A 276867-nucleotide genomic window follows, 5' to 3' on the forward strand; every position below is an offset into this window, starting at 1 on the left:
CAGTGCAGTGGATAGAGGAGGCCAGACCACTGAGAGCAATCATTTGCTCAGACTCAAGTTCATCACTAGTTAGTTTACAGTTCAGTTATTCAGACAGCAGACCAGACATTTTGCTTGAAATACAACAAACATTATACAGAATGCAAATGATGGGGCTTACAGTCATATTTTTTTTATGGATACCAGCACATATAGGGGTCAAAGGAAATTAAATGGTAGATACGGTTGCAAAGGAGGCTACAAAAAATAACTACATTGAATTGACAGTTAGCTTCAGCAAAACAGAAATGAATAGTATTATTAAACAGACACTGAGGGAAAGGTGGCAGAAGCAATGGGAGGAAGAGAGGAAGAAAGAATGGTGGTTTTACAGAGTTCAAAGGAAAGTGGGAGAAATGAGGTGTAGTAGGAAGGAACAGGAGAGATGAGACAATCATATCAAGTCTTAGATTTGGACACACTGGACTAAACAGCACACTATTTAAAATAGGTAAACATGACACAGGTTGATGTAATTACTGTGGACAAGAGGAAACGGTGGAGCATGTAATGTTGCATTGTGAGAGATATGAGGAAGAAAGAAAGTTAAACTATCAAAACGCTCAATATACGGAATACAAACAGCCCGTATTCAGAAATTGTGCGTTTGAAACAAGCCGTCAGGATTTCTGTCCAATTGTGATGTCACAAATATACAATATCTAGACCATTACACGGTTTTAAACATAAACTTTGTAAATGTGTCCCAGTTTATTTCCTGTTGCAGTGTATGTGAATAACATCAGCTGACAGGAAGTAAACATGGACCTAAGCTGTTACCTAGCAACGCAATTCCGTTGCAATTCCATTGAAATGCACTAAAACGGAGCGTTTCAGACAGAGGGTGAATACAGGTATATTCAGGCAGACAGTATGAGGAAAATAAAAGTTTTTTTTTTAACATTAAAGCATGTAAACATGTTCTGGTAGAAACACAAAATACAAGTATGAACCTGAAAATGAGCATGATATGGGACCTTTAATAGATATTATACAAAAGAACTCACTAATTGAGTGTTATAGAACATTTTTTTAGTATCTTAGACAAATTAATATGATTGGAAAAATATGAGTTGTTTTTTAATATTGTAAATTTACTATATTAAAAAAAAAAAAAACTATTTTTCCAATATTTATATTAGCTAGACTGATCCACACTCCATACCAGATGGTGGCAGTAAATGCACCAAATCATTGTTTGCCAATAGCCAATAAACCTCAAAGAAGAAGAAGAAGATGATGTGAGAGGTAATGTGTTGTGTTTTGTGCACAAGATACCCGCATCTATCTTGGTATTTACTTTTACCAAACCATTTTGTAATGCGTTTATCTTCTTGTAAAGCTACATACCAGATGGACTCCCGGGTTGCCATGTCCTGAGCCTGAGAAAGGGGGTTTTTGCAACCTTATGTGTGAATATCTGCAGGCGTGAATGTTGTAAACAATGATCGTTTTCATCTGGATCACCACTGGATAAATCTGGGATTCATCTTGCGACAATAATTAACGGAATTACATCAGGTTCAAGGTATGCATGCTTTTCCTTTCTCTAAGTAATACTGTCTACTGAGGAGCCTGTCTGTTTTCAGCCCATTTAATAGTGAGATCCAATTAGCTTTTAATTGCTTGTATGTTAATCTGTAGGCTATTGATGCAGTGACTTCTGTAGGCTATGGTATCTTAAAGTGAGACACCATGCAGGTAAAAACATAGTTATTCATGCATTTAAGATTTTGAGCTATTTAGCTTCTATAACATGTCTGCTTTCAGACTGGTGGAAAGAAAACATCCAAAATACACATTTAGTTGTTTTTTTTACTTAAATTTTGTCTATTTGTGTCTGTAGATTTCTCCTAAATTCACCCAAACTTAGCATTAGATAATGACTCGTTTGCATATTTAAACATAACATTTCAGAAAACTTGTAATACATAAATTATTATTGTTATTATTATTATTAGTAAGTAATAAACTGGGGAAATTTTTTATGGTGACATCTATTAGTTCATTTTTTTTTTTTTTTTTATCCTATTAACCTGTAGTGTCTTGTAAAATGTATGGAATTTTACAATACATATATTTAAAGGCTGTTTTCTTATGGAAGTTTTAATGGATGCAGATATGCATATATATATATATCACTTTACATGTAAATCCAAAACATTTTTATATGGAATTAAAATACGTGTTTACAGAATAAATTCGTAAAATCGCCCAGTATTTCTGTGGATGTGACTTTACGCAACACAAATACAAAAATACATGTTTTGTGGATCATATTATATCATCCTCATATATTTGTGGATTGTCTTCTGTTGATTACAACTGTTAAAGTCCAATAAAAACTTCCATATTTTCTCATAATGAGTTTTTTCTCAGACTCTGAGCCACAAATCTCCACTTCAGCAGCACCAAACTTTCCAGTTTCATTCCTATCAATATTCTGAAGGTTTTTACACAGGGGTTTGTTCATATATCATTCACAGCCTGATTTATAGAACATTTTATTCCTAAAGATGTGACCAAAATTTTTTTTTTATGGCTGTTGACAGTATTTTCTTATTTATGGAGTGATGAAAAGAGATATCCAAACGTCCCTCAATAAAATCTTTTGACTCTAATATGTCAACAAAATTATACCAGTATTTTGAACCTGGCTTTATCCAATGTTCAGATTTCTGCTCTACAAATTCCAGAAAACTTGTAATACAAAAAAATATTCCTAATGTAGTCTTAATGTAAGTAATAAACTGGAAATCTATTAGTTCATTTTGTTTTACCCTATTGACCTGTAGTGTCTCCCCCTAATAAATGATCATTTGGTAGTTGGTATACATCTGTGTTATTGATAGAAAGCATCCTGAAAATATCTCTGAAATGCACAACACCTATATTGTCCTTTTTTATTTTTATTATGAGGCAATAAAGATGTCCAAAATTGAACGTCTGAATGCCCGAGTGGAAAAGCTGCTGTGTAAAGCTGTGCAGGAGGTCCTGGAGGTGGTGAAGGAGACCGTATCGGAGTACCAAGAGAAAACCGCCAGAACACAGAGAGAGAACCAGAGTCTGAAGAGGAAGCTGCATGAGCTCCAGCAGAAGCTACAACTGGAGAGCAATGGTGAGACAATACAATACTTGTGTCCGGAAATGTTGAAACTGTTTGATAAAAATCTTTGTGCTTTGTCACCTTTTGTTGTCGTGCAGGAATTGCAGCCCAGCAGGATGATGCAGAGCTGCTTCTGATGGAGCAGAAACAGAAGGAAGAGCTGGAGGAGGAGGACGTTGAACTCATCCATTCCGATAAGGACATTGCAGTAATCTGTCCCTCGTATTCATTCGAAGACCTCGAATGTGAAGCATCCATCACATCATTGGCCGCCTCCTGTCTCTCCCCTAGAGCTCCGACAGGACCTGACTTGAACAATCCAAGAGCTCTTAAGACAGAGACTGATAATGGACTGTCAACTCCAATTTCAAACCATGTAGTTACAATCTCTGAAAACAATCATAAAATGAAAGTAGAGCCTACGTCAGATGAAGACGCCATGCGCGCCACAAACTATTTTTATGATGATGCTGGTACATCCTCACACAACCTAGAACCTCCTCAAGCCAATCCAGGACTCTACAATGAGTCAGGGGTCATCTTCAGTCTGGAGCAAAATGGCACAGAAGTATCCCAAAGATGCAACAATGCAGACATTGTTGCGGCAGAAAAACAAGTCATCATTCAAACAAGCACAATGGGCGCTTCAGGCTCCATAGTGTTCGAGAGGAACGTCAGGAAACACTACTGCTGCTCGCTCTGCGGTCGCACCTTCAGGCACGCGGGCGACTACAAGAAACACAACCGGGTGCACACGGGGGAGAAGCCGTACTGCTGCTCGGTGTGCGGGAAGCGCTTCAGTCAGTCGGGCTACCTGACGGTGCACCTGCGCTACCACACAGGAGAGAAGCCGTTTGGCTGCAGTCACTGTGGCAAAAGTTTTAGTCACTCGAGTAACATGAAGAAACACCAGCAGACTCATCTGTGAGGCTGATGTGTCCACACTTTCTCTATTCATATCATGCTATTGATAGTTAGAGCTGTCTTCGGCCAAAGAAATTCTTAGTCGACGAACACTCATACGATTTTGTTGACTAATGGATTAGTTGATTTAATCGACAGATCTGTAAAACTGAGTTTCTCCACAAGGAATCGCACAAAGGCACCACTTTAAATCTTGTGTTTACCAGAGACGTGCTCATAAATTTCTTGGAAATAAGTCATTCAGCATGAAAAAACATAAAAAACAACAAGTCGACTAAAGAATCTGAGTCGATTGAGACCAAAACGACTGGTTAGTGGACTAATGACCGAGAGGAGGCAGCCCTATTATTTATATTTAAGACTGGACAGTGAAAAGGCTGTTTGTAATCTACAGATAGAAATAATAAAATTATAATAATTATAATAAATAAATAAGGTGTAAAGTGCTGGATCCTCAAAGTTCAATGTCAAATCATCCTCTATGGTTTAGCTGAGCGTACTGCAATTTTATTTAGAAAGTGATGTCGCTTCAGAATCAGAATCAGAATCAGAAAGGTGTTTATTGCCAGGTGTAAGGGGTATACACGAGGAATTTTCTTTGGCTTTGTTGGTGCGAGACAAATAGTATAATAACAAGAATTAAATAAAACGTTAGAATAAAATAAGAATAAAAATGTACAATTTACAAATAAGCTATAAAAACAAACATGATATAAACAGATAGTGCTTCAAGAGTGTTACATGGAAAAGTATCAAGCACAATCTAATAATTCTCTACTAAATGTATTCCTTTATGGTAAAGTTTTCTGTATTGCAAATAACAAGGTTTCTTTATGCAATCTGAATCCCCAAAACTACACCAGATGTTGTGTTGTCAACTTTAAACACAGCAAAGCAGAGAACAAATTGTAGCCTGCTGGATGAAACTTCACAGTGAGTCAGTTCAAAAATACTGAACTGTGATTTTAAAGTTGGTCTGATTAGTTGTCAGTGATGAAACAAACTGCAGTTTGATGAGAGATGTCAGTCAGTTGTGTAAGTTAATAGTAAACTCTGCCTATGGAGAATCCATATCAGCATGGGTAGTGTATAAATCATAAATAATTGATCTCTGATTGTTTAACAAGGCTGGGCATAATATGAAAAAATACATCCCCTACAAAATATACAGTCTATCATTAACAAAGTGGAAGCATAAACTCCCAAGACCAGACTGGCCTTTAAGGCTTGCAGCAGGTGAAGTTATAGCATGTCAAAGTTTTGTATTTTTATCTTTGGGTAAAATGATTAAAATAAAAAAACAAAAAAAACAATTTAATGAAATACATACTGTTTTGGATACTTTTAAGCATGGAGTTTGGCCATTTTAGTTTGCACTAAGTTACTAAGTTGTTCTCTTCTGTATTTGTGACTTTGATACATTAATAAAGTGTGAAATACCAGTTTTGGTAATTTTACTTTGGGGCATTTTTTTTGGCTGTATGATGTAACAGGACAATAAAGATTTAAAGGGCACATATTGTAAAAGCAAGTTTAAGTGATATTTAAATACTGTTAAACTATCAAAACGCTCAATACACAGAGAAATACACACAGCCTGTATTCAGAAATTGCGCTTTTGAAACAAGCCGTTAGGATTTCTGTCCATTTGTGATATGTCCAATATTTAGACCATTACACGGTTTTAAACGTAAACATTCTAAATGTGTCCCAGTTTATTTCCTGTTGCAGTGTATGTGAATAACATCAGTTGATGTAAAGTGAACTACTAAAACGGAGTGTTTCAGAGAGAGGGTAAATACAGGCATATTCAGGCTGACAGTACGAGGAAAATAATATGTTTTTTGAACATTACAGCATGTAAGCATGTTCTAGTAGAAACACAAAAAAACAAGTATGAACCTGAGAATGAGCACGATATGGGACATTTAAACTGTATTTGAATTCAGTAGGAAGTGAAGTTAACTGCTCGAGGTCAGATGTCAAGTGAATGAAGAATAATATAATATAATATAATATAATATAATATAATATAATATAATATGATATGATATGATATGATATAATATAATATAATATAATATAATATAATATAATATAATATAATATGATATAATATAATATAATATGATATAATATGATATAATATAATATAATATAATATAACAATATAATATAATATAATATTTACAGTGATTCGCAAATTAATGTATTAAACTTGGACTTTTATTTTGAAAACCACCACAGCGGATGTAATTCAGGTTCTGCTTCCGGAGGTTGCGAGTTGTGATGTTGCGTCACGATTAACATTGTTTACATTTTTTCAATGTTTTTACGCCTTTAATTCGGCTGGAAATTACTTAAAAGTCTTGCTAACATATTAACCACATGACAAACGCCTTTGTTGGTAGTTTTAAGGGAAAACGATAACGTTAAATAAGCTAATGTAGCTAATGTAGCTAACGGTAGCTATCCACGCTGACGTCACGACTAGCTTGCAGGTAACAGCTGTTCACTATTAGTCCTAAACATGCTTACCTAGTGAACTGACAGTGGTGGTCCTTAAACACGTGTTTGAACTATGTTTGTTATGATGTTAATATTTAATAAACAGCTAACTATTATAAACACTTAGAGCATAACATGACTTTACTGTGTAAATGCTGATCAGAGTCTGTAACTTAGCAAACATGTCACTGTGTGTGAACTACCCAGGATTACCCTGGTGGGAGTGGAGATATCTGTATCACTAAAATATCTATGTGGAATAGAATATAAAGCTTTATTGTCATCGTATTAAATACAACGAGATTCACAGTTGCCACTTCTGGTCAGTGCTTTAAAACAAATACTTGACAAGATTAAACGAGGCAGATAAAACATATAACAGGTAAAAACACACACAGTTATAAAGCAAAAAAAACAGGTAAAGTAGATGTAATAAATAAATATTAACAGAAATGTTACACTAGAGGTATAAAATATAAAAATAGATGTAATGTAAACAGAGGTAATTGCACTTGTAAAAAAGGTAGGGTAGATGTAGTAAATAAAATGTAATCAAAGGTAATTGCACTTGAGGTGTATATTGCATCAAAGGATATATTGCACAGTCAAATGTATTTCACATTCAGTGTATTAATATTGCACAGATTTATTGTTTGTTCAGTGTCCTTATGGCCCAGGAAAAAGCTCAGGCCAAAGTGAGATCAACGTACAACAAAAGTGTCACATGAAGTGTAACAGGATAAGCTGGAAACTGCATTTGCATAATAATTACAGTAAATTATAGCAGTACAGGCTATAACCAGTTTATTATTAAGACCAGAAGGCAAGCAGTGGTGTCACACAGCTGTGTTTGTGTTACATTTCATATTAATGATCATGTAATAACCGTTGCATACATATGGCTCCCTTTGCAGAGGCATAAGCAGTCCACAGTCATTTTTTTCTTACCACAAGTGACGTTTTTATTTCAGGATGTCTAAACTTGAACGTTTGAATACTCGTGTGGCCAAGCTACTGACTGATGCGGTGCAGGAGGTTCTGGAGGTGGTGAAGGAGACGGTGTCGGAGTACCAGGAGAAAACTGCCAGGACACAGAGAGAGAACGAGAGTCTGAAGAGGAGGCTGCAGGAGCTCCAGGACGAGATAACAAGAGAGAGAATAGGTGGGTAACAAGTGTAATTTCCTTGAATCATTATAGATAATGTTACTATCTCATAAGTTACTTAGTCAAATTATAACACTTCTTTCTTTTGGTCTTTATTTCACAGCTGTTCTACCTACAAGTAATCTGTTACCTGTAGAAAAAGAAGATACGCAGAATCAAGAGCAGGATCTGGGGCTTACTTTGAGGCAGGACTCAGACCTATGTCTAGCAGAGCAAAAACAGATAAGCAGCCACAAACCTGACCGTGAGGTGAAGCAGGAATCAAGCCAACATGAGAGCTACAGTAACACTGAATCACAAGCTGAGTGCAATTCGGCACAAACAACAGAACATTGTACAGCACAACCAGAGGAGGTGACACACGTTATTGAGGAGGCAATGACAGTCCACACATCAAACGGGGACATCAGTGCTGTCTCATCCAGTAATGTGTGCACCTCTCACTCCAGCACCTCACTCGGGGTAAACCTAGCTGTTATCAAAAGAGAGTTAGAACTAACAGACTGCACAACTTCAGAACCGCCAACTCTGCAAGAACAATACAACAGATGTGTGGATTTAAGCTGCAGCTCTTCTCGTCAGATCTCTGCTGAGACGCACGGATCACAAGTTAGTGCCGAGCCTCACGGACGTGTCGTCCACTCAAATCACGCTGTACCAAGGAGACACGGCTTTGCAAAATCCAACAGGGCTGGGTTCGATGGGAGAAAAATCAGGATGGAGCACCTCAGGAGAGACGAGTCACACTTGTGTGTTGTATGCGGAAAGACGTTCAGCAGGATCGGGAACTTAAGAATCCACCAGCGTTGTCACACAGGAGAGAGGCCGTACGGCTGCGTACAGTGTGGGAGGCGTTTCAGTCAGGCGGGAGACCTGAAAAAACACAAGAGGGTCCACACGGGGGAGAAACCGTACTACTGCAACCAGTGTGGAAAGAACTTCAGTCGGGGTGAGAATCTGAAAAGACACCAGAAGATCCACATTGGAGAGATTTTACAGTTACAGCAAGTGTGGAGGGAACCACAGCAATGATTATTATACTAGACTAAAGTCAAATCACTTTGTGGAGCATCTGTGAAGGATCATGTTTGGTCTGTGCCCTCAGTTTAAGAAATAATTACAAATATAAGCCACAGAACTTATGAAAAGGCTTGTCTCTTGTAACTCCTTGGGAATTGTTACAAGGATTTATTTGCTGTTCTGGTGTTTAGCCAGTTGTGTGCTAGTTACGCTAGTCTTTTTTTCCCTCTGATCATGATGAAACAGGGCTGTAGAAGAACTTAACCAAAGAGGCTAAAGCTTTACAGATAGAGATGCACTGATATAAAGGCATACTGTCAGGATATGAATTGATATCTGTCTAATATTGTTGGCTAACATAATTTGGTCAAATGTGGAATTTTACCTGATATAACTGTTAAATTATCAGAACAAAAAAAAAGAAAGAAATATACTTAAAAGCCACGATACATTCATACAGGTGATTTCATTTTTTTCTACTTGTTTTGTTGTACTTGTTAATGCACCAAAACCGACGTCTCTATCATTCTTATTAGTACAACGTGCTCTGTGTGCTCCACCCAACCTCAACCAGAGTAGAGGTCTAATCAGCCAGAATAACTGAAAACACCCGCGGGTTGTGTGTGCAGGGCGTTTAAGATAGGCACAGGTAAATATTAGAATGCATATCATTATCAGTTATGTGTCAATATAGAAAAGAAACTTAAACATTAACGTTTAAAAAAAGCCATATTGGTGCATCTCTACTTTGCTGTATTGATTTTGGACTAAACATTTATATCCAGTGAGCCTTTAGTTTAAACATTGTAAGGTGACAGTGTGTTATAAGGTTTAGCACCTCTTTTGGTTATGTACAGAATGAGTTCTCTCATGTGAAATGCTGAAGACAATTATTGAAACTTCTGGATGGCATGATTGTCATTAAAATTGCCTGATTTTCCAGACTGAATGAAACTTGCTTTATTATGCTGGATGTATTTATTGCTGATGTATTTAGGATAAAAGCCAAGAAAATAGAGTTTGCACAGCAAAACAATAAATTAATTTATTACCACCACAAAGTGAATGACTGTTCTTCAGAAGACTTGTTAACATCACTCAAAGGCTCGTTGAGGTAGTCCCAGGTGTATTGTGTCATTAAAAAGTAATAACAGACAAACATCACCTGACATCTTCCCTGTGGATGTGTGTGAATTTTACCTTGAGAAATATTATTGAGCTAGAATGTGTGAGAAATTACTAGACTTTACACGCCAGATGTTGGGATTTTCACAGAACAACCAATACTCACCACTGACCCACAGCTAAAAACTGCATGTCAACAGCATTTGAGACAGTGGTTCATACAGTAGCATCTGAGAAACCACAGTTATGTTACAATTGAAATACTAGATGAAGAGAGATTATACAGTATATATATATCTACGTAGCCAAATATACTTAGACTTTTCTGTATGCTTGTCAGTATAAGCCAAATATACTTAGACTTCTAAGTGTACTTGTCAGTATGAGACAAGTATGCTCAAGTATACTTTTGTTAAGTATATCTCTGATAAGTATATAAAAAGTAAACTGAAAGTATACTCTCTTATTTTAAGCTGAAATGAAGTATACTAATAGCACACTTGAATAAACTTCTTTTTGGTAAGGGTAATGATGCTTGGCCTGCTTTAGTTGTACTTTACTGGTGCAAATTTCCAAACAAGTTTGTAATAAATCAAATTATCTAGGTACATCGGCACTTATGGAGGTCTGTCTAACTGGTGATGCAGACTTGCATTTATAAATGTTGATTAATTAAAGTTATTTTCTAATGCTAATCACCTTGGATATGACCTCTATGGGCAAATGTATTGGTATAATGTCAATGAAACAAGTGCCAAGATTTGAAAATGTTTGCATAAGAAACATTTGACATCTGTCACGACTTTTAAATCCAGTCTTAAAACTCACTTTTATAGAATGGCTTTTCCAGTCAAATGAATTTTAGTCTTTTGTATGCTTGTGTGCTGATGTGTATATATGTGCATATGTAATTGTATGAATATGTATATGCTTGTTTCTTTATTTTCCCATTCTATTGTTTTTTATCTAATTATTTATGTTTCATTGTATTCTGCTGTCTATGACGTCAATTTCCTTGGCCTTGAAAAGTGCTCCACAAATAAAATTATTATTATTATTATTATTATTATACATTATTTTTGAACGCCTTTATAAAAAACAATTGGCTTTATCGTGGATTGAGTTCCTGTATTGTGCAATTAGCTGAAGTTGTTTTTTTTTTGTTTTTTTATTTCAAAATGGCAGTATACATAGTAACAGCAGAAAACATTCAAAACATTTATATACAGAAGAATCATAGCGAAAACATAAACAAAGAGCTGTGCCAAACATAAAAGGACAACAGAAATAAAACAAAACCAACATATCACTTAAAAACTATAAAGATATTGCATACATCCATTGTTTTCATTGCTTTTTTGTTTTGTGAGGAAGAAATTGTTGACAGATATAGATCCATTTCTTTCATAAATACAAAGAAATAAGGCTTTTTTTGGTAAATTTACACTTGTGAATGTGGAACGTCACGAGAATTAAAAAATGAAACAGTTTGACACTGTAATCATAGCAACCAAATATAATATTTATATAGTACAGTGCAAAATCTGAGAAAATGTTAACAAGTATAGAATTATTGACATCTTTTCCACAATTCACATGTAAATTTACAGGAGTAGAATAAATGAGACCAAGTTTCAGGATGTGATAGCTGAAGCTTGTTCAGTACATTACAGTTTAGTAATGTGTTTCATTCCGAGTTCCTTTCTTACATAAAAGCCCTTAAATTCATGAAAAAAAATGCATTGAAACTTAAAGTATAATAGAAGAATACGAATTACATGTACAGCCCTAGCCCTTAATTTAATTTATTATTATTTTCATGTCTTAATTTCATGTATAATTTTACATATTCTATTTGTTCTTATTCTGTATGCACCTTGTCCTTTTTACTTGAATGCAATGATCTATGAGCCATGTTGTTTGTAAATTTGAATTTGTTTAATAAAATATATTAAAACAAAAAACAAAAAAAAAAAACATTAGAGTTTAGTTCCTGCCTGATGACGTAGTGCTGCCCTCACCTTGGCAACCAGGAAGTGATTGACACACACCCAGAGGAGGAAACCGAAACACACTTTACTCAACTCTTACCGGTGAGTAAACACTAACCATGTGGAAGTGAGACTTAGTCTGACCTCGCAGTTTCTCTCAAATCAAAGTTAAACATGTTTTACACACGGAAACCGGAAACTCATGAGTCAGTTATGAACAAGCGGACGGTAACGAGGGTAACGTTAGACGGTAACGACGGTAACGCCTTAAAAACGGTTGAGCTATTAATGGCGTCAGGTTGGCACGTTTCCAAACTAATATTAACAATATTAAACTGTGTACTTCACTGTTTTAACTGGATTAAATTCAGCATTTCCTTATTGCAAAGACACAGACACAGTGTTAAACATTAAGCTAGTTCATTTTCCATAAACATACTAATGTTACACAGGCTAGTAATAAATGGGGAAGTAAATAAGTTGTTGTTGTTTTGTCTGTGTTGTTGTAGGTTCAGGTCAACGCAGCCTGGGATGTTGAAATGAAGTTTGATGAAAAAGTTGCCACCACCTATTTTGAATCTAGCGCCTCACCTGTGGACAAAGAAGGCTACCTCCACAAGAAGGTAGGACACTTTAAAGGGACTGTTTGTAAGAATCAGAAATGCTTGTTAACAGCGACACCTGTGGCCGTTAAGTCAACGAAAGTCAGCGTCCTGTTGTTCGCACTTGTGCTCGCTCTACATAGACATGAACGAGCATCGCTCAAAACAGTACGTTTTAGTTTAGGTAGTACGTGTCCACAGGCTCCGTCCTTTTCACGCTTCCCATTTATTGTCTATGTAAACAGCCGTGCAATGCATTCTGGTAGCGTGTCGGCACGATTTGAGAGACGGAGCGTCAAGTCGCCCGCTCCTCATTTGTATAAAGTTGAGGTCTAGTCTACTTTGTGCAAATCACAGGCGTCCGACGCGACTCGCCGCCTCTCGAGACTCCGGAGAATCTTTTAAAATAAACGTTGTCGATCCAAAATAAAGACAGATTCAGCAAATGCATGGATTATTTCTCGCCTCAAATGTTCTCAGAAACACATTTCGTTGAACTATTTTCGTGAAATAAAAGAAGAAAGTTTCCAAACGAGCCTCCATACTGTTTTCGGTTTGAAAGCTGGGAACAGCAGCCCACAGAGGGAAAGCGTCACATCCCCTCGTGATAAAAAAATGCCCCTGTGGACACGTACCATAAGGCGACACACGTCAGCTAAAACCACAATATCACTCTATATTTCACCTGCTTGGCAGTAATGTTGATCATTGCTGCCAAGCAGGTGATTGTTTGATTGGAGTTCGTGAGTGATTGACAGCTGCTCAGAGACGGCAGGCTCCAGCTCGGCTCTGATTGGTTGTTTTCCTCCGGTCTGTGAAATCTTGCAGATGCCATTAGGAGCACCGGAGGACACAGAGGCACATGATTTTTTTTTTTTTTTTTAATTTCCTGTCTCATGCACTACTGTCAAAATATAGTGACCGTTTTATAAAAATAACTTTTTTTTAATCATATTCGCTCTAATTCTACCCACTGCAGCTTTAACTAAAATCAGGCAAATCAAAGTACATGTTATAAGATAGAATAAATAGCTTGAATACTTGAGTTATCTGGAGGGCAGTCAATCCATACAGCTTTCAAAAATAATATATTATTTTGAATTTCTAAGCATATAGAAACAGAAACAATACAAATTCTACTTCCCTTCTTGGTGAATTTCATGAAACACTTCCATTTAACCTCCCAGGGAGCTACGTATTTCACCAGACTGTTGTGTAAGAAATTGAGTAAATGAGCTATTTGTACAGGAGTCAGTAAACTGTCACACAACTGTCCCACAGGGCGAGATAAAGACTTCCTATCAGAAGCGCTGGTGCGTGCTGAAGGGGAACCTCCTCTTCTACAAGGACCGGCCGGCCGACCGGGACGTGACGGGAGTGATTGTTCTGGAGGGTTGCACCGTCCAGCTGTGCGAGTCCGAGGAGCAGTTTGCCTTCTCGCTGGTGTGGAGCGAGCCGGGACTGCGGACGTACAAGTTTGCTGCCGAGGACCAGGAGAGTCTGGAGAGCTGGATCAAAGCCCTATTGTCAGCCAACCACAGCTACCTGGCCGTGCTGGTGATGGATCTGGAGAAGAAGTACAAAGGTGAGAGACAGACAGGCTCTTTTTATCTGTGGGTGAAAGAGAGCTGCCCTTTGTCCTAGAGCACAGCTGTGTGTGGCACCACTGTTTACAGCCTCCACGTCAGACGTCATGGTGCATTGTGGTACATAATATGCAAACATTATAATGTCATAACATCTGTCTGACATTTTAAACACAATAAGTCAAGTTAGTACTAATCTAAATTTTGAAAACCAAAACGGTAAATTCAACTAGTTTTGTGGTTTTAGTTGTATTTGATTGCAATACATTTCAACCTCACGTTTCAGTTTAGAAAGAGACATTTCGCTGCCAAGTGTGCGGTAAGTCAAGAGTGATGCTGGTCATAGCTGAAGTGTTAAAGATAGGCCAGTTTTTATCCTCTGATTTTGCAGTCTTGCTAGAAAATAAAATGGTTACTCTAAAATACAAGAAAACAAAACTCTGCAAAAAGAGGGCAGTGTAATGTCAGCAGGTTTAGCCTCTCTGTTAATGTAACTTATTTATGTATTTCTCTGTCTTGTTTTCTCTTTCATCAGATGCATTAGGCGAGTTCCCCAGTAAACCAGGCAACCCTTTCGTCATGCCAAATTTCAACACAGCAGAAGCAGGATATCCTGCAGCCTTCCAGAGCACACGGTCTTCAACGCCACCGGCGTATCCAGCAGCAGCAGCAGCTGTGGCGGCAGGAATCAGTCTGAGCTCCAATCAGATGCTCCTAACTCCGACCACTCCGTCCAAGTCAGCCAGTAAGAGATCACCCAAACTCTGGCCCAAGAGGAGCGCCAACGTGGTGCCCGTTAACACTCCTGCTCCGCATTTGGGGGAGTGGTCCGGGCTGTGTCTAAGCACCAAGGAGGAGTTCACCAAATTGCATGAAGATTATGGAAAAGAGGTGAAGGAACTGATTGCTGATTGGTCAAAGAGGGGACGAGGTGAGGAAGCTGTCGAGGGCGGAAACTTAATAGATTTTGGATAAAAAGGGGGAAGTGTATACGACTTCATTTTACCTGCGGTTGCATTGCAAAGCTATTTTGTAAATAGGAATTTGAGCTACAACAATTATTATTGGGATATATTTGTATATATTTGTTGTTCAAGAACATACTGTTTATTTTTTACTCATGCCATAGAGTCAATAAATGATCTCATGCTTTATTGATCTTTGTTACAGTGAAGTGATTTCAGGTGTGTGAACAGGTCACACATCCAAATGCGGCCTCCATCTAACTGATCTTTATGTGCTCTACATAGTCCATCTAGTCTACCTAATCAGTCGGGTTGGGTATCGTTAAAGAAAGGGACAATACCCGACAAGTTTTATGTTCCATTATAGCAGAAGTGAAAAACTAAATTGTAATAGTGAAACTAAATAGTTTAAAACCGGTGCCTTAATTTAGAAACTGCAAACAAAGACCTGCATCATTCATGTCCATTTACCAGAAATCAATCCTACCAGCCAATCAGAATCGAAAATGTTATGTGGCCGTGGTAATTTTTTTTAATTAAGACAGCCATGGCTGGGTTGTGCGCGTCCATCCGTAACATTCTTGTGAACGCCATATCTTAGGAACACCTTGAAGGAATTTCTTCAAATTTGGCACAAACGTCCACTTGGACTTAAGGATGAACTGATTAGATTTTGGTGGTCAAAGGTCACTGTGACCTGACGAAACATGTTTTTTGCATAACTCAAGAATTCATATGCTAATTATGACAATTTCACAGAAATGTCTAACAGGATAAAGTGATGACATTTTAGAAAGGCATGGATGTAAACTGCAACTTGACTGGTGGCCGGAGACATACAACCATGAGGCGTTAATTCTAGTGTGATACTGATAATGCTGATTTGATACCTGAGTTTCTATACAAATACCAAAATGATACATTTTCTGAAACCTTTAAGATATTTATTTATTTAAAAGGATCCCCCTTAACTGATGCCAATGGTACTAGCTAGTCTTCCTGGGGTCCGAAATCCAGAACATCATATTCATTGTATACATACTGTTTACAACATCACATCTGTGTTACGTTAAGAAAGTGGTCGTTCAAATTTTCACAAACATTCATTCCATTGTACATTCAGTTACATCGTCTTTGATTAATTAGTCTCAGAATAAGTCTATAGCCTAAATTAGCCTCAAGAGCCACCACCAGGGAACAGAACAAGTCATTACATATGAACAGCACTAGACTATTGATCAGCTTGTCCAAACACAAACAGCTAAACAAGACCTTTGTCGAAATAAATTAGTAAAAAATTTGCGGAACTGTGATTTCAAATCAGGACCTATCTGATCAAAGTATGAATAAACAGGATTACGAGAAATTTGATGCCAGCTGTCTTGTTTTTAATACCAAACTGAGGTGTGATACCGAGCCCTGTTATTCACTAATCAAATGTTATTGATCACTTAATTACCCAATTTGTCTATATCCCAGTAAATTAGACTTCCTTTCCCTTCAAAGCCAGTGACTGTATGGGTAAAAAAAAAAGAGTTGTACGGGAGCAACGCTGGCCAATAAGGGCGAAGTCTGTCGAATTTTACAAGAGAGTCAAAATGGCTGAGAAAGAGAATGGTGGCGGGGGGGAGCCAGCGCTATTTCGGTCTCTACAGCTGTCTAGTTTTATGGTCTTTGACAGAGCTCGGTCTCTTTCTGCCCCTGTCACCTTCAAGCCCATACTTGAAGTGTCTGTGACCTTCTTCACATAGGATTCAACTGTTGCTCACTTATCTGCAAATAATTCTCTGTGGGAGGATCAGATAAAATCAACACCCAGAATATAAAAAGAAAAAGACATATTGGTCCCTCAGGCGTACGAATGAATGAAGTATTGGTTCACAGCGGTGCTCGATCCCAATACATACATGTCTTAGCTGTCGGTGGCATGACTGATGGCAGCCTATGGAGCTCATATATGGAGTTTAGTGGGTGGGCCGCTGTTCTCCTGTTCTAAAGCAACTATACTGGGAACCACCAGGAGCATCCTAAATTAGTGCAGCCACGGTGGGAAAGCTGCTTATTTAGTCCAATCGTCATTTGCTGTTTCCCATCACAGATATGACTTATTGTCATAGAAACAGACATTAACAGAGTCCTCCTATTACAGAGAACGATTAAATATTTGATTTGTTTGCTTCTCTTGCAAACAAAATTCTGTCAACATCTGATATTTTATTTTCGTTTTTTCTAACTGTTTATGGCATTTTTCACTTCTAACAATGCACAAAGCCATGAAGCAACATGAAAGAGAGGCTTTTTCTTCTTCTAAACAACCAGATTTTGAAAGTTAGACATACAGTATTTGCAGGAAGTATTTCCTGCCACCTGTGTCGGTATCACAGGACTGTTTACACATTTCATTGATGCAAGGTCAGTTGCCTGCAGAGGCCTAGTAGTCGCGTGTCATTGCTGGATCTTGACCAATATCCATCATCAGCCAACTGCTTTCGAGTTTCATGACTGTTTATACAACCTGCTACTGCCAATAGCAGGACACAAACCTATCATTTAGACAGGTGGTGACTTCAGGATATGTCAACCGCGAGTACATGTTGGCACCCTGAGCAGCTCGAGGCTATTAATTGCTGTTAATCCTCCTCATGTGTTTGTATCAAAGCAATTTTTTCACAGTGGATATAAAAGGAACAAGAACAAAGACTCAAGAAGAAGAAGTCGCAGGTCAGGTGTCCCTCAGCATGTCCTGTCATGCCACTTTGTCCATATTAGTCCACAGATGACAGAAAGTCAGGCCTGTGTGTTGGCATTGAATTCACCTCATTCCAAGACTCCTGGGGCCTATTTTGGAGCACCGGTAAGCCGATCCGCCCCTTCGCTCCTCCCTCTCTCTCTTACTTTCCCTCAGCTCTGTTTTCCAGCCAAACCTGATGGTGTGGCTAAAGTTAGTCCCCCGTGGGCTAGTATATAAGGCCCCTAGGGGCCAACGCTTACATGTCAGTCACATCGGCTTGGCGTAGGCTTCTCTTCTTGACCACCAACAACCCCAAAAACTTGAGAGATGGTGAGTGTGGGCCACGTTCCTTGGAAGGACAGGGATTTGATTTGATGAGATGAAAGCATCACTGATACAGATGCTATCTGGATTACCAACAGCATCATGAAGCCTCACAAAATGTGGATTTGGAGTCTTAACTTTTATCTGCTTGGGTAAACTTATCCTTGATGAAATACAGAAATACAACATGTTTTGGCTTATTATTGTAGTGCCCAAAGCCATTACATTGTAATTTACACTAAATTGGGTGAAAATGGACAGATTTCTTTTGTAGGAAAAAACAATTTGTGATGAAAACGTGTGATTTGTCAAAAGCCAACAGATACAGTAATTTAGTTAGACTTTTTTTTCGAGCAATCTTTCATTGATCTTAGCCACAATATGGATGTAGACTTACCGAAACAAAAAAGACTCCGTTGTGTCCTTTTGTTTGTGACCTCTCACAGAGGGCATCCTTGACATCCTTCGTATTTTTTTTGCGTTAGAGTTATCCAGGATCACTGCATCTTATAGTAAAGTCTGTTTGGTTGATGTTTAAAGTGTATTTTACCTTTCTTTTCCCCAGGCACCCAAGAAGGCCAAGAGGAGGCAGCAGCAGGCTGAGGGTGGATCCTCCAATGTGTTCTCCATGTTTGAGCAGAGCCAGATCCAGGAGTACAAGGAGGTAAAGTTTTCCACATTTCACGTACTTCAAAGTTCCCTTGCCGTAAAAATTGAGGTCTTAAAGGGGACATTTTGTACACTGCAATGCCTCCACGTAGCATTTGACCTCTGGGGGGCAACGCGAGGAAGCTATAGACCTCATCAGGTGGCAACGAGAATGTCCTGATCAGCAGGACAGGACAGTAAATCAGTGTTTTTTCCGATGACAGCAGCTACCTCTCCATCGGGGCGGCTCAGTAATCCTCTTCAGAGAGTCGAAACACTCGTTGTGTGACCCCGCTAGAATGCCGCCCAACAGCTGGTGGACAGAAATATTAATCAAAGCAGGAAAGAGGGGCTCAAGGTAGAAACAACAAGATTTGAAGTTGAGTCTGTGTTTATGGAAGAGAAAGAGGAACATGTTTTTTTGTTACCTCAGGAAAGTTTTTCTGAATAATAAAGGAGATTTGTGTTGTTAGATTACAAAAAGTCTCTCTGGGGCTTTTCCTCAGTGTACAGGTGTAAAGAAAACAGGATACAACAGTAGCTGAAATAACATTGAGGACAGGGTCATCAGATTTAGTCACAAGGCTGAAAAAAGAGGGAGGGTTGGCGGGTGGTTGGGGTGACAGCTGTAATCGATACCGTCTCCTTAAATGTCGCAACGGGTTCGTCTCACATTCCGAGACCATTTTAACACCTTAGAAAGACAAGTGGCCGACCAGCTGCCAAGTCCCAAAAGGTTTGCCATGCCATCTTTGGTTTCATTGGGTGCTACGCCCAGCTATGTGGGACGAGAGGTGGAGAGCGCCTCCACATTTACACGCTTATGTTGGCAGGCTATCTCTGGCAAATAATTATCATAACCAAGTCGTAATGATGAAATGTGAGGATCTCAATTTTCACTGTTTTAATCAATTGTGGTTTAGAGTTTGAGGGCTTCTGGATGACACCTGAGGAGGCGGTGATCCTTTGATTCATTTCTATTTACTGACTGTAACCGCTCCTCTCTTTCTGCGTTGTCGCCGGCAGGCTTTCACAATCATCGACCAGAACAGAGATGGCATCATCAGCAAGGACGACCTCAGGGACGTGCTGGCCACCATGGGTCAGCTGAACGTGAAGAATGAGGAGCTGGAGGCCATGGTGAAGGAGGCCAGCGGCCCCATCAACTTCACCGTCTTCCTCACCATGTTCGGCGAGAAGCTGAAGGGTGCGTCGACACATGCACCACCTTGCTCGTCACATTTTTGTCTTATTTCATACATATTTTCCCCACATTACATGTTTGATATAATTCAGGATTCTTTATTTAGGCTTGTTTTTTATACTTTATAATTGAGACTAATTGGCTGCTTTGACTATTAGGTGCTGACCCCGAGGACGTTATCGTAAGCGCTTTCAAGGTCCTGGACCCTGAGGCCACTGGAGCCATCAAGAAGGAATTGTAAGGGCTTTTACCTTACCTTACCTTACTTACCTTTAACTTACCATCCATCACAATAGACTATCTGATATTCATTTTTCTCTATTTTCTCCCTCCAGCCTCGAGGAGCTCCTGACCACCCAGTGCGACAGGTTCACCGCTGAGGAGGTGAGCTGATCCATCTTCGTCTCGCTCATCCTGTCTTTAGTTGTTCGGGATTGTAACGCCATTTCTTTAATCTCCCCCCCCTTGCCAGATGACCAACCTGTGGGCTGCTTTCCCCCCTGATGTGGCTGGCAATGTGGACTACAAGAACATCTGCTACGTCATCACACACGGAGAAGACAAGGAAGAGGAGTAAAGTACAAAACCCAAATCTCTCAAGATCTCTACCTCCGTTTTCAAACCCCGTACTAGACCTCCACCAACCTTCCTCTCCGACCACGTGGCTTCCTCGCACACTTCCGCGCCCCCCGGCCCGCTCTCTCTGCTTCACTACAAAAAAAGACTTGTCTCCTTTATGGAGACACTCAGTGAGAGGACGGAAGGCTGTGGGGTTTGTTTGTGTGTGAGTACCAACAGGGAGACATGGGATTGTTTTCAATAAAAAATAATCTTGTGGCACCGAAACACTCTCTCTATCTCTATCCCTGCCTCTTGTTGCTCCTTCTTTTCCCGCCATCACTCATTCTGTCCTTCTGCGCTGAGGCCAGCAGTGCATGCATCATACCTACATGTATGAGGTCCAGTGTATAAAGTCAGTCAGAAGTTTCTCTTGGGTGCGGTGGTGCGTGCACAGTCACTTACTTGAAACAAGTAAAGCAGCCTGCAGTCTGTTTAGTCTCAACCTGACTCAGAGTGTTTCATGGATTCGTCCCTTTGTTTGCAACAGAGAGGAGTGCACAGTAAAAGAGTGGGAGTACTGTACTATAATAGTTTGCCTACCCCCCTTCTTTTTAACCTGTCTCTCCCTCTCTTAAACGCAGGTACGAAAGGAAAAGTTGCAGTGAAAATAGGAAAAATCTTGTAAATAGGGAAAGAGATGGTGAAAGATGGTGAGCGGGAGGCAGGAAAGAAAGGAACAAAAGTAAAACGTCTTTGTTTTTTTACTCTACTCCCTTCCTCTCACCGCTGTTTCTCTCCTGTTGTTATGATTGTGTCTGTAACAAATAAAGAAGTACAAATAAAATCCACTATCTTTCGTATGACGCTGTGTGTGTTGGTTTAAGTGGGGGCCGTGTGGGTGGGTCGCAGGAGATTTTATTAGGGTCGCCAAATTAATTTGCAGAATTTCTTCTGTCGTCTTTTATTTAACATTTATATCTGCAGTACACTTTTGAGCCACATGATGGAGCCTGAATTGTTCTGATAATTGAAGCCTACTTATAACATTGAATCTAATATGAAAGGTTGGCATACAGGGTTGTTGCCTTAGTCCCTTACTCTACAGTCTGTTCACATATGACTGTGTTGCCAGATATCATAATGACACCACAGTGATTGGACTGATAAAACAATTTACTCTAAATTTTGGTGCGTAAAAACTGGCATAGCCATTTTCAAAGGGGTCCCTTGATCTCTGACCTCAAGGGATGTGACTGAAAATGGGTTCTATGGGTACCAACGAGTCCCCCCTTTACAGACTTTTTAGAGAAGTTTCTGTGGTAACGTGAGCCATCGAGGGTAAGACCGCGGTAACGCTGTACGCCTCGCTCAGAGGTCATCCTTACCATAATAACACTACTTTAGGAGCAATGGCAGTCAGACGGCGGCTGGCGGTACCACCGTTTTCCAACATATGGCTCACGTTACCTCAGTTTCACAAGCGTGTTTGAGAACTACGGTGACCTTCAGGTAACGTAAAAAGCTCTCTCTAGAGCCAGAGTTTGGTTTGTCCGTTCTGGGCTACTGTAGAAACATGGCGGAGCAACATGGCGGGCTTCGTGAAGAGGACCCGCTCCCTATGTAGATATGAAAGTTAACGAAAACACAACAATTCTTAGTTTGAGGTGATTATACACTAATAAAAACATAGTTATGAATATTATATTCCATTTCTGCTAATAGATCCCCGGAAATGTTACACACTGTTCCTTTAATATGACCTGACTTTAGATGTGTTTCTGTTATTGTCATGCTTTGGGTGCACCATTGTGGCTTAAAACGACCCATCTAACACAGGTTCTACTTCATTCACTTGTTGAACATTTGAATTATTTTCCATTCCTGATTTTACAGTAAAACTAATTCACATCTGGGTGGAAAATTGATGTGACAGATGGTGATTGTGTGGCTTGTCAACTTTAATATTCACTGCTGCACCTATGTTATTCAAATCAAGAGCACTTTCTCAAACACAGCTGGTCATATTGTCATTTTACTTTACAGCAGCGAGAGGTCGGCTTAGTGTGTTCAGTCGCTGTAGGTGTTTTCAATTGATTAATAAGAGAGGGAAAAAAGGTTGTATAGTGCTTTTTGCTTTTTTTTAGCAAGACCACAAATCTAAATGTCTTGGTTAATTAATATCACTGCTAATGCAACATCTGCTATCTCTTCGGTCTGTCAAGGCAGTGAGGAGGGTATTATCTTCTGGACATGTGTCACTTCAGTTTCCTTTGTTTTTGGATTTCCTGGAGGTGTTGCCTTACTTGTGGACATGTTTCAGAAAGGAAGAAAAGGAACCCCATTCACCCCCAATGATGTCTATGTCTCAAATATCACTGTAATGGATGCCCTGTATTTGCTCTTTCTTCTACCACAGTTGTATTACATGCAACATGGGTCTAACCTTTTGTATACAAGCTTTATGATGTTCTTATATTCATTCAATTTGTGTGGGAGGCCTCTCCTTATAACCTGCATCTGTCTTGACTGTTATTTGGCTGTGGTTCATCCGATTACATATCGGGTGAGAAAGAGTTTGACTCCCAGGGTCCTGATGGCTGTCGGTGTTTGGACTGTGGCGGTTGCTTATGGGTTTTATTTTGCTACCGCACACGAGGTTCTGACTGGCCTCGCCCCAATCCTTTTTTTTGCTTTGACTCTCCCTGTTATTGGATTTTGTGACTTCTCCATCCTCTGGACCCTGAAGAGATCCAACCCTGGAGGAAAAGACATCCACCCCCAGAAGCAGAAGGCTCTGCAGATCATCATCATTAACATGATCATTACCTTTACCACCTATGTTCCTCCAATAATGACTTCTTTGGTGATCAGGTTTGTGAGCTTGGATAAAGACACCATTACTTGTGATGTAGTGATTTCAGTGATGACCATCACTTTAATAGGTAACACAGTTTCACTCTTCCTGTGTTTGAACAATATGGGAAAACTGGACTGGCTAAAATGTTGGAAGCCGAAATGAAACTCTGTTTTGTCTTTTCAGTTTTTAGTAACAGACATTTCCCCAGCTGTCTAGAGCTGGGCAGAGTGTGAGAAAGTATATTTATCTAGTAAAATACATCATAAAGTACTTTAATAAATAACCTTCCTAGTTGTATTTATTGATGGGACTATACTGCATGATGTGATTTGTATGTACATGATCTCATTTTATTTCATGATTTCAATATTTTGATATCATTGTGATAGTTGTTTTATTTGTGTGTGTCCATTGTAATCTATTGTCTATATGGGTACCTGGTGTAATCAATCTATTTCCACTGTGATGAAAACCCTGTGAGGTCAAAACATGTTTGCATTTTAAATCAATGTGCACAACTGAATAGAGGATTTATATAACTTTTATACTTTTTCTGCCTAAGAGTGCTTGACAAATATTTTTCTGTTAAGGTTAATTGTAATTTTTCTCGATGTATTACAACCACATAGGTTAAAATAAAGGAAGTAAATGCCGTGAAATATCTCTGCTTTGAACCATGTAATTTACCTAAAGGGCTATTTCATTTACCATTTGCAAACCACAGATGTTGACAGGCTATGGAAAGTGACTGGTGATGAAAGAGAGTGTCAAGTTAAACACTGAGAAAATACATGCATTATTCAAAGCAAGACACATTTTCCACAGCAGGGAAGACACCTGTTAATACACTGTATTGGACACATGTCACACAACTATGAGGGAGGCTTTTAGTTCCTTTTGCTTGACTGACAGAGAATACATATTTAATGTAGCATCATAAATGATACTGACACTTTTATTCGTCTGGAATTTATGTATTAGTTATGCATTTTGCAAATAACATTATTAGGCTATTATTATTATTATTATCATCATCACCAGTTCCCCGTCAGTTCCATCTGTGTTTTATGTATTATTTATCCATTTTCCAAATAACATTCTTGGGCTATTATCATTATTATTATTATTATTATTATTATTATTATTATTATTATTATTATTATCACTAGTTCCCTGTCAGTTCCGTCTGTGTTTTATGTATTATTCATCCATTTTGCAAATCACATTCTTGGGCTATTACTATTGTTATTTTTTGTATTATTATTATTATTATTATTATTTTTATCAATATTATTATTATTAGCATTATTATTATTATCACAGTTCCTCAGTGCCCAAGTATTAAATCATATACTGTAATATAAATTATACAAAACATTATATCTTGCTACCATATATCAATATATTTATAGGCATATACGACCAAAATCAATAGATCAATAAATCACGTGACCCAGTGACGTCGCCACCAAAATAGGAAGTAGAAATAACTCAAACAAAACGTTCTGCCTTCAAAATAAAAGCTACAAATATGTCGCTTTACAAATACCGGTAACGAATCTGGCAAATAAGTAGGCTAACAACAACAATGAGGCTAATTGGAAACATTTATACCGAACAAATATGATACTATGGCTATAACTCGATGTTTTATTACTTAAAACAAAAGTGAGTGTTTTATTTTGGAAAAGGGCGTGCAGGAAGTGATATGAGAGTGTTGAAACTTGACCCTGATGAGAGAGACAGTGGACAGACTGTACTGTGACTGTAACACACTTCAGGCCCTGTTTGTCACCACTAACTCACTAGTTAATGGCTGTGTGGTGATGTGGACTCGATGCCGCTGTCGTCCCGCCGTGCCTTCGTGAGTCCTGACGGGTTGAGACCCTCCACCTCCACCGTCACCATGGTGACTTCATCGTCAGCCCGCTGCACATCTGTCAGACTCCCCGCTGTGACCACCGTCCTGCTGCTGCTCCTGATGTCGGTTACCACCGTGCAGTCATCTCAAGGCGACAAGGAGCCGGTGTACCGAGACTGTGTGAAGCAGTGTGTCCGGACCAACTGCACCGGGGCTCGGCTACGGGGCTTCCAGTCCGCCCAGCCGCAGTACATGACGCTGACAGGTGAGCTGTTGTTGTTGTTGGTAGGTGAGTTAAGATAGCTTTAGCGTGCTAGCAGTCTGGAGGTTTCTCTACAGAGTACACAGGTTCTACTGTTTCATTCATTAACTGAAACCTGTTCTTCTGGCTGAGCAAGGTGCCACTAAAAAGGGCCTTGTATAGTGTGTCTGTCTCTGTGAGATTTAAAAACGTTTTGATAAAGAGGAAGCTTTGATAACCATGTAATCCAACCAGAAAAGAGAAAATGAGAAGTAGTGCCTCTTTCTCTTCAGCTGTAAAATAAGATGAGCACATGTTTTAGGGCTGCCACTATGCACACATTAAATTATTTTCTCAATAATGTTTGGTCTTATAAAATGTCAGAAAGTAATGCATCTGAAATTCCCAGAGCTCAAGGGTCGACATCTTCAAATGTATATAATAATAAAAACTCTTCAAATATTACATTTTTTATTTATTTATTCCCCAGCCAACATGGTTATGTGGGCCACACATAGGTTATGCTGGGGGTACCTGGGTCAACTAAGTTGGTCCCACACGGGCTCCCCATGTGGGCTACCTGTGTGGGTCCTAGTTGGGTCACTACTGGGAAATTAGTGCATGGGGCCAACATGGAAACTGTGGACACTTACAACCCATATTTCAGCTCATGTAGTCCCCATGTAGTTCCCACATAAAACTTAAAGCTGGGACCAAGATGGGTCTTGGGTATGTTGCCCAGTTGGGGCCCACATAACACCCATTGTAATCCTGCATGGAATCCATGTGGGCAATTGACATTGGGCCATTATGGAACCCGTGGACAGTCCCATGTAGGGCCCATTTTTCAGCCTATTTACTACCCACATGGGCCCCACATACAAATGTTGGCTGGGTTATTTGCACATATATAAAACTGCACAAAATCCAGTCAATGAAAGAAAAACAAGAAATGTGACAGGAGAGGTCAAGAAGCCACAGGCTTATAGAAATGACCTCCCCCCAACCCCAGGAGAAAAAAAAAACAATAACAAAAAAGGAAGAAAGATCTAAACTAACATACTTTTAAAAATACAACAAAAGTTAAACAACAACAAGAAGTACACAAAATGTGCAGAAAAACCCTAACCAAACAGTGGAAAACAATCCAATAAAAACGAAAAAATATATGTATCTAAACATATCAAAAGATAATTAGACATCATGAATTAAATGTGATGATAATTTCCTTTTAAAATGTTCTAAGGATTGATATAAAACAGAGAAAAACATCAATTTCTCACATTGTAGAAGCCAACCAGAGAACGTTTGGAATTTAAGCTTTAAAAAAAATCACTTAAACGATTGAAAATTAGGTGTTAATTCAATCATTTTCCAGATGTATTTTATTGTAGAATATTCGTACCTATTGAATTGACCCTTTGACCTGTGCTCCTCTCTCTTTGTTCCAGGTTGGACATGTCGCGATGACTGTCGCTATCAATGCATGTGGACCACAGTGGGGCTTTACCAGGCCGAGGGGTACAGGGTCCCACAGTTCCACGGCAAGGTTGGTAATTGTTATAGGGCCCAGTATGTGAATCACACTGAGCTTTGTTACAACGTAAAACAGCTTCTTATTCTGTCAATCAGAAGAACAAAACTTTCTTATGTGCTCCAGTCAGTGTTTGGTTTCATTTTAATTGATTTTAGTCACATGTGAAATTATAAGTGATGTATTTCATCTCTCCCAGTGGCCATTTGCGCGCTTCCTGTGTTTTGAGGAGCCAGCGTCTGCCCTGGCCTCTCTGCTCAACGGCCTGGCTTGCCTTCTCATGCTGCTGCGCTATCGGAGTACGGTGCCGCGCCAGAGCCCCATGTACCACACCATCAACGCCTTCTCTCTGGTGAGATGGAGAAAAATGAAAGCACAAATAAATACAGAATGTGTTTACACTCATGACAAAATGTACTATGCGTATTTAACAAGAGCCTGTGTGTGTGTGTTTCTTCAGGTATCTCTTAATGCCTGGTTATGGTCCACAGTGTTTCACACCCGGGACACCTATCTAACCGAGGTAATGCTTGCTGACGTCACAACAAAAAGAATAATTGGATTGTCAAGTTTTTTATGGCCTACCTGTGAGCAAAGCAGAAACAGAGCAGCATGGGCATCCTTTCAGAGTTTTGTTTCTCTCTACCTGACTGATGTAAAATGAATAATGTCTCACTATTCAGCAGCGGTTTGGTCTACTTACTCCTGAGAATACTATCTGTTCAGTAAGCTCGTGAGCTGGCAGCAGCTGTTTATATGGAGGGTTGATGAGAGCCGTTGGGACTCAATATGCAGACCAGCGAACCAAAACAATGAGCTGAGCACGGCTAGAAGCGACCTTTTCACATTACAGGCAGTCAGTTGATTCAGTGTTCATTTTAAAAAATGTACTTCTTGATGCAGCTTTATTGTAAACAGAATGGAGAGCTGCTAAAATATCTTTTGAACTGATAGACCACATGCTGAGATGAGTGTTATTTTATTGGCAAGTGAGCTTAGCTGATCAGTAGCATCCTAATGGCATTACTGACAAGCCATCCAGATGTGTGCCGTATATTCTCAGTAACGTACAAGTCTTGATGTTGATTTCTGTTGTCAGTAAATGTGTTTTTGTCTCTGTGTGATATTCTCTTCTAGAAAATGGACTATTTCTGTGCAACAGCGGTCATTCTTTACTCAATCTACCTATGCTGTGTCAGGTAAGCTCTAAAACAAATGTTCCTACAGATGTTCTCCCATGATAAAAGAGGAGAAAAGGAGAACTAAAATCACCTTCAACTCTATTAATCATTGACCCTGTTAAACATTTCTGTCAAATGTTTTTATATTTATGATAAGAATTTGTGAATATTTACTTCAAGAAGTTGGAAGACAAAAACATCATCTGGGATGCTTGTTGTTATTCTGTTAATCCGTCATTTCTGTTTGTGCTCTCTTCGTCAGAACATTGGGTCTGAGGCGACCTGGAGTGTCCAGCATGGTGGGAGTCCTGCTCATCTTGGCCTTTACCTCGCATGTGTCCTACTTGACCTTTGTCAGTTTCGACTATGGCTACAACATGGCTGCTAACGTCACCATCGGTAAAGCAAATGCTCAAAAGTCACATTAAAGCTCATATTTGGTTGGTCGTAATAGCTTATTTTTGATAGTTGTGTTATTTTGAGTACTTTTCTGTAGCTGCTTTTGTTTACAATATCTATACTTACCGGTAAATTCTCATTACAAATTTGATTCAGTCTGCAGTTAGAACAACTTACAGAATATCAGTTCCTCGGTCATCGAGTTCATCACTAAATTTTTCACAACTGATTTACTATTGTTTTAAGATTGCTCTTATCTGGTTCTTTGTCTTTCTTATCTTTAACCATCTTTTGTCTTTAAAGGCATGGTGAACCTCCTGTGGTGGCTGTGTTGGTGCTGGCAGAACCGGCGGACCCTGCCGTACTGGTGGAAGTGCGGCCTGGTGGTGGTGATGCTTCACGGCCTGGCCCTGCTGGAGCTGCTGGACTTCCCCCCAATGCTCTGGGTCCTCGACGCTCACGCTGTTTGGCACCTCAGCACCATACCGGTGCACTTCCTTTTCTACAGGTTCGTCCACTCACCTGCTCTGTCTTTGTGTCGTAGCTTTACGGAAGAGAGGCATTTCAGACAGTGTCTGAAATAGAGAGAAAGATAATGTTTTTACCTTGAAATGAAAAGAAATTGTTGCTTTTTATGTGTGTGTGAAAGGAGAGAATTAAAAGGAATATTAAAGGGCCAGTGTGTAGCATTTCAGGGGATCTATTGGCAGAAATGGAATAAAATATTCACAACTATGTTTTCATTAGTGTATAATCACCTGAAACTAAGAATCGTTGTGTTTTCGTTAGCGTAGAATGACCCCTTCATATCTACATAGGGAGCGGGTCCTCTTCACAAAATCCGCCATGCTTGGAAAGGGAGGAGTGAACTGAGTAGTCAGTTGGTTGCAGGCTCACCACTAGATGACAACTCAATCCTACACACTGTCCCTTTCATAGAGATAAATACACGATAAATGATCCTCGCTTCATTCTCCCTCCAGTTTCCTGATAGACGACAGCCTCTACTTACTAAACACAGAGAAGATGGGTGTCAAAGTCGAGTAGGAGGAGCTCATCACCTCGTCACCACGCCTACTCCCTCGCACGTCTCCAATCAGGGCAGCCGGCAACCCGAACACGGACGTAGCCCAGCCTCCCAGATGACACGCATGACACCACTATGACTTCCATCAAAGTAGACTTTGTTTACATATCTCTTGTTTTTTACATTTTTATTTTTTTTTTATTATTTATTTGGGGGATACTTTCTCTATTTTTCTTTAGATCACGATTGTTGCTTGCTCTACTTAACTTTGCCTTGTACAGACATGTGCTCCGAGACTCTTTTGCCATTTATCATAACTGCTAAACAGGATGAAGGATTTGTGTTCTACCACATGAAACTGTTCGACTCTCGGGTGCTTCTGAAGTTGTTCCCCTGAACCCGTGATTTGACTCTCACCAGTTACCTGCAAGCTCTGCACAAATGGCAGTTTGCTGTGGCTGACAATAGATGGCACCAAATCCCCAGCCAGGCCGTCACAACCTCCAGTGTTTGGTACGGCATGTGTCCATCTGTGCCAAAAGAGGACTGGCGGACACAGAGAGTTGCCCCTTGTGAAGTGGGCTGCCAGTGGATTGTTCTAGAGGGAGAGAGAGAGAGAGAGAGAGAGAGATAGGGGGAAGGGGGTTTATGTTTGGAGGCCATTCTAGCTGACTGTGTTTTTTTTTCTTTTCTCACCATCACACCTTTATTTTTGTGCCTGCGTTGTTTCCACTGCTGCTTTTGTTTCTCATACTCTTCATTCACATTTTCATTTTTATCAGCTGCCTTTGTTGTTTTAATTTCTGTTGTCGCTGACCAATTTGTGTGCTTTATTCCTTTGATTACTTGATTTTGAATTAGGGTGGGAAATGCCTGATGATCATACAATGGTAAATATTAGTTTTTATTCACCTGGATTGCCTTTTAGTGTGAGGAGAAAATGATTGAGGTAGGAGAAGCTGCAACAGGAAGCTGGGGGCTTTATAATAAATACATTCTGGGGTTAGGTGGCATGTGTGAATGAGTGTTTAGGTGTTTGTTTATTTGGATTTGGTTGCATTTCTTGCTGTAATATTCCCCAGAATGGCGCACACACACAACCAGCTGCTGTCCAGATAACCGCCCCATCATGTAAAAATACTCCATCTCCCTCCACGTCTGCCTTACATACTGTATATCAGACCTGCTTGTCAATGAGTTTCCTCTTTTTTTTAATCTTTTCCTCTCAGAGTTAGCACCAAAAACTCTTGAATTCATACCATGTATGTCTTCATCCCTCAGAGTTTTCCTTCCATATGTGCACTTTACGGGTGTGCGTACATTTAACGTGCATTTTTTGTTTGAAATTCTGCCCATGCCTTTTGTATTTCTGTGTGAGAACAATGACCAGTACAGTATGTGTGTGTGTACACGTTGCCTTGACTCGACATTGTGTTGTTTTTGCCATCGTAAACTGAATCACTGTGTGTGTGAGAGAGAGAAAGCTAGATTGTGCTTGATGCTTTTGTAAAACTACTGATGTGTGAGCGTGTGTGTGTGTGTATATATATATGTTGGAGGTTTGCTGCGTGAATGTGTGTGAGACGATGGGTAAATTTAGCTTTGCTGACAGCCTGTGATGGGGATGGGGGTGGTTGGGAGGTCAGAAAGACGTGGAGAGGTTTGGGTGGCAAAAAGATTCCTGAAATCGTGGCAGAGATACTGGCCTTATGAGATAAGAAACATTATATAGTGCATATTCTAATTGTTATTGGCCAAAACTGTTCATATTCTCAGATGTGGTAATGTTTATTAACAACTGACATTCCTGAAATTGTGTCTGGGGCCCAATTATGACAATATACATACTTCTAAAAAGCTAAAACAAGTACAAAATCTGATTTCAATTTATCCCAAAATTATATTAAAAACTGAAAGTACTCTAGTGTCTACTGATAAGAAACCTGCTGAATCATCTCATTGGTTCCTGTTTTAATAAGAATGAATATTTCCTGAGGAATTAGCATAAAACAAACTCCAGTTTTCTCTCTGTATATCATTTCATTACCACATCCCTCCTCTTCACTCACTCATCTGCTGCCCCCTGCCTGCTGCCCTGCGCACCGTCACCATCACCTCTCCTACTCAGTGCACTTTCCTCCACCTCACATCGAATATTTGACCAAAAAAAACCCGGAAAGAAATGGAACAAATAAAAGTGTTCTTTGTTGATAAGGAATGGGGCTTGTTTGTGTCTTTTTTACCCCTATTAGAGGATTGACTTTTTGTCCTGTAAACATGATTCTCTTCTTCAATTATCTTGTTTTAGTGGTTCTCCAAATATGCATAAATATCCAAATCAGAAATACTTTCTGGGGGGAAATTTGGACGTTACAGTTGCTCTTACATAAAAGCATAGAAATGTGTGAAAATAGAAATAAAGGAGTATGTAACATATAAATGATGTACATAGTGCTACAATATATAACACAATATATGTCAAACACTTACAATATATACCCAGTGTAAATAAGTAAATTCAAAATGCTGAGAGACGGGATCTATTAAGAGTGTTCAATATAAATGCAAGAATGGTATAAATAAGAATATTTCTTGAAATGTACATTATAAATGACAGATTATTGTACAGTTAAATTATTGTGCAATTATCGTACAGTTTAATCTGTAATACACAGAATAATAAGAAATTATGGAGTAGTAGCAGCTGACTGAGTATGTAACATTTAAGTCATGTCCATAATGCTACAATGTATAACACAATATATGTAGAGAAATATAAGTAAACAATAAAAATAAGAATAAGAAATGAGAATATAGGAAATATGTACAAGTATTTGCATTAAGACATACAATATATAACATATAACCACAGTGTAAATAAGTAAATACAAAATGCTGAGAAGTGGGATCTATTAAGTGTGATAAATATAAATGCAATAACGGTATAAATACAAATTAAATAAGAATATTTCTGTAGCCTACAGTATAAATGCAGTAGTATTATTGTAGTAGGAGCAGTAGTAGTAGTAGTAGTAGTAGTAGTAGTAGTAGTATTGTACAGTTGAGTTAAATCAGTATTGTATATAGCAGCTGATGGGTGAAATAAATCCAGGTCCAGTCTATTGACTCAGTGTGTGAGACACTCAGAGGGACGAGTTGTAAAGTTTGATGGTCACAGGCAGGAATGACTTCCTGTGGTGAATCTCGGTGGAATGAGTAATGCACTGAATGTACTCCTGTGTTTGAGCAGCACGTCATGGAGTGGGTGGGAGACTTAATCCAAGATGACACGTAACTTGGACAGCATCCTGCTCTCTGACACCACCGTCAGAGAGTTCAGCTCAAGTTTAGCTGTAAAATGAGAAAGTGTGTGACTCGGCAGCCATGTTGAGATCAGTTGAGGAAAAAACAAACTTTCTCATTTTACAGCTAAACAGTACACTACAAGATGATTCTGAAAACATTTGAGGTGAGAAATAGGCATTACAGTAACAGAATATTGATTCATATTTGATCAGCGCTACCTAATTTGACCATTCGTTCAGAGTTGGCGAGTGATTGACAGCTGCTCAGAGACGGCAGGCTCCAGCTCCGCTCTGATTGCTTGTTTTCCTCCGGTCTGTGAAATCTTGCAGATGCCATAAGGAGCACCGGAGGACACCGGAGGACACCGGAGGACACCGGAGGACACCGGAGGACAACGGAGGATACCAGAGGACCCCGGAGGACACGGGCACACGATTTTTTAGATTACCTGTTTCATGCAGTACTGTCAGGATATAGTGACTGTTTTATAAAAATAACTTTTTAAAATCATATTTGCTCCAATTCTACCCACTGCTGCTTTAAGTAAAAGTATCAATGCAACAATGTGAAAATACTGTCCTGCATTCAAACTCCCACTTAGGTACAAGTAGAACAAGCTAAATGTACTTTAAGTGTTATTACTGGTGTGTCAATACTTAAATTACATTTTACTGTTGTAGCTGGTCGAGCTATTTTAATCTTCTTTGTATGTGGTTAGGTTTAGTCCAATGGTTCCCAGTCTGGGGGGTCGTGAGATAACTAGTTAAGAAGAAAAAATAAAAAAGTTCTGCTGCGATCTTTGCTTCTTTTGTGAAATGTTGAATAATTTCACCTTTTTGGGCCTCAAAAAAATTATTTGAAATGAAACCATATGCGAGGTCTCTTTGGTGAAACTGATTACAACTCAAAGACATCTGAGACATGACAAGGGGTCCCAACCAGACACAGGTTTTTTTTGTAAGGGGTCCCCAGCCAAAAGTACTTTCGTATATTAAAATTAAATTTCCACCACTGCCTAACAGTGTGACAGGACACAAAAAGTGACTCCAAAGTATAAGTGACACATTGCATGTATAGTCTGCGATTCATCCACTGCAGTCTGAAGGTCCTGTTGCCCTTGTACCATTTGTGCTGGTATCATATGAACAGATTCTTTGTAAGTTGTCATTATGTCTCCAGGCCATATGTTACGCCTGTTGATCTAAATAAGCAAGTGAAACTGTGATGTGTTCATTGATATTCACTGTCCAACACAAGCCTTTCTCAGACTTGAAGGAACTGTATTTTTTGCAGTCTGTGTAGTAGTTGTCCTGGGACTCTCTCACTTGCACACAGTATCTCTCACCCACTTGTTGCCCCCCATGCAGACCCCAACAAATATGTTTAATAATAATGTTTTTATGAGAGACAGCTATGTTTTTGCAACCCCTACCTACAGAAAACTGACTATTGGGCCAGGCTGACTTCCAAATGCATAACTTTATAGCTAATATATGAGGTTTTGCATGTTTAGAGCCAGCAAACTTCATCCAAGACTTGAGAACTCCTCGTAAAACTTCATTTTGCTGAAGTTTACAGCGTAGAAAATCTAACAACCAGAATGCTAAATTGGCTGTGTCTCATGAAGGCCTTAGTGACTTATTTTATGGGAACCAAACATTTAAGCAGAACCAGCACTAACCACTGTGAAAAGTCTGGGATTTGTGTTCTGCATGGCTCAGTGAGAAGCGTTTTGTTGTTTCCTGATAGCTCCTCCGTGCAGCAGGCTATGGGTCGGACTCTGACCCTGGCTGCTGTGGGTGGGGAGAGCAGATAGATCGGGATGAATAGAGTTTATTCTTCTTTCCTCAACTCCTGATTTGTGACCGTGAAGTGCAGGGCATGAGAAATATGAAGATGCTCCAAGCCAGTATCATGCAAATCATTCCCTTTTTTATAAAGTCAGCAACACACAAAGATACATTGATAAAGAAAGTGGAGTTGGAAAACATAAACAGTAAACATTTAATAGTAATACAGATAGGAGGCTCATATGTGAGTGGGGATTGAGGGAGGCCAGATGATGTGTGTGAATAAATGTTTAATGGATTATTGTACATTATTGTTTGGCCTGGTTGCTCTGAAGCATTCTTCAATTAATAAGTGATCAATAAAATCATAAATAACAACTTTATAAACAAGCCATAGGTATAACTTCTATTTTGCAAGGTAGTAGGATAACAAAAATCCCTTTTTGTTTAGTTCAGTTGAGAAATAAGAGATATCTTATAATTTATGCAATTGCCACAAGTACAATTTTGAGGTATTTTTGCTTAATTTTCTGCTACTTTATACATCCGCTCCACTACATTTGAGAGGGACAATTTGTACTTATTACTCCATATTTAGAGAGTTATACAGTAGGTACTAATTTGCAAATTACATTAGATTAGATTGTATAGCCTATATGATGCAACTCTAAAAATAATTGTTCAAATGTGCCAATATAACACTCTGAAATTAGGCATAATTAAAGGGACTGTTTGTAAGAATCAGAAATGCTTGTTAACAGCGACACCTGTGGCCGTTAAGTCAACGAAAATCAGCGTCGGGCTCGCGCTTGCTCGCTCCTCATAGACATGAACGAGCATCGCTCAAAACAGTGAGGCAACACACGTCATCTAAAACCACAATATCACTCTTTATTTCACCTGCTTGGCAGTAATGTTGGCTGACCAGACGAAGGTCTCTCCATGAATCAATGCTGATCCTAGTGTTGGCTTTTCCTGCCTCTGCCTCCCGACCGCGGCCAGAGGAAACAGGGGAGACACCGGAGTTTTGGTCGGAGACGATAACGTTTCTTGCTGCGGTGCCCCGTCACTTCACAAGACACGGGAAACCTCTGTTGGTCTGGAGGAGCTGCAGCAGTTATTTCTGCACAAATGTCCACTGTACATGTACTAGATATTCTCAGAGCTAAACTAACTCTCCTGCAGTGTGTAGTGTGCGCGCATACACGTGAGGTGGAGCGAGCTAAGTGAAGGTAAACAGGCAGAGGAGCAGAGGAGCAGAGGAGCAGAGACTCTGGCCCTGGAGACTAAAGCTACGGTCTCCCCAACGTACTCCGACCGCGGCCAACACTGTAAGATGGGCTTCACTAGATATAACTTTGCGGTTTTGGTGCTTCCGTGTAGTTTGTGTTGGAGTCTTGTCGGAACAGCGTAGCCACACGCGAGCGCGCTTGGGACACTGACTCACAATGATTTATACGTGTAAGAAGTTACAAACAGTCCCTTTAATACAGAGGGTAAATACAGGCATATTCAAGCCGACAGTATGAGGAAAAATAAAGTTGTTTTTTTTTCACATTAAAGCATGTAAACATGTTCTAGTAGAAACACAAAATACAAGTATGAACCTGAAAATGAGCATGATATGGGACCTTTAAAGCCTGAAAACAGAGCCAAGAGGAGGTGCAGAAGTCTTTCAGAACACTTGCATTATAATAATACTGAAAGGTTATCATGGAGTTTTTTGCCCGCAATAATGTCAAAAACAGTCTGCCTACTGCAGGTTTAACCCTCCTGTTGTCCTTGGGTCAAATATGACCCATTTTCAAAATTCACTATATCATAAATATGGATTTCTTTCATCTAATTGCCCCAAAATAACATGGATGGTTCCCTACCTTATGGTCTTTGCAAAAACAATTAATGACCACTACTTTCATTGAATTATGGGTGTTTTATTCTAATTTATAGCACCTGTGGTCTTTCCAGGTAAATTTTTGAGGACCACAGGTGTCATTATGTGCTGCCATTAAAAAACAACAACATTTAAATGGTTTCAAAACAATATTCTAACTAAACTTTTACATCTACTTGTCTGTGATAATCCATCAATTTGCAGTGAGGGCTCAGTTTGCAGTGAGAGCTCAGTGTGCAGTGAGGGCTCAGTGTGCAGTGAGGGCTCAGTGTGCAGTGAGGGCTCAGTTTGCAGTGATAGAGCTCAGTTTGCAGTGATAAAGCTCAGTTTGTAGTGATAGAGCTCAGTGTGCAGTGATAACTCAGTGTGCAGTGATATATCTCAGTTTGTAGTGATAGAGCTCAGTTTGTAGTGATAGAGCTCAGTTTGCAGTGAGGGCGGGCTGAGTCAACCTGCCACTCCCCGCTCAGGCCTTCACGGGAGCGCGCCTCCAGCTCCGCTCCTGCGCGCTGCTGGCTGTCACGCTTTACTACCAACAGGCACAGAGGTATTCCAGAGAGGAAGTCACTGAGATTTAGGGAAACGGACAACAACTCCAACAACAACAACAGTCCCGAGTAGTACGAGTAATAACTCCTCATTTAGGAACAGCAGAAAACCAGCTTACTTTGTGAGTATGGACTAGAGAGCCGCCGGGTCGCAGCAGCAGATGGAGGCGGCGAGAAGTTTGGTGTTCGTCGGGGCCGTGTTGCTCGGAGTGACGGGCTCGTTGGGCAGAGAAGGTGGGTAACTTTCACCGCTTATTCTCGCCTTGTTTTACAAAATAGACACTCTATCCACACATGGGATGTATTAAAGTAGAGTTTGTGGGTTGTATTTACTCTAAAAGTAGAGTTTGTGGGTTGTATTTGAGTAAATGTTCGAGGTTCAGGTCTAACGACCCAGAGACGTTGCTAGGACACACATTCCTCCGCGAGCCCTAACGTCCTATAACCGCCGAGGCTCGTGGGACCTCATGACGCGCTGATCAGGAGCAAAATCACACCTGTCACACAAAGTACCAGATATGGACTAAAAAACACCACATATAGCACATTTTATTGCATAGATAAATACTACTAGTAGTAGTTGTAGTAGTAGTAGGGAAATAGGTGAGAAATATGTGAAAAATATGAGAGATTTGGACTAAAAGAAACTCATGTAGCACATTTTATTGCATATATAAACACTACTAGTAGTTGTAGAAGTAGTAGTGAAATAGGTGAGAAATATGAGAGATTTGGACTAAAAAAAAAACATGTAGCAAGGCAAGGCAAGTTTATTTATATAGAACATTTAATACACAAAGGCCATTCAAAGTGCTTTACATATATAAAAGCAAGATAAAAGAGCAAAAAGTGCATAAGATAAAAACGAATAAAAGAATATAAAAGTATAAGTTAAAAGAAAAAAATTAAAAGGATAATAAAAAAAATTAAAAGACGTAAAAATGTAGCACATTTGTATTGCATAAATAAACACTACTATAACATAGTAGTAGTAATAGTAGTAGTAGTAGTGAAATAGGTGAGAAATATGAGAGATTTGGACTAAAAAAAACTCCATGTAGCACATTTTATTGCATAGATAAACACTACTAGTAGTTGTAGTAGTAGTGAAATAAGTGAGAAATATGAGAGATTTGGACTAAAAAAACCCCCATATAGCACATTTTATTGCATAGATAAACACTACTTGTAGTTGTGAAATAGGTGAGAAATATGAGAGAGTTGGACTAAAAAAAAAACATGTAGCACATGTTATTGCATAGATAAACACTACTATAACATAGTAGTATTAGTAGTAGTGAAATAGGTGAAAAATATGAGAGATTTGGACTAAAAAAAACCATGTAGCACATTTTATTGCATAGATAAACACTACTAGTAGTAGTTGTAGTAGTAGTTGTGAAATAGGTGAGAAATATGAGAGATTTGGACAAAAAAAACAAACATGTAGCACAATTTTATTGCATAGATAAACACTACTATAACATAGTAGTAGTTGTAGTAGTGAAATAGGTGAGAAATATGAGAACCTGCTTTGCAGCTTGACTGCAGGAGAACGTTATAGTCTGGTTTGCTCGACCAACGCGTAAACAAAAACAAACCAACAACAATAACAGACAGGCCATTGTGTTCCAGGGATCATGACGATGTCAATTATTCACTTCTGGCTCCAAAGAGGACATTGTCTGATAGAGGGCCACTTGTCACACTTCGGAGCTTGAGTGCATGCCAGTAAAACAAGAGCTTTAACTGAAAAGTGCAAACAGTTTGCAAGATACATTTTCCTGTTTTATTTTATATGAATATGATAAAGCAAAACAGCATTTAATAATTTATTTGCATTCATGATCCAATTTGGAAGAATTTTGCATTTTCACCCTTTTTTTAACCTCACCTTCTCTTTTCCTCTTATTAGAGCTGAAACAATTAGTTGATTAACTGAGTAGTAAATCTACAGGAACTCTCCCTCCTGAAATAAGAAATGCTTCATCCCTGGACACTTTCAAAAAACTCCTCAAGCACTTCCTGTTCATCAAGGCCTATGAACTCAGTTGACTCTTCCTACACATCACTCTTTTAATTACTTTGCTATAGTTTCTCCTCAATGTTATTTATTAATATGATTTTGTGTGCCCCCTTTGTAAAACGTCCTTGGGTTTCTGAAAGGTGCTATATAAGTCCAATTTGTTATTATTATTATTATTACAGGAACTATTTTGGTAATGGATCAAGCATTTGAAGTAGGGCTGTCAGTCGAATAAAATATTTGATCGTGATTAATCGCAAGATTGTCCATGATTAATTGCCATTAATCACAAATGAATCGCACATTTCTTATCTGTACAAAATGTACCTTATAGGGAGATTTGTCAAGTATTTAATACTCTTATCAACATGGGAGTGGGAAAATATGCTTGCTTTATGCAAATGTATGTATATATTTATTATTGGAAATCAATTAACAACACAAAAAAATGAAAAATATTGTCCAGAAACCCTCACAGGTACTGCATTTAGCATAAAAAGTATGCTCAAATCATAACATGGCAAACTGAAACCCAACAGGCAACAACAGCTGTCAGTGTGTCAGTGTGCTGACTTGACTATGACTTGCCCCAAACTGCATGTGATTATCATAAAGTGGGCATGTCTGTAAAGGGGAGACTCGGGGGCACCCATAGAACCCATTTTCATTCACATATCTTGAGGTCAGAGGTCAAGGGACCCCTTTGAAAATGGCCACAACTATTTTTCCTCGCCAAAGTTTAGTGCAATTATGGAGCGTTATTTAGCCCTTTATCCTTTGCGACAAGCTAGTATGACATGGTTTGTATGTTAGTTTGTTTAAAACTGAGCCCGCTACAACCTCCAAAAGATTGATTGTGTTAATGCATAAATAAAATTAGTGGCCTTCAAACGATTTTGCGTTAACGCGTTATTATACTTTGACAGTCCTAGTTCAAAGTAATTTTCAAGTAAAAATGCCAAACGTGTGATGATTCCAGCTACTCAAATTTTACAATTTGCTGCTTTTCTTTCTCTTGCATTACAGTAAACTGAATATTTTTTAGGTTTGAACTGTAAGACTAAAGAATAACTAAATACTCAAAAGAGAAAAAAGCAATTTGGGCTCTAGGAACTTTTTTCTCTCTATTTATTGAGTATAAGGCCAAACTGTTCATCCCAACCATGACCATAATGGTTATTTGCAGCTCTAGTTTGTAGTTGTGGTTGCATAGGCCTCCATACTGATAGAGATAAGTGGAGTCAGATATCAATAAGCCTGGTCAGATGATTTTAAAAGCATTTAGTATATCACAAGCTAATGGCAAACATATTGACATCAATAACTCCTTCTTTTGTCACGTACTTGACAGCTTTTAGCGTCATGCCCTTATGAGGAAATAGGCCAGCGCATGATGACACGAAATATCACCATGTTTTGGTTTGGGATGAAGTCCTCTTTACGTCTAAAATGACTAATATGAGTAAGAAATATTACAGTGAAGCTTCTTTGTCTTTTATTAACTGCTACCCCCACCACCACCACCACCACTACACACACAAACAAAGCCAATAGTCACAGGTGAAGTGATTTCAAATACAACTGCATTGTTGGTGGGAACAGGTTGGTGCACTTTACTCCACAGTGTTGTTCTCTGAAGCATCAGTTCAGCGTGAGCGCTGTGATTGGTCCGCAACGGCCGAGTTAAGCAACGCATCAGTCGTACTTTCAGTTATTGTTTTGTCTATACACACGCACACACACACACACACACACACACACACACACACACACACATATACACATATCCTGTGGTCAACAAATGCATGATTCCAAAGGTCAGCAGCAGTTGTGTTTGGGTGTTTTTCCTTCAGTGGTCCGAACTAATTATTTCAACACTCTGTTCCTGTGTGAGAACATATTGTGTGTTTGTGTGTTCGGTGACCTCAGTATCCACAGAGTTCATGTCCTTGTCACACTCCAGTGCACCTATTGAGAGAAACTCACTGTGAAGTGATTAAGTCCTACTGAATCGCCCTCAGTGGCAGCAGGTTAGCTCAGCCGGCCGTGACTCACCAGTCTAGGCTGCGTGTTAGTGATCTAACTCACTCTGAGCAGAGGAAGGGGCCGTCGGGAGGTCTCGTTACCAGCCTCAGAGGAAACACTTCGACACCTTCTTGTGTCATTTTCTAGAGTTACACACCTGACAGAAATCTGTACAAGGAAACCACAGTTTTAAAATAAATCACAGCAGCCTTGATAAGCGTAAACTATTTCTTTCTAAAAATGGTCTTGATCATGTTGATTTTCAGTGCACATCTTCTGCAGAGGTCATGTTTCTATTCAGGATCTGTGTTTATACATCTTCTATCAATGTGACACTTTCTGGTTGTTAGAATTGGGCAATAATTCAGAAATAGAAACGTCGTGCTGGCCAAGGGGTTTAAGATGCTGATCATGTAATTGTAGCCGATACCCGGCTGGGCGTCTTCGTTGCATGTCATCTTTTCTCTCTCCCTCCCTCATTTCCTGTCACCTCTACTGTTGCTATCAAAAATGAAGGCAAAAATGGCAGAAAAATATGAAGACAACTGAGTAGAAGCACTGCTGGGTCTTTGTGGTATTCACATGCAGGTGCTCTTTGGATCCTTCAGGTGTACTGTGCTTATTCAATCTTTTGAAGGGCTCATTGCATGGGTGGAATATGATGTAAAAAATGATCCAAGGCACACTGTAGAGTTTGAACAAAATGAAAATGCCTTTATTTTGCATGGCAATAATTATATACTAATAATTATTGCCATGCAAAATAAAGGCATTTTCATTTTAAAATCATGACACAAAATCTGGTTCTCTAAATTAACATTACAAAGTAATCATACAGTCAGATTTCCCCCAGATTGTAAATTGAAAATAACAATTTCAGTATAACTTTTCATTATCATACAGACCAATGCGATGAGCATCTATTAATGAATTGACATCTGATTATCTACACATGAACAGAGATGTCTCCTTTTTCTTCCCTTTAAAATGAACTGCACATTGAAATGCTGCTGCAGATTCTTTCAAAGTGTAGTAAATGGGTAAAAAAAAGTACGCAGGAGATATTCTGATGCAATGGTGTTTGTGTTCGTGATTGTAGTTCGTGCATGACGGAGTGAATGAGGTTCACGTCTGTGGCTCCAGTACAGTACGGATCCTGTTCTGCTTGTCTGTTGAGCAATACCTGTTTTTTCTTCCTTGGCTGTAGACTGAAGGGGAAGAAAGAATGTGTTCAGGGAGGTTGGGAGAAATGTGAGGTTTATGCAAGACACGCTAGGATTAGCATTGTGTTAGCATCAGGACTGACATATTAAATCTGAGGGATGATAAACTGACAGAGAAAGTCCTGTTGGATCAGCTTGGTCTGTTTGTGTTGAGCTTTGAAGGGATCTAATCCAGAGGAGAGAGGAGGCCAGAGGATCCTGTTGACTGTTCTGGTGTGTCTCGCTGCAGGCTTTTCTAACTCCTGCAGTAGCATCGCTGCCACCGTGTTTCTGTCACTTACCGTGCACACACTGGTAAACACACACACACACACACACACTCCCTGTGCTAACTGGCTCGCTGCCACGCACAGGTGTGGCTTCAAGCTGGCTTTCAGTTTGCAGACAGTCCCAAGCAACACACTAGAGCAAGACGCAGTCAGTTTGGAGTCGCAACATCCTCTCTTGTCGGAAGCCAGATTAAGATCAACTCACAGATCAAGTCACTCTATTAATTCTTACAAGATACAGTCTGTTGTGACAAAAATAGCCATGTCTGCAACAACATTAAAAACACTTGGAAAAAGCCTCTAAATAATAAATCTCTCCTTGAAGGCATTGATAGTGTTGCACTCTTGAAAATATAGAATTGAATTGAATAGATCGACCTCATTGTCACCGATATACGATCCAGCTCTTTGAGTCAGTATCGGCCCAATATCCGAACCAATATCGGCATCGGTGCATCCCTATCAACTATTAAATTAATCGCCAACTATTTTAATAATTGATTAATCGGTTTGAGTAATTTTTTAAGAAGAAAAAGTCAAAATGTGAATATTTTCTGTTTCTCTACTCCTTTATGACAGTAAACTGAATATCTTTGAGTTGTGGACAAAACAAGACATTTGAGGACGCCATATTGGTCCCGTATTTTTCCCATTTTCTGACATTTTATAGACCAACTAATCAATTAATCGAGAAAAATCAACAGATTAATCAACAATGAACATAATTGTTAGTTGCAGCCCATTAGAAATGTTGAAAGCTGGCGCATCAGAAGCCTAACTGAACACAGAAGGACTTGACTGTAATCAAGTAAATGATCAAAATGTGTACAAAAGTTAGGAAATCAGAAATTCTCTCTCATTCTTTCTCTTGTTAACCACAGAAACACCTGATCAGTGAGAGTAAAGAGAGAGCCAAGTTGCCACGATACGCTGTGCAGAAGCCAGCACTAACACGTTTGTGTGTGTGTGCTTGGATGTCAGTGGCAGCCATTAGTTATGTGTGTTGTGTGGGTGACCTCCTGGACACAGAGATCGTCTTGTGATCTGCAGGGGTCACAGGTTGCGGACGTGTCTTTGAACAAGACACTGAACTACAACCTGGTTTCTCTTGATCCCCCCCACTCACTGGTGAAATGCATACATGTGTGTCATCTTTTAGATATGCAAAGACACACATTCCTGTGAAATGACAACGGCTCTTGGACTCTGAGAGAAACCGACAGGAAGAAATGAATGAGGGAAGAGAGGAGGGATTTTGAGATAACTTGGCTCTCAAAGCAGCAGGTAATAAAACAATGTAGTGAGTGGATTTGAAAGAGGAAGGCAGTGATAGTGACATGACAGTGGGCAGCAGAGTGAGTGATAAAAGAGGGAGTATTTTAGGCCCCAGGGATGGAGGGGTGGGCAGCTCCTCACAAGGCCACGCATGCACACACGCAGCCGTTGCTGAGAGACTTTTGGAGAGCAAACAATGAGGGAATAAAAGGAGAGGAAGCTGAGAAGTAGCTTTACACACACTTTTTTAGAAATGGAAAATCTGCTCTGCTGTGCTTTTCTGTTACGGAACATTTACCTAATCCTCCAGAGCTGGAGCTGTCTGTGTTGTTTGTGTTTGTCTGAATTGCAGAGTTTCAGGGAGTCGGTTTTTGTTTCTGTTAAGATCTTCTGTCTTGTTAAAAATGATTTAAATGCTGGAGAATAAAAGCACGACTCCCCTCTTGGCCTGACATGTGAAACTATTTTCCATGATGACATCACTGAAGGAGGCAGTGATTAGTCATTTGATTTGATATTTGACACAACGACTGGGTGTGTATTTTTGGCCGCCTCTCTATTAATCATATACCCATTTGCTGCAGTAGCTGTCAGATTTTAATGTGGACCTTATATACACTTTATGACCCAATACGTCTTTGCAGGAGCTGTAATATGGGTAAGGTTCTGAGTGCTCAGCCATCACCAGGATGCTTTACACACGGCAGACACACACACACGCACACACACACACACACACGTGATAAGAGCATGTCGTGAGCACATAACTCCTGAACTTTGTTGAACCCCAGTATCATGAAAATCACCCCCCTCTCGCCTGCCAGTACTTCCTGTTCCTCCGATTATGTATCGGAGTCCATCAAGCCGTCTTTTCCTAAAGGAGGGACAGAGATAGCACATGGGAGAGGGGGGCTTCAATCAGGAAAAGTGGGTTGACTATTGAAGGGCTGTTGGAGTGGCGCCAGAGGAAGTCATTTATAACCTCAGCAGAGGAGGGACAGTCCACTGTGTGACTGCCTGCTAAAGCACGGGAGCTATGTGTGTGCGAAAGCCCCCATGAATTGTAGTGCTGTATGACCCTGAATGTAACGCTGTGTGTGACCCACTGTGGAGAATCTGCGCTCTCTGCTGCCAGTGGAAAATATATCATATATACTGAGAGACAAGACTGAGGCAGTGCATATGGTTTGTATTTCAGAGGATTCATTCAAGGCCACTCGTTAACAGTTAGAGTCAAAATATGTGGAGTCCACGTCCTTACAGTCATCATTATTTGGAGTTTCAATAAGACAAGGTCCTCTGCCTGTAACTATAAATGTGCAACACTTTGTGTTATGTGAAGAGAATGAAGTTTGAAACCATTTAAAAAGTAAAAAGGTTACACTTCCAGTGTTTAATCAACAGGGTCTGTTCTGTATATATCACTTATTTATCACAGAAAAGTGAGTGCTGCAAAAATCTATTTCAGGGCTGCAACTAATAAATATTTTCATTAATGATTAATATTAAAGATATTCAGTTTACTGTCAAGAAACAAGAAAATATTCACATTTAAGAAGCTGGAATCAGAATTTAGATTTTTTCGGATAAGTCGGGTAAGTGGGTCAGAAATCTACTTGCCCCTATACAAATTGTTTTATTTGTTAGCGGTTATCAAATAACAACAAAGAATAAAGTTAATTGTCATGTTTAATCTTTATTTAAGTAAATGAGCCAGAACCGGGTTCCCCTGGCCAATCCTTATTGTTGAGCCCTGTTAATGCTGCATTCAGTGAGTGTCATACATTTGACTGTTTTCATTGCACTTCATGGAAGGTTCATTTAATGCACATATTATGCTGTTGAACTATTTGGATTACTTTAATCTAGACGGGGTGCTGAGGCCCTCATGGAGTTCATGGATATGGGTCAGAAATACTTTATTAGGTACTTGAATTGGATATTTCAGATGTTACACAATCATGCTGAAAAGCTCATGCACCAGTTAACTTTGACCTCATTTTGTTGCACTACCCCAGAAATAAAAGCAGTTAACTATTTCGAGGAGTCATATATGCTTTTATTTTTGTTTTCTTTTTTTTGGTTAAAGGTAGTTCTGACAATTCATTTGAGTTTTATTTGTTTTTACTAGTTTGTCTGCATTCTCAGTCTTAATGAGGTTGACTTTTGCGTCCTTTGTGTGATGTTTTTTTGTTTCAGTTGTTTGCTTTCCAAATGATTTTGATTGAGTTTTTGATAATAAAACAGTATTCTCTTTAAAGCAGCTTGAATGTCGAGCAATGAATTCTACATGCAAGATGAAGTCGGGGTCATACTGTATGTTACCTATGTTTCAGCGTGCCTGGGTACCGACATGAAGCTGACCCTGCCCTCCAGCCTGGAAAATCACTATGAGACCCTGAAGCTGCTCTACACCGACTGCCAGGTCGTCCACGGCAATCTGGAGATCACACACCTTCATGGAATCCCTGACCTCTCCTTCCTACAGGTATATACAGAGTGTTTTTTCTGTAATAGTCTCTGCATAAAATGACTCAAGATAACCAGTTATGAAACAAATAAGATGGAAATAAATAAAGACAAAACAAGTATTCAGTTGCTTCAGTCAGTCCACCTGTTTTTGTTGCCACCACAGACTCATCCTTTTGTTTTCTCTTCACCTGTTCTTCTTCAGGGGATCGTGGAGGTACAAGGCTATGTACTCGTAGCTAATGTGTCAGTGCCTCTGGTGCCTCTGGACAACCTTCGGATCATAAGAGGCAGCCAGCTGTACTCCGGCTACGCCCTGGCTGTGGAGAATAACACCCTGGGTGGACAGGGGCTCAAGACACTCCGGCTACGTAGCCTCACAGGTCAGATAATAGACTGGACTGGGGTTGGGACTGTATATTTGATTTTTTTGGACTCATTCATTTGATAAAAATCTTCTATCTATTCAAGTTCATTGTGAGTTTTGTGTCCTCCTTTCATCCAGCATCTGTTATCTACTGTAACAGTAAGTTTATGAGCTCCTCTTACGTATCGTCTCCCCTGCAGAGATCCTGTTGGGTTCGGTGCAAATTTGGGGGAACCCCCAGCTGTGCTTCCCAGACCCCGAGCACATCGTTTGGAGGGACATTTTGGACAAGCAGAACAACGCCACGGTGCACCGAGTGCAGCGTCCGGCTCCTAACTGTGAGCAGCTGATTGACTGATTGAAATATTGAACTTGCTTCCAGTGTTATGCAGTAGAAATACAAAACAGCAGACGGGACAGCACATTAAGTAAAGCCCCTCCCCCTTCTGCTACGTAGCAAAGATGGTAACCATTGAGGGTGAGAAGTGTACAGCGTTCCACACTCAACGTTTTGACCGTTTTGAGTACAACATCCGGGTACTTAGAGTGCACTGCATTTTGCCATACTTCTCAGTGTGAACGCACTCATGCACTCAAAATAGCAAGTGTAAGTACGGAAGTATGCAAAATTGCGATTCTAGCAGTTCCAATGAAGTATACTGGCAACTTAAGTACAGCCCCACAGAACCACTAGTATAGAGTGGTACGGGAATGAGTCCTAAAACCCAGAAATGAGTTAGCATTTTAGCACTCACGGTTCCCGTTTCTGAAAGTCAATGGGTTTTTAGTTAGATGCCTGAAATAATGTCTGTGGTTAACACAAACTTAAGACATTTTAACGTTTTGTTCTACGACAAAATACATCAATAAAAACCCCACTGGTGAATTTTGAAGCCTTTATGTGTCTTAAAATGGCGGTTGCTAACAAGTGGCTACATGAGACTACTAAATGTCGCCGACTCGTCTGCCTTTACAGCCTCATTGTGTATACTCACGCTCATGCGACTGTGGTGTAGTTTGTTAGCTACGTTAGCTTTTTACTTCTAGTGATTGCGTTCACTCTTCAAAAATCATAAAAGTGGTGTTCATTTGTGAAGATTATCTGGCTGAACAAAACTTGTAAGTATCATAAACGTTTGTTTGCCACAGAGCTTATTTTCTGCAATAATCTAAAACCAAATGGAAAAATCACATTGGCTTTTTGTCGAGGGAACCAGGGCGATGCTAACTTCCTGGTTGACCTACAAAAATACGTCATCCCTGGAGCACTCTATAGCAGTAGACTGTTAATCTTGTTTTTCTCTTGTAAAATTGTAAAATTGTGGGATAAGTGCTCAGCTCTTCTCATTTGTTGTTGTTATTGTTGTGTTTCTTCTGGCACAGGTCCAAGTTGTTCTTCTGTATGTGGTAAAAGCTGCTGGGGCGAAACTGCACAGGACTGCCAGACCTGTGAGTTAACATCATGTGCAGAGTATGACAGACAGTGACACTATTTGGTTTTCACTGGAAAAAAAATCCAGAGCAAGTGAAAAACAGCTGAAAATTCTCACTTTTTCCATCTTTGTTCAAAGTGACCCGTCTTAAATGTGCGGTTGGCTGTCTGCGGTGTAAAGGTCCCCTTCCCCATGACTGCTGTCACACGCAGTGTGCTGCTGGATGCACAGGACCCAAAAACACCGGCTGTCTGGTAAATTACACACATGTATTTATCAGATATTTGTTGTGTTCGCTGTAATCTCAGTGTGTGACACAGTGCGTCACATTGTGGTTTGTCATTTCTGGAGTAACGTGTTTCCTCATTCCTCTTCTCTGCAGGCTTGCCGTCACTTCAACGACAGCGGTGTGTGTAAGGATAGCTGCCCTCCACCCACTATCTACGACCCCATCACCTTTCAGACCAAACCCAACCCCAACAGGAAGTTCAACTTTGGAGCCACCTGCGTCAAGACGTGTCCTTGTGAGAACTTATTTTGAACAAATCCATGAAAGCTACAACACTGTGCTCAGCTAGTGGACACTGTGCAGCTCCACTGATGCACATGCTGATGAAGCGTCTTGCTTCAGGGCACCTTGATGATAGTAGATGAGGGAGAAGGAGGAGAAAAGATTATTCAGTTTCTTTGCCAAGATTTCCACACATACACAGGGATTCAAACCTGGCAGTGTTACAATCACATTCCTGCTACTCTAACGCTTTAGGCTACCAGCTTCCCATTTCATCATACTTAATTTTCTTTTTGCTGCAAAGACGCCCTTTGAACACATTTGTCTCCCTGTCTGTAGATAACTATCTGGCTATGGAAGTAGCTTGTACTTTGGTTTGTCCCAATGCCAACCAGGAAGTAATCGCTGTCGACCCTGAAGGGAACGAGACACAGAAATGTGAAAATTGTGAAGGAGGCTGTCCCAAAGGTAAATTTACATTTGGACACTATACATTGTTTACATACACTCAATGGCCACTTTATTAGGTTCACCTGAACACCTGTAACGTGCCATGTCACAACAACCACGTCATCTCAAACTGGTTCCACGACAATGTCCAATGACCTCCACAATCACCAGATCTCAATCCCATAAAGCACCTTTTGATACGGGAGATTCGCAGCTTGAATGTGCAGCCGACAAATCTGCAGCAACTGCTTGATACTATCACGTCAACATGGAGCAGAATCTCTAAGGAGTGTTTCCAGCACTTTGTTGAATCCATGCCACAAAGAATGCAGACCGTTCTGGGGGCAAAGAGGGGGTCGTACCCAGTGTTAGAATGGTGTACCTAATAAAGTGGCCACTGAGTTTAAACAGTAGCTATCCAAAACAGTTTCACAATAGGTGGCTCAAATGTTGCATAACGTTCATACATAATGTTGTGGAGTAATTTATGTGTTCTCTTTGTGCATGACATGGCGCTTCAGTACAAGTGATTATGATTTGCGCTGCACGCACGGATGTTCCAATGCCTCACATGCTGACTATGGTGCCAAGTGAACCAACCTGTTTCTGCAGTACCTTGTTGTTGTTGATGTTACAACTGCGGTTTGTCTCATGAATCAGGACATTTAGATAACTAAGCTCATTCATGCTATTTATATACTATTTATTTATTTTACTTAGTGGAGTTAACAGTCACAGATAACTCTAACTGTGAGACAGACCCCAGCTATTACATAATCTCAAGTTATGTTGCATAAACTTAATTTAAAGGCAGAATGAGTAGGATTTGTCGGGTGTGTTTTATAAACACAACAGTTAAAGTTGGCCCTCCTCCTGGCTCATCAAGGGTTAAGGTGCTCGATGCTTAATGCTTAATGCTTAGTGCTTAATGGATACAGAGAAAGCCTTTGACCAACTTCAATGGCATTATCTCTGGCAGGTCCTTCATAGATTTGAACAATTTGTTAATATGTATACAACATTATACATTTTATAGGTGCAGTTGTTTTTAAGGTATACCCTCCATTCATTAACATTGCTAGAAGCATCAGGAAGGGCTGCCCTCTCCCCATTTCTTCCCATTGAACCAGTAGCTCAAACAATTGGTCAATCACCTTACAATGTGATACACCACACCATATTTCATTCTATGCTGACGATATCTTGTATTATATGGAGGGTTGTTGATCATCTTTTCCTGTTATATTGGACATCTTATGTAAGTTTGGTTAAATTTCTGGATTTAAGATAACTTGGTTGAAACCCGATGCCATGGCTTGTATTGCAGTGTGTTATGGTCTGGGTGTGGACAACCTCGGCGTCATGGACAACCATGGTGTCACCATGGTAACATCTACCAATGTGGAGCAGTTCAACAAGTGTAAGAAGATTTTTGGCAGTCTGGCCTTCCTCCCTCAGAGCTTTGAAAGGTAAGAGACGCACAAGCCAAATATAGAACATACGTACAGTTTAAGCTCACAAAGGTACTTTAGAAATGGCAAAATAAAGTAATTAAATCAATCTAAACTTAACAATCATGTGCACTTTATTAACCACAAAAAGCAGCTAGATGCCCAAGACTTCATACTGCCACAGAGCCACGTCCCTCCTGTTCAGCCCGTCAAATATTTGAGTTTACAGCAACATTTGTGAGAGGTTCTTTGTGTGAGTCAAGGGGAAAGTCGCCACCCAGGCCAAACCCTTTAGATCTTTAGATTACTGTACTTAAATGTACTTCAAACACAGACCATTAATGTTTTTCACTTTTATCTTTGTGTCAACAACGAGAAAATGAACTGCTTTTGTGTCTTTTCTCCTCAATCTAATGCAAATGCAATATAGAGACATCTACACCCAAAAGTAAATAGTAGAACCTATATACAGTGATTACATATACAGTGTATATCAAACTAGTCAGCTGCCTCATTTTTCACTCTGTGGATGTAAATAAAAGATTGGTGGATCGTCCTACCATTACACCAACTGATGCTGAGATGCCAAATACTTGATAAATTATCTTGCGTCTGCCAACTATTGAAAGTGAAAGTTTGAAATGTAAAAACAAACCTGAGCTAACGTGCACCACTGGAAATTTTATCAGTGAATAGAGATTTGATAAGATGATCAGATATTAGATAGATAGATAGAAACAAATGAATCAAAATATGTATTGCATTTTGTTGTGTGTTAAATTGTCATTTAAACCTTATGTTGTCATCCTCCAGGGACCCTTTGAGCAACACATCAGGGCTGACCCTCGAGCAGCTGAGCAACTTCAAGAAACTCGAGGAGATTACAGGTACTAAACACTGCTAATGTGTTTGTTGAATAATTTTTTAAGCTTTTACCAAGAAGGGAAAGTCTTTTTAAAAACAGTATGCTATTCAGAACTGTTGCAAATGTGATTTCTCATATTCAAACAGATTATCCATATAAAACCACACTGAAGTTTGGTACACAGAGCATACTATGTCTCCTCTATTAGAGTGTTTTTAGCATCTTTGTCTGATGTTGCTTTGCAGGTTATTTGTACATCGATGCCTGGCCAGAAGAGTGGACTAACCTGAGTGTGTTTGAGAACCTGAAGGTGATCAGAGGCAGGATGCTCTACAAGTAAGACTTTTAAACCGTCTGTTTTTCTTTCCTTTGCATGTCTGCAACACTCCCTCACTCTACTCTACATGTTTTTCACCATTGGGATATTAGTTGCCTGCAAGTATGATATGAAACGCATTTTTTTTAATTTAAAACATCCGTTTGTTGATTATGTTATCAACAATCCTACATACAAACTGGAAACATTAGACCCATTAGGCTCATATTTGTCTTCTCATATAAGGGCGCGCTATGAATGTACATATAGAAAAAGGGCCAAATAAATAAATAATAATTTAATTACTTACTTACTCTGGCATTAAGTGTGACAAATATAGAGAAAAGAATCTAAGAATACAAATAATGATTAAAAGGAGGTGGATTCGGTTTACACCTTAGAAATCTTTCCCATATAGGTAGAAATGCAAAAAATAATAATGATAAAATAAAGATAAAGTATTTTTCATGCAAGTCAATGTAGAGTATCTCTTTCTTTCTGTGTGATGCGTCACCACATGCCACTGTCCTGATGTCCATCCACCCACATTGTCTCTTTGTTTGTGCCCTTGTTTCGTGTGTTTCTATTTCAGTTGAATCAGTTCGTTCACTTTCAGGGTTATAAAGGCTAATTATTAGCCAGCACAGCTGCTTTAACCTGCAGCACACGCCAGCCAGGATAACAGTAAAAGTCTATGGGACGCTATCTAGTTATAGCAACAAGGTCAAAGGTCTGCTTGTATGACATGGTTTTACAACATGGTCTTACATTATGGGCTGTTGTTTGGGTGACTAGAACAGTGTCGTTTGTAATCAAAGTGTCTACCTTGCTGTTTTTCTTTCACATTTCCTTAACTGAAACATATTAATACCTTATTTATTTTATTTGCTCGCAATTACAGTTTGTCAAAATGTGTTTGGTGAGAATCTGGGGTTACAGTTTAACTACTTATACTTGCAAACAACCAGATATTAGTGTTAAAAGGTGTTAAACCTGACCATAATAAAGAGCAGGATCTTGTACTGTACCTGTATTTCTTTGAATTCATCCACAATTTTTAACCAAATTTGAAAACAAAAGATAAACATTGTCCTGCCTGTCAAGGCTGGATTCTCTTCACAATATCAAGATGCATCAAATAATATTGCCATGCAGCATTCTTAGTGAGTTGTTTTAATTGATTTACTGAAAGAAAAATCATTGATCCCACAGTTGATTTCTGTTCATTCACATCTTCTCTCTCTCTGTTCAGGGGTGTGTTTTCACTGGCCATCCAGAATCTACACATCCGCTCTCTTGGGTTGCGTTCACTACGCAGCGTCAGTGGAGGTTTGGTCCTGTTGCACAACAATTCCCAGCTGTGCTACACCAGTTCACTGCCCTGGGGCATTCTCCTCCATCCCACCCAGGGACCCCACCGCATTGTCAGCCAGAACCAGGACGCCCAACTCTGTGGTGGGTGTAATGCAATGCCAAGGTCCATTAAAGATACTGTGGGTTGCACTTTGATCGGGCACTTTATTCAAATTGAATCGGCCAGATACAAGAATCACTTCCATTTGTTGATCCAACAGAAATCCAGCTGCAGAAAATACTGTTTTTTGAGTTGCATTTTAAACAACATTGATGGATGTTGTTGCATGGTAAATATTTGTAATTGATGAATAAGGAGGCACTTGTCTGCCACATCATTCTTGAGAGTTTCTCTGTGCTTTTTTGCTCTCAATGTTGCTCAATGAAACAGATTTAAACGTTGCAGTGATAGTAAGGAGGAGAGGCCAACAGGAAGTACAGTGTGCATCATGCTCTGTTTTCTCTGCATGTGTTTTCAGAGCTAGAGGGGCGTGTTTGTGACCCGCAGTGCGAGGGGGGCTGCTGGGGCCCGGGGCCCGGTCAGTGTGTGTCCTGCAAGGCTTTGCAACGTGGAACTGAGTGTGTTGAGCAGTGTGACATCTATCAGGGGTAAGAAAGTTTGTGTGTGTGTTTGTGTGGGTGTGGCTGCACTAAATCAATAAAAAGCCAAGTGATAATGTTCCAAATAATACAGTGTACTGTGTGTCATAATCCCCAAGCAAGTTGTCCAGTACAAAAAAAGCTAAATGAATCACGTATTCGCCTAAAGTAAAAATGTGAACAGGTGGAGTTGACTGGACTAGCAGTCAGTGCCAAATGCCAAATTAGTCACGATGAATCAATCGGAAAGCTTTTAACTTAAATTGTGCCCTTAAGCAACTGTACATCAATGACAAAGCAAATACATGTGATAACACTGGAGACTTAACACCTGATTTCTTTGAGCAGTAACTGAGCTAATTTTTCATATGTTTGTATGTAAGTGAAATTTAGATAACACAGAAGTAAAATTAATTTTGAAGATGTTAGTTTGTATCAGTTGTCCTGCAGTTTGATGATGTGTGTGCACGCTTCACACAGTACAAAAGCCTAAAATATCCCACTGATGAACATAAAAAGCATGACTTAACACTTCATATGTGTTTAAACTTAAATTATGTTTGAGTAATTGTACTTGTATGATGAAATAATCTGGAAATATGTTTGTTGCCTATGTTATTTGGGCTGAGCGATATAGTTAAAATCAATATCACAATATTAATGATGTGGCAAATGTTGAAATACTGAACAAAAATACTCCCGCACACTCTCCTCTTCCCTTGCAGTCAGAGATAAAACATTGTTCGGTACACAGACCTTCATCAGGTTAAAAATGTTTTAATAAAATAACCTAATAAAGTTCTGTGTACCGAAACGTTATAATTAAATATCTACGACTGCAAGTGAAGAGGACTGTGTGCGGAGTATTTTTGTCCAGTATTGTCAACCTAAGGTCTTCTCCTACGCACCTGTCAACCGGCAGGTGTGCACAAGTTCTGCTCTTAAATGTTGAAATACTGAAATATGTTTATTTGTTTTCTTGCTGAGAGTTAGATGAAAAGATTAATACCACTCTCATGTCTGTATGTTAAATACAAAGCTATAACCAGCAGGTTCTATGGTTTAAACGATAGCATACATTGTTGTCCAGCCCTTTGTGGTTCAGAGAACACGTTATCCTGTGCAGGTCATCTGGTGAGGCTAACATTGGCAGTTATTTGTAGCTGGGGCCCACCTTTCTAAAAATGTATGTCCCTATGAGTGTCAGGTGCTTTAGATAAAAGCACCCAACAAATGCCAGACTGTGTTATGGGGCGTTATGTTAAATCCCTGCCGTGCTTGTGTTGCAGGTCTATCCGTGAATACATAGATGGATCTTTGTGTGTTGCCTGTCACGAGGAGTGTCAAACTCTCAATGGCTCTGCCTCCTGTCACGGTCCGGTAAGATGTTCATGCAGTCCTTACATACCAAAATAAAACCTGAAAATCTACTCAACCATAATGATTTCTGACATTAAAGTGAAAATCAGCCTTTTGGGCTTTAAATCTTATCTGGATGTGTTCAATCAAACATTATGGCAAAGAAACCTGTTAAAACATCACTTGTTTGTTCAGTTCAAACAATATTACTTTTTTTATTTACAAATTGACCACAACTGTTCATTCCTGTAGCTGTTAAATACGTTGGTCTTTGAAGGATTGTAATACTTAGTAATATAAAAAAAAACATTTAAAAAAAATGTATCTTCAAAAGAAATTGTGCTGAAATTACATGACAGTTTATCTGAAGTTATATATACGATACAATACGATACAACTTTATTGTCAGTTTGCACTGAAATTCATTTTGCATCCATAGGCAGCTCAGTTTGAGAAAAAGTACACATACAATGGACATACTGTTACCATAAACAGACAGACATATATATTGTTAAACGGTTACCTTTTAGTATTGCACTTCTGGTTGGACAAAACAAGCTATTTGAATACATCACCTTGGGCTCTTGGAACTTTGAATGGGCATATTATTGTCATATATATATATATATATATATATATATATATATATTTATACAGTTTGTTGAGTAAACAGTGACTTAATTAATACTACTAAAAAAAAAAACATAATTGAAAATAACCATCAATTGCAGCCCTAAAAATGATCTTCCGAATTGTTGCTGCCTTCTTTGAAGATATGAATATATGCATTGAAATAGTAGTATTATTAATAATTTAAAATAAACAACTAAATAATGTATTATTATTATTATTATTATTATTATTATTATTATTATTATTATAGTTTTTTTATTTTGGTTTGTTTGAATTTTGTGTCTTTTAGTTATTTTCTGTTATTTAATAATGTAACTTGTATAAGAATGTGCAATGAACTGAAGTAAACAACTTTCTGGAAGATGATGAATGAACATTTCAATACAGTATTAATATAAAATATATATATACACATTGAAATATGATTCATAAACATTTCATAATACATCACAAAGCAGCACAGGGACTAATTAACAAATGAAAAGTCAAGTCAGAAATTATGACCCATGTAACCACTAGTCCTGGGTTTGCTTTGTTTGCATGTCATCCCCCTTGCTCTTTCACCACATTCCCTGCCTGTCTCTACTGTAAAAACTATACATTCACCCCATTATACCTGTGTGTATGTCTACAAAACATTTTCTGTGTAAATGTACTTAAATATTTCACTCTGTGTGTCTTCAGGGTGCAGAACATTGTTCAGAGTGTCAAAACGTCCAGGACGGTGAGTTTTGTGCGGATCATTGTCCCAGCGGTGGGAAAGGGGATCAGCAGACTGTGTGGAAGTACGAAAACGCTACACGACACTGTCTGCCATGCAACAACTGCACGCTGTCGTGAGTGGATACACACACATCACAAACACAAGCACACGTTGCACACCCACAACGAGAATGATTTCACACCCAGTGCTTGTGTGTTTCAGCTGCACTGCGGTGGATGAACGAGGCTGCCCCATGGATACCAGGACAGGGTGAGCTGCTTCAAACGTTCAGATGTGTTAATGGCTTGGTGGGGGATTTTGTTGGAGCTTCTTTTTGAGGATTAGGAGCTGTGTTTAACTGTTTATTTCTCTGTTTAGACCGGGTACAACCATCGCAGCTGCAGTGGGTGGAGTGGTGCTCTTCTTCATCCTGCTGGCTCTGATGGTTTTCTACCTGAGGAGACAGAAGACGCTGAGGAGGAAGGAGACGATGAGGAGGATCCTGCAGGAACACGAGGTGGGCACCGAGCGCCATCACTTGCTACAAATACTGATGTTTTATCATTTAAGTAGTTTTGTAGGCAGAGGTGTTACAGCTTCTGTTGTGTGTTGTTGAAACAGGTGGGAGTTCATTTGCTCGAAGTTGAATGCTGAACATAAATGTGACTTAATTGTTTTAAATTCAGGGCAAAATGTAGCTCTTAGGTTCCCTTGGGTGTTGTAGTGTGTAATAAAGGAATCTGCCATCTGCTTCCTTCATGAGTACAGCTGGTGGAGCCGCTAACACCCAGCGGTGCGTCACCCAATCAGGCTCAGATGCGTATCCTGAAGGAGACTGAGTTGAAAAAACTCAGGGTGCTGGGTGCAGGGGCCTTCGGTACTGTTTACAAGGTATGTGAGCCGGTTCTTTAAAAGCACCTTTTATATTTAGCTTTACGTCTTTGGTGAGTGGTTTTGATTGTTTTGTTGCAGGGAGTGTGGGCTCCTGACGGGGAAAATGGGAAAATACCAGTGGCCATTAAGGTGTTACGAGAGAACACGTCTCCAAAGGCCAATAAAGAGATCCTTGATGTGAGTACAAGCCAATTGCACGCAGCTACAGTAAACATAAATACAGTTCTCAACCCCTCAACATCTCTCCTCTGTCTTCCTTAGGAGGCCTATGTGATGGCAGGAGTGGCCAGCCCCTTTGTGTGCCGTCTGCTGGGGATTTGTCTGACCTCCACAGTGCAGCTGGTCACTCAGCTGATGCCGTACGGCTGCCTCCTCGACTACGTCAGGGAGAACAAGGACCGCATCGGCTCCCAGTTCCTCCTCAACTGGTGTGTCCAGATCGCCAAGGTTTGTAAACAAGAAACAGGGCTATCATCTTTGTGCTATGCATCAGATTTAGGTGCATATAGTTAGAAGTAGAAGTAAATGTGTATATTTCTCTTAGCAAAACAGCAGTGTCTGAATGTTGCTGTTGATTGTTGCTGTCTTATTTTTCCTTTCAAATTCGATGTGGTATCAGTTTGTGTATTTGTGGACACATGGATTAGTGGGTGATGGATCTGTGTGTGTGTGTAGGGGATGAGTTATCTGGAGGAAGTCCGGCTGGTCCACAGAGATTTGGCCGCCCGCAATGTTCTGGTCAAGAACCCAAACCACGTGAAGATCACCGACTTCGGTCTGGCCCGTCTGCTCGATATAGACGAGACTGAATATCACGCTGATGGAGGGAAGGTAAGATGGCTGTGATTGTAGGAGCATCCACACTGGAGACGTCCACCATTATATAGTTACTTAAACTGGCGTCTGTATCTGTATTTCTAGGTGCCGATTAAATGGATGGCCTTGGAGTCTATTCTGCACAGGAAGTTCACTCATCAGAGTGACGTCTGGAGCTACGGTCAGTATCACTCAGTGCTCTTAACCATGTGTTGCTTAACCTGTGTTTGATCGGGCTGCAGAGTAAATTTTCTGTTTCTCTAATGTATCATGATACTATAAGGTGTTCCTTTTTAGCAAGTAAGGTTTTAATTAAGTGTTTATTTTAGGGCTGTCAATCGATTAAAATATTTTATCACGATTAATCGCATGATTGTCCATAGTAAATCGCGATTAATCGCAAATTAATCGCACATTTTTGATCTGTTCAAAATATACCTTAAAGGGAGATTTGTCAAGTATTTAATACTCTTATCAACATGGGAAAAAATATGTATGCATATACATGCAAGTATGACTTGGTTGGTACCAATGGATTCCTTCGGTTTTCTAGTTTTATATGATTATATGATGACCAGTATCTTCACTCTAGCTTTAAAACCCGCTAGAACCTCCAAAAGCTGGATTGCATTAATGCGTTAAAGAAATAAGCGTTAAACCGAATTTGCGTTAATGCGTTATCGCGTTAACTTTGACAGCCCTAGTTTCTTTTTCATAAAAACTTGCTTTCTTTCATCAGTAATTCTAGTGACAAAATTTAAGAATCAGACACATTCTTTTTGGAACAATAGCAGGCAGTTCATAGTATTGATTTCAATGCTTCAAGTAGTAGCAAAGTTAGAAAAATAGTGCAATCAATAGTTGCATATGCAATGAATGGTTTTCCAAACTGCTGTAAATCCTTATTTTGAAAAATAATTGTCAAAAAACAAACTTTGAATACTGACACACTGATTTTACGTAAAGCTTAGTTTCATGCCAGTCATCTTTCCAGGTGTCATTAGTAAATTATACATTTTTCAATTGCTGATATTTTATTTATTTAATCGTACATTTCCTTCTCAGGTGTGACGGTCTGGGAGCTGATGACGTTTGGTGCTAAACCCTACGACATGATCCCAGCGAGAGAAATCCCAGAGGTTTTAGAGGGAGGAGAACGGCTTCCCCAGCCGCTCATCTGCACCATCGACGTCTACAGGATCATGGTCCGCTGTCAGTAGTTGATTTTACATTTTGTCTGTGTCTTAAGGTTTAATCTGATTCAGTAAATCAACAAGATGATTAATGTGGAACATGAATAAGGATGTATAAGCAGATGAATTGGTGTTTCTATGTATGTTTTTTATGTATATTGCTAGTTAGAAGATGATTGATTCTTGATTTTTGTGTTTGGATGGCAGGTTGGATAAATGACCCAGACAGCAGGCCGAGGTTCAAAGATCTGGTGACTAAATTTAGCGCCATGGCCAGAGATCCACCTCACTATGTAGTCATTCAGGTGTGTTTCATGTTGCAAATGTTTGACTTTTTGTGACTGCTTTTACAAAGTACATTGTAGCATGTTAATTGTCTAAAGCATTAATGTTTGCAATAGTATTGCTGTTTTTTCCTTGAAAATAAGATATATTATGTCTATGGGGATAAATAAAGACTTACTTATATGTTTTTACTGTGTTTTCCATTTGTGTTGTTCTTTCTCTGTCTTGCAGAATGATGAGCAGATGAGCATGTCCAGCCCAGTGGACAGCCAGTTCTTCCGGATGCTTCTGGAGGAGGAAGGGAACAACATGAGGGAACTGCTGGATGCTGAGGAGTATCTGGTGCCTCAGCCAAACCACTTCCCCAGGGTTCAAGGAGACGGGGTTCAAGCCAACGGGTCGTCCAGACATCAGTCGTACAGGGTCAGTGGGGAAGGAAGATGTTTCTTTTTCTTACTTCACTCAGCCATAGAGACCTGGGAACCCTTTGAGTGACTGAATTCTTGTCTGTATTTCATTCCTCTCTCTCCAGCAGAGCCGAGATCAGGGCTTAGACATTGAGCCCTCCGTCGGCGGCGGCCCTCGAAGCATGTACTCCTCCCTGAGCACACTTGGCCGCAGCCAGTACCCCACCTTACCTTTAGGAGCCAGCACCTCTAACGGCATATGGGTCCCTCAGTACCCAACGCTGACTCGCAGCCCCTCGGCCGGGGGCCAGTCTGACTCTGTGTTCCTGGACGGGTCTCCAGACGACCCCTCGCTGCCCCCGGCCAGCCCCGGACGCTACAGCAAAGACCCCACCTACTCCAACGGGAGCCAGGGCGACCTGGAGACAGACGGGCCAAATGGCTATCATCATCCTCATCCCCCTCATCACTCATTGCCCAGACGGAGTCATGGGTATATTCAAAATCACCCCTTGCCAGGTGAGCAGGAGAAAAATGAATAATATGAAAGGAAATGTTTGATAATTATAAAAGGTTTTGTTCTGACTAGGGCTGTCAAAGTTAACGCGATAATAACGCGCTAACGCAAATTTGTTTCAACATCACTGATTTCTTTAACGCATTAACGCAACTTGCGATTTTTAGGTTGTAGCGGGCTCACTTTTAAAGCTAGAAACTTGAAAAACTAAGGAATCCATTGGTACGAACCATGTTATATGAGCTTGTTGCGAAGGAGGTTAAATAATGCTCCAAACTTATGCTAAATTTTGGAGAGGAAAAACGGGCATTTACCTCTCCCCTCAAGATATGTGAATGAAAATGGGTTCTATGGGTACCCACGAGTCTCCCCTATACAGACATGCTCACTTTATGATAATCACATGCAGTTTGGGGCAAGTCATAGTCAAGTCAGCACACTGACACACTGACACACTGACAGCTTGTTGGGATGGAGTTTGCCATGTTATGATTTGAGCATATTTTTTATGCTAAATGCAGTACCTGTGATGGTTTCTGGACAATATTTGTCATTGTTTTGTGTTGTTAATTGATTTCCAATAATAAATATATACCTTAATTTGCTTAAAGCAAGCATATTTGCCCACTCCCATGTTGATAAGAGTAATAAATACTTGACAAATCTCCCTTTAAGGTATATTTTGAATGGATAAAAAATGTGCGATTAATCGTGATTAAATATTGTAATCGATTTACAGCCCTAGTTCTGACTTTTCTTTCTTCCTCCATCTGTTTAGAGTACATCAACCAGGAGATCCAGGATCTCAGGCCGGGGATCCCCGAGCGGCCCACCACACTGCCTCGTAAAGGCAGAGCAGTACGGCGCCTCCCTAACGGCCTGAGCTCCGGTCACAGCGTGGAAAACCCGGAATACTTGGTCCACGCGGGTGCCGGAGCCACCACCGCAACCTCTCCAGCCTTCGACAACCCGTACTACCTGGACCTTGTGGCCAAAGCCAACGCTGTAGCCGGGGCTGCGGCAGTGGATGGCCCCGAGGCACCGGAGAGAGCGCCGAGGCACGTGAACGGGTTTGTGACCTCCACGGCAGAGAATCCAGAGTATCTGGGACTGGCGGACACCTGGAGTGGATATACTTGAGGAGAGTAATGTGATGAACTCGAGAGGAGTCACAGTTTGTGTTCTACTGAGGGAAACGATGAGCGAGGGAAAGGGAAGATGAATATTTGTGTGACAGAAACGAGCTGGCGTGTGATTGATACTGGGAATAGTACGTGCACGTGGAACAAATTCAAATCGGTCGATGTTGTCCCGCAAAAGTCGCCAAATCACACCCAGTTGTGACACAGCCCAACTCAACAAAGTGTAGCATCTAATCTGGTGTCTGGCATCATTTGTATTCCCGTCGTCCTCTCAGCAATCTGTGCTCTCAGTGTGACTGTTAAGTGCCAAAAAACGAAGTCCAGTCAGCCTCTGTATATAACTCAGTTCTTCATAAGCAAAGGAGTTCACATTTTGTCAAAACACAACATGGTACGAGAAGGGTCTGATTATCACAGAATCCAACATTTGACTGGATTAATGAATGCTGATTTTTTTTTTTTTAAACGTGTTTAATGTCTGGTTGTTTCTATTTGTGGAGCATTTTTTGTATTTCCCCGAGTTCCCTCATGCTATATGTTGTTCCATATGCTACTCAGCCCGGCCAAAATGAGAGAAAATAACATATACTTTGACAAAGTGGGCCGTGATACGCATTGAAGGCGGTGTTTAGTATTCTGGTCACTTTGTCTCTGACCTGATGGGGGTCTTCAACACACTCAAAGCCATTTTGTTTTGGCCAGAGAAGTCCCAGCAGCCCATCTGGCCAGTAAACATGCTCCCTGAAAGAAAGGCATCCTGTATGGAGAAGACAGAGGCATTGTGCCACACTGATGTATGTGGTCGTTAGTGTCTTGGCTGCAGCGACTTTGTGGTACGACAGATAAGAAACGAGGTACTAGCAGACGTTTTAAGCTGCAAAATTCTCAAAAATGTTTTTGTTTAAAAGACAAAGTGCACTTGTAACTAAGTTAGAGCCGCGTTTTCAGGGATTTTGCAAATACTTAGGGAAGATTATGTGCATTTTTTATCATGCACAATGTACTACAATGGTAGGATACTGTCCCCCAGGCTTGTGTTATCACAACAAGCCTTTTGGTTTTGGTGGCCTTTCACTGTGCAAGAAAGAACTACAAGCTATTGGTGAGTATATTCCACAAGAAGTGAAGAATTTGCATGTATGTATACATGTTTGTTACCCTACATGGAACAGAAAAGCAGCTGTGCATTTTTGTGTAAAAACGAGCAATGCACTCGACAATAGAGAGAGAAACGTCGCTCCGCTCGGTTTGGATAATCAATGCATGGCTCAAATTCCACTCAGCGAGAACACACTGGCATCCCAGTTAATAATCAACAGCATTTTTTTTTTTTTTTTTGAAGAGTGCTTTTTTCATGTTAACTGGTGTTGGGGCTGGGGGAGGTCAAAACCGAGTCAAAGGAGCCATTGTTTGACGCTCATGTCAATGTTGGAAAGTCAGCGCTCGCCCAACTCGCACGTCCCAACGACTGATGTTGTCTCAGCTTTGAAAAGAGAGAAATAGAGTTTCCTTCTGTAGAGGTTTGGAGCTCGGCCGCAGAACGTGGCTCAATGTTTAGAGCTCGAAATCCTGAAACAAGTCTTGAAACAATTGAACCTCCGTCAACACATCAGTTCTACTCTGAAAGTCTTTTATCTTGATGTTCTCATACGGGTTTTGAAGAGTTTTGTTCCAGAATAAGAATCCCTAAAAATGAAACCTGATTTTATATACATAACAATTTCTTACATAAAAATAACATGTTTTTATAAAAACATAAGATTTTATTTTAATACCCTCAACTATCATATACTAACATTATTTCGAATGGAATTATTATTGAGTGATAATATTCACATAATTGTTTTTTTAGTATATAATGTATATTAAATAGTGTTTTTGGAATGAAACCCTTCATATGTATTGTTGTTGTCAGGTGAAGACCTCATATCTCCACATAAAAAATAAATAAGCAGACTTTAGATTGATTAAATTTAAAGGTGCACCCACAGACTTTTATTATATTACCCAATATCACCATTTAATCTTTAAAACTTTCAGAGGTTACATTTTAAAATATCAACCGTAAGGTGTGAAGAAATATGGAGGTGCTGGGTGTTCTAAAAAAGAAATCGAGTACCTACTAGGGCTGTCCTTGACCAAAGAAATTCTTAGTCGACTAAGGACCCAAACACACCTTTGAGTCGCCTCACGTAGCCAAAAAGTTGCAAGCGAACACACCGCAAAGACTACAGCCGACGGCCAACTACCACGTACGTTCTGCACCTGCATGATATGAAATAACTGTCCCTACCAGCAGGTGGCGGTAGTCTGTATTCATCATTCAAAAAGGGAAACCGGAAGACCGAGGATGGTGGATATACAAGCCGTTGTTATGTTAGTACATGAAACAAAGCGGCGTTTGACGACCGTTCTCCCACCACTCTCACTCACCACTTAACTTTGTTCCAGATGGCCATGTCGCTGTGAAAATATCCATGTTTTGGAACGATCAGATGAGATAAAGATGAAAAATGCCTTCTGTGTTTTTCCCTCTTGACTGTACTCTTGCTTTCCACACGTCCATTTCTATTCTCATGCATTGATTCGTTTAAGCTGAACAGCCAATCGGAGTGATTTCTCTCACCGCCGGGCGCCGCCGCTGGTTCAACACGCTGAATCGGCCGGAAAAAGTCAGACAGAATAGAGCTGACGATGTGGGACACACCGAAAAAAATAGGCCGACAGACGCTCACAGACGGCCCCAAACTGTCCGACGACCGACCGACGGCTTGGTGTGTCGGGGCCTAAAGACTCGTACGATTTTGTCGACTAATCAATTCGACTTAATGGACTGATCTATAAAACTGAGTTTCTCCACAAAGAATCACACAAAAGCAGCACTTTAAATCGTGTGCTTACCAGAGATGTGCTCATAAGATTCCCGGAAATTAGTCATTCAGCATGAAAAAAGCTGAAAAAAAACGACCGATTAGTGGTTTAATGGATTAACAGGTTGCAGCTCCAGTGCCTACAAACATCCCTCTGCTGGAGATACAAGGTTTTCACTGGATCATAACAATGTTAAAGCACAGCTCACAGATGTTCCCGCTTCCTTATGAATGTGATATTCTTCCAGGAGACCTTATATACAATCACTATTAATGTACTGGTGTTTACACTGTAGTGTCTTTTTGTATAAAATGTTCATTTTAGATGTGTCATGACCCAGGACTCTCACAGATAATGATGCTGTCCTCCTTTAAACCACACGTGTCCTTTTTCCCGTTTATTTTTATATAAAACCGTTCAGTTGAACTAAAATCAGCTCAGAGCCTGAGGACTGGCACGGTGACTTGTTGGTTTATGGTTTAAATCTAACTGCCTTTCTCCCTGTTGAAGTGTTCTTGGGCAAAATGCTAAATCATGATCTGATTTGAATTAGCTAAAATGTCGAAAAAGTAAATGGTTGTTGGTCTCTTTTTAAATTTTGAGATTAAGCAGGAGCGCAAGCTGAATGAAAATGAGGCCTGTGACTGTTAAACCTCTACAAAAGTGTGTTTAAAAAGTCTCATCCAAGGAAGGAACAGTCAACTAACGAGAGTGTTCTGAAGGTTTTATAAAATTAAATATCTGTAATTTACATTTTGAACAAAATGTATCTTTTGTACTTTACATGTGAATATTTTTTTTTTTTTTACCTTTCACAGTTTTGTGTGATTGTGACAGAACATGAATAATAATAATTTTTTTGGGAGTTTGTTTTTTTAATGCATCTTTTCTTATTTGGTCAGTAAGTCCCATAATGTAAATGTGTAGTATATATATAAATAAATAAAAACAATCACTTTGGTAGCTAATTTGATTGAATGCATTGTGACCAGTCGCTCTACTGTGGAGGGAGTAAATACGTAAGAAAATATTTTATGAAGAAATGGTCATTTTATATGGAATTGTTTGCATACGTTGTGTGTGTCATTAAAAGCTTATAAAACACTTTTTCTGTATTCTTTCCTCTCATTTTCTAACACTTATGTAAACTGGATTAAATCCTAAACTTATTGCATTGAAAGGCTCATTATATTGCGATGATTATCAGATTTTATTTTCTTGAGACCGTTATGATTGTCGTTAATTGTCAATAATCCTGTCTTTACCTGACACAAATATTGATTTAATGCATTAAGTTTGATCTGAAAATGCTAACTGGTGCTATGCACATAATGAGCTGCAGAAATGTGATGCACTGCAGGTTATACTGCCACCCAGTGATGGTTAACGGGAACTACAACAATAGTGTTTATCTAAAGAACAAAGAGGAGGAATTCTTTGGCTCATGTTTACTGTATCATTTGATTTTTTTACTCCTTTATAAGTAGTTCTGATATTGTGTTATTTCCACTGACAACCGTATGATTAACTACCTCTTCCTTTTAATTTATACTAATTCAATATAAACAATGTAAATGTACTTTGTATAATCCTCAAAAACAGCCCACTTGGCTACTAGAGTCATGCAAGTTTGATTTGTAACAACCTAAACATCCAGTTTTCCCCTTTGGTTTCTCCTTTAAGTAGCTTTAAAGGTGGATTAATCATCTATAATAATCATATTCTGTAAGCTTTATTGAAGCTGCACCATGTTTACACTGTTAAAGGCAGGTTGACCATGTTATCCAGTATTCACTATTTGTTATATTGGTTGAAATGTACATGGTTGGTTTGAATCTACGTTTAAATGTAGAGATGAATGATTATTTTATTTTTTTTCAACATATTTTTATTATTTTCTGAATAGAAGGCTCACAGCAATGTTATGTTCAACAGTTATTCTATACAGTCAGACCCCCCCCCCCCCCCCTCCCACCCTCCCCCCCAAAAAAATAAAATAAAAAGTGGTTAAATTTGACTGTAAAAATAAATATATATATATATATATATATATACTACATAAAAAAAAGAAAAAAAAAGACAACAATAGGAAGAGATGAATGATTTGAGGTGAAAGTGTTGTTCTAAAGACTTTCTTCAACTGGCCTGGTAAAAGTCAACCCTTGACCTTTGACCTCTAACTACCATGAGGCAGAGAAAACATAACTTTAACATATCCTATGCAGATTGTATCACAATAACTGCTTAACCAGTGCTTCTAGCAACACATTAACTAACAGAATCTGCAATAGTCAGCTTCTTTGTTTATAAAAACATCTGGACAGACCAAAACTGAAAAATGATCCTCAGTGTCACTTGCATATTCAAATCACAATTTTCATAAGATAAACAAATTGACCGCTTCACTACAAATCCGAAAACGAGGTCAGATCCTCAAGGTACCACGGCACTTAAACACATTTTTATTTGCCTCCTGGGTGTCTTATGTATTCCTGTTTTACTTCAGGTATAGACGATCACCGATCAGGGTGAAATGTTTCTCCGTGTGCATCCTCGCTCTCAGAATCTGACCCTCGACTTCAACGAGCCTTCGGGGGAAATGTTTGGACACTGTGGAGACATGATGGCTGGTATTATAACCTGGGCTTCTCTCAGTGCTCTCTTCTCTCTGGTTGGATGTCCTGCATGTGTCGCTGTCCTCTGGGAGCTGTTTCGGAGACACAAAGCAGGAACCCCCGTCTCCCCCAACGACGTCTTCATGCTCAACCTCACCGTCATGGATTTGGTCTTCTTGCTTTTTGTCCCGTTCGGGCTGTGTAACTTCATCCTGTGGCACGTGAGCTCCGTTCAAATGTTGAGCAGCTTCCTGTATGCCTTGAACCTGGCTGGGCGACCTCTTCTTACGGCGTGCATCTGTCTGGACTGCTACCTGGCTGTGGTCCATCCTGTCACCTACCACGCCAGGAAGAGTCTGACCCCCCGGGTGCTCATGGCGGCCGCTGTGTGGACCGTCACGGTGGCTCAAGGGATTGCATCCGTGTTCGTCATCGAGCTGAACCACAGCGCCTGGTCCATGTTTGTGTACGCCATAGCGTTGCCCGTCATTGTCGCCTGTGATGTCTCCATCGTCTGGACTCTGAAGAAGTCCCTCCGTGCAGGCGGGGGTGACCTCCACCCCAGGAAGAAGAGGGCCCTCCAGATCATCGCCAACAGCATGGTCATGACCTTCACCTCGTACATCCCTCCGCTGCTGGCGTACATCCTGGGTGATCTGATTATCAGTGATGACAAAGTGTACGAATGCTTTTTAGCCATACCCATCCTGATAACCCCGACCGCAGGGAGCGTGATCATGCCTCTGCTCTATTTGGGGAATCTGGGGAATCTGAGGAGCCCCTGCTGTTTGGTGTAACAGTTCAGAAGGTTTTATAGTAGTAATGTGTGTCACTAACAAAACAACTATCTTTATGCACTCACAGTCAGGGGAGCCTCAGGTTTTAACCATTTACAAGTGTAACAAGGTCATTATGTACCCTATGTCTATGTTGTTCTCTGTTTTTTTACCAATTACACAAAATGGATGTAGTTGCACTTAATTTTGAATGGTAGAACCTCCAAACTCCAGGATATGAGAAGTTCAGAGTCATGTTCAGAGCCCTTCCTCCTTCATTTCTTCTCCTGTGGTCTTTATTATGTTCTTTTAATACATCCATGATAAATCCCCTCTGGCATTTTGTACAACTATCTTGTGGGACATTTGGGAGTCTTTTCTTTTGGCTGATTTATTATCCTTATCCATCCCATTATTTATCGTACTGTTTTGTTTATATTTTTGTTTCCTACCATGTTATAACGTCTATCTCAACATGTCAATATATCAATTTCAATGAACTGGCATTTAGGAATACTGTAGTTGTTTTAAGAGTAAATGTTCTTAGCTTAAAGTTACAGTGAGTTCTTCCGTTTAGTATATTGTAATCGTGTGTATATGAGCTGGAGCGGGCATGAGATTTGACACGGAGGTTCTGTTTGCCTGTGTGTTTGACCAGCGAGGCCTTCTTGATTTTATGTCGTGTACACCAAAGAGCTAACTAGGGCTGTCCCGAATACCATTTTTTGGGCTTCGAACCTTCGGTGAGTAATATTCGAAGGTATTCGAAGCTTCACTTTGTGGCGCAGCGCAGCAAACTGACATGTTCTTCTGTCTGTCTGCCTCCATTTCCACTGTTTCAGTGCTGCTGCCGCACTACTGCACACACACAACAAACAGCGATACCCGTCTGAGAATAACTAATAATAATGAATGTTGAATATGAGTAATAAATAATGTTATTCCTTATTTCATGGGCTATTTTGGGATTTATACATTATTATTACATACTTATATATATATAAACAAAAAAAAGAAGCATTGATTTGGAGGTCGAATACCATGGCAACGGTCAAAGCTTTGAAGCATTCGGGTCAGCCCTTCAGCCCTAGAGTGAACAGAACAATGGCGAAGCATCAGGGAAAAGAAAACACTGAATTTGTCCAAAAAAAAAAAGAAGCCTATTAAGTATGTATGATTTTTAAAAAAAAAATGAAAATACAGACAGAGAATTATATTAAAAGTTCCAAAAAATAACAGGAAAATTCATCTCTGATGTGATATTCACAGGAAATAATCTGCTCAAAATGTATTTAAATCGCTTGTTTTACACCAAATTCCTGCAGTTATTATGTTCATTATTTGGGTTAATTGTAGAGTTTATTAGTTGTTCTGTACTGTTATTGTTATGCAATGAAATATGAAATATCCATAAAATGTCACTTAGTCAGGGGTAATGATTTGTAATGATTTGAGCCATAATTGCTTCCAATATATCACATATATTAATGATGATGATGGTTTGTAGAAAAGAATCATTTTAAGGAAAGAGCTGTAAAAGTTCATCACATAATCAATCACATAATCACATAATATTCATGTATCTTGTCAACGTTGTTGACATTATTGTGCCTGATTATATTAATTCTACTATTTTTTAAATGTAAATGTGAATCAGTGTATGCTAAATTTCTGGGATCAATAGAGTTTGATCTTATCTTAGTCATTGTAAGAACGTCATGATAAAACACATGTGAAGTAATAGAATAAGACTTGTGAGATAAAATCAGGTGAGATTAAAACATTGAAACAATGAGGCAAAAATCTGTCATTAAAGGAGAAAAAAAAACTTTTCTGTCTGTATCAAGTGTCTTGATTCAGACAAATCTATTTTTGGTAAATACTCTTAGAAACACTTGTAATATGTTGGAAAAATACTGCACTTCTCCCACACACACTGTATCTTTTTCCAACATCTTCAGTATGTAAATGATGTTTGTTTATACCGGCACACCTGCATGAGAACAACCGTCATGAAAGATGAATGCCCGCCGGCATCATTTACATTTGTAATGTGATCATCGTACATGAGGAACCGAATGTAAATCTGTCGTGGAAAAGAAGTTTTTTCATCGCTTTTGTCAGAATAATGTCTCAGTCTGAGGTTTGGAAAAATATAGGAAAGTATATACAGAAGCACATCTAGTTATGGTTTGTTATCCACTGTTCATGGCTTAGTACTGTTAACTAGAAAGTTTTAGTTCCAATGTGACTCTAAGTCAGATGTAGTGTTCCACAGAAAGTTATCCCATCCCTGAGGCATGCTGGGAGATGAAGTACCTCCAGAACCACCTCAGCTGGGTCGTCAGTGTTGGCCTGCTCTCCACTACGGAGGAACTGTGGTTTACCATCAATAATCAGGAGCAAAACAACTGAGTTCAACAGCTTTATTATGAGTTTTCCTTTGTAAGACATCCAACTATTAATTTCTATCAACACAATATCAACATTCAGTTAAGTATACATGTAACATCAGAATACAGATTTTAGTAAGAATTATTAGTTTAGCTTAGCTTACCTTAAATTAGTTTAGTTTATTTCATTTTAGTTTAGTTTAGTTTAGTTTATCTTATTTTGTTTTATTTGATTTGATTTGATTTGATTTGATTTAATTTAATTTAATTTAATTTAATTTAATTTAATTTAATTTAATTTAATTTAATTTTATTTTATTTTATTTTATTTTATCTTAGTTTAGTTAGTTGTGGTTGTCTTAAACTTATACTAATCAAATACACATATAAAAAATAATTTGAAAAAACAATAATAAGTCATTTCTTTTGAAATAGTGAAAAAACAAAGCAAGTTTATGCAGACTGAAAAGGTGTAAGCTGAAGCCTTATTATACCTACCTTTTTACAGTCATTATTTTGTACATTTCCCATTAAATATATAAAAAAATGAAAGAAAGAAAGAAATCAAAGAAAATCTATGTATATTGAAGTCCCAAACAAAAAAATCATATACAAACATTAATAATCTATAAAGTGTATTATACATTTTCATAAAGGCAAAACAAATCATTTTTCCAAACATATAACACACTTATGACATATAATGAACAACAACATACAAGAACAACATTACATAACATAAAAAAAACTAAATATGTCTTGATCTAAATAACATGATTCAGTCAGGGATATGGCTTATTTGAAATGTGAGTCATGGTTTATTTTAACTTTCTAACATATCAGAGCTTACTGAAACTGGACTACTAAAAGTTAAAATGTTTTTAGCTTCTGCGGTGCCTGATTATGTTAAAAGGGAGAAGCAGGAATTAGCAGAGGAGGAATGAACTAAGACTTCCTGCAGCATCCGAGCCTGAAACGATCCAATTTTCCATGATTTTTTAGGTGGAGTATAGGCATGACAGCAGATCCCAAAGTGGAAGTAAGTGTAACTGGAATAACAACAGTACATATGTAGATCTTGAGACTGACCAGGGGATTCCCTATTGCAAACAGAAGCACTGGAGGAAGGTAAGACAAAACTGTCATCACCAGACTGTTGATGAGGGTCTGAATGGCTCTTTGCTTCTGTGGATGGATGTTTTCTCTGCCGGGGTCAGACTTAATTAGTGTATGCAGAATGAAAGAATCACAGATTACTATTATTACTATGGCTATCATGAAGATCACACTGGGAAGCATGGTTAAGTATAACTTGTAGAAAAGAATGTAGGTAATGCCAAAGACAACCGTCAAAGTCCAAACGATGCCAGCCATCACAAGCCTGGGAGTGAGACTTTTCCTCTTGTGGTAGGTGATTGGATGAACCACAGCCAGGTAACAGTCCAGACAGATACAAGCCATCATGAGGGGTCTCCCACATGTGCTCAAGGCATAAACACCGTTCCAAATCGCTTCAATTGGCCAATTTTCCCAGATGAAATGATTTAATAATCCAGGTGGGATGAAGACCAAGAAGACACCATCCATGATGGAGAGGTTCAGAATGAAAAAATCATTTGGTGTGAGGGGAGTTCCTCTCCTGTATGTCTTAAACATCTTCCAGAGGATGGACATGGTCGCAGGAAAACCAACAACAAAGAACAGCGCTGTAAAAAAAGCATAAATATATTTGCCCTCCTCGAGGCCTTCACACCCATCAAAATCAAATTCTTCCCAGAAGTTTCCAGATGTGGCAGAGTTGTTGGACAGACGCTTGGAACGAAGATGTATCTCAAGTAGCATTATTGAACAGAGCAGTGGATTAAAGACCTGACAGACACAGATAAGAGCAAGGAAATTAAAATGTACACAAATGCACGTGCAAGAAACCTTGCATGTTATATACAAAAATGTAAAGAACAGACAAACTGTTGTATTTAAAGAAACTACTGCCAAAATACTGGCAACACAACGTTGTGTCTTTGTTCAGTTTATCAGTTTGAAATTTACTGCACATTGCTTGAGCCATTAAAATAACAGACACATACGTACCTTTTTATGAGGTTTCGTAGGGATGTTTTCACTGAGGTTCTGCTGTGTCTTGTTGCCTTGACGAAAGTGTCAAACATCTGTGGGAGCTGCTGCAAGTGTTTGTCCGTAGACATCAATCAAATTCATGGCCTGCTGTTAGTGGCAGTTTGCAAAGCATATACTTATGGAAAAGAGCAGACCCGCAGAGCACAGGACATTCACAAAGGCCCACGGTGAGTGACATGGACATAAATATACAAACTAGCGTTTTGTGTGTTTAAACTGCATTCTCAGTTGATGTCTTCTGACCTGACAGAGAGCCAAAGTTCACGTCACCAAAGTTAGTACAATTCATCCTGGGCGGACCATGAATGTGTGCAGCAAATGTCATGGCAATCCATCCAATAGTTGAAGTAAATGTTGTGCCAATCCATTAAGTAGACAGTGAGTAAGGGGATCACCAAAGTCAATACTGTAGGATTCACCCTCTGGGCAACATGGATATCTGAGAGGCCTCTGTGGTAGATAAAACATGATAAAGTGCCCTCTTGGATGCTCTTCCAGTGGCGAAAACATGCTGAAGTGCCCTCTAAGGTGCCCTTCCAGTGGAGAAAACATGATGAATGCAGTGCCTTCCAGGGTGTCCTTAAAGGGGAACACCACCTAAATTAAGAAGACTAATATTATTTCTATGGCCTAATAAAGTTCAATCATTATCGATGCAAATGACCTGTTGTTGCCTGTTGGGCTTGAGTTTGCCATGTAGTGATTTGAGCATATTTTTTATGCTAAATGCAGTACCTGTGAGGGTGTCTAGACAGTATTTGTCATTGTTTTGTGTTATTAGGTGATTTCCAATAATAAATACATACATACATTTGTATAAAGCAATCATATTTTCCCCACTACTATGTTGATAAGAGTATTAGATACTTGTGAAATCTCCCTTTAAGGTACATGTTGAACAGAAAAAAGTAAGTAATTAACTATGGATAATCATACGATCAATCACGATTGAATATTTTAAACGATTGACAGCCCTGATAAAATCTTGTCATAATGGGAATGAACTAAGACTTCCTGAAGCATCCGAGCCTGAAACGATCCAATTTCCCATGATTTTTTAGGTGGAGTATAGGCATGACAGCAGATCCCGAAGAGGAGGTAAGTGTAACTGGAATACCAATAATACACATGTAGATCTCGAAACTGACCAGGGGCCTCACTATTGCTAACAGAAGCACTGGAGGAAGGTAAGACAAGCCTGTCATTACCAGGCTGTTGACGAGGGTCTGAATGGCTCTTTGCTTCTGTGGATGGATGTTTTCTCTGCCTGGATCAGACTTAATCAGTGTATGCAGGATGAAAGAATCACAGATTCCTATTATTACTATGGCTATTGTAAGGATAACAGCGGGAAGCATAGAGTAGCATAACTTGTAGAAAAGAATGTAGGCAATGCCAACGACAACCGTCAAAGTCCAAACGATGCCAGCCATCACAAGCCTGGGAGTGAGACTTTTCCTCTTGTGGTAGGTGATTGGATGAACCACAGCCAGGTAACAGTCCAGACAGATACAAGCCATCATGAGGGGTCTCCCACATGTGCTCAAGGCAAAAACACCGTTCCAAATCGTTTCAAATGGCCAATTTTCCCAGATGAAATGATTTAATACTCCAGGTGGGATGAAGACCAAGAAGACACCATCCATGATGGAGAGGTTCAGTATGAAAAAATCATTTGGTGTGAGGGGAGTTCCTCTCCTGTATGTCTTAAACATCTCCCAGAGGATGGTAATGGATGCAGGAAAACCAACAACAAAGAACAGCGCTGTAAAAAAAACCCAAATATATTTGCCCTCATTGAGGCCTTCACACCCATCAAAATCAAATTCTTCCCAGAAGTTTCCAGATGTGGCGGAGTTGTTGGACAGACGCTTGGAACGAAGATGTATCTCAAGCAGCATTATTGAACAGAGTAGTGGATTAAAGACCTGACAGACACAGATACACTATTTAAGAGCATGAAAAATGAATTCACACACATGCACAACATGCTGCAAGCCAGAATCTTGCATGCTACACATACTGTACCTTTTTAGGAGGTTTTGTAGGGAAGGTTATACTGAGGTGCTGCTGTGTCTTGTTGTCTTGATGTCACACAATTGTGCTGCAGGTGTTTGTGCGTACACTTCAATCAAATTCATGACCTGGTGTCAGTGTCAGTTTTGCAAATCGTTTATTTATGAAAAAGAGTATACCCACAGAGCACAAGAGATTGAATTTGATTCCAATAGCGTGGCTAAAAGGGGGAGGGAAAACGACTAAAGATATTATTGATAATCATATACCATATCCCAGAATAGGTGCCACCAGAGAGACAAATTTAAATTGTAGGTCTACCAAATAATAAGTGAGTAAATATAATAATGTTAAAGGGAAGGTGTTAAAGAATTCATGACCTAAAATATCCATCAACATCTGCTCATCAAAAGTGATGCAAATATCATCAGAAATGCAAACGATCTGTTGTGGAAACTCATTTATAAAACCCTGCGTGATGTCCGGACAAGCCAATGTTGTTTTAGCTGTTAGCAGGTGGAAAAAAAACAAAGTGTGTGGCAACTTAAACACCCTGTACATTACAGGCAAATTAGGTGTCAGAGCTCACTACAAATGTGCTGTCATTGCTGATGAATAACCCTGCAAGTATTGCTAAGGTTAATCGGAGGTCACAGGGTTAAATGAGCACACACAGCCGAGAGTGGAGGTTTAAAAGGAAGCCATGTGTCAGGCCAAAGAGCAGCTGAGAGGAACAAGTGGTGCCACATTGGCAACATTACTGATGTGCTCAAGGTGCATGCACAAACCTTGACCACCTTTACAGTAGAAGGGTAAAAATCCCACCTAAATGTGGGTAGGATCCCAAAATAAGATAAGATATTCCTTTATTAGTCCTGCAGTGGGGGAATTTGCAGTGTACAGCAGCAAAGGGGATAGTGCAAAAAACAAGATGCATCAGCTAACACAGTAAAAAAGAGCTAAACAAAGTGTAACAAAATATGAACCATTTAAATAGAAGGAAGTATAAAAATAGGAGCAGTATATACAGTATTGACAATAAACAGACTATTAACAAAATTGCACAAGTGGAAAATGATATTGCACAGTGAGAATGAATGAATGAATGAATGAAGTTCCACCTGAAAATATCAGGTTATTGTCAGTTTTTTTGGTGTGTAAGTGGTCTACTGGGAGCAGTGCTGGTTGTGGAGTCTGACAGCTGCTTGAAGGAAGGACTTAATTTATTTTTATGGATTCAAAATAGATGTACGTTGCATTAAACACAAACAAACATGTGAACCTCAACATTTCTGCATGCACAAAGGCAGCTTTTTCTTTTGAGAAGAATTTCAAACAGCTTCTCAAGTGTGGAGCCCCCTGTAATGCTGCCTTCAAGTGCTCCTTGTAATCTCTCCTCTTTTTGGGTTGTATATAAATATAGAAATCGTTGACATTCAAGTTGTGGGCAGAAAAATCACAAACACACTATAACATTACTTATCTATTGACTGTCTGTCACTTAATCCTCTCAGGAAGCCCATATTTTCCCCCCAAAAACTACTTTGCTGGGCTCGTTTTTATGCTTTGTTGTGATATATCCGATATTCGTGGCTGTTCTTGAAGGCAGCACCAGCAGCCCTCAATGACGCTCATCGTCGCATTATTTTTGTCCTCCTGTCTAGTGATGGGAATTCCGGCTCTTTTTAGTGAGCCAGATCATTTGGCTCAGCTCACCAAGAAGAGCCGGCTCTTTCGGCTCCCAAACTGCTCTTCGTTTTCCCACTTCTGCCTTTTATAATTCAGCCAAATTTAGCTTTAGCTGTTTTGACCTCTGATTAGTATGTGTGCACATATATCACTTAAATTATTCAATATAATTATACTAAACCTTATAATTTCCATAATACCATCACTTTACATGCTACTTCGTTTCCGACTATCACTCATCTTGTCTGCTATTCGCGCACCGCACACCTCTCTCTTTCTCTCCTCCTCTCCCTCCTGCTCTGTACCTGTAGACCGTCAGTGCGCCGCCCCTCCCTGCTTGGTGGTATGATCCTCGTCTGTCATCACCTGATTGGTCGCACGGACGTCATTAACACAACATTCAGTCAGTCAGTGCATGGAGTGCCTGTGGCGCGGAGATGATCGTCTTATCATTCTGCCTTGAATTAATTAAAGGGACTGTTTGTAACTTCTTACAGGTATAAATCTACCGGGTTGGTTTCCCATGCACGCTCGCATATGCGCGATCGTGTGTGGCTACGCTGTTCAGACTCAGACTCCAACACAAACTACACGGAAGCACCAAAACCTCAAAGCTATATTTAGTGAAGCCCGTCTTGCAAAACAGTGTCAACTCTTCCTGCTCCAGCCCCCCGACCACGGCCAGAAGACACAGGGGAGCCCGTAGCTTTGGTCTCCAGGGCCGGAGTCTGTGCTCCTCTGCCTGCTTGCCTTCACTCACACACCGCGCGTTCTCACGCTCCACTCTTATGTGCATGCGCGCACACTACACACTGCAGAAGAGTTAGTTTAGCTCTGAGAATATCTAGTAAATGTTCAGTGGATGTTTGTGCAGAAATAACTGCTACAGCTCCTCCAGACCAACTGGGGTTTCCCGTGTCTTGTGAAGTGACGGGGCTCTGCAGCGAGAAACGTTATCGGCTCCGACCAAAACTCCGGTGTCTTCCCTGTTCTGACCGCGGTCGGGAGGCTGAAGCAGGAAAAGCCAACACTAGGATCAGCAGTGATTCATGGAGAGACCTTCGTCTGGTCAGCTAACATTACTGCCAAGCAGGTGAAATATAGTGATATTGTGGTTTCAGCTGACGTGTCGCCTCACTGTTTTGAGCGATGCTCGTTCATGTCTATGTAGAGGGAGCAAGCGCGAGCCCGATGCTGACTTTCGTTGACTTAACGGCCACAGGTGTCGCTGTTAACAAGCATTTCTGAAAGTTACAAATAGTCCCTTTAAAAAAAATAAAAAATAATAAAAAGAGCCGGCTCAAAGAGCTGACTCGTTCGCAACCAACACATCACTCCTCCTGTCGCCGCCATTGCTGCCATATTACGATCATTTCTCAGCAGCTGTTTGCGGGTTAATTTATACATATTTAACGTGTTTGTTTCGTTTGTAACGTGAAGCTTTTTACCGCCGGGGAAAGCGCCCTGGTTTACACGAACTCAACAACTAGCCAGCTTACAGTAAAACAGTAGAAATTACATTAGCAGAGACAATAAGTGAGCTGGTTACCTAGCTACCGTTAGCTTAGTTACCTAGCTACCGTTAGCTTAGTTACCTAGCTACCGTTAGCTTAGTTACCTAGCTACCGTTAGCTCAGTGAGCTAGCAGAGGTTGGTTGGTGGTTGGTTGTTGTTATTGACGCATTCAGGAGTCTTGTTTGTTTTTCCTTGCTAGTATAATTAGTTAAACCATTGGAGGTTGTTTGTAGTACGTGTTGAAGATGTCGTTACACGGTAAACGTAAAGAAATCTACAAGTATGAGGCTCCGTGGACGGTGTACGCCATGAACTGGAGCGTCCGACCGGACAAGCGGTTCCGTCTGGCGCTGGGTAGCTTTGTGGAGGAATACAACAACAAGGTAACTTCATCTTGTCCCATACTGTGTTTTAATGGCAGATATCACCGGTGTGATGGCGATACTCTTGTACACCAAATATAATATATGTATATAATACTGTATCAATGAAAAGATGAGTGTTATTAACAGAAAACAATGTTTCCCCTCCTGCTCCAGGCCCACCTGAAACCCTACTGAAAGTAACGATTCAAAGTACCAACTAGCTAACGTTAAATTATATTGGCCTGAAAATATGTTATGATCAGGGAATGAAATGATCACCTGCCAAATAACAGGGTGAATGTTGGCTGTGGCAGGTAGAAACTTCAGGTTACCTGCCACCATGGCAGACAGGTTTTCCTTATATTAAGAAATATTATTTTTAAAAAGCAATTCTAAAGCCTAAATCAAATATATGGTAACACTTAAAGGTCCCATATTATAAAAAAGTGAGATTTTCATGTTTTTTTTTAATTATAAAGCAGGCTTAAGTCCTATGTAAATACTGTGGAAGTATCGAAAAGCTCAATCCACAGGGAAATACACACAGCCCGTATTCAGAAACTCTGCATTTAAAACAAGCTGTCAGGATTTCTGCCCATTCGTGATGTCACAAATATACAATATTTAGACCATTACACAGTTTTAAACGTAAACATTCTAAACGTGTCCCAGTTTATTCCTGGTTGCAGTGTATGTGAATGACATCAACAGACAGGAAGTACACATGGACCCAAACTGTTGCCTAGCAACGCAATTCCACAGCAATTCCGTCAAAATGCGCTAAAACGGAGCGTTTCAGACAGAGGGTAAAATACAGGTGTATTCAAGCCGACAGTATGAGGAAAATAAAGTGTTTTTTTTAAAAAACCCTGACCTTTTTTTTATAAGTTATATTCCATAATTCTACAGTCTGGTACCACTGACTCAGTGTTTACAATTTTAAAGCGTTCTACCTAGATTTCAGAAGTGGCAGACAAAAAAAATTAGTGGCCGGTAGAAATGTTCAGTGACCTGCCACAGTGGCAGGTGAGGAAAAAGGTTCATTTCAGCCCTTGGTTATGACTATATTAAAATGATGCCTGATATAATACTGTTTTAACTTTAGAAACATATGACATTAATATCAAACTGTCTGTGCGTGTATAAAATATTTTGTGATGATTGTAGGGAGCAGTTTGCAACTCATTTGACAAAAATGTAAAGACATTTGCCATTGCAATGCAATGGGTAAGTGAGTTGCAGACATTTGAAAACAGGTTAGTGATTTAATAAGTCATTTATAAATGAATATTTCCTCTTTTTTTTTTTTTCTTCAATTTTTCAATTGTTTTTTTTCTTTTCGAATTTGTCATTTTGTTTTATTTCATCTTGCATTGTTTTTATCTGTTTATTATTTATTTGTTGCTTACTTCTTAAATCAGGACCGGTATGGAGGACAACAAGAGTCACGGAAATAGTAAAAAAAAAAAAAAGTATTTAATTGATTAATAAATAATTGTAGAAAAAAATAGGTATTTATACATTTGTTTACAAATATACAGTATTTATTAAACTATGAATAAATGAACTAAATAACAAAATAATGTATTATTTGACATTTTAATGTGCAATAAAAAGAATTTGCAAATATAATATTAATCCATCTTAAATCAGGACCGGTATGGAGGACCACAAGAGTCACGGAAATAGTAAAAAAAAAAAAAAAAAGCATTTAATTGATTGATAACTAATTGTACAATAAAAATAGGTATTCATACATTTGTTTAAAAATGTACAGTATTTATTAAACTATGAATAAATGAACTAAATTACAATATAATTTATTATTTGACATTTTAATGTTCAATAAAAATAATTTGATTTAGTTACTACCAATACAAGCGGAAATGGGACATATGGTGGTATTACAAATAATTGGAAGATATGACATGATAATGAAAATGTTCAGGCTGATTATTGGTGGGAAAATTAATATAATGTATCCCTAACTGGATTATCCTATCAGAGGATCCCTAGAATCATCACCACCTGTCGCAGCCCTAACTGACGGTACTGTTCCCCCGCTCAGTAATGCTACACTGACTCACTCAAGGTGAGTTGTTGTTGTTGTGTGTTCACAGGTTCAGATAGTTGGTCTAGAGGAGGAGAACTCAGAGTTTGTGTGTCGAAACACTTTCGACCATCCCTACCCCACCACCAAGGTCATGTGGATTCCTGACAGCAAAGGAGCGTACCCTGACCTGCTGGCCACCAGTGGAGACTACCTGAGAATCTGGAGGGTAAGAGGACCAGTCTGACCTGAACCTATGGCTTCCTGTTGTGAGAGAAAACAGGGACCTTAACATAGTCACTACTAGATATTATATACTGTTTATCCACACTCAGAGTTCAGGATGAACCATTTGCTGCCAGCTCCCAACCACAGCTCTCATATGCCACAGCATAAAACCAAAACGGTGTTGTTTTGTTTTTCCTTTTCCTTGAATTTTAAAGACAAACATTCTGGGATACGTTGATACTCTAAGTCTATTTATTTGATTATTATTTTATCTATGTATTAATTTGTTAGGAAAGAAATATTTAAATCAAGCCTGATGTTGCCTTACACATAAAAGTATGATCCCAGTCACTTCCACACAGTGAGGCATACAGCTTATTAATTAAACACTGGTATTGGATCAGTACTCAGTATCGGCCGATACCCAAAGCCCAGGTATCGCTATCAGTATCGGGACTGAAAAAGTTGGATCGGTGCATCCCTAAACTTGAAAATGCAGATGATTAGTTCTTGCATATTCAAAAAAACAATGTGGTCTGCATTAACTCACTGAAATGCACAAATATAGACAATAAAATGTGTTTCTACTGACAGGTGGGCGAAACAGAGACCCGACTGGAGTGCCTGCTCAACAATAACAAGAACTCTGACTTCTGTGCACCACTCACATCCTTCGACTGGAACGAGGTGGACCCAAACTTGTTAGGTAAAAACTTAGTGCAGGGTTACCTAAGGGTAACATTGTTGATCAATCTCTTATAGAAAACCAGAACAATGATGAGCTTCACTGACATGACATTTGTTTATGTCTGTATGTTTTCTGTGCAGGTACTTCCAGTATCGACACTACTTGTACGATCTGGGGGCTGGAGACTGGACAGGTGCTGGGCAGGGTCAACTTAGTGTCGGGTCATGTCAAGACGCAGCTCATTGCCCACGACAAAGAGGTAAATGTTATGACATGATGGATCAAACCTTCACGAATTTTATTGTGTTAAATAAAATGGTACTCATATATAATCTTGGAGTAACTTTCCCATCTTCCAAGTCAAATGCTCTTCACTTTGCTGATCAGAACTCACTGTCTGGTTGCTTTGCAGGTGTATGACATCTCGTTCAGCCGAGCGGGTGGTGGCAGGGACATGTTTGCCTCAGTGGGAGCGGACGGCTCGGTCCGTATGTTTGACCTCCGTCACCTCGAACACAGCACCATCATCTATGAAGACCCTCAGCACCACCCACTGCTCCGACTCTGCTGGAACAAGCAGGACCCCAACTACCTGGTCACCATGGCAATGGACAGCATGGAGGTTAGTGCAGCTCCCTTTGTGTGTACATGCTATAAAACTGAAGTATGGAAACTGCTATTGTGCTTCTGTGTGGAAAGCAAAAATGGAAGGGGAGTTTTTCTCTGTTTACGTAAAACACTTGATATGTTTGTAAGCAATAATGATTTTGAAACTGAGAATGGAAGATACTTTTTTATCAATCTGTCTTCATATTGACCCTCTCTTTGTCCCTATTTTATTTGCTCCCAGTTAACGTCCGTACATTTCTCTTTTCATGTCCTCAGGTGGTGATCTTAGATGTGCGTGTGCCCTGTACTCCGGTGGCCAGACTCAACAACCACAGGGCCTGTGTCAATGGAATCGCCTGGGCGCCGCACTCCTCCTGTCACATCTGTACAGCAGGTATGCAGATTTTACTGAGCACACAGTTTGCGATATTCACACAGAAGCTTGTTCGCAGGTTGAGGGCTTTGCCTAACAAAATATTTGTAGCAGAATGAGAGGAGAATATCTCGATACAAGCGCGCAACATTATTGCAATAACTGACAGTGAGCACGAGAGGGAGCCGTTCTTACGCTACACATGTGAACTCAACAAAGCTCTGTGTCAGTAAATACACAAGGTGGAGAAAAAAATTTGGTGTAGATTGGTGCCCCCTTTTTACAATAAATAGTCGTCTCAGTCAGAATTTTTCAAGTCCTACACAAAGGGGCTTTAAGTACTGCTTGAAGAGGGTAATCTTTTCTTCAGTTAAAGGGCCAATGTGTAGGATTTAGGGGGATCTATTGAGAGAAATGCAATAATAATATTCATAACTGTTTTCATCAGTGTATAATATCCTGAAACTAAGAATCGTCGTGTTTTTGTTACCTCAATCACGTGACGACAGTTGATGGATCACAGATTGGCTGTGAGGTGATTAATCAGAGCAGAATGTGCAATGTCAAAGAAAAAGAGCAGAGCAGCAGAGATTAGCAACTCCGATAAACCAATTTCCTGGGGGAATTCCTGATTTTAATGTCATATACCAGGATAATTTTGTCCAAAATAAACCTACGATACAGTCACAAGCATAATCTTCTTTCGGCTGCTACCGTTGGGGGTCACCACAGCGGATCATCTGTTTCCAACTCTTTCTGTCCTCTGCAGATAGTCACATGCATAATACTGCGTAAAAATGTTATTTAATTCAATCAACAGTTAGCACCTTTTATTGGTCCTGTAGTATAATACACTGATGTGCTGTTTTGTGAGTATTTGTCCCTTACTTGTTTCTCCTGATCTTGCTTTGATGCTTTTGTGTCCTGCTGGATAAGAAGACATGATGAACTAGAAAAGTGAATTCAGTAGAGTACAGATCTCCGCCAGGTGTGTCTGCAACGACCATGCTGTAATGTTTGACAGAATACCCACTCCATGCAGGCTCGCGTCTCAGCTGCGTCTCACAGGCGTAACCGTGACCTGAAGTGTTTATTTAAGCTTCAAGTAAATTTTTTCGATAATACAAACGTGAGGTTGATGCCCAATAAAGAGGCACTGAATATTTATCTACATTTTGCAACCTAGACAGAGCAGTGTGCTGCTCTCTGGCCCCTCTTAAGGAAATATTCTTATACCTATTCTCCTTATTAAACAGAAAAATACAACCTTACATCTTCTGAATTCAAGTTTATCTAGTTCACCGAACTAAGATGGGCTTAATTGCCTTGTTAACTCATCGTAAAATAGACTTCATTCAAACTCAACAGAAACAAAATATAACTCACCAAAACCGTCTTGGATATTTAGTCCACTGTTGCAACAATCACCAACTGTGGTTGGTTCAAAATAAACCCATAATTCCCAAAGTTAGATGTGAAAATATGCCGGCTCTATACGCTGTTTTTCCCCGCTGTCTCTCTCACTGCCCGCTGAGCAGCTGCCAAGCGGCTCTCGTTCTTCGGAGGCAGACCATTAAATTAGCAAAATAAAATGTCACAAAAAAACAAAAAAAAAACTCCCGATGTACTCAGCCTATCGTGTTGTCACATGAAAATATCAGTCTATTGGAATGATCAGATGAGATGAAGATGAACAATGAGAAGAGCATTCTGTGTTTTTCCTCATGTCTTTACTCATTTGCTTGCTTTCCTCACTTCCGCTTCTCTTCTCGTGCACTGATTTGTTTAAGCTGAACCGCCAATCAGATTGGTTTCTTTTACCGATGGGCAGCGCCGCCGATTCAACATGCAGCCGAAAAAAGTCCCGTCACGGGCAGACTAGAACCAACGGTGCGGGACACACCGAAAAACCTAGGCTGAAAGACGCTCACCGACAGCCCAAAACTGTCCTGACCGTCGGCTTGGTGTGTCAGGGCCTTTAGCTATTATTTGGTGCCCCTACCGGCCCTAGTTGATTAAGATTAGTGAGGAGTCAGCAGTCAAAAACGGTATAAAACAGTCAATAAAAGATGTTTGTGTTAAAGATGTCAATAAAATGTGTTTTCAAAAAATGTGAATCACTTCAACCTTGAGAGGTCCTTCAGCACACAGTCATAAATATCAAAATAAAAAATATTAGGCTGATGAGTCCAATAGTATGCAAGATTAGCTGTGGACAGACAAAGAAATACACGCACGATTGAGTACATGGTCTCCTGGCAGAGATAAAAATAGTTCTACCAGATTCAGGTCAGTAACATGTAATGTTTAGTGACATTATTTTCTTCCTGTTTATACAAGATAAATCAATTCAAATGAAACCACCTCCCCTCCTCTCTGTCTAGCGGAGGACCACCAGGCTCTAATCTGGGACATCCAGCAGATGCCGCGGGCCATTGAGGACCCTATACTGGCCTACACAGCTGAAGGAGAGATCAATAATGTCCAGTGGGCCACCACCCAGCCCGACTGGATCGCTATCTGCTACAACAACTGCCTGGAAATCCTCCGAGTCTGAGCTGCAGTCATGAAGAAATGAGGCAACTCAAAAACATTCTCTGTTGAATTTACAAGCTGTTTGAGAAGGAAGGAGCAATATTCAGTTCATGCTCGTATTGGGTTCATGTTGATACAGATTATGTGTGTAAAGCTTTTTTCAACTGAGTGAGTACGTCAGCGCTCGACTTTGTGATACAAAATCAAGACGTCCTGTATCCGAAAACTCAATGGAGCGCCAAAACAAAAACGGTAACCACGTCTCAAGAAACTGTTGTCATGTACAGACATGAACCAAGTTTCAATGGCCTACAAGTTTTCAGCATGTTGTCTCACAGACAAAAAGGCTAGTCGGATACATGTTTTTATACGCCATTATGGTGCATTGTATGTATAGTTTCACCCATTACGACATCCTCAACCTTTCATTTTTATGAAGCAGCAAAAATGTAGTTTAGCCACATTTAAAAGTGGATTGAATGTGGTTTAAGTGTTCATATATTCAATTGTTTTTATATGTATTTTATTCAACTGAATATCATTCGTGATATAAAAACATCTTCGTTGTGTTACATCAATTATATGTGCAACAATTTACTAGTATTAGCCATTGACCATAATACAAATTTGTTTTTGTAGTTTGTGCACCAGTTATTTTATTAATATCAACATTATTTTATTTTATACATAGATAAACAGTCCCTCACTGTTTAAACCATTCTACAATAGTTTTATATTTAGACAATTATTTCACAGTGAGGTGACTCATCAACATATTGATAAGAATCTACAGTACAGATTTACAGTTAGAAATGATAAGTTGAAAAAGTGTTTTTCTTCCAGTTACTGTACAATACTGAGAGAACACTGCCTGAAGTACATCATCCATACTCTCTACAATATAGAGAAACATTTTTGTCAAACAGCCTAGAAAACTGACATTGTATAACGAATGCTGTGAGTCCTGTTGTGATATTAAGTTCTGTTGTGATACTGGGATGGGATGGGAAGACGTGGGGGATGAACAGGAGTTATTTCTTACTTGTTGTAGGTGTTTCAGTACGGGGTCATGATGTGTGATTATTTGCTAAACATAAAGTCAGAAAAACACTTGTTCATGTTTATTATGTGATGCACTTTTGTGGGAAATTGTTATATTTTCTTTAAGGAACAGTTTGACATTGTGGGAAATGCTCATTTGCTTTTTTGGTGAGAATTAGATGGGAAGATTGATACCAATCTCGTGTGTCTCAGCAAGCAGTTGGTTAGCTTAGCTTAGCACAAAGGCTGAAAACGGGGAAACAGAGCTAGCCTGGTTTTACGGGATGTTATGTGCCGGACTATTTCTTGACCAGGAGCAGTTATCAGGAAGTCACTGCTCCTGGTCAAGATATAAGCTTTGGGGATGACACTCGCAAAATTTACTGAGCCGGGATGGAACAAGAAGACGTAAAACAGGACGAGATGTAAAGAAAATGTGACTGTGCACTTCTTATTTCGCACTAGAGCTGACCCGAACGCTTCAAAGCTCCGACTGGTGCCTTGGTAATCGACTTCCAAATCAGTATTCGAATGCTTTGTTTTTTTATTTATTTATTATATATATAAGTATGTAATAATAATGTATACATTCCCAAAATGGCCCATGAAATAAGGAATAATTCCACAACATTATTCATATACAACATTAATTATTACTGTATGTTATTCTCAGACAGATAACGCTGTTTGTTGTGTGCCCAACGGAAACGGGGAAGATGGAGACAACATGTCGGAGAACATGTCAGCCTGCTGCGCTGCGTCACAACGCGAAGCTTAGAATATTTCTCATCGAAGCTTCGAAGCCTAAAAAATGGTATAAGGGACAACCCTATTTCACTGTAATCCTGTGTCAACGCTGTATGAAATGGAAACCCTTGATCTGATGTCGACTACTACTACTTGCTGTCCAAATGTGTAATAATAGCTGAATCTTGGACGTCACATGGCTCCTTCAAGAAGTCTATCAGTAGCAGTGTATCACTACTTTCAATGTCACACTTGTTGCCACTAAAACTCTTTTACTGAAAGTCTTCAGATGACCGGCAGCACAGGGTCTGAGAGGTGTTTCTGGATCTCAGTCAGTCCTGAGGTGATGTCCAGGTTCCCCGGCAGCGAGGGGCAGCGGAGCCTGGTGTTCTCCATGAAGGAGGATTTGACTGATGGCTGGGCCAGCTGCGGAGTCAACCCTGTGGGGGTCTCAGTTTCGGGGCTGGCGGTCATGAACGTGGTGTCGTCTGACGCCATAGTCACATGAATACCGCTGGACAGCGACTCCTGGGACTTCTTGGTGAATTGAAGGTCAGTCTGAGAAGAGCTCTAGAGTAAAGAAATCACATACTTTAACATTTGTATGTCTTTAAGGAAAAGACCAGAAACAAATCTCTGTAAGTGGTAGTAGTAGTTGGCATTATTCTCTACCTGTGTGGGTGCCCGGCTGTCCATCTGTACGGGGGAAATGGGGTACATGCTGTGCAGCACTGGTGTGCCAGTCCCATACAGGCCTGGTGAGTCAGTAGGGAGGGTACTAGGTGATACAGTGCTGTAAGCAGGAGGCACAGGAGTGATCTGCCTCTGGAGAAGCTGGAGAATAACGTTGATGTCGGCCGTCATGCGAGTCTCCAGTCTGGGGAATTAAGAGACAATGAGGATGAGTGAAGTAACACTATCCAAGAATCTGCTTTCCAATAGAATAAAATAATACACAGGCCTTGGGATTTGAAAACATTGTCTGACCAGTGACTCAACCAGCCACTCTAATTTCTTATTATACAGCATACCGCCTCTTGTATCAATACTTTAAAATGGGTAAATGGGTAGACAACCTTAGGCAGGCGTACCACCATTGGTACGTGGTAGCTTAACCAATGGCACACTCGCAATAAGTGTGCAAGACAGTTTTTTGGACCATTGGCAGTTGGGTGGCCTGTTATTTACGGTAATTTGATGTTTTTCCCCACCTGCACTCCTACTCTGCATCTGACTGGCTAGTACACGTTGCCTTCTTTGCAGAATTTGTTAAGTTTATAGTAGGGCTGTCAATCGATTAAAATAATTAATCACGATTAATCACATGTTTTCTATCTGTTCAAAATGTACCTTAAAGGGAGATTTGTCAAGTATTTAATACTCTTATCAACATGGGTGTGGGCAAATATGCTTGCTTTATGCAAGTGTATGTATATATTTATTTTTGGAAATCAATTAACACAAGACAAGGACAAATATTGTCCAGAAACCCTCACAGGCACTGTTTTTAGCATTAAAAAAATATGCTCAAATCATAACATGGCAAACTCAAGCCGTGATTTGCCCCAAACGGCATGTGATTATCATAAAGTGGGCGTGTCTGTAAAGGGGAGACTCGTGGGTACCCATGGAATCCATTTTCATTCACATTTCTTGAGGTCAGAGGTCAAGGGTACCCTTTGAAAATCGGCATGCCCGTTTGTCCTCGCCAAAATTTAGCGCAACTTTGGAGCGTTATTTAGCCTCTTTCGCACAGCTAGTATGACATAAGACAATGGATTCCGGAGGTTTTCTAGTTTCATATGATACCAGTAGCTTAAAAACTGAGCCCGCTACAAGTTGCGTTCTTAATTTTGACAGCCCTAGTTTATAGCTGATGAACAAGATTGTTGGAAGGTCAGTCGAGTTAATGATTTCAGATGTGGATGGTTTCATAAGGATGGCAGCCTTCTTGTGTAGTTCTCTCATCTATAATTATAATGTCCTGAAAAATGTTGCTATGGACGTTGACTATATGGATGGAATAATATTACAGATTCGTTGGAGATTCAAATTCTGTCATAATTAAACTTAATGTTAACCTTAATGCTGCTATGGCACACTGATTAACAAAAACATTTTAAAATGGTACTTCACATCAAAAAGGTTGTCGTATGGTTGCTGTATTCACCTGTTGAGCTGTGAATTTAAAACCTCAAGTCGAGACTCCAGCTCACCGGGCCGTTCTTCTGTGAACGGTGGCGGGTGGTATGAGTTGCGGACAGAGGAGGATCGCCAGGCACGACTGGAAAACTGTTGTGGCTGTCGTTCTGGCCAGTATCCATACATTCCCGGCACATTCAAAGATGAAGCTGAGAAAAATATAAAGACAGTTTTTGGCCATGTAATGTCCAAAATGTTCACTATGCACCACCATCAACAGCTGTAATTAATCATATCATGTTTAAAACTTTAAACCCCACTCTGTATGTCTTTTCAGGACAAACTTCAGTTAAGATCTACCTTGGTGGCCCCGGTCCGACACTGCTTCCCTCCCCACTGAGGCGCCACTCGGAGGGAGCAGCTGCACCACAGAGGGGGGGTAGTCCCGTCTGGCATCTTCTGCAGGGTAAAGCTCCACTTTGGCACTGTCGGAGAGAGGCTTAGCCAGGTCTTCACTAGACTGGGAACACGGGGATCCACAGCTACAGGGGTCGTCCCAGTGGTCCTGAGGAGGTGAGTGACGATGACGGCAGGACTGAAGAGGGTACGAGTCTTCATGATCGATTCCATCTGTTCACAGGAAAGCAATCAATTACTATTTTATACTTTCACATTAGTCCAGTTACCAAACAAAACAGTGCCTGTACATTTTTTAATTCTTCTGTCAGATTACCAGGGTAGACGAGGAGTTTGATGATTTTTTAGAGGCTTATTATCACACTGATTACAAAGCTGAGGCAGCCTGTTTGACTGTGAGAGAACTGTGTGCCACATATCTCACCTGGCCTGATTCGGCAGTCCAGGGAGTGGTTTCTGTGTCTTGGCTTGTGGCGATAAACACAGTCGTCACCAGAATCATCAGTTGTTGTTATTATTGGTGGCACTTGATCAGCCTGATGAACACAGAAAGAAATACAGTATCATACACAATTTCTTTGGCTTTATAGGCCTATAACAGTAATCAAAATTCAAAGAGGCAAACCCCTTTGAGGGTCATATAGTAGCCATATTATTTTTTTTTTAAGAATTATTTTTGCAAGATGACAGATGAAAGGGTCCAAGGTCTCCAGCCTATACGCAAATCAGGGATATTGTGTGTTCATGAACGCCTAGACTACCAAATAGCTACCAGTACTTAAACTATGTTAGCAGTAGTTCCATTCAAGTCTCTGTGTTGGTATTGAAGTTAACCATCGAGTCTCCTTTGAACCTGAATGTCATGCAACTAGCAGAGAAGTAGTCCAACTATTTTTTTCTGGGGAGAAATACTAATGCTAATGAGGAATGGTTAAATATTTTGTGTCTCAATGAGAAAAAAACATATAAAATTCAAATTGTCAAGAGGAATATTTCCTTTTTTTTCGCAATATCGCAAAATCGCAATATGGCCTACCGCAATTTTCAAATCGCGGGATGAGGAGGAAATCACAATATTTGCTAAAGGTGAAATGTGTGTGAAAATTAATATTAATATTGTGGTGCTGCAGAGATGTCCTGGCCTACACATCATATTCTACAGACTTAAGAAAACATATTTGTTTGACACAGATCCTTGCAAAAATTACACTATAATCATTTTAATATTTTTTTCAATGAAAATAAGAATAATGACCCATATCGCAATTAGATATTTTATCAAAATAATCGCAATTAGATATTTTATCAAAATCGTGCAGCCCTACTACCAACATACATCTCTCAGGTCAACGGTTATCTCCAGGTTCCTCCAGAAATTGTCTGCAAAGCCGGGGTAGAGATCAAGGACCTCCAGCAGGTCGTCCCTCAGGACGCGGTGCAGGTCACAGTAGGTGATGGTGTGTACATCTGAATTGGACTTCCCCGGCTCATCATACAGGTGGATCGGCTCTCCAAAGATGTCATTCTTTTCTGCAAGAGCGTGAACATTTTTTTATTCGAGTAAATGCTGTGTTTGCAGCATTTTTGAGACACCGCTGTCAAATTGTCTAAGGTTAGATACCTAATATGGCGACCACCACATCATCCCTGATGACCTGGATGGAACCACGTGAGATGAAGAAGAGTGAGTCCAGGATGTCTCCGTAGTGGATCAGAGTGTCTCCTGGAGGAGCGTGGATTGTCTTGAACCTCATACCCAAGGCGCGCAGACACGCTTGACTGCCTCCATTGAAAGCCTTGAAGTTCTGTAGCAGAGATCTGTTCAAGTGCAAACAGATGTCTGCCTGCAAAGACTCTGGAAATCCCTTCAACACCTAAATATGGGAAGACAAGACCATCAACATATCAGCAATTAGATGCAAAACAGGGATACTGAACAACCTTGACAGCAGTTACAGGTTAAAGTAGGACTACAACAACACTCAGTCCTGTCACTGTTTACTTACACCATTCATGTCGATGCCGTTTGTGTAGGACCAGGCATGCTGGAAGTACTCCTCCAGCCTTTGGCGAAGGCAACCTGGGATTTGGTGGAATCGGATGAACTCTTTGACTCGCAGCATCTGGCTGTGGTAGCGGCTCGTACCAGAGTACAGACGCTGGATGATGGCTGACACATTCCCAAATATGCTGGCATACATGAGAGCTGAGACAGAAGAAGTAACAAGGGCACAGAGATTATAATAAGGCCCCGGTGACTGTGGCATTTGAATTGTAATATTTGTTAAAAATGCTAAAACAGGGTTACAAAAATAGTTTATATTAAGGGACTGGACAAAAATCATTTTCGTCACAGTCCCTAACAGTGTTATTTAACTCACAGCCAATGACCATGACGCAGATGGAGAAGATCTTCTCTGAGTTGGTGTTTGGAGAGACGTTACCGAACCCCACGCTCGTCAGACTGCTCAAGGTGAAGTAAAGAGCGGTGACGTACTTGTCTTTGACCGATGGACCGGAGCTGGAGTCGGTGTCGTTGTACGACTTGCCCAGTTGCTCAGCCAGGTTGTCCAGCCAGCCGGTCTCTGTGTACGGCCTCTCTACGAAGCCGATAGCGTACCAAATGCAGGCGAGCCAATGGGCGATGAGCACAAAGGTGCACATGAGCAGGAACAGGACAGCAGCTCCGTATTCAGAATATCGGTCGAGCTTTCTTGCCACGCGGACCAATCGAAGCAGCCGAGCTGTTTTCAGCAGGCTCGTTAAGGTCGCCATCTTTGGTGTCCATTAACGACAGGGAAGAGGATGTTAGGCAGGAAAATGGGCGTTCAATTTACAGTAACTTCAGAGAACTCTTAAAAGAAGTTTAGACATTATATCTAAGGTTTGCCTACAAAATTATTTATTAACAATGTGAACTTTGGTTCTTCTGAAAAAAAAAATCATATAACATAATTTGCAGAGCGTTCTTACCTCGTCAGATCCAGATCTGAAAATGAGAAGGTCAAAAGGGATCGCTGCGAACAGATCAATAGGGAACCAGCCTTTGATGTAGTGCTTGGCTATCCGGCTCGGCTGTGTGATCACCTCGTCTTTTTGGTCCACGTACGTTGTGCGAAAGTTGATGACTATATCCACGATAAACAGCACGTCCACCATGAGGTCCGCCACATTCAGAGGGTCACACGTGTAGCCGCACACGTTACTCCTTTGACGTAAGTCCCCGTGTTCATCCAGGAGGAAGGCAGCTGAGTACGGAGTGAAAACGGCCGTGTAGAGGACCAGGAGGAGAATAATCCAGTCCCAGAACGCCTTGAAGGCGCTGTAGTGAAGCAAAATCCACCATGTTGTCTCTGGCACCTGGAGTTTGTATACAGGCAGTACGTCAGACTCCAAAGAAAGTACCTAAACATGAAGAATGCATTAGTATGCAATGATTCTCTTATATCAACATTCAATTAAGTTATTCAACGTTTAATGTGCACTATTTAGGTAATTTTAATGGATTTTGGTAAAATGATTTCTTCTTCCAGAAGGCAAATGAATACCATTACATTAACCAGTCATAAAACTGCAACTCTTCTCACTTTGACACAAAGCAGATCTTATATTTTGCTTTAAAAGGAAAACAAGTACATTCTCTGAACTAACACTAAACGACAGACCTTTCCAGAAGACGTACTGTTTTGACCAAATTCTTGCTGAAGGCTGCACGCTCTGGTTTTGCGACCTTGTAGGTCCAACAAATCCTTGACCATCCTGTCAGTGGCGACTCTCAACGGAGGTGAGACTTCAGTAAAGATTACATCCAGATAGTACAATTATATCCAGATAGTTAAAAAAGCAAGAGCAATAGTGTGCTGCAGTCAACTGTGTAAGAGCGTGTCGGATGCTGGTTGAGCTGGAGGGCTGTAATGATGAGTTTGGCGTCACAGTCGCACATCTGAGTTCATGTGCTGCCACAGTCCTCGTGTTCTCTTTAGCCTAATTTCAAATTAACATTTGCAGCCCCGACGAATCTCACGGATCTATCTACCAAGTAGATAGATAAATAGATAAATAGTTATATATATATATATATATATATAGATAGATGGACTGACAGACAGGAATCAACAAGTGACCCCGTGCAGCAATATCACAGTTTGTTGCACACATTTGCAGTTGTTTCATATCCATCACACAGCATCCCACAGCATCCCACAGAGGCAGTGATGCAGAAAGCCGAGCCCCAGGGCTCCAGCAGTAACTACAGAAGGTCTGAATTGAACTGTGGCTCAATGTAACTTCTCTTTTCACACCCAGAAGGAAAAACACCCAGCCACCAAACCATCTACTGATTTTTCCACTAGCGGGTTAATAACGGCAGTGTTCCATCATAGCAACTGTCTGGGAGCCGGACAGATCCTGGCAAGCAGTGAATGCATCGTGGGGCATTTGAAATTTAGAGCTGTTAAATGGGACTTCCTGGTTCTTGGCCCCCCCGTACCTGCGTGACCTTCTCTGTGACGTTGTGAGAGCGGTCCTTCACCTTGGAGGGGCTGAGCAGCTCAATCCTGGGAGTTGGAGGCGAGCGGCATTCGGGGCCCTTGCTGGCTGCTCCCCCACTCTTCATAAGGTCTGAGTCAGACATGGAGCTCTGCTGGCCTACAGGGGATCGGAAAACACATTTTTATTTATATTCAAGACAAACAGATCTTTGTTTTTACAGTTTTTATGCCTCCGCGTCGGCGACAGCCGTGGCCAGAGGCATTATGTTTCGGGTTGTCCGTCTGGTCCATTCTCGTGATATCTCAGGAACACTTTGAGGGAATTTCTTCAAATTTGGCACAAACGTCCACTTGGACTTAAAGATGAACTGATTCGATTTTGGTGATCAAAGGTCACTGTGACGTCACAAAACACGTTTTTGGCCATAACTTTTTGGCGGAGGCGTACAACCACGAGGCAGTAATTCTAGTTTCTCTTATTTTGTACTTTTTCTTCTTTTTCTTGAAAGACATTTGGCCTACTAAAAATATTACAATTATAGTATTCAATAACACTTTCTCATTACTGTACTCGTGATGTAGTTTTATTAATATACTGAACTTATACTGTGGATTCCTTCAGCTTTATTTATGTAAGATTTGCCTCCATAATTTTCTGTTCTAAATTTGCCATGCGAAAGAGGTACTACTCAGTGACATTTAATATTCTGTACCCCCTCCCTTAACAAATTCCTCTCAGCTCTGATTTCCCAGAATGCCCAACTAGCTGCGCCCCTCCCAAAAAAAACCTCTGCCTTCAAACAGTGGATAGTCTCAATACTTGACTCAGTGTTCGTGCATAGGGACGGCAGCAGTTACACTGTATAAAAATCTCTCAAGTTGGTCAAATCTTCAACCAAGACAAGTTTCACTGAAAGTAAATAAACAACGTACCTGATTTAAATGTCAGATCCTACTTGGTCTTGACCCCTAGACAGCCATGACTCAAATATCCATCCTCCAGGACACTTTTTGGACAAGTGCTTTCAAAAACATTCACTGTCCTCTTTCACAGTTCATATTTCAACAAACGTACTCCTTTTATGCAGACGTCGATGTTGAACCCTCCACTATGGCACAGGGCGGAGGACTGGAGCTCGCATGTTGCCACGCAACATTCGCCAACCCAGGAAACCGATCAATGCCATGCTATAGCTGAGAGGAACTGACAGGGAAATCAATGACAAGCATTGATAAACAGAGCAAATGGGCTCAGAACCATTACACTGGACCTCCCCGTTAAGATCAAATGACCATTTCAGTGTTCTCGTATGCAGTACAGTTTGGTGGTGTAGGGCTCAAATATAGTTCAGGCTGTGACATACTTGACACTGGTGTAAAAAACTAAAAAGTATAGTACCCGCTCAATATGTTCCGTGCATACTGTTAATGTGGGATCTTATTGACTGCAATGACGTTGACACTACAGTCCTATAAGGGGTTAATGACCCGCGATGACATTAGCTCAAAATGTCCTTTAGCTGTAACCTTCAGCCATCTCTATTCTTCTTGTTTTGTTTAAAAAATAATAAATTAATTGTGTATTATTTTTAAACAAAATAATAAACAATATATTTATTTAAAAATATATAAAAAGTACTTATATACATAATAAAAATAAAAATAAATAATATTTAAATAAACATTCACTTTAAATCCCATATTTAGATGTGTGTCTACGACATGATTTTGTGGCATCACAAATACGCAATACACAACTTGCATGTGTGATGTAAAAACGTAATCCTCCAGAGCACATACTGTACTGTACACTGAGAATGGACTTTTCATTAAAGTAGGAGACACCTTGTTCAATAGTTAAAACCTTTGAAATGAAAAAATCGCATAATAGATTCTGGATTATGACAGAGAAGGAGCAGATGTAATTTAAATATTTTTAACAAATTATTATTCAGAGTATTTTATATGTCTAGAGGGGCTCTTTAAATGAAAATGTATTCTAAATTGCTCCTTGTTGGTTCCTTCCTCAAATAATAAAAGTGAAATTTCACTTTGATAGAACATTTTTATTTCTCTAGGATCTGATGAATGAATTAGCCAATCTTTTTTTTTACCAACTTATAAAGACCTACTTGGCAAACTGTGTTTCTACAGTATCTACCAAGAAAAGAAATGCAGATGCGGGAGTTATTTCACTCTTGAAGAAGCAAGTTACACTTACTTACTACTTGAAATTAACAAGTTTGGGGAAAATCCTGAAAAAAAGTGTTGGCAGTGTATCTTCTGTATGCTCTAGGCCGACTGTTAATGAACTTCTTATAAGTGCAGTTTGATGATAGAAAATATTCAAGAAATATCACTTTACATCTTGACAAGGATGATTTCATTTTGCTTCCAAGTCCAACACAGAAAGCATCAAAATGACCAATACTCTCGTATTTTCATACTGATGATGATAAGCAGTAGGAGGTATTTTAACAAGCAGTACATGCATCCTTTCTCTGTGAAATCAAATATTCCACATTCAAGGTATTAAGTGTCCACCGAGTGTCCAGGAGGCGTGCTCAGCTGTCAGCCTGGATGTTGTCCCAGACACGTACTACGTCTGGACAGTCATTGAGGGCTTCTATTAGCGTTGAAGCAGCTTCAAGCTGGTCCTGGTCCAGAGACGAGATAGTTCGGGGAACAAACTCCAACCCAGCAGATGTAACCTGCATTCCCAGCTCCTCCAATGAGGCCCGCACCTTCCTCACGTCCGTCATGTCACAAATAAACTGAGGAGAGAGAAACACATCAAACTATTAGTTAAAGTGGAAACAGACAACTTTTCGACTCAGCCCCCCAGCAAAGACAATCAGGTCGTGTTCCGCAGTTACTTCGATTGTTCCACCGTCAGCCATTTCCTGACTGCAAATAACTTACATTGATACTCTGTGGTAACTGGGGATAGCTACCAATAGCTTCCAGGGAAAAACAAAAGTGCTATCCTCTTCCTGTTTTGGTTGCACAATGGTTGACGCACTTCATTGTGCCGTAAATCGAGCCTTAATTTTCCCAGGAGATCGTACCCGGTGGCAGACAGAATTGCATAGTGAAAGCGAGGCTTATAGGGAACCAATCTAAACATTGATAGTGTCATTATTCAATAGCCATTATATTGTGCAATCAACATTTACTTCATAATTATAAGTTAAAGCAAAAAACGTGTCTATTGCTACTTTAATCTGTGGTATAATTTTGTTTTCTTAATAAATGACTGAAACGATTTATCGGTCATCTACAGTAGGGACTGTAATACGTCTGTACTGCTCTTCTCAACATGCCTCTTCATGTCTGACCTGCAGGAGGGGCTGCTGCTCCTCATCCTCGGACTCTTGGACGTCTTCTGCTCCCGCCTCGATGGCCAGCTCCAGAGCTCTCTCAGTCGAGACGTTCTGGCCCGGCACCACCACCACCCCCCTCCTGTTGAAGTTGTGACGGCCTCCGTCTGACAGCATCCCTCTGTGGGTGAGTAGTGTGAGACAACATAATGCATTAAATCTATAGGATGTGATCATTTCTGTTTAAATACATAAACCACCACATATGAGTTTTTATTTGTATTAGACATATTTTTAGCTGTATTTTAGCCCTCCTTTTTGCTAAATTCACATATTTGCATTTGTGTGCCAGCAGCTTCTTAGCCAAAACAAATGTGTCTGTACAGGGACATCTAGTGGCTACTGCCATTTGCACACCAACCTCTATTACCAGTGCAGCATGATAACCATGCATTCTTGTGTATAATTACTGCATTCCTCCCCTATATTGTCCCGTATATCTGATCCGTGTAAAGTAATACTGCCCTGTTGATCTTCAAGCAGCAGATCAGTTTAATACTATGGGTTAATCATCAGTAGTGGTGAAAGTGCATGAAACATCTGTGTTAGTGTTTCAGCTATATATAGTCACACAGCAGAGTAAGATCATAGAAAGCCGGTCCTGACCTGTTCTTGGTAAGCAGGCGTTTGATCTCCTGGTGGCTGCGTGAGTTGTTGTCAGTCAGGACCTCGATGAGCAGCAGACACCCGCCGGGCCCCCGAGCTTCAAACACCTGCTGGGATGCTGGTTTAGCCTTTTTCCCGTAGAGCCAAGAGAAAAGACATGAATGAGTTTCTTGCAGGGTATTATACCAGAACAATTGCATTCTTATTATATGTTATATACTGGTGAAGTCATATGGTAATCTATAGACATGATAGGTGACAATGAGGGAATATATTCAGAAGGAATGGGGTTCATCCTTCCAGTAGTTTTTCAGATTTTCTTGCAGAATCTATGCCACTACACTTTATGTTGTTTTTTTTTCAATCATTTGTATTTGTCAGTATGTTGTCAACCTACCGCACTCTTGATTGCAGCCTCCACGGATGCTTTAGGCATGTTCTTGCTTCTGCACTGCTCCAGTATGTGGGCCAAGTTGATATTCATGTCCGGGTTGGATCCACCTTCTGCAGATGAGAGCAACATTGAAATTAGCAAACAAGATCATTGCTGATCCCAGCCACCCGAGCCACGGCCTCTTCATCATGAAGCAGTCCAAGAGGAAGCATGGCTACATCAGCATCAGAGCTAAAACTAACCGCCTCAGAAACAGCTTCTATCCCTAGGCCATCCAGATGCTGAGCTGAGTCTCACAACTGACCCTGACCCACTAGAGCCCCATCTCTGTCTCTATCAATTCATCCATTCGTTACCACCTCCTTACCCTTGGTTACACTGCAGTTATTGCACCACACACTTGCAAGGTTTTAATTCTATGTATTTACTGTGAAGCGCTCCATAAGTATTTCTGTATTGGGGGAGTGTGCGTGTGCGTGTGCGTGTGTGTGTGCGTGTATATTCTCTGTTATTTATTTTATAATTGTATGTATTCCCTACCTTATATTTAATCGAACAATTTTCTATTGTTGCTGCTATATTTATAATGTTTATAATGATGATAATATTTTACTTCATTATTGTTATTCAATTGATTGATTGATTGATTGTCTATTATACAGGGATGAGAGAGTTACAAACAATCTCACTGCCATGTAAATGTGTATGTGATCAATAAACTAAACTTGAACTTGAACAATAAGAAAAACACTCCATCTGACATGACATTTATTGTTGTCTACAGTTGATTAATCTCACCTTTCACAGCTATCTTTATCATCATAGCAAACTTCATGAACATCCTGCTCCTCGCCTCATCTTTAGGTCCCTTGATGTGCTTCACCTTTGACCACTTGTTGTGTCCAGCACATGAGGCGGAGCTCAGCTGCAGCGACCTGACCTGAGAGCTCCTCCACGGCGGGTTCAGCACACATGAAGCCGGCGGGAGGACGCGCTCCACCCGGGCCGAGGTGGAGGTCCGCAGGGTCCGGAGGAGAGCCCTCAGCACTACCGCTCCCACCATGCCCTTCACACACACAAGGTAAGTGTTAATGAATATACGGTGTTACCATGTGGAGCAGAGACTGTGAGCCTCTGTCTGCAGGTGAGGCCTTTAACTGTAGACACCAGTCATTTTAATATCCATAAATGAATGAAACAGCCTGAAGTTGTCAAACATACAGTTCAGATAAGTCAGGAGACACCCAGCAGCTGCTGCTGTCCTTGTTGTGAGAACCGGTACTTCCGGGTTGCGACGTCAAAAATTGACGTTAAAAAATCGGCCCTTCACAATAAAAGCCCGATTAAAGCAGCATGCTTCAGTTTTGTAATAGAATAGAAGTCAAGTCAAGTTTATTTGTATAGCACCTTTAAAAACAACTTGAGTTGACCAAAGTACTGTACAAGTTAAAAGAGAATAGATATTTATTGGCATTGTGCTTAGAACAATGAAATGTACTATAAGTCTAAGGGACATTCTTTATTCTTAAATGGTATGTTTTCTATGTTATGAATATTATAATTATATATGTATACATGTATATATGCTTATACATACACATACATATATATAGATACATATATGTATCTATATGTATGTATATATATATGCATATATATACATACATACATACATTTATATACATATATGTATACATATATGTATGTATGTATATATATATATACATATATGTATGTGTGTGTGTGTGTATATATATATACATATATATACATACATACATACATACATACATACATTTATATACATATATGTATACATATATGTATGTATGTATATATATATATACATATATGTGTGTGTGTGTATATATATATATATATACATACATACTTATGTACATATGTTGTGAATATTAGAATTATATATGTATACATGTATATATGCTTATACATATATATGTATGTATGTATATATGTATATGTATATATATATATATGAAACAGCCTATATATATGTATAAGCATATATACGTACATATATGTATCTATGTATGTATGTATATATATATACATATATATATATATACATACATACATAGTATATGTATCTATGTATGTATGTATATATATATACATACATACATATATGTATACATATATGTATGTATGTATGTATATATGTATCTATGTATGTATGTGTATATTCATTTCCATTAGTGTTTGTATGTCAATAGTTTGATTTTAATCAAAACTAACGAATTAATGCAAATTAATACAATTTAAAAAATGTCATTATTATTATGTTATTATGTGATTATTATTTTAATTGAAAAATATTTGCCATTACTTTTTGCTATTGTTGTTTGTCTTGTCTTTTGTAATCTTATTTAAAATCATTTGAACTTATCATCTTGTGTCTCCATAGTTATATAGTATTATCTTGTGTTTAGTATGTGCTGTATTAAATTAAACATTAAAACATTTATGTTTAAATAATATTAAAGTAAACATTTTGTATTAGTATAGAAAAACAATGTAAAAATAGCTCAAGCAATGATGAAAGCATTAGGGTGACAGACACTGTTGGGCACTGGTTACCAATCATTTCATGTCAAATATTCACAAACTGTGGGCTAGCTCCTCATCTAATAAATGTTTTGTCCCACACAGATTTTCTGTTTATAAACTAGTCATTTTTATACATCTGTATTTATTCTCATACACATCCTCCGCATATGGTTCCAAAGATTCCCCCTTTCTTTGAAAGTTGTACTGAATGAGGAAAACATGTAATAAATCCTGAACCATGGGAACCTGAGACCAATCGGAGGACCCCTGGGTGTTTCTGGGTGAGATTAGGAACCAGAGCAGAATATCAGCACACATGTTCAACAACTGATCCCAAAAATAACTGCTACACAAGCCAAAACATTATTAATCTTTCCCTTATGATCTGTGCATTCATTATATCTGCTAGCGTCAGGGAGGTTAAGCACTAGAGATTATCCATCTAATTGTCACAAACAGTAGGCAGTGTGAGTTTGGTCTGTATCGGTGTCCTCTAAAATGTCCCAGCGTGGGAACTGGAAAAACAAATGTTGGTCTCTTGCCATGAGACCAAAGTTTATTAAATCATACTGCTTCTATTTATGATGATGGGACATAATAATAACAATAATAATAGGCCTATGATCCAGGATTAAAAAAACAGGAACTGTATGTACTGAGTGACCAACATTTGCGTAATTGGATGGTAAAAGTTACTTTGTTTGGAAGGAGAAAAGTGGAAAAAGACAGCAACAGATAGACAAACAGAGACAGATGACCACAGCAGAGGAACACAAAGAGTTAAGTGAAGCCACAGCCAATGAAGGCCAACCCATCTCTGATATACAACAGCCCAAAGAACTGAAGAAGGAGGAGATTTCGTCCTCAGTGCTCCTCTCTCTCCTCTCACATTACAGACTGACTTCTTCATGGTCCCTCACACCTGATCAGTGGTGTCCACAAGAAGAAGCCTGGAGACAAGATCACTCCCAAAGCTCAAGAAGATCCTTAAAGGCAGTTCTTATTGAATGACGAAACAAAGATAACAAGGCACAAAAAGACAAGGAGCACCGATGGGACACCAGAGAAGAACAGTCCTTAACTTTGGGAGTTCCTTCATTGCAACCCGAGGAGGAAAAGATGATCTGATGTTAATCAAACGTCCTGTTTGAGTCGACAGCTGAAAAGACGTCATGTTGTCTTCACAGGGAACTGGTGCCTTGGCTCTTTTCCACAGTGTCTTAATAGTGACTGCACTGGTGAGTGTACTCTACTTATCTTAAGAGTGTTTGGGTGATTGAGTTATTGACTACTTCATTTATTGAATGAGTTCCATAACTATTGTTTTCCTAACATAGATTTGTTTTAGTTTATCTACAAAATGTTGCCACACTGAGGGCAAAATAATTTTGTTTGCTTTGTTTTGCTTTTACTTTTAGTCTCTCAAGATAAACATGAATATTAGCATTTTTTTAATTTGTAAGTATAAGTTCTGGTCAAGTGGATCTTATTTTTTGGGGGGTTGGAGTAATGACAAAAAAAAAACAATCTTCAGCTGTAAGTCAATTCTCAGTCTCTCAGTCCAACTTATCAAAGGATGGCTTTTATGTTCCAAATTGAAACTTTTTCACACAGTAGCATCATATCTTACACTACAACATGACACTGAGTCAGAAATAATACTCCCATACTGCTGCACTTTTAGCCAAATGTAGAAAATGTCATGTATCTGTGACTCTCTTTGATCGTTTGAATTTTGGACGTAGATTTATCTCGTGCGTCAGGGAAATGTGCCAGCCATTCACCAGCAAGACTGACCATAGATAGATGAGTGGTTCTCCTTTCTTTTTTTTTTAAACAAATGAGGTAATATGGAATCACTTTGTTTGGGTTATTTTGCAGCACAAACCCTTCTTAAAAAAGGCAGCAACTAAATAACTACAAAACAGCTAATAAATTATAGGATATGTTTGGCAAATTTGCCTGCAAAAACTTATGTTCAAATAGGAAAACTACTTTGAAACTAGTAGGGGATTGTAAAGGCAACACACACACACACACAAAAGAGCCCTCATTCTCCACCATTTCACCTGTGGTCTGCTTTCTTTCACCTCCATCAGCTCTGACCCCTTTAACCTTTCACCCACTGAAGCATGACCCCTCTGCAGCTCACGCTGACCTCCTTCGCTTCTGAGCCCCATCTCTTCATCTTCCCCAGGTCGATCCCAAGTGTTGACCTCAGGCAGACTTACAACCTCCTGCTCAGTCAGCCTGAAAATCACTTTACATGAAGCGAAGCACTGAGAGAGCAAATTCAATTATGACAGAAAGGCGAGGAGACGTCTAAGCCTGATTGTTTTGCGAACACTCCCATGTACGTCAGCAGAAAACTGTCCTGTGCAAAGAAAAGTGAACAGCTTCTCCGTATTGACTCGCATGTATTGAATTATGAGGATGTTTTGTCCAGGTACCCGTTGTTTGATATAAAACTTGAATATCTCATTGTGGCCATTAATAACCGACGTGTTTATATGGGATTGCCAACACAGCCGGAGTGTGTCCACAGTCCAATATACAACAACAAGTGTTTGAGCTGCTCAATATGTCTGTATTTACTTTGGCTTCCCCTCCCAAAACAAATGATCGCTGTTCTGAGTGTCTACAACACTGGAAACACTGTTCGCCCATTGGTGATTTATTTTAATGGCTAATGCCAAAGAATGTTAGTTATCACATATCCATCAACATGAACGGTTCCAGTTTGGCTTTAGTCTGTTTAACAAGAGTGAGAAGTTTTCTTTAGCTTGCCAGGAAGACGGCTGAGAGAAGCAGTGGTGGAAGAGATACTCCAGAGATCCAGAAAAAGTACCAATACATCAATGTAAATACAAGTAAAACCCCCACATTTATAGTCTCTTAAAAGTACAGTGTACTATTTTGGGGGGATCTATCAGCAGAAATGGAATATAATATTCATAACTATGTTTTTATTAGTGTATAATCACCTGAAACTAAGAATCGTTGTGTTTTCATTAGCTTAGAATGAGCCCTTCATATCTACATAGGGAGCGGGTCCTCTTCACGGAGTCCGTTGGTTGCAATCTGCAACCACACCGCTAGATGCCGCCAAATTCTACACACTGTACCTTTAAGTAAGTACAGCAGTGTTAGCGCTTAAAGTATCAAAAGTAAAAGTGCTCATTCTTCTGAAAATTGGCCCCTGTGACGGATATATCGTCATATATTACATTATGAAATTGTTTATACTAGGGCTGTCCTTTTTTTTGTCGACTAATCGATTAGTTGATTTAATTGACAGATCTGTAAAACTGAGTTTCTCCACAAAGAATCACACAAAAGCACCACTTTAAATCTTGTGTTTAGCAGAGACATGCTCGCAAGTTTCTCACATTCAGCATGAAAAAAGCATAAAAAACGACTAATCAACTGAAGAAATCTTAGTCGACTACGACCAAAACAACTAATTAGTCGACTAAGAAGGGACAGCCCTAGTTTATATTGATTCATTTTACTACTTCTTCACCAACGTCTGCGCTCTCGTTGTATCTTTTCTGCCTAGTCATCTCTCTCACTGTCCTCTTCGGTCGACCAAACAATCCTCATGTGAGTTGTCTAGTTGCTAGTTTTGCTGCTCTGTTTTGAAATGTGCCCGGGAACACAAAGCTGATTGTGTAGACCAGCTCTCACTAGCATGGCGGCTGAGGTCCTGAAGACAAGAACCCCCATGTGGCCGGCGGCAGCCCCGCCGCTGGAAAAAAAAAAAGGGTTGGCGAGGGATCATGACATACCGCACCCTCACACAACTATTTCACAACACCTGGAGGCAGCACATCAGATCCTTGGGAGGGTTTGTGGTTAACAGATCGCCCTAACTGGAAAGAGACTTCAGAGGAAACATTTAATGTCTTTTGGGTATATTAAAAGATAAATAAATGCTCTTCAGATGAGCTGAAGCTGCTCTTGAGGCTTGGACAAATACCATCATGCAAGTCCAGGTATTTTAGATCTATTTCAAGCGGCAATTTTGTAAATGAACTGTGTATTTCATGCCATATACAGTCAGAGAGCTTGCTGGTATTCCACATATAACACTTTATTGCATTTTTCGCATACTTGTCTGAACAATTTGTCATCTCTCTCTTAACTGCCCTCTACAGATTGACTCTGATGATGTCATCACACGAGACGAGCAGATCTACGTTCTGATTGGTGCTCACGCCAAGTGTGAGAGGAACATCCAGGCACAAACGTCCCTGGTTAAAGGTGTGTGTGTGCTGCTTTTTGACCATTTTATTCATTAAAAGCATAGGACAGGACAGTGCTCAGTTTTGCTTTGTTATCCAATCAGGAGAAGGTCACAAGTTCAATCCCGGCATGTGGGAGTCAACAGCTCTTATTTGTTGTGTTGAAACAATGTTTGTCTCTGAAAGGAAAATGTTAGCTAACCCCTAAAAATAGAAAAACTGTATGAAATAGATATTTTTTAAATTTCATTCACTGAAGTGGTTCCATGAGTTCAGTGTGTTTTAGTTATGACACATAATCCAGCTATAAAATCACATTTAAACCTTCACTTCAGGTAAAAAGTTGCTAAAAAAAAGCTGGTTCTAAGAGTTTTTTTCCTTAAAAATCGCTCCCTATTAGGGAAGTGAGGTCCTTTAACAAGCATATCTAGTGTTAGTATAAAAAAACACAAGAGGTCAGGGAGTGCATGTCCAAATATATAATCAGAAACCGCATTTATTACATCAATTATTTATTTAGGATCAGATATAACACCCATCCAATATCCTGCAGAGCAGTATCTCTGTGATTACAGAGTTGAATTTAGGTGCGGACAATAGCGGGGCATTTTTCATTCATATAATGACGCAGAAGCTGATGATGAATTGCTTCACTGATCTATTTGGAGAGGAATTATATAAGATGGAGCCCCCAGTCTGAAGACTAGTCAGAGATAGAAGAGAGGCACAGTGAGCAGCTGATCCACACTGACAGATATCATACAAAATACTCTGATACTGTATAAAGAATACAATATTATATATATTATAGGAAACCATTAAACCTATTTTCTTCAAGCACAACCATTCAAACAGGTTTTGATTGCTTTACTAATGTTGATTTAGGCTTCAGAGGTGGAAACTATAGTAAATATATTTTACATATTACATTTGGGCACCCCTGATCCAAATACTTCTTCAACCAGCGGCAGGCTTACTGTGTCCTAATTATGCACCATGCAGCTGTATTAGGGGAAAGTGAACAAAAGTATAATACAAAAACAACTGATAGGGGTATTCCTACTTTTGACAGAGCGATGTGTCTTTCCAATGAATAACTGGGCCTGTGCCATGCCTACATAGTGCACATCTGTAGGAAATCTCAATATCTAACAGCTGTTTCCCCCTATTTGTGAAGAAGGTGACTGCATCCCAGAGTGGGACGGGATCATCTGCTGGCCACGGAGCCGAGCGGGTCAGCTGGTGTCAGTGCTGTGTCCAGAGTACATCTACGACTTCAACCACAGAGGTGGGAGAGCTCAAGAGACACGAACATGCAGCAATAATACAGCAGCTTTGTCCTGATGTGCGGTCTAAGTGTATAGTCTTTTGAAGGGTTTCTTGGAATACAAACATGGGTAAAAAACTGTATTACAATATTATTGTATCACAGACTGTTGTGCTAATGTTGTGTGCTGCACTCCGTTGACCCAGGGCGAGCCTACCGCCAGTGTGACGCGTCAGGGAACTGGGAGCAAGTTCCCAGTATCAACCGCACTTGGGCTAACTACACCGAGTGCACCGCATACTTGACCTCCAACCACAGGAGCCAAGAGGAGGTATGTACATGTGTGTTTGTCTTGATATGTTCAGTTCCTGTTTGCACAATACTGCTGTTTGGCCTCTGTTTCACGACGAAAGTCTATTGCATCACATGCAGACTCTAAGTATGTTTTTGTTTTGCTTCAGAAGGTATTTGAGAGACTCCATCTCATGTACACTGTTGGCTACTCCATTTCTCTAGCATCGCTGTTGGTGGCGGTCTCCATCCTCTGCTATTTCAAGTGAGAAATGAAAAAAACATGAACCACACGTCCAACTCAAAAGTGTCAGTTGTGTCCATCTTCAGTGATATAGAACTGAAAGTATTTGTCCGTAACCTTTCAGGCGTCTCCACTGCACACGCAATTACATCCACATCCACCTCTTCACCTCCTTCATATGTCGGGCAGTCAGCATTTTCGTGAAGGACGCTGTGCTCTACTCCATATCTGAAGACAGAGAGGCTGAGCCTGAGTTCACTGCACAGAAGCCCCATATGGTAAAACAATGTTGTTTTTTATATTTAGTACCATTTATACATAGTTTTATTTGAATTATCTTCATAGCGTTTTAACATCAACACAGTGTGTTGTCAGCATAGTGATGCTGGTCCACATTAGGATGCAACACCAGCTCATGTTCTTGTCCGTGAAATGACATTTAGTGTCTAATAAGATCTAGAGATGATACACAGTATGATGTGTTTGAAAGGAATAGTTTGATATTTTGGTAAATTAGCTTAATTGCTTAAATTACTTTAGAATCGAGTTAGATGAGAAAAATGAGACCACTCTCATGTCTGTACAGTAAATATGAAGCAGCCTGTTAGCTTAGCTTAGCATAAAGACTGGAAACAGAGGGAAACAGCTAGCCTGGCTCTGTTTAAAAGTAAAAAAGGTAAAGGTTTAATTAACATGTTGTTTTGCTGTTTATTCCGTACAAAAAACAACCTTCAAATTGCGAAAACTTGCAAAAACTCTCACGAGACTCGCTGCCCAATGACCTATCTTAACCTTAACCATTCGAGGTCAATGCCTAACCTTAGCCATCTCACGAGAGTTTCGCAACTCGCGGATCACCTTCTAGACACGACCTTGTGCCTGGAAAACGGCAAATTGTCACTTTTAAGGCGCGGCCACATATGCATGAATGCAGGCGATGGTCATTCACCTGCATTCGCCCAAAAGTTCACCAAAGTTGAGCTGCATTTCGAATGCAAAGATGCGAATTTGTTTTGTGGCTAAGTGGCTGCTGACTGAGGCTTCATATTTACGTGGTATTAATATTCTTATCAAACTCTCGGCAACAAAGTGAAAGCTAAATATTGCCATAAAAAACCCAACACCGCATTAGGCTATATATGATTGTATTTTCTGTTTGAATGTTTCCTTTACGTGCTGCTTTGTGTCCTCAGGCCGGCTGTAAAGTTGCTGTTACTCTCTTCCTTTATTTCCTGGCGACCAATCATTACTGGATCCTGGTGGAGGGCTTGTACCTACATAGCCTCATCTTCATGGCCTTCCTCTCGGACAAGAACTACCTATGGGCCCTCACCATCATCGGCTGGGGTGAGCTGCATTGGACCAGATATACTCTGTTGTCACATATAGAGCTCACAGGAAATTACACAATTATTCTCTCTTCGCTCACTCACAGGTGTTCCAGCTGTGTTTGTGTCTATTTGGGTCAGTGCTCGAGCATCGCTGGCAGACACACAGTGAGTCATGTGATGCGTTTATCTGTCTAATATTTACACAATATCACAAATATTGAAATCACACTCTTCTGTCTCTGCTTTCAGATGTTGGGACATCAGTGCAGGAAACCTGAAGTGGATCTATCAAGTTCCCATTCTGGCAGCCATCGTTGTAAGGAAGAAATAATTTTAATGCTACTAAAGGATATTTGACACTTTGGTCTAATATAACCTTACTGTACAATGTACTGCCCCTGCAGGTGAATTTCCTCCTCTTCGTCAACATAATACGTGTACTGGCCTCTAAACTGTGGGAAACAAACACTGGTAAATTGGACCCTCGGCAGCAATATCGGTGATATTTCTTTTCCTCTTATTGTAAAACGACTCATAGGTTACCATCTTTCGACAAGACTGTTTTACATGAACGATTACGCTCTTTATCTGCAGGAAGCTGCTCAAGTCCACATTAGTCCTCATGCCCTTGTTTGGAGTTCACTACATGGTGTTCATGGCTCTCCCCTACACCGAGGTCACCGGGCTGCTGTGGCAGGTTCAAATGCATTATGAGATGTTCTTCAATTCATCCCAGGTCAGAAAACCCAACTCTACAAGCAATAATATGATTGTAATAGTTAACTCAAACTACTATAAGGATATCACTATTATTAACTTTTCTGATAAAGGTTTAAAGGTAGTAAAAAAGTGCAAAATTCAACTTGTTTCACGGTTTAATGCTAATTTGTAGCTGCATTTTCTGAACAGCTGTATGAATCACTTTCAAGCTAAAAATATTCCCAGAATTGATCGTTATGTTATATTTAAACATATATGTGTAATCAGAATATTTTATACACTTATAGGAACAGTGTGTAACAATCAGGGGGATCTATTGGCAGAAATGTAATGTAATTAAGTATGTTTTCATTAGTGTATAATCACCTGAAAACAAAGGTCGTTGTGTTTTCGTCACCTTAGACTGAGCTGTTTATATCTACATAGGGTCCTCTTCACGTAGTCCGCCCTGTTGCACCGCCATGTTTCTACAGTAGCCCAGAACAGACAAACCAAACACTGTGAACTTTTCCTGCTTGGGCCAGAGTTGATAACGTTACTTGCTCCCACCGCCTCTCTCTCTCTCTTGCTTCACCACTCACTTCCCCCGTACACACACACTCTACACACTCTACCCTTACAACAACTGGCTCTGGAGAAGTTGTAATCTGTAACCTCACCGCTAGATATTGACAGATCCTACACACTGGTCCTTTAAGGAACCGAGAGTTAGATGAGAAGATCGACTCTCAAGTCTTTCTGGAGAGTGGTATCGATCTTCTCACCTAACTCTCGGCAAGAAAGTAAATAACCGTATTGTGGAAAACGTCGAAATGTTGCTTTAATCATTATGGTGTACTTCTTTTAAACAAAATCTCAATTTCATGTTTCCAGGGCTTTTTTGTGGCATTCATCTACTGTTTCTGCAATGGAGAGGTAATAAGGCCATCATTTAGTTTTGAAGTGTGAATTTACTCTCGGATTAAAAAAAGGCAAACATAACTGTCTGTTTTTTTCTCCTTCTTCCTGTTCTCAGGTGCAGGCAGAGGTAAAGAAGGCGTGGTTAAGACGCAGCCTCGCGCTGGACCTCAAACAGAAAGCCAGGATGACCAGCAGCGGAGGCAGCTGTTACTACGGCGGCATGATGTCACACACCACCACCCACAGCGTCAGCTTGTCTGCCGCCAATCCCAAAGCTCTTTCTTTCACCGGTGCTGGAGGGTCAGGGGTCAGGCCGCCACGCCACGGCTCTCTCCACCAGCAAACCAGCCTGCCTGGATACGTGCCCGGTGATACAGAGACATCCCGACAGGAGCTTGCTGTGCGAAAGCCAGGAGGGACGGAGTCTGGGGTTTTTGCCAGGCATGCCAGAGCCAGCAAGAAAAATCACGACACAGGAATTCATGGAGCAGCCCAAACCCCTGGAGCAGAAGATCCAGACAGCTGCTTATCTCTGAAAGAGCTGGAGACCATCTTGTGATTGTTTTGGTACATTGACACATGAACAGAAATGAGGTGTTGGACTTAAAGCAGATGACAGGGATGAATTGTTCTGACTTCACCTGACTAGACTGGACATCTGACTGAGGACCTTCCATACTAGACATTTCAAGGATTTGTTGAGATTATTTTGTCAACTTCTTCCAAGGTGAAGAAAGACTTATAAGTCTTAACTGGTGGATTTTTCGTGCATCTATTTAGTTTCTGTCAGTGTAAATGAATTGAAGGGATAATGTAGAGCGAGCCAGTTTATTTCACAACAATGACCCGCTAGCTGTACATTATCCCGCTTAATACACGGAGCCCCTTGTATTTGTATGCTTTCAATTGATGTGTAAGAATTGTGAACAGATAGAATGAAGCTGTGGAGATGTGATGCTGCAGAGAATATAGAAAAGTCAAAGGACAGACCTGGATGTTTAAACAGGGGGACATTTTTTGTGATTCATCTCTCTCTTCACATCTTTCCTGTGTTGGATTTTCCTGGCCATACTGGCTGACCCCAGGTCAAACTGCACTTACGTGTGTGTGTGTGTGTGTGTGTGTGTGTGTGAGGAAGCAGTAGTTAGTACTTACTTTACCGAGCTAACTGTCCACATCTGACTATTTCCAACAGTCATTAGTGTCCAGACAGCATGTCTAGACAGGTAAGGTCTCTCTGCACCTTTGTCGTTGCCCATGTTGTCTGACAGAACCCCTGAGGTGCTGATTCGCAAACCCCAACCCCTTCCTCCGTGTAACCTCTGCCCCGAACGCCCTCACAACACCATCCAAAATTTCACACCCTCCCCCCAGGCCTCGACTCAGAGCAGGAGGCACCTGAGCTGTTTGTAGATCTCGAGCACGAGTGACAAACCTGCAGCACAAGCCACCATTATTCACAAGGTAAACAGACAGGAAATTGAACTTGTAAATGTTTTAGGACTGTTTAAGTGTCCAGAAATAGAGAGATGTACAGTGTAAGATAACTCAGATCATTTAATACATGTTTTGAGAGTTTAAATAAAGTGAATTAAATTAAACTGAATGGGATTGATTTACTCATTGCTTCTTAGCTCTATGTGTGATTGTTATGTCAGGGCAAAACTCAAAGGTGCTCTACAATATTCAGAGGGTTACAATAGCAGCAAACAACTATTTGCTATGTAAAGATTTAGAGGCGTAATGTCTACCTGAGCAGAGAATGAAGTCACTCTCCTTCTGTGTGTGTTGTAATCTGAGCTTCTCTGTGCTTTGTTGACATTGCTGGGCCGGCCTGAAACCACTGTCCCGACCGACAGCGTCATCGCGGAAGCGTAGCACCCATCCTCCGGTTCCCCCTCAGGTAAACACTGTTATCTCTGTCAGCACTGTTGTGTAACAGGTGTGTTCTGAGGTGTGCTGTTAGTGCATTTTACAACATTTAGGACATAATGATTTAAATAAGGGTTATTCAAGTGTTCACTGGGAATTTGATTCACCTCAATTAGAATTATCATATGAGTTACAGACGTGTCTTTACCAATGTAAGTCTATGAGAAAAAGTATTTTTGAGCACAATGGCATCACGTGACAGACACAGAAGTTGCAATTTGACCACAACGAAAATTGACTTCAAAGCCTGGCGCTCTTACTGGGGGCTTGACTGGAACACAAAGTGGAATGATATTAGACTAAGGCTAAAATAAGAATGGAGTCATTTATCATAGAGTTTGCAATGGTCTTCACCTCTGCCAGAGATATCAGACTCATCAATTTAATTTCCTTTTGCAGACTATCTCTATGGGTGGCTGAAGCAGAAAACATGAAGGCTTTCTTTCCCGTCTTTGTCCGTACAATTTGAGAGCGACACTGAGAACAACAGATTTGTCACCAACGTTACTGGAGGCCAACAATGAGGGGTTATGAAGTTCAGTATGGTTCAATATGACAGGTAGTAGAAAAATATTATTATCAAAGTTCTGAAATACATGAGCTGAGAAAGATGCGAGGTCAGCAGAGTTGCGAAGGAGATGACTTCTAACTGTTTATGTGCAATGTACCGTACATTACCACTGGAAAGCACCATCATGACACATATTTTTATTTCATAATCCGAGTGTTTGTTCTTTGCCTCTGCTCTCTTGTGAGTCCCAAAAAGTATGGAAGTGCAGTGGACTGCCCCTTTAAATGATTAGATACCAGATAAAGCTCTGCCCCCTGTTGTAAAAATGAAAACATTGCAAGTTAAAATGTCCTCACTGTTTTTTTCCAAATGACAAGTCAAATGAAGGAATTATCAAGCGATAGATTGCATGTTTGTGAGCACTGTTTTTGACTTTCACACCATGAAAACCCTGTCAACACACAGGGAGAAGTGGGTAGAAAGAAAATAATGCACAATGATTTTAGAACATTGTTTGACTTGCTTATCTTTGTTGTTTGGGGCATTTAAAATATATAAAGTACATTATTGTGATGCTGAAGGGAATGAGATTAGTTTGTTATGTTACAGTAGGTAGTTATCATACAAGCTCCAAGCCCAAATGGACTTATAAGACACCAACCGTTGCAGTGGTTAAACATTTTTCAGACATGAACATAACTAATATATATACAAATAAATTGCAAACAAATAACTTTGTCTCCTGTCCCAAGCTTGATAGAATAAAATCTGCCATAAAAAGGTGCCTTTCCTAAAATACAGCTTTTTTATAATAATCCTGCCAGAAAAACTCATCAGAAATTCTGTTATTAAAAAGTTTAGCCCCATAAATCATCATATATCGAGCAATAAAACCTGAATCACATTTTAAATATTCATGTTTTCTGTTCAGGGAAACCAAACCATGAGGTATTGCTGTCTCTTCACAGCTCTGATGTCAAAACAGGAATATGAAGTGTGATCCAAACATATGGAGCCCCAGACACAGATATGCATGAGTGATTGCTCCTCCACCAGGACAAAAAGAAATACCAACCCCCACCCAGCAACGTATGGTGGCAACCAGCTGTCGGTTCATTAGAGAGGAAAAGGTTGGGTGTCACCATTTGATGACACTTAACAGTTGAATCAGTTCAGTTGGCTCCAGATGCATGGCGTCCTCTTCTGGTAGCAGGGGGAGGATAAAGACAGGAGGGAGGAGAGTGAAGGGAAGGCTGATCGGAAATTACAGAAGGAGGAAATGATCCAGCTTGATGCTGGAGGTGATGATATCACTCTCATTGTACTGTAAACCCATTTTCAGAAGCTGTCATTGCACAGAAATTCAACTTCAATATAGGCTATAATCACAATGCTTACAAGTACAAAAAGGTCTTTGATGGACAGATACACGTGACGTTTACATAAAATAGGTGCACTGTCCCTTAAAGAGAAAGCTTTTATTGAAATATATTGAAAAATGTAATGAGAAATTTTCCAAATCGTTCAATATATGGAAGGTCTCTGCACTTTATTTTGTAATAGAGGGAAATATATTTTTTATTTCATTTTATTTATTTTATTATATTCTTTATTGATGATCATACAGCACCTATTATCACACACATATATATGTGTATTAGGGCAGTCAATTGATTAAAATATTTAATCGCGATTAATAGCATAATTGTCCATGATTAATTGTGATTAATCACAAATTAATCACACCTTTTTATTTGTTCAGAATGTACCTTAAAGGGAGATTTGTCAAATATTGAATACTCTTATCTTACTCTTATCCATACAGTATATATAATAAGATCATAAGGCTGTATATGTTAAGAAATATTTACTATTTACTTTATATAAAAGCAGCAATCATTGGTATCTTCTGCAACATACTGCAAATAAATGAACTCCTCATCTTACACTTTCCCTTTCATTTCCTCTTAAGTAGCTTTAAGGTATGAAAAACCATCTCATGCCACACTGTCTGACAATATTATACGTACTTTATCACCTTGTTTCAACTCTTTACTGAAACTATATGATGTATAACAAGACTTTTTTATGGCTGCACCATTACATTAAACTGAAATATTTCCCCAAAATTCAGCCTGACATATTTAGTATCTTTGGAAACTTTGGGTTCTGTGGGTTTGATTAATGATATAATAAGTAATAAGTTATTCAATTTTAAGAGGTTTTTGATGATATATACCACAATGCATAGTAAATATTTAGCACTTAGGTTATTAGACTAGATGCATGTCAATGTATAAGATAAGATAAGATAAGATATTCCTTTATTAGTCCCGCAGTGGGGAAATTTGCAGTGTACAGCAGCAAAGGGGATAGTGCAAAAAACAAGATGCATCAGCTAACACAGTAAAAAAGTATAAAAATAGGAGCAGTATATACAGTATTGACAATAAACAGACTGTTAACAAAATTGCACAAGTGGAAAAGGATATTGCACAGTGAGAATTAAATGAAATTCCACCTGAAAATATCAGGTTATTGTCGTCTATCCATAGGAAATCATTGGAGGGAGGAGAGAGGAGATGGAGGAGCCCAGTTGGTGTTGAGGCACCATGGCTCATACCCGGCCAGTTTAGGAGTTGTTGTTTTGTTGTTTTTTTTATACATACATACATTTTTCCTTTTTTTTTTTTTCTTCCTTTTCCTCATAACAAAATAAAATAAAATGAAATATGGATAAAACAAAATGGAGAGAAAAATAAATTAAAGAAAGAAAAAAGAAATAAATAAACAAATAAACAAATAAAGAAAGAAAGAAAGAAAACTTTAAAAAAGCCAACATAACTGGGCAAGATCAATATCATGTGGCTGTGTGTGTGCGCTTGAGAGGGGTGGGGGTGGCTGGCTGTCAGTCAGGGTGCAAATCAAATTAAGGCAAGATTAAAAAGGTTATTGTCAGTTTTTGGTGTGTAAGTATAAGTAAAAGTGGTCTACTGGGAGCAGTGCTGGTCGTGGAGTCTGACAGCTGCAGGAAGGATATTATATATTTATTTAGCTTATTGCAAATACGTTTCATTTGCATAATAATATTGTAAAGCAATAACTGCTGTAAAAAAAAGTGTTCATGTGTCACTCAAAACCACTGACTTGATTCGTCATGTTCGGTGCATGATGAGAGCTGATCCAGTGACGTCATGGTGACGTCACAAAATGGGTGGAGACTCAGAGAGAGAGAGAGAGAGAGAGAGAGAGAGAGAGCGAGAGAGCGAGTACATGTAATCTAGTCCTCTGTGTATAAGAGTAATAATAAAAACAACACAGTGCATGTCTCGGTGTATCTGATGTCTCCAGCTGTGTGTCCAGCTGTGCAGGCAGCAGCAGCAGCAATAGCCTCCTCTCTGGTGTCCAGCAGTGGATGAGGAGGACCGGTGGTGGACAGACAGGACAGGGAGGGGTCCTTTCATATCAGGGCTGCCTCCTCATCCTCCTCCTCCTGGATGGAGCCCGGCTGTGGGCAGGCAGCGATGGCCATGGATGGAGATGAGTCGAAAAGAGCGTCGGTTCGTAATGTGGCTGTGGAGCGAAAAAACCTCATCACCGTCTGCAGGTCAGTGTTTAAACTGCTCTGGTATGAATGTTTTAATGTGTCTGTTTAATCACAACAAAATTGGTCCTGATGATATTCAGGCGCGCTGACGTCATCCTTATAATAAGTCCTTATAATAAACTCAGTGGGCCTGTAACGGACACGAAAGCCTGCATGTTCATTAACGACCTTTCAATACAATTACTATTTTATTTAATATATATACACAACCCACAGACAGGCTGGCCTTTCTGGGTGAGTTTAGCAGTGTCATCTCTGTTGCTATGACGACAACCTTCCTGGGGCAAGGACTAGCTGGCACCCCAGGGACCCAGTTACAGGGAGGCAACTGAGGCCTGTATATTAAGTCCTGATTGGACTTTGTGGGGGTTTTGGATGGAGGTTTGCATTTAAAATGCCCTTTGCCAGAGCTTAAACAATAAAACATAAAGATACTGTAGGCCTGCATGCTATAAACACAGTTACAGTCATTGGCAGCACATTTAAAGCTGCTATAATCAATATTTTCTTTATAATAACTTTGGATCAACTGATGTGTTATGTGAAAGGGGGTCCGAACCCACGGAGACTTTGCAGTTTCCTGGAGCGTTTTAGCACCTTTCAGCTCATTGTTTTGTTTTTTTCCGCCCACAACTTTACTGTTTCGGTTCACTCTATTGGTACATGGGGTGTTTTTGGACCCGAGGCATCGTCTCGCTTCCCAGCATTGGACTCTTGATGGGCTGCCACTAGGCACTAGGCACTAGGCACCTGATTGGACGAACGCTTTCCCTCGAGGGTTGCTACTCCCAGCTTTCAAACCGGAACCAACATGTCGGCTCGTTTGGAAACTTTTCTCCTTTTATTATGAAAATAGTTCACCCAAATGTGTTTCTGAAAACATTTTATGCGAGAAATAAGCCATGCAGTTGCTAGTTTTAAAGTTTCCCAGGAGTTTCCAGAGGCGTTGAGTCGCATCCGGCGACCCTGATTTGCATAAAGTAGCCCAGACCTCAACTTTATGCAAATGTGGAGCAGCCAACGTGACACCCCGTCTCTCGAATCGCGCCGCCACGCTACCAGAATGCATTGCACTGCTGCTTACATAGACAATGAATGGGAAGCGTGGAAAGAACGGATCCTGTGGACACTACCATTACGGCTCATAATGTCGTAGGCACAGGCAGCTGTTATCAGCTAAATAGCTCTAAAAACAACTCTATGCTACCTGCTCAGCACCAAACAGCAGACAGACACAGTTAGCGACCGTAGCTGGTGATTATAGTGGAGCATTTAGCAGCTAACAAGCCAGATATTACCCTCAGGAGGTGGTGGAGACCAAAATCAGAGCTAAAAGGAGAGTGAATATTGGACTTACATTTGTCAGGTGGCCCGAAACATGACTCTAAATTCATGCTAATATTCCTGTTTGCATATATCATCTGAAAAGGTGATAAATGTCAATGTTGTTTTCACAGCTTGTTTCCGCTGCACCCGAGGCCAAAAAAAAACGTTCTTGCAGGTTTATAGCTATGAAACAGATGTGAACCACACTGTAATGAGGGATTAAATTAGATTTACGCTTTTGTCAAAACTAAACAAGTGCCACTGAACTTGGCAATAAATATATACAGACAATATAAACAGGATCTAATTCAGATTAAATAACCTCTTTTTCATACAAAGATTATCAATGTAAGACACTTTCAAGAAGAAATCTTGACATAATGCTACAATCATTCCTACCAAAGCACATTAAATGTCTAAACCACTGGCTTCACGTCTCTGAATATGCTGCTCGTTCTGCACAAGATTCAAGTCATTGATGTTAAAGTCAAAGTCACGTTGTAAATTCAGTCATCAAATAACTCTGTTTCATGGGTCTGTTTTAAGCCCGAGTCGTGTGACTGGAGTCCGCAGACTGGACATGTGGACTCCAGTCACATGTCCAGTCACACATTATGATCTGGTCATACTGTATGTAGAACTGTTAAACAAACACACATATTCAGACATCTGGTGAAGGTGAACTAGACTGCACCTCTGCTGAGACATATCTGGGTCATGTCACGTCCCTGCTGTCTGTAATACAGTGAAAACACGGGGGGATTGTGTTGGTTTTGAGGATAGTCGGCCAATTATTGTCCAGTATCTGGTCACATCCAGAGCAGCTGAATGAGACATTGTTGCCTCGGGAACAATGGGGAGTGAAATCACTTGCCTCAATGGCTATGTTAGGAAAAGCATTGTCTTACGGACACACACGCACCACGCAAACTGACTGTAAAATGCCCAGATATGTTTTACTATCTACGTATATCAGAAATAGCGTCTCTCCATCTACAGCAGAGGTGATGTCGACCAGGGTTTCTGTGGTCCATATGGCCCCTGCCACCATGTCTCCTTGTCACTGGACAAATAGCATTTGGCAGGTGTTCTTGCAGCAAATAGATCTGCTGAATTATTTAGTCTCCAGGAAAATATTTAGTGGAGTGGTCATCTCAGCAGAAGGATAATGTTGCCTAAAATAAACAACATGGGGGTTTATATATTATGGCAGGAGGTCGACCCCTTTAATTATGCAGGTACGTTGTCACACTAGAATCCATTAGTCATTTTGAAATATTTAGTCATGCTAGCCATTTAGGGATGGCAATAGAGTGTTACAGGAATGATAAAACCCAGAAATGAGTTAGCATTTTAGCACTTCCGGTTCCCTCGTCTTGAAGTCAATGTTTTTTAAATGGGTTTTTAGTTAGAAGCCTGAAATAGGGTCTGTGGTTAACACAAACTTAAGAGATTTTAACATTTTGTTCTACGATATAAAATGCGTCATTTGGCTGATTTTGATTTCCCAGTTTATTCATGTACTCAAAATGTATTACATAGGCTACAACAAAGTGCATCACAAGAGCAGACATCCTTATAACAATGAAGGTATTACATCAGACTAGAGAGTCATACATTCAATCTTTCCAGTTAAGTGGAGTTGTCGGGGCTTCCTGAGAGCTCGATATAAACGTCTTCCTCACAGTAAATGGGTGAGTCAGCCGGAAATGGATACCACAGCTTGACTGTGGGCAGAAATCAGCAAACAAACATATGGGATGAACATAGTGTGTATTTCTGATTCAGTTGCTTCTGATTTGATCCATTTTACAGATTTTATTATCATTGACTTTCTTTCACTAAATTCGGATTTATGTGATTTTTATTATCCTGTAGAGATTCCAAAAAGTTGAATTATAGTTTGATCGACGAGGTGTTCCTCCTACAATAAACTGAAACAAAGAAAGCCATAATCCAGTAATCTGTTCCCTGACTAATCTATTCCCATGATGACTTTGTTACTGGCAACCAAACTCTTTGCTTAAAACTTCTCTTTCTCTTTCTCTCTCTCTCTCTGTAGGTTTTCTGTAAAGACGCTGTTGGAGAAATATACAGCCGAGCCCATCGATGATTCCTCTGAGGAGTTCATCAATTTCGCAGCCATCCTTGAACACATCCTCAGCCACCGTTTCAAAGGTAATGAACCTACAGGGAATTTGTCTGGGATTAACTGCATGTTAAAGAAACAAAAAAAAAACCACTGAACAATAAGTGGAATCTGGCATCAAAACAAACAAGTATATTGAAATTGTTATTGATAATGGATTTTTAGAGGACAATACAGGTTTACATACTAATTTTGTCAATATTAAAGAGGACCTGTTATGCTCATTTTCAGGTGCATACTTGTATTTTGGGTTTCTACTAGAACATGTTTACATGCTTTAACAACGCTTTACTTTTCTCATATCGGCTGTGGTGCAGCACCTCTTTTACCCTCTGTCTGTCTTTTTAGGCTCTGGCAGCTGGTTTGATGGTCAGAGGAGTTATTGGGACTACGTCCGTCTGGCCTGCGCTAAAATCCCCAACAGCTGCATCAGCAGCATCGAGAGCATGGAGAACATCGGCACCTCACGAGCCAAGGCATGTCCTATCTACACTTACAGTAATAATCATAATAGAAAACCTTTTTCCAGAGTATGTACAGGTGTATGTATATATAGTTGTATGTATGTCTTTGTATATATATGTATATATGCATATGTATGTGCACCATCATTCTAGTCTACTACATTTTTTATTTATTTATTTTAATTTATTTATTTATTTTTTCTGTTCTGTAATCCTTTAATCTTTTCCTTGTTTTTATTCCTTTTTTTCAAATTTACTATCAATTTCACTTTTTCATTATAATATATATATATATATAAACATTTTAGGAATGATATAAGCATGAACAACATCATACATGTGTAAGCAAATGTGAATTTATGTTAATTCCTGCATTAAAGTATTTAAAAAAGAAAAACTTTTTAAAAAATGAAGAAGAAATTTAAGTTAATTTCTTAACCCTTTGCGACTCCTTCAGGGGCGAGCCTGGATAAGAGTAGCTCTAATGGAGAAGAGGTTGTCTGAATACATCGCTACTGCTCTGAGGGACAGCAGGACGACCAGGTTAGAGGCCACATACACCTAACTGTACAGTAGTATCACCCTGTCCCTACTGGAACCATGTTCCCACCTGCTTGTATTTGTCTCTGTGCTTTAGGAGGTTCTACGCAGAGGGAGCCATCGTGTTAAGAGAGGAAGCAACAGTCCTAACAGGGATGCTCATAGGTCTCGGAGCCATAGACTTTAGGTGAGGCGACTTGACCTTTATACTGTTTTAGATGGGTATGTATAGTGTTTTTGTCTTATGTCTGTGTGGTTTCTCCTCCATAGTTTCTGTCTGAAAGGGGAGGCCTTGGATGGGAAATCTTCTGCCGTGATTGACTACACACCGTACTTGAAATTCACACAAAGGTATGTTCATTGACACTGTATTGAAAAAGCTTTGTCACAGTGAATTTAATCCCCTCAGACCTTAAAGAGGACCTATTATGCTTTTTCCCTTTCCTTTAGTGCGTTTTATAGTTTTTTTGTGCATGTAAAAGGTCTGCAAAGTTACAAAACCCAAAGTCCACACCAAAGGGAGTTACTCTCCCCTAAAGAAACACTGATCCTGAACTGCCTGAAACGTCTTGATTGAAGACCCGCCTTTTCTTCCGCAACGTGGTGATGTCACCAAATTACACATTTGCATAACACCTGCCCAGCGGCTGGTTTGGCACGGCCTCACACAAAGCTAGTTAGAGCGGAGCTGGAGCGGGGTCCGAAGAGCTTGGTTTGGTTGACCAATAACAACAGAGTGGACCAGCTGACCAATCAGAGCAGACTGCGATTTTCAGTAGGGGGGGGCTTAAAACCTAAATTTAAAGGTTAACGATTAATCGATTACTCAATCGACTGAAAATTTAAGGGCAACTATTTTGATAATCAATTAATTCTCATTTTTTTAATAAAAAATGCCAAAAATTTATAGGTTTCAGCTTCCCAAATGTTGTACGATTTTCCTTTGTCATGTAATATAGTAAATTGAATATCTTTTAGATTTTGGACTGCTTATCATATTATATATTATTATATTATAATGGCCATTTTTCACTGTTATCCAACATTTTATGGACAAAATGATTAATTGAGGAACTATTTGGCAGGTTAATCAATAATGAAAATTATTGTTAGTCGCATTTATGGTTGCTTGGTTTAAATATACCAATAATTAAATCATTATATTATTATTATAATTAAAATAAAAGCATAATTTACATTATGAACTTTAAAGAAATTTTAAAAAGTTCAGTAAATTTCCAATTAATATTTCCTATCATAAACTCATATCTTTAAAAAAATTATGAATATCTAAAATTATAAAAGGAGTCAAAAAATGTGTTTCAATCAAATTAAAGGCAGGAGCTCAAACAGAATTTTAAACTTTATAATAGAAACCCAAAATATAAGTAAAAATTAAAATGAGCATACTAGGTCCTCTTTAAAAACGTGGAATGACAATACATTTACTTATATACATTTCAAAACATTCTGAGTGCTTGAAAATAAATAATTGGTCTGCTCTTGTTGTAGCTATGATTACCTGAGTGATGACGACGATCAACAGAGTGTTGACAGCAGCTTAAGCGACGACAGCGTCCCTGAACACCCCTACATCCCCCTGCTCACTGACGAGGAGAGCTGGAGCACAAAGTGTCGCAAGATGGAGCAGCGGTTCAAGATCGTCAACGCTCAAAAGGTGTGCAGCCATCTTTTTGTGTTTTGAAATAATAGTATTGCTAGAAGAAATTGTGAGAATCTCAGATGGTCTTCTATGAGTATCCTAGGGTGGATATTTCCTTTCACTCAGTGTGGATGTGCGTTGTCAGGGTTACCTGGAGGAGCTTGTGCGCCTGCGTGAGTCCCAGCTGAAGAACACAGAAACAGAGAACAAGAGGCTAAAGGGCCGACTGGAGGAGCTACAGAGCCACAGCACACAGGAGAAGAAGGAGCTGGAGGTCATCGTCCTGGAGCTTCAGGAGCAGCTGTGAGTGATGCAGACAGAGGGCAGCGTCCCACCGTTAGTTGACATGGTGTTGACGTGTCTGTACCACAGGCCTGGATTTGATTGCTTCTCAGTAATGTATTGTATCCTCATGTTTGTCAGGACAAGCTTGATTCCATGTGACTCCAACCACCTGGCCAAAAACCTCCCAATCCCTTTGGTCAACCAGTGGCCGACGCTCCAGCCATACAACAGCCAAGACGACGTCAAACTGTTCCGCAGGTTTGTTATAGATGATGCATTTTTGTGTCTTTGTGGCGATAATTGCAAAGAGAAACATGCTTTTTCATAGAAGAGAATATTTTTGATAATGATGTGGCATGCAATACGGCTAATTCCTGATTCTCCAAATTGTTATTTGAATTTTATGTGCACATACATTATATACATGTAACATATAACTAACAGTACATGTGCTACTCATTGATATAGTGTTTTGCACCTATTGCATAGGTATATTTTATACATATGCCTATATACAATATGTTTGCATGTTTTTTAATCTAATATTTGTCACGATATGGAACATGCCATTGGAATAATTATAGACCTTTACGGTTTTAATTATAATCAATTAATATATTGATCAATTTAAAAAAGCTATTATGCTGCTATGTGTTAGCAGGGGTCTGGCCAATCAGAGCTACTACTACTGTTCTGTGAGTTGGATTACATTTCATTTTTAGGCAGCACACTGCTTATCAATACATCTTTAAATTGGAGCAATTATAAAATAGAAACTGTAAATTTAGCAGGAAACAAGCACATTTTTAAATATGACACATTAGGCCCACTAAATTGGATAAAAAACATTAAACTTAAACATATTTTTTTAATTCATTTAGTGATTACATTTAAAAAATTTAATTATAATTAAAAATATTTTTTTAAGATATGATTTTATGATATTGGAAATTTACTGAACTTTTTATTTTTAGTTCATAATTTAAATTCTATTTTAATTAATTAATTCATAATAGGTCAATTTAAACCTAGCAACCATAAACGCAACTAAAAAAATGACATTTCGTTTATTATCAAAATAGTTGCCCAGCAATTTTCAGTCAATTGAGTGATCGATAAATCGTTTCAGCTCTAATAGCAACTTCAAATGTCTATAATTTTTTCCAGTGGCATACTCCAGGGTCCATAACAACAGAAATATACGGTATATTTGCATATTTTTAATTTAACAATCAACACTGTAAATTTAATACATGCCGATTTTTACTACAATCAATAAATAAATAAAACCCCCACAATTTTCATGCCTGCCTGGCAGCTCTCTGCTGTATTTAACTGCTGAATGTGTCCTTCTGTTGACCTGTAGGAGGAGTTTCCCCAGCACAGAGCTGCTGTCAGTGGAAATCAGCCTGGATTCAGACTCCCAGAGGATTGAGGGGAAACATAATGGAGCCTGGTGCACAGGTGACATTTTACACACTATGTTCTCATAAGATATTAAACCTGCAGTAGGCAACAATTTCTTGGAATCATTGGGCAAAAAATCCATAATAACCTCTCAGCATATTGTAATTCAAGTGTTCTGAGAGAAAACTAGACTTCTGCACCTCCTCATGGCTCTGTTTTCAGGCTTTAAAGAGACTTTGGCCAATTTTTTTCAGATTAGCTGTCTCATGCACTACTGTCAAGATATAGTGACCGTTTTATAAAAATAACTTTATTTAATCATATTTGCTCCATTTCTACCCACTGCAGCTTTAAATGAGCAAACACACACACATTTGAATTGACCCTCCCTTTGTATATCTGTGTCACCCCTCCAGACAAGGACTACACCCCCTCCATGATGGGCCTGTGTGGGTCCTTGGCGTCCCTCCCAAGCTGCAAGTCTCTGGCTAGCCTCAAGTCCAGCGAGTGCCTGGTCAACATCAGCACAGAGAACAGTCCTGCCCTCTCTCCCAGCTAGGGGGCGCCAAAGAAACACTGCCAACCACTTAACTGACACTGAGACAATTCAACATGAATACAAAGAGACTACTTTTGGGAGGTGGACAAATGCTGTCTTTTGTGTGCTCCTTACGTGAGTCCCTTTACCTTTACGCTCTGAGTCTCAACTTACACCTGTTAAGCATTTTGTGAAAGAGTAGCCTCCCTGTCTGGGACTGTCCAACAAAGATGCAGGAATAGCTGTTGTACTGCCTGACAGCTTCCTGCAGTCTCACTGTCTTTAATTGTCTTGACATGATTAAGCCTCCTGGAATGCAAACAACTGGTTCAAGTTTGACCTCTCTTACGTCATGATGCTTGATTTTGTGCAATTACAGTCACGTCCGTACTGGTCACATTCATCACTATAGGGTTGTTCCTGTATGTCTGTACTTGTCCATTTGTCTGTGTCTTATCAGTCTGTCAGTGTATCTTATTCTGCCTCCTGCATAATACTGGCAGTGCAGGGTGGAGGAGCTGTTATAACCTTTTAGGGAACAGAAAAAATGTTATGCCATATTATATTAGATATAAGAGAGATGGAAAGAGAGGCTTGTACTGTGCTGAGTTAAGAGGGTTTTATGATGAAGATTATTTGGAAATTAACAGAAGCAGCTTTATGATATTAGGATAAATGACAGCCTTATTCAATCAATACAGTAGGTTAGACGCAGATTTTAGGATGCAACACTAAAGACCTGTCAGGCTACAAAGGTTTGCAGAGCCAGTACAATGTGAACATAAAAAAACAGACTGTTGCATACAAATGCAAATAGCATTATGACTATGCAGAATGAATGTTTTCATTGTCTTTTCTACAAACCTGGCTTGATAGCGTAGTTTGAGCAGGAGTGAAATCGTGAATGTGCAACGTGCGTGTGTGTCTTTTGATTTTTTTGGGGCTTTTTAATTTCATGACATACTTTTACTTTTATCATTTACCATCATGTAAATTGCAATCTCATGCAGTGTTGTTGAGAGTTGGGATACGTTGTGTTATTTAAAACTGCAATAAAACTGCCTTTTTTTGAAACCTTAAATGCTGGTATGCAATGAATATGTATTTTTGGGGGTTTTGCTCTAGAGGTGGCAGAGTCAGTTGGTCGGTCCACCACTTTGGTCCAGAATGAAACATTTCAACAACTGTTGGATGGGTTGCCTGTAATTTTGTACAAACATTCATGTTCCCCAGATAATGTATTCTATTGACTGTTCCAATAGTGTCATTGACACTTTTAATTTTACTTTGATTTAAACTTATGTCCAAAACCTGCTAAACTAATTACATTCATGGTCCCCAGAGGATGAATCCTAATGACTTTGGTGATTCCCTGACCTTTTCGCCGCTAGCAGTTCAAAGTGAAATATCACATCTATAAGAAGGACTGTACAATTTTGTACAGATATTCATGGTTCCCAGACAAACTTTAAGGGTCCAGTGTGTTGGATTTAGGAAGATTTATTGGCAGAAATGAAATATAAAATTCATAGCTATGTTTTCATTTGTGTATAATCACCTGAAACTAAGAATCGTGTGTTAATTGGCTTAGAATGAGCCCTTCATATCTACATAGGGAGCGGGTCCTCTTCACGGAGTCCGCCATGTTGCTCAGCCATGTTTCTACAGTAGCTGTTAGCATGATGACGTTAGCATGTAGGCCCAGCTCAAAGCACTGCTGTGCAAGTACCTGCAACCGTATGAAGCTGTTTGCATGACAATGTTAGCATGTAGCTCAAAACCCTGCTGTGTCTAAGTAGCTACAGACTCATAGAGCTGTTAGTATGTAGCTCTAAGCACTGCTGTGCCTAAGTACAGACTTATAGAGCTGTTAGCATGGCTCTTAATCTTGTTCATAAACATATTGTTCATTAATTGCCTCCACATTTACATTCAACAGTATCATTTTACTGCATGTCATGTTGGTTGCCATTTGGCCGCTCAGAAACTGCGATGTCAGTTTATCACTAACCGCATCAGACACAAAAACAACAAGAATAGGAAGTAAATACAGATAAGTTGCTTTAAACGAATAGCTGACATCACAGCAACTTCATTTACTGTAGGTCCAGGAAACCCAGCACGCACTCTCACCCCCTGTGCCGAGGTCACTTTTTGTTTTCACGTCTCTGCTTTTTAGCTTAACTTTGTGAAGCACGACATCGTCTCTCCTCAAACGGGTTTGAAATAGCTCATGTGAGGTCATAGGTTAGGATCATCCATTCATTAACACAGACAAATAACACAGAGCTAAACAAACAGCAACTGAAGGTCCCTTTGGTAAACGTTGGAAATGCATTATGTAGGAGACACATTCCTGATCGACATACTGTCCAATTAACTGCCTGGCTGTAAAATGAATGGACGCCGGAGGGTGGGGAAAAGTTGGACTTAGTTATCTGGCTTTGTCTTTGGCTGTTTTGTGAAAGTGACATCAATTGTTGGGTGCAGTTGCAGCAGATAGATGAGCAGGCCTGCTGGACACATGGTTCAGCACTTCACCCGTCTGTGATAAAGCACATTCACTCCCACTGTGGTGTGCCAGACGCACGAGTGTGTTATCTAAGCGTCGGACTGAGGTCTCGTGTAAGTAAGAAAGTGCACATTTAGGGCTAGTTTGGTTTGGTTGAGGGGACAATGTGAGCCTTAGCACTGGTCTAGGATCTACCCCTAAAAGTGCATGCCATGTTATCTCAACCCCCTTCTCTTGTCCCACCATTGGCACTCCCTTTTACATAGGCAGGACATTTATCTTCCAAAATGCACACTGTCTTACTACACACACCACCCAAAACCACTTCACAGTCCACCCAGATGGTGCACACACACCCAGCTGGGGTGATTTAAAAGGCCTCAGGGTAGTATGATGAAATAACTAGCCTAAAAATGAATGAATAATAGGTCATGATGAAACCATACCAGTGGTTTTGTGTTTGTATATTTTAGCACATTTAGTACCAGATCACACTCACAGCTAACCATTCTACAGTTTCTTAAAAATGTGAACGTATTTTCCTACTGTTAAGTATGCTATGGTTTTCATTCATTTTGTACGGTATGAAAATCTTTTATTTAGCAAACTCCTGAAACTGGATTTGGCTGTGTAATCCATCACAGTGATACTGAAGCCCTAAAAGGCCTGTGAGAACTTTTTTTTTCCTGGTGATCCATTTTCTAAGTCTGATCTAAATTATTTTGTCTCCTGTGTTTATGACTTAAAGGGACTGTTTGTAACTTTTTACACGTATAAATCACCCGGGTTGGTGTCCCATGCGCGCTCGCATATGGCGCATATGGCGCGCTCGCATATGCGCGCTCACGTGTGGCTACGCTGTTCAGACTCAGACTCCAACACAAACTCCACGGAAGCACCAAAACCGCAAAGTTATATCTAGTGAAGCCCGTCTTGCAAAACAGTGTTGGCCGCGGTCGTAGTACGCGGCGGAGATCGTAGCCTTGGTCTCCAGGGCCGGAGTCTCTGCTTTACTCTGCTCCTCTGCTCCTCTGCCTGCTTACCTTCACTCAGCTTGCTCTACCTCACGTTCATGCGCGCACACTACACACTGCAGAACAGTTAGTTTAGCTCTGAGAATATCTAGTGAATGTACACTGGACGTTTGTGCAGAAATAAATGCTGCAGCTCCTCCAGACCAACAGAGGTTTTCCGTGTCTTGTGAAGTGACGGGGCTCTGCAGCGAGTTACGCTATCGTCTCCGACCGGGTGCCGGTGTCTCCCCTGTTCCCTCCGACCGCGGTCGGGAGGCTGAAGCAGGAAAAGCCAACACTAGGATCAGCATTGATTCATGGAGAGACCTTTGTCTGGTCAGCTAACATTACTGCCAAGCAGGTGAAATATAGAGTGATATTGTGGTTTTAGCTGACGCGTGTCGCCTCACTGTTTTGAGCAATGCTCGTTCATGTCTATGTAGAGCGAGCACAAGTGCGAGCCCAACGCTGACTTTCGTTGACTTAACAGCCACAGGTGTCGCTGTTAACAAGCATTTTTGATTCTTACAAACAGTCCCTTTAATGTTTCAAAAAACTACGTACTGATTTATGTCCATCACCTTCAGTTACACAGCAGCACCATGCTTCTTTTTCTCTCATATAACACCGTCCTCATACGCGCTCTTACTTTGTAAATGGCAACTTCCGATTTTATTTTTTTGTTTTTAGAAATAGAAAATGAAAATAAACCCATTTTTAAGTTTAGTTCATCCCTTTTTGACCCTGATAAAGAAAAACGCCATGTATTTCAATTTTATTTTTAAAATTTTAAAACGAAAATCACATAATCACTTACTTTTTGTTTTTTAATATCCATTTGTGAAAGGAAAATCGAATGACCAAAAGATACACTGACCTACTTGATTTGTAGTTTTTTTTTGTTTTTTTTTAAAACTCACCAATGTGGCCCTTTAAATACATGGCCCATCAAAGTAAACTTAAAATGGTAAACAACAACAGTGACTTCAACCATTAATTAAGTTTTCAATACATTTCCTGTGTCATGCTTAACAGTTTTAACTCTCAATTTACAGATTTCAAAGGTTTAAAAGTGGTATTAATATGAGATATGATATTGGGGGAGGTGACAGCAAATTATTGTCCGAGGTTTTGACAGATTGATGGCAGATTGACCAATAGGGTTGAAGCTGGGGGGCTCCACCAGCCAATCAGAAGTGAGAAGCCGAGCCAAGCCCCGCCCCCTCTCATATAATTAAACCCACACATCAGCAGCGTGCTGCTGGAGGTGTTTGGAGTTAACACAAGAACAAATAACTGTGGCGACCTCACAACTCTCTTTCTCCACTAAAACACCCTCCAGCCTGGAAAAACTATAATGAAACACCCAGGTTTGCTCAGAAGACGTAGGAGTTGACGTTTAAGGTGACTTTTTTGTGAAACTGGAGCTGCTTCCTTGTTCGACAACGAGCTGAAATATCTCAACATCCTCACAAAGAAAACTTTGCTTTGCTAGGCTGCTAACTCTCCTTAAGAAACCAAGACAAAACAAGTACGAAGACTTCCTCAAACAGTGGTAGAAACGTGTCTTCTGTCGAGTTAAATCAGTACTAGTGGGTGTATTTTACTTTGGGAATGGTGTCTTTTATTACTCAACACTAACGGTTTTGAGTAGTCATCATCACCAGTGGAGGAAGGGTTGCAGCTGGTAGCCACCAACCAGTGTCTCCACCACCACCAGACCTCCACCATCCACTGTGTTTCTCAGTTAGTTTAGGAGCTAAGTAGTCTCTGGAAGAAAGATGTCCAGCCGAAATGGAGTGGGACAGATCCGAGGAGCTACTTTGGGTCCACAACCCCTCAAGGCTACTATCCCCTACCAGCTAGCCAGCAAGCCCAGACCCAGCAGGAGAGATGGCAAGTCAGGTATGGAGCTCAACACCTGTCACAATATATATATAATAATAATAAACTTTATTTGTATAGCACCTTTCCAAACATAGTTACAAAGTGCTTTACATAAGTTAAAATAGTGCAAACATCAAGATAAAAAAATACAGAATAAAAACATTATATATATATATAATAAATAATAAACTTTATTTGTATAGCACCTTTCCAAACATAGTTACAAAGTGCTTTACATAAGTTAAAATAGTGCAAACATCAAGATAAAAACAATACAGAATAAAAACATATTATTTATTTATTTATTTATTTATTTATATATATATAATAATAATAATAATAATAAACTTTATTTGTATAGCACCTTTCCAAACATAGTTACAAAGTGCTTTACATAAGTTAAAATAGTGCAAACATCAAGATAAAAAAATACAGAATAAAAACATATTATTTATTTATTTATTTATTTATTTATATATATATATAATAATAATAATAATAATAATAATAAACTTTATTTGTATAGCACCTTTCCAAACATAGTTACAAAGTGCTTTACATAAGTTAAAATAGTGCAAACATCAAGATAAAAACAATACAGAATAAAAACATTATATATATATATAATAAATAATAAACTTTATTTGTATAGCACCTTTCCAAACATAGTTACAAAGTGCTTTACATAAGTTAAAATAGTGCAAACATCAAGATAAAAACAATACAGAATAAAAACATTATATATATATATAATAAATAATAAACTTTATTTGTATAGCACCTTTCCAAACATAGTTACAAAGTGCTTTACATAAGTTAAAATAGTGCAAACATCAAGATAAAAAAATACAGAATAAAAACATATTATTTATTTATTTATATATATATATAATAATAATAATAATAAACTTTATTTGTATAGCACCTTTCCAAACATAGTTACAAAGTGCTTTACATAAGTTGAAATAGTGCAAACATCAAGATAAAAACAATACAGAATAAAAAAAGCATAGGCCAAAATAAAATGTTGAACATAAGACTTTTGAACAGAAAGTCAACAATAACGAAATTTAAAACAAGGGATTACTATAAAAAGGCCTTCCTGTAAAGGTATGTTTTGAGGTGTGATTTAAAAGAAGAAACAGTTTACTAGCCTGGAGTTCCTCCAGAAGGGAGTTACACAGCTGCATCATATATTTATGAATGTGATGCCTTGATAGAAAAATTCAGAAATTGTCTTATGTGTGCCTACTTAATACAAACCAGCTATAACTCCTAATTAGTTTTGAGATAAATGACCTAGTTGAAGCCCCCAGTGGTTGAAAAACATCTGTAACAGAATAGCATCCATAAAACAATCAATAATATCCACAAAGAAGCCTTGACCCAGCAAGAGAAATGGGAAGTCAGGTATGGAGCTCAACACCTGTCACACACTCACTCTCTCTATATATATATATGGATCATATATACTTATGAATGTGATGCCTTGATATAAAAATTCAGGATTTGTCTTATGTGGGCCTACTTAATACATGATTTAACATCAGCTATACCAAAATATAATAAAGAAAAGAAAATGAAGAAAAATAAAAGGAAAAAATAAAATAAATAAAGTAAAATAAGAGAAAGAGAAAACAACCACTTCTTTGCTCTTCTGTGGGCATTTTTCCACAATTGTCTGATATTTTATAGACCAAGCAGTAAAATCGATTAATCAACAAGGTATTTGCCAGATTAATCGATAATAAAAAATAGTAATCTAAGGTATCTATATGGTAATAATTGCTAGGTTATATTGTCTGTATTACTTTTTCTATATAACATTGTTATACTCTTTATATGAAGTCTATTTTATAGTGTTATTACTCAATTTCAACAACAGTATGACAGGCTAATACAGTAACACTTACCCCACAGCTACATTTACATAGAAAACAATATTGACAATGAATGAATAGTTGAAAACCTTATTCTGGAAGTTACAGATAGAGGTGCTGCAGTGAAACTAATTAGGAGTTACTTATAGATTATATTGGAGCACAAAGCTATAATAACATAATCCAAATTCACCAATTCTGCCACCAACTGATGCAAACTTAATAAACAGCAGGATAATTGAATGTGTCGCTGCACGTCAAATAAAAAGTTGTTTCCTTCTGACAGCTGGAAAGTCCAAACCGCAGCAGCTGAGCTCTGGCATGAGGCGGACGATGTCTCTTGACGCCATCATTGGGCCGTACCTGCAGGGACACTGGCCCAAAGAACCAGAGGGCCAGCAGAGCAGCCTGTCTCGCAAGGACAAGTCCACCCAGGTCGGTCTCAGATGAAGAACAAGTGAACATAAGTAAAGCTGAAATGAATGGACTGTATGACTTTACCACAGATGTTTAGAGTTATGTTTTTTAAGTCATTAATGACGTTGGAGGGAGTCGAGTCATGTTAAAAGATTAGTTTGCAGTTGTACAAGAGAAGGAAGTTGCTAGGAGACGAGGGTGGGAGTGTCCGGTTCTTGCATAGCTATCACAGAGTGAGAACCACAGCCATGAGAACAGTCCCTGAAGTCAGCTGATGAGGCCGTTTTGGCTGCACCCATCCTCTCTGCTCTGTGTGCAGGCACTCGCCACTGCTCTTCGGTTGCCCACATCCTCCCCCCCTCTTTTTGTTTTTCAGTTTCTCCTGCTCTTCGACAAGTGCGAAGAGAGAGTCTGTGGGTGTGGATGTGATGTGGCTGCAGATCAGCCTTTTGAGCATGAAAAAAAAGCTGTGCTAAGTGTGCAACCTTTGGTGACAGATGTGTGAAATCCTGATAGTTTGTGTGACTTAAACGTAACCGTTTTCCGTCTACGTTTTAACATGATGACAAGGCAGCTTCAGGCTAAAACGTTTAATATATATGGTTATGTATTAGTGATTTATTTGAAGAGTATTAGGTCTTACGGTCGCCTTCTACCTCCCCAGACCCCAGACTCGTGGTCGGATAAATCCCAGAGCAGGAGAGGCAGCAGCAGCAGCCACAAACGATCGGCATCATGGGGCAGCGCCGAGCATCTGCGAGAGGTGAATCTCAGCCTGTATTACTCAACGTGTGTTTGTAACATACCAGGTTTACTAAACTGGAGGTCAAAGAGAGCAAGCTCTTGGAAAAAAAAAAGGTCTGACTCAATTACTTTGACAGCGTTGAGCAACAGAAGACCGAATGATCTCATCTGCAAAGAAACTTCCCTTTTAAACAGCTTTCAGGAGCCTCACTCCTCATCATATCTTTTATCTGAACCGCCACATAACCAGATTATTGCCAGTAAAATGCTTTGTGTAAAGCGTGTGACGTGTATGTTTAAAAGACTTCCCCTGTGTGTGTTTGTGTGTGTTTGCAAGCTGATTGACTGACAATAACCTCTGTTGATTGCAGATTGCTAAACTAAAACAACAGCTGCAGCAGCGCAACAAACCTGCAGTCTCAAGGGGGCATGACAAAGACCGCCAGCGTGGATATCCTCAGGGGAGCTGTAGCCTAGGAACTACTCAGGTACCTTAGCATCATCACAACACACTGCACTACTTACTTCATATTTGCATGTGTGTGTGCAGGCAAAGTTCACAAAGATAACTCTTCATCGGTGCAGCCTGTCTGTCTCCAGACGAGCATCACTGATTACCGTCATCAGAGTGAACTAGACAGTGCAGCTCGTCGCAGGAAGCGAATGAAATTAAACACTGAAGCAACAGGAAGGCCACTACATCACGTCGCTTCTGCTTTTGAGAGTGAAACGCGTAGTTCTGCTTTTCAGCACAGCTGGTCTGCAACGACTTAATGCGTGGTGCCCCGCTCTACTGGGCTAAGGCGGTTTCACACCAAAGTGTGGTGACCCGACAAACCAGTGAGAAAGATCACAAACCTGATGTGTTCCTGAAAGTGTTGATGAGATATTGATAAGGACCACGTAGTGATCTCTTATGTGCATATGTGGCTGTAATATTTAACTTGTGAAGAATGTGCTTTAGGACCTGCTTTAAACTTTATTTATACAGTACTCCTCACTCAAAGCATGCAGCTCAAAGTACTTCACAATAAGAGCTGTAAAAAGACAGTGTGTGATCTGTTAAGCAGCCTAAATTCCATTTCACTTGTTTATGTGTCCTCAGACTCAGCCAATTCCCATCCCTCTTGCTCCCCTGTCTACACTGGTCCCTCGACTGCGCTGCAGCGTGGAGGGCCTCAACCAGGAGCTGGAAGGCATGTTCATCTGCCAGCCACCGCATCCTCAGCACAGGGTAACGGCCACCTGCACGTCACACAACGTGCACATGTGAAAAGATTCAAGAGTTGTTTAACTTATAAAGAAAAGGACGATTTTTTTTTCTAGATTCCTGAAAATATAATTTTATGGTTGTTTACATTATTTATATTACTAGTGCAGTGCGTGTTCTGAACCGGCCGAATGCTTGGCCTGTGGCAGACTTTACCGTTAGGAAAAGTAAGCAACTGCCTTGGGCCACAACTAAAAGGGCCCCAACAGCTATAGATTTATTACGGTGTTTAGATAGTAGGACTGTCAAACGATTAAAGTATTTAATCGGGATTAATCGCATGATTGTCCATTGTCCAACAACAGCTGTCAGTTTGCTGACTTGACTATGACTTGCCCCAAACTGCATGTGATTATCATAAAGTGGGCATGTCTGTATCATAATAGAATTGCAAGCTCCACCTTGAACAAACGTTAAGTACATTTAAGTACATTGTGCTGATTATACATCTCTTTCTCTCTTCACTTAAAGTAAACATTTGAATACAGGACTTGTATTTCAACCACTGCTAATACCAACATTCACAGTTAGAGAGGGGGAAAAACACACTTCACGGTTACTCGCGGTCAAACATCAGTGAAATACACTTAGCGTACATAATTTCCAAATAGGCTTCTTAGTTGCTTGCTTTGACATAACCACTGTCGTTAAAAAGTAGAGCATGGATTAAATTAACAAAGGTATTTTGCAAGCGGTAATAGATTGATAGATAGATAGATAGATAGATGTACTTTATTGATCCCAAATTGGGAAATTATTGTGTTACAGCAGCAGGTCATCCAAGCAATGCACAGAAACATGTCAACACTAAAGAAATATATCCATAGAATACAAACTATACAGAATATTGGAATACACTATAAATATACCTGACTACTACAACATTGTATAACACACTATATATATTAGAAAGTATGCAAGTTGCAATGTTTTGTTCTTTAATAAAAAATAATTGAGGTAGTAAATGTGCAAATGTAGCTGTGCTAAATTCAACATGTGCAAGCTTATTGCAGACTAAAACAGAATGGAGTAGGCGAGACAGAAACTACAGCGCTGAGAGTTCTCTGTTAGATAGAGGTGAGGTGTCGAAGAGAGTTACTGCTTTGGGCAGGATAGATTTCCTGTATCGGTCCTTGTGACAGCGAAGCTGAATCAGTCTGTTAGAGAAAGAGCTCCGCTGTCTGTCCAGTAGGTCGTGGAGAGGGTGGTCAGGATTATCCATGATGGATAACAGTTTGTTCAGTGTCCTCCTCTCCACCACAACATCAAATGTGTCCGTTATGTTACTAGAGTAGTGTTACAAGTTAGTATCGGTCTGTCATCGGGGAAATACCGCTTTACTTACATTCTGAACGATTGCTTGGCTCCCAATAGGCTCCCGGTATTGCGGCTTGCAGCGTTGTCATGGGCTCGACATGGACATGCTCGTCTCAGTCAGCAGAGCCTTGAAGCCCCTCCCCTGCTGCTGCACAGAGCACTTTGTTTTTGTATATTCAAAGTTTAATAATACTGAACGTGTCCAAATTGCACCAAATTCGACACTGCACCTCTTTGGGCCCCCATCAGTACCCCCAAAGTGTGAAGTCAATCGGATGAACGGTTCTCAAGATATGCAAATAACACACAGACAGACAGAGATTCCTTGCTTTATAGTTGGATTTATTTCCTGTCTTTTCAGCTCCTTGAGGTTCCAGACGGCCACCGGGCTCCGGTCCCTCCGCAGAGCTGCAGCAGTGGATCTCAGAGTGACCCTGCCACCACAACCCTGTCCTCATCTTCCTCCTCTTCCTCCTCCTCCTCACCCAGCTCCTCTCCTACAAACATCTCCACTTCCCCACCCAACTCAGAAGATGCACCTCTGGATCTGCACCAAGGTCAGCTTCTAACTAGCATAAATGTGTCGGTTCGCTGTCTCCAAATTACATGTTGGTTTAAGTAACGCATAAATGTGATCATGACTCCGACTCAAAATACATTACATATGCAAAATGAGTTATGAGTTTTGTCCACAATGTATCGTTGCAGTGCATTTGTACTGTCCACTGTTTAGAACTGCTTTATGGTTTTATTATTGAACATTGAACTGGAGGTCTGAGTAAACCATGTGCCTTAAATCATGAACCTGGAAGTCAGGTTAGTAATAAATTAGAGAATTACCAGAAAACAAAAGAGAAAGTGAACTTTTGTGACACACCTGACAGCCTAAAATCAGAAAAACACTCTCTACGTGCACAATCACACAAGCGACTTTTATAGACACCCACGACCATATATATTTGCATTCAACCCAGAGGTTTTGCAATAAGGTCAACATCATGTTACTTTCACAACTACACAGGAGATAATATCGATGCTTCATCAGTCGCTGCAGTGTCTCATCTTCCAGACATTTAGTTTTGTTTTGCTCATTTTATTTTGCTTTAATTAATCCAACATCACCATCAGCAAATCAAAGGTGACTTTTCCCCCGTGGAGACCAGGACCTGAATAGTTCCTGAGCACACTTCACCTCTCCCTTTTTCACAAGTTGGCAAAATAAAAATTGCAGGTTACAAACTGTTTAATCGTGCTTTTATGTGCTCATTTTTGACTGTGAAGCAAATAATTTAACCACATACAATATAGGTCATGTTGTGTGTTTAAGCCTTTTTATTGAGTCAGTATGTCCAAATGATTAGCGAATATACAAATATAGGAATTATTGGTGAATATACAAATGCAATATAAATGGAATTAGTGAATCTACAAAACAAATATGGACCCCATTCGCTTTTTAAGACGTGTAGAAAATAATAACACAGTAGAAGAAGGGCAGGAAAGAAGAGAAAAAGAAATGAAACCCAGCCCACCCCCGACCAACCACACCACCCAACCTAGACACCCAAAACAAAACCCAAGGATCCCTCACTATGTCTGTAACAGAAATCTGTACATAGCGTTAGACTCTGTTTATTATCTTAATATAGTTCATGTTTATGGTACAGACTGCTAAACTATAAGGATTACATTTTTATTATATTGTGATACACTGACTGCAGTCACACCGGTTGAAGACCGCATTTGTTGGTTAATAAGTGAAAAATCTGTATAAAATACTTTATATGTGCATGCTTATTGTTTACACATTTAAATATTGACTGTAACACATTGCTAAATTTGTAAAATGTTTTATTTTTACTGCGGATATTTTCCATTTTGTCCTTTTTGCTTCTAATAGACATGGAGTCATGTCTACAGTAAACCATGTATTGATTTTTAAATCTAAAATATTTGATATGGCTGACAAAATTCATGATTTTAATGTTCAGAAACTCCATATTAATACTAAAATTGATTTGGTTTCTGTCGGAGTTGAGATGAACAATTCATTTATTTCATATATTGAGAACAATTAAGTGTCACTAAATGTCTCAATAAGTTATATACACTCAAATCTTGCTGTAAAAACTGTCCTCAGAAGTTTTGCTTATACAATTTTTGTTTATGTTGACTTATTTTCCAGGTTTGCTAGACGGTGCAGAGATGTGCCACCTGTCTCCGTTCTCCTCGCAGAACGAGGCCGACCTCTCCCTGCCTCTGCTGATGTCGTCCTCCCCGGGGCCCAACAAGAGCTGCTGCTTCCAGAGAGAGCCGCCAGAGGGCTGCGAAAAGGTCCGAGTCTGGGAGGAAACCAGGTACGTTGGTCCTGACACACTTCTCTCTCCTGTTGGCTCTGAACCACACCCACAGTACAGTCCTCACCAGCTTGAAGAAGCTATTAAGAGTACGCCACCGTTTTAGCATTGCATTACACTTTTATTATTACACACTTTATTCTTCCTTGTCTAAATCTGGCGCCTACACTACCCACAATGCAAGTTGACAGCCACGAGTTCAGTTAGAGAGGCAACCGTCACTTGAGGCAATTTATCAGACTTCTCACAGCTCCCTCTGGAGCCACACATCCAGTAGCACTCCTGTAAACAGACTTTGATGTGTTAAATGGGTGGAGTCACCCTTTATTACATTTTTTAGGCATTTTTCTGACCTCTACATTGAGAAATATCTAATAAAAAGGCTGTTTGTGTAATAAACTGACTCACTCATTCCAATATTGTGTATCAATTGAGTCAGCGTGTGGCTGCCCTCTAGTGGTGATCTTCATGCAATCTATTCGCCCTTTATTTATACTATATATCTGGACATGACCAGACATTGAATCACTGTGCTCGACCACTTTGGTTAAGGTTAGGCATTTAAGACTAGGGCTGAAACTAATGATTATATTCATTGTCTATGAAAATAGTAAAAAAAAGTTGATCAGTGTTTCCCGAAGCCGAAGATGACGTCCTCAAATGTCTCATTTTGTCCACAACTCAAAGATATTCAGTTTACTGTCATGGAGGAGTAAAGAAACCAGAAAATATTCACATTTAAGAAACTGGAATCAGAGAATTTTTTTTTTTTTTTTCTCAAATTACTCAAACTGATTAATTATCAAAATATTTGGCGATTTGATTTAATAGGTGACAACTAATCGATTAATCGTTGCAGCTCTATTTAAGACATCCTCATCAAGTTTAGTCAACAAACTTTTGTTATGTAAAAAAACTAAAACAACTTTCTTAAATAAATTCTGTTTACTGTTACAACACTATTGCACCATTAATGCTGAAGTACTGTCTGTTTTTAAGTTCTTTCTTCGTTTTAACTCAAACTGGATATTGTCATGTGACATTAGGGTGCAATACTTCTTGCACAGTTGCAGTTAAGTACTCACTGTTATTTGATTTTACCTTTTTCCCCATGAGAGTCATTAACTTGTAATGTCTTTGAGTCTTTAAGTTTATTTGTAAGGGACAATTATACTTACCGTGACATTGTCACTATAACAATGTCTGCCGTGTAACCAAACCTCATTTCTGCCACTTACACTCTGAGGTGTATTAGTTTTGTCAGTAGTTTCTTATACCCGCTCTCCTCTCATCCTGTAGCACTCCACGCCAACCCAAGCCAGCCCTCATCATCTCCTCCTGCCCAGACCCCAACAAGGTGAACTTCACCCCCTATGGGGGCTCCGCCTTCTGCCCCGTCAGCCTCCTCAAGCCGCTGCTCCCCTCCATGGACATGTTGTTCCGCAGCCTCGCCGTCTCTCCAGCAGGCAGTTGCTCGAGCCAGGGAACGAGCTCCTGCCAGGCTCCTCAAGATCCTCCCGCCACCGCCGCCACCGCCGGCATGGGAGAAAGCTCAGGGGAGGGCCTTGCTTTCTGATCACAGCTACAGATGCTGGGACAGATGTGTTGATGTTACTTTACTTTAGGAAAAGACCATTCCTTTTCTCTGCAGGTTTAAAATAATCTTATGTTGAAAAATAATAATATTGAAAAGAATTAATATCGTACTCGTACACAATCCAATGGATACGCTTTATGAGCTACTTGTTTTGGGTGTCCGGGCGTTGTGATGTTTCTAAATTAAGGCATTTTTGTCAATCCAAAGATCTATTTTTGGCCAAACACAAGTGTGAGAGACGGGACTATCTTATTCTGACCTCCCCCCCCTCACATTTGTTTCTGTTTCCCCAAAGAAGCCATGACACACACTTTATATTATACTGGTTTTTAAACTCTGACTGCAGTGCGTCATCTCTGTCTGGGTCAAGTATGAAAAAAAACCCTTCTTGGATAAGTTTTTAAGTATTCAAAGATATTTATCTGCAATTCTTTTTACCTAACTTGACCTTGCACCTGTTGCTGGTGTACAAAGCACGACAAATCAGTTGGGTACTTTATATTTACCTGATTTAAACAAAAAAAAAAAAACATGACACAATTAATTTTGCTTATTGTAGACTGAAGGGAATTTTCCAGTTGTTGGACTTTGGGTAGCATCAATACCTAAAAGCGTCAGCTCATTCATTCCTGCTTTAAAACTTGTACAGATGTTATTTTTGTTGTCATCTTGTTTACTTGCATAAAAAAAGTAACTTGTGCACGTGTTAACGGATAAACAGCCCTGCTATTCCTTGATGTTCTAGATGTGTGCTTGATGGTATGTTTATAGTTTTGAGGTTCCACAGCGTAGTCGACTACCTAACCAGTTTTAGTGGTGTAGATTCGTCATCCTCAATGTTTCTCCGAAGATGTTCGTCTTCTTCTGCCAAGCTGACAAGTTGATAGTTTTATTTCTGGTAGACATGTTTGCACAAATTGAACTGCTACTTTTGAGTCGCAATTCTTATTTTTATATTCACTTTTTGTACTTTAAGAGTAGTAATGTGTATTTTCTACATCTTTTTTTCAATTACCTGCAACATAAGCTAAAAAAAAAAAAAACCCTGTTACATTTAGTTTTGTTCTGTCAGTATAATTGAGGCAGGTGTTACATGAGATACTGTATCGGGTGGATTTTTATGCACTTCCAGGAGAGGGTTTTTATGTGGAGGAAGAGGAGGAGGCGTTCCTTCCTTTAGTCCTGGGTTTATTGTCTCTGACAGGAGTTTTGTTTGTGTGTGTGCACGTGGATGGAAAGTTATTTAGTCTGATTGTTTGACTTCTAGTTTTAGTATCCTGGTGAAATGCTGATGGATTGAAACATTGTCTTTTCTTTTTCCAAATAAGCCTCAATTTCAATGTTTTATGAGTCGGTGTGGATGCTGGGGACGTGCTGTTATCTCAGGTTCTGTGTTCTGTCCACATAAATATATGATTGATAAGGTGTCGTCTTTGTGATTTATTTGACTAGTCTGAAGTCTCAACTCTTAATGTTTTGATCTGAATTTCCAATGTCTGCAGAGGTGTAGCACCTGTAGTCTGAAATTGGTCTGATTTGGGTCATCGTAGAATCACAACACGGACTGTTAACCTACTATTTTCATTTTAATTTCATCCCCTATACTGCCAAGTTTACATTGCTGCCAGATCATCCAGATGTTCACCGTTTCAAAAAAAAAATCACTTCCATCATGACAATATATAACATTTTGAGTTTTATTTTCCCTTGTCCTGGATCACATTCCTTAGATTTCTATTATACATATTATTTTATACATATTGTGGTCTTTTGCTTATTTCTAAGTTGTATTCTAAAGTGGGGGGAAAAAAAAAAAAAAAAATGCCAGCAAATAATGCTGGCAATTGACTGAAAACTAAGTTAATTAGTCCACTATTTTTGATAAATGATTGAGTCATTTTTCAAGCGGAAACATTTGCTGGCTCCATCTTCTCAAATGTGTTGATTTGTTGCTTTTTTGTGTAAAATGGTAATAAGCTGAATATCTGTATATTCCTTACTACATTTTGAAAATATAAGATGGGGTTTCAGTTTTTTCTTCATGAGCTAATTTCTGTATGTTAAAGAAGATGTTTAACATGAGGACAGGAAGTGAGGAGTTGTCTTTAAGACCTGCCCAGCTGTCCCATACATGATATACAGTCAGATATAGGCTACTGTACAGACAGCTGTTGCATTGTGGGACAGCAGAGGAGGCGTTGTGCAGCTCAGTGTGACTCAGACCTGCAGGAAGCTCCTCCGCAGTAACGCGCATTCTTTACCCGCAGCAGGTTCTCTCTCTAGCGGACTCTTTCAGCAGATTCTCCGGCATGTTGGGGACCATCGCCAAACAGCTCAAGAGCCACCCAGCTGTGAGTCCTATTATTTATTTATATATAGATATATATAATGTGAAGGACTCGGTGACATTGAGGCTGGTGAGGAGGACGAGATGGTCATGCGCGCTCCCGTGTCCCAAAATCTAATTATCTGAAATGCAATTATTTATTCATGCAGCTTTCAGCTCAATTAATGCAACATTTTGGGGTGTTTTTTATTATTATAGTATGTATGCAAATTCATTTAGCCTAATATATGTCTATGACTGCAGAAATTCATCTACAGTAGCCGCATATTTCAGGATGAAATGAGCAATTTTACACCAATATATATTAATATTTATCTTCCCTTTTCATCACTATATTCCTGTTTTTATCCTCCCTCCTGTAGAAGCTCACTATATTGGATGAAATGAGCAATTTTACACCAATATATATTAATATTTATCTTCCCTTTTCATCACTATATTCCTGTTTTTATCCTCCCTCCTGTAGAAGCTCACTATATTTTTTTGCTCTGAGTTTCGTGACAGGATTATTATTTACTCTAAAAAAAAAGAAACTCAAATGAGGCATTAATAATATATTATTAACATTTTAATTGGCTTGTTTAAAGTGTGAAATCTCAAAGTTAAAAACATCTGGTTTTCCCTTTAAGAAGTATAGTCTATGCAATGTCTAGACAGCCATGTGTGCAAGTTGCTGCAGCACGTACACTAGTACTGTATGTCTCCATACTGGCATGACTCAAGGCCAAAGCAATGCATGCAAAGAATCTCCTTATCAAGGGCGACGAGGTGAACCAGTCTGCTTTACGGCAGCGTCCATATTAATAGACCACTGGATAGAAACAGGAGTGTCATCTACTGTACACAGTGTAAGCTTCACATTAGGTGGAACATTTCTGTGTTTAAATTAAAGTTATTATGATGTATATGAAAAGTGAAATCTTGTGTAAGTTAGTCACATGATATTCAATCAAATCAGCCTAATTGATTATTCTATATAATTTAAGTTGTAGCCACTGGCACCTCACATTTGTACTCTTCCTGCTGGACAGTGGTTGGGACCAACCAGGGGTGGGTCTAGACATTATTTTGATGGGGTGGCCAGGCTGGGGGCACGGGCTCAGAGAAGGGTGGCACATTTAAATAACACGTAAAAAAAAAGAAAAGTAAATCAGTAAATAAATTACAGCCCTAGATTCAAGATAATAATAAACTGTACATTATTAAAGGGACTGTTTGTAACTTCTAACACGTATAAATCAATCTGGGTCGGTGTCCCATGCGCGCTCGCGTGTGGCTACGCTGTTCAGACTCAGACTCCAACACAAACTACACGGAAGCACCAAAGTTCTATCTAGTGAAGCTCATCTTGCAAAACAGTGTTGGCCGCGGGCGAAGGACGCGGGTGAGACCGTAGCTTTGGTCTCCAGGGCCGGAGTCTCTGCTTTACTCTGCTCCTCTGCTCCACTGCCTGCCTGCTTTCACTCAGCTCGCTCCACCTCTACACGTGCATGCGCGCACACTCCACACTGCAGGAGAGTTAGTTTAGCTCTGAGAATATCTAGTGAATGTACAGTGGACGTTTGTGCAGAAATAAATGCTGCAGCTCCTCCAGACCAACAGAGGTTTCCCGTGTCTTGTGAAGTGACGGGGCTCCGCAGCAAGAAACGTTATCGTCTTCGACAGGGTGCCGTAGTCTGCCTTGTTCCCTCCGGCCGCGGTCAGGAGGCTGAGGCAGGAAAAGCCAACACTGGGATCAGCAGTGATTCATGGAGAGACCTTCGTCTGGTCAGCTAACATTACTGCCAAGCAGGTGAAATATAGAGTGATATTGTGGTTTTAGCTGACGTGTGTCGCCTCACTGTTTTGAGCAATGCTCGTTCATGTCTATTTAGAGCGAGCACAAGCGCGAGCCCGACGCTGACTTTCGTTGACGTAACGGCCACAAGTGTCGCTGTTAACAAGCAATTCTGATTCTTACAAACAGTCCCTTTAATAACAAAATAGTTTATTTTGTGTAAAAAGGAATGTAAAATATGCAACTTGACATGTGACATGAAGTAGCAATAACAAAGAACTTACATTTTTACAAGCACATAGCCTATTGTGGCAACAAGCGATAAAGGACAGAACAACTTCATTGTGACAATGGTAGAAATTGTCTCTTGAGCTCAGTGAGAAGCTGTAGCAGGATGTTACTTGGGCCAATTGTGCCTTGTGTACCACGTTGTGTTGAAGGCTCTCTTACTGTCACCTTGCACTGTTCGAGGAAATACTGTACCTTCAAATGTGGTTGTTTTGGCCCATCTGCCAGATACTGGGATACGTCTGCGAGGGAAGAGGGGATTCAGTTTTAAAACTACGAGTGATACAGTGTTGTTAGTTTATAACACACAATATGATGATGCTGAATTGCTTATTAAAAAGGGTCTGGGTCATCATCAATGTTTGTTGAGGCTTATCAGACCTGTCACATTCAGACTCCGGTGGCCTCGCTCCTGGGGACCCCAGCAAGGGGTCGCCAGAGAAATCTAAGGGGTCAAGTCTTATTCACTTTTAGACTTTCCTCTAATACCTTATTCTGAAATCATTCAAATAAAGCAGAAGAAGTCCTTTGTTTAAAGGCTCTAAAGCCCCAAAACACTGGAATAATAGTACGTATTTATTGTTCTTATTATCTTGTCCTATAGTTTCACAGATTAAGTTATGGTTGAAACCTGCACTGTGATTCATTTCTCTTGTTCTTCGCTCACCAGCTCATCCCCCTCTTCATCTTCATCGGTGGCGGGGCGGCAATGAGCGTGACGTACTTGGGTCGGCTGGCTCTGAAAAACCCTGATGTCTCGTAAGTCTCAAAAATATCTGAGAAAGTTACTGTGTTTTTTCTTCAGCCCTCGGTTAGCTTTTTATTAATTAAATATCTGTGTGTGTGTGTGTGTTTTAGTGTTATGAGAAAAACGCTGGTAATCAATAATAATTCATATTTTCTTGTCTTCAGATGGGATCGTAACGGTAACCCCGAGCCCTGGAACAACTTCAAGCCCGATCAACAGTACAAAGTATGAGCCTTTATGTACATTTAGCATAAAATAACTTCTTCATTTCTGATTGATCACTTACTGAAATTTGTATATATTTCTTTATATGGCTGCTTAGTTAGATGTGAACCACAAGCCATATATATCTTTTCTGTTATCTTGCCTCAAATATCGCCTTCCTCATACTGATCGTGTGCATTTGTTGTGTATTTCCAGCTCTTCACAGTTAACATGGACTATTCCAAATTGAAGAAGGACAGGCCTGATTTCTAAGTCAGCGTGTCCTCGCACCTCCTCCGTCTCTGACATTGTCGTCGGTGTTAGGAGCCTCTGCACTTTTCTGCCAAATCCAAAACAAACCCACGACACTGAGTGAAGGTTGAATCGTGCTGCACTCATTCAGTCAGTTCATTTCCATTGTGAAGGGGTCAAGGGATCATTCACTTATAAAGTGACTATATGAATAAAACAGGCAACCACCTGTTTTACTAATTGATGAATTTATTTTTGTGTTAATTATTAAAACCATTTCAATCTCACTTGCGTGTGTGTTTGTTTTTTTTTTGCACGGTTTAAGTCCACATTAGTTTTGACGAAAGACTACATCACACTAGAAATTACAGCTTCAGGGTTTCATAAGCAGAAGTTTATATCAGTACTACTAATGAGCTCTTAAATCAGGGGAAATCCAGTCATTTCCTGTCACATATTGAGGTTTTGCAGTCTGTGGAGAATATATCCACGGTGGACAGCACCTGAAAAATGCTTTGATTTCATGAGATTACTGTAGTCCATGCCAGTGACACTACAGGAGGTCAGGAGAGGTGACCACTGCTGATTCTGTTTTTGATAAACCTTCAGGGTTTTATTATCATTTAACAATGGCCTCATACTGTCAGGAATGATCTCTCATTAACCACTTGTCAGATCTATTTTTCACCTTTTCTATTAGGGCTTTAAAATAATTTAGTTTTCCAAATTGTAACACTGACAAGACACTATAACTTTCGATACAAGAATCTAAATTGTTTTTAAGGAGATGTGCTTACATTTGATATATTTAGACAACCCAGATATAAAAAAAAGTTTAAGTAGTTAACAGCTTTTTTTTTTTTTTTAAATAACTTTTTCACCTCATCCATACCATTGTCAGAGCAGGCTCAGGTCCAGGGAATAGCTTGTGTGCCACAGGCCCGTCCACACCTGGTTCTTGGCTTCATTATTTTTTAATTGCTGTAATAATAATAATAATAATAATAATAATAATATTTGTTTTTATTTTATTTTTATTTTTTTCTTTCCTGCCAATCTACTGCTGCACACTCCAGTCCAGTAGGTGGCGGTAATGCACTAACCGCCAATAAACACCAAAGAATAATAATAATAATAAGAAGAAGTTGTCTTCTCGCGAGATTTCACTTAAAAATAACGCGGGACAGTGTCACGGACAGTGAGAGGAACAGAGCCGTTGAAGCCGACAGAGAGAGACAACATCAACATTAAACAGTCAACAGAGGGTAAAACATAGATCATATACATATATATATAGAACATATAGATAAACTTTGTAATAACTTACACTGTCCTCAGCTCCGTTTGTTGGACTCGCCCGATATATATATAAAAAACCTTAGTTTAACACGGTTAACGCTGCTGTTTACCGTTGGAAAACTATTGTCAGCTAGCATCAGCTAACCAGCTGGCTGCTGTTAGCTCGGTCTGTAAATGGATCCCACGGAGGACTTGTCTGCTCGGGTGCTGCTGAAACACATCCTCAGCACCGAGGAACCCAGGACTCCCATCACCCGCAGGTACTACTACACCTACAACCTTTATTACGTGTTTCTGGGAAAGAAGAATTAGAAGTTATTGGTGTTTTAAGCTAAGGTACTACTAACGTTATCTATCCTAGACATGGCTTTATGTTGGTTGCTTGTGCTGAATGTACAACTGCTAAGCTTGAACTAAACAGGGTAAAACTATGGAAAAAAATGTTTTTTCTACACTAAAAGTCTATAAGTTTACACCTAACACACCTGACACAGGAGGTAGGGTGATTTCCCACAGAAATTCTTGATTTTCAAATAGTTAGAAAGGAGTCCCAATGACTTTGTATCCAGTATTTGTTTATTTATTTTGCACAATTTAAGACTATACAACATAACAAAAAAATAAATAAAGGAATAATATACAGTGCAGGAAGAGGCAAAAAACCCACTGGGCTTATCTGAAGCCTCCACCTAGAGACAAGATTAATATAAAGAAATAATATGACTACATAATAGTGATAACAAACAATTAGGACAAGATATATATATAATAAGAACAATAACAATACAGTAGATATTGAACATATACAATATATTGAACTAATTATGAGCTGTCTTGTCTTAAGTGCCTCCAAACCACAGAGTACCAGCACAAACAGGAGGAGCAAGAGACTGAGCAAGAAAGATGCTGGTCCTTCAACCCCACAGGACATCCTAAGACGCAGCCTGAGACATAAAATGCGCGAGGTGAGTAAGGCGAGCAGAGTTAATGCTGATGATGGACATGCTGTTGTTGTTCTCTTAAAGTTGACCTATCTACCTTCTTTCCAGAGCATAATCAGGCAATCCCTGCCCGCTACTAATAGGAGAACTGCCTCAGTCGTGCTCAGAAGGATAAACACGCCAGCCCAACCCTCAATGCTGTTTGATGATGGAGAAACACCGAGGCACATCCTCATGAACATCCTGCGGACAGGTATGTATGTGCATGTGCTTGTCTATATTCGCAAATCATGTTACAGCTGTTAGTTTCCCTTTTTAATTTTGTTCATTTGTGATGTGATTCAGAGCCTGTGAAGTCTCCTGTGGTTCATGAGAAAGCTGCATCAGAAGAGCCACAGCCATCTTCAGCCGACTCCAGTGTTACGAGAACGCGTCCTAGGTGAGTTGTGTGTGCGCTAGGGCTGTACAGAATATCATTTTTTGGGCTTTGAAGCTTCGGTGAGAAATATTCGAAGGTATTCGAAGCTTCGCGGAGCAGCTCGACGCAGCAGACTGACATGTTCGTCTGTCTCCATCTCCCCCGTTTCATTACCGAAGACAGTGCCGCTGCCACACTACTGTACAACTACGCACCTCTATGCACAACAAACAGCAATATCCATCTGAGAATAACTAATAATTATTAATGTTTAATATGAATAATGTTGTGGGATTATTCCTTATTTCATGGGCTATTTTGGGATTTATACATTATTATTACATACTTCTATAAAAAAAAGCAAAGCATTTGAATACTGATATGGAGGTCGAATACCATGGCAACGGTCAAAGCTTTGAAGCATTCGGGTCAGCCCTAGTGTGTACTATGATATTAGTTGTGAGGTATTGACTTTTTATATCATTGTTAGGCCATAACAACATCCAGCCTGACTTGCAGTCTCTTCAGCAATATTGACCGTTTGTATGCAACTGGCTAAATTATGTTGTGTATGTATAACAGGTTAATGTTTGCTTGACTTTCAGTATTGAGCTGTCAGGATTGGACTTGCCTGATATAACCTTTGGCGACGTAGTGAGTACCGCAAAGGGACTGAGCAGGAAGAGGCCACGTCGGAGTCTCAATGTAACAGCTTTTGAAAGGCGTCTTAAAGCCGGAGAAGGTGAGGTTATAGCCATTATTGATAGGCTTCAATGTTTTAATTGGATTTTGTAAAATCCTAAGGATGTTTGGGAGGATGGTGGTGGATGGTGTAGAAACATATGAGTTACATCAGTAAGCAGTTACCATGTATGTTTTATTGACTAACTTTATGCTTACAGATGTTGAGGAGGAACATGGAGAATCAGTAGACAACCTTTCATCACTTTCTTTGTCATGGTAAGAAAAACACAATTTCGTGTAGTTTAATTTTACATGTGAAACATTAGATTGCTGTTTACAGTGTCAATGAGTGAATAGGTAACTATGTGGTCCGTCCAATCTGTTTTGCAGTTCCACTTCTCTGAGTCTAAAAACACCCTTTGTGGATGTTCGGACTGAGAAAAAGGGCCTGCAGAGAAGAGTTTCTAATCGTCGCAAAATCACAGAGGAAGAATTTGGCGCTGCTGTAAATAAAAGGCAGATGGGAGGTGATTATAATGATTGAAATACTCTTCTTAACCTACCAAAAATTTCCTTTTTGTTGTAATCTGCATTCTCACCACTAGATACCGCCAGATTCTACACACTGTTCCTTTAACTTTTTTATTAACTATTTAAACTGTAAAGTGTCATAAAGAAAGACACCTACAGTTGGTCTCCTCTGGTGTATTTTGTATCTTTAAATGCACATTTAAATTCCAGCCCTTCTACATTAGCAAGCAGGTTGAAGGAAGCAGATTACTTTTCAGAAGGGAGGAGCAAAGAGTGTAATATATATAAAAATAGTTGTGCGTTATTTGCAACTGCTATTGTCAGTGTCATCGCTAATGCTTTTTTTTTCTTTTGTGGTTTTATCTCTCACCCAGGAGCGAGCAGCTTTGTGCAGGTGGAGCGGGGTCTCGGTGAAACCGCCGGCTCTGAGGGCTTCACTTTCAGCCTAAGCAAACTGAGTGAACCTGATATCACGACCGATATCCTCCACTGTAACACGGCTCTTTACGCCCAGCCCGACGCCATGACCTCCAGCTTCTCCATCGTTGCAAATCAGGACAAACCAACGGTGATGGCGTCGCAGCTTCAGCAGAGACAGATGGAGCAGGAGGATCAGATGGTGGCAGAGCAGAGCAAGCTGGGGAGTGAGAAGTCAATTCATGCATTCCCAGCTGAAGAGGAGGCTGAACCTCTGGATGAAGAATGTGTTTCTCAGTCGGAGGAAGATGCGAATGCAGCTGAACCTCAAAAGGAGAAAGAGAAGAGTACAGCTGAAGATGCTGCCTTCATGTCTGAGGAAGAGGAAGGTATAGCTGACACTAGTGTAAAGGATGATGCAGCTGAGTCTGAGGAAGAGGAGAACAGAGTGGAAGCTCACAGAAAGGACAAAGGTGGAGCGGATTCTCACACTGAAGATGATGCTGCAACCAGGTCTCAGTCTGAGGAAGAAGAGGCTGCAGCAGACTCTCAAACCAAAGAAGAAGGTGTGGTTGAATCTCACACCGAAGAAGAATGTGCTGTTGATCTGCAGACTGAAGAGAGTGTTGCAGCCAGGTCTCAGTCTGAGGAAGAGGAGGTTGCACCAGACTCTCAAACCGAGGAAGAACAAGAAGAAGAAGGACAAGGTGCTGTAGATCTGCAGTCTGAGGAGGATGTTGCAGCCAGGTCTCAGTCTGAGGAAGAGGAGGTTGTACCAGACACTCGAAGCGAGGAAGAGCAAGAAGAAGAAGAAGAAGAAGAAGAAGGACAAGATGCTGTTGATCTGCAGTCTGAGAAGGATGTTGCAGAATATCAAAGTGACCAAGAGGATCCTGCAGCCAATTCTCAATCTGAGGAAGAGGGTGATTTGGCTGATTCTCAACCTGAAGTTGAGCACGATAGGCAGCCGGAGGAGGAAGATGAAGAGCAGACAACAGAACAGCGGGAACGTGACTTGGAACACGTCAGTCGAAGGTCTCGTCGCTCTGGGGGTGGACTCATTGTGCCGGTCGCAGAAGCAGGTAAGGATGTCAAAACATCTAATTTCTCACTGAGGATTTAAAGGACCTGTGTGTAACAATTAAGGGGATCTGTTGGCAGAAATGAAATATGATTAATAAGTATATTTTCTTTATTGTATAATCACCTGAAACTAAGAATTGTTGTGTTTTCGTTACCTTAGAATGAGCCGTTTATATCTACACAGGCAGCGGGTCCTCTCCACGGACAAACTAAGAACTGGGCTATACGGAGGGAAATGATTCAGAACATCTAGATGCTGTTCTTTATATATTGCTATTCATCCCGATATTATGGAGGTTTAGAATATCATGCCTGGTATTATATACATATATTAAATATATTTGACTGAACAATAATTACATATTCAAATATTGCTATTTTTCCCAGCTCAGAAATGCATGTCAAAGTGTTTTAAAGTACTTTTTTAACAACCAAGTGTTTGTTGTTTGTATGTAGGTTGGTCTGATGGCAAGTCCAAAGCACACAGCAGCCTGGAAATGGGAAGCCATGAGAGTGGCCAGCTTCATATTGGGATCCCTGACTTGGCCGAGTCCTCAACCCGTGGACAGACGAATGCTTCGTACACAGAGGCCGAACCTGATGCTGATAAAGAGAACTCCTTTAATCCTCTGGAGGCGACGCATGACTTCGACGACAGCAAGCACCTGAGTGACGATTCACCTGAGGAAGCTGCTGCTGCTCAGGACATGGCTGAACAGGAGGAAGAGTCGGAGGATGAAGAGGATGATGATGAAGAGATTGATGGTCAGTCTCTCTTTTTGTGTGTGTGTGTGTTTTTTTCTTCTTCTAAATGACAATAAGAGTAACACATGGTTTGTTTTCTAAAATCTTCAGATATCCCGAGCAAGACTCCAGCCTTTGTTAAACAGAAAATCCTTTTTCAGCGCGATCATCAGGCTTCTCCTGCTTTTAAGAATAATCAAGCCAGGTAAGTTGCACTTTCTGCTACACTGAAACATCTCGTCCCTTTTTTTGTTTTTAATTATAACAATACATATTAATGTAAACCCAGGTTGATATAACATTGTCCAACTGGAATGTCAGGAGTATAGTTTTGCAGATTTTATTTATCATCTTTTATGTTACTGACAAGTCCTTCTAATATCTGTTATACCAGCAGTAGTACTGGTGAAGGGTTTCCTGCGCCTAAACCAAAGGCGCAGGTGAGACAGAAGAGGAGAGGGCCGGCTAAAAAGGAAGCAGAACTTCCTAAGAGCTACCTGATGGGTGTTTTCAAGCACTTTGCCAAGACGAAGGTCTCTGCAGATGTGTACCCTGTCCTAAAAGAAATGTAAGTAACTATGGTTGTGGAGGTTTTGGGTTTATAGACTGTTGGATCAACAAGTGGGTTGCCTATGCTAATTTTCATTTTGCACTGTAATATGTTGAGGAGGACATCATACTGTAGACACTTGCTTCATTGTATTTCACTTGTCTTTAACAGAATGAATAAATACTTTGACCGGCTGGCGGAGGACTTGGAGACATATGCTGTTCATGCAAAGAGAAAAACCATAGAGGTCGAAGATGCTGAGCTCCTGTTGAAAAGGTAGGCGTGTTATGTGCTTCAATGAGTGTGCACAATGGTTTTAGGACAGCATTTATGACATAGTGAGATAAAAACAAAGACTGAGAAATTTGTTTTATGGTCACAAACAGTGATTGTTTGCCATATCTTGGATCATTGAAATAACATGAATGCCAGTTAACTGTATGACTTCTGCATGCTACATGTAAGGGATAATGCACAACGAGCCAGTCATTGTTGTGAAATAAACCCCAACAGGGCGATGCGAGAGGAGTCTTGTGTCTGAAGGGGTTTATTTCACAACAATGACCCGCTAGCTGTACATTATCCCACTTATTACACGGCTACTTACTTAAGAAATCAATAATTTGACACAAAAACGGTCCGCCTGAGTTTGACAGCAGAACTGCGCCCATAGCAGTCTGTCGGAGAGGACATCGGATACAGCGATCTTTCGAAAAAATTTTAACAGGTTTAACATAAGGATAAAGTAGAATACATACTGATGTCAGCATTATGTTCATAAAATAACAGACCATGAAAGGAAATATGTATATGTATGTTTCAGGACCTTCTCCTCTCTGAGGCCATCCTTACATAAGAACACTACTTTAGGCGCAACAAAATTCACACGGCGGCTAAATTTGTGACTTTAATCTCAGAGAATTTCTGAGTTTTTTCTTGCAAATTTATGACTTTATAATCTCAGAGAATATCTGATTTTTTTTCTCAGAAATTCATACATTTTTTTCTCGGAAATTTACCACTTTGATCTCAGAGAATATCCAAGTCAGTTTTCTTCATACTGGACTTTCAGTTCCAATTTGTCATTTAATTAATCAATTCCACAATCCTCAAACCTACAGTAAGGGATTTTTTTGGCCACTTGTGGGCATTTCAAGAAGCTATAACCACAACATTGGCATATTATCACCTTATGGAGTTGTTTTGGGGAACGTGTACATGCAGTCATTTGACCCATTGTTGATACAGAATATTTATTAGAGCAGCTTTAATAAAACAAAATAAAATGCTTGTTAAAAACATTTAAAACCACAAGTGCAGCAATCACACATGGTTCCACTTATATGCTGGTTAAATTCTTAACATGTACCTGAGACATCAATTCACAATGAAGATGAGCAAAAATTATAGAGACAGCTTTAATGCTGTCAGACATATAGTATGAAGAAATGAATAAAGTAGCAAAACAGGTAAAAAGACACTGCCACTATAGAATAATACTGACCTCTAGATGGCGAGCTTGAGTTCCATATTTAGTCTGAAGGAAAGGACCTGTGACTGTGTGACATGAGCAGCAACCATAAAGAACTCTAATTCTGAACTATCCCTCTAATATGCAAAATTCATCCAACAGTACCACATGAAAAAATGTCTGACACTTTACATTAGTTTTCTTACATTTAACTTGACTGGTGTGTTTCTGCACTCTGCAGGCAGGGTTATGTGAATGACAAGGTGCCAGTGGAAGTGCTAATTGAAAAATATCTTCGCATGGACCAGCGCAAGCTCCTGATCCCCATAGCAACCAAAGGAAATGTTGTTATCCCTACCCTTAAAAAGCGGAGATGAATGTCTTATTTACAGCTACGTTTCTTTTTTTGTGTCTGGTTTCTTCTCTTGGACTACTACGTATTTTACTCACCCCGTATTTGATTTGGACAAATGACGTCTCCATTTAATGTTAATCCGAATATAGAGGTTTCTGTAAATGTGTAAATATTTGTTGACAAGATTTCAGTTTTATATGTGATGTCTGTATAGCTTTTCTTATCTATATTACTATATTGTGCGGGGTCGAGTGTGAGTAAATATCTGTATGTAATGCAAGCATTGTGTGGTTGACAACAGTGCTGTATATCATTATCTTTCTTCATTTAGCCTTTTATGCTTTCTGTTCTGATAAAAGACGCTTTGCAGGCATCTAAAATTAACAGATGTTGAAATAAAGTTATCAGTTTCATGTTTCATTGATTAATTGACACATTTTATCTGTATGAAAACTAATGATAATGCAGATGGATGCCATGGGAGTTGTTGTGGAAGCATTTAAATTGTGCATTTACAGAATGATCAGGTAGTTTGCTGGTGTAGTTACAGTATGCCTTTTTTGTATATTGGGAAAAGAAAACAGTGATTTGTCCTGCCAGGTCATACTGTCCAGTGCTTCACCTTTGTCCACTAGATGGGGCAAATTCATTACAACTAACCCTTATCACAATCAGCTGAATTGGTGTAAACTAATTATTTTAATGACATAAGCGAAGTATCATAGCTGGATTAATGGAAAACCTCACCCGCTCAACATTAGAGGTTAAATATCAAGAGATTAATTCTATCTACATCTTAATTAATACCTGTTAATCCAGGTACACTGTAATAATAATCTAGCAGGGCAGTAACGCATAACAATTGTACATTTTGCGGTAAAAAGCAACACATTTAGCACAGGTGTAGGTTTATGTTATGAAAAGATAGATATTGGGGCGCTGCAAATTTGATCCCTGAGTGCCAAAATGGCCACCAAATAGGTGCTTTATATTCCTAAATGTTGCAGAAAACTGATTTTATGACTCTTGATGATTTCCACAGTGTGTTCAAGCTGATTAGATCAAATGTCAGAAGATCTCAGACATGTTTTTTTCCCTTCTTTATTTTTGTAACGGTGCTTTTTAAAAGCTTTTAACCTGAGAAAAACACAAAAATCAAATAAAAGGAGCATGGTGACTTCAGGGTCTACCTGATATATTCCCAATTAAAAGGTGAAAATTAACATAAATTGCTCCTGTGATCGGATTATGCTTTGTTGTGCTTTTTCTCTCTCCATTCACTCCCGTTGCTAGTGAAACAGCTCCCTGCCTGAGGTTACTTTGAGAAAATAATTGCCGTTCTATAGTTGTATTAGTTGTCATTCTATCATGAAGACAAGGGGGTGAAGTTTGACCTTGAAGTGACCATGCTCATTTTATTTTATTTTTTGCATTTTTCTCAGGTTAAAAGCTTTTAAACGAAGAAGAAGAAACTTGTATTTGTCATATACCGTACATACTGGTACGGGCTATATGGTCTGTCAGATATAATCCTCATGGATGAAATCAAACCATTCTGAGGCAGAAAAAACCTTTCGGTCACAAGATAGGAGCTGCAATCAGTTTTTGGCAGGTGAAAACAATGAGTTGTAATGGTCCTTTAAAGGAATTTCAGAAGGTAAAAAGGACTGAGTGGGCTATAATCTGTCTAATGTAATCCTCATGAATGAAATCAAACCATTCTGAGACAGAAAAAACATTTCAGTCTCAAGGTAGGAGCTGCAATCAGTTTTTGGCAGGTGAAAACTGTATTTTATGGGTTGTAATGGTCCTATAAATGAATTTCAGCATTTAAAAAGGACTGAGTTAAATTTGACCACTGCATTTACCCCATCCGAAGTATTTTAGAAGCAGTGGGCTGCTGTAAACTCCCGGGGAGCAACTTTGGGATTTTTTGTCTCGCTCAAGGACACTTTGACACGCAGTATGACCCCGCTCTACCCGCTGAGCTACAGCCGCCGCACCCTTAAAAAATAAAGAGGTGAAAATAACACGTCTGTGATCTTCTGACATCTGATCTAATGAGCTTGAACACACCTTGGAAATCATCAAGACTCATAAAATCAGTTTTCTGCAACATTTAGGAATATAAAGCACCTATTTGGCGGCCAGGGGCCAAATTTGCAGCGCCCTGATATCTCTGTCTTTTCATAACATATAAACCTACATCTGTGCCAAAATGTCATTATCCATACAACACAGTCACCCTCACCACTGTCTGAATAATCACCAGGCATACATTATCTTACACTGGCATTTGAAGATTTATAAAAAAAAAAAAAAGATAAAATAAATAGGGTGACTAAGTAGGGGTGAACACAAAAGTAACCAAGGCGCCACCATATATTTTGTATGTATATTTATGGGCGAGGAAAGAACTATTCATAGAAAACTCCTGCCACGTCCAACATCTTGTTTGAATATTTGTTCTGTTGTTTCAAAATGAACAAAAAAAACCCAAATAAATATAATATTGAAAAAAAAAAACATCCTCCAGTCTGCTGATTAAGATTAAGATTGGATTAGTTTTCAATGGTGGTCAAATTAAATACTGGCCCCAGCATCCATGTGAATGAACAATATGGCATAACAGAGCTACAAATAGTTATTAATTTACACCTCTTACAAAAATGCAAGGAAGACAAGAAATGAATATATAATTTTATGAATGGGCTGTAAAGTTCTTCATGTATTTGGGAATACAGCAGATAACATATACTGTGAAATTATTCAGTTTTTAAGAGAAACTGATTTAGTTAAATGAATCTAGAGTTTTCCTCATTATTATTATTATTATTATTTATTTATTATTATTTTTCTTATTTTTTATTTTATTTTATTTTGTATTTTGTATTTTGTTTCTGCACAATCTCCTGTTCCACACTCCAGTCCAGTAGGTGGCTGTAATGCACCTCTAAGATAAACAACCACCAATAAACACCAAAGAAGAAAAATAAGAAGAAGAAGAAGAAGAAGAAGAAGAAGAAGTAAAGCAAATCTGCTGATTAAATTAAGATTGGATTAGTTTTCAAAGGTGGAAAAAATTAAATACTCACCCCAGCATCCATGTGAATGAACAATATGGCATAACAGAATAGTGATTAATTTAATAAATAAATAAATAATAGATAGTTATTAATGTAATACAAATAAATAATAAATAGTTACTAATTTAATAAATAAATAATAAATTTCACCTATTACAAAATGCAATGAAGACAAGAAATGAATATATAATAATATACCATGTTATTAATGGGCTGTGTTGCTCCTCCCAGACAGCAGGGGGCGCTCCTCAGGAGACTCATCATGTCTGCCAGCTCTTACACAGACAGCTAGCCTCTAGCCTGCGAGCTAACACAACAACAGGAGATCCCGGACAACTAGCGTCACAATCTAACCAACACAAAGGTAAGCGCGTCGATAAATACAACAGAAAGCACTAATATATAAACGTAAGACTTGAAATCACACCACGAAGGCTGCTGTGTCGTATTTTAGTCGCAGTTTTTACCACAATTCCCCCAAAACGACCTTTTTGTTTGGCTCAGCTAACTCAGCTAGCTCGATCAGTTAGCTGGCGTGCTATCTGGGATTATTTATATGTGTTTTAAATGTATCACAACTTGTCTTCAATGTATGGGATTTATTTTCCTGAATGAGCATACTGGTGTAGTTAAAGTACAGATCCAATTCAGAGTAAGATAGCATTGATTATCTGTATTAGCAGGTTAACGTTAACTACCTGTCACCGCCTACAGGTAAAGTATGAGGGTAGTTTCACTCCACAGCATCCTCTGTTACTATTAAAAGATTAGTAGGTTAACTAAATAGAAACACATTGAATATGGCTAACTGTTATTTAACATTATTATTATATCTAATATATGTTCCCCCAACAAAACATACAACATATTTGTGGTTAATAGAGTGAGGAACAAGTGGAGGCATGTCCTGGGCTGTCATACTTTTTCATTATAGGGACATTTAATGGACTGTTGTTGATCATTTAATGTCCTGTAGTTGATCATTTAATGTCCTGTAGTTGATCATTTAATGAACTGCAGTTGATCATTTAATGTTCTGTAGTTGATCATTTAATGTTCTGTAGTTGATCATTCAATGTACTGTAGTTGATCATTTAATGTACTGTAGTTGATCATTTAATGTACTGTAGTTGATCATTTAATGTACTGTAGTTGATCATACTGTAGTTGATCATTTAATGTACTGTAGTTGATCATACTGTAGTTGATCATTTAATGTACTGTAGTTGATCTGTAGTTGATCATTTAATGTACTGTAGTTGATCATACTGTAGTTGATCATTTAATGTTCTGTAGTTGATCATTTAATGTACTGTAGTTGATCTGTAGTTGATCATTTAATGTACTGTAGTTGATCTGTAGTTGATCATTTAATGTACTGTAGTTGATCATACTGTAGTTGATCATTTAATGTACTGTAGTTGATCATTTAATGTACTGTAGTTGATCCTTAGTTGATCATTTAATGTACTGTAGTTGATCCTTAGTTGATCATTTAATGTACTGTAGTTGATCTGTAGTTGATCATTTAATGTACTGTAGTTGATCATACTGTAGTTGATCATTTAATGTTCTGTAGTTGATCATTTAATGTACTGTAGTTGATCCTTAGTTGATCATTTAATGTACTGTAGTTGATCATTTAATGTACTGTAGTTGATCTGTAGTTGATCATTTAATGTACTGTAATTGATCATTTAATGTACTGTAGTTGATCTGTAGTTGATCATTTAATGTACTGTAGTTGATCATTTAATGTACTGTAGTTGATCATTTAATGTACTGTAGTTGATCTGTAGTTGATCATTTAATGTACTGTAATTGATCATACTGTAGTTGATCATGTAATGTAATGTAGTTGATCCTTAGTTGATCATTTAATGTGCTGTAGTTGATCTTTAGTTGATCATTTAATGTTCTGTAGTTGATCATTTAATGTAGTATGTTTAAGTAAGCCTTGTTGTTATGGTCTTGTTTTCTCAAGCTGCCCACAAACCGGTGAGTTGAGCAGCTATCATTTATAATTGTTTGAGTAGAAAGTGATAAAATAGATTAAGTATGACCCTGAAGGAGTGATTAGTGCTGTCTTCTCAATATTGAGAAGTACATGTGGTATGAATGAGTCACTGGGAAACACAGCAGTGATATCACTTATGATGTCTTCTCACCGAAAGTTGATTTTCTGCATCTGTCATGTTGGTATCCGAGGAAAGATTAAATCAGCAGCAACTGGACTTGGTTTAGGTTCTTGAAGATGTTTCACTTCTCATCCGAAAAGCTTCTTCAGTTCTGGCTGAATGGTAGGGGAACCCAGGAATTGAGCCAGAACTGAAGACACTTTTCGGATGAGAAGTGAAACGTCTTCAAGAACCTAAACCAAGTCCAGTTGCTGCTGATCTAACCTTTCCTCGGATACCATGACCTGGATGACTGAGAACCTTCACAAACATATGTCATGCTGGTGGTGAGCACAGTAACATTAGTATCTTTATGAAGATTAGGATGTCTTGGAGAAGGGTTAATTCAACTTAATACAAAATGTTTAGTTTGTGGTGTTATAAGTGATAACATCATATCGTAATGATTTGTGATTGACCACAAATGTAACCTTTGAGGCGAGGCTTGGCTTATCTTGCTGTACTCGCAGTCTCTACTTGTCTTTTTGCTATATTTTTTTGCCTAATATTGAAAGTCAAAGTGCTGCCATGCAGCAGATTTAAAATGGTCCTCAATCTATGTTTTCCCTGAGTCTATCTCTTTGCCTTCCAGATATACTGAGCACACTTAACTCAGTTTAGCTGAGCTCTCCTTTGGTGTCATGATGACTCAAAGTAAAATCCACTGCTTCTGCGCCTTTTGTCCACAGTGTAAAAGAAGAAGTGTAATTTGGAAAACGATGGCTTAAACCTGCAGTAGGCAGAATGTTACTTAATTTATGAGCACATCTCTGGTGAACACAAGATTTAAAGTGGCAATTGTTAACAATCAGAGTGCTGGGCAGCCACTGTTTTTTTATTGTTATTTGATTACTTGCCCCATCCTTGAAGAGCACCTATTTTCTCACGTTAACATTAACAACACAGAGTTTCTTGACACAGTGCAGCACTCCCAATTTTTTCTTGATTTCTTATGACGTTAGTCGACTAAGAATTTCTGCCCCAGAAATTACAATATTTTTGTGAGTTTATTATTCATGATGACAGTTGTCTTTCCTAAGGATAATTTCCTGTTGCAACTTCCGAGAAAAGCAAAACCCCTGATTCATGATAAAGCTCACATTAAACAAATTGAAAAATAGTATTAGTGTAGTTCCACTGCTACTAAGATGTCAGATACCCCCCCCTTTTTTTAAAGCTTTAATAACTGAACCTGGAGTGTTTGCCCTTAGAGATCAACAGTCAAGTGTAGCTGTTGGTAAGTTGTGAGCCAGGTGACTGGAGACATTAGATATGCATTGAGGTCCCTCCTCCCTTTAACCTCCCGTGCCTGGCGAAGTGAGGAGGGTTTTAGTGAGGAAGTACAGGGAGGAGGAGAAGCCTGGGTGCTAATGCTTTTTTTGCCCGCTCAAATCCCCTTCAATGTAATTGTGGGTCTGCACAAAGTCGGGGATGAGAGCGAGGCAAGCTGATCGCTGTAGCAAAATCAATAGTTCATACCTCTCTGAGATTGAGTTTTTAGGGAAGGAGGAGCACCCATGACCAAGGGCAGAATATGAAATCAGTCCCACAGAGGCCCAACGTGCGCTGTGCAATCGATCCCCAGTCCCTGTACCAATTATAGTTTTAAGGTTTGTCTGTGGCTTACTGCAGTCCTCAAAGACCAAAGCTTTGGAAATAGACATTGTGTTCACTGACACTTCGACAAGGGTTGCAATTTTTTCATCCCCCGTGGAAGTTGCCGTCTGAAATGCCTCCATACCTCCAGTCTTTAATTTAGAGCAGAGATTGATTTCTTTTTTTTTTTTTCCAGTCGGAGGAGTGAAATGTCAAGAAAAAAAGTATTGTGGCCATAACTGCCACCTCATGTATCATATCTCTACAGATATACATTCATACATTTTAATTCAATGAGGCTACTTCTCACTAAGATTGCGATGATCGAACAGTTCATAGATTGTTTACCTTTCTTCTACCATCTCCTAGATTTTGAATAGATTTTTGGTGGATTTAGTTTACAGCCCTTAGCATTTAAATAAAACACAGATAATCAATGTACTGTATATTGGTGATAATAAGTGTACAGATTGTCTGGTGAAAGTTCTGCTGACGAGAATTTATCATGCTTCCTTTGACCTGTGCTGGTGGTAGTTTGTGTTTTGTTTTTGGAAACTGAAGTGACTTTGATCGATCTTCCAGAGTTTGGTCGTTGTAGGTTGTTACCAATTGCAAGTCATGCGAAAGGAGAGAAAAACTTAAAGTTGTAACCTTTAAGATTTCATTCCTGGTTGATTTGGTTACCCGGCTGAGGAGTTAGAGGTGTGTAGCCTACAGTTCACTGTGGCTGCTCCTTCTTGTTCTATTACTCACTTGCAAAAATTGAAGCTGATACGCCGTTAGAAAATGACGAAAATGACCATCGTCTTGTTTTGTAGATGCATTTTTGATGAACAATTTCTTAGCGTTTCCTGCTGCTTTTGTTGAATGCTTTAAATGTGAAGCAGCAGCAGTAGAAATGTTACGAGCTGCAATGATTAGTCGACTAATCAAATTAGTCGATCGACAGAAAAATAACCGGCAACTATTTTGATAATTAATTCATCTTTCCTTTTTCATACAAAAATGGCAGAACATCCTGTTTTCAGCCTCTCAAATATGGAGATTCCCTGCTTTTCATTGTGTTATATCATATAACTGAATATCTTTGGGTTTTGGTTTGACAAAACAAGACATTTAAAGACATCTCTTTGGACTTTGAGAAACTGGGATGGACATTTTTCACTATTTTCTGACATTTTATAGACCAAACGATCAATCTGTTAATCTAGAAAATAGTCGGCAGATTACTCGATAATGAAAATAATCATTATTTGCAGCCCTAGAGATGCTCAGTTTGCATTAGCAGTGACTTAATATTGCACTGACACATTGTAAAGAAAGTGAGCGGTAAACAGTGAGGCTGTTATCAGTGTAATAAATTGCACTGGATTACATACATGTATAGTTTTCTTGAGAATCTGCCATGCTTTGGTAGGCAATCTGAATATAGTCCGGGAATGGTGGACTCTGCCACTACCAATAAAAACTTCAATATAGAAAGATAATTACTGAATGTAAATACTTTGAATTGCTATTGCATAGACTGTATATAAGAAGTGGATGTAGGAAACTCATGTTTACAATGTTTACTGAAGTAATAAATCAAGTGAGAAGTAGGTTCATTTTCTCATAGACTTCTATACAAACAGACTTGTTTTTGCAACCGTAGGAGTCTCCCCCTGCTGGCTATTAGAAAGAATGCAAGTTTAAGGCACTTTGCTTCACTTCTCAGACCCGGAGTTGGCCGCTGAGCTATTGCAGATTATGCAGGATTTTAATATAACGATCTATGGCTGACACGTGTTCGGCTATTTCACTACCTACCTGTTCAGAAATCTGTGTGTAGTTCACATCCCAGTCCATGGGCAGTTGAGGTTGAAGCTGTTGCGTGTTGGGACTGTTTCAGTGCAGCGTGCGTCTTCATCATCTGTCCAAGAATCTGTATTTGATTTCTCTCTCATACCTCTTTTTGATTTCCTTTTGTCTCCATCTAACCACAATTTTGTGGCAATTTATCTCTTGGAATGGTTCCACAGACAGTGGCCCATATTTCATTCGCCACCTGTTTTTCCATTTGGCTTCTCTATCGCTTTACTTTTCATTTTCTTTCCCCGTACCCCCTCCCTTTACCTTCGTCTCTGTCCATCTTACCAGCTGCTACTGTTAAAGAATCAAGAAGATTGGTGGGTCTCCATTCATTGGATTTTTTTATAGACAGCCTTGAAACTGGGCTTAACCAAGCTTCAGATATGGATTGTTTTGTGTTGGTGGTAACACAACAGTACTTGCCAACCCTCCTGATTTCATTGCCCTCTCCTGGTTCCTCCCGGGGTCACAATTCTCCAGTATTTCTCCCGATTGACAGCAAATTTTAAATTTTTTTCCTTTTGGTTATCTTTAGCCTGTTTCTGGAACTGAACATTGTGTATAATCCCTACTGTTTCCACCCGGACGACAATAGAGTGAAACCAACTGTAATTTCCCGGCGGAAGAGAGCATTCTACGCTCACGACACAGCGCAGTTTGAGCTCATGTTTAAGCAGCGCTCGCCGCAGCGCCCAAAGCTGGGCTCTGCTCGATGCACCGAAAAGCCACCGAAAAGCCACCGAAAAGCCACCGTGGCGCGGCGCAAGCCGTTAGAAATAACTTGTTTCAGAGCGCAGTGGTGCCGTTGTCGCGTTGTGTCTTAAAGGACCTTCAGTGAGTGAGAGAAGGAGAGAGAAATGGAGAGTACTAAGAGAAAGAACTGCTCAAGCAGCAGCAAAAATAAATAAAGAATGAATATTAGTTTATTTTGTTATTTTCACTCTTTTAAAGCCACCAGAATGCAGGAAACAAAGTCTCTGAAACTCAAATTTGTAATCATAATTAAGAATTCTCAACTTGCCCAAAACGACCGATTTTATGACACACTCAGAATTCTGACAATCAAATAAAATGTGATTTGTGGAGGCTGTAAGTTTGCTGTAGTGTTGAAAAATGTTTATCTCAAGGGTGAAGAAAACATTAGTTCATATCGTTATGCCGCTAATGTCAGTTAAAGTCTGTTGTAAAATGTGTCATGCATTCAGTTTAAAGTCTGTTCAGATGTTTCAGTTCACACGGCCTCTGAGCAGCATCACTGTCAATGTATCACCTCCATTCAGTGTAATCATCAGGAGCAGAGAGCTCAGCTCCCAGCCGTCACTATTTGTTACGCTGCATTTTGACCCAAATTGAATTTATGGATGAAGACATTAAAGGCTCTGGGTGTGAGAGGAAGGTAGAGACGGATGAAGGGTTAGAGGAATGGCGAAATAGAAAAATACTGGTGGTGAAATAGAAAAAAAGATATTGAACAGTGGAAAAAGAATTGGCCACAGATTAACAGTATGAGGGCCAAGAAAGAAACGGACTAGTATTATATAGGAGTGAAAAACATTGTGAATTGTTCAGCCGCTGACCTTGCAGCAAGATGAAAAAGGCTTATGAATCTGGCATTGTGTCAAGATGGTGTCCAGTGCTGGGTAATGTGTCCTTATCCGCCACAAAAGGTGTAGAAAAGAGGACAATATAATACCTTTATCACATAATTAAGTATTGACACTGACTTTAATGTATCTGAGGCAAACCACTAGTTTTATCTTACTGCTACTGAAACCATGTCAGCTCCTCTCAAGTGCTATATTGGGAATTATTTTCCTGTATGTGTCTGGGAAAATGATGTCTGTTCATGCTGCTAATATGGGTTTAATAATATATATTTTTTTATAGCAAACCAGATGTACCATTTTCATGGTGTTATGTCTTCATGCTCCATCATTTGTCAAGTGCAATCTAATATGAAAGGCTAGCGCACATTGTGTTTGTTTTACTGATGAGAGGGGGAAAAAAGCGAGAGCCTCTTAACACTGCCTAAATGCATTTATTTGGTCTCATTTCTAAAGTATTTAACATGTGTGTTTTCAATAACATGAATGAAATTAAGTTGTGATTTATCAAATGCATATATACATGTATATTTGAAATGGCTGGTTTATCTATTCAAGAGTCTAAGAAATGGCAGTGAAATGGTCAGCAACCTTCATTTACACACCGATTCGCTCTTCTCACAGTTTATAGATAGGGCCTTTTGTAAATTGGGTCACGATGGTTTGTCATCAGGAAATAAGTTTGAGAAACACTGGATTAATACACTGTGATGATCTAGCGAATATTTACGGCAGCAGGACTGTGTACGACTCCCTCATATCAGCTATATCAGTCCTTAGCTATACAGGCAAGACATTGTTTGTTTTGGTGTTTTGATGACAATAACAGAAATATAGATATACACCGATCAGCCATAACATTAAGACCACTGACAGGTGAAGGTGAATAACATTGACTACCTCGTTACAATGGCACCTGGCAGTGGGGGGGATATATTAGACAGCAAGTGAACATTTTGAACTTTGTGTTGGAAGCAGAAAAAATGGGCATGCGTAAGGATGTGAGCGACTTTAACAAGGGCCAAATAATGATGGCTAGACGACTGGGTCAGAGCATCTCCAAAACTGCAGCTCTTGTGGGATGTTCCCGGTCTGCAGTGGTCAGGACCTACCAAAAGTGGTCCAAGGAAGGAGAACCGGAGAACCGGCGACAGGGCTAAGGCTCATTGATGCACGTGGGGAGCGAAGGCTGGCCCGTGTTGTCCGATCCAATAGAAGAGCTACTGTAGCTCAAATTGCTGAAAAAGTTAATGCCGGTTCCGATCGAAAGGTGTCAGAACACACAGTGCATCACAGTTTGTTGCGTATAGGGCTGCGTAGCCGCAGCCCGGTCAGGGTGCCCTGGCTGTCCTAATGTTATGGCTGATCGGTGTGTATTCATAATATATCACAAGTCTTATCCTTTTAATATGAAGATTTCACATTTGTGGGAGATTTCTTGGTTCCAGTAGATTAAAATGTCGGTCACAAAGCTGCAATGATTAGTGTGATTTTAATGTTGTTTTCTTGTCAACTCTTGTAGTTCAATACAGTTTATTGTTGCCATTTATAAACTGTTAAAATACTGTAGCTATAGCGCTGTGTTTTCAAGGTTTAGTTTTACATTTCTTGATAGTTACATTTCACGGCGTCATGGCATCTCCTATAATTTCCATCCAAAGGAACTCTGTATCTAAGAGAAGAAGATAAAAGTCAGAATTTTATATAGTACATTGGATATTTTGTGGCATTAGATGGTCACAAAGAGGCAGGCCTCAGGACTGAATAACCAACATGCAGTATGTGCACTTGCTGTTGAAGTTTGTTAGAGTTTGTGTGTATCTAGAGGAGAGAAGTGTGCGTCAGAAATCTGCAGAGCCTTCCTGTGACTGTGTGACTTGAAGGTAATTTGGGAACCTTGGATTTGGCCAGTGGCTCCATCCCCCACCACAGTCCTTGGAGGCAGCTTGTTTATTTACAGTTCATTTTGGAGACTTAATTGCAATTGCAGCGGCTATTGATCTTTAGAACAGGTATGGGCCATCGATCTCCTGCTGTCCCCCAATGGGTCAGGGACAATTCATCTAGCCACAACACCACAAACCTCAATAGCAGGCAGCGGGGCTGCATGAATTAAATGATATTGAATCTTAACTGGATTAATGAAAGACCCAGTGCCTGTGTGTTGCATCACAATGAGCTTTTTTGAAAATGGTTTTCTGTGATTGCCTTCCTCTATGTTAGAAGTGAAATGTGTTTCAGGCTAAACAGGATTTTCAAGGATTTAAATTCTAGTCTGATTAACTAATCATCACACCCATTTTGTCTGTTTCTAGGGGGCATACTGCTTCCATCTGGCGTGTACTGATGCAGATGGACGTCAGGACTGAACATTGACGAGTGGAAGTGACGGATTCCTTCTCCTCACCCTCTTGCCCCCGACATCTTCTGTCACGCTGGCAATGTCAAGAGTCCCGAGTCCCCCTCCCCCTGCGGAAATGTCCAGCGGGCCCGTGGCCGAGAGCTGGTGTTACACACAGGTAAAATGACCACCAACACTGTTATCTTTAATCTCAAATAAATCAGCTCACACTGAACATCTTGTCCTTTGCCAGATCAAAGTGGTGAAGTTCTCTTACATGTGGACCATCAACAACTTCAGCTTCTGTCGTGAGGAGATGGGCGAGGTCATCAAGAGCTCCACCTTCTCTTCTGGGGCCAATGACAAGCTGAAATGGTGGGTGGGAGAGAGAGCTGCTCCGTTTCATTATATTCTAATATCTAGTATTGTCTTACTGCAGTGGACAGGAAGTGGACAGTTGAGAAACATCTAGAAAGTCCCACTCTGTCTGATTACTGACTGTTAGTACTTGCATTCTGTCCGTTGAGGTTATTATTAGGGCTGTCAAGCGATTAAAATATTTAATCACGATTAATCGCACGGTTGTCCATGATTAATCACAACTAATCACAAATGAATTGCACATTTTTTATCTGTTCAAAATGTCCCTTAAAGGGAGATTTGTCAAGTATTTAATACTCTTATCAACATGGGAGTGGGCAAATATGCTGCTTTATGCAAATGTATATATATATATATATATATATATATTTATTATTGGAAATCAGGTAACAACACAAAACAATGAAAAATATTGTCCAGAAACCCTCACAGGTACTGCATTTAGCATAAAAAATATGCTCAAATCATAACATGGCAAACTGCAGCCCAACAGGCAACAACAGCTGTCAGTGTGTCAGTGTGCTGACTTGACTATGACTTGCCCCAAACTGCATGTGATTATCATAAAGTGGACATGTCTGTAAAGGGGAGACTCGTGGGTACCCAGAGAACCCATTTTCATTCACATAGCGTAAGTTTGGAGCGTTATTTAGCCTCCTTCGTTACAAGCTTGTATGACATGGTTGGTACCAATGGATTCCTTTGGTTTTCTAGTTTCTTAGGATACCAGTATCTTCACTCCAGCTTCAAAAACTGAGCCTGCTACAACCCCTGGAAAATCAATTTCATTAATGCGTTAAAGTAATTAGTGGCGTTATAAAACAATTTGCTTTAAGGCGTTATTATCGCGTTAAATTTGACAGCCCTAACGTTTACAAAATAACATTTCTTTCTTTCAATGGTCAGACTTTTTTTTCTTGATGCTCAATAATGAATCAAACAGTAACTGTACAGTGAAAATATTTAGTTTTGCCCAACAACACTCAGAACACATCCATCTACTCACACAAAGAACAAACACACAAGCGACCACAGCCGACTTCAGAAAATATATTCTAAATTATGGATAAATAAAGTTAAAATTATAGACAACAATGCAGAGGAAATATCTACAATACACCTTAATAGTAACAGAAAGTCGAGAGATAAAGGTAATAGTAAATTGATAAATAGGATAGAAAAATAAATAAATAAATAAATAAATAAAATACTACTGATAATAATAATTATATATATAAAATAAAAAATAGCTACTTGGAGATACTGTAGTGGGTTTCTCAAAAAATGTCAAGAGGTGGAGCCACATCTTGTAAAATGTACCCTCTGTTACTCGGGTAGTATAACGGATTTTCTCTAGATTCATACAGGACATAATGTCTCTAATCCTAAAATAACATTTCACAGCAGAACATGTTCATATAATTAGAATTGGTTTCCAGAGGGAAAAGTGTTTGAATGTCACTGACACAGAGATGTATCCAACCATAATAAAAATAAGTAATCTCTTCCTGCATTGGTCTTAATGGCATCTAATAAAGTCATTTTTATAATTAAAATTGTACCATAGCAAACAAAAGCATGAATAGTAGTCTCATCAGGAGTGATTTCCACCAGTAATAATTAATGAATAGATTATTACCTCCCATCCCTTTTACTAGAGATCTTAACTGTTGCACCCTCCACCACCATCAGGTGTTTGCGAGTTAATCCTAAAGGCCTGGATGAGGAGAGCAAAGACTACCTGTCTCTCTACCTGCTGCTGGTCAGCTGTCCGAAGGCCGAGGTGCGCGCCAAGTTCAAATTCTCCATCCTCAACGCCAAGGGAGAGGAGACCAAAGCCATGGGTGAGTCAACCTTTAACTGCAACAGAGACCATGAAAGAGTTTCTAGATGTTTTTAAAATCACACCTTTACCTATACTTACATTTTTTGTGACTTGTGTGTGTCCCGGCTGTCTGCAGAAAGCCAGAGAGCGTATCGCTTTGTCCAGGGGAAAGACTGGGGCTTTAAAAAGTTCATCCGAAGAGACTTCCTCCTAGATGAGGCCAACGGTCTTCTACCTGACGACAAGCTCACGCTCTTCTGCGAGGTACACTGCCTTGTCCTTGCACCTTTTCTCATTTACAATTCAGTTTTGGAGTATTGCATTTCATTTAATTGTCCCTTCCTCAGGTGAGTGTGGTGCAGGACTCGGTCAACATATCCGGGCAGAACACCATGAACATGGTGAAGGTGCCTGACTGCCGGCTAGCAGATGAGCTGGGGGGCCTGTGGGAGAACTCGCGCTTCACAGACTGCTCCCTGTGTGTGGCTGGACAGGAGTTTCAGGCCCACAAAGCCATCCTGGCAGGTACAGACACGAGTCAGACACACCCCACGTATTTTCTTTGTTCCTCCAGTTTAAACAAATGCTCGACTGTGTGTGTGAGTGTGTGTGTGTTTGCCCTCTGACTGTTGCTTGATCCCACAATTACTCATACATTAACATTTTGTCCTAACATCTCTCCATATCACTGCTTTCAGCACGTTCCCCTGTATTCAGCGCCATGTTTGAGCACGAGATGGAAGAGAGCAAAAAGGTGAGCCCACGGTCCCAAAGCTTTTTTGATTTCTAGGAATAAATTTGTTTTGTTACTCCGTGGCTCAGCTGCTCAGGTTTTTTCCCCGGCTGTGTTGAGGGGTTAAAGTGAGTGAAGGATTGTGTGCTGTCAAACGGCTGCAGCACAGAGCTGTTTGGCGAAACTGAATGATAGCGCACCTGAAATGAAATTGTCCTGCCGTACTTGGGGGTCAGGATTCATCCTTCACTGACAAGGCTGCAGAAGCAGAGAATTGCTTTTTTTCCATCTGCGCACATGTGACTGTAAGAAATGAAATTGCAGGAGAAGCTGCCCAGTTTTTTTTTTTTTTTTTTTTTTTAAACCAAGGCCATTTTAGATTTTATGTTGCAAACCTTTTGAAAGATTAAGACGCTTCATTCTCATTAAAATATTTAAAATGTAGAGTAGATTTTGTCTGAAAAGCAATAGAGCATTGTGAGGGATTTGTTGGCAGAAATGGAATATAATATTCATAACTATGGTTTCATTAGTGTATAATCACCTGAAACTAAGAATCGTGTTTCATTAGCTTAGAATGAGCACAAACCCTATACACTTAATTCACACGTCAATATATTTTTTCAAACTGTTGTTTTTGTCATCAGTACTTTCACACAGAACGCACAATATATTTTTCCAGAACAAGACTGTTTTTTCTGAGCTTTCGCACCGTGAATAAAGGCATCAACCAATCATATTGTGCGGAACATACAAATACACTACAGTGTACAACGACACAGAGGCTCCATAGTCTGAACCAAGACGGCAAACTTTATTACTCCATTACAACCTTGACAAAGGCAGCCCAGACCAGATCCCCTCCTTCCATTCTTACCTTTCACAGTAAAAGCCTGAGACATATATACTGCGTAACTCTTTGCCAGATGCAAATTCACTCAGAGCATTTCACTAAAAGGAAACTAAAATAGCTGACAGTAGTTTAGGCTATACAACAATTTACCTCAGACAGACTGCCAGACGATGCTGCTCTGGGGCAATAGGATCCAGGTAGTTGGTCCTCTGCCATCGCTGCCAGTATGAATAGTTTTGATGAAATAATATATATATATATATAAATATATATATATATATATATATATATATATATATATATATATATATATATATATATATATATATATATAAATATATATAAATATATATATATATATATAAATATATATAAATATATATATATATATATATAAATATATATATATATATATATATATATATATATATATATATATATATATATATATATATATATAAATATATATATATATATATATATATATAAATATATATAAATATATATAATATATATAATATATATATATAAATGACGAAATATTCGCAGGCAAGTATTTTGCATTTTTGTGTTTATTTGTCTCGCAATTACAGGGAATCCTGTCTTATCAAATTCCAATTAAATTGAGAACTGTCTTTTGCTGCAGGGTTACTTTAAGTGCATATACTTGAATTTGATACTTTTAAACCAGAAGCATCAATCAAGTAGTTTAACTTGGTGTGGTTACTAGTGTTTGGTTTAATGTTGCAAGAGTATTTAATTTGTAGTCCTTAAAGTAGTCATTATATAATAACTTATTATTCTATTTAAATAAACAGCATGAATTGACTTCAACAACTGTGTTGAGATTTACAGCCCCATAGATATGTTCTTTCTTATATACCCTAATATAATACTGCATACTCTACATTTCCTAAACATCAGCATTACAAATAACTGTTGTATTTATGGCATAATGTAAAAACTTGATGAGATAATTGGCAGGTATCATACATACTGTAGTTGAGGCTCATGTCATGGTGAAGTGCTTGAATCTAACGTCCTTATTCCTTGTCTGTTTCTGTCAGAACCGTGTGGAGATCAACGATGTGGAGCCGGAGGTTTTCAAAGAGATGATGTGCTTCATTTACACAGACAAGGCTCCCAACCTGGACAAGATGGCTGATGACTTGCTGGCTGCAGCTGACAAAGTAATATAACAATTCAACTATATTGAGACAATGTCACTTGATAGATAGAATCTGTTGATTTAGGCTGTTTGACTCTGGGTGTTTTAATTCTACTGATTTTATGGTGTCAATGTCGTTAATACTGCAGTCAGCACCATACTTTACTACAGATCTTAAAGGGCGTGTCCATTATTTTAGGTTATTATATCTTTCTGTAGCTTCCCAGTGATGTTCCTTATGTGTTCAAATCCGAATATTCAAATTTTGGTCAAAGTATTATTTTTTTTATTGTCAAAATGCGATTTTTTTCTCAGCAAGCCCTCTAAAAACTTTTTCCCACTTGACCTGACGCAGGTTTCTGCATGACGACGCTGCTACACGTACAATATATATAAATCCTTATAATCAGTGTATTAACGTTACATACAGTAACTCAGTACTCACTACTGCTGTGTGGTCGCCACTTAAGTTCGGATCCGAAAGTCACACAATAACACAAACAAACTAACCGATCGATGCAGCGGTAGACCAGCAACTTCTGTGTTCTGCGAGGTAAAATTACTGTCTTTGTGAATGGAGTCTGGTGGCTTTGAAGACAGCGATATAATGGCTTCAGTTCCCTGTTGGAAAGGCCTGCGTACACTTAAACTGATATTGATTTCTTTAGGTGGCTAAAATACTTTTTTCTGCTGCTCCCGTCCACAGCCGCTTTACCTCGCCGTCAGACAGCTCTTTTTGAGGGGGGAACTGAAGCCGATATATCACTCTCTTCAAAGCCACCAGACTACATTCACAAAAATAGTAATTTTACATTGCAGAATGAGGGAGTATATACGTCGCAGATGGACCCGCCCTTTAATATTGCTGTCTTAGTCTTTAATGTGATGAGAGTTGTGTATTATTTTGTTGGCAGCATACACTGTGAGCTTTCAGATATTCCCACAGCTAAAGGTAATAAGATGGATTAAGTGCACAGTAGCCACTCAACCAATTAGCCCAGTAAGCCATCGGGATTTCAAGAAACAGTTTGATGATTTCACACTGATCTCACACCTCTATGACACCGAATGAGAGACTGACTTTGAAACACAGTTTCATTTTGGATGGTCTTCGTTAGAGGTGGGACATCAAAGACTGACGTTTCACAGTCATTTTGAACGCTAAACTGATGTTTGCCTGTCACAGCACATGAATACTGATGAAGACCGACGTGTGTGCTGATCTTGTGTCCTCTCTCTGTCAGTATGCTCTGGAGAGACTGAAGGTCATGTGCGAGGACGCGTTGTGCACAAGTCTGTCTGTGGAAAATGCTGCTGAGATCCTCATCCTGGCTGACCTGCACAGCGCCGACCAGCTCAAAACACAGGCTGTCGACTTCATCAACTAGTGAGTCCACACGTCATCAGTTATAATCAGGTCTCCAGGACCTTTTCACAGACTCACCGAATCCTCAAGACGTCACTGAACAGTTTTTCTCTGTTGTTGTGTCCATGTCTTCTTTATCTCGGCATCGTTACTGACGTTTCCCAGGACTGAGTCCCACCCTCTCGCCTCATCCCCTGGTGTCACAGTTAATTATTTAATTTCACATGTCCCCTCATGGAGTGGTCTGTCTGATATTATTAAACCCTGTCGAGGCTTTTCAGAAGGATCAGGGCAACCTGACTCCTCACTATCTGCTGTCACCTCATCTGTTGACTCAGATGAATGTGTGCTAATAACTCTGAACGTGTGTCTGTACTGATGTTCAGCTCGCACATATTCCTTCAGATTATATTACCCTCCCACAACTGCAAATGATTCATCATTTATATTTATAGATCTGAAACAGTCAGTCGATTAATCCGTTAGTTGATTGATAGAATCAGCACCAATTATGAAGACTGATCAAGTCATTTTTCAAACAAAAATGCCCCAAATTCTCTAGTTCCAGCTTTTCAATTGTGAGGATTTGCTGCTTTTCTTTGTCTTATGTTAGTGATTCCCCTCCGACATGTCACATGATAAATAATAGAGGTTCATGTGAACTTGAAGATTCTCTGTAGGAGCTGGTGGTACGCCAATGCTCTCTCCATTAAAAAATGGTCTGATCTTGTGAACACGTGATTGTGTAGTCCTCGAATATAAGACGACTCCTACTTTTTTCTAACGTAATTTCTAGAAAGAAATATATATGGCCAATATGGTAATCAAGAAAAGAATCTTCAGATTAATCGATAATGAATGTAGATGCAGTCCTATATATTTATTTCTATCAATCAATTTTCCCTAAATTAAAATTTGTTTTTGTTTCCGTCCTCCAGCCATGCTGCTGAGGTGATGGAGACAGCAGGTTGGAAGTCCATGGTGGCGTCTCATCCACACCTGGTGGCCGAAGCGTACCGCTCCCTGGCTTCAGCCCAGTGCCCTTTCCTCGGACCCCCGCGCAAGCGCCTCAAACAATCTTAACAGCAAGACGTCTACACTCATGCATACACACACACATGCATATACATACAAAGACACACAGATCCCCCCTCACACAGGGACAACCTATCCCCTTGCTGTTACCTACTACACTACCTACAGCCTCCCCCCTGAATCTCCCCCTTCTGCCCCATCCAAACCTGCTGTATTTAGTCTCTTCTAAAGATGGAGGGAAGACGAAGGAGGAGGAAGAGGAGGTGGAAGAGCGGGGCAGGTGGGCTTGTGAAGTGGATGTTTGTTGTTTACAAAAAAAACCACAACACCCCTCCCCCTTTTCTCCTCGGCTCTGGCTTAGTGAGGTCTGACATTGTGCTCTTTTCCGTGTGTGAAAGATAAATCCCTCGACATCCTGGTAGTTCCTACTTTGGAATCCGTTCGGGAGGAAGGACTGGACACGACAACTCAAAAAGAGCCAACTGTCTGGAAATTTGGAGGTTTAAAGGACAAGTGCAGATAAATTAAGTCTTTACTGTCTATTTTATCATAGGGCTTCTTTTTGCTCCGTTCTTAGTGTTTGGAGTAGAGCAATCGGAGAAGCCCCCAAACTAATGGACACGTGAGGGACTGAAGAAGAAGAAGAAGAAGAAGTGGGCCTGTTAGACACAAACTAGAAGTCCCCCCCCCACCCTGAGAAAGACAACCAAGGGCTAGTCAAAAAAGCAGATATGGGACAAACTCATCATTAATTCTCCCAAAGAAAGTTGGGAAAACATTGCACTAAAGTCACAGGTCACCCCTCGTCAACCCTTACCAGCAGTAAAGTAGAAATACTGTAGGCAAGCACACATTGAAGCAAGCTTCATGGACTAAAGACCCAGCTGGACCACTAAGAACAAGTACCCTTTAAGAAGATTTATCAGCAAGTGACAGAAACAACACACGTACTCCCGTATAGAACTCTGCTTCATCTGCGTCCGTTTTCATTTTTTAAATAAAAAAACAGCATAGAGAGGATCCAGAAAATAGCAACGCACAACTGGATGTCATTCTTGGGGAAATTATATTTTGTGTGTGGATCCGTCTTTGTAGCCCTTGAGAGAAAAATAAAATCCAAGGTGTCATCGGACAAACCAACCAGGAGACAACAAATGGAGGCGAAAATGCTTTCAAGATAACATTAGGATTCAATCGGGCATGTTAATGTTCTTTTATGATGGATTTGTTTTTTTTTTTCCCTCAGAACTGTCATTTCTATTTTTTTCATAGGAATTTGTACAGACACTAGTGTTTTTGAAGCTGTGTAAACAAAAAGCATTTCGAACCGTGAAATTGAAAAACAAAAAAAGCGGACAGGTGTTTTCTTTGCAGGCATGAAGACTGAGGGGAAATGAAATTGAAATGAACACGTTTTAATGTTCAGAATAGACAGAATGTGAAAAAATGCACACCAAGGCAAACCACATGAAAAATACATTTGAAGTTATCAGTTTTAACCTGGTGGAAAATGATAATTGATAGAAGGAACCGTTGTTGTTTCTTTCCTGTAGATATTGCCGGTTATGAGAAGTGACACTTAGTTGTTGCCATTTTTTGTTCCCAAAAGATTAAACCACAACTATTTTGTATTGAATGCAATGCAAGCTTTGTCTGGTATTTTTGTATGAATTGTGTTTGTATTTATTATATTCAGCTGTCACATAAAACAACTGGCTTCTCAACAGGAATTGATTATGGGACTTCACAGAAACCAATCACACCTAAAGTGAAGACATTTCAGGGAGAAAGACAAGTGTTTTTATGACATTTAGTGTAATACTCAAACTATGTTTTAGAACAGGTTTATGTGGCATAAACCTAATTATGAACAGATCTGGGCGTCTCAGTTTGTTAGCCAGTATAATGTTTGTAGTCATCTCTTCAATCCCTAAATGCTTGCAGATGTAGTTAATTTTTTAGAGCTCTCAGTACTTAGTTACTGTAAGTAACTTTTAACTGGTGTTAATGAACTACATACGTAAATATACAAGTATTTGCAATGCTCGTCATCGCTGCCACCGTGGTCGGACTCCAGGTAAAATCTGACAAAATCATGCAGGTTCACCAGAAACTACTTCAGACTCCAGAGGGGCTTCCGGCAGCGACCAGCCCGCCGCGGACAGACCCAGATCCGGCTTCGCTGCCGCCTTCGACCTGCAGTCAGAGCTCCGCGTCCGGCAGCAGCGGCTCCTCCTCTGACCAGGAGCAGAGCTTCGCCTCGCTTCTCCGCCGGTCAGAGCTGGGAGCCAACACTGACACCACGCTGCTGGAGACCCAGGCCGTATTGCTGAAGGGAAGGGAAGCACGGAAGAACCAGAACCAGGACTAAGCGGGACAGACCCTTCTGCAGTAAAATCAGAGGTTTTCTAAAGGGACTCTGGTGCTCGGAAACGCTACCGCTTTTGTCCACAAGGACCGCCAAAATCAACACAAAATGAAAGTTCCTAGTAGCTTTAATATGTGTCCTCAGTTGTGTTTTAGCACCATCCAAAACATAAACTCCTTCCACTTTTTTCCACTTTTCTTTCTAAAACACAAACACTGGTGTGAGAATTGGACTGATGGACATGCTGTACAGTGGTGGGATGTAATTACATTTGCCCAAAAACTGTACTCGAGCACATATCTGAGGCTTTATTTAAGTATTTCCATTGCCACGTATAAACTCATACTCTATATGTATTTCTGAGGGAAATATGTTTTTTTTTTACTCCACCATATTCATTTGACATCTTCACAGATTAAGATTTTCTATACAAAACTACTTGATTGTCTTAAAAATGATGACACTTTGCTATAGATTAATATACTGAATATAAAGTTGTTAAATTTGCTCCACTGTCTTGACAAACTACAACAGTAAAATGCTACTTGCACATGAATGCATCAGTAATTATAATATCTAATAATAGTATGTGTTTCACCTAGGATGGAATTGTACCAGCAGAGGTGACTCTTTTGCAATTTTTTTCGCACAGATGTTTTTGCCAAGCGCGTCCGCAGAGTCAGCAACACGTGAGGTCACCATTTCTGACAGCTGTCATCAGAAAATGTGACCCCAAATGAGGCAAATATGTGACAGAAAACACAAAACTAAATTGTTTAAAAACATAAATGTGATTTAACATTTTTAATTTAAAGATATATTCACAAAACTCTAAAAGAAAAGTCAAAGATAGGTACAGTGGGGTCACAATTTTCTGACAACGGCCATCAGAAATTGTAAGCTTATGTGTTGCTGGCTCTCTGCAGTTCGGTCACAGATTTCAGTATAACACCAACAACAGTCTCAAGATTTAGGAGAATACAATTTTATTGAACATAATAAATTAACTTGCATAACGACACTGTTGTATTATCAAACAGTGTTCATTTACTTACATTAACTGACATGTTCAATGATGAAATAACTTACATTTATGAGGTTTCTTTAAGGATATCCTCTCCAAATTATATGTAACGTTAATATCTCTGAGGAAATCTGTCAGATTGACGGCAGTGACCCTCGCTATAGCAAGGCCCGCCTCCAGGAAGAAGAAAACATTTATTATTATTATTATTCACAATGTAATATTCTTTCTGTTTCACCTGGAATATCTTTTAAGAATAGTCGTGTAAATGTTGGAAAAAAGTTTGGACCCACAAAAATACCTTTTGGTAAATAAGGTAAAAAAAAGTGCCATTTAAAAATCATTCATCAATGTTACCCAGTTAGGTCCTTTTTTTGTTAAATTAAAAAATTATATTGATTTAAGGTGCGCTTTGTGTGATTTCCATACTGAAACTATGTACTATATACTGAAAATGTACACATGCACACGCAAGATATTTGTAGATTTATCTTGGAAAATATTATCTGTGACTTTGAACTTCTACTGGAAAATGTATTTTTTTAGTTTTTTTAAGGCTCAACACAATATAAGAGATAGAATATTTACTAATCAATCTCATTATCATTGTCGCAAAGTTTAACATTCATAATCCCAAATTTGCTCCCTTTAATGTTTTCAAGAAAGAAATGAAAAGGCTAATAAAGCGGTGAGTCTCTGTTCCCATTTTAATGTTTTTAATAAGTTACTATTATTTGTTTATTTATATTAACCCCTGGCATGTTTTGTGTTTTATGTTACTTTTATTTATTCATTTATTTTATTTTTATGTTTGTTCTTATTTATCCCTTTTTTTCCTTCATGTGTATTGTTTACCAATGTGTTGATTCAAAGTTTAAGTACAAAGTTTATTGGGAAAAAAATATTATTATCTTGTGAATAATAATAATAATAATAATAATAATAACTATTATTAGTTATTATTATTATTATTATTCACAAGATGAATTTACAAATAATGAGGCAATCACTACATTACAAAGTTTCTGTCCATGTGGAATACCATATTCAATAATATAATATTATTTTTGATTTATTGTTTGGTGAAACTTGTTTTTTGCTTCAAAAATTGAACTCATCTGGCCTGTATTTGGGAAAGGCGTCCAAAAACAGTCCTGGATCCTTTTGCACAGAACAGATGATAAATGCCATCAAATTGTTTATTTAAACCAGTATGAATATTTTAATACTTATTACATGGAATACTTTAATAATTAAATAATAATAATTTAATATTATAATTTAATAATTTAAAATAATGTAATACTTAAAATAATGTAATACTGAAATTAGGCCATCGATTAACATATCAATTAGGAGTCATTAATTTGCTCTAGCTCCAAGACAATTAACGACGCTTGTTTTACGACACTCGAGGATTTACGGCACTCAGCCAGCAAGGTAACGACAACAAGCATAGCCTAACATCAAGAGAGAAGAGAAGATATTGTTTTACGACAGTTCATTTTTAATACAAAAACGTTTCTATTCGTATCTATGGCAACTTTAAAGGATTAAAGGAGTATAAATAATCGAGGAATGGACACATATTGGGACGTTATGACCGCTTCAAAGGTAAGGAGTCACCACTTTTTATCTCTCTTGTTTTAAAGCTGTAAGCTACAGAATAGTTTAAAGCATAATTAATAATAAGTTGACATTCTCTCAGTCCAAAAGTCAAAATTTATTGAAAAAAGAAAGATGTAATCATATTCAAAATTCACAACATGTTTTTATCCAACGAAATAGTCTGCTTCAATCCATATTTGTTGGCATTTAGCCTTTCAAAAACAACATTTTCACTGGGTTTGCTTGTAATAGACAAAAGGTACAGGGTGGTCTAGCAGCAGTCCACACCACATAAACTACATTGATATAACCACAATGACACAATATTTTCCCCCATTTTTTTTATTTTTTATTATAGGCTATTTGATGTGTTTCTGTCCCAACATGTACACTTTAAAGGGGCTGTTTGTAAGAATCAGAAATGCTTGTGAACAGCGACACCTGTGGCCCTTAAGTCAACGAAAGTCAGCGTCGGGCTCGCGCTTGTGCTCGCTCTAAATAAACATGAACGAGCATCGCTCAAAACAGTGAGGCGACACACGTCAGCTAAAACCACAATATCACTCTATATTTCACCTGCTTGTAGTGATGGCGAGCTGAAGCTTCATGAAGCTTTGAAGCTTTCCAGCTAATTGGTTCAGAAAAGGGTTCATTTCTCGACGCTTCATGTGCACACGAAACCCCCTGGTGGTCAAAGAGTGTAAAACAGGCAGATATGATCTTAACCACGTGATCTGTGATATACTGTATTTTGCACCAGTAAAGGCTGTTGGGAATGACTATAAACAATGAAAAAATATATATTACCATATCTATATACTATATAATATGTCTATTTTCTAGTAAGTATATTATAAGTATATAACATACATGTATAATAAATTGTAATTGTTTGTGAGGAATGCATCTTATGTGTGTAAACCAATCCTTTGGTCAATAATTGTATTGCAGTGTAGTGTAATATAATATAATAATGGCAGGAGGGGTAATATTAGTGTTCTGTGTCACATCTGGAAAGTGGCATTGGTTTAACCAGTAAAGATCTGAACCACTTCCTGAACCAGTCACGCGGTATGGCCGGGCAGCGAGGCTTCGGACGTCATCAATGACGTCATTGGTCTAAAACGATACAAGCCTCGATACGCGCATCGCGGAAAACTTCCTGGATTTCTCGACACACGCTCCGAAGCCTCGGAACAGCACGTAACATCACTAAAGGTAAGGAGTCACCACTTTTTATCTCTCTTGTTTTAGGGCTGTAAGCTACAGAATAGTTTGAAGCATAATTAATAACGTTGACATTCTCTCTCTCAGTCCAAAAGTCAAAATTTATAGGAAAATAGATGTAATCATTTCCAAAATCCACAACATGTTTTTATCCAACGAAATAGTCTGCTTCAATCCATATTTGTTGGCATTTAGCCTTTCAAAAACAAAATTTTCACTGTGTTTGCTTGTAATAGGCAAAAGGAGGTACGCACAGGGTAGTCTAGCAGCAGTCCATACCACATAAACTACATTGATATAACCACAATGACACAATATTTTTCCCCATTTTTTATTTTTTATTATAGGCTATTTGATGTGTTTCTGTCCCAACATGTACACTTTCAATTTAAAGGGACTGTTTGTAAGAATCAGAAATGCTTGTTAACAGCGACACCTGTGGCCGTTAGGTCAACGAAAGTCAGCGTCGGGTTCGCGCTTGTGCTCGCTCTACATAGACATGAACGAGCATCGCTCAAAACAGTGAGGCGACACACGTCAGCTAAAACCACAATATCACTATATATTTCACCTGCTTGGCAGTAATGTTAGCTGACCAGACGAAGGTCTCTCCATGAATCACTGCTGATCCTAGTGTTGGCTTTTAGATATTCTCAGAGCTACGAAGTCTTCTGCAGTGTGTAGTGTGCGCGCATGCACGTGAGGTGGAGCGAGCTGAGTGAAGGCAAGCAGGCAGCGGAGCAGAGTTCTGCAGAGACTCCGGCCCTGGAGACCAAAGCTACGGTCTCCCCTGCGTCCTCCGACCGCTGCCAACACTGTTTTGCAAGACGGGCTTCAATAGATATAACTTTTTGGTGCTTCCATGTAGTTTGTGTTGGAGTCTTGTCTGAACAGCGTAGCCACAGCGTAGCAATACGCGAGCACGCATGGGACACCGAACCAGGTGATTTATACGTGTAAGAAGTTACAAACAGTCCCTTTAACTGAGAAAAGGTAAAAAGAAGATTTAAAAACCTCATCATACAATTTCTTAGGTTTTTATCTTTGTCTTAAAACCACTAGTGGGGCAGCTAAGCCGAAATATTAATGACAATTGTGCATTTTGCGATAAAAGCATATCTATATCTATAAAGATATCTATATCTTTTCATAACATATACACCTGCATCTGTGCCAAATGTGTTGCTTTTATTGCAAAATGCACAATTGTTATGCTTAACTGACCTGCTACACCTCCATCATAGCAGAGGGGCACATCCTGACAGCAGGGGATGTTACAGTCAGATACTGTTCCCCCTGATCAATATGTAAAGAAGCTCACAAATTTGTCAAACTCATACTGCTGACTCCCACAACAGGTAAGTCCTGTGATTTTCTGTCTGCTATTCCCAAATCAATGTGTCCATCATAGCAGGAGGAACACATCCTGACTTAAAATAAAAAAAGACTTGATCTTTAACTGTATGGTATACTTGGTGTAACATTTAAGGGATAATGTACAGCGAGCCGGTCATTGTTGTGAAAGAAACCCCGACAGGGCGATGCTGAACATTACCTAGCTCCAGCCCCTCATTTACAATGATTTTCTGCTTTTAGTTGTCTTCTGTGATAGTAAAGGTTGTGAGGAGATTTTCTCACAACTTTGTCATTTCATAAAACCAAACAATTAATCAATTTACTAATTGATTAATCGTGAAAAATAATTGTCACATCAATCGATAATGAAAATAATAGTTAGTTGCAGCCCTAATTATATGCATTTCATAAAACCAGTCTAATATAACTCTTGTAGTCTACAACAAGCAAGATATTGCACTAAAAACATATAGGTTGCTTTAAAGGTGCTAAATACGGGATTGGGAGCATTTCTGTTGCCTCTCAACAGCTCTCAACATGGCGACAGTGAGCCGGTGGCTCGCAGCTAACTGTGCTCCTTGCTGCTCACACTGGATTTCTCTTTGTGGATTTATTGAAATATTATTCCACTAGTGTCCTTGACTTCCGGTTAACCTGTGGGCAGGTAGGCTCCTGGATTCTGGTAGCTGTAGTCTGGACACACTTTTTGAACCAGTCTGTAGTCAGTGCTGTAGAAAGACACGTAGATGCAGATGACCTGGAAAGGTTTGGAGCACATCCAGGTGACGTGGCTCTGAGTCTGCTCCTGAGCACACGTCTTGGATGGGTCATAGTTGCACAGCATCACCTTTTTGTTGCGTTCCGTCCTCTCATAGTCCACCCTGCAGTTGAAGGTCTTTGAGTCTTTGGGGTTGACCACGCTTTGGCGCTCCAGATCAAACTCCACCTCTTTCATCGGTGGGACGAGGCTGACGGACACGTTGCCCACACCTGTGGAGTTATGGCGGAAGTAGACTCCGAGAGAGCCGTTCCTGTGATCCACGATCTTACCCATTATCAGCAAATTCAGTTTGACGGTTTTGATGTTTGAGTAAAAGTCCCCCCAGTTGAACGTCCTGGAGAATTTAGATGTTCCATGAACTTTCATAATGGGACGAAGCTTTATCTTTAAGGACGGGTTGGAGTGTGACTGGGAGTTTGCTCCAAGTATTTCCAGAAGTCCCTGCTTTGAAAGAGGAATAAAAGGACTGATGGGTAGTTTGGTGTTTGGAATCAAACTCCCAGTTTGGAGCGCCCAGTCTTTCTGTGAAGAAGGGTCTTGGCTTCTGTTGAGTTCAGGTGATGCTCTCTTGCTGAAGGCGAAGTTGGCATGATGTTGCCCAAGAACCAACTAGACAGAAAATCAGGAGAGAAAATTGGACATTTAGTACCAGTGGAAATAAATCAATAAATATGTTCAGGGATCCAGTTAATACTCACTCTATTTATCTAAGAATATATATGTTATGTTAAACCACTTCCAAAAACCTGTGATATAAAAAAAACCAAAGTCAGTAACTAAGAAAGAATGCTGTGAAAATAGAAATTCTGTTGAAAAATTCTCAACTAATGTAGATGCATTCAAAATGTGATGGATTTTTACAAAGTATTGACATAAAACAAGTAGGGCTATCAATCATTTAAAATGTTTTATCATGATCAATTGCATGATTGTTAATGATTAATCGCAAATGAATTTATCTGTTCAAAATGTACATTAAAGGGAGATTTGTCCAGTATTTAATACTCTTACCAACATACAGTAGGAGTGGGCAAATATGCTTGATTTATGCAAATGTATGTATATATTTATTTATTATTGGAAATCAATTAGCAACACAAAACAATGACAAATATTGTCCAGAAACCCTCACAGGTACTGCATTTAGCATAAAACATATGCTCAAATCATAACATGGCAAACTCAAGCCCAACAAGCAACAACAGCTGTCAGTGTGTTAGTGTGTTGACTTGACTATGACTTGCCCCAAACTGCATGTGATAATCATAAAGTGGGCATGTCTGTAAAGGGGAGACTCGTGGGTACCCATAGAACCCATTTTCATTCACATATCTTGAGGTCAGACATGAAGGGACCTTTGAAAATGCCCATGACAGTTTTTCCTCGCCAAATGTAGTGCAAATTTGGAGCGTTATTTAGTCTTCTTCGCAACGAGCTAGTATGACATGGTTGGTACCAATGGATTCCTTAGGTTAACAAGTATTGACATACTTGAGCATAAAAAAGTGCTTATTGTGAAGATGGTACCTTTTTAAATTAGGGCTGCAACTAACGATTATTTTCATTGTCGAATAATCCTTTGAGTATTTTCTCAATTAATTGATTAGTTGTTTAGTCTAAAAAATGTCAGAAAACTTTGAAAAATGTGTTTCCTAGAAAGCCAGCAAGATAACGTCCTCAAATGTCTTATTTTGTCCACAACTCAAAGATATTCAGTTTACTGTCATAGAGGAGTAAATAAACCAGAAAATGTTCACATTTAAGAAGCTGGAATCAGAGAATTTTTACTTTCTTTTCTTAAAAGATTAATTAAACCGATTAATCGATTATCAAAATAGTTGGCGATTAGTTTAATAGTTTACAACTAATCGATTAATTGTTGCAGCTCTATTTTGAATGATGATGCAATAGCCTATAAGATGCATTTTTAATCTTGTAGGTGATCTAACTACACTCACATTCTGGCTATTCTGACCCACAATCCTCTGCGCAGTGGATATATGAGCAAGAGAGTCAAAGTTCAAGGCACAATGTTATGACGAAGTAGTAAGGTTGGGCAATATGACGATAGATATTGTCAAAACGGCTATCGTATATATTTTTTTAATATATTTTTTCTATATCGTTTCTATCGCAATATAGGCAAGGCCTATATTCAAATAGTTTTTTCTACAATTTCACTTAAAACTGTTATGTTCATTTTGCACTCAAGTTCTTAAAATGAGAATATATTTATTTTACGTACTCTTCATTTATAAAGTATTTAATTCCTGCTATATCGTGATATTTATCGTTATCAAGATATGAAATGACCTATATCGTGAAAGAAGATTTTGGGGATATTGCCCTACAAAGCAGTATTTCCCAATTGTATGCATATTGCATGCAACAATACGTACTTTGTAAGGGCAGCTGCAGTATGTTAAAAGTAAAAATACTGTTGTTAGATTAAACTCTAAAAATGCATCATATTTAATTAGAATATAGTGTATTTTGGCATGTAAAACAAAACAAAATAACTAATCATTTTACAGAGGTATATGGTGGCATAAAAAAATATTATTTCTATGTAAAATATAGCTGAAAAATTACAAAAGAGAAGTGTCAGTGGCTGACAACTACACTTCTTGAGTATTTTGCTACTTTCAATCTGCTTGCTGAATTTGTTCTACTTCTAGTCTAGTTCTTGTACTTACCAAACAAAAGGTACCTTCCAGAAGTATCCAAACAAAGCACTGCCGGGCGTACATTTCCATAGTGCAGAAATTCCTGTCTTCAGATCCATCCACTCTCACCTGCACTTTATTCAGGTTAAGTTTTGAAAGTCCATGTTGAACAGCTGCATCCACATGAAATGCTGGTAGAGACACCAGCAGGAAACCGTCTGTGTGCTGCAGCTTCCACTCACACACACTGGGAGGCTTTGTCAGAACTCAAGGTTTTTAACACTCAGTTTTGCTGTGTCTGCCCTCTCTCTCTCTCTCACCCACCCAATCACACACACACATACCCTTTTCTTTAAGGACACGCAGTGTTAACAGTATCACCCTGGATGTCCTGCCTGTAGTCCTCCTCTCCTTCTCTCTGTCACTAAAAATGTCTTGCACCATGTTCTGGGTGATGAAATAATTCAATTGACACTTTTTAAAATGAGAATTTATTTTGATTCACATGAGGCAACCTCATCCAAGACAATGTGATACTGCCACCCTGTGGCCAGATAGCAAACTGTAGACTGGGCTGAAATAGAGCAGCCAAATTAGATGGAAAAATCCCATTATAAACTCCATTATGATTTAATCCCCTGAAAACTTGATTTCAAATCTTAAGATTCTTCTATATTCATGAGATTCCTCTATATTCATGATTAAAGCAAAAAATATAATACTACTATAAGATTATGATTTTTTTGGGGGCTTTTTTATTTATTTATTACGCACTAAACCAGCCTAAAAATGTCATGTAAAATGTCTTAGTATAGTATGTCATTAAAAAAGTCATAAAAACCTCATAGTATAGTATGTCATAAAAATGTTATTAAAAAAAATCATAATATAGTATGTCATAAAAATGTCATAAAATATCATAATATAGTATTTCATAAAAAAATGGCATTAAAAAGTCATAATATAGTATGTTATCAAAAATGCTATAACATGTCATAGTATTGTATACCATAAAAAAATCATAGTATACCTCTGTAGTATACTATGTCATAAAAAAAGTATAGTATATCATGAAAAAGAAATGTATGTTATAAAAAAGTCATACTGTGCCCTCCAGTACCCATACCACCATACTATTTAGTACGCCAGAAAAAGTTTTAGAATGTCCCAATGCATAGTATGTCAAGTAGTATGCCAGAAATACCAGGATGTTCTGCTACATCCGGTAGCATTTTGCAGTATGCAAGCCAGCATACTTTTCTGGCTATTCTGACCCACAATCCTCTGGGTAGAGGATATATGAGCAAGAGAGTCAAAGTTCAAGGAGAGCAAGGTTATGATGAAGTAGTAGAGCTGGGCAATATGATGATATATCGTCAAAATGATATAAAAATGTATATATTTTTCTATATTGCGATATAGGCTATCTATATTTATTTATTTTTTCTCTATAATTTCACTTACAACTGTTATGTTCATTTTACACATTTTGCAATTTAAGGTCTTAAAGGGACTATTTGTAACTTTCAGAAATGCTTCTTAATAGCGACACCTGTGGCCGTGAAATCAACGAAAGTCAGCGTCGGGCTCGTGCTTGTGCTCGCTCTAAATGGACATGAACGAGCATCGCTCAAAACAGTGAGGCGACACACGTCAGCTAAAAGCACAATATCACTCTATATTTCAGCTGCTTGGCAGTAATGTTAGCTGACCAGACGAAGGTCTCTCCATGAATCAATGCTGATACTGTGTTTGCTTCTCCTGCCTCAGTGCAGGCTTCAGCAGCGGGGCTACCCAGCGAGAAACTCGTCTCCCTCCGCCCGCAGCCGGAGAGAGCAGGAAGACACCGGCAACCGGTCGGTAACGAGACGGTAAAGTTTCTCTCTGCGGAGCCCCGTTACTTCCCAAGACACGGGAAACCTCTGTTGGTCTGGAGGAGCTGCAGCAGTTATTTCTGCACAAACGTCCACTGTACATTCACTAGATATTCTCAGAGCTAAACTAACTCTTCTGCAGTGTGGAGTGAGCACGCGTTCACGTCTAGAGGTGGAGCGAGTACGCGAGAACGCGCGCGCTGTCTGAGTGAAGGCGAGCCAGCAGAGGAGACGAGACAGCGGCCACACGCGAGCGCGCATATAAGAGCGCGCATGCGTTCCGACCCGCTACATTTATACGCTTAGAAAGTTACAAACAGTCCCTTTAAAATGAGAAAATACTTATTTTACGTACTCTTCCTTTGTAAAGTATTTACTTCACACCGGAGTATAAAAAAATTCACCGTGTGGCTATTTCATATAGACTATTTATTTATTGAATTACCAGAAAACATGCTATATCGTGATATATATCGTTATCAAAATATGAAATTACCTATATTGTGATAGAAGACTTTGGCCATATCGGCCAGCCCCACAAAGTAGTATGCAATTGTATGCATACTGCACTATGTACTGCTCAGACCTGGCATTAACATGCGTTCTGAGTGATCCAAACACAAGTGGACAGCTTTAAAGATATAATATGCAACAATTTCCTAAAAAACTATGTATAGATTGATACAAAATCCCCCTCAATCATCACTTATGACTCACTAGCAGTGTGGGGTGATGTCTGTTTCTGTAGAGACCTTGCAGCCCTCTGCCTGTATTTTTTCTTTTCTTATTATTTTGATTTATTCGGGATGCTTCTGAGCGTCTGCAAACAGCCTTAAGGCCCCACGTGGGTGTGTAACCCCCAGCCAATAACAGTGTGCTGGATCTGCAGCCCGTTCAGGTGGTCAAATATCGCCGCTTTGTCACGCCCCTCTGCTTCTGATACGGAGGAACTTCCTCTGTTGGATGCTTTGCGGCCGTATTTGACGGATGAGAACGGGTTTGTTGCATCGCTGTGAGTTCCCCTGTTCCTCTGTCTCTCCTCTGTTGTGTGCTGCTATCGGTGTGTCAGCCTGCCTTTTCGGCTGCCTTCATTCAAAATCCAGCAACTCGGCACCTTCCTGCAGGGTTGAGCGGAGGTGTGCGGAGTTAGTTGTGTGTTTATTTGTGTTTTAGAAGGTAACCACTGTGAAACAATCAGAAAATAACGTTTTATTTCTCTGATTCACTGCTTTGTTCTTACAAACAGAGCCGCTCTCTCTCTCTCTCTCTCTCTTTCTCTCTCTCTCTCTCTCTCTCTCTCTCTCTCTCTTCTCTCCATAGCTCACTTGACCACCGCTGCTCTCTCTCTGCTGTCCAGCAACCGTCTATGAGAGCCGGCTGTCAATCACTCGCAAACTCCGACTAAACGGTCAAACTAGGCTGATCAAATATGAATCAATATTATGTTACGTTAATGCCTACTTCTCGCCTCAAATGTTTTCAGAATCATCTTGTAGTGTACTGTTTAGCTGTAAAATGAGAAAGTTTTTGACCCGGCAGCCATGTTTAGATCTCTTCAGGGAATATCAAGCACCACTCACATGACCGGAGCACAGCCAATAGGAACGCTCTCTCTCTGAAATTACATGTGATTGGTCAAAGTCTTCCGTCGTGGGCTAGATTTTCTAAAGCCTGAAAACAGAGCCATGAAGAGGTGCAGAAGTCTAGTTATTTCTCAGAGCACTTGAATTACAATATGCTTAAAGGTTATTTTGGAATTTTAGCCCAACGATACCAAAAATATACTGCCTACTGCCACTTTAAGTACGTCTGTTCCCGCCTGGTATTAGAATGCGTCTCCACATGCATCTTGAGTGACCACTTGTGATCGGATCTCACTTCCCCGCTCTATATGCAAATAAACACGTAGTAAACACGTGGCTAATACAGCAGACATTGTGACGTAATATTACATGAATGTTAGTAGTAATATCCTATATATTCGTGAATTTGTGTACATTTTATTAACATCAAAATAAAAGGTTATTGTATTCCATGACGCCGGCACCGCTGCCTTTGCCCGGCAACAGCGGGGTACAGAGCTTGGGAGATTTGGGGATGAGAGGGAGAGAGAGCGGGCAGGTGTCAGCTCTGTGCAAAGCACCGGAACAAAAACACAGACACATCTCTGACAGTATGATAATAATGCACTTTGAGTGCAAAGTCTGTAGATATGTAGCCTATAGTTAAGATATATTTTAACAAAATACAGTTGTACCGACAGAATACAGTAGAGCACGGAAGCCGTTTCCATGGTGCGAGGCAGACAAGCACTCGAGTTTGCCTGTCTATTCACATGAGGAGCGGATCTCAGCGGGACGTCAGTTGAGTATGTGGTCATTCGATGTGGCCCAGGACACATTCGCTTACATACAGCTAAAAGAATGTGGTCATATGTGGCCCAAACCACCTCTGAATGTGGTCTGAGCGATCGGATCTCAATGCTTCCTCAATTCATCTTGAGTGCGTTCACACCTGTACTTAGAGCTGTCCACTGGTGATCCGATCACTCAGGACGCATGTTAATACTAGGTCTGAACAGGGCCATAGGGTCAAAGTGAACGGGGCCCAGTGAGGCAGCATATGTCCAGATTGTTGTGCTATGCCACCAGCATTTCTGTTAATCACATAACCACCAGCTAGATATGCCGTTCTGCGTGATGCATCGTTTTTGTTGTGACTAATTGGCCCTATACCAATAGCCGCAGTGGTAAATGGAACGCTATAAGGTGTTCTTGATGCACATACCTTCACTTGCTTCTTCCATCTTGCAGCAGACACGTCATCATTTTAAAACATTCTTTGCAGGGTGTGTGCAGGTACGTGGGTGCAAAGTATTACATATTGTGGCACTGAACCAATGGAAATGTGTAAGGTATAATTTAAATGTACTCGTCCCCAGGGACCTACATGCCACCGGCACCACCGCCTTTTCCTGGCAACAGAGGGTACAGAGCTTCAGAGAGCCGGGGATGAGAGAGACAGAGAGCGAGTGAGTGCGTCAGCTTCGTGCAAAACACTGGAACAAAAACACACACATCTCCGACTGTATGATAATAATGCACTTCGAGTGCCTAGTCTGAAGGGGTGTACAGGTACGTGGGTGCGAAGTGTTACATATTGTGGCACTGAACCAGCAGGAAGGTGTAAGGTAGAATTTAATCCATTCATGTGCTGTAGACTCACATATACCTGGTTAATCTCCCGCCTCCCCGCCGTCTGCCTTTGCTCGTGGCTCATGTTGCAGGTCTTGTCTTTCTCTGACTCAGTTTCTTGGGTCAGAGTTACGGTAAGGAAGCGTATTAAAAGATGATCAAATGTCCAATTCAGGACAAGGTTGAGCGAACGTTCAGCACTGTTGGCTGTTACCGAATGAACCTAAAGCTCTGCATCACTGAGAAACAGGCAAACATTTGGATTAAATCTCTTGGTGTGTTACAGTCAAAACTGACCGTGTTTCCTGATTACCATAAGCTTTCATGAAACCCTTCAACACTAGATACTCAAACACATAGTTAAAGATTACCATTTCATAGCCAGTACATCATAAGTTTAATGTAATAGTTTGGCAACCTGTTGTTAAGCAGTTACAGATAATGGATGGATGGATAAGCATGTACAGACGCACAACAGATGTAATAATAAACTTGGTAACACTCTTATTTAGTATCTTGTTTCAACAGTAGTATATACTTTACTTCTAATATGTGTTTTATCTGCTCTATTAGTTTATTTTATTTGTTATTTTAATCTTATTTTATATTATGTTATTGTTGGGTATTTTTTTCTTTTCATTCTCTTTAGTAACCTGATGTTATTTAATCTTTATTGTGCTAAATTGCTTTTATAATAATGATAATTATTATGATTATATACCAGGGAGTTTTGGTCATTAAAAAAGTCCTCTTGTTGTCACTGTAGTCTATTTTGGGCTCATTTATACAAAAAGCTCAACTTTTTAAAGGTGCTTTATACGATATCCAGAGCATTAATATAGCAGCAAACAACTGTTGTCTATGTAAAGATATAGAGGAGTAATTTCTAGCTGAGCAGAGAATGAAGTCACTCTGTGTGTGTTGTAATCAGAGCTTCTCTGTGCTTTATTGACATAGTGGGGTTGGCAGCACATGCTTTTAGTGCATGTTAGTGCATGTGAGCGAGCCCTACTGGCTAGCCGACGACTGCCTCTTAAGGCAGTTACAGCTGAAAGTGCCATCCCGACCGACGGCGTCATTGCGGAAGCGTAGCACCCACCCTCCGGTTCCCCCTCAGGTTAACACGCTTAGCTCTGTCAGCAGTGTTGCTGTTGTTTTCACTGTTGGCGCTGTTAGCACCGTTAGCTGCGAGCCGCCGGCTCATCCGTCGGCTCATCCGTCGGCTCATCCCTCGCCATGCTGAGAGCAGTGCAAAGGCAATAGAAATGCTCCCAATCTCGCATTTGGCACCTTTTACTGAATGATGCATATAAACAGTAAATTCTGTGGAAGCCAATATGGGTATTTCCTTTTGAAAGACTAGTTTACATCTTGTGGGTATTGGTACGTTAACATGTTGGTGATGGGTCATGCCACATAATCAAATAATAAGTAGACACAGGTGGGTAGTCTCAGTGTGTTTGGACCATGAGATGAAATGGTTCTTAATGCAAAAAACTAACACAATTAAGCGACACAAAAAAATAAGCTAGATTCTAAATATTGCACAAATACGAACACAGCTTAAGAAACTACAATCTATAACTACAGCAAAACGGAAGAAACAAGTGACCGAGGATAACCTAAATGTATGCACCTCGTAGCACCTTGTAGCGTTCCATTAACCACTGCAGCTATTGGTATAGGGCCAATTAGTCACAACAAAAATTATGCATCACGCAGAACGGCATGTCCAGCTGGTGGTTTTGGCAATAACAAAATCTATATATACATAGTACCAATTATAAAGTGTGTGCCACACCTGTGCTACCAGCATCGATGCCACTAATGAGCAGGTTTGCTCTGAGGGAAGTTTCTGTGATGACGGTGAAGGTGTCATCATAAATCACATCCTAGTAAATAATGTTTTCAGTTTGAAATGCATCTATTATGTTCACACAGAATTAGATATAGCAGAATGCTAGATGTTACTCCAAGCTAAGTTACTACAGTACTAAGTGTGTAATAAAGTGTGCGACAAAACAACAAATATCAGTATAAATAAATACACTTTCAGTTGAGTAGAGCATGTGCAGTCAAAATATGATTTACTCTCGTTTGACTCTACTTTTGTAAACCAGGTAGGTTAAATAACAGCAATAATTCTCAGTATAATGCGACACAGTTCAACAGCACCACAAACTACATCCTTTTATAATAAATTTTCTCTAAAACAATTTCAACAAAAAATGAAAACTTTGATTCAAGGTCGGACTGTTTTATTAGATTGTATTAGTTTTAGCTAGGTGTGCCTAATAAACTGGCAACTGGGTGTATGTGTGGTATGTGTCTTTGAACACATTTTATTTATTTTATTTTACCTTTTTTTAACCAGATAAGTAAATTGAGAACCAATTCTCATTTTCAATGACAAACTGGCCAAGAGGCAGCCACAGAAGGTGAGTCGATACTAGGCCTGCACGATATGAGGAAAATCTGCGATGTGCGATAACATTGTTCAATATTGCGATGACAATATGATTTGCGTTAAGTAGACAAATATTGAAGTGTGCATATTAGCTATACTTATGCATATATTGTATATATAACTAGGCTAGGCTGTGGTTTCCAGAGCAGCAACAGTAATGTTTACAACAGCAAAGTCACCACATAAACTCATTAATATCTCACTGAAACAATTTAAAATGTTAATAAAGTAAATAATATTCCTGACATGAAAATACTGAGTGAGATTAGAAAGACTGAAGAACACAGATATCAATCACTATCGGTCATCAGGGAGGAGATCTCCCTCTGCTGATCCACTACAGGTACTGCTGGTAGAGAGAGGGGGGGCTGCTTTGTCTCAGCCAGCAGATACGTTTACAAGTAAGATGCCAAATGACAAACTAACCTAAACAGTTAGACCACATAACCTACTGCCAGCTTTTGTTTTAGCTTGTGTAGCCGAGGGTTGCAGTTGCTCCTATACTTTATGAAGATAATAAATTAATAACACGGTGACCCTGTTCTGTACTTTGTATGTCAAAGGTTTTCCTACAAGTGCCGCTGCAGCACTAATGTACACGCACACACCTCTACACACAACAAACAGCGATATCCGTCTGAGAATAACTAATAATAATTATAATGTTGAATATGAATATTGAATAAAGTTGTGGGATTATTCCTTATGTCATGGGCTATTTGGGGATTTATACATTATTATTACATACTTATATACAGGAATACAAACAAAAATAAAAATAAAAAACAAAGCATTAAAATAATGATTTGGAGGTTGATTGATTGAAGCTTCGAAGCATTCGGTTCAGCCCTAATAGATAGCATAATATAAATTAAAAATGTTCAGTATATAATGTACATAGTATATAAACATAGAATTGATTTTAATAGATCAGCCCCATTGTCACTCAGCTATTTGAGTCAGTATCAGCCCGATATCTGATCCGGTATCGGTGCATCCCCCGAAACAACTAATAGCAGCCCCTGGATTGTTGAGATTAACTTTTTCAATAAATTATGCAACATGGATAAAATACAACTGTAAGATAAAGAACAAATCCTGTGTCCTAAAAGCAAGACTAAGCCACGATGACATGATGTCTTTATCATCATCAAATCATTATTATACCCCCGCGACAACGTAGTTGGGGGTATATAGCGCTCCGCGTGTCCGTCCTTCCGTCCGTCCTTCCGTCCGTCCTTCCGTCCGTTCGCGTGGCACACTTTCATTTCCGGAGCAGACCTCGGATATTATTTAACTTAGGAACTCCAAATTTGGTATGATGGTCCAGGGTGCCTACAATTTTTGATAATAACAAGCTAGATTGTGCTCAATAGACTTATTCCATTAGTTCCAAAGGGCAAAACCTTTGGCCCTACTTTAGTAGGGGTCAAGCAGTGAGTGGGCGTATGTGAGCCATGCTCACTTTTGCCTTGTTGTTGTTTGTTTCAATTTGATATGCTAATTTTATTTGCCTGCAGTCAATAACTTCCCACATAGAGTAAACAAAGACAACAAGAGAGAGAAGTCTTGCATATTTTCATTATGCCGCACCACTCCTTCATCTGGCATACCATTTCAAACCACTGTCACATTGTTCAAGCTGGCATTTATGTACCTCAACATTTTAAATCATATGGTTTCTTGGAAAGACACTGTGTTCCTTCTGTACAGTTTGTACTTGTGGTAGGTGTGGCTGTAATTAAAGAGAGGAACTACGCCCATTTCAGTATCCATACAGTACAGGTTATTCTTATGGTCTAAGACAGTCCAAAAAATATTAGTAAACATGAACAACTCTCTCCCGAATCCAAAAACTAGAGTTCAAAAGATTTGATACTGTATTGATACAATATTCAAGAATATTTTAGCAGCATATACTGTATGTATACATCTATATCGTGCTCCAATAAATGTGTGTGAGTAGGCGTATCACCAAACCGACGTGGATGTTGCTTAATCAAGTCTACTAGCTGGCTGGCCTTGAAACCTTCCAAATGGCTCGACAAGCCCTCCAGATCCTTCAGAGATTCCAAATTTTTAAGACGACCATAAAGTACTGCTTCATCTGGGACTGACAAATCCTATCCCCTTTGCCCTGCTACAGCATGAAGGGACACAGACACTTACAAACAAGCCGGGTGGGCACCCCATAACTGCATTTCTGATCGGCTAACCGATCTGCACGAGAGTAGTATGGCTTCAATACATTCAAGTGACAGAGCTGAGAAGATGACCTATGATTGGGGGTAGCTTTTACATAGTTTAGATCTGACACCTTCTTCACCAGTAAATATGGACCAAATTTTGCCCTAAATGGAGAACTTGCTCCTGGACACTTCCTGGACTTTATAAGCCTGTACTTGATTCCATTAACATACTCAAGGTTATGTGGAGTTTTTTTCTCTTTCCAGTTGTCCTGCAAAAGAGTGAGAACATATGTTCTGTTGTCATATAGGCCAACACTTGAGAGTGGATCATATATTCTCAATAGTTAACATTGAAAATAAATGAATTCAGTGTTGCAAAAACCAAGTTAATATTTAGTTTTTGTTATTTTTACTTAATTATCTCCACCAGGCACAGCCTGAGGAGATTATGTGTTCGGCTGTGTGTAAGTGTGTGTGCATCTGTCTGTCCACGGCTAATCTCGCATACTACTGGGCTCACAGGCGTAATATCTTTTGCGCTCATTTATGACTCTATGCACAAGGACTTCTCATGGTTGCGGTGATTCACACTTTTTGAAAAACTGCTTTCCGTTAATTTATCTCCAGCAGGAGGAGAAGGTAAAGAAGAAAGCGAGTGAGAGAGACAGTCAGTGTGTTGTGTTTATTCTGCCGGTGGAATTTTGTGTAATTCACTGCGTTGATTGAACTGTTCACTGCACACACAAATGCCATTGTGAAAATAAACAAACTAAACTAAGGTGGAGGAAACTTAAAAATAACATGAAAACCCTCAGTAAGCTAATGCAACAAATTGGGCTAGTTAACTACACCCAACTAGCTAACTAACTAGAAAGTCAAACTGACAGACAGATACACAGATTTATCAGTTTGCTGCTGCTCAGACTCAAACGAGCATGAATGCGCCTCTGCAAGCTTGGAGGATGATGTATAACTTGCAGCTTCTACTATAGTCATATGTCATATTCTGGTTTTAGCTACAACCTTCTTTCTTTTAACTTTGAGCACAAAATTTGTAATTTGTTCTTGATGCACAATGGAATGTTTGGTTCGCTTGTTATGAGGAAGCAATAAGATTGTATCCATCCGATACTCCTGTAACTGGTCAAATGACAGATTTATGGGACTGTGCCAACTTTTTAATATATAAAGCCTTGTTGCAGCGCTGCAGTCTCACACGGACTTCTCAACAACCAAAGAAGCATAAAAACAGGTAATTAATTTATTTTGTATTTAAATGAGATATTATTTTAAGACAGCTTGCTGCATGCTGATAGTATTTCCTTAAAAAGTGGTGCCTTTTTTCCAACTGAATTATAGTAAGAAGTTAATTGAGCATTTTAATCATATTGGAGACTGCACTGACAAAATGCATTTAATTTAAGAAAGCAATGTTTCATTTTCACAGACATCTTCATTTGACACTGTCAATATTCTATTTTTATTAGCATTATTCCCTCAGACACATAGGTAATGTTTTCGGTCTTGTTTAGCAGTTATTAGGATGTAAATCATATCTTATATGATAACATGCTGAGTCAAACAACAAGTAATTTGTTTTTGGTGCAGATTTGGATTCAGGTGCAGCTCCAGAATAACTAACATCGCTTTTTTAACATTTGTGCAATTTTCTCAGAAACTATCGCACTTACAGTATTATGTACTGTAAGTACAATAGTTTCTGAGAAAATAAAAAAAACAAAAAAGTTGCTGGATCTGGATCGATATGAATTTAAATCTCTAAACATCTTTTGCTATCAAAACCATAAAACAGATTTACAGGACTATGCATCCTTGGTGGGGTATGCAGTCTCTGAATGCTTTCTAGCTTTTTTGTTGTCACATTTTTTTGTTTTTTGTTTTTTTTCATTATTTTGAAATATAATTAATTCTATTTGGTCAGCAGGTTTGAATATTTGGCTTTGGAGAATGGCGAGTCAAATAATGTTGCCTGTGCTGCTTTTGGGGATGATAAGTAAGTATCTAATTAAATCAAATTAAATAAAGTTGAAGTATATATAATCTCTTAGTCATTTGCTTTGTTTTACTCTACTAAACAAGTAAAGCTGAAAATTATTTGGGGAGGTACCACACTTTGATACCAGATGCAATGGTTTGCTTTGCTTTGTTATAATTAACAAGTTACATAATACCAGGCTAAAAATTTAATTAATTTAATTTAAATTTAATTAAAATTTTTTTTTAATTTAATTATATTCAATTTATATTAACTTTTACTTCTGTAGATGCATTTATGTAAATTTACTAACTGACATTTGTTAATTGATGTTAGCAGACTCTGATTTTCATCCAATTATATTTATGTGTTTGTTTTCATAGCTGCAACGACTCCTCAGATTACAAGTGAGTTGAAATTGAAATAATCTTTTAGTCATTTGTTCATATCTCAACAGATCAGTCTTACAATCAGTAGCTCAAAGCAGTTTTTACTTCAAGATCATACGTATTTCCCCTGGATTACAGTTTATACCACTGCTGTATGATTGATTGTTGTTTGTTAGCAGGATTAAGTAGCTTTGAACAGAAGATGTTAGCTGCAGCTCATGTCAAGCTAAATTTCAAGTTATTTGTCCCTTTTAAGGTTTTGAAATACATAGTGACTATAAAATGACAGCTCACAGTATACAATATTATACATGAATTTCTTACTATACTGTTATAATAGTACACAATTTACATCCAATGAGAGTGTTTAGTGTTACAGTGCGTTCATATAGCACAGCAAAAGCAAAGGGTGTTGACTGGAGGTTGGGGAGGTACCACACTTTGACACCAGAGGCAATGGTTTGCTTTGCTTTGTTATAATTAACAAGTTATATAATACCAGGCTGAAAATTGAATTAAATTCAATTATATTAACTTTTACTTCTGTTGATGCATTTATGTAAATTTACTGACATTTGTTAATTGATGTTAGCAGACTCTGATTTTCATCCAATTATATTTATGTGTTTGTTTTCATAGCTACGACGGCTCCTCAGACTACAAGTAAGTTGAAATTTAAATAATCTTTTAGTCATTTGTTCGTATCTCAACAGGTCAGTCTTACAATCAGTAGCTCAAAGCAGTTTGTACTTCAAGATTATGCGTATATCCCCTGTATTACAGCTAATACCACTGCTGTATGATTGTTTGTTAGCAGGAATAAGTAACTTTGAACAGAAGATGTTAGCTGCAGCTTATGTCAAGCTAAATTGATTTGTCCCTTTTAAAGTTTTGAAATATATAGTGACTATAAAATGACAGCACACAGTATAAAGTATTATACATGAATTTATTAATATATTGTTATAGTAGTACACAATTTACATCCCATGAGAGTGTTTAGTGTTACAGTGCATTCATATAGCACAGCAAAAGCAAAGGATGTGAACTGGAGGTTGGGGAGGTACTGCACTTTGAGACCAGAGGCAATGGTTTGCTTTACTTTGTTATACTTAAGAAGTTACATAATACCAGGCTGAAAATTTAATTAAATTCAATTTATATTAACTTTTACTTCTGTAGATGCATTTATGTAAATTTAATGACATTTGTTAATTGATGTTAGCAGACTCTGATTTTTATCCAATTATATTTATGTGTTTGTTTTCATAGCTACAACGACTCCTCAGACTACAAGTAAGTTGAAATTTAAATAATCTTTTAGTCATTTGTTCATATCTCAACAGGTCAGTCTTACAATCAGTAGCTCAAAGCAGTTTTATACTTCAAGATCATGCGTATATCCCCTGGATTACAGCTAATACCACTGCTGTATGATTGTTTGTTAACAGGAATAAGTAACTTTGAACAGAAGATATTAGCTGCAGCTTATGTCAAGCTAAATTTCAAGTTATTTGACCCTTTAAAGGTTTTGAAATATATAGTGACTATAGAATGACAGCACACAGTATAAAGTATTGTACATGAATGTATTACTATACTTTTACTTTATACATTACCAGAGGCAATGGTTTGCTTTGCTTTGTTATACTTAACAAGTTACATAATACCAGGTTGACAAATAGCTGACATTTTGACTTCAAATGTCCCACTAAGCAAAGCCAGTGAGCCTTTGAGAAAATACTGTCTTTTCTAATGTTTTTCAATGACATCTGTTCTATTCCTGCTATGACATACAAAAATGTTTAATGTGAAAAAGATGTATTCTGTTTGGTCAGTATATTGGATTTAAAGAATCCACAAAAACACAAATAATGCATAAAGCATATTTTGTATACAGGATTAAACATGGATATGATTGGTTAAGTGTGGTGATCTAGAAATGATAAAAACACTGTGCAACCTTTGCCAATATGGCATTTACCAATAACACCAACATGGGCATTTCATCTTTTCTTAAAAATGTGGCATCTTTTGTTCTTTCTAGGTCCCCTCTACCCCATTGAGGGAACCAGAAGCCCTGATGCAGACGATGGAAGTTCTCCTCGAATACTCCTGCAACGACCTTTTGTGTATTTCGGACGGACTTATAATCAGATTTATGTATGTAAAAATAGTATTAGAATTTACTAAATCCATATATTTTAATTAATGCATAAATAAGAGAAGCAAAACCTGCAATATTTTATTAAACTAATAATACTTTTTTTAACTTCTTCCTAAACAGTATCAGTTTATAATAACTATAATTTATAAATGGTAAATTGATAGTTAATTAGCATTTAGTTAATAGTTACTTTACTGGTAACAAACCATGAAATGATAATTAATAATGTTTACTTGTTATTAGAAATGCTATAATTTGTTAGTTTAAAAGTTTATTGTTGTACACATTATAAACTTTTATATACTATATTAAATATTTTTTAATGATTACAAAATGATTTGTGAACATTTCAGAAATTGTTTCTAAACATCTACAAACATTACATAGATAGATAGATCAGATATTTGTAACACTTTTTTAATGGTTAATTGATTTGTAAACCATTTATAAAAATGATTTGGATGGCTTTATAAAGTTGCAACTAATTGTAATATCTTGTTAAATGGTTACTAAATGCTTTGTAAAGCATCTAAAACCATTATCTAAATAGATAGTTAATACTTTTAATACTATCTATGTAATGTTTATGGATGTTTTACAATGATTTCTTAAAAGTTTAGAAATAATTTAGTAATCATTAACAAATACTTAATATAGTATATAAAATATTATAATGTGTACAACTATAAACTGTTAATAAATACTTTAATAATGCAATCCGAATGTAATTGTTATCGTCTCCTATCAGCTATGATACAATATATAATTTATAAATTAATTATTTCATATTACACAAACTAATGAAATAACATACATTATAGCTTAACTAATAATTGGTAAACATGATTAAATATAATTTCATTGTTTGTTAACAGTAAAATAATTACTGCAAAGTTTAATTAACTATCAATTTACCATTATTAAATGATTTTTATTGTAAAGCGTTACCATGCGTACTAATTCTTTGTAAGTGAGAACTGGTTTACTTTTTGGTTTCCAGGTGAACCACAATGGACACATGACCTTTAACAGTTCTTGGAGTAGTTTCACAGCTCAAAGGATTCCATTGAATGGAGCCAGAGACTTCATTGCTCCAATCTGGATAGATTTAGACAACACAAGAAATGGTCAGATCCTCTACAACCAATACACCAGTGGCAGTATCCTCGGACGAGCTACAGAAGACATTAATCGTTACTTCCCAGCGTTGAACTTCAAGGCCAACTGGGTCTTTGTTGCAACATGGTATCAGGTGGCATTCTTTGGAGCCACTGGAACAGTAAGTCATCTTGTTCTAAATGAGGAAACACATATGATGTGTATTTTACCTATTACTACATATATTTACTATAATAACCACATGTACATTTTTTTCAGCAAACAACGGCCCAAGCAGTCTTGATCTCTGGTGGCCAGAACTCATTTGTGCTGATGAATTATGGGATGATAGACTTTACACCTGTCAATTTACAGGTAGAGCCATTCAAATTAGATGCAATATACAATGTAAAAAGTTGCCATGCCTTATTTAAATCTGAATGTAGTAATGGAAATGCACAAATACAAAAAGATTTAACTACTTTTATCTATTTGACATCTATTTCCAGGCTGGATATGACACAGAAAACTCCCCTCACCATTTCTCCATCCCTGGATCATTCTCTGACACTGCAACAGGCATTAATTCAACTTTCCCCCGGAGCAGCAATGTCAATGTACCCGGTCGCTGGGCTTTCCGGTTAGACGGAGGATTAAGAAGCTGCACTTTCAAGGTTTTTTAATAATTCATCTGATTGTCTCAATGATTTCAGTCTTTGTACATATAACCATCTCCCTTTGATCAAGGGTCTACCCACCTCTGTCAACCATCAACATTAGTGTGCTTAACAAAGAAACTATCCTAAAACTTGCCTAAAATTGTCAAGTAACAAGTTATTTTGCAATACTGTAGAGAGAAGACCAAAACAACACTACAATAGTGGCTCTGTTTATCATCAGATTACTCAAACTGGAAGAACGATTTGCTACTTTATTGTGCGACATGTATTGTGTGTAAAAACTGGTATTTTTTACCTTGACCCACCAACTGTGGTAGCAGCTGCCGCACTTATAAGTGTCAGAATACTGGCTGACTGTAGCCTCAGATTGTGCTTTTCACACCTTAAATACACAAAATTAACCCTATTTACTTCTACTCTCCCCATGACACCTCCATTTTGTCCTGATTTTCTCTTATTAACACCATTTGTCCATTTTTTTTTCTATTGTTTTTTCTATTTTATTACCTAATATTGTTATATACCATCAATGTGTGTTACTGTACAATATGGCATGTGTTGCATATGTTTACAAAGAAAATGAAATGGACAATAGCATTTAAGATAAGTCAGACAAGGAAAGGGGAAACACACATCTCTGGTTCTTACCTTGTGCTCTAGTCTATTGCTAAAAGGAGATTTTTGACTATTGAATTTCAGGAAACATTTTAGCAAAGCTGCAAGCAACAAGATTGAGTGATAACTTGGTAGAAAACAATGAAAATCGTGTTCCAAGCAGTGTAGCTATATCGTTTTACAGTAAAAAAAAAAAAAAAAAAAGGCAAATCACATGACTACAATTTAGTGTGTGATAAGCTACACATAGAACAATGACAATTTCATTATCCAAGTCCACTTAGCAGCCGTTTTGTGTTATTAATGTAGCACATGCTAAATCTTAATAATTTTTTATGCATGTCTTTGTCTCACCTTTTGCAGGCTGGTGAGTTTTTCTGGACAGACGATTGCTCCAAGTACTGTGAATGCCATGGTCCCAATGACCTGCGCTGTTATGCTGCATCTTGTACCCCTACACAAGAGTGCACCATCAGAAACTGCCGGCTGGGCTGTTTTGATCCAATGTCTACTTGCACTGCATGGGGGGACCCACATTACATCACCTTTGATGGGACAGTGGCTCATTTCCAGGGCACATGCTCTTACATCATTACTGAGAGTGTGAACCACGGCCCCAATGAAACACAGTTTCAGGTAGTAGCCACCAATAGTCACCGTGGCAACAACCGCGTGTCGTTTGTGTCAGCAGTGGATATATACCTCTCAAATCAAAGAGAGAGTGTGCATATCAGGATTGGACCCAACAATATAGTAAAGGTAAACCATTTATTACTTGAAGATGAACAACTTTCTAAATCGGTTTGGTGTAAACATACGTAACGACAAGTGCCTCCTCACCCTTCTTTATCTTTCTATAATCTTTCATCCTACCAGGTGAATGGAAGTGCCGTGTCTCTTCCCACAACTGCAGGAACCTTAGCTCAGGTGGTCAGACAGGGAGGCTACATAGTGGTCGATGCCATTAACTTGGTAGTCCACTTTGATGGCCGTAGTACTTTACTGGTCAGAGTACACTATCACTGTCAAAATAGAGTCACCGGGATGTGTGGAAACCTCAACAGTGATCCTGCAGATGACAAAGTCTTGCCCAATGGCACATTGGCACAAAATGACAATCACTTTGGACACAGCTGGATTTCACCCACAAGCCAACCAGGGTGAGCTGAACTTGTAGGGTATTCCACGCACAAAGTGGCGTCAAAATATCATCAGTTAACAATCTTTCACTACATAAAGAAACAACAACACTCTTATTACAGAAATATATGTTGTGGCAAAATAAACAAAGTGAGCCCAAGTATTAAACGTATAATGTCTTTTCTAGATGTGGATCCACCGATGATATGATTGGTGATGGACTGGACAACTGTCGATTTAGGGCAGAGTACTCTCAGCTCTGTAGCGTCATCACCAACAGTAGCGGCCCATTCAGTGCCTGTCACCCGCACTCTGATCCTCAGCCATTCTTCAGTTCCTGTGTCTACGATCTCTGCCTCTACACTAAAGCCAATGGCATACTGTGTTCTGATGTCGCAGCCTATGAGAAAACCTGCTCTGTTTTGGGATTAAACATCTCCGATTGGCGCTCTGCTTTGTATTGTCGTAAGTTTGCATTAGACCATAGGTATCTTCTCTCTTACCTGTTTTGTTTCTCTTTCATCACTCCTTGTCTCATCATTTCCCCACTATTTCCATAGCTGAGTCAGACCCCTGTGACCAGCTGGGCTGCGCAGAGCATGAGTGGTGTGGTGAGAAGGACGGTGTGTACGGCTGCTTCTGTGATGAGCACCACCATCGGCCCAACAATATGAGCTACGGTGAGGGCAGCTTCTCTTAAAGCACTGCTTTGTTTTTAGATCACAGAAGTGACATGTGTAAGATGAGTAGTAGACATTGCTACGTAGTACAATGGCATTATTCGTGAAACAACACGAGAGCATGGAAAAATACAATCCACTCAGGTTTCGGTTTATCATAGTTCTCCCGCTAGAAACAGGTAGAATTTAGCTATGACTCCCAAAGTGCATTTCAGCAAAAAATATCAAATCCCAACCTTAAAATTCTGTTCGTGCACCGCTGATGGCCAGTGGAAGCTAAAGATTACGGTGTTGAAAAAAGTAATTCTGCAATCTGCAGCTTCCGGGCCAATTTTGAATGCTTTCAGGCGCCCCTGACTAGAAACAACAATGGCTGCCAATGCTGATGGGTATTGTAGTAATGTGAACCATCCACGACTCAAAAATGACAGACAAAACATGATTTCTCAGAAAAAAATGTTAAAATTATTTAAACTGGTGATTCAATATAAACCTATAGGATTGTGGGTTTATTACTATGAGCAACATTTTTAAAATTACATATACAGTAGTCATTTGATCCATTAGTAATCAAAAAATATTGATGAGTGCAGCTTTAACCATGAGACCATATCTTTTATTTCTATCTCTCTCTCATAGACTCGTCCATCAGTTGTAACAGTAGTTCAGGCACCATGTCCGTGTCGCGCTGCCAGCTGTTTGAAGCTGGCTTCCACCCCGGCGCCCTCCACCTCCAAGAACACTCCTGCAATGGGACTGTCGAGGACGGACGACTTGTGTTCCACTTTAACAATGACGACAAGCTATGTGGGACAACTCTCAGGGTACAGCCCATAGACTATAATGTTATCAACACAGACTGAAGAAGATTTAAGACATATTACAACAAATAATTTATACCATTTTGTCATTTCAATTTTAAGAGCAATGGAACCCATTTCACCTATGAGAACCTGATCCAGGGCGACGTGGACACTCATGGAGGTCTAATCAGCCGCCAGAAAAACATTCATCTGCGTTTCTGCTGTGAATACCCTCTTTGGCAGGCCCTGTCTATGGATGTGGGCATCAACCCCGTAGAGAGGTGACAATACTATCTAATCTGCATGTTTTATTGACTTAAGTCTGTTTGTCCTTTTTTATAGTGAACATCTGTCTAAAGCAGTGGTGGAATGTAACTAAGTACATTTACGCAAATACTATGTTTAAAGCGGCAGTGGGTAGAAATGGAGCAAGTATGATTAAAAAAAAAGTTGTTTTTATAAAACGATCACGTTATCCTGACAGTAGTGCATGAGACTGATGAAAAAAAATCATGTGCCTCTGTGTCCTCCGGTGCTCCTATGGCATTGGCCAAATTTCACAGAGGAAAACAACCAATCAGAGCCGAGCTGGAGCCTGCCGTCTCTGAGTAGATGTCAATCACTCGCAAACTCTGATCAAACGGTCAAACTAGGCAGCGCTGATCAAATATGAATCAATATTCTGTAACTGAAATGCCTATTTCTTGCCTCAAATGTTTTCAGAAACATCTTGTAGTGTACTGTTTAGCTGTTGAGAAAATACCAAGCATCGCCCACCAGCCAGAGAATAGCCAATAGGAACGCGCTCTCTCTGAAATGACCTGAGATTTGCCAAAATTGTACTTTTAGTACATTTTTCTGATTATACTTACATACTTTTACTTAAGTAACATGTACAATGCAGGACTTTTACTTGTAACAGAGTAATTTTACAGTGCTGTATTAGCACTTTTACTTGAGTAAAGGATTTGAATACTCTCTCCACCCCTGGTCCACAGTGATACGTCATGGCATATGTAATGATAGTAGGGTTTCAATATTTACGCATTCAATTACGGTATATTTAACAGTGCTACATCTGCACCTCTGACCTTTTTGAGTACTTATCTTCTGTGACAGTGGTGCTCTATGATGATGGTAATTACAAAGATTTGAAATAGGTGCCCTTGGTTGTCAGAAATTTTGTGTAACTGCCCACTACCCGCAATTTGCACCATCACTAATTAACTTACCATTTAAACCAACAATACAAAGAAAACTTAAAAGAAATCCAGCAAGACTTTGTTGCCAAATATCTGCCAGTGACTTGTTCCTTCTCAAGTGTAGTAACATTATGTGTTGTTGTTGTTTTCGTAGCATTGTGAGGAAGAAACTTCCATCAGGCCGAGGACGGTATCATGTGAGGATGATCCCCTACCAGGACTCTGGCTTCCGCTACCCGATGACCATTAACAGAAACATAGACATGGAAATCGACCAGAGGTTGTATGTGGAGTTACGTACAGAAGGAGTCGACGGAAGGCAGATATCTACCGTTGTGGAATCTTGTTGGGCCACGCCGATCAACGTCGCCAGCTACCCCGTCCGCTGGGATCTCATAAAAGAAATGTAAAGGAGCTATTGCAACTTTATCTTATCTTAGCACGCTGATCACTGGTTCTTAATTGCCAAAGTCTGAAAACGTTATAGTCCGTCTGGTCACATCGTCTCTACTACATTCTTCCAGGTGTCCTAATCCAGCAGATACTACAGTAGAGATAGTTCAGAATGGCGTCTCCACTGTGTCCCGATTCTCCTTCAGGATGTTCACCTTTACCAACTTTACATCCATCTACCTTCACTGCCACGTCAGTCTGTGTCTTAAGGCACACAACAACTGCACACCTGTAAGTACTACTGTGTTTGTGTGCGTTTAGATAGATTATCAACAGGTGCATCAACAGAAGCCTCTAATGTTGTTGTTTTCCTGCAGCACTGCTTCCCAGGTCACCACTACCGAGGTAGGAGGGACACATCCGACCCTGAATTTGAACAGATCTCACTAGGACCACTAATCCTGCCAGAACATCATTTAGGTAAAGATCTCTTATCTTCTCATACCTTTTGTACTTTTGATGACAGCAAGCTTGATGAATATACATTTTATGTAAATTTTGGTTCTTCTCTTGCAGTCAGAGTGGTGAGAGCTATGAGTGCTGCAGGCCAGGTGACCCCACTGCTGACCCCACTGGTGACCCTGCTAGTCGGTTTGCTGACAGCAATAACTCTGATCTACATCTAAGACAATCCATATTCTAAAATCACTCAAGCTTTTGGATTGAATTTCTGTTTGGGAGGCCTCATCATTGTTGTGTTGTGTGACTTGTGTTTGGTGGTTAGATTAAAGGATAAGTAATTATTAATTTATAACAGTAGGTGGCGGCAATGTGCAGCATACATAAGTTGGATGTTTGAGTGTATTAGGTCCCTGCCCTTAAGAACCAGAAGGGCCACATCTAGTTTTGTTCCTACCTTCATCCGTACACACAGACGCCAGCATTACTGCACTGTTACACCTACTGCCCCCGGCTCTTACTCCATGTTTTTATCATTAGCTTTTATACGTGACTTAGTTAGTATTTTTTGATATATATGTTTTATATGTTTTTAGATGTTGCATTTGTTCACTGCACAAATCACTGAAAATAAAGTAATGTGAATTGACTTAAGTCCTTAGTTTCTTTTGTGGTGGTTCTTATCATTAAGTCTCTATCATATCAGAATTAGGGCTGTCAATCTATTAAAATATTTAATCGCGATTAATCACATGATTATCCGCAGTTAATCGCGATTAATTATGGTTGGACATGGTTGGTACCAATGGATTCCTCAGGTTTTTGTAGTTTTGTACAGTATGATGCCAGGAGTTTTTTTTTACTGAAATACTCCTGCTTCATTGATTTTCATTGATTTTCCTACTATAAGCATTTTCATTTTTGGACGAAATTTGTGAACACTCTCCTTCTCTCTCTCTCTGCCTTTACTTTTGGTATTAAATAACAGTATTATTGTGGATTTCTTTCCCTTTTGGATCAGGTTCTCTGGGGCCAGATTTATAGTAAGGAGGGTATTATCAGATGAAAGTATCAGATGTCACTGATGATGCAGGGCTAAATCAGAAATAGTCTAGTCTTAGTGCTGTGAATTGCACATCTATTACTCATCTATTAATATATAAAATAGACATCTTTGTTGTGGGTACCCTGTATCGTCGTCCCGAGGGGAGTTTTTCAAATTCATAAACAGAGGATGTACAGGGTCCTGAACTATTAATGATGCTTTCCTCTTAGTTTGTGTATTATACAGCTCCACCAGCTGTCTCTGGGGGTTCCCTATAATCTTTATGGCTGTTTTAACTAGTTTTGTGAGCTTGCTTTTGCTTCTAGCCCCTGAATTTCCATACCAGCATGTTGTTGTTGATAGCGGATCCTAATCATCCTATATCCAAAGTTAGCTGAATAACATATTCTCCTTGTTCCCTGATTTTGAACCATCTCTGCACCATTCAGTTTGTTATTTTTTTATGGGCTAATATTGAGTATTGCTTACTAGTGAAATGTTTAAAACATAATGACTATCTTCTTTCAGGACATAAACGGTGTCTCAAAGAACAAGACAATGCTTGGCTTTTGACAACCCTGTAAAGCTTTATTTTATCTACTCCAGTTGATTTTCTCCTTTTCTTCCTGCATGATAAAGAACTTTTTGTAGATGGGTATCCAGGCTAACTCATGTCAATCTTAACTGCCCCATAAGAGCAAATTTGGTTTGCTTCCATAATTTAGTACCGTCACTCACAACCACATCAAACCCCTTACAAAAGACTACTTCAGTAGCTGATCGTAAAAAGTAAAACTATAACAAAGATTATGATGGCTTTGTCAGTTTGATTCTCTGTCTTGGCCTGCCTCTGTCAGTTCCCCTTATTGCCTGGCCCCTCCCCTCTCATTAGGAGATTGGCCTCACCTGCTGGGAGCAGATAAAAGCAGGGTAATTCCAAGATGGCCTCTCTCTCCCCCTCATGGAAGGCTGGTGCCTTGCAGGCTCCCAGCTTGGTTTGGTTTGGTTATCTGTAGTTATCGTTCATGTTACAGGGATTTTAGGTTAGCCTTATAGTTTCACAGCACCCATCAGCCACGACTCACTACTGACTACTGATTTTACACCCTTATTGACCTTATTTTGATTCAGTTGAATTTTCCTTACACAATGTACCTGCTTACTTAACTGTTACTGTGTGGACTTCCCTTCTTTATGCTCTTGAACAAGCTGGGCATAACAAGTGGGGGCTCGTCCAATTGTGAACCTGAAATGTTAAAAGTTTAGGTGAATTTGTGTAGTAAAAGTGTGTTGGGAGGCCCACAGTGACAGTTTAGTTCTATATTGTGTTAAGGTTCAGATAAGTGGTGTATCCAGTAATAACGGTGAGTGTGGGTTATGCAGTATATGCTGTGGGGATGGTAGTAGTGGGTTAGCTGCACTGTTTGCTTTCCGGCTGGAGCTTTCATTTGGTCCCCCAGATAGGATGTAGCATCAATTATCTCACAAGGAGGAATTGCTGGTTTGTTGTTTTCAGGGCTGTTTGTTATTTTTGTTTGTTGTCCGTGTGGTTAGAGCCACGTGGCTCGGTAGCACCCCGAAGTATTGGCTGGGACAGGTTGTCTTCCCCAATACAGACGGTTTGTAGGGGCATAAATACCCACCGCCAGTACACACATGAAGACTCGGATGCAGTTAGATAGTTTGGCGAGGCAGTCAGGAGGGGGTGCTCCATAATAACTCACTCAATATCCCTGTGGTTTTGTATGCTTTAACTCAGACTGCCTTAATTTGTTCTTTGTGGATATACTTAAAGTATTTATCTCCAATCGTGTAGTCAGTTTGACAGCGTCGAAAAAGGATACTGAGCACAGTAATGCATTAGTTTCAGAGTTTCTAAAAAGGCCCAATGGTATTACTTTAATTCCGTTTACAAGAGCAGGCTTGATTTGTTTTGGCAGCACATTTGGGTTGGTCACAAGCTGAAAATGTACCAAAAAAGGCTGAGCTAAGGGGCATTGTTGAAGGACTAGCAGTATCTGCCAAGCTTTTCGGGGTAGTTCAGGGTCCAATTGACTCCACCAGTTTCAGAGCTTTTTGGTGGGATGTTGTCATTTGAGCAGTATATGCAAATAGAAAAGGAAAAAGCAAAAATAGAAAAGGAAAGACTACAGTTTGAGTTGGAGCATGAGAGAATGAGGGCTGAGGTATCACTGGAAAGGGAGAGATTAAAAGTAGACAGATGAAACTGGAGTTGATAAAGGAGGGAAAAGCACGGGAGTCATTGTTGGCGGACATTGCACCTGTAACAGTGTCCGAGAAAAAAAACGAAAAGCAGAACCATATGACTGAGTCACAAGACAATAACCTCAGGAAGCTCAAGTATGCAAACACACAATGGCTTAATTATCATCTCCGCCAGGAGATAATGAGATCGGCCGTCACTGTGGCTCACACTTTCTCAAAACAACTTTTATTTCCTGTTTGATACTGCCATTGATTGATTGCTGACTCCTCACTCACTACTCGCCACACGCGATCACACAGCTGAGTGCACTGTTCACACCGAAGTATTCTCAAGCGACAGCCGGGCCGGTCTCAAGGCACCCCGCCAGCAGCTCCATCACATCTGAAAACGTCACAGCAAATTTCCAAACAGACGTTATTTGGATAAACTGACCACATATTTGGAATCTAAACGGTTACTTTCTCGCATGAAAACATATTAAAACTTAATAAAGTGACATATTAACAGCTTTTATCCTGTCTCACAAGGCTGGCAACCAGGCCGGTTTCAAGGCTCCCTGCCAGTGACAGATTAACAGCTTAAACCATTTGCTCAGTAGACTTGAAGCCTAAATAAACGCATTAAGTTGCGGTTTCACCCATAAGACGGAGCTGAAACGCACACCTTCTGTTGATTTGTGCATATCAGAATCTCTAATGGATGGGTTCACTGTTGCAAGCGAGGATTTCATTAAAAAGAATTTCCTGCTGAAAATTTTTACTGGAAAATTCTGGATCAACTACCCACACTGGTTTTACCTGCTTCTACAGTACAGTCATTAAATGTAAAAAAAACAAACCACCCTGCCTTGAATCTGGGCGCACAGCCCCACATCTCATGTTTCAGCAAAAACTCTCTACACTTCCTGGTCACGTGACTGCCGTTCTCCGCACTTCGATTCAGAAGAGAAAATGACAGAAAGAAACTTGAAGAAACTAAATCAGGTCGTTTTTTTAATTTGTTTTTTTCGTTTTTCGTTTGGAAACAAAAAACAAACAGAGCACCACGTGATTCCGTTTTTCGTTTGTGGTTTAAAACGAAAAAACGAAAAACCCACGTGACTTCCGTTCTTCAATTCAAAACGAATAATGAAAAAAGGAATTCGCAAAAACAAACAAACGGCCCGGTTTGGGTTCGTTTTTCATTTTTTGATTCAGAAACGAAAAACGAGAAAACGGCCGTTTTCTCGTTTTTGGTTTAAAACGAAAAAATAAAAAAACGTTGTTTCCTTTCTGAATTCAAAAGGAAAAACGGATTATCCGATGATACCCAGATCTTTATCATCATCAAATCATTATTATACCCCCGCGACAATGTATACCCCCGTCCATCCTTCTGTTCGTTTGTCACATTTTCGTTTCCGGAGCAGAACTCGGAAACTATTTAACTTATGAACTTCAAATTTGGTATGATGGTTCGGTTCACAGTATGGTCTAGTTGTGCCTTTTGGGGGTTAGAAGTCCAGGGTGCTCACAATTTTTGATAATAACAAGCTAGATTGTGCTCAATAGACTAATTCCATTAGTTCCAAAAGGGCAAAACCTTTGGCCCTACTTTAGTAGGGGTCAAGCACTGAGTGCATGCTCACTTTTGCCTTGTTGGTGTTTGTTTCAATTTAATATGCTAATTGTATCTGTTTGTAGTCAATAACCTCCCACATAGAGTAAACAAAGACAACAAGAGAGAGAAGTCTTGCATATTTTCATTATACCGCACCACTCCTTCATCTGGCACACCATTTCAAACCACTGTCACGCTGTTCAAGCCTGGCATTTATGTATCTCATCATTTTACGTCATATGGTTCTTTGCAAGACAATGACTTTCCAGTAAGCCACTTTCCTTCTGTACTTTTGGTACTCATGTACTGATACATGCCTAGCAATAATCTTTGTTTGGGTGCGGCTGTAATTAAACTATGCCCATTTCAGTATTCATACAGTACATGTTATTCTTATGGTTTAAGACAGTCCAAAAAATATTAGTAAACATGAACAACTCTCTCCCAAATCAAAAAAACTAGAGTGCAAAAGAATTGATACTGTAAATATTTTAGCGGCATATACTATATGTATACACATTTCTTTAAATGTACTGTCTCTTTTAAATTACATTATTCTATGAAGAACATTTTAATTATTTCAACTTTTCTTACAATATATCATATAAATTTGTATTTAAGTCTTTAAATGTATCATTGTTAAGAGATGCACTTTTGATTTTGGATCGAGTTTTAATGCACTGCATGTAATTCACATTTTAAATGGACTCACTTTATTAACCGTGCTATATAAATAAGCTTGTTTTACTTTGCCTAGTCATGGAAGTTAACTAAATAAATTTTCATATAATATATACTGGTGGATAAATCACCTGATTAATTCTAGTAATAACTTTGCTTGATCATTTGATACCTTTTTAAAAATAACTTAAAAGAAGATACAAACAGTTCCTCTTCTCGAACAATTCTTCACTTTTCAATGGAAACAAAACCGAAACAAAACAACAAGGCCTCGGAACAGAAAGTGTTCACACCTATAACTCAGTCAGCAACTTCCAAAACACTTAAAATTTCCAAAGTTCCCGCATAGTTGATGTATGGTTAGGTTTAGATACTTAAAACTTTATAGTTAAGGTTAGAGAAATATCGCTGCATTTGACTGAAAATGTTAACTACTGAATAAATACACCCCATGAAAACTGTTGATTTTCTGATAATTTTATCCAGATTAAAGGGACTGTTTGTAACTTCTTACACTCTTATAAATCATTGCGGGTCAGTGTTTCCTATGCGCGCTCACGTGTGACTACATTGTTCCAACACAAACTACACAGAATCACCAAAACCACAAAGTTATATCTAGTGACGCCCGTCTTGCAAAACAGTGTCAACTCTTCCTGCTCCAACTCCCCGACCGTGGTCAGAAGACACACAGGGGAGACCGTAGCTTTGGTCTCCAGGGTCGGAGTCGACGCTGTACTCTGCTCTTCTGCCTGCCTGCCTTCACTCACACACCGCGCTCATTCTCACTTCCTCCACCTCCCACGTGCATGCGCACACACTACACACTGCAGAAGAGTAACGTTATCGTCTCCGACCAGGGCTGCGGTGTCTCCCCAGTTCCTTCTGACCACGGTCGGGAGGCTGAAGAAGGGCACAGTATCAGCATCAATTCGTCTGGTCAGCTAACATTACTGCCAAGCAGGCGAAATATAGAGTGATATTGTGGTTTTAGCTGACTTGTGTCGCATCACTATGTTGATCAATGCCCGTTCATGTCTATGTAGCACAAGCGTGAGCAACAGGACGCTGACTTTCGTTAACCTAATGGCCACAGGTGTCGTAGTTAACAAGCAATTTCTGATTCTTACATAGAGTCCCTTTTAATAGGGTCATTGTATCTGAAAATTTTGATTTTTAAATTAATTTGTCAATGTTGGGAGCACTGTTACGACTGTAACAAAGGAGGGAAATGCACATCAAACTTAGCAATAACAAATTGATTTATCAAAGTAAGTTACAAATGAAAATTACAATGAGGTTTGTCAGTGTAAAACAAAAGAACGCAACATTGCACACGCACACGCACACGCACACGCACACACCATGTGAGTCAGGGTCCTGGGCCCCAAACTACCTCAATATCTATACATGTAGATACATCTGTGTACAGATAAACATATATCTATACATCTTTATCCTGTATATCTACAGCTGTACCTATGTCTATATAAATAGATATAAACAAAGCAATCAAAATATATAATATAGTATATAATGCATACAATAAAGAAAACCCCTAACCTCTCCCGTGCTCTCTGAGACAAGGGGACCTGCCAGTAGTCCTTCATTAGATCAAACTTTCTGACCCCACTCAGTCAATACAGTCTTCCCTATGTGGAAGTGGAAATGAGTCGGAATTTTGACATTGTTGACATAACGGAAGTCTGAACAAAACCTGGGAGTGTTATCGGATTGGGCGCAAGCAAGCAAGCTGACGCCCAGCAAGAAGAGGATCTGCAATACCATTACTAAGCATATACATCCAGATACTTAATTTTCTCTGGATGAACATGATAAAACCTCTGCTTAATGGGTTTACAATCTCCAACATCTACATCGTGCTCCAACAAATGTGTGCGAGTAGGCGTATCACCAAACCGACATGGATGACGCCCAGCAAGAAGAGGATGGCTCTGCAATACCATTACCAAGCATATACATCCAAATACTTAATTTTCTCTGGATGAACATGATAAAACCTCTGCTTAATGGGTTGTTTACAATCTCCAACATCTACATCGTGCTCCAATAAATGTGTGCGAATAGGCGTATCACCAAACCAACATGGATGTCGCTTAATCAAGTCTACTAGCTGGCTGCGCTTGAAACCCTCCAAATGGCTCGACAAGCCCTCCAGATCCTGCAGAGATTCCAAATTTTTAAGACGACCATAAAGTACTGCTTCATCTGGGCCTGACACAAGGAGGAGCCTGAGGAGATTATGTGTTCGGCCATGTGTAAGTGTGTATGTGCATCTGTCTGTCCACAGCTAATCTCGCATACTACTGGGCTCACAGGTGTAATATATTTTGTGCTCATTTATGACTGTATGCTCAAGTTTGCGGTGATTCACACTTTTTGAAAAACATTATTTTTAAAAATTTTTTTTTATTCATTTATACTATCATTGACTGCTGATTTCTCACTGCTTTTAACTGGCCGGTAGAGGCTGTAAGTCATCGACTGCTTCAGTGTGGAATCTTGTTTCCGCTAGGGATTAGGAATTGTTCCTCTCTTGATTTAGTCCCATTTCTATGGCAGTAGAAGTTAGTTCATGCTTTTTTACAATGGTGACCAATGACACTTAAAGCCCCCCTCCAGCCAGTTTTACTTCCTGTTTTTTGGTTAACGTTCTTTCTCAAACAGAGAATGGGATAGTGGTTAATAGTCAGACGTAATTCATTACCATGGCAACCAGATTGCATCGTCTTTCAACCCATTTAGATGAATTTACTGTTTCTCAGACCACAAATGAGACAAGCACAACACACCAACCTTCTCTCACTTGTTCTCTTCTTCACTGTCTCCTCCTGGCAAGGCGGCAGTTTTGGGACGTTTTGGAGGTGCACCGTCCACCAGCACCGGCCGCTCTTGCCCCAGCTCCTAGCACCGAAACCTCACCGGGCTGCACCGTGATTAGTTTATTCTCTAACGGGACTTTTATCTTGTTTTCTTTTGGGCTGAAAGTTGTGCGCTCCCCGTCGTTCGGACCTGAAACAAATTTGGCAAACATTGTGGCTAATCAACTTAGTCAGGAAATGACTCAAATAAATATGAAATATAGAAATGCCAAAATACACTAGAGGGGGGCTTCAAATAGCTTCCTTACTCAAAGTACTAAAGCTTTTGGTAAAATATGACATCACGTTGTGATAATCTGCGTTGTTCTTGATGCAAAATGGAATGTTTGGTTCGCTTGTTATGAGGAAGCAATAAGATTTTTTCCATCCGATACTCCTGTAACTGGTTAAACAACAGATTTATTGGGACTGTGCCAGCAGGTGCACCGTCCACCGGCACCGGCCGCTCTTGCCCCAGCTCCCAGCACCGAAACCTCACCGGGCTGCACCGTGATTAGTTTATTCTCTAACGGGACTTTTATCTTGTTTTCTTTTGGGCTGAAAGTTGTGCGCTCCCCGTCGTTCGGACCTGAAACAAATTTGGCAAACATTGTGGCTAATCAAGTTAGTCAGGAAATGACTCAAATAAATATGAAATATAGAAATGCCAAAATACACTAGAGGGGGGCTTCAAATAGCTTCCTTACTCAAAGTACTAAAGCTTTTGGTAAAATATGAGATCACATTGTGATAATCTGCGTTGTTCTTGATGCAAAATGGAATGTTTGGTTCGCTTGTTATGAGGAAGCAATAAGATTTTTTCCATCCGATACTCATGTAACTGATTGAACAACAGATTTATTGGGACTGTGCCAGCAGGTGCACCGTCCACCAGCACCGGCCGCTCTTGCCCCAGCTCCCAGCACCGAAACCTCACCGGGCTGCACCGTGATTAGTTTATTCTCTAATGGGACTTTTATCTTGTTTTCTTTTGGGCTGAAAGTTGTGCGCTGCCCGTCGTTCGGACCTGAAACAAATTTGGCAAACATTGTGGCTAATCAACTTAGTCAGGAAATGACTCAAATAAATATGAAATATAGAAATGCCAAAATACACTAGAGGGGGGCTTCAAATAGCTTCCTTACTCAAAGTACTAAAGCTTTTGGTAAAATATGAGATCACATTGTGATAATCTGCGTTATTCTTGATGCAAAATGGAATGTTTGGTTCACTTGTTATGAGGAAGCAATAAGATTGTTTCCATCCGATACTCCTGTAACTGGTTGAACAACAGATTTATTGGGACTGTGCCAGCAGGTGCACCGTCCACCGGCACCGGCCGCTCTTGCCCCAGCTCCCAGCACCGAAACCTCACCGGGCTGCACCGTGATTAGTTTATTCTCTAACGGGACTTTTATCTTGTTTTCTTTTGGGCTGAAAGTTGTGCGCTCCCCGTCGTTCGGACCTGAAACAAATTTGGCAAACATTGTGGCTAATCAACTTAGTCAGGAAATGACTCAAATAAATATGAAATATAGAAATGCCAAAATACACTAGAGGGGGGCTTCAAATAGCTTCCTTACTCAAAGTACTAACGCTTTTGGTAAAATATGAGATCACATTGTGATAATCTGCGTTGTTCTTGATGCAAAATGGAATGTTTGGTTCGCTTGTTATGAGGAATCATTAAGATTGTTTCCATCCGATACTCCTGTAACTGATTGAACAACAGATTTATTGGGACTGTGCCAGCAGGTGCACCGTCCACCGGCACCGGCCGCTCTTGCCCCAGTTCCCAGCACCGAAACCTCACCGGGCTGCACCGTGATTAGTTTATTCTCTAACAGGACTTTTATCTTGTTTTCTTTTGGGCTGAAAGTTGTGCGCTGCCCGTCGTTCGGACCTGAAACAAATTTGGCAAACATTGTGGCTAATCAACTTAGTCAGGAAATGACTCAAATAAATATGAAATATAGAAATGCCAAAATACACTAGAGGGGGGCTTCAAATAGCTTCCTTACTCAAAGTACTAAAGCTTTTGGTAAAATATGAGATCACATTGTGATAATCTGCGTTATTCTTGATGCAAAATGGAATGTTTGGTTCACTTGTTATGAGGAAGCAATAAGATTGTTTCCATCCGATACTCCTGTAACTGGTTGAACAACAGATTTATTGGGACTGTGCCAGCAGGTGCACCGTCCACCGGCACCGGCCGCTCTTGCCCCAGCTCCCAGCACCGAAACCTCACCGGGCTGCACCGTGATTAGTTTATTCTCTAACGGGACTTTTATCTTGTTTTCTTTTGGGCTGAAAGTTGTGCGCTCCCCGTCGTTCGGACCTGAAACAAATTTGGCAAACATTGTGGCTAATCAACTTAGTCAGGAAATGACTCAAATAAATATGAAATATAGAAATGCCAAAATACACTAGAGGGGGGCTTCAAATAGCTTCCTTACTCAAAGTACTAACGCTTTTGGTAAAATATGAGATCACATTGTGATAATCTGCGTTGTTCTTGATGCAAAATGGAATGTTTGGTTCGCTTGTTATGAGGAAGCAATAAGATTTTTTCCATCCGATACTCATGTAACTGATTGAACAACAGATTTATTGGGACTGTGCCAGCAGGTGCACCGTCCACCAGCACCGGCCGCTCTTGCCCCAGCTCCCAGCACCGAAACCTCACCGGGCTGCACCGTGATTAGTTTATTCTCTAACGGGACTTTTATCTTGTTTTCTTTTGGGCTGAAAGTTGTGCGCTGCCCGTCGTTCGGACCTGAAACAAATTTGGCAAACATTGTGGCTAATCAACTTAGTCAGGAAATGACTCAAATAAATATGAAATATAGAAATGTCAAAATACACTAGAGGGGGGCTTCAAATAGCTTCCTTACTCAAAGTACTAAAGCTTTTGGTAAAATATGAGATCACATTGTGATAATCTGCGTTGTTCTTGATGCAAAATGGAATGTTTGGTTCGCTTGTTATGAGGAAGCAATAAGATTTTTTCCATCCGATACTCCTGTAACTGATTGAACAACAGATTTATTGGGACTGTGCCAGCTTTTTACAGTATAAAGCCTTGTTGCAGTGCTGCAGTCTCCAATGGGCAACTCAACAACCAAAGAAGCATATAAACAGGTAATTTATTTCCAACTGAATTACAGTAAGAACTTAATTGAGAATTTTAACTATATTGGAGTTAAACAAACAATTTCCACACTGCACTGACAAAATGCATTTACTTTAAGAAAGCAATGTTTCATTTTCACAGACATTTTCATTTGACACTGTCAATATTCTATTTTTATTAGCATTATTTCCTCAGACACATAGGTGATGTTTTCCGTCTTGTTTAGCAATTAGCAGGATGTAAATCATATGTTATATGATAACATATTTGACAAATCATAGAAAATTAGGCTGATCCAAACAAGTGATTTCCTTTAGGTGCAGCTCCAGATTTTTTTTGCTCTTTTAAAATTTGTGTAATTTTCTAAGAAACTATTGCACTTACAATACATGAATACAAAAACGTTGCAGATGTATAATGTGTATAATGGACATTTGTATATCTAGATCAATACAAATTTAAATCTCTAAACATCTCTTTTTGCTATTAAAACCATAAAAACAGATTTACAGGACTATGCATCCTTGGTGGGGTATGCAGTCTCTGCAGTCTTTTTTTTTTTTTCTCTTTCTTTTATTCCTTTGAAATTTAATTAATTCTATTTGGTCAGCAGGTTTGAATATTTGGCTTTGGAGAATGGCGAGTCAAATAATGTTGCCTGTGCTGCTTTTGGGAATGATAAGTAAGTATCTAATTAAATCAAATTAAGTTGAAGTACAGTACAGAAAATCTCTAAATCATTTGCTTTGTTTTACTATACTAAACACGTAATATAATACAAGTTACATAATACCAGGCTGAAAATTGAATTAAATTGAATTAAATATTCAATTAAATTAACTTATACTTCTGTAGCTAAATGTATGTAAATTCACTAACTGACATTTGTTTATTGATGTTAGCAGACTCTGATTTTTATCCAATTATATTTATGTGTTTGTTTTCATAGGTACGGTATTTCCTCAGACTACAAGTAAGTTGAAGTTTAAATAATCTTTTAGTCATTTGTTCATACTTTTAACAGATCAGTCATACAATCAGTAGCTCAAAGCAGTTTTAACTTCAAGGTTATATGTATTTCCCCTGGATTACAGCTAATACCACTGCTGTATGATTGTTTGTTAGCAGGAATAAGTAGCTTTGAACAGAACGTGTTAGCTGCAGCTTACGTCAAGCTAAATTTCAAGTTATTTTTTCCTTTTAAGGTTTTGAAGTTTATAGAGACTATAGAATGATAGCACACAGTATAAAGTATTAAACATGAATTTCTTACTCTACTTTTATAATAGTACACAATTTACATCCCATGCAAGTGTTTAGTGTTACAGTGCGTTCATATAGCACAGCAAAAGCAAAGGGTGTGGACTGAAGGTTGGGGAGGTACCACACTTTGACACCAGAGGCAAAGGTTTGCTTTGCTTTGTTATACTTAACAAGTTACATAATACCAGGCTGAAAAATAGTTAAAATTAAAAAAAAAAAAAAAACACAGTTTAACCTTTGCCAATATGGCATTTGCCAATAACACCAATATGAGCATTTTATATTTTTTTAAAAATGTGGTGTCTTTTGTTCTTTCTAGTACCCCTCTACCCCATTGAAGGAACCAGAAGCTCTGTCTCAGATGATGGAAGTTCTCCTCGAATTCCCCTGCAACAACCTTTTGTGTATTTCGGACGGACGTATAATCAGATTTATGTATGTAACAATATTATTAGCATTTACTAAATCCATAAATTATTATTAATTAATAAATAAGAGAAGTACATTCTGAAATATTTTATGAAATTAATAATTTTTTTTTACTTCTACCTAAACAGTAACACTTTATAATAACTATCATTTATAAATGGTAAATTGATAGTTAATTAAAATTTAGTTAATAGTTACTTTACTGTTAACGAACCATGAAATGATAATTAATGTTTACTAATTATTAGAAATGCTATAATTTACGTTAGTTTAAAAGTTTTTTTTGCACACATTATAAACTTTTATATAATATATTAAGTATTTGTTAATGATTATGAAATGATTTGTGAACATTTCAGAAATTGTTTATAAACATCTACAAACATTACATAGATAGATAAATCAGATATTTGTAACACTTTTTTAATGGTTTATAATTGATTTGTAAACCATTTATAAACATGATTTGGATGGCTTTTATAAAGTTGCAACTAATTCTAATATCTTGTTAAATGGTTACTAAATGCTTTGTAAAGCATCTAAAACCATTATCTAAATAGATAGTATTAAAAGTATTAACTATCTATGTAATGTTTATGGATGTTTTACAACGATTTCTTAAAAGTTTAGAAATAATTTGGTAATCATTAACAAAATACTTAATATAGTATATCAAATGTTATAAAGTGTACAACAATAAACTGTTAATAAATACTTTAATAATGCAATCCAAATATAATTGTTATTGTCTCCTATCAGCTATGATACAATATATAATTTATAAATGAATTATTTCATATTACACAAACTAATGATAAAATAACATAAATTATAGCATAACTAATAATTGGTAAACATTATTAATTATCATTTCATTGTTTGTTAACAGTAAAATAACTATTACAAAGTTTAATTAACTATCAATTTACCATTTATAAGTGATTTCTAAGTTTATTATAACGTGTTACCATACGTACTAATTCTTTGTCAGTAAGAACTGGTTTACTTTTTGTTTTCCAGGTGAACCACAATGGACACCTGACCTTTAACAGTCCTTGGAGTAGTTACACAGCTCAAAGGATTCCAGTGCATGGATCCAGAGACCTCATTGCTCCATTCTGGACAGATTTAGACAACAGAGAAAATGGTCAGATCATCTACAACCAATACACCAGTGGTAGTATCCTCGGACGAGCTACAGAAGACATTAATCGTTACTTCCCACAGTTGAACTTCAGGGCCAACTGGGTCTTTGTTGCAACATGGTATCAGTTGGCTTACTATCCAACCACTGGAACAGTAAGTCATCTTGTTCTAAATGAGGAAACACATATGATGTGTATTTTACCTATTACTTCCTATATTTACTATAATAACCACATGTACATTTTTTTTCAGCAAACAACGGCCCAAGCAGTCTTGATCTCTGGTGGCCAGTACTCGTTTGTGCTGATGAATTATGGGATAATAGCCTTTACAACTCGCAATGTACAGGTCAGATCCACTACAATTATGATGTGTGTTTTTAGTTGCTATGACTAAAACCAAAGTTGATAATGTCTTCTTGTATATTTTAATAGCCTACATACTAGCCATACTCACTAATTCTAATTACATTCATTTTATTTTTATCACTTGTATTTGCAGGCTGGCTACGATACAATAAACTCTGTTCACCATTTCACCATCCCTGGATCATTCTCTAACACTGCATCAGGCAGTAACTCAAATTTCCGCCTAAGAAGCAATGTCAATATACCCGGTCGCTGGGCTTTCCGGATAGACCTTGGATCAAGAGGCTGCACTTTCAATGGTAAGATCAGATACATAGGGTGATCACTATTGTGACCTGACCTGTCCCAACTGAACCCGTCTGGTACTGCCAAATTTGAGAGCCACAGCCAAAACCATTGGCCATATTTTTGTATGTTATCGGCAAGCTTTGGACCGACAGAAAGGCTTTCTCATAAATAATAAATAACTAATCTGGCAACAGCAATAATAGATTAGTTACAGAATATGGCACGGCAGCCCACTGGCACAAGACATACTGTATGTAACTTATACTAGTTGATAAAACATGGGTTAAGTGTTTAGTGATAGTGCAACTACTGGTCCTATAACATCAGCTAGGTAAACGTGGATGGTTACCTCAGAACGCCTGAACAATCCAAGTATAACAGAACTTACTGTACAGGCATAATGGCAATGCTCTTTATCTATTAGGTTTTAGCACCATCCTCTGGTCAAACGTAAACCCTACTACACTGAGGTTCCTTTCGCTGCTGCTGCTGCTGCTTGGTACAAGGCTGATTACACTGTGGGCAGGTTTAGCTTGCAAAGTGTACGTCTCTGCCATCCTGCATGGTCAACACGTTCTCATCCCACCTCGTCACATACCGTCCCTTTGTCACGCCCCTTGGCATCACTTTATTTTTGGCATCAAAGCCACTATAGTTACCCTTGGCGTCACTTTAGTAGGTGCATGAAATTAAATGGTTTAAATGTAATGGGATCAGCACATTAAAGTCTATACATTTAAGTGACCTTTTCCTTTCATTCTTTTCCAGGTGTATCCGTGCAGCAAGGTGACTCATTCTGGAGCGACAGTACCTGTGCACAGAAGTGCACTTGCGCCTCAACAGGCCTGCAGTGTCACAGCCAACCCTGCTCCTTTTCCCAAATCTGCCGACCTACTGCCTTTCAGTTCTCCTGCCAGACGGTGCAGAGAGACACCTGCACCATAAGTGGTGATCCACATTACTATACCTTCGATAACACAGTGTTTCACTTCCAGGGCACCTGCACTTATGTTCTTTCTGAGCAATGTGGTCGCGGGCTGCCCTACTATAGAGTAGAGGGCACGAATGAGCACAGGGGCACCACTCATGTTTCCTGGACACGACTGGTCAAAGTGTACGTCTATAATGAAACCATCGAGCTTGTCAAGGGACGTCGTGGTGTGGCTAAGGTTGGTGATTTTGACTAGTTGAACTTTGACTCTTTCAAATGATTCCAACTTTGTTTTTGCTACTCTTGACACATTTGCTGGTGTGCTTACAGGTTAATGGAAACTTTGCAGCCGCTCCGATTTCTCTTAACAATGGCACGGTCCAGGTTTATGAGTCAGGTTTTTCTGTGATCGTCAGTACTGACTTTGGCTTGGAGGTGTCTTATGACACAAATCATTATGTTAGGATCAGTGTGCCCTATTCTTACCAGAATGCAACATGTGGCCTGTGTGGAAACTTCAACGATGATCCCAGGGATGACTTTCGAACCCGCCAAGGCGAGCTTGTGAGCTCTGATGTGGTTTTTGCCAACAGTTGGCAGGCATCAGGGGACGATGAGCCTGGTTGTGAGACGCGGTGTGGAGGTCTGGATTGTGCTGCCTGCACTGAGGATCAGACAGCTTTGTACAGCAATACTGCCCATTGTGGTATCCTCCAGAGCAGTTCTGGACCTTTTCCTGGTTGTCATCAACAACTTCCCCCACAGACCTTTGTGGAGAGTTGTGTGTTTGATCTGTGTGTTGGAGGAGGGTACCAACCCATTCTTTGCCAAGCCCTAAATGCATATGCAAGTCAGTGTCAACAGAATGGTATACAGCTGCCAAGCTGGAGGAGACAAGGCTTCTGTGGTATGTGTGTCCGTCAATCAATATGATTTCAAAGAATCCTTTGGGTAAAATGTCCATGATAATATCAGTGTTGTTTTCTTGTGTCTAGAAATCCCTTGCCCAGCCAACAGTCACTTTGAGTCCCAAGGCACAGGATGTCCGGCTACCTGTGTCAATCCCAATTCTACCCACAATTGCCCTCTCCCTGCCCAGGAGAGCTGCATCTGCAATTCAGGCTACATCCTCAGTGCTGGAGTCTGCGTCCCTCATGCTGAGTGTGGCTGCAGCTTTGAGGGTCGCTACTACCGCTCTGGAGAAACTGTAATACTAGACGAGGACTGTGGGAGACGTTGTAGCTGCAGTTATGGTTCCATGACTTGCCGCTCCCATGGCTGTGGTCCACATGAATCATGCAGTGTGGAGGAGGGAGAAAGAGGATGCAGACCTAATGGTTATGCAACATGCTGGATAAGGGGCCCAGGGTCATATCACATGTTTGATGGACTGACTTACCAGTATCCTGGGGCGTGTCAATTGACTCTTGCCAAAGTAATGGGCTTATCTAATCATCCCCACTTTGCAGTGAAAGCAGAAAAAGTACCCACAGGCCAACAGGGTTTTGCCCAGTTCCTAAAGTTTGAGGCAGAGGGAACACATGTGGCCATTGAGATGGCAAGTAGCAGCAGAGTACAGGTAAGTGATTGGAACTTTTTTGAAAAGACAGATTCTTAATGTGATATATCCACTATTTTAACAGTGAGGCATCTGAACACTAATGAAGATGGGGGAACGGAGTTATGGCTTTTGGAAAACTGTAAATTTTGTTTGCAAAACGCATGAAAATACTGTATAAATTAATGGTCGTAATTTTGTTTTATAGGCAAGTGATTATGGTATAAGCGGGATAATGCCCTTCGGGGTGTCCGGTTGCCTCCGCAAAGTGGGGCATTATCCCTTACTTAAATCTTGTTAATTACAACGTATGACTCTAAATGGTCCTTTAGGTTGACGGTAAGCGGATCAGACTACCATTCAGCTCCGCGTCCAGTCGAATCCAGATCTACCACAGCAGCATTCACAGTATCATCCTTCGCACCTCCTTTGGTGTAACTGTGCAGACAGTCTGGCCTCACTTTGTGCGTGTCACTGCACCTGGTATCTACAACGGTTCATTGGGTGGACTCTGTGGCAATTACAATGGTCACCCACATGACGACTTCCGCACACCCAATGGCGTCCTGGTCAACAGCTCTCTTGACTTTGGGGACAGTTGGCGAGATGGCTCTCTCGCTGCACACTGCGTGGAAAGTGTAAATAATAACTCTACAACAAATTACAATTCTAGTGAGTACTGTGGCATTCTTGGCTCACCATATGGGCCGTTTGCCCAGTGTTTGGCCATGGTGAACCCACAGCAGCATGTGGATGTATGTGTGGAGATCCTTAAAGCCTCTAGAGATCCAGCATCAGCGCTATGTGAGGTCCTACGAGATTATGCACTAATGTGTCAACAGAAGGGTGTTGCCTTAGGACACTGGAGGAATGCAACTGGCTGTGGTAAGCACTTTCCCCCCTTTTGATGTAGATGGTTTTGATATAATATCAATTATTTTGCTGAATGGATTGCTTTGTTTTTCTGTAGAGCAAAACTGCCCTCAAAATAGCCATCAGGAAGTCTGTGGAAGTACTTGTCCTTCTGCCTGCCCCAGCCTCTCTTTCCCTTTCACCTGTGCCACTATGTGTCAGGATGGGTGCCAGTGTGATGATGGTTTTATCCTCAACGGCAACCAGTGCGTACCACCTATAGGCTGTGGATGTAATCACCAAGGACGCTACTGGCAAGGTGACGAACAGTTCTGGGATGGAGAGGAATGTCAGAGCTTGTGCACCTGTAACGGCACTACCGGGGCAGTCCACTGTATCCCCAACTCCTGTGGTCCCCAAGAGTCCTGCCGTGTGGTGGAGGGTGAGTTTGGCTGCCATCCCAACCCTCATGGCACCTGCTCTGCCTCTGGTGACCCTCACTACATCACCTTTGATCGCAAGGCCTATAACTTCCAGGGAACCTGTCGCTATGTTATGGCGACCCTTTGTAATGCCACTGACGGACTCCACCAATTTTCAGTGGAAGCTAAGAATGAGCATTGGAGAGGGCTGCCAGTTTCAATCACAGCGGAAGTTTTTGTGAATGTGTGGGGCTATCGAGTGCATATGTCAAGGGAGAGAAGTGGTGTGGTTCAAGTAAGTGGTTAAAATAATACCTGGCATTTCTCATCAGATGATTGCTATGCATAATTTAGATTCAGTCTAATTGGCAAATAATTGACAATTATAGCCATTCCCATGACCAAATTTATTCCAAACTCTCTTTTAGGTGAATGGAGAAACTAGAAATTTACCTGTTCTCTTGAATGGAGGTCATGTGTCAATCTATGCAAGTGGACCTCGTGTATTTGTCAGTGCTGATTTCGGCTTGAGTGTCACCTATGATGGATATAGTACAGTGTTTATCTCTGTACCTGCAAATTACAGGTATCTGCCATTCACCAAAGCTTAAATTGAAATGCTTTTAAAACTACATTTTCAATTGTATTTAAGTTATTTAATAATCCATCTATCTTCTGATTCATGATGCTGAAAGTGTTTCATTATTGTCTTCAATACAGTGGAAGAACATGTGGACTTTGTGGAAACTTCAATGGAAATCCTAACGACGAGTTCCACACTCCATCTGGAACGTTGGTCACCACTCCACAAGAGTTTGGGACAGCTTGGAAAGTGGCAGGCAACTACACCTGCAGTGATGGGTGTGGCTCCTCCTGCCCACAATGCACCAATGAGCTACCTGCTAGAGCCCAATGTGAGGTGATTCAGGCAGCTGACGGTCCCTTCAGCTTCTGCCATGAGCAGGTGGACCCAGCGCCATATTTCAATGACTGTGTGTTTGATGTTTGTGTGTCGGGAAATGAGGGGCAAGATCTCCTATGCAGGGCCATTCAGGCATATGTCAGTGCCTGTCAGTCTGCTAATGTTCGAATCTACCCTTGGAGACAGAACACCACCTGTAGTAAGTCAACCAGTCAATTCATAATTGTCCACTTATGGATAAAAGTAATTAGTTCATAACCATCTGATGATCATCATTTCTTTCCTCACTTATAAAGGACTTGACTGTCCAGCCAACAGTCATTATGAGCTGTGTGGTACCGACTGTGCCCGCACCTGTGCCAGCAGCGTTGATGCCACCTGTGAGCAGGTTTGCTCTGAGGGATGTTTCTGTGATGAAGGTTTTCTCAGGAGTGGGACGAGATGTGTCCCTGTGGAAAGCTGTGGCTGTCAATATGACGGCTTCTACTACAATGTAAGTCACATCCCAGTTAATACTGCAAAATATACAGAGTAATTATGTTTATTATCTTTATGTAAAATATTATTTCCATTGTGGTAAGTTTCAAGAGCAGTAAAATCCTCCCTCATTATCGTAAAAACTGCTGTGCAGTGTTTTGGCATCTGATAAACCTCCAAACTAAACTAACAGTTGAAATCTATTAAAGGTCCAGTGTGTAAGATATAGCGACATCTAGCGGTGAAATTTCAGATTGCAACCCCTCTTGTGTAGGAGAACTACGGTGGTCGATGTGAAAACGTGAATGGCCCTTTCTAGAGCCAGTTGTCGTAAGAGTAGCGCGGGTCATTTTGAGAATAGCAGTGCACAAAGTGTGTGTGTACGGTGGAAGTGAGTGGTGAAGCAGAGAGAGAGATGAAATGTTTGCAGTGGAGCAGAAGACAGAGTTAGTTTAGCTTTGAGAATAGCAAGTGAATGTACAGTTGAAGTTGCAGTTTGTGCAGAAATAAATGCTGCAGCTCCTCAAGACCAATGGAGTTTTTTCGTGTTTGTTTCCCAGCGGCTGAGTGCAGACTAGATTGCATTGAATACTTGGTATTTAAATGCTGAACCAAAATTCTTTCATGTTCTACAGCGTAGGTTAACTTGAATTAGCAGCAATAGCAAGTTATTAAAATTAACACCATGAAGGCTTAAAGTGTTAATAATCAAAATCGCTCAAATAACAATTCTAACCAATGTACTTGTTGATAAGTACAGCTGGACGTCTACTCCTGTGGAAGACTAGTGGTGTAGAATGTAAACACTTTTGGTTTGTTTAGAAGTGGAATAACATTTTTCGGTTTTGACCAAAAATGATGCTGACATTAATATTGCACAATTATGAATAATTTGCCAACAATAATACTATGCCTCACACGGGGCACCATAGTGTTGGGGATGCAGATAGGAGCTGGTTTAGTTATTAGAAAATATTAAAGATAATTATCAATACTAATAAAATTAATATTAATAAATTATCAATATATATTAATAATAACAGGGCACCAAATTATATTGGTACTGTACATGAGCTCAAAAGACATTAAAATGGATATCAAAAGTAAATAATTATCATAATAATTATTGAATAATATTATTTAATGTATATTAAATCATCCTCGGGGCACCACTCTTTGAATCAAAGAGAAAATAATAGCTCATTAATGTAGTCTCATAGATAAGTCTCATTAAATATACTAAACTATCAATTTGGAACTTTAAGTTAACAACTATAACCAAAATAGATCATAAAGGTTGAAGGATATTGGAGTTCTTGACACAGCAGCAGTTGGCATTATTCACTCTTGTACAATATTAAACAGACCAGCATGTATAATCCACAAACATTTATTTACAAGATAATAAAGGTGTAAAACACAATATTAATCTAACTAAATAACTAAACTAAACAAACCAAACACAGTGTGTGAGCATGAATGGTGAGCACTGTAAAACTACAAAGATGGCTGGATCACAGATGGCTGCCATTTGCTCAGGAAGGACAAAGAGGGGGGGTGGGGGGGTGATGTGGGGGTTGAGATTATCTGAATGTGTATGTTTATGTATAAAACTAATTCACAGTTTATGTATGTGATCTTAATGTGTGTCAGATAATGCAGTGGGTTAGAAAAGATGGTTAGTTTGCATGCAAGACCTTGTCTATGTGAAGCATAAACTAAACACATCAGATGTGGCCAGCCAGCTACCCAAATATCTTAACTACAAATAATATCACAACAGTCAAACTCAATGAATAACATTAAACATATCAGTACAGGTACATTCCAGAAATCAAAGTTGAACAGTCTTGCTCAGCCATGTGCAATTGCCAATGCTAAAGTAAACCCAGTACGTTACCAATCCATGGAAGAAAAGGTTGAAATTCCAAGTTGGAGGAGTTGGAGAAAGCAGGCTGGTGAAAGTGGTTCCAGGGTCAAAGATTGTCCTTGCTGTGCTCGAATCCAGTTGTGCAGTTTGGAAGGAAACTGGTCCAGTCCAGTTGCTGCAGCTTGGTGCTAACTTCCTAGCGCTTGTTGCTTGAAGTTAGCTGGTCAAAAAGGCAGGCACTCGCGTCTTCTGCCTTAGAAAAAAGTTTTTTGTGTTTCTCTGTCTGTTTCCTAACAGGCCATAGATCAGAGAGCTTAGGTGGGGAGAGCAGCAGCTCACCTCCAGCAGGGCCAAAGGATGAGAAGAAAGAGAGAGAACAAAGGAGTGTCCTTTGGTTTTGTCCTGAGTGAATTTCACAAGTATGTGTGAATGAGTCATCATGCTTACAGTAGCCAATGGCTACTGAGCTGAGTCCATGGGTCAAGAATCATGTGACTGAGTTCATGTGGTCTCTTGCTACCCTTTTTAAATGGTGAGTCCCAACACTATGTAGATTTAAACGGCTCATTCTAAGGTAACGAAAGCACAACAATTCTTAGTGTCAGGTGATTATACACTATTAAATTAAATAGTGAATTAAACCTGGTAGAAATCCCTGAAGTCAAGACGAGCATCTCTTTGCCTCCTCAAAGTCCCGTGTACCCCAGTAACATGCAGAGTGAATACTACCTCAAACAACGTTATTACTGTATGAAACAGGAATTAGGCAATGACGAGCAAAAGTTGAGTTCATTAATATATAATATAATATATTAATATCAAGACCTTTTTCATGGCAGACAATTTGACTTATAGCAGGAAAAGCAGAAGTGGAACCACTAACATTAACAATGACTGTTCCATTAAGTGTTCCTCCAGGAAACTTTTCCAGGCTCACCTACAGTAAATGGAATGTAGCCTTCATTAACATGTCAACATGTCTGCTGTGAGAAAGGTCTATTGATTGGTTGGTTTGGTCCATGTGTTATGTGTCTGTTTCTCTGGCCTGTTGCAGGCTGGTGAGACCTTTTGGACAGACGGTTGCTCCCAGCGATGTGAATGCCATGCTCCCTATGACCTGCGCTGTTATGCTGCATCTTGCACTCCTACACAAGAGTGCACCATCAGAAACGGTCAGCTGGGCTGTTTTGATGCAATGTCTACTTGCACTGCGTGGGGGGACCCACACTATATCACCTTTGATGGGGCAGATGCTCATTTCCAGGGCACATGCTCTTACATCATTACTGAGAGTGTGAGCCACAGCCCCAATGAAACACAGTTTCAGGTAGTAGGCACCAATAATCACCGTGGCAACAGCCGCGTGTCGTTTGTGTCAGCAGTGGATATATACCTCTCAAATCAACCAGAGAGTGCGCATATCAGGATTGGACCCAACAAAATAGTAAAGGTAAACCATTTATTACTTTCAAGATAAACAACTTTCTAAATCGGTCTGGTGTAAACATACGTAACAGCAAGTGCCTCCTCACCCTTCTTTGTCTTTCTAAAATCTCTCATCCTACCAGGTGAATGGAAGTGCCGTGTCTCTTCCCACAACTGTAGGAACCTTAGCTCAGGTGGTCAGACATGGAGGCTACATAGTGGTCGATGTCGTTGACTTGGTAGTCCACTTTGACGGCCAGAGAAATTTACTGATCAGAATAGGCCAACGCCGTCAAAATAGAGTCACCGGGATGTGTGGAAACCTCAACAGTGATCCTGCAGATGACAAAGTCTTGCCCAATGGCACATTGGCACAAAATGACAATCACTTTGGACACAGCTGGAAGTCAGCCACAAGCCAACCAGAGTGAGCTGCCATGAAAAGTGGATAATTTTATTTATAAATACTGCAGCAGATAGTAATGGAAGCATGATATGTCTTTTCCAGATGTGGATCCACAGATGATGACGATGGTGATGGACTGAACAACTGTCCGTTCATGGAAGAATACTCTGAGCTCTGTGGCGTTATCACCAACAGTAGCGGCCCATTCAGTGCCTGTCACCTGCACTCTGACCCTCAGCCATTTTTCAGTTCCTGTGTCTACGATCTCTGCCTCTACACTCAAGCCAATGACATGCTGTGTTCTGCAGTCTCAGCCTATGAGAAAACCTGCTCTGTTTTGGGATTAAACATCTCTGATTGGCGCTCTGCTTTGTATTGTCGTAAGTTTGCATTAGACCATCGGTATCTTCTCTCTTACCTGTTTTGTTTCTCTTTCATCACTCCTTGTCTCATCATTTCCCCACTATTTCCATAGCTGAGTCAGACCCTGTGACCAGCTGGACTGCGCAGAGCATGAGTGGTGTGGTGAGAAGGACGGTGTGTACGGCTGCTTCTGTGATGAGCACCACCATCGGCCCAACAATATGAGCTATGGTGAGGGCAGCTCCTCTTAAAGCACTGCTTCGTTTTTAGATCACAGAAGTGACATGTGTAAGATGAGTAGTAAACATTGCTACATAGTACAATGGCATTGTTCGTGAAACATTAAGAGAGCATGGAACAATACGATCCACTCAGGTTTCGGTTTATCATAGTTCTTCCACTAAAAACAGGTAGAATTTAGCTATGACTCCCGAAGTGCATTTAGGCAAAAAATATTAAATCCCAACCTTAAAATTCTTTTCGTGCACCGCTGACGGCCAGTGGAAGCTAAAGATTACGGTGTTGAAAAAAGTGATTCTGCAATCTGCAGCTTCCGGGCCAATTTTGAATGCTTTCAGGCGCCCCTGACTGGCAACAACAATTGCTGTCAAGGCTCATGGGTATTGTAGTAATGTGAACCATCCACGATTCAAAAATGACGGACAAAACATGATTTCTCAGAAAAAAATGTTAAAATTATTTAAACTGGTGATTCAATATAAATCTATAGGATTGTTACAACATCTGTGAGAGTCAACTATTCTCTATGGGTTTGTCACTATGAGCAACACCTACATATATAGTAGTCATTTGATCCATTAGTAATCTAAAAATATTGATGAGTGCAGCTTTAACCATGAGACCATGTCTTTTATTTCTATCTCTCTCTCATAGACTCGTCCATCAGTTGTAACAGTAGTACAGGCACCATGTCCGTGTCGCGCTGCCAGCTGTTTGAAGCTGGCTTCCACCCCGGCGCCCTCCACCTCCAAGATCACTCCTGCAACGGGACTGTCGAGGACGGACGACTGGTGTTCCACTTTAACAATGACGACAAGCTGTGTGGGACAACTCTCAGGGTACAGCTCATAGACTATAATGGAATCAACACAGACTGAAGAAGATTTTAGATGTAAATGCTGTCCTTAACACGTATTACAACAAATAACTTATACCATTTTGTCATTTCAATTTTAAGAGCAATGGAACCCATTTCACCTATGCGAACGTGATCCAGGGCGACGTGGACACTCATGGAAGTCCAATCAGCCGCGAGAGAAACATTCATCTGCGTTTTTGCTGTGAATACCCTCTTTGGCAGGCCCTGTCTATGGATGTGGGCATCAACCCCTTAGAGAGGTGACAATACTATCTAATCTGCATGTTTTATTGACTTAAGTCTGTCTGTCCGTCCTTTTTTATAGTGAACATCTGTCTAAAGCAGTGGTGGAATGTAACTAAGTACATTCACGCAAGTACTGTATTTAAAGCGGCAGTGTGTAGAAATGGAGCAAGTATGATTAAAAAAAGTTGTTTTTATAAAACGATCTGGCCAAAGTCTCCCGTCATGGGCTAAATTTAAATTTTTTGAAAACAGAGCCATAAGGAGGTGCAGAAGTCTAGTTATCTCTCAGAACACTTGAATCACAATATGCTGAAAGGTTATTATGGAATTTTTGCCCAATGATGCCAAAAATATACTGCCCACTGCCACTTTAATCCTTAATGAAAGTAATCATTAGTTGCAGTCCGATACAAATGAGCTACAGTAAACAGTAAAGTCCTGCTTCTAAATGAATGCATAAGAAATAATAATCTAATGATAATATAGTCAGAGGGGGCATTTTCTGCACTGAGTACTTTTATTTTTTATACTTTAAGTACATTTTTCTGATTATACTTATATACTTAAGTAACATGTACAATGCAGGACTTTTACTGGTAAAATAGTAATTTTACATTGCTGTATTAGCACTTTTACTTCATTAAAGGATTTGAATACTCTCTCCACCCCTGGTCCATAGAAATACGTCATGGCGTATGTATGATAGCAGGGTTTCAATATTTACGTATTCAATTAAAAATTAAATTTTTAACAGTGCTACATCTGCACCTCTGACCTTTTTTGAGTACTTATCTTCTGTGACAGTGGTGCTCTATGATGATGGTAATTACAAAGATTGGAAATAGGTGTCCTTGGTTGTCAGAAATTTTGTGTAACTGCCCACTACCCAGAATTTGCACCATCACAAATTAACTTACCATTTAAACCAACAATACAAAGAAAACTTAAAAGAAATCCAGCAAGACTTTGTTGCCAAATACCTGCCAGTGACTTGTTCCTTCTCAAGTGTAGTCACATTATGTGTTGTTGTTGTTTTCGTAGCATTGTGAGGAAGAAACTTCCATCAGGCCGAGGACAGTATCATGTGAGGATGATCCCCTACCAGGACTCTGGCTTCCGCTACCCGATGACCACTAACAGAAACATAGACATGGAAATCGACCAAAGGTTGTATGTGGAGTTACGTACAGAAGGAGTCGACGGAAGGCAGATATCTACCGTTGTGGAATCTTGTTGGGCCACGCCGATCAACGTCGCCAGCTACCCCGTCCGCTGGGATCTCATAAAAGAAATGTAAAGGAGCTATTGCAACTTTATCTTATCTTAGCACGCTGATCACTGGTTCTTAATTGCCAAAGTCTGAAAACTTTATAGTCCGTCTGGTCACATTGTCTCTACTACCTTCTTCCAGGTGTCCTAATCCAGCAGATACTACAGTAGAGGTAGTTCAGAATGGCGTCTCCACTGTGTCCCGATTCTCCTTCAGGATGTTCACCTTTACCAACTTTACATCCATCTACCTTCACTGCCACGTCAGTCTGTGTCTTAAGGCACACAACAACTGCACACCTGTAAGTACTACTGTGTTTGTGTGTTTTTTAGTGAGTTTAGATAGATTATCAACACGTGCATCAACAGAAGGCTCTAATGTTGTTGTTGTCCTGCAGCACTGCTTCCCAGGTCACCACCACCGAAGTAGGAGGGACATATCCCTCCATGGATTTGAACAGATCTCACTAGGACCACTAATCCTGCCACAAGATAAATTAGGTAAAGATCTCTTATCTTCTCATACCTTTTGTACTTTTGATGACAGCAAGCTTGATGAATATACATTTTATGTAAATTTTGGTTCTTCTCTTGCAGTCAGAGTGGTGAGAGCTATGAGTGCTGCAGGCCAGGTGACCCCACTGCTGACCCCACTGGTGACCCTGCTTGTCGGTTTGCTGACAGCAATAACTCTGGTCTACATCTAAGACAATCCATATTCTAAAATCACTCAAGCTTTTGGATTGAATTTCTGTTTGGGAGGCCTCATCATTGTTGTGTTGTGTGACTTGTGTTTGGTGGTTAGATTAAAGGATAAGTAATTATTAATTTATAACAGTAGGTGGCGGCAATGTGCAGCATACATAAGTTGGATGTTTGAGTGTATTAGGTCCCTGCCCTTAAGAACCAGAAGGGCCACATCTAGTGGTGGACATGGTTGGTACCAATGGATTCCTCAGGTTTTTGTAGTTTTGTACAGTATGATGCCAGGATCTTCACTCTAGCCTTAAAACTGAGACATATTTGCAAATGTAGCGTATGTTTTTTTTTTTGTTTTTTTTTACTGAAATACTCCTACTTCATTGATTTTCATTGATTTTCCTACTATAACCATTTTCATTTTTGGAAGAAATTTGTGAACACTCTCCTTCTCTCTCTCTCTGCCTTTACTTTTGGTATTAAATTACAGTATTATTGTGGATTTCTTTCCCTTTTGGATCAGGTTCTCTGGGGCCAGATTTATAGTAAGGAGGGTATTATCAGATGAAAGTATCAGATGTCACTGATGATGCAGGACTAAATCAGAAATAGTCTAGTCTTAGTGCTGTGAATTAGCACATCTATTACTCATCTATTAATATATAAAATAGACATCTTTGTTGTGGGTACCCTGTATCGTCGTCCCGAGGGGAGTTTTTCAAATTCATAAACAGAGGATGTACAGGGTCCTGAACTATTAATGATGCTTTCCTCTTAGTTTGTGTATTATACAGCTCCACCAGCTGTCTCTGGGGGTTCCCTATAATCTTTATGGCTGTTTTAACTAGTTTTGTGAGCTTGCTTTTGCTTCTAGCCCCTGAATTTCCATACCAGCATGTTGTTGTTGATAGCGGATCCTAATCATCCTATATCCAAAGTTAGCTGAATAACATATTCTCCTTGTTCCCTGATTTTGAACCATCTCTGCACCATTCAGTTTGTTATTTTTTTATGGGCTAATATTGAGTATTGCTTACTAGTGAAATGTTTAAAACATAATGACTATCTTCTTTCAGGACATAAACGGTGTCTCAAAGAACAAGACAATGCTTGGCTTTTGACAACCCTGTAAAGCTTTCTTTTATCTACTCCAGTTGATTTTCTCCTTTTCTTCCTGCATGATAAAGAACTGTTTGTAGATGGGAATCCAGGCTAACTAGTGTGGTGGCAGTTTCTGTTAAAACAAGACACAAACTGTGGTCACAACCTGTCTTTCAAGTAAATTTAATAGAAGCACCTGCAGATGGACTCACAAGCACAGTTACAGAGTGAACTGAGGCAAGCGAGCCCCGAGTACAAAGAGTAGTCAAAAAAAATAAATCATCATAACACGAAGATAAATGCAAGGAATACAAGAAGAGAAACAATAGAAAGTGTATGATTGCGTCAGCACACAGCAGACAACAGAGCATCACAAGACATAACAAGTATCTCAGCAATTTGTTGTTTACAGTTCCAGTGCCACTAAAATGTCAGATCACTGTCTTATGGTGACACAGCTGAACATGTGAGGCCCTGAGATAATCTAAAGGTACACTTTCTTACAGTAGATATGAAAATTGCCATTACATTCCTCCCTTTGAGCATTCTATGCTCACTTTAATAATTAACATATCTGATCAACACTAAAATACACTAATACACAAAATCAAAGTGTGAATATACTATGTGATTTTGATTTAAAGTACATGAGAAAGAAGGAATTTAAGCTTAAATCAAAGTGTTGAATATACTATGTGATTTTGATTAAAGTACATGAGAAAGAAGGAATTAAGCTATCTCAATACAATTATCTATATGAAATATGAATTTGTATTTATTTTACTTTATTGTCTTTAAATTTATCATAGTAAAGGGATGCACTTTTGATTTTGGTGACATCTAGATCTAGATCCTATCTAGTTTTAATGCACTGCATGTAATTCCCATTTTAAATGGAATCACTTTATTAATCATGCTATATAATAACTTCTCTTGATCAGTTGACACCTTTTTGAAAATAACTACTAAGATATGAACAGTTCCTCTTCTTTCCCAGTTTTTACTTTGTCACTGTACTTTTGATGTGCATATTCTAAAATCAACCAAATAGAACAATTCTTCACTTTTCAACGGAAACAAAACCGAAACAAAACAATAAGGCCAATTGTTGCTAATTGTATCCAGATTAATAGGGTCATTGTATCTGAAAATTTTAATTTTTGAAATAAATTTGTCAATGTTGGGAACACTGTTATAACTGTAACAAAGGAGGGAGATGCACATCACACTTAGCAATAACAAACTGAGTTATCAAAGTAAGTTACAAATGAAAATTACAATGAGGTTTCTCAGTGTAAAACAAAAGAACAAAGCAACATTGCACACACACACGCACGCACGCACGCACGCACGCACGCACGCACACACCATGTGAGTCAAGGTCCTGGCACCCAAACTACCTCAATATCTATACATATGGATAAATCTATACATCTATATACATATAAACATATAGCTATACATCTTTATCCTGTATATCTACAGCTGTACCTATGTCTATATAAATAGATATAGTATATATAGTATATACTGCATACAATAAAGAAAACCCCCTAACCTCTCCCGTGCTCTCTGAGACAAGGGGACCTGCCAGTAGCCCTTCATTAGATCAAACTTTCTGACCCCACTCGATCAATACAATCTTCCATGTGTGGAAGTGGAAATGAGTCGGATTTTGTGACATTGCTGACCTTACAGATGTCTGAACAAAACCTGGGAGTGTTATCGGATTGGGTACAAGCAAGCAAGCTGACGCCCAGCAAGAAGAGGATGGCTCTGCAATACCATTACTAAGCATATACAGTACATCCAAATACTTAATTTTCTCTTGATGAACATGATAAAACCTCTGCTCAATCGGTTTACAATCTCCAACATCTACATCGTGCTCCAATAAATGTGTGTGAGTAGGCGTATCACCAAACCGACATGAATGTCGCTTAATCAAGTCTACTACTCAGCTGGCTGGCCTTGAAACCTTCCAAATGGCTCGACAAGCCCTCCAGATCCTGCAGAGATTCCAAATTTTTAAGACGACCATAAAGTACTGCTTCATCTGGGCCTGACAAATCCTATCCCCTTTGCCCTGCTACAGCATGAAGGGACACAGACACTTACAAACAAGCCGGGTGGGCACCTCATAACTGCATTTCTGATCGGCTAACCGATCTGCACGAGAGTAGTATGGCTTCAATACATTCAAGTGACAGAGCTGAGAAGATGACCTATGATTTGGGGTAGCTTTTTACCATAGTTTAGATCTGACACCTTCTTCACCAGTAAATATGGACCAAATTTTGCCCTAAATGGAGAACTTGCTCCTGGACACTTCCTGGACTTTATAAGCCTGTACTTGATTCCATTAACATACTCAATAAGGTTATGTGGAGTTTTTTTCTCTTTCCAGTTGTCCTGCAAAAGAGTGAGAAAATATGTTCTGTTGTCATATAGGCCAACACTTGAGAGTGGATCATATATTGTCAATAGTTAACATTGACAATAAATGAAGTTAATATTTAGTTTTTGTTATTTTTACTTAATTATCTCCACCCGGCATAGCCTGAGGAGATTATGTGTTTGGCTGTGTGTAAGTGTGTGCATCTGTCTGTCCACGGCTAATCTCGCATACTGCTGGGCTCACAGGCGTAATATCTTTTGTGCTCATTTATGACTCTATGCACAAGGACTTCTCATGGTTGCGGTGATTCACACTTTTTGAAAAACTGCTTTCCGTTAATTTATCTCCAGCAGGAGGAGAAGGTAAAGAAGAGAGCGAGTGAGAGAGACAGTCAGTGTGTTGTGTTTATTCTGCCGGTGGAATTTTGTGTAATTCACTGCGTTGATTGAACTGTTCACTGCACACACAAATGCCATTGTGAAAATAAACACACTAAACTAAGGTGGAGGAAACTTAAAAATAAAATGAAAACCCTCAGTAAGTTAATGCAACAAATTGGGCTAGCTAACTACACCTAACTAGTGTGGTGGCAGTTTCTGTTAAAACAAGACACAAACTGTGGTCACAACCTGTCTTTCAAGTAAATTTAATAGAAGCACCTGCAGATGGACTCACGAGCACAGTTACAGAGTGAACTGAGGCAAGCGAGCCCCGAGTACAAAGAGTAGTCAGTATTTATACAGTTAAATCATAACACGAAGATAAGTGCAAGGAATACAAGAAGAGAAACAATAGAAAGTGTATGATTGCGTCAGCACACAGCAGACAACAGAGCATCACAAGACATAACAAGTATCTCAGCAATTTGTTGTTTACAGTTCCAGTGCCACTAAAATGTCAGATCACTGTCTTATGGTGACACAGCTGAACATGTGAGGCCCTGAGATAATCTAAAGGTACACTTTCTTACAGTAGATATGAAAATTGCCATTACATTCCTCCCTTTGAGCATTCTATGCTCACTTTAATAATTAACATATCTGATCAACACTAAAATACACTAATACACAAAATCAAAGTGTGAATATACTATGTGATTTTGATTTAAAGTACATGAGAAAGAAGGAATTTAAGCTTAAATCAAAGTGTTGAATATACTATGTGATTTTGATTAAAGTACATGAGAAAGAAGGAATTAAGCTATCTCAATACAATTATCTATATGAAATATGAATTTGTATTTATTTTACTTTATTGTCTTTAAATTTATCATAGTAAAGGGATGCACTTTTGATTTTGGTGACATCTAGATCTAGATCCTATCTAGTTTTAATGCACTGCGTGTAATTCCCATTTTAAATGGAATCACTTTATTAATCATGCTATATAATAACTTCTCTTGATCAGTTGACACCTTTTTGAAAATAACTACTAAGATATGAACAGTTCCTCTTCTTTCCCAGTTTTTACTTTGTCACTGTACTTTTGATGTGCATATTCTAAAATCAACCAAATAGAACAATTCTTCACTTTTCAACGGAAACAAAACCGAAACAAAACAATAAGGCCAATTGTTGCTAATTGTATCCAGATTAATAGGGTCATTGTATCTGAAAATTTTAATTTTTGAAATAAATTTGTCAATGTTGGGAACACTGTTATAACTGTAACAAAGGAGGGAGATGCACATCACACTTAGCAATAACAAACTGAGTTATCAAAGTAAGTTACAAATGAAAATTACAATGAGATTTCTCAGTGTAAAACAAAAGAACAAAGCAACATTACACGCACGCACGCACGCACGCACGCACGCACGCACGCACACACCATGTGAGTCAAGGTCCTGGCACCCAAACTACCTTAATATCTATACATATGGATAAATCTATACATCTATATACATATAAACATATAGCTATACATCTTTATCCTGTATATCTACAGCTGTACCTATGTCTATATAAATAGATATAGTATATATAGTATATACTGCATACAATAAAGAAAATCCCCTAACCTCTCCCGTGCTCTCTGAGACAAGGGGACCTGCCAGTAGCCCTTCATTAGATCAAACTTTCTGACCCCACTCGATCAATACAATCTTCCATGTGTGGAAGTGGAAATGAGTCGGATTTTGTGACATTGCTGACCTTACAGATGTCTGAACAAAACCTGGGAGTGTTATCGGATTGGGTACAAGCAAGCAAGCTGACGCCCAGCAAGAAGAGGATGGCTCTGCAATACCATTACTAAGCATATACAGTACATCCAAATACTTAATTTTCTCTTGATGAACATGATAAAACCTCTGCTCAATCGGTTTACAATCTCCAACATCTACATCGTGCTCCAATAAATGTGTGTGAGTAGGCGTATCACCAAACCGACATGAATGTCGCTTAATCAAGTCTACTACTCAGCTGGCTGGCCTTGAAACCTTCCAAATGGCTCGACAAGCCCTCCAGATCCTGCAGAGATTCCAAATTTTTAAGACGACCATAAAGTACTGCTTCATCTGGGCCTGACAAATCCTATCCCCTTTGCCCTGCTACAGCATGAAGGGACACAGACACTTACAAACAAGCCGGGTGGGCACCTCATAACTGCATTTCTGATCGGCTAACCGATCTGCACGAGAGTAGTATGGCTTCAATACATTCAAGTGACAGAGCTGAGAAGATGACCTATGATTTGGGGTAGCTTTTTACCATAGTTTAGATCTGACACCTTCTTCACCAGTAAATATGGACCAAATTTTGCCCTAAATGGAGAACTTGCTCCTGGACACTTCCTGGACTTTATAAGCCTGTACTTGATTCCATTAACATACTCAATAAGGTTATGTGGAGTTTTTTTCTCTTTCCAGTTGTCCTGCAAAAGAGTGAGAAAATATGTTCTGTTGTCATATAGGCCAACACTTGAGAGTGGATCATATATTGTCAATAGTTAACATTGACAATAAATGAAGTTAATATTTAGTTTTTGTTATTTTTACTTAATTATCTCCACCCGGCATAGCCTGAGGAGATTATGTGTTTGGCTGTGTGTAAGTGTGTGCATCTGTCTGTCCACGGCTAATCTCGCATACTGCTGGGCTCACAGGCGTAATATCTTTTGTGCTCATTTATGACTCTATGCACAAGGACTTCTCATGGTTGCGGTGATTCACACTTTTTGAAAAACTGCTTTCCGTTAATTTATCTCCAGCAGGAGGAGAAGGTAAAGAAGAGAGCGAGTGAGAGAGACAGTCAGTGTGTTGTGTTTATTCTGCCGGTGGAATTTTGTGTAATTCACTGCGTTGATTGAACTGTTCACTGCACACACAAATGCCATTGTGAAAATAAACACACTAAACTAAGGTGGAGGAAACTTAAAAATAAAATGAAAACCCTCAGTAAGTTAATGCAACAAATTGGGCTAGCTAACTACACCTAACTAGTGTGGTGGCAGTTTCTGTTAAAACAAGACACAAACTGTGGTCACAACCTGTCTTTCAAGTAAATTTAATAGAAGCACCTGCAGATGGACTCACGAGCACAGTTACAGAGTGAACTGAGGCAAGCGAGCCCCGAGTACAAAGAGTAGTCAGTATTTATACAGTTAAATCATAACACGAAGATAAGTGCAAGGAATACAAGAAGAGAAACAATAGAAAGTGTATGATTGCGTCAGCACACAGCAGACAACAGAGCATCACAAGACATAACAAGTATCTCAGCAATTTGTTGTTTACAGTTCCAGTGCCACTAAAATGTCAGATCACTGTCTTATGGTGACACAGCTGAACATGTGAGGCCCTGAGATAATCTAAAGGTACACTTTCTTACAGTAGATATGAAAATTGCCATTACATTCCTCCCTTTGAGCATTCTATGCTCACTTTAATAATTAACATATCTGATCAACACTAAAATACACTAATACACAAAATCAAAGTGTGAATATACTATGTGATTTTGATTTAAAGTACATGAGAAAGAAGGAATTTAAGCTTAAATCAAAGTGTTGAATATACTATGTGATTTTGATTAAAGTACATGAGAAAGAAGGAATTAAGCTATCTCAATACAATTATCTATATGAAATATGAATTTGTATTTATTTTACTTTATTGTCTTTAAATTTATCATAGTAAAGGGATGCACTTTTGATTTTGGTGACATCTAGATCTAGATCCTATCTAGTTTTAATGCACTGCGTGTAATTCCCATTTTAAATGGAATCACTTTATTAATCATGCTATATAATAACTTCTCTTGATCAGTTGACACCTTTTTGAAAATAACTACTAAGATATGAACAGTTCCTCTTTTTTCCCAGTTTTTACTTTGTCACTGTACTTTTGATGTGCATATTCTAAAATCAACCAAATAGAACAATTCTTCACTTTTCAACGGAAACAAAACCGAAACAAAACAATAAGGCCAATTGTTGCTAATTGTATCCAGATTAATAGGGTCATTGTATCTGAAAATTTTAATTTTTGAAATAAATTTGTCAATGTTGGGAACACTGTTATAACTGTAACAAAGGAGGGAGATGCACATCACACTTAGCAATAACAAACTGAGTTATCAAAGTAAGTTACAAATGAAAATTACAATGAGATTTCTCAGTGTAAAACAAAAGAACAAAGCAACATTACACGCACGCACGCACGCACGCACGCACGCACGCACGCACGCACGCACGCACACACCATGTGAGTCAAGGTCCTGGCACCCAAACTACCTTAATATCTATACATATGGATAAATCTATACATCTATATACATATAAACATATAGCTATACATCTTTATCCTGTATATCTACAGCTGTACCTATGTCTATATAAATAGATATAGTATATATAGTATATACTGCATACAATAAAGAAAATCCCCTAACCTCTCCCGTGCTCTCTGAGACAAGGGGACCTGCCAGTAGCCCTTCATTAGATCAAACTTTCTGACCCCACTCGATCAATACAATCTTCCATGTGTGGAAGTGGAAATGAGTCGGATTTTGTGACATTGCTGACCTTACAGATGTCTGAACAAAACCTGGGAGTGTTATCGGATTGGGTACAAGCAAGCAAGCTGACGCCCAGCAAGAAGAGGATGGCTCTGCAATACCATTACTAAGCATATACAGTACATCCAAATACTTAATTTTCTCTTGATGAACATGATAAAACCTCTGCTCAATCGGTTTACAATCTCCAACATCTACATCGTGCTCCAATAAATGTGTGTGAGTAGGCGTATCACCAAACCGACATGAATGTCGCTTAATCAAGTCTACTACTCAGCTGGCTGGCCTTGAAACCTTCCAAATGGCTCGACAAGCCCTCCAGATCCTGCAGAGATTCCAAATTTTTAAGACGACCATAAAGTACTGCTTCATCTGGGCCTGACAAATCCTATCCCCTTTGCCCTGCTACAGCATGAAGGGACACAGACACTTACAAACAAGCCGGGTGGGCACCTCATAACTGCATTTCTGATCGGCTAACCGATCTGCACGAGAGTAGTATGGCTTCAATACATTCAAGTGACAGAGCTGAGAAGATGACCTATGATTTGGGGTAGCTTTTTACCATAGTTTAGATCTGACACCTTCTTCACCAGTAAATATGGACCAAATTTTGCCCTAAATGGAGAACTTGCTCCTGGACACTTCCTGGACTTTATAAGCCTGTACTTGATTCCATTAACATACTCAATAAGGTTATGTGGAGTTTTTTTCTCTTTCCAGTTGTCCTGCAAAAGAGTGAGAAAATATGTTCTGTTGTCATATAGGCCAACACTTGAGAGTGGATCATATATTGTCAATAGTTAACATTGACAATAAATGAAGTTAATATTTAGTTTTTGTTATTTTTACTTAATTATCTCCACCCGGCATAGCCTGAGGAGATTATGTGTTTGGCTGTGTGTAAGTGTGTGCATCTGTCTGTCCACGGCTAATCTCGCATACTGCTGGGCTCACAGGCGTAATATCTTTTGTGCTCATTTATGACTCTATGCACAAGGACTTCTCATGGTTGCGGTGATTCACACTTTTTGAAAAACTGCTTTCCGTTAATTTATCTCCAGCAGGAGGAGAAGGTAAAGAAGAGAGCGAGTGAGAGAGACAGTCAGTGTGTTGTGTTTATTCTGCCGGTGGAATTTTGTGTAATTCACTGCGTTGATTGAACTGTTCACTGCACACACAAATGCCATTGTGAAAATAAACACACTAAACTAAGGTGGAGGAAACTTAAAAATAAAATGAAAACCCTCAGTAAGTTAATGCAACAAATTGGGCTAGCTAACTACACCTAACTAGTGTGGTGGCAGTTTCTGTTAAAACAAGACACAAACTGTGGTCACAACCTGTCTTTCAAGTAAATTTAATAGAAGCACCTGCAGATGGACTCACGAGCACAGTTACAGAGTGAACTGAGGCAAGCGAGCCCCGAGTACAAAGAGTAGTCAGTATTTATACAGTTAAATCATAACACGAAGATAAGTGCAAGGAATACAAGAAGAGAAACAATAGAAAGTGTATGATTGCGTCAGCACACAGCAGACAACAGAGCATCACAAGACATAACAAGTATCTCAGCAATTTGTTGTTTACAGTTCCAGTGCCACTAAAATGTCAGATCACTGTCTTATGGTGACACAGCTGAACATGTGAGGCCCTGAGATAATCTAAAGGTACACTTTCTTACAGTAGATATGAAAATTGCCATTACATTCCTCCCTTTGAGCATTCTATGCTCACTTTAATAATTAACATATCTGATCAACACTAAAATACACTAATACACAAAATCAAAGTGTGAATATACTATGTGATTTTGATTTAAAGTACATGAGAAAGAAGGAATTTAAGCTTAAATCAAAGTGTTGAATATACTATGTGATTTTGATTAAAGTACATGAGAAAGAAGGAATTAAGCTATCTCAATACAATTATCTATATGAAATATGAATTTGTATTTATTTTACTTTATTGTCTTTAAATTTATCATAGTAAAGGGATGCACTTTTGATTTTGGTGACATCTAGATCTAGATCCTATCTAGTTTTAATGCACTGCGTGTAATTCCCATTTTAAATGGAATCACTTTATTAATCATGCTATATAATAACTTCTCTTGATCAGTTGACACCTTTTTGAAAATAACTACTAAGATATGAACAGTTCCTCTTCTTTCCCAGTTTTTACTTTGTCACTGTACTTTTGATGTGCATATTCTAAAATCAACCAAATAGAACAATTCTTCACTTTTCAACGGAAACAAAACCGAAACAAAACAATAAGGCCAATTGTTGCTAATTGTATCCAGATTAATAGGGTCATTGTATCTGAAAATTTTAATTTTTGAAATAAATTTGTCAATGTTGGGAACACTGTTATAACTGTAACAAAGGAGGGAGATGCACATCACACTTAGCAATAACAAACTGAGTTATCAAAGTAAGTTACAAATGAAAATTACAATGAGATTTCTCAGTGTAAAACAAAAGAACAAAGCAACATTACACGCACGCACGCACGCACGCACGCACGCACGCACGCACGCACGCACGCACGCACGCACGCACGCACACACCATGTGAGTCAAGGTCCTGGCACCCAAACTACCTTAATATCTATACATATGGATAAATCTATACATCTATATACATATAAACATATAGCTATACATCTTTATCCTGTATATCTACAGCTGTACCTATGTCTATATAAATAGATATAGTATATATAGTATATACTGCATACAATAAAGAAAATCCCCTAACCTCTCCCGTGCTCTCTGAGACAAGGGGACCTGCCAGTAGCCCTTCATTAGATCAAACTTTCTGACCCCACTCGATCAATACAATCTTCCATGTGTGGAAGTGGAAATGAGTCGGATTTTGTGACATTGCTGACCTTACAGATGTCTGAACAAAACCTGGGAGTGTTATCGGATTGGGTACAAGCAAGCAAGCTGACGCCCAGCAAGAAGAGGATGGCTCTGCAATACCATTACTAAGCATATACAGTACATCCAAATACTTAATTTTCTCTTGATGAACATGATAAAACCTCTGCTCAATCGGTTTACAATCTCCAACATCTACATCGTGCTCCAATAAATGTGTGTGAGTAGGCGTATCACCAAACCGACAGGAATGTCGCTTAATCAAGTCTACTACTCAGCTGGCTGGCCTTGAAACCTTCCAAATGGCTCGACAAGCCCTCCAGATCCTGCAGAGATTCCAAATTTTTAAGACGACCATAAAGTACTGCTTCATCTGGGCCTGACAAATCCTATCCCCTTTGCCCTGCTACAGCATGAAGGGACACAGACACTTACAAACAAGCCGGGTGGGCATCCCATAACTGCATTTCTGATTGGCTAACCGATCTGCACGAGAGTAGTATGGCTTCAATACATTCAAGTGACAGAGCTGAGAAGATGACCTATGATTGGGGGTAGCTTTTACCATAGTTTAGATCTGACACCTTCTTCACCAGTAAATATGGACCAAATTTTGCCCTAAATGGAGAACTTGCTCCTGGACACTTCCTGGACTTTATAAGCCTGTACTTGATTCCATTAACATACTCAATAAGGTTATGTGGAGTTTTTTTCTCTTTCCAGTTGTCCTGCAAAAGAGTGAGAAAATATGTTCTGTTGTCATATAGGCCAACACTTGAGAGTGGATCATATATTGTCAATAGTTAACATTGAAAATAAATGAAGTTAATATTTAGTTTTTGTTATTTTTACTTAATTATCTCCACCCGGCATAGCCTGAGGAGATTATGTGTTTGGCTGTGTGTAAGTGTGTGCATCTGTCTGTCCACGGCTAATCTCGCATACTACTGGGCTCACAGGCGTAATATCTTTTGTGCTCATTTATGACTCTATGCACAAGGACTTCTCATGGTTGCGGTGATTCACACTTTTTGAAAAACTGCTTTCCGTTAATTTATCTCCAGCAGGAGGAGAAGGTAAAGAAGAAAGCGAGTGAGAGAGACAGTCAGTGTGTTGTGTTTATTCTGCCGGTGGAATTTTGTGTAATTCACTGCGTTGATTGAACTGTTCACTGCACACACAAATGCCATTGTGAAAATAAACACACTAAACTAAGGTGGAGGAAACTTAAAAATAAAATGAAAACCCTCAGTAAGCTAATGCAACAAATTGGGCTAGCTAACTACACCTAACTAGTGTGGTGGCAGTTTCTGTTAAAACAAGACACAAACTGTGGTCACAACCTGTCTTTCAAGTAAATTTAATAGAAGCACCTGCAGATGGACTCACAAGCACAGTTACAGAGTGAACTGAGGCAAGCGAGCCCCGAGTACAAAGAGTAGTCAGTATTTATACAGTTAAATCATAACACGAAGATAAGTGCAAGGAATACAAGAAGAGAAACAATAGAAAGTGTATGATTGCGTCAGCACACAGCAGACAACAGAGCATCACAAGACATAACAAGTATCTCAGCAATTTGTTGTTTACAGTTCCAGTGCCACTAAAATGTCAGATCACTGTCTTATGGTGACACAGCTGAACATGTGAGGCCCTGAGATAATCTAAAGGTACACTTTCTTACAGTAGATATGAAAATTGCCATTACATTCCTCCCTTTGAGCATTCTATGCTCACTTTAATAATTAACATATCTGATCAACACTAAAATACACTAATACACAAAATCAAAGTGTTGAATATACTATGTGATTTTGATTAAAGTACATGAGAAAGAAGGAATTAAGCTATCTCAGACAGTATCCTCATAAAATGGTGGTGTCCACCCTGGAGGTGGAAAAAGGTCAGGAATGCCTTTCTCCAGCCCTGGTGTATGTACATATTGTCCGACAGTAGATTTAATCAAAGAGGCAATCATAGCTTTAGCACAAGGAATAATGCAGCATACAAATAATGCAAACATTGTGATCATTGTCAATAAAGGCGTCAACATCTTCAGCAACGTGTCTTTCCAAACATTGTCGGTCAGCCAAGACCACCAACTCCATCCCTTTGGAATCTGGGAGTCTTTGCTTTTCTCCTCATGCAGTAGGTTGTTAAGGTGGGAGACAACATGCATCATGTTGTCTGAAATGTCTGGAATGTAGGTGCAACAATCAGTCCCTATGATATGGCAAACTCCCCCCTGGCTGGCCATCATCATGTCCAGTGCCATTCTATTTTGTAAGGCCACATTCCTTAAGCCCTGTATGCTGGGGGAGAGAGACGAAAATCCAGTTGAGACCAATGCTGTCAGGTTTTCCAGCTCCATGGCAACCTCGTCTATTTTGTGTGCATTGTTTATAGTTCCCCACCAAGGAAGGAAACCACCAAACCCCTTCTCAGCCTGTGACACCTTCACAGAGGAACGTTTCCCTCTGTGTGGGATGTAATAATGGGAGTAGAAGGTGTGAAAGTGAGTGAGGTTGGGAAGTATGGTGAAAGAAGGCCGCAATTTGGCAAGGTAGCAGGTTCCGCACCAACCGGGTCGAAGGGACCGATACACTTGCGGTCCACACACCCAGACGTGTCGTCTCAAGGATCCAAACCCATCACTAGAGGGCATCAAAACCACAGGATTGTCGTTCCCTGGGCGGTGCAAGCTGTCAGTGTCAGTCAGGTTTAATGGTGCAATGTATAGATTTTTGTACTTGCATGTCTGTTGGTTTTCGACGTCCCACATTGGTCCACACGTGGCTGTGACTGTTTGTTTGCAAGGTGATTCACCCAGGAAGTGATCTTGGGGTGTAAAACATTGCCTAGTGAAGCAAACAGTTCCTCTTTGGCGTGTGGGATTTGTCGTCATGATGGTTTGGTGAACACCTTGATGTGTCACCTGAGACATGTTCCAGAATCTTGCTGTGGACCCAGCATAATTTACTACTGATATTGCAAGGTCTTAAAGCATCAGTCATGTCCTTCACCACTCTGTTCTGCAGAGAAACGCCCAGCGTGAAAGCCACCATGACCCCTAATGTTTCTGAGACATTTAGCGGGCTTGGTTGGACAGGTAGCGTGGTGCCCACCACGTGAGGCAGTTGTGCACAAACATAGCAACTGTTGGTGGTAACCTTTCTTGTGGTCATCACCATTGCTGCATACCATGCGTTTTCTTCAGGTTTGGTCACTTTGTTGGGGAAGTTGTGCAACAGGTGTCTTTTGGTTCGGTTTTGTTGTGTGATGTTCAGCGTATCACAAGGTTGGCCTTGTTTCCACCAAGGCCCTTCATGTAGCAGTAGCAGTGGCGGGACCATGATGATGGCGATCAGGAGTAGACAGCAGATTCCTTCCCTCCGGCTGCACCCCAATCGTCCGAAGGGGTGCCGTGCTGCGTCCGTTGGCGTCATCTCGTCAGCAGTGTGACCTCAGCTCACCCCAGATAGTGTGTTGCTTACTTGCAGTTTGAAAAACTTGGGTGCACTCACCCGCCTCTCTCTCCCCAACAACACAGAACCGGGGAAAGCGTTGGCTCACTTACTGATGCTGATGCGCGTTGGTTGATGGATCGTCAGTTGGTTCAGGGACCCGTCTGCAATGGATGGCGTGGATCCAGGTTGCTCTCTCTGCAACCTTTACTGACGTTTCCGTGGTGAGGAGCACTTGGTGGGGCCCGTTCCACCTGCATGCGCTCCAGTTTTTCCTCCTGAAATCTTTCACCACGATCCAGTCACCTGGCTCCAGGTCGTGCAGCCTCCGGTCTGTGGCTCTCGGCAGGGCGTCTTTCACGGTTCTGATGTGTAGATAGGTCACTGTTTCCCATCTCTGTGTCAAAGCTAGATGGATCCTTCTCTGTCCTCGACCCCTCCGCTAGTCAATCAGCCTGTGTGTCCAGGGATTGTGTCCTTACAGTAGGACACTCCTTTGCATGGTGTCCTGGCTTTCCACATCTGTAGCAGAGGTTGGATTTCTCCCTGGCTCCATGTCTTTTGCCACGGTTTCCTTTAGATTTGCTTCTTTCACGTTCTTTAACTTGGTCCTCATACAACCTCAACTGTGCCATTTGCAGTCTGTCTGTCAGCTGGCTGCTTTTTTTCTTTGTTTTGTCGTTTAAATATTTTTCAGCGTGGATGGCGTGATTTTCGACAGTCTCAAGGTTTCCGCATTCCCAAGTGATGCAATTGCGTTTTATCATCTCACTGATCTCAGGTCTGATGCCATTGATGAAGGGGTCCCGAAGATGAGCTTCCCAGGGACCGATGTTATTGTTTCCCCCCATGGCTGCTGGATGCAGGAGGCCACTGTGTGTGTTGTGAGCCTCTGTGAGTCTGATAAGGTATGCAGACACAGTCTCGTCGTCCTTCTGCTTGCACAGTGAGATTTTGCTAATGTCCATTCTCACTGGGAAAGCAGTCTTTACACCATTACGAAGTCCAGTTATGGTGTTTCTGTACTGGAGATTTTCTTCATTTTCCCAGACTGGTTTTGTTGGTCTCTGATCATGCAGTGGGAGCTTGTCAGCTACCTTGGCGTAGTTGTTGCCCATCTGGGACATAAGTAGCCTCCGTAGTTCAGTGGTGGTGGGTCTGAACTGCTGACAGAAAATGTCCAGCTGTGCTGCATATTCTGCCCCCCCGTCTTTGACAAGAGGAAGGTGGGAAACAGCTTCTTTCATGTCCTGAAATGTCCATGGTTTGTAGATCAGTTGAGTGTTTCCATCTCCTGCGGCCACCTCAACCATTGGTGCCAGTATAGCTGTGACCTGGCTCGGGTCGTTCTTTTTTGTTGAATTATACAGCTGCTTCCTGAAGATGGCACCTTGTCGAGTCTGACGTGGGGTTGGACCAGTGTATGGTGGAGGATAGGTTGCTGGGCTTTCTGAGCCCTCTTCCTCCGTTATGGCTCCTTCCACTGGTGGAGGTGGGGGTGGGAGTGGAGCGCTGGTCAGCACTGCCTGGGCCAGCTGTCGTCTTTGCGGGGTCGAGTCCAGATCAGGATCTAGTTTGAGACACTGAGACATGGATTTTAGTGGCACTGTCCCTACTTTTTGTTTTCTGTCCCTAATGGTTGCTTCTTCTAACCACTGCATATATGCTTTCCAGTCTGCCTCAAAAGCTTTAACCTTTTTCTTCCCTCTTCTTGTCCTCTGCTCTCTCTCTTTCAATTCTAAATTGGTTTTTAAGGCTTGGAGCTGTCTTATGCTAAAACTGCCCGTGCTTGGAAAACCACACTCGTTAACCCACACGTCAAGTTGGTCAATACTTTGTTTACCATATTTGGTGGTCATAACTTGGATGTTAGGAGACATTAATTGAAGTGGAATATTACACTCCTTTGAGTTTCCCTTTTTACTATGATTTGTACCCATTTTAAAAAATAGTTCTCAAGATCTCTTCAATATCAATGTACTTTTTATTTAGGGGTCATGGACTAAAGTTATTTAAGATTTTGCTTAGAGATTTCTACAGGTGGTTGTACCTTTATATACTTCAACTCCTACAGGTGGTTATGCTTTAACTCCAGTAAGGTCTTACTTCTAGTTACTCTTTCCCCCCCTCTTTTTTCTTTTTCTTCTAGTGGGTGATCAGTCCAACTAAATCAACCACTCTAATAGCAATATTATTATTATTATTATTATTATTATTATTATTATATATATATATTTTTTACACTATGTGTGATTACAGTGTATTTATTTACTGAGTTCCCAGAACTCCTCCGAGTTCCCAGAACTCCTTGTGTATTTACACTTATACAAGAAAACAGTGTATTGATGTTATCCCTCTGAGTTCCCAGAACTCCTTGGTACCATAATAGTGCTAGCCCTGGATTCTACAGCGGTTTCCAAAACCTGCCCTGTTGACACGTCTGTCACAACCACCCTCGTTGGTGATGAGAATCACTTTTCTTTTCATTCCCCCCACAGCGCGTCTTTTATCCCCCTGTACAGCTTCTTTTATCCCCCTGTACAGTTCTGTTCTTTTGGATCACAGCGGTGAGTGAGACTTGGTCCTCCGGCGTCAGGCCCCCACTTCTACACCCTTTTTATGGGGAGGTTGAGGTTAGAGTCCCGGACTCCAGCCGTGCACGGTCTTTACCCTCGCACAGAGTTCCAGCGGTCCCGCTCACACGAGTGATCCTGCCGACAACGCCAAATTGTGGTGGCAGTTTCTGTTAAAACAAGACACAAACTGTGGTCACAACCTGTCTTTCAAGTAAATTTAATAGAAGCACCTGTAGATGGACTCACGAGCACAGTTACAGAGTGAACTGAGGCAAGCGAGCCCTGAGTACAAAGAGTAGTCAGTATTTATACAGTTAAATCATAACACGAAGATAAGTGCAAGGAATACAAGAAGAGAAACAATAGAAAGTGTATGATTGCGTCAGCACACAGCAGACAACAGAGCATCACAAGACATAACAAGTATCTCAGCAATTTGTTGTTTACAGTTCCAGTGCCACTAGAATGTCAGGTCACTGTCTTATGGTGACACAGCTGAACATGTGAGGCCCTGAGATAATCTAAAGGTACACTTTCTTACAGTAGATATGAAAATTGCCATTACACTAGCTAACTAACTAGAAAGTCAAACTGACAGACAGATACACAGATTTATCAGTTTGCCGCTGCTCAGACTCAAATGAGCATGAATGCGCCTCTGCAAGCTTGGAGGATGATGTATAACTTGCAGCTTCTACTATAGTCATATGTCATATTCCGGTTTTAGCTACAAACTTCTGTCTTTAAACTTTGAGCACAAAATTTGTTATTTGGCAAAAACAAATTTGGCAAACAGTGTAGCTAATCAACTTAGTCAGGAAATGACTCAAATAAATATAAAATATCATTGAAATGCCAAAATACACTGGAGGGAGACTTAAAATGATGATAATCTGCGATGCTCTTGATGCACAGTGGAATGTTTGGTTCGATTGTTATGAGGAAGCAATAAGATTGTATCCATCCGATACTCCTGTAACTGGTCAAATGACAGATTTATGGGACTGCGCCAACTTTTTAATACATAAAGCCTTGTTGCAGCGCTGCAGTCTCACACGGACTTCTCAACAACCAAAGAAGCATAAAAACAGGTCATTAATTTATTTTGTATTTAAATGAGATATTATTTTAAGACAGCTTGCTGCATGCTTATAGTATTTCCTTAAAAAGTGGTGCCTTTTTTCCCAACTGAATTATAGTAAGAACTTAATTGAGCATTTTAATCATATTGGAGTTAAACAAACGATTTGCACACTGCACTGACAAAATGCATTTACTTTAAGAAAGCAATGTTTCATTTTCACAGACATCTTCATTTGACACTGTCAATATTCTATTTTTATTAGCATTATTCCCTCAGACACATAGGTAATGTTTTCGGTCTTGTTTAGCAGTTATTAGGATGTAAATCATATCTTATATGATAACATGCTGAGTCAAACAACAAGTAATTTGTTTTTGGTGCAGATTTGGATTCAGGTGCAGCAACATCGCTTTTTTAACATTTGTGCAATTTTCTGAGAAACTATTGCACTTACAGTATTGCGTACTGTAAGTACAATAGTTTCTGAAAAAAAAGAATGTTGCTGGATCTGGATAGATATGAATTTAAATCTTAAAAAATCTTTTGCTATTAAAACCATAAAACAGATTTACAGGACTATGCATCCTTGGTGGGGTATGCAGTCTCTGAATGGTTTCTATAGTTTTTGTTGTCACATTTCTTTGTTGTTTTTGTTTTTTTTATTATTTTGAAATTTAATTAATTCTATTTGGTCAGCAGGTTTGAATATTTGGCTTTGGAGAATGGCGGGTCAAATAATGTTGCCTGTGCTGCTTTTGGGGATGATAAGTAAGTATCTAATTAAATCAAATTAAATTAAGTTGAAGTATAGATAATCTCTTAGTCATTTGCTTTGTTTTACTATACTTAACAAGTAACAGGCTGAAAATTATTTGGGGAGGTACCACACTTTGATACCAGATGCAATAGTTTGCTTTGCTTTGTTATACTTAACAAGTTACATAGTACCGGGCTAAATTTAGCTAAAGCTAAATTTCAAGTTATTTGTCCCTTTTAAGGTTTTGAAGTTTATAGTGACTATAAAATGACAGCTCACAGTATAAAATATTATACGTGAATTTATTACTATACTTTTATAATAGTACACAATTTACATCCCATGCAAGAGTTTAGTGTTACAGTGCGTTCATATAGCACAGCAAAAGCAAAGGGTGTGGACTGAAGGTTGGGGAGGTACCACACTTTGACACCAGAGGCAAAGGTTTGCTTTGCTTTGTTATACTTATCAAGTTACATGATACCAGGCTGAAGATTGAATTAAATTAAATTATATTAACTTTTACTTCTGTAGATGCATTTATGTAAATGTAATGACATTTGTTAATTGATATTAGCAGACTCTGATTTTCATCCAATTATATTTATGTGTTTGTTTTCATAGTTCCGACGACTACTCAAACTACAAGTCAGTTGAAATTTAAATAATCTTTTAGTCATTTGTTCATACTCTTAACAGATCAGTCATACAATCAGTAGCTCAAAGCAGTTTTTATTTCAAGATTATACCTAATTTCCTCTAGATTACAGCTGATATCACTGCTGTATGATTGTTTGATTGTTAGCAGGAATAAGTAGCTTTGAACAGAACGTGTTAGCTGCAGGTTATGTCAAACTAAATTTCAAGTTATTTGTCCTTTTTAAGGTTTTGAAATATATAGTGACTATAAAATGACAGCACACAGTATAAAGTACTATACATGAATTTATTACTGAACTGTTACAGTAGTACACAATTTACATCCAATGAGAGTTTTTAGTGTTACAGTGCATTCATATAGCACAGCAAAAGCAAAGGGTGTGGACTGGAGGTTGGGGAGGTACCACACTTTGACACCAGAGGCAGTCGTTTGCTTTGCTTTGTTATACTTAACAAGTTACATAATACCAGGCTGAAAATTGAATTAAATTAAATTTATATTAATTTTTACTTCTGTAGATGCATTTATGTAAATTCACTGACTGACATTTGTTAATTGATGTTAGCAGACTCTGATTTTCATCCAATTATATTTATGTGTTTGTTTTCATAGCTACGACGACTTCTCAGACTACAAGTGAGTTGAAATTTAAATAATCTTTTAGTAATTTTTTCACATCTCAACAGGTCAGTCTTACAATCAGTAGCTCAAAGCAGTTTTATACTTCAAGATTATACGTATTTCCCCTGGATTACAGCTAATACCAATGCTGTATGATTGTTTGTTTGTTAGCAGGAATAAGTAACTTTGAAGAGAAGATGTTAGCTGCAGCTTATTTCAAGCTAAATTTCAAGTTATTTGTCCCTTTTAAGGTTTTGAAATATATAGTGACTATAAAATGACAGCACACAGTATAAAGTACTATACATGAATTTATTACTGAACTGTTACAGTAGTACACAATTTACATCCAATGAGAGTGTTTAGTGTTACAGTGCATTCATATAGTACAGCAAAAGCAAAGGGTGTGAACTGGTACCGCACTTTGATACCAGAGGCAATGGTTTGCTTTGCTTTGTTATACTTAACAAGTTACATTATACAAGGCTGAAAATTTAATTAAATTCAGTTATATGAACTTTTACTTCTGTAGATGCATTTATGTAAATGTACTAACTGACATAAGTTAATTGATGTTAGCAGACTCTGATTTTTATCCAATTATATTTATTTGTTTGTTTTCATAGGTTTGGCGGGTCCTTCGATTCCAAGTAAGTTGAAATTTGAATAATCTTTTAGTCATTTGTTCATACTCTTAACAGATCAGTCATACAATCAGTAGCTCAAAGCAGTTTTTACCTCAATATTATGCCTATTTCCCCTGGATTACAGTTTATACCACTGCTGTATGATTGATTATTGTTTGTTCGCAGGAATAAGTAGCTTTGAACAGAAGGTGTTAGCTTCAGCCTATGTCAAGCTTAATTTCAAGTTATTTGTCCCTTTTTAAGGTTTTGACATATATAGTGACTATAAAATTACAGCACACAGTATAAAGTATTGTACATGAAGTTATTACTATACTGTTATAATAGTACACAATTTACATCCCATGCGAGTGTTTGGTGTTACAGTGCGTTCATATAGCACAGTAAAAGCAAAGGGTGTGGACTGGAGGTTGGGGAGGTACCGCACTTTGATACCAGAGTCAATGGTTTGCTTTGTTTTATTATACTTAACAAGTTACATAATACCAGGCTGAAAAATAGTTAAAATTAAAAAAAACAACACACAGTTTAACCTTTGCCAATATGGCATTTGCCAATAACATCAATATGAGCATTTTATATTTTTTAAAAAATGTGGTGTCTTTTGTTCTTTCTAGTACCCCTCTACCCCACTGAGGGAACCAGAAGCTTTGTCTCAGATGATGGAAGTTCTCCTCGAATTCCCCTGCAACGACCTTTTGTGTATTTCGGACGGACGCATAATCAGATTTATGTATGTAACAATATTATTAGCATTTACTAAATCCATAAATTATTATTAATTAATAAATAAGAGAAGCACATTCTGAAATATTTTATGAAATTAATAATACTTTTTTTTAACTTCTACCTAAACAGTAACACTTTCTAATAACTATCATTTTTAAATGGTAAATTGATAGTTAATTAAAATTTAGTTAATAGTTACTTTACTGTTAACGAACCATGAAATGATAATTAATAATGTTTACTAATTATTAGAAATGCTATAATTTATGTTAGTTTAAAAGTTTTTTTTGCACACATTATAAACTTTTATATAATATATTAAGTATTTGTTAATGATTATGAAATGATTTGTGAACATTTCAGAAATTGTTTATAAACATCTACAAACATTACATAGATAGATAAATCAGATATTTGTAACACTTTTTTAATGGTTTATAATTGATTTGTAAACCATTTATAAACATGATTTGGATGGCTTTTATAAAGTTGCAACTAATTCTAATATTTTGTTAAATGGTTACTAAATGCTTTGTAAAGCATCTAAAACCATTATCTAAATAGATAGTATTAAAAGTATTAACTATCTATGTAATGTTTATGGATGTTTTACAACGATTTCTTAAAAGTTTAGAAATAATTTGGTAATCATTAACAAATACTTAATATAGTATATCAAATGTTATAATGTGTACAACAATAAACTGTTAATAAATACTTTAATAATGCAATCCAAATATAATTGTTATCGTCTCCTATCAGCTATGATACAATATATAATTTATAAATGAATTATTTCATATTACACAAACTAATGATAAAATAACATAAATTATAGCATAACTAATAATTGGTAAACATTATTAATTATCATTTCATTGTTTGTTAACAGTAAAATAACTATTACAAAGTTTAATTAACTATCAATTTACCATTTATAAGTGATTTCTAAGTTTATTATAACGTGTTACCATACGTACTAATTCTTTGTCAGTAAGAACTGGTTTACTTTTTGTATTCCAGGTGAACCACAATGGACACCTGACCTTCAACAGTCCTTGGTATAGTTTCACAGCTCAAAGGATTCCAGTGCGTGGATCCAGAGACCTCATTGCTCCATTCTGGACAGATTTAGACAACAGAGAAAATGGTCAGATCATCTACAATCAATACACCAGTGGTAGTATCCTCGGACGAGCTACAGAAGACATTAATCGTTACTTCCCAGCTTTGAACTTCAGGGCCAACTGGGTCTTTGTTGCAACATGGTATCAGTTGGCTTACTATCCAACCACTGGAACAGTAAGTCATCTTGTTCTAAATGAGGAAACACATATGATGTGTATTTTACCTATTACTTCCTATATTTACTATAATAACCACATGTACATTTTTTTTCAGCAAACAACGGCCCAAGCAGTCTTGATCTCTGGTGGCCAGTACTCGTTTGTGCTGATGAATTATGGGATAATAGCCTTTACAACTCGCAATGTACAGGTCAGATCCACTACAATTATGATGTGTGTTTTTAGTTGCTATGACTAAAACCAAAGTTGATAATGTCTTCTTGTATATTTTAATAGCCTACATACTAGCCATACTCACTAATTCTAATTACATTCATTTTATTTGTATCACTTGTATTTGCAGGCTGGCTACGATACAATAAACTCTGTTCACCATTTCACCATCCCTGGATCATTCTCTAACACTGCAACAGGCAGTAACTCAAATTTCCGCCTAAGAAGCAATGTCAATGTACCCGGTCGCTGGGCTTTCCGGATAGACCTTGGATCAAGAGGCTGCACTTTCAATGGTAAGATCAGATACATAGGGTGATCACTATTGTGACCTGACCTGTCCCAACTGAACCCGTCTGGTACTGCCAAATTTGAGAGCCACAGCCAAAACCATTGGCCATATTTTTGTATGTTATCGGCAAGCTTTGGACCGACAGAAAGGCTTTCTCATAAATAATAAATAACTAATCTGGCAACAGCAATAATAGATTAGTTACAGAATATGGCACGGCAGCCCACTGGCACAAGACATACTGTATGTAACTTATACTAGTTGATAAAACATGGGTTAAGTGTTTAGTGATAGTGCAACTACTGGTCCTATAACATCAGCTAGGTAAACGTGGATGGTTACCTCAGAACGCCTGAACAATCCAAGTATAACAGAACTTACTGTACAGGCATAATTGCAATGCTCTTTATCTATTAGGTTTTAGCACCATCCTCTGGTCAAACGTAAACCCTACTACACTGAGGTTCCTTTCGCTGCTGCTGCTGCTGCTTGGTACAAGGCTGATTACACTGTGGGCAGGTTTAGCTTGCAAAGTGTACGTCTCTGCCATCCTGCATGGTCAACACGTTCTCATCCCACCTCGTCACATACCGTCCCTTTGTCACGCCCCTTGGCATCATTTTATTTTCGGCATCAAAGCCACTATAGTTACCCTTGGCGTCACTTTAGTAGGTGCATGAAATTAAATGGTTTAAATGTAATGGGATCAGCACATTAAAGTCTATACATTTAAGTGACCTTTTCCTTTCATTCTTTTCCAGGTGTATCCGTGCAGCAAGGTGACTCATTCTGGAGCGACAGTACCTGTGCACAGAAGTGCACTTGCACCTCAACAGGCCTGCAGTGTCACAGCCAACCCTGCTCCTTTTCCCAAATCTGCCGACCTACTGCCTTTCAGTTCTCCTGCCAGACGGTGCAGAGAGGCACCTGCACCATAAGTGGTGATCCACATTACTATACCTTCGATAACACAGTGTTTCACTTCCAGGGCACCTGCACTTATGTTCTTTCTGAGCAATGTGGTCGCGGGCTGCCCTACTATAGAGTAGAGGGCACGAATGAGCACAGGGGCACCACTCATGTTTCCTGGACACGACTGGTCAAAGTGTACGTCTATAATGAAACCATCGAGCTTGTCAAGGGACGTCGTGGTGTGGCTAAGGTTGGTGATTTTGACTAGTTGAACTTTGACTCTTTCAAATGATTCCAACTTTGTTTTTGCTACTCTTGACACATTTGCTGGTGTGCTTACAGGTTAATGGAAACTTTGCAGCCGCTCCGATTTCTCTTAACAATGGCACGGTCCAGGTTTATGAGTCAGGTTTTTCTGTGATCGTCAGTACTGACTTTGGCTTGGAGGTGTCTTATGACACAAATCATTATGTTAGGATCAGTGTGCCCTATTCTTACCAGAATGCAACATGTGGCCTGTGTGGAAACTTCAACGATGATCCCAGGGATGACTTTCGAACCCGCCAAGGCGAGCTTGTGAGCTCTGATGTGGTTTTTGCCAACAGTTGGCAGGCATCAGGGGACGATGAGCCTGGTTGTGAGGTGCGGTGTGGAGGTCTGGATTGTGCTGCCTGCACTGAGGATCAGACAGCTTTGTACAGCAATACTGCCCATTGTGGTATCCTCCAGAGCAGTTCTGGACCTTTTGCTGGTTGCCATCAACAACTTCCCCCACAGACCTTTGTGGAGAGTTGTGTGTTTGATCTGTGTGTTGGAGGAGGGTACCAACCCATTCTTTGCCAAGCCCTAAACGCATATGCAAGTCAGTGTCAACAGAATGGTATACAGCTGCCAAGCTGGAGGAGACAAGGCTTCTGTGGTATGTGTGTCCGTCAATCAATATGATTTCAAAGAATCCTTTGGGTAAAATGTCTATGATAATATCAGTGTTGTTTTCTTGTGTCTAGAAATCCCTTGCCCAGCCAACAGTCACTTTGAGTCCCAAGGCACAGGATGTCCGGCTACCTGTGTCAATCCCAATTCTACCCATAATTGCCCTCTCCCTGCCCAGGAGAGCTGCATCTGCAATTCAGGCTACATCCTCAGTGCTGGAGTCTGCGTCCCTCATGCTGAGTGTGGCTGCAGCTTTGAGGGTCGCTACTACCGCTCTGGAGAAACTGTAATACTAGACGAGGACTGTGGGAGACGTTGTAGCTGCAGTTATGGTTCCATGACTTGCCGCTCCCATGGCTGTGGTCCACATGAATCATGCAGTGTGGAGGAGGGAGAAAGAGGATGCAGACCTAACGGTTATGCAACATGCTGGATAAGGGGCCCAGGGTCATATCACATGTTTGATGGACTGACTTACCAGTATCCTGGGGCGTGTCAATTGACTCTTGCCAAAGTAATGGGCTTATCTAATCATCCCCACTTTGCAGTGACAGCAGAAAAAGTACCCACAGGCCAACAGGGTTTTGCCCGGTTCCTAAAGTTTGAGGCAGAGGGAACACATGTGGCCATTGAGATGGCAAGTAGCAGCAGAGTACAGGTAAGTGATTGGAACTTTTTTGAAAAGACAGATTCTTAATGTGATATATCCACTATTTTAACAGTGAGGCATCTGAACGCTAATGAAGATGGGGGAACGGAGTTATGGCTTGTGGAAAACTGTAAATTTTGTTTGCAAAACGCATGAAAATACTGTATAAATGAATGGTCGTAATTTTGTTTTATAGGCAAGTGATTATGGTATAAGCGGGATAATGCCCTTCGGGGTGTCCGGTTGCCTCCGCAAAGTGGGGCATTATCCCTTACTTAAATCTTGTTAATTACAACGTATGACTCTAAATGGTCCTTTAGGTTGACGGTAAGCGGATCAGACTACCATTCAGCTCCGCGTCCAGTCGAATCCAGATCTACCACAGCAGCATTCACAGTATCATCCTTCGCACCTCCTTTGGTGTAACTGTGCAGACAGTCTGGCCTCACTTTGTGCGTGTCACTGCACCTGGTATCTACAACGGTTCATTGGGTGGACTCTGTGGCAATTACAATGGTCACCCACATGACGACTTCCGCACACCCAATGGCGTCCTGGTCAACAGCTCTCTTGACTTTGGGGACAGTTGGCGAGATGGCTCTCTCGCTGCACACTGCGTGGAAAGTGTAAATCATAACTCTACAACAAATTACAATTCTAGTGAGTACTGTGGCATTCTTGGCTCACCATATGGGCCGTTTGCCCAGTGTTTGGCCATGGTGAACCCACAGCAGCATGTGGATGTATGTGTGGAGATCCTTAAAGCCTCTAGAGATCCAGCATCAGCGCTATGTGAGGTCCTACGAGATTATGCACTAATGTGTCAACAGAAGGGTGTTGCCTTAGGACACTGGAGGAATGCAACTGGCTGTGGTAAGCACTTTCCCCCCTTTTGATGTAGATGGTTTTGATATAATATCAATTATTTTGCTGAATGGATTGCTTTGTTTTTCTGTAGAGCAAAACTGCCCTCAAAATAGCCATCAGGAAGTCTGTGGAAGTACTTGTCCTTCTGCCTGCCCCAGCCTCTCTTTCCCTTTCACCTGTGCCACTATGTGTCAGGATGGGTGCCAGTGTGATGATGGTTTTATCCTCAACGGCAACCAGTGCGTACCACCTACAGGCTGTGGATGCAATCACCAAGGACGCTACTGGCAAGGTGACGAACAGTTCTGGGATGGAGAGGAATGTCAGAGCTTGTGCACCTGTAACGGCACTACCGGGGCAGTCCACTGTATCCCCAACTCCTGTGGTCCCCAAGAGTCCTGCCGTGTGGTGGAGGGTGAGTTTGGCTGCCATCCCAACCTTCATGGCACCTGCTCTGCTTCTGGTGACCCTCACTACATCACCTTTGATCGCAAGGCCTATAACTTCCAGGGAACCTGCCGCTATGTTATGGCGACCCTTTGTAACGCCACTGACGGACTCCACCAATTTTCAGTGGAAGCTAAGAATGAGCATTGGAGAGGGCTGCCAGTTTCAATCCCAGCGGAAGTTTTTGTGAATGTGTGGGGCTATCGAGTGCATATGTCAAGGGAGAGAAGTGGTGTGGTTCAAGTAAGTGGTTAAAATAATACCTGGCATTTCTCATCAGATAATTGCTATGCATAATTTAGATTCAGTCTAATTGGCAAATAATTGACAATTATAGCCATTCCCATGACCAAATTTATTCCAAACTCTCTTTTAGGTGAATGGAGAAACTAGAAATTTACCTGTTCTCTTGAATGGAGGTCATGTGTCAATCTATGCAAGTGGACCTCGTGTATTTGTCAGTGCTGATTTCGGCTTGAGTGTCACCTATGATGGATATAGTACAGTGTTTATCTCTGTACCTGCAAATTACAGGTATCTGCCATTCACCAAAGCTTAAATTGAAATGCTTTTAAAACTACATTTTCAATTGTATTTAAGTTATTTAATAATCCATCTATCTTCTGATTCATGATGCTGAAAGTGTTTCATTATTGTCTTCAATACAGTGGAAGAACATGTGGACTTTGTGGAAACTTCAATGGAAATCCTAATGACGAGTTCCACACTCCATCTGGAACGTTGGTCACCACTCCACAAGAGTTTGGGACAGCTTGGAAAGTGGCAGGCAACTACACCTGCAGTGATGGGTGTGGCTCCTCCTGCCCACAATGCACCAATGAGCTACCTGCTAGAGCCCAATGTGAGGTGATTCAGGCAGCTGACGGTCCCTTCAGCTTCTGCCATGAGCAGGTGGACCCAGCGCCATATTTCAATGACTGTGTGTTTGATGTTTGTGTGTCGGGAAATGAGGGGCAAGATCTCCTATGCAGGGCCATTCAGGCATATGTCAGTGCCTGTCAGTCTGCTAATGTTCGAATCTACCCTTGGAGACAGAACACCACCTGTAGTAAGTCAACCAGTCAATTCATAATTGTCCACTTATGGATAAAAGTAATTAGTTCATAACCATCTGATGATCATCATTTCTTTCCTCACTTATAAAGGACTTGACTGTCCAGCCAACAGTCATTATGAGCTGTGTGGTACCGACTGTGCCCGCACCTGTGCCAGCAGCGTTGATGCCACCTGTGAGCAGGTTTGCTCTGAGGGATGTTTCTGTGATGAAGGTTTTCTCAGGAGTGGGACGAGATGTGTCCCTGTGGAAAGCTGTGGCTGTCAATATGACGGCTTCTACTACAATGTAAGTCACATCCCAGTTAATACTGCAAAATATACAGAGTAATTATGTTTATTATCTTTATGTAAAATATTATTTCCGTTGTGGTAAGTTTCAAGAGCAGTAAAATCCTCCCTCATTATCGTAAAAACTGCTGTGCAGTGTTTTGGCATCTGATAAACCTCCAAACTAAACTAACAGTTGAAATCTATTAAAGGTCCAGTGTGTAAGATATAGCGACATCTAGCGGTGAAATTTCAGATTGCAACCCCTCTTGTGTAGGAGAACTACAGTGGTCGATGTGAAAACGTGAATGGCCCTTTCTAGAGCCAGTTGTCGTAAGAGTAGCGCGGGTCATTTTGAGAATAGCAGTGCACAAAGTGTGTGTGTACGGTGGAAGTGAGTGGTGAAGCAGAGAGAGAGATGAAATGTTTGCAGTGGAGCAGAAGACAGAGTTAGTTTAGCTTCGAGAATAGCAAGTGAATGTACAGTTGAAGTTGCAGTTTGTGCAGAAATAAATGCTGCAGCTCCTCAAGACCAATGGAGTTTTTTCGTGTTTGTTTCCCAGCGGCTGAGTGCAGACTAGACTAGACTAGACTAGATTGCATTGAATACTTGGTATTCAAATGCTGAACCAAAATTCTTTCATGTTCTACAGCGTAGGTTAACTTGAATTAGCAGCAATAGCAAGTTATTAAAATTAACACCATGAAGGCTTAAAGTGTTAATAATCAAAATCGCTCAAATAACAATTCCAACCAATGTACTTGTTGATAAGTACAGCTGGACGTCTACTCCTGTGGAAGACTAGTGGTGTAGAATGTAAACACTTTTGGTTTGTTTAGAAGTGGAATAACATTTTTCGGTTTTGACCAAAAATGATGCTGACATTAATATTGCACAATTATGAATAATTTGCCAACAATAATACTATGCCTCACATGGGGCACCATAGTGTTGGGGACGCAGATAGGAGCTGGTTTAGTTATTAGAAAATATTAAAGATAATTATCAATACTAATAAAATTAATATTAATAAATTATCAATATATATTAATAATAACAGGGCACCAAATTATATTGGTACTGTACATGAGCTCAAAAGACATTAAAATGGATATCAAAAGTAAATAATTATTATCATAATAATTATTGAATAATATTATTTAATGTATATTAAATCATCCTCGGGGCACCACTCTTTGAATCAAAGAGAAAATAATAGCTCATTAATGTAGTCTCATAGATAAGTCTCATTAAATATACTAAACTATCAATTTGGAACTTTAAGTTAACAACTATAACCAAAATAGATCATAAAGGTTGAAGGATATTGGAGTTCTTGACACAGCAGCGGTTGGCATTATTCACTCTGTACAATATTAAACAGACCAACATGTATAATCCACAAACATTTATTTACAAGATAATAAAGGTGTAAAACACAATATTAATCTAACTAAATAACTAAACTAAACAAACCAAACACAGTGTGTGAGCATGAATGGTGAGCACTGTAAAACTACAAAGATGGCTGGATCACAGATGGCTGCCAACATGTTACCACATGGCCCATTTGCTCAGGAAGGACAAAGAGGGGGGGGGGGGGGGGGTGATGTGGGGGTTGAGATTATCTGAATGTGTATGTTTATGTATAAAACTAATTCACAGTTTATGTATGTGATCTTAATGTGTGTCAGATAATGCAGTGGGTTAGAAAAGATGGTTAGTTTGCATGCAAGACCTTGTCTATGTGAAGCATAAACTAAACACATCAGATGTGGCCAGCCAGCTACCCAAATATCTTAACTACAAATAATATCACAACAGTCAAACTCAATGAATAACATTAAACATATCAGTACAGGTACATTCCAGAAATCAAAGTTGAACAGTCTTGCTCAGCCATGTGCAATTGCCAATGCTAAAGTAAGCCCAGTACGTTACCAATCCATGGAAGAAAAGGTTGAAATTCCAAGTTGGAGGAGTTGGAGAAAGCAGGCTGGTGAAAGTGGTTCCAGGGTCAAAGATTGTCCTTGCTATGCTCGAATCCAGTTGTGCAGTTTGGAAGGAAACTGGTCCAGTCCAGTTGCTGCAGCTTGGTGCTAACTTCCTAGCGCTTGTTGCTTGAAGTTAGCTGGTCAAAAAGGCAGGCACTCGCGTCTTCTGCCTTAGAAAAAAGTTTTTTGTGTTTCTCTGTCTGTTTCCTAACAGGCCATAGATCAGAGAGCTTAGGTGGGGAGAGCAGCAGCTCACCTCCAGCAGGGCCAAAGGATGAGAAGAAAGAGAGAGAACGAAGGAGTGTCCTTTGGTTTTGTCCTGAGTGAATTTCACAAGTATGTGTGAATGAGTCATCATGCTTACAGTAGCCAATGGCTACTGAGCTGAGTCCATGGGTCAAGAATCATGTGACTGAGTTCATGTGGTCTCTTGCCACCCTTTTTAAATGGTGAGTCCCAACACTATGTAGATTTAAACGGCTCATTCTAAGGTAACGAAAACACAACAATTCTTAGTGTCAGGTGATTATACACTATTAAATTAAATAGTGAATTAAACCTGGCAGAAATCCCTGAAGTCAAGACGAGCATCTCTTTGCCTCCTTAAAGTCCTGTGTACCCCAGTAACATGCAGAGTGAATACTACCTCAAACAACGTTATTACTGTGTGAAACAGGAATTAGGCAATGACGAGCAAAAGTTGAGTTCATTAATATATAATATAATATATTAATATCAAGACCTTTTTCATGGCAGACAATTTGACTTATAGCAGGAAAAGCAGAAGTGGAACCACTAACATTAACAATGACTCTGTTCCATTAAGTGTTCCTCCAGGAAACTTTTCCAGGCTCACCTACAGTAAATGGAATGTAGCCTTCATTAACATGTCAACATGTCTGCTGTGAGAAAGGTCTATTGATTGGTTGGTTTGGTCCATGTGTTATGTGTCTGTTTCTCTGACCTGTTGCAGGCTGGTGAGACCTTTTGGACAGACGGTTGCTCCCAGCGATGTGAATGCCATGCTCCCTATGACCTGCGCTGTTATGCTGCATCTTGCACTCCTGCACAAGAGTGCACCATCAGAAACGGTCAGCTGGGCTGTTTTGATGCAATGTCTACTTGCACTGCGTGGGGGGACCCACACTATATCACCTTTGATGGGGCAGAGGCTCATTTCCAGGGCACATGCTCTTACATCATTACTGAGAGTGTGAGCCACAGCCCCAATGAAACACAGTTTCAGGTAGTAGGCACCAATAATCACCGTGGCAACAGCCGCGTGTCGTTTGTGTCAGCAGTGGATATATACCTCTCAAATCAACCAGAGAGTGCGCATATCAGGATTGGACCCAACAAAATAGTAAAGGTAAACCATTTATTACTTTCAAGATAAACAACTTTCTAAATCGGTCTGGTGTAAACATACGTAACAGCAAGTGCCTCCTCACCCTTCTTTGTCTTTCTAAAATCTCTCATCCTACCAGGTGAATGGAAGTGCCGTGTCTCTTCCCACAACTGTAGGAACCTTAGCTCAGGTGGTCAGACATGGAGGCTACATAGTGGTCGATGTCATTGACTTGGTAGTCCACTTTGACGGCCAGAGAAATTTACTGATCAGAATAGGCCAACGCCGTCAAAATAGAGTCACCGGGATGTGTGGAAACCTCAACAGTGATCCTGCAGATGACAAAGTCTTGCCCAATGGCACACTGGCACAAAATGACAATCACTTTGGACACAGCTGGAAGTCAGCCACAAGCCAACCAGAGTGAGCTGCCATGGAAAGTGGATAATTTTATTTATAAATACTGCAGCAGATAGTAATGGAAGCATGATATGTCTTTTCCAGATGTGGATCCACAGATGATGACGATGGTGATGGACTGAACAACTGTCCGTTCATGGAAGAATACTCTGAGCTCTGTGGCGTCATCACCAACAGTAGCGGCCCATTCAGTGCCTGTCACCTGCACTCTGACCCTCAGCCATTTTTCAGTTCCTGTGTCTACGATCTCTGCCTCTACACTCAAGCCAATGACATGCTGTGTTCTGCAGTCTCAGCCTATGAGAAAACCTGCTCTGTTTTGGGATTAAACATCTCTGATTGGCGCTCTGCTTTGTATTGTCGTAAGTTTGCATTAGACCATCGGTATCTTCTCTCTTACCTGTTTTGTTTCTCTTTCATCACTCCTTGTCTCATCATTTCCCCACTATTTCCATAGCTGAGTCAGACCCCTGTGACCAGCTGGACTGCGCAGAGCATGAGTGGTGTGGTGAGAAGGACGGTGTGTACGGCTGCTTCTGTGATGAGCACCACCATCGGCCCAACAATATGAGCTACGGTGAGGGCAGCTCCTCTTAAAGCACTGCTTCGTTTTTATATCACAGAAGTGACATGTGTAAGATGAGTAGTAAACATTGCTACATAGTACAATGGCATTGTTCGTGAAACATTAAGAGAGCATGGAACAATACGATCCACTCAGGTTTCGGTTTATCATAGTTCTTCCACTAAAAACAGGTAGAATTTAGCTATGACTCCCGAAGTGCATTTAGGCAAAAAATATCAAATCCCAACCTTAAAATTCTTTTCGTGCACCGCTGACGGCCAGTGGAAGCTAAAGATTACGGTGTTGAAAAAAGTGATTCTGCAATCTGCAGCTTCCGGGCCAATTTTGAATGCTTTCAGGCGCCCCTGACTGGCAACAACAATTGCTGTCAAGGCTCATGGGTATTGTAGTAATGTGAACCATCCACGATTCAAAAATGACGGACAAAACATGATTTCTCAGAAAAAAATGTTAAAATTATTTAAACTGGTGATTCAATATAAATCTATAGGATTGTTACAACATCTGTGAGAGTCAACTATTCTCTATGGGTTTGTCACTATGAGCAACACCTACATATATAGTAGTCATTTGATCCATTAGTAATCTAAAAATATTGATGAGTGCAGCTTTAACCATGAGACCATGTCTTTTATTTCTATCTCTCTCTCATAGACTCGTCCATCAGTTGTAACAGTAGTTCAGGCACCATGTCCGTGTCGCGCTGCCAGCTGTTTGAAGCTGGCTTCCACCCCGGCGCCCTCCACCTCCAAGATCACTCCTGCAACGGGACTGTCGAGGACGGACGACTGGTGTTCCACTTTAACAATGAGGACAAGCTGTGTGGGACAACTCTCAGGGTACAGCTCACAGACTATAATGGAATCAACACAGACTGAAGAAGATTTTAGATGTAAATGCTGTCCTTAACACGTATTACAACAAATAACTTATACCATTTTGTCATTTCAATTTTAAGAGCAATGGAACCCATTTCACCTATGCGAATGTGATCCAGGGCGACGTGGACACTCATGGAAGTCCAATCAGCCGCGACAGAAACATTCATCTGCGTTTTTGCTGTGAATACCCTCTTTGGCAGGCCCTGTCTATGGATGTGGGCATCAACCCCGTAGAGAGGTGACAATACTATCTAATCTGCATGTTTTATTGACTTAAGTCTGTCCGTCCTTTTTTATAGTGAACATCTGTCTATAGCAGTGGTGGAATGTAACTAAGTACATTCACGCAAGTACTGTGTTTAAAGCGGCAGTGGGTAGAAATGGAGCAAGTATGATTAAAAAAAGTTGTTTTTATAAAACGATCTGGCCAAAGTCTCCCGTCATGGGCTAAATTTAAAATTTTTTGAAAACGGAGCCATAAGGAGGTGCAGAAGTCTAGTTATCTCTCAGAACACTTGAATCACAATATGCTGAAAGGTTATTATGGAATTTTTGCCCAATGATGCCAAAAATATACTGCCCACTGCCACTTTAATCCTTAATGAAAGTAATCATTAGTTGCAGTCCGATACAAATGAGCTACAGTAAACAGTAAAGTCCTGCTTCTAAATGAATGCATAAGAAATAATAATCTAATGATAATATAGTCAGAGGGGGCATTTTCTGCACTGAGTACTTTTATTTTTTATACTTTAAGTACATTTTTCTGATTATACTTATATACTTAAGTAACATGTACAATGCAGGACTTTTACTGGTAAAATAGTAATTTTACAGTGCTGTATTAGCATTATTTTACTTCATTAAAGGATTTGAATACTCTCTCCACCCCTGGTCCATAGAAATACGTCATGGCGTATGTATGATAGCAGGGTTTCAATATTTACGTATTCAATTAAAAATTAAATTTTTAACAGTGCTACATCTGCACCTCTGACCTTTTTTGAGTACTTATCTTCTGTGACAGTGGTGCTCTATGATGATGGTAATTACAAAGATTGAAAATAGGTGCCCGTGGTTGTCAGAAATTTTGTGTAACTGCCCACTACCCGCAATTTGCACCATCACAAATTAACTTACCATTTAAACCAACAATACAAAGAAAACTTAAAAGAAATCCAGCAAGACTTTGTTGCCAAATACCTGCCAGTGACTTGTTCCTTCTCAAGTGTAGTAACATTATGTGTTGTTGTTGATTTTGTAGCATTGTGAGGAAGAAGCTTCCATCAGGCCGAGGACGGTATTATGTGAGGATGATCCCCTACCAGGACTCTGGCTTCCGCTACCCGATGACCACTAACATGAACATAGACGTGGAAATCGACCAGAGGTTGTATGTGGAGTTACGTACAGAAGGAGTCGACGGAAGGCAGATATCTACCGTTGTGGAATCTTGTTGGGCCACGCCGATCAACGTTGCCAGCTCCCCCGTCCGCTGGGATCTCATCACAGAAATGTAAAGGAGCTATTGCAACTTTATCTTATCTTAGCACGCTGATCACTGGTTCTTAATTGCCAAAGTCTGAAAACGTTATAGTCCGTCTGGTCACATCGTCTCTACTACATTCTTCCAGGTGTCCTAATCCAGCAGATACTACAGTAGAGATAGTTCAGAATGGCGTCTCCACTGTGTCCCGATTCTCCTTCAGGATGTTCACCTTTACCAACTTCACATCCATCTACCTTCACTGCCACGTCCATCTGTGTCTTAAGGCACACAACAACTGCACACCTGTAAGTACTGCTGTGTTTGTGTGCGTTTAGATAGATTATCAACAGGTGCCTCTAATGTTGTTGTTTTCCTGCAGCACTGCTTCCCAGGTCACCACTACCGAGGTAGGAGGGACACATCCGACCTTGAATTTGAACAGATCTCACTAGGACCACTAATCCTGCCAGAACATCATTTAGGTAAAGATCTCTTATCTTCTCATACCTTTTGTACTTTTGATGACAGCAAACTTGATGAATATACATTTTATGTAAATTTTGGTTCTTCTCTTGCAGTCAGAGTGGTGTGATCGATGAGTGCTGCAGGCCAGGTGACCCCGCTGCTGAACCCACTGGTGACCCTGCTAGTCGGTTTGCTGACAGCAATAACTCTGGTCTACATCTAAGACAATCCATATTCTAAAATCACTCAAGCTTTTGGATTGTATTTCTGTTTGGGAGGCCTCATCATTGTTGTGTTGTGTGACTTGTTTTTGGTGGTTAGATTAAAGGATAAGTAATTATTAATTTATAACAGTAGGTGGCGGCAATGTGCAGCATATATAAGTTGGATGTTTGAGTGTATTAGGTCCCTGCCCTTAACAACCAGAAGGGCCACATCTAGTTTTGTTCCTACCTTCATCCGTACACACAGACGCCAGCATTACTGCACTGTTACACCTACTGCCCCCGACTCCTACTCCATGTTTTTATCATTTTATCATCTGAAAATAAAGTATTTTGAATTGACTTGAGTCCTTAGTTTCTTTTGGGGTGTTCTTATCATTAAGTCTCTATCATATCAGAATTAGGGCTGTCAAACTATTAAAATATTTAATCACATGATTATCCGTAGTTAATTGTGATTAACTATGGTTGGTGGACATGGTTGGTACCAATGGATTCCTCAGGTTTTTGTAGTTTTGTACAGTATGATGCCAGGATCTTCACTCTAGCCTAAAAACTGAGACATATTTGCAAATGTGGCGTATGTTTGTTTTTGTTTTTTTACTGAAATACTCCTGCTTCATTGATTTTCATTGATTTTCCTACTATAAGCATTTTCATTTTTGGAAGAAATTTGTGAACACTCTCCTTCTCTCTCTCTCTGCCTTTACTTTTGGTATTAAATTACAGTATTATTGTAGATTTCTTTCCCTTTTGGATCAGGTTCTCTGGGGCCAGATTTATAGTAAGGAGGGTATTATCAGATGAAAGTATCAGATGTCACTGATGATGCAGGGCTAAATCAGAAATAGTCTAGTCTTAGTGCTGTGAATTAGCACATCTATTACTCATCTATTAATATATAAAATAGACATCTTTGTTGTGGGTACCCTGTATCGTCGTCCCGAGGGGAGTTTTTCAAATTCATAAACAGAGGATGTACAGGGTCCTGAACTATTAATGATGCTTTCCTCTTAGTTTGTGTATTATACAGCTCCACCAGCTGTCTCTGGGGGTTCCCTATAATCTTTCTGGCTGTTTTGACTAGTTTTGTGAGCTTGCTTTTGTTTCTAGCCCCCAAATTTCCATACCAGCATGTTGTTGTTGATAGCGGATCCTAATCATCCTATATCCAAAGTTAGCTGAATAACATAATCTCCTTGTTCCCTGATTTTGAACCATCTCTGCACCATTCAGTTTGTTATTTTTTATGGGCTAATATTGAGTATTGCTTACTAGTGAAATGTTTAAAACATAATGACTATCTTCTTTCAGGACATAAACGGTGTCTCTGAGAACAAGACAATGCTTGGCTTTTGACAACCCTGTAAAGCTTTCTTTTATCTACTCCAGTTGATTTCCTCCTTTTCTTCCTGCATGATAAAGAACTGTTTGTAGATGGGAATCCAGGTCAACTCAAGTCAATCTTAACTGCCCCATAAGAGCAAATTTGGTTTGCTTCCATAATTTAGTACCGTCACTCACAACCACATCAAACCCTTTACAAAAGACTACTTCAGTAGCTGATCGTAAAAAGTCAAATTTGTGGCGCTTAAGTCCTGATTATGGTCACCTTGAAGGGCATTATCCTGCTTATACCATGATCACTTGCCAAAGAAAAAAATAATTAAGTCCATTAATTTATATTTTAATGCGTTTTGCAACCAAAATGTAAAGTTTTTCACAATCCACTCACTCCATTTCCCTGGTAACACCTGAGGGTTTGCTAATACCTGGAAAAATCATAACCATCCCTTAAGGTTCTTATGTAATGGAAACATTGTTCACTGCTACAGTAAATAGGACGGACTACAACAACAAAATCAATATCAAAAGTTTCACAAAGAAATGAGAGTACTGTCGGCTGCAGCCTGAAGTAGCGAGTTAACAGCGAATGGAATGTGAGATGATCGCTTATGTGATTGTATCAGTTCAGAGGGGCAGTATAAACTTACTTCTTGCAGCTTGTGTTTTACACTCGCCACCCTGTGGTGTTCAGAGGAACAGGAACTGAAGGACTGACGTTATACTCAGTGTTGTAAATAAGACATTCCATTTTTTTTATAGCCAGTGCATTCATTTATAACAGTGAATCATCAGTTTCAATGGAATTACTTAGGTGTCCATTATCACAAATTAATGGACACCCTGCAGCCAATCAGAATCGAGTATTCACCCAGACCATGATATAATTCCTGATAATGGACACCTATTCAGTAGTTCCGGTGAAACTGTCAGTGCTCCAAAAGCAGGTTGATTGCTGAGCTACTTTGTGCCTTGTTTTGTGCTGCAGAGCCCTTAAGTAATCAATATCTGTAAGCCAGTCCGACTCAATGCATTAATGAAATCCTGTAATTTTGTCTGTACTTCTGCAGCATTGCAACCCCATTCACCACAGAGATCAGAGAGACACTGTAAGGCTCACACTTGGACCTCTGGTCACTGTGCCGGGTAAATACAGGGTATGAACATGTCTTTTTATCTCTTCATAACGTCTGTATTCCTATAGATGTTATATAGATAGATTATGGTTTATATTTTGGTTGTTCTTTATTATCTATTGAGGTAATATCAACCACTAAGGGACCAAGAAGCAGCATTTGTGCATATTCTAGCTGCTGAGAAATAGAAATACATGGCTGTTGTTCATTCAGTGTCACAGTAGGTTCAACACACCAGTAGTAGTTTCAACCAACATATCTGCACACAGGAACATAAACACCCACATACATTAACATTTCTACACAGTGACAGCACACAGAGGAAAAATCTCATCACATGTGGCGGTATACAAATCAAATCCATTTGACTCATAATTGTGCTATCACATTAAAGGTGCGATGTATAAAATGTAGCCACCTGCTCCAAACAAATAGGGGTCAGCATTTCACCTCTACTACTGGGTCCATACAATGTTAGCCATCTGTGTGTTTGTGCCACTAACCACAGGCTGTATGGTCCGTGTACGCTTTGATAGTTTTATTGGACTTAATCCGTGGTGGCAGATACAAGAAAATGACCCACACCTTCGTCTTGTCCTTACCGTGTTCTGAGTAGTCGAGTGGTCGACATTCGACAGCTCTAGGAGATGGACGCCCAGTCAGTGGCCGCAGCAACTCAAATTCAGCCAGCACAAAGCCCAGCGCCGTGAGTCACAGCGGGCTGGTTGAGCGCTGGGTCAAACCTGTGTAACGGCAGCAACAGAAAGTTTGCTGATCGGGCAGGAGTCACCTGGGATCAGACCCCGGTGCTGGGGTTTGTGTTGGCTGAATACAAGCTACCTGCTAACTGGAGGTACGTCTCCTGGCCAGATCTTACACATTGCACCTGTAACAGTGTCCGAGAAAAAAAACGAAAAGCAGAACCATATGACTCTGTGTCACAAGACAAAAACCTCAGGAAGCTCAAGTATGCAAACACACAATGGCTTAATTATCATCTCCGCCAGGAGATAATGAGATCGGCCGTGTGTGTGAGTTTGTGCGTGTGTGAGTGAGTGCATGGGTGTGCATATCTAGTGCTGAACCAAACTGCATAATAATTTGAGTGCTCATTTATGGCTGCATGTTCAAGGACCTCGCGTGGTCACTGTGGCTCACACTTTCTCAAAACAACTTTTATTTCCTGTTTGATACTGCCATTGATTGATTGCTGACTCCTCACTCACTACTCACCACAAGTGATCCCACAGCTGAGTGCACTGTTCACACCGAAGTATTCTCAAGCGACAGCCGGGCCGGTCTCAAGGCACCCCGCCAGCAGCTCCATCACATCTGAAAACGTCACAGCAAATTTCCAAACAGACGTTATTTGGATAAACTGACCACATATTTGAAATCTAAACGGTTACTTTCTCGCGTGAAAACATATTAAAACTTAATAAAGTGACATATTAACAGCTTTCATCCTGTCTCACAAGGCTGGCAACCAGGCCGGTTTCAAGGCTCCCTGCCAGTGAGAGATTAACAGCTTAAACCGTTTGCTCAGTAGACTTGAAGCCTAAATAAACGCATTAAGTTGCGGTTTCACCCATAAGACGGAGCTGAAACGCACACCTTCTGTTGATTTGTGCATATCAGAATCTCTAATGGATGGGTTCACTGTTGCAAGCGAGGATTTCATTAAAAAGAATTTCCTGCTGAAAATTTTTACTGGAAAATTCTGGATCAACTACCCACACTGGTTTTACCTGCCTCTACAGTACAGTCATTAAATGTAAAAAAAAAACCACCCTGCCTTGAATCTCGGCGCACAGCCCACATCTCATGATTCAGCAAAAACTCTCTATGCTTCCTTATTGGTCATTCCATCATTTACTGTGGCATTCGTTTACGGTAAATGCTAGAACGGACTGTCCAGAGGGACGAATGGTTCAGGTTAGGATAGCCTATTGGTCAGGGGATATAAAGGATAGGAAGCGCCATCCATTCTATCATCAACCTTTCTTTACTTATCATGAGGTAGACTGTTGTTTCACCACTAATCTCACTCTCTGTACGTATTGTTGAGATTAACTTTTTCAATAAATTATGCAACATAAGATAAAAAACAAATCCTGTGTCCTAAAAGCAAGACTAAGCCACGATGACATGATGTCTTTATCATCATCAAATCATTATTATACCCCCGCGACAATGTTGTCGGGGGTATATAGCGCTCCGCGTGTCTGTCCTTCCATCTTTCCGTCCGTCCTTCTGTTCGTTTGTCACACTTCCGTTTCCGGAGCAGAACTCGGAAACTATTTAACTTAGGAACTTCAAATTTGGTATGATGGTTCACAGTGTGGTATAGTTGTGCCTTTTGGGGGTTAGAAGTCCAGGATGCTCACAATTTTTGATAATAACAAGCTAGATTTTGCTCAATAGACTAATTTCATTAGTTCTAAAAGGGCAAAACCTTTGGCCCTACTTTAGTAGGGATCAAGCAGTGAGCGGGGGTATTTGAGCCATGCTCACTTTTGCCTTGTTGTTGTTTAGTTCAATTTAATATGCTAATTTTATCTGTTTGCAGTCAATAACCTCCCACATAGAATAAACAAAGACAACAAGAGAGAGAAGTCTTGCATATTTTCATTATACCGCACCACTCCTTCATCTGGCACACCATTTCAAACCACTGTCACGTTGTTCAAGCCTGGCATTTATGTATCTCATCATTTTACGTCATATGGTTCTTTGCAAGACAATGACTTTCCAGTAAGCCACTTTTCTTCTGTACTTTTGGTACTCATGTACTGATACACGCCTAGTAATAATTGACAATTATCTTTGTTTGGGTGCGGCTGTAATTAAACTACACCCATTTCAGTATTCATACAGTACATGTTATTCTTATGGTCTAAGACAGTCCAAAAAAATATTAGTAAACATGAACAACTCTCTCCCAAATCAAAAAACTAGAGTGCAAAAGAATTGATACTGTAAATATTTTAGTGGCATATACTATATGTATACACATTTCTTTTAAATGTACTGTCTCTTTTAAATTACATTATTCTATGAAGAACATTTTAATTATTTAAACTTTTCTTACAATATATCATATAAATTTGTATTTAAGTCTTTAAATGTATCATTGTTAAGAGATGCACTTTTGATTTTGGATCAAGTTTTAATGCACTGCATGTAATTCACATTTTAAATGGACTCACTTTATTAACCGTGCTATATAAATAAGCTTGTTTTACTTTGCCTAGTCATGGAAGTTAACTAAATTGACTAAATAAATTTTCATATAATATATACTGGTGGATAAATCACCTGATTAATTCTAGTAATAACTTTGCTTGATCATTTGATACCTTTTTAAAAATAACTTAAAAGAAGATACAAACAGTTCCTCTTCTTTGCCAGTTTTTACTTTGTCACTGTACTTTTGATGTGCATATTCTAAAATCAACCATATAGGCGAACAATTCTTCACTTTTCAATGGAAACAAAACCGAAACAAAACAACAAGGCCTCGGAACAGAAAGTGTTCACACCTATAACTCAGTCAGCAACTTCCAAAACACTTAAAATTTCCAAAGTTCCCGCATAGTTGATGTATGGTTAGGTTTAGATACTTAAAACTTTATAGTTAAGGTTAGAGAAAAATCGCTGCATTTGACTGAAAATGTTAACTACTGAATAAATACACCCCATGAAAACTGTTGATTTTCTGATAATTTTATCCAGATTAAAGGGACTGTTTGTAACTTCTTACACTCTTATAAATCATTGCGGGTCGGTGTTTCCTATGCGCGCTCACGTGTGGCTACGCTGTTCCAACACAAACTACACAGAATCACCAAAACCGCAAAGTTATATCTAGTGACGCCCGTCTTGCAAAACAGTGTCAACTCTTCCTGCTCCAACTCCCCGACCGTGGTCAGAAGACACACAGGGGAGACCGTAGCTTTGGTCTCCAGGGCCGGAGTCGACGCTGTACTCTGCTCTTCTGCCTGCCTGCCTTCACTCACACACCACGCTCATTCTCACTTCCTCCACCTCCCACGTGCATGCGCACACACTACACACTGCAGAAGAGTAACGTTATCGTCTCCGACCAGGGCTGCGGTGTCTCCCCAGTTCCTTCTGACCACGGTCGGGAGGCTGAAGAAGGGCACAGTATCAGCATCAATTCGTCTGGTCAGCTAACATTACTGCCAAGCAGGCAAAATATAGAGTGATATTGTGGTTTTAGCTGACTTGTGTCACATCACTATGTTGATCAATGTCCGTTCATGTCTATGTAGAGCGAGCACGAGCGTGAGCAACAGGACGCTGACTTTCGTTAACCTAATGGCCACAGGTGTCGCAGTTAACAAGCAATTTCTGATTCTTACATAGAGTCCCTTTTAATGGGGTCATTGTATCTGAAAATTTAGATTTTGAAATTAATTTGTCAATGTTGGGAGCACTGTTACGACTGTAACAAAGGAGGGAAATGCACATCAAACTTAGCAATAACAAATTGATTTATCAAAATAAGTTACAAATGAAAATTACAATGAGGTTTGTCAGTGTAAAACAAAAGAACGCAACATTGCACGCACACGCACACGCACACACCACGTGAGTCAGGGTCCTGGGCCCCAAACTACCTCAATATCTATACATGTAGATACATCTATGTACAGATAAACATATATCTATACATCTTTATCCTGTATATCTACAGCTGTACCTATGTCTATATAAATAGATATAAACAAAGCAATCAAAATATATAATGCATACAATAAAGAAAACCCCTAACCTCTCCCGTGCTCTCTGGGACAAGGGGACCTGCCAGTAGCCCTTCATTAGATCAAACTTTCTGACCCCACTCGGTCAATACAGTCTTCCCTATGTGGAAGTGGAAATGAGTCGGATTTTGTGACATTGTTGACCTTACGGAAGTCTGAACAAAACCTGGGAGTGTTATCGGATTGGGCGCAAGCAAGCAAGCTGACGCCCAGCAAGAAGAGGATCTGCAATACCATTACTAAGCATATACATCCAGATACTTAATTTTCTCTGGATGAACATGATAAAACCTCTGCTTAATGGGTTTACAATCTCCAACATCTACATCGTGCTCCAACAAATGTGTGCGAGTAGGCGTATCACCAAACCGACATGGATGTCGCTTAATCAAGTCTACTACCTGGCTA

At 39.5% G+C, this 276867-nt stretch overlaps 18 protein-coding genes and 2 long non-coding RNA genes across 30 annotated transcripts; 16 read left to right on the forward strand and 4 right to left on the reverse strand.

Moving 5' to 3' along the window:
* Window positions 1–1252: 1252 nt before the first annotated feature.
* LOC119479633 (zinc finger protein 792-like) lies at window positions 1253–5584 on the forward strand. Of its 3 annotated transcripts, XM_037755437.1 has the most exons (4): window positions 1266–1287; window positions 1382–1567; window positions 2959–3157; window positions 3244–5584. In XM_037755437.1, exons 3-4 carry the CDS (start codon window positions 2968–2970, stop codon window positions 4071–4073), a joined length of 1020 nt encoding a protein of 339 aa, XP_037611365.1. In that variant the 5' UTR covers window positions 1266–1287; window positions 1382–1567; window positions 2959–2967; the 3' UTR covers window positions 4074–5584. The 3 variants fall into 3 exon arrangements, with proteins under 3 accessions (XP_037611366.1, XP_037611365.1, XP_037611364.1); XM_037755438.1 differs by having other exon boundaries at window positions 1253–1567; window positions 2968–3157; XM_037755436.1 differs by lacking the exons at window positions 1266–1287; window positions 1382–1567 and having other exon boundaries at window positions 2716–3157.
* Window positions 5585–6310: 726 nt separating this feature from the next.
* Window positions 6311–9711, forward strand: LOC119479632 (zinc finger protein 24-like). The gene is made up of 3 exons (XM_037755434.1): window positions 6311–6570; window positions 7549–7739; window positions 7846–9711. Exons 2-3 carry the CDS (start codon window positions 7550–7552, stop codon window positions 8772–8774), a joined length of 1119 nt encoding a protein of 372 aa, XP_037611362.1. The 5' UTR covers window positions 6311–6570; window position 7549; the 3' UTR covers window positions 8775–9711.
* Window positions 9712–11856: 2145 nt separating this feature from the next.
* Window positions 11857–15224, forward strand: LOC119479569 (sesquipedalian-1-like). Of its 2 annotated transcripts, none has more exons than XM_037755334.1 (4): window positions 11857–11980; window positions 12388–12501; window positions 13762–14065; window positions 14602–15224. In XM_037755334.1, the coding sequence occupies exons 2-4, from the start codon at window positions 12418–12420 to the stop codon at window positions 15039–15041; spliced, it is 828 nt and encodes a 275-aa protein (XP_037611262.1). In that variant the 5' UTR covers window positions 11857–11980; window positions 12388–12417; the 3' UTR covers window positions 15042–15224. The 2 variants fall into 2 exon arrangements, with proteins under 2 accessions (XP_037611262.1, XP_037611263.1); XM_037755335.1 differs by lacking the exon at window positions 11857–11980 and adding an exon at window positions 12061–12176.
* A 2727-nt stretch (window positions 15225–17951) lies between these two features.
* mylpfb (myosin light chain, phosphorylatable, fast skeletal muscle b) lies at window positions 17952–21359 on the forward strand. The gene is made up of 6 exons (XM_037755336.1): window positions 17952–18092; window positions 18652–18750; window positions 19761–19941; window positions 20097–20175; window positions 20274–20322; window positions 20411–21359. Exons 1-6 carry the CDS (start codon window positions 18090–18092, stop codon window positions 20513–20515), a joined length of 516 nt encoding a protein of 171 aa, XP_037611264.1. The 5' UTR covers window positions 17952–18089; the 3' UTR covers window positions 20516–21359.
* A 3697-nt stretch (window positions 21360–25056) lies between these two features.
* pgap3 (post-GPI attachment to proteins phospholipase 3) lies at window positions 25057–31817 on the forward strand. Its single transcript, XM_037754571.1, has 8 exons — window positions 25057–25482; window positions 26910–27007; window positions 27192–27344; window positions 27453–27515; window positions 28130–28191; window positions 28436–28572; window positions 28876–29080; window positions 29556–31817. Exons 1-8 carry the CDS (start codon window positions 25194–25196, stop codon window positions 29617–29619), a joined length of 1071 nt encoding a protein of 356 aa, XP_037610499.1. The 5' UTR covers window positions 25057–25193; the 3' UTR covers window positions 29620–31817.
* Window positions 28788–37631, reverse strand: LOC119479217. Its single transcript, XR_005204640.1, has 3 exons — window positions 37257–37631; window positions 30024–30197; window positions 28788–29147 (listed from the first exon to the last, which is right to left on the reverse strand). It is a non-coding gene; the product is annotated as an uncharacterized LOC119479217 (long non-coding RNA).
* Window positions 36864–65697, forward strand: erbb2 (erb-b2 receptor tyrosine kinase 2). 2 transcript variants are annotated; one of them, XM_037754568.1, is made up of 27 exons: window positions 36864–37371; window positions 46292–46443; window positions 46630–46807; window positions 46992–47129; window positions 48175–48240; window positions 48363–48478; window positions 48607–48748; window positions 49075–49203; window positions 50513–50654; window positions 51450–51523; window positions 51747–51837; window positions 53070–53272; window positions 53650–53779; window positions 55060–55150; window positions 56447–56598; window positions 56688–56735; window positions 56844–56982; window positions 57234–57356; window positions 57438–57536; window positions 57621–57806; window positions 58035–58190; window positions 58281–58356; window positions 59241–59387; window positions 59576–59673; window positions 59885–60076; window positions 60186–60579; window positions 61356–65697. In XM_037754568.1, the coding sequence occupies exons 1-27, from the start codon at window positions 37299–37301 to the stop codon at window positions 61715–61717; spliced, it is 3897 nt and encodes a 1298-aa protein (XP_037610496.1). In that variant the 5' UTR covers window positions 36864–37298; the 3' UTR covers window positions 61718–65697. The 2 variants fall into 2 exon arrangements, with proteins under 2 accessions (XP_037610496.1, XP_037610497.1); XM_037754569.1 differs by having other exon boundaries at window positions 60189–60579.
* An 11848-nt stretch (window positions 65698–77545) lies between these two features.
* Window positions 77546–85691, forward strand: LOC119479235 (DDB1- and CUL4-associated factor 7-like). The gene is made up of 7 exons (XM_037754611.1): window positions 77546–78113; window positions 80216–80374; window positions 80968–81079; window positions 81202–81320; window positions 81474–81683; window positions 81947–82064; window positions 84428–85691. The coding sequence occupies exons 1-7, from the start codon at window positions 77976–77978 to the stop codon at window positions 84598–84600; spliced, it is 1029 nt and encodes a 342-aa protein (XP_037610539.1). The 5' UTR covers window positions 77546–77975; the 3' UTR covers window positions 84601–85691.
* Window positions 85692–86463: 772 nt separating this feature from the next.
* LOC119479845 (potassium voltage-gated channel subfamily H member 6) lies at window positions 86464–94952 on the reverse strand. Its single transcript, XM_037755813.1, has 12 exons — window positions 94943–94952; window positions 93415–93572; window positions 91899–92330; window positions 91307–91700; window positions 90932–91131; window positions 90547–90799; window positions 90262–90455; window positions 89350–89461; window positions 88869–89138; window positions 88537–88717; window positions 87039–87243; window positions 86464–86936 (listed from the first exon to the last, which is right to left on the reverse strand). Exons 1-12 carry the CDS (start codon window positions 94950–94952, stop codon window positions 86652–86654), a joined length of 2694 nt encoding a protein of 897 aa, XP_037611741.1. The 3' UTR covers window positions 86464–86651.
* Window positions 94953–95518: 566 nt separating this feature from the next.
* Window positions 95519–99102, reverse strand: LOC119479236 (translational activator of cytochrome c oxidase 1). Of its 3 annotated transcripts, none has more exons than XM_037754614.1 (6): window positions 99040–99102; window positions 98594–98861; window positions 97799–97905; window positions 97402–97529; window positions 96754–96916; window positions 95980–96189 (listed from the first exon to the last, which is right to left on the reverse strand). In XM_037754614.1, exons 2-6 carry the CDS (start codon window positions 98856–98858, stop codon window positions 95980–95982), a joined length of 873 nt encoding a protein of 290 aa, XP_037610542.1. In that variant the 5' UTR covers window positions 98859–98861; window positions 99040–99102. The 3 variants fall into 3 exon arrangements, with proteins under 3 accessions (XP_037610540.1, XP_037610542.1, XP_037610541.1); XM_037754613.1 differs by lacking the exon at window positions 99040–99102 and adding an exon at window positions 99017–99039; XM_037754612.1 differs by lacking the exon at window positions 99040–99102 and having other exon boundaries at window positions 95519–96189; window positions 98594–99032.
* On the forward strand, window positions 98763–110961 carry pth3r (parathyroid hormone 3 receptor). 3 transcript variants are annotated; one of them, XM_037754607.1, is made up of 14 exons: window positions 98763–98876; window positions 101260–101601; window positions 104521–104626; window positions 105785–105895; window positions 106081–106205; window positions 106336–106430; window positions 106534–106687; window positions 107603–107756; window positions 107845–107905; window positions 107990–108056; window positions 108145–108239; window positions 108335–108476; window positions 109334–109375; window positions 109476–110961. In XM_037754607.1, exons 2-14 carry the CDS (start codon window positions 101536–101538, stop codon window positions 109917–109919), a joined length of 1662 nt encoding a protein of 553 aa, XP_037610535.1. In that variant the 5' UTR covers window positions 98763–98876; window positions 101260–101535; the 3' UTR covers window positions 109920–110961. The 3 variants fall into 3 exon arrangements, with proteins under 3 accessions (XP_037610535.1, XP_037610537.1, XP_037610538.1); XM_037754609.1 differs by having other exon boundaries at window positions 106339–106430; XM_037754610.1 differs by having other exon boundaries at window positions 105788–105895.
* Window positions 110962–111225: 264 nt separating this feature from the next.
* Window positions 111226–112206, forward strand: LOC119479237. The gene is made up of 2 exons (XR_005204647.1): window positions 111226–111263; window positions 111692–112206. It is a non-coding gene; the product is annotated as an uncharacterized LOC119479237 (long non-coding RNA).
* A 2937-nt stretch (window positions 112207–115143) lies between these two features.
* rundc3ab (RUN domain containing 3Ab) lies at window positions 115144–124863 on the forward strand. The gene is made up of 11 exons (XM_037753890.1): window positions 115144–115410; window positions 118799–118914; window positions 119234–119361; window positions 119807–119892; window positions 119987–120076; window positions 120160–120240; window positions 121402–121567; window positions 121698–121855; window positions 121976–122095; window positions 123204–123301; window positions 123661–124863. The coding sequence occupies exons 1-11, from the start codon at window positions 115301–115303 to the stop codon at window positions 123801–123803; spliced, it is 1296 nt and encodes a 431-aa protein (XP_037609818.1). The 5' UTR covers window positions 115144–115300; the 3' UTR covers window positions 123804–124863.
* A 3687-nt stretch (window positions 124864–128550) lies between these two features.
* Window positions 128551–139023, forward strand: LOC119479873 (protein FAM117A-like). Its single transcript, XM_037755847.1, has 8 exons — window positions 128551–129212; window positions 131361–131509; window positions 132156–132254; window positions 132607–132723; window positions 133341–133469; window positions 135184–135379; window positions 137008–137179; window positions 138479–139023. The coding sequence occupies exons 1-8, from the start codon at window positions 129089–129091 to the stop codon at window positions 138753–138755; spliced, it is 1263 nt and encodes a 420-aa protein (XP_037611775.1). The 5' UTR covers window positions 128551–129088; the 3' UTR covers window positions 138756–139023.
* Window positions 139024–140947: 1924 nt separating this feature from the next.
* ndufa4b (NDUFA4 mitochondrial complex associated b) lies at window positions 140948–144679 on the forward strand. Its single transcript, XM_037754096.1, has 4 exons — window positions 140948–141127; window positions 143859–143947; window positions 144101–144161; window positions 144357–144679. The coding sequence occupies exons 1-4, from the start codon at window positions 141086–141088 to the stop codon at window positions 144411–144413; spliced, it is 249 nt and encodes an 82-aa protein (XP_037610024.1). The 5' UTR covers window positions 140948–141085; the 3' UTR covers window positions 144414–144679.
* A 905-nt stretch (window positions 144680–145584) lies between these two features.
* cenpt (centromere protein T) lies at window positions 145585–153298 on the forward strand. Of its 3 annotated transcripts, none has more exons than XM_037756056.1 (14): window positions 145585–145951; window positions 146536–146656; window positions 146741–146885; window positions 146978–147071; window positions 147656–147792; window positions 147953–148010; window positions 148125–148261; window positions 148640–149451; window positions 149542–149764; window positions 150222–150530; window positions 150621–150714; window positions 150904–151077; window positions 151231–151335; window positions 152772–153298. In XM_037756056.1, the coding sequence occupies exons 1-14, from the start codon at window positions 145866–145868 to the stop codon at window positions 152905–152907; spliced, it is 2631 nt and encodes an 876-aa protein (XP_037611984.1). In that variant the 5' UTR covers window positions 145585–145865; the 3' UTR covers window positions 152908–153298. The 3 variants fall into 3 exon arrangements, with proteins under 3 accessions (XP_037611984.1, XP_037611985.1, XP_037611986.1); XM_037756057.1 differs by having other exon boundaries at window positions 150907–151077; XM_037756058.1 differs by having other exon boundaries at window positions 148640–149340.
* Window positions 153299–156208: 2910 nt separating this feature from the next.
* LOC119479629 (speckle-type POZ protein) lies at window positions 156209–174539 on the forward strand. Its single transcript, XM_037755429.1, has 10 exons — window positions 156209–156335; window positions 165512–165715; window positions 165791–165912; window positions 167611–167762; window positions 167880–168007; window positions 168091–168268; window positions 168442–168497; window positions 170397–170519; window positions 171742–171884; window positions 172802–174539. The coding sequence occupies exons 2-10, from the start codon at window positions 165638–165640 to the stop codon at window positions 172944–172946; spliced, it is 1125 nt and encodes a 374-aa protein (XP_037611357.1). The 5' UTR covers window positions 156209–156335; window positions 165512–165637; the 3' UTR covers window positions 172947–174539.
* Window positions 174540–179989: 5450 nt separating this feature from the next.
* Window positions 179990–184325, reverse strand: LOC119479567 (neurexophilin-1-like). The gene is made up of 2 exons (XM_037755332.1): window positions 183959–184325; window positions 179990–181871 (listed from the first exon to the last, which is right to left on the reverse strand). The coding sequence occupies exons 1-2, from the start codon at window positions 184016–184018 to the stop codon at window positions 181131–181133; spliced, it is 801 nt and encodes a 266-aa protein (XP_037611260.1). The 5' UTR covers window positions 184019–184325; the 3' UTR covers window positions 179990–181130.
* A 10556-nt stretch (window positions 184326–194881) lies between these two features.
* On the forward strand, window positions 194882–233015 carry LOC119479474 (alpha-tectorin-like). The gene is made up of 25 exons (XM_037755099.1): window positions 194882–194904; window positions 195598–195666; window positions 196677–196700; window positions 218427–218542; window positions 219557–219835; window positions 219935–220030; window positions 220184–220349; window positions 221107–221507; window positions 221600–222176; window positions 222265–222848; window positions 223160–223712; window positions 223798–224396; window positions 224530–224687; window positions 224822–225222; window positions 225320–225516; window positions 228425–228820; window positions 228939–229222; window positions 229304–229585; window positions 229686–229795; window positions 230459–230643; window positions 230763–230923; window positions 231951–232202; window positions 232321–232480; window positions 232577–232679; window positions 232776–233015. Exons 2-25 carry the CDS (start codon window positions 195621–195623, stop codon window positions 232883–232885), a joined length of 6240 nt encoding a protein of 2079 aa, XP_037611027.1. The 5' UTR covers window positions 194882–194904; window positions 195598–195620; the 3' UTR covers window positions 232886–233015.
* Window positions 233016–254435: 21420 nt separating this feature from the next.
* On the forward strand, window positions 254436–269534 carry LOC119479846 (alpha-tectorin-like). Its single transcript, XM_037755815.1, has 22 exons — window positions 254436–254537; window positions 255844–256122; window positions 256222–256317; window positions 256471–256636; window positions 257394–257794; window positions 257887–258463; window positions 258552–259135; window positions 259447–259999; window positions 260085–260683; window positions 260817–260974; window positions 261109–261509; window positions 261607–261803; window positions 264753–265148; window positions 265267–265550; window positions 265632–265909; window positions 266005–266124; window positions 266788–266972; window positions 267092–267252; window positions 268279–268530; window positions 268649–268808; window positions 268883–268985; window positions 269082–269534. Exons 1-22 carry the CDS (start codon window positions 254436–254438, stop codon window positions 269093–269095), a joined length of 6066 nt encoding a protein of 2021 aa, XP_037611743.1. The 3' UTR covers window positions 269096–269534.
* The last annotated feature ends 7333 nt before the right edge of the window (window positions 269535–276867 follow it).

This window comes from Sebastes umbrosus, chromosome 20 (genome assembly GCF_015220745.1).
Source record: "Sebastes umbrosus isolate fSebUmb1 chromosome 20, fSebUmb1.pri, whole genome shotgun sequence".
Classification (NCBI taxonomy): domain Eukaryota; kingdom Metazoa; phylum Chordata; class Actinopteri; order Perciformes; family Sebastidae; genus Sebastes; species Sebastes umbrosus.

What these genes read in the sequence shown, in the direction of transcription:
- LOC119479633 (XM_037755436.1), top strand. Translation starts at nt 2,917, where the DNA reads ATGCACAACACCTATATTGTCCTTTTTTATTTTTATTATGAGGCAATA. An exon ending in GCTACAACTGGAGAGCAATG is followed by an intron (nt 3,158 to 3,243) that starts GTGAGACAATAC and finishes GTTGTCGTGCAG; the next exon opens with GAATTGCAGCCCAGCAGGAT.
- LOC119479632 (XM_037755434.1), top strand. Translation starts at nt 7,550, where the DNA reads ATGTCTAAACTTGAACGTTTGAATACTCGTGTGGCCAAGCTACTGACT. An exon ending in GATAACAAGAGAGAGAATAG is followed by an intron (nt 7,740 to 7,845) that starts GTGGGTAACAAG and finishes TTTATTTCACAG; the next exon opens with CTGTTCTACCTACAAGTAAT.
- LOC119479569 (XM_037755334.1), top strand. Translation starts at nt 12,418, where the DNA reads ATGAAGTTTGATGAAAAAGTTGCCACCACCTATTTTGAATCTAGCGCC. An exon ending in AAGGCTACCTCCACAAGAAG is followed by an intron (nt 12,502 to 13,761) that starts GTAGGACACTTT and finishes ACTGTCCCACAG; the next exon opens with GGCGAGATAAAGACTTCCTA. An exon ending in TCTGGAGAAGAAGTACAAAG is followed by an intron (nt 14,066 to 14,601) that starts GTGAGAGACAGA and finishes CTCTTTCATCAG; the next exon opens with ATGCATTAGGCGAGTTCCCC.
- mylpfb (XM_037755336.1), top strand. An exon ending in AGATCCAGGAGTACAAGGAG is followed by an intron (nt 18,751 to 19,760) that starts GTAAAGTTTTCC and finishes TGTCGCCGGCAG; the next exon opens with GCTTTCACAATCATCGACCA. An exon ending in GGAGCCATCAAGAAGGAATT is followed by an intron (nt 20,176 to 20,273) that starts GTAAGGGCTTTT and finishes TTCTCCCTCCAG; the next exon opens with CCTCGAGGAGCTCCTGACCA.
- pgap3 (XM_037754571.1), top strand. Translation starts at nt 25,194, where the DNA reads ATGCCGCTGTCGTCCCGCCGTGCCTTCGTGAGTCCTGACGGGTTGAGA. An exon ending in GGGACACCTATCTAACCGAG is followed by an intron (nt 27,516 to 28,129) that starts GTAATGCTTGCT and finishes ATTCTCTTCTAG; the next exon opens with AAAATGGACTATTTCTGTGC. An exon ending in GTGCACTTCCTTTTCTACAG is followed by an intron (nt 29,081 to 29,555) that starts GTTCGTCCACTC and finishes TTCTCCCTCCAG; the next exon opens with TTTCCTGATAGACGACAGCC.
- erbb2 (XM_037754568.1), top strand. Translation starts at nt 37,299, where the DNA reads ATGGAGGCGGCGAGAAGTTTGGTGTTCGTCGGGGCCGTGTTGCTCGGA. An exon ending in GGATCCTGCAGGAACACGAG is followed by an intron (nt 56,983 to 57,233) that starts GTGGGCACCGAG and finishes TCATGAGTACAG; the next exon opens with CTGGTGGAGCCGCTAACACC. An exon ending in CCAATAAAGAGATCCTTGAT is followed by an intron (nt 57,537 to 57,620) that starts GTGAGTACAAGC and finishes TGTCTTCCTTAG; the next exon opens with GAGGCCTATGTGATGGCAGG.
- LOC119479235 (XM_037754611.1), top strand. Translation starts at nt 77,976, where the DNA reads ATGTCGTTACACGGTAAACGTAAAGAAATCTACAAGTATGAGGCTCCG. An exon ending in TGGCAATGGACAGCATGGAG is followed by an intron (nt 81,684 to 81,946) that starts GTTAGTGCAGCT and finishes TCATGTCCTCAG; the next exon opens with GTGGTGATCTTAGATGTGCG. An exon ending in CTGTCACATCTGTACAGCAG is followed by an intron (nt 82,065 to 84,427) that starts GTATGCAGATTT and finishes CTCTCTGTCTAG; the next exon opens with CGGAGGACCACCAGGCTCTA.
- LOC119479845 (XM_037755813.1), bottom strand. An exon ending in ACGGCATCGACATGAATGGT is followed by an intron (nt 90,800 to 90,931) that starts GTAAGTAAACAG and finishes TCCCATATTTAG; the next exon opens with GTGTTGAAGGGATTTCCAGA. An exon ending in TAACCGTTGACCTGAGAGAT is followed by an intron (nt 89,462 to 90,261) that starts GTATGTTGGTAG and finishes TGTGTTCATCAG; the next exon opens with GCTGATCAAGTGCCACCAAT.
- LOC119479236 (XM_037754612.1), bottom strand. Translation starts at nt 98,858, where the DNA reads ATGGTGGGAGCGGTAGTGCTGAGGGCTCTCCTCCGGACCCTGCGGACC. An exon ending in GATAAAGATAGCTGTGAAAG is followed by an intron (nt 97,906 to 98,593) that starts GTGAGATTAATC and finishes TCTCATCTGCAG; the next exon opens with AAGGTGGATCCAACCCGGAC. An exon ending in AGCAGCAGCCCCTCCTGCAG is followed by an intron (nt 96,190 to 96,753) that starts GTCAGACATGAA and finishes CTCTCTCCTCAG; the next exon opens with TTTATTTGTGACATGACGGA.
- pth3r (XM_037754607.1), top strand. Translation starts at nt 101,536, where the DNA reads ATGTTGTCTTCACAGGGAACTGGTGCCTTGGCTCTTTTCCACAGTGTC. An exon ending in ACAAACGTCCCTGGTTAAAG is followed by an intron (nt 104,627 to 105,784) that starts GTGTGTGTGTGC and finishes CTATTTGTGAAG; the next exon opens with AAGGTGACTGCATCCCAGAG. An exon ending in GCATCGCTGGCAGACACACA is followed by an intron (nt 107,906 to 107,989) that starts GTGAGTCATGTG and finishes CTCTGCTTTCAG; the next exon opens with ATGTTGGGACATCAGTGCAG.
- rundc3ab (XM_037753890.1), top strand. Translation starts at nt 115,301, where the DNA reads ATGGAGCCCGGCTGTGGGCAGGCAGCGATGGCCATGGATGGAGATGAG. An exon ending in CTGGAGCTTCAGGAGCAGCT is followed by an intron (nt 121,856 to 121,975) that starts GTGAGTGATGCA and finishes CATGTTTGTCAG; the next exon opens with GACAAGCTTGATTCCATGTG. An exon ending in TAATGGAGCCTGGTGCACAG is followed by an intron (nt 123,302 to 123,660) that starts GTGACATTTTAC and finishes TCACCCCTCCAG; the next exon opens with ACAAGGACTACACCCCCTCC.
- LOC119479873 (XM_037755847.1), top strand. Translation starts at nt 129,089, where the DNA reads ATGTCCAGCCGAAATGGAGTGGGACAGATCCGAGGAGCTACTTTGGGT. An exon ending in GCAAGGACAAGTCCACCCAG is followed by an intron (nt 131,510 to 132,155) that starts GTCGGTCTCAGA and finishes CTACCTCCCCAG; the next exon opens with ACCCCAGACTCGTGGTCGGA. An exon ending in CACCGCATCCTCAGCACAGG is followed by an intron (nt 133,470 to 135,183) that starts GTAACGGCCACC and finishes CTGTCTTTTCAG; the next exon opens with CTCCTTGAGGTTCCAGACGG.
- ndufa4b (XM_037754096.1), top strand. Translation starts at nt 141,086, where the DNA reads ATGTTGGGGACCATCGCCAAACAGCTCAAGAGCCACCCAGCT. An exon ending in AGCTCAAGAGCCACCCAGCT is followed by an intron (nt 141,128 to 143,858) that starts GTGAGTCCTATT and finishes TTCGCTCACCAG; the next exon opens with CTCATCCCCCTCTTCATCTT. An exon ending in CTGAAAAACCCTGATGTCTC is followed by an intron (nt 143,948 to 144,100) that starts GTAAGTCTCAAA and finishes TCTTGTCTTCAG; the next exon opens with ATGGGATCGTAACGGTAACC.
- cenpt (XM_037756056.1), top strand. Translation starts at nt 145,866, where the DNA reads ATGGATCCCACGGAGGACTTGTCTGCTCGGGTGCTGCTGAAACACATC. An exon ending in CTCAGTCTGAGGAAGAGGAG is followed by an intron (nt 149,452 to 149,541) that starts GTTGTACCAGAC and finishes CAGTCTGAGAAG; the next exon opens with GATGTTGCAGAATATCAAAG. An exon ending in TGATGATGAAGAGATTGATG is followed by an intron (nt 150,531 to 150,620) that starts GTCAGTCTCTCT and finishes TAAAATCTTCAG; the next exon opens with ATATCCCGAGCAAGACTCCA.
- LOC119479629 (XM_037755429.1), top strand. Translation starts at nt 165,638, where the DNA reads ATGTCAAGAGTCCCGAGTCCCCCTCCCCCTGCGGAAATGTCCAGCGGG. An exon ending in AGAGGAGACCAAAGCCATGG is followed by an intron (nt 167,763 to 167,879) that starts GTGAGTCAACCT and finishes GGCTGTCTGCAG; the next exon opens with AAAGCCAGAGAGCGTATCGC. An exon ending in AGATGGAAGAGAGCAAAAAG is followed by an intron (nt 168,498 to 170,396) that starts GTGAGCCCACGG and finishes TGTTTCTGTCAG; the next exon opens with AACCGTGTGGAGATCAACGA.
- LOC119479567 (XM_037755332.1), bottom strand. Translation starts at nt 184,018, where the DNA reads ATGGAAATGTACGCCCGGCAGTGCTTTGTTTGGATACTTCTGGAAGGT. An exon ending in TGGAAGGTACCTTTTGTTTG is followed by an intron (nt 181,872 to 183,958) that starts GTAAGTACAAGA and finishes TTTTCTGTCTAG; the next exon opens with TTGGTTCTTGGGCAACATCA.
- LOC119479474 (XM_037755099.1), top strand. Translation starts at nt 195,621, where the DNA reads ATGGCGAGTCAAATAATGTTGCCTGTGCTGCTTTTGGGGATGATAA. An exon ending in AGAGAAGTGGTGTGGTTCAA is followed by an intron (nt 224,397 to 224,529) that starts GTAAGTGGTTAA and finishes ACTCTCTTTTAG; the next exon opens with GTGAATGGAGAAACTAGAAA. An exon ending in GCCCAACAATATGAGCTATG is followed by an intron (nt 229,796 to 230,458) that starts GTGAGGGCAGCT and finishes TCTCTCTCATAG; the next exon opens with ACTCGTCCATCAGTTGTAAC.
- LOC119479846 (XM_037755815.1), top strand. Translation starts at nt 254,436, where the DNA reads ATGCGAGTGTTTGGTGTTACAGTGCGTTCATATAGCACAGTAAAAGCA. An exon ending in GAGGAGACAAGGCTTCTGTG is followed by an intron (nt 258,464 to 258,551) that starts GTATGTGTGTCC and finishes TCTTGTGTCTAG; the next exon opens with AAATCCCTTGCCCAGCCAAC. An exon ending in AGAGAAGTGGTGTGGTTCAA is followed by an intron (nt 260,684 to 260,816) that starts GTAAGTGGTTAA and finishes ACTCTCTTTTAG; the next exon opens with GTGAATGGAGAAACTAGAAA.